General features: G+C 37.2%; 38 protein-coding genes, 1 long non-coding RNA gene and 3 pseudogenes across 60 annotated transcripts; 21 read left to right on the forward strand and 21 right to left on the reverse strand.

Annotated features, from left to right (window-relative positions):
- Positions 1–236: 236 nt before the first annotated feature.
- LOC119990331 lies at positions 237–7,324 on the reverse strand. Of its 2 annotated transcripts, none has more exons than XM_038836192.1 (4): positions 7,186–7,303; positions 3,976–4,684; positions 3,793–3,876; positions 237–551 (listed from the first exon to the last, which is right to left on the reverse strand). In XM_038836192.1, the coding sequence occupies exons 2-4, from the start codon at positions 4,682–4,684 to the stop codon at positions 493–495; spliced, it is 852 nt and encodes a 283-aa protein (XP_038692120.1). In that variant the 5' UTR covers positions 7,186–7,303; the 3' UTR covers positions 237–492. The 2 variants fall into 2 exon arrangements, with proteins under 2 accessions (XP_038692120.1, XP_038692119.1); XM_038836191.1 differs by having other exon boundaries at positions 244–551; positions 3,976–4,693; positions 7,186–7,324.
- Positions 7,325–8,022: 698 nt separating this feature from the next.
- Positions 8,023–14,804, reverse strand: LOC119991686 (ubiquitin domain-containing protein DSK2b-like). The gene is made up of 8 exons (XM_038838085.1): positions 14,561–14,804; positions 10,365–11,144; positions 10,072–10,283; positions 9,857–9,970; positions 9,487–9,545; positions 8,967–8,995; positions 8,651–8,740; positions 8,023–8,547 (listed from the first exon to the last, which is right to left on the reverse strand). Exons 1-8 carry the CDS (start codon positions 14,802–14,804, stop codon positions 8,399–8,401), a joined length of 1,677 nt encoding a protein of 558 aa, XP_038694013.1. The 3' UTR covers positions 8,023–8,398.
- Positions 14,805–23,415: 8,611 nt separating this feature from the next.
- On the forward strand, positions 23,416–25,617 carry LOC119991245 (probable flavin-containing monooxygenase 1). Its single transcript, XM_038837540.1, has 5 exons — positions 23,416–23,926; positions 24,049–24,286; positions 24,388–24,563; positions 24,654–25,012; positions 25,105–25,617. The coding sequence occupies exons 1-5, from the start codon at positions 23,489–23,491 to the stop codon at positions 25,445–25,447; spliced, it is 1,554 nt and encodes a 517-aa protein (XP_038693468.1). The 5' UTR covers positions 23,416–23,488; the 3' UTR covers positions 25,448–25,617.
- A 674-nt stretch (positions 25,618–26,291) lies between these two features.
- Positions 26,292–31,798, forward strand: LOC119991246 (protein LAZ1-like). Of its 4 annotated transcripts, XM_038837541.1 has the most exons (9): positions 26,316–26,599; positions 26,677–26,960; positions 27,063–27,119; positions 27,744–27,852; positions 28,608–28,780; positions 28,893–28,981; positions 29,503–29,764; positions 30,585–30,836; positions 30,963–31,798. In XM_038837541.1, exons 2-9 carry the CDS (start codon positions 26,808–26,810, stop codon positions 31,317–31,319), a joined length of 1,452 nt encoding a protein of 483 aa, XP_038693469.1. In that variant the 5' UTR covers positions 26,316–26,599; positions 26,677–26,807; the 3' UTR covers positions 31,320–31,798. The 4 variants fall into 4 exon arrangements, with proteins under 4 accessions (XP_038693472.1, XP_038693470.1, XP_038693469.1 ...); XM_038837544.1 differs by lacking the exon at positions 30,963–31,798 and having other exon boundaries at positions 26,292–26,599; positions 30,580–30,796; XM_038837542.1 differs by lacking the exon at positions 30,585–30,836 and having other exon boundaries at positions 26,306–26,599.
- Positions 31,799–32,559: 761 nt separating this feature from the next.
- Positions 32,560–35,731, forward strand: LOC119991243 (annotated as a pseudogene).
- A 3,200-nt stretch (positions 35,732–38,931) lies between these two features.
- Positions 38,932–43,475, reverse strand: LOC119991244 (serine/threonine-protein kinase BSK1-like). 3 transcript variants are annotated; one of them, XM_038837539.1, is made up of 9 exons: positions 43,010–43,475; positions 42,767–42,902; positions 42,137–42,270; positions 41,947–42,052; positions 41,395–41,480; positions 40,832–41,020; positions 39,898–40,062; positions 39,703–39,801; positions 38,932–39,382 (listed from the first exon to the last, which is right to left on the reverse strand). In XM_038837539.1, the coding sequence occupies exons 1-9, from the start codon at positions 43,322–43,324 to the stop codon at positions 39,128–39,130; spliced, it is 1,485 nt and encodes a 494-aa protein (XP_038693467.1). In that variant the 5' UTR covers positions 43,325–43,475; the 3' UTR covers positions 38,932–39,127. The 3 variants fall into 3 exon arrangements, with proteins under 3 accessions (XP_038693467.1, XP_038693465.1, XP_038693464.1); XM_038837537.1 differs by having other exon boundaries at positions 39,703–39,816; XM_038837536.1 differs by having other exon boundaries at positions 39,703–40,062.
- Positions 43,476–44,482: 1,007 nt separating this feature from the next.
- Positions 44,483–50,064, reverse strand: LOC119991274 (protein ALTERED PHOSPHATE STARVATION RESPONSE 1-like). 2 transcript variants are annotated; one of them, XM_038837593.1, is made up of 4 exons: positions 48,534–50,064; positions 48,072–48,289; positions 47,694–47,917; positions 44,483–46,074 (listed from the first exon to the last, which is right to left on the reverse strand). In XM_038837593.1, exons 1-4 carry the CDS (start codon positions 49,828–49,830, stop codon positions 45,333–45,335), a joined length of 2,481 nt encoding a protein of 826 aa, XP_038693521.1. In that variant the 5' UTR covers positions 49,831–50,064; the 3' UTR covers positions 44,483–45,332. The 2 variants fall into 2 exon arrangements, with proteins under 2 accessions (XP_038693521.1, XP_038693522.1); XM_038837594.1 differs by having other exon boundaries at positions 48,072–48,286; positions 48,534–50,062.
- Positions 50,065–58,534: 8,470 nt separating this feature from the next.
- Positions 58,535–61,918, forward strand: LOC119991674 (sorcin-like). Of its 3 annotated transcripts, none has more exons than XR_005466249.1 (10): positions 58,535–58,701; positions 58,784–58,842; positions 58,935–58,975; positions 59,093–59,124; positions 59,295–59,323; positions 60,003–60,039; positions 60,344–60,400; positions 61,071–61,136; positions 61,418–61,491; positions 61,701–61,918. XR_005466249.1 is itself a non-coding variant. In XM_038838068.1 (10 exons), the coding sequence occupies exons 1-10, from the start codon at positions 58,618–58,620 to the stop codon at positions 61,718–61,720; spliced, it is 441 nt and encodes a 146-aa protein (XP_038693996.1). In that variant the 5' UTR covers positions 58,535–58,617; the 3' UTR covers positions 61,721–61,918. The 3 variants fall into 3 exon arrangements, 2 of the variants coding, with proteins under 2 accessions (XP_038693996.1, XP_038693995.1); XM_038838068.1 differs by having other exon boundaries at positions 61,071–61,078; XM_038838067.1 differs by having other exon boundaries at positions 58,541–58,701; positions 61,002–61,078.
- A 545-nt stretch (positions 61,919–62,463) lies between these two features.
- Positions 62,464–64,081, forward strand: LOC119991429. Its single transcript, XM_038837785.1, has one exon. It carries the CDS (start codon positions 62,984–62,986, stop codon positions 64,010–64,012), a length of 1,029 nt encoding a protein of 342 aa, XP_038693713.1. The 5' UTR covers positions 62,464–62,983; the 3' UTR covers positions 64,013–64,081.
- Positions 64,082–65,495: 1,414 nt separating this feature from the next.
- On the forward strand, positions 65,496–66,380 carry LOC119991430. Its single transcript, XM_038837786.1, has one exon. It carries the CDS (start codon positions 65,496–65,498, stop codon positions 66,378–66,380), a length of 885 nt encoding a protein of 294 aa, XP_038693714.1.
- A 25,200-nt stretch (positions 66,381–91,580) lies between these two features.
- On the reverse strand, positions 91,581–92,548 carry LOC119991431. Its single transcript, XM_038837787.1, has one exon. It carries the CDS (start codon positions 92,546–92,548, stop codon positions 91,673–91,675), a length of 876 nt encoding a protein of 291 aa, XP_038693715.1. The 3' UTR covers positions 91,581–91,672.
- Positions 92,549–99,303: 6,755 nt separating this feature from the next.
- Positions 99,304–101,406, reverse strand: LOC119991433 (annotated as a pseudogene).
- Positions 101,407–103,130: 1,724 nt separating this feature from the next.
- LOC119991434 lies at positions 103,131–104,350 on the reverse strand (annotated as a pseudogene).
- A 1,637-nt stretch (positions 104,351–105,987) lies between these two features.
- Positions 105,988–107,366, forward strand: LOC119991344 (endochitinase-like). Its single transcript, XM_038837702.1, has 3 exons — positions 105,988–106,486; positions 106,652–106,793; positions 106,870–107,366. Exons 1-3 carry the CDS (start codon positions 106,084–106,086, stop codon positions 107,261–107,263), a joined length of 939 nt encoding a protein of 312 aa, XP_038693630.1. The 5' UTR covers positions 105,988–106,083; the 3' UTR covers positions 107,264–107,366.
- Positions 107,367–109,222: 1,856 nt separating this feature from the next.
- On the reverse strand, positions 109,223–110,434 carry LOC119991346. The gene is made up of 2 exons (XR_005466214.1): positions 110,200–110,434; positions 109,223–109,613 (listed from the first exon to the last, which is right to left on the reverse strand). It is a non-coding gene; the product is annotated as an uncharacterized LOC119991346 (long non-coding RNA).
- A 5,955-nt stretch (positions 110,435–116,389) lies between these two features.
- On the forward strand, positions 116,390–117,814 carry LOC119991345 (endochitinase-like). Its single transcript, XM_038837703.1, has 4 exons — positions 116,390–116,475; positions 116,617–116,948; positions 117,102–117,243; positions 117,335–117,814. Exons 1-4 carry the CDS (start codon positions 116,405–116,407, stop codon positions 117,726–117,728), a joined length of 939 nt encoding a protein of 312 aa, XP_038693631.1. The 5' UTR covers positions 116,390–116,404; the 3' UTR covers positions 117,729–117,814.
- Positions 117,815–122,607: 4,793 nt separating this feature from the next.
- On the forward strand, positions 122,608–124,960 carry LOC119991435 (cytochrome P450 71D9-like). The gene is made up of 2 exons (XM_038837788.1): positions 122,608–123,489; positions 123,726–124,960. Exons 1-2 carry the CDS (start codon positions 122,608–122,610, stop codon positions 124,356–124,358), a joined length of 1,515 nt encoding a protein of 504 aa, XP_038693716.1. The 3' UTR covers positions 124,359–124,960.
- Positions 124,961–125,466: 506 nt separating this feature from the next.
- On the reverse strand, positions 125,467–126,780 carry LOC119991935 (F-box protein AFR-like). Its single transcript, XM_038838492.1, has one exon. The coding sequence runs from the start codon at positions 126,608–126,610 to the stop codon at positions 125,534–125,536; it is 1,077 nt and encodes a 358-aa protein (XP_038694420.1). The 5' UTR covers positions 126,611–126,780; the 3' UTR covers positions 125,467–125,533.
- A 2,737-nt stretch (positions 126,781–129,517) lies between these two features.
- On the forward strand, positions 129,518–130,129 carry LOC119991436 (auxin-responsive protein SAUR68-like). The gene is made up of 3 exons (XM_038837790.1): positions 129,518–129,714; positions 129,900–129,905; positions 130,030–130,129. Exons 1-3 carry the CDS (start codon positions 129,518–129,520, stop codon positions 130,127–130,129), a joined length of 303 nt encoding a protein of 100 aa, XP_038693718.1.
- A 42-nt stretch (positions 130,130–130,171) lies between these two features.
- On the forward strand, positions 130,172–130,650 carry LOC119990513 (auxin-responsive protein SAUR67-like). The gene has a single exon (XM_038836466.1). It carries the CDS (start codon positions 130,172–130,174, stop codon positions 130,613–130,615), a length of 444 nt encoding a protein of 147 aa, XP_038692394.1. The 3' UTR covers positions 130,616–130,650.
- A 1,243-nt stretch (positions 130,651–131,893) lies between these two features.
- Positions 131,894–132,404, forward strand: LOC119990457 (auxin-responsive protein SAUR64-like). Its single transcript, XM_038836380.1, has one exon. The coding sequence runs from the start codon at positions 131,905–131,907 to the stop codon at positions 132,337–132,339; it is 435 nt and encodes a 144-aa protein (XP_038692308.1). The 5' UTR covers positions 131,894–131,904; the 3' UTR covers positions 132,340–132,404.
- A 1,847-nt stretch (positions 132,405–134,251) lies between these two features.
- LOC119990500 (auxin-responsive protein SAUR67-like) lies at positions 134,252–134,729 on the forward strand. Its single transcript, XM_038836448.1, has one exon. It carries the CDS (start codon positions 134,252–134,254, stop codon positions 134,693–134,695), a length of 444 nt encoding a protein of 147 aa, XP_038692376.1. The 3' UTR covers positions 134,696–134,729.
- Positions 134,730–135,915: 1,186 nt separating this feature from the next.
- On the forward strand, positions 135,916–137,091 carry LOC119991011 (auxin-responsive protein SAUR68-like). Its single transcript, XM_038837180.1, has one exon. It carries the CDS (start codon positions 136,398–136,400, stop codon positions 136,830–136,832), a length of 435 nt encoding a protein of 144 aa, XP_038693108.1. The 5' UTR covers positions 135,916–136,397; the 3' UTR covers positions 136,833–137,091.
- Positions 137,092–137,112: 21 nt separating this feature from the next.
- LOC119991012 (mechanosensitive ion channel protein 6-like) lies at positions 137,113–140,842 on the reverse strand. The gene is made up of 5 exons (XM_038837181.1): positions 138,899–140,842; positions 138,521–138,644; positions 138,061–138,354; positions 137,758–137,960; positions 137,113–137,675 (listed from the first exon to the last, which is right to left on the reverse strand). The coding sequence occupies exons 1-5, from the start codon at positions 140,665–140,667 to the stop codon at positions 137,393–137,395; spliced, it is 2,673 nt and encodes an 890-aa protein (XP_038693109.1). The 5' UTR covers positions 140,668–140,842; the 3' UTR covers positions 137,113–137,392.
- A 1,798-nt stretch (positions 140,843–142,640) lies between these two features.
- Positions 142,641–147,549, reverse strand: LOC119991646 (F-box/LRR-repeat protein 10). 4 transcript variants are annotated; one of them, XM_038838022.1, is made up of 5 exons: positions 147,300–147,549; positions 146,552–146,757; positions 146,287–146,380; positions 143,208–144,684; positions 142,641–143,027 (listed from the first exon to the last, which is right to left on the reverse strand). In XM_038838022.1, exons 1-4 carry the CDS (start codon positions 147,477–147,479, stop codon positions 143,230–143,232), a joined length of 1,935 nt encoding a protein of 644 aa, XP_038693950.1. In that variant the 5' UTR covers positions 147,480–147,549; the 3' UTR covers positions 142,641–143,027; positions 143,208–143,229. The 4 variants fall into 4 exon arrangements, with proteins under 4 accessions (XP_038693950.1, XP_038693949.1, XP_038693951.1 ...); XM_038838021.1 differs by lacking the exon at positions 142,641–143,027 and having other exon boundaries at positions 143,055–144,684; XM_038838023.1 differs by lacking the exons at positions 142,641–143,027; positions 147,300–147,549 and having other exon boundaries at positions 143,055–144,684; positions 146,287–146,360; positions 146,552–146,693.
- A 1,125-nt stretch (positions 147,550–148,674) lies between these two features.
- Positions 148,675–150,996, reverse strand: LOC119990382 (heterodimeric geranylgeranyl pyrophosphate synthase small subunit, chloroplastic). Its single transcript, XM_038836265.1, has 2 exons — positions 150,515–150,996; positions 148,675–149,573 (listed from the first exon to the last, which is right to left on the reverse strand). Exons 1-2 carry the CDS (start codon positions 150,899–150,901, stop codon positions 148,908–148,910), a joined length of 1,053 nt encoding a protein of 350 aa, XP_038692193.1. The 5' UTR covers positions 150,902–150,996; the 3' UTR covers positions 148,675–148,907.
- Positions 150,997–153,204: 2,208 nt separating this feature from the next.
- Positions 153,205–154,817, reverse strand: LOC119990664 (acetylserotonin O-methyltransferase-like). The gene is made up of 2 exons (XM_038836682.1): positions 154,059–154,817; positions 153,205–153,501 (listed from the first exon to the last, which is right to left on the reverse strand). Exons 1-2 carry the CDS (start codon positions 154,815–154,817, stop codon positions 153,205–153,207), a joined length of 1,056 nt encoding a protein of 351 aa, XP_038692610.1.
- Positions 154,818–156,330: 1,513 nt separating this feature from the next.
- On the reverse strand, positions 156,331–157,348 carry LOC119992280. The gene is made up of 2 exons (XM_038838982.1): positions 156,882–157,348; positions 156,331–156,809 (listed from the first exon to the last, which is right to left on the reverse strand). Exons 1-2 carry the CDS (start codon positions 157,254–157,256, stop codon positions 156,366–156,368), a joined length of 819 nt encoding a protein of 272 aa, XP_038694910.1. The 5' UTR covers positions 157,257–157,348; the 3' UTR covers positions 156,331–156,365.
- Positions 157,349–157,390: 42 nt separating this feature from the next.
- Positions 157,391–158,686, reverse strand: LOC119991437. The gene is made up of 2 exons (XM_038837791.1): positions 157,512–158,686; positions 157,391–157,397 (listed from the first exon to the last, which is right to left on the reverse strand). Exons 1-2 carry the CDS (start codon positions 158,684–158,686, stop codon positions 157,391–157,393), a joined length of 1,182 nt encoding a protein of 393 aa, XP_038693719.1.
- A 1,540-nt stretch (positions 158,687–160,226) lies between these two features.
- LOC119990897 (acetylserotonin O-methyltransferase-like) lies at positions 160,227–162,067 on the reverse strand. Its single transcript, XM_038837032.1, has 2 exons — positions 161,273–162,067; positions 160,227–160,644 (listed from the first exon to the last, which is right to left on the reverse strand). The coding sequence occupies exons 1-2, from the start codon at positions 162,044–162,046 to the stop codon at positions 160,348–160,350; spliced, it is 1,071 nt and encodes a 356-aa protein (XP_038692960.1). The 5' UTR covers positions 162,047–162,067; the 3' UTR covers positions 160,227–160,347.
- A 1,740-nt stretch (positions 162,068–163,807) lies between these two features.
- On the reverse strand, positions 163,808–165,166 carry LOC119992054 (acetylserotonin O-methyltransferase-like). The gene is made up of 2 exons (XM_038838662.1): positions 164,384–165,166; positions 163,808–164,311 (listed from the first exon to the last, which is right to left on the reverse strand). Exons 1-2 carry the CDS (start codon positions 165,140–165,142, stop codon positions 164,015–164,017), a joined length of 1,056 nt encoding a protein of 351 aa, XP_038694590.1. The 5' UTR covers positions 165,143–165,166; the 3' UTR covers positions 163,808–164,014.
- Positions 165,167–166,505: 1,339 nt separating this feature from the next.
- LOC119992052 (transcriptional elongation regulator MINIYO) lies at positions 166,506–175,728 on the reverse strand. The gene is made up of 10 exons (XM_038838658.1): positions 175,375–175,728; positions 174,014–175,022; positions 173,419–173,546; positions 173,043–173,230; positions 172,280–172,385; positions 171,913–172,170; positions 170,873–171,058; positions 168,420–170,729; positions 167,608–167,817; positions 166,506–167,061 (listed from the first exon to the last, which is right to left on the reverse strand). The coding sequence occupies exons 1-10, from the start codon at positions 175,621–175,623 to the stop codon at positions 166,876–166,878; spliced, it is 4,830 nt and encodes a 1,609-aa protein (XP_038694586.1). The 5' UTR covers positions 175,624–175,728; the 3' UTR covers positions 166,506–166,875.
- A 1,720-nt stretch (positions 175,729–177,448) lies between these two features.
- Positions 177,449–188,731, forward strand: LOC119992053 (rop guanine nucleotide exchange factor 1-like). Of its 2 annotated transcripts, none has more exons than XM_038838661.1 (5): positions 177,449–178,027; positions 178,211–178,327; positions 178,420–178,958; positions 179,234–179,587; positions 188,535–188,731. In XM_038838661.1, exons 1-5 carry the CDS (start codon positions 177,748–177,750, stop codon positions 188,574–188,576), a joined length of 1,332 nt encoding a protein of 443 aa, XP_038694589.1. In that variant the 5' UTR covers positions 177,449–177,747; the 3' UTR covers positions 188,577–188,731. The 2 variants fall into 2 exon arrangements, with proteins under 2 accessions (XP_038694589.1, XP_038694587.1); XM_038838659.1 differs by lacking the exon at positions 188,535–188,731 and adding an exon at positions 180,369–180,988.
- Positions 188,732–191,341: 2,610 nt separating this feature from the next.
- LOC119990610 (F-box protein SKIP23-like) lies at positions 191,342–192,702 on the reverse strand. The gene has a single exon (XM_038836608.1). It carries the CDS (start codon positions 192,681–192,683, stop codon positions 191,490–191,492), a length of 1,194 nt encoding a protein of 397 aa, XP_038692536.1. The 5' UTR covers positions 192,684–192,702; the 3' UTR covers positions 191,342–191,489.
- Positions 192,703–197,898: 5,196 nt separating this feature from the next.
- LOC119991865 (DDB1- and CUL4-associated factor 8-like) lies at positions 197,899–202,938 on the forward strand. Of its 2 annotated transcripts, none has more exons than XM_038838367.1 (5): positions 197,899–198,252; positions 199,215–199,466; positions 199,783–199,923; positions 200,395–201,138; positions 202,486–202,938. In XM_038838367.1, the coding sequence occupies exons 1-5, from the start codon at positions 198,130–198,132 to the stop codon at positions 202,708–202,710; spliced, it is 1,485 nt and encodes a 494-aa protein (XP_038694295.1). In that variant the 5' UTR covers positions 197,899–198,129; the 3' UTR covers positions 202,711–202,938. The 2 variants fall into 2 exon arrangements, with proteins under 2 accessions (XP_038694295.1, XP_038694294.1); XM_038838366.1 differs by having other exon boundaries at positions 197,920–198,252; positions 202,188–202,625.
- Positions 202,939–204,059: 1,121 nt separating this feature from the next.
- On the reverse strand, positions 204,060–204,788 carry LOC119990838. The gene has a single exon (XM_038836963.1). It carries the CDS (start codon positions 204,701–204,703, stop codon positions 204,299–204,301), a length of 405 nt encoding a protein of 134 aa, XP_038692891.1. The 5' UTR covers positions 204,704–204,788; the 3' UTR covers positions 204,060–204,298.
- Positions 204,789–206,863: 2,075 nt separating this feature from the next.
- LOC119990837 (probable polyamine transporter At1g31830) lies at positions 206,864–209,222 on the forward strand. 3 transcript variants are annotated; one of them, XM_038836960.1, is made up of 2 exons: positions 206,864–207,029; positions 207,702–209,222. In XM_038836960.1, the coding sequence occupies exon 2, from the start codon at positions 207,743–207,745 to the stop codon at positions 209,126–209,128; it is 1,386 nt and encodes a 461-aa protein (XP_038692888.1). In that variant the 5' UTR covers positions 206,864–207,029; positions 207,702–207,742; the 3' UTR covers positions 209,129–209,222. The 3 variants fall into 3 exon arrangements, with proteins under 3 accessions (XP_038692888.1, XP_038692889.1, XP_038692890.1); XM_038836961.1 differs by having other exon boundaries at positions 207,024–207,112; XM_038836962.1 differs by lacking the exon at positions 206,864–207,029 and adding an exon at positions 207,083–207,178.
- A 1,181-nt stretch (positions 209,223–210,403) lies between these two features.
- Positions 210,404–217,047, forward strand: LOC119990660 (V-type proton ATPase subunit B2-like). 2 transcript variants are annotated; one of them, XM_038836677.1, is made up of 15 exons: positions 210,404–210,516; positions 210,941–211,030; positions 211,273–211,328; positions 211,415–211,513; positions 211,736–211,795; positions 213,353–213,464; positions 213,569–213,777; positions 214,805–214,933; positions 215,055–215,192; positions 215,444–215,594; positions 215,718–215,800; positions 216,011–216,058; positions 216,157–216,210; positions 216,326–216,409; positions 216,507–217,047. In XM_038836677.1, exons 2-15 carry the CDS (start codon positions 210,973–210,975, stop codon positions 216,690–216,692), a joined length of 1,467 nt encoding a protein of 488 aa, XP_038692605.1. In that variant the 5' UTR covers positions 210,404–210,516; positions 210,941–210,972; the 3' UTR covers positions 216,693–217,047. The 2 variants fall into 2 exon arrangements, with proteins under 2 accessions (XP_038692605.1, XP_038692606.1); XM_038836678.1 differs by having other exon boundaries at positions 210,404–210,498.
- Positions 217,048–217,623: 576 nt separating this feature from the next.
- On the forward strand, positions 217,624–231,209 carry LOC119990659 (transportin-1-like). 3 transcript variants are annotated; one of them, XM_038836674.1, is made up of 29 exons: positions 217,624–217,988; positions 218,815–219,102; positions 220,503–220,592; positions 220,764–220,841; positions 220,932–221,012; positions 221,714–221,764; positions 222,135–222,220; positions 222,679–222,745; positions 222,853–222,909; positions 222,999–223,028; positions 223,140–223,199; positions 223,348–223,461; positions 223,944–224,057; positions 224,694–224,792; positions 224,979–225,104; positions 225,204–225,278; positions 225,427–225,498; positions 225,588–225,698; positions 226,191–226,274; positions 227,661–227,768; positions 228,897–228,998; positions 229,204–229,266; positions 229,347–229,421; positions 229,635–229,706; positions 229,793–229,917; positions 230,100–230,151; positions 230,234–230,302; positions 230,393–230,452; positions 230,651–231,209. In XM_038836674.1, exons 1-29 carry the CDS (start codon positions 217,806–217,808, stop codon positions 230,732–230,734), a joined length of 2,676 nt encoding a protein of 891 aa, XP_038692602.1. In that variant the 5' UTR covers positions 217,624–217,805; the 3' UTR covers positions 230,735–231,209. The 3 variants fall into 3 exon arrangements, with proteins under 3 accessions (XP_038692602.1, XP_038692604.1, XP_038692603.1); XM_038836676.1 differs by having other exon boundaries at positions 217,855–217,988; positions 218,825–219,102; XM_038836675.1 differs by having other exon boundaries at positions 217,861–217,988; positions 218,805–219,102.
- A 4,898-nt stretch (positions 231,210–236,107) lies between these two features.
- LOC119991596 (probable protein phosphatase 2C 60) lies at positions 236,108–241,742 on the forward strand. 3 transcript variants are annotated; one of them, XM_038837937.1, is made up of 5 exons: positions 236,108–236,235; positions 236,905–237,485; positions 238,649–239,016; positions 240,047–240,283; positions 241,144–241,742. In XM_038837937.1, exons 2-5 carry the CDS (start codon positions 237,167–237,169, stop codon positions 241,411–241,413), a joined length of 1,194 nt encoding a protein of 397 aa, XP_038693865.1. In that variant the 5' UTR covers positions 236,108–236,235; positions 236,905–237,166; the 3' UTR covers positions 241,414–241,742. The 3 variants fall into 3 exon arrangements, with proteins under 3 accessions (XP_038693865.1, XP_038693863.1, XP_038693864.1); XM_038837935.1 differs by having other exon boundaries at positions 236,202–236,442; XM_038837936.1 differs by lacking the exon at positions 236,108–236,235 and having other exon boundaries at positions 236,485–237,485.
- Positions 241,743–243,247: 1,505 nt separating this feature from the next.
- LOC119991078 (protein ALTERED PHOSPHATE STARVATION RESPONSE 1-like) lies at positions 243,248–248,216 on the forward strand. The gene is made up of 4 exons (XM_038837269.1): positions 243,248–244,730; positions 245,683–245,894; positions 246,771–246,994; positions 247,084–248,216. The coding sequence occupies exons 1-4, from the start codon at positions 243,836–243,838 to the stop codon at positions 247,925–247,927; spliced, it is 2,175 nt and encodes a 724-aa protein (XP_038693197.1). The 5' UTR covers positions 243,248–243,835; the 3' UTR covers positions 247,928–248,216.
- Positions 248,217–250,119: 1,903 nt separating this feature from the next.
- On the reverse strand, positions 250,120–254,654 carry LOC119992117 (agamous-like MADS-box protein AP1). The gene is made up of 8 exons (XM_038838750.1): positions 254,275–254,654; positions 251,912–251,990; positions 251,714–251,778; positions 251,494–251,593; positions 251,349–251,390; positions 250,802–250,843; positions 250,568–250,686; positions 250,120–250,461 (listed from the first exon to the last, which is right to left on the reverse strand). Exons 1-8 carry the CDS (start codon positions 254,457–254,459, stop codon positions 250,362–250,364), a joined length of 732 nt encoding a protein of 243 aa, XP_038694678.1. The 5' UTR covers positions 254,460–254,654; the 3' UTR covers positions 250,120–250,361.
- Positions 254,655–263,891: the final 9,237 nt, after the last annotated feature.

Here is a 263,891-nt window from a genome sequence, read left to right on the forward strand (position 1 = left end):
AGATATATGTATATAAGTTTGCATCACACACGTGCATGCACATAATTATAACACACATTACATATACATACATATTTTAAAGGATCAAGTGCTATATATGTGGGGCATAAAATAAAATCCATAGAATGGTAGGCGACTACCATATGCCTGGGTAATCAGTACAAGTCACACAGCAATAGCTATGTGAATGGCTGTGTGTGTGTGTGTTGTAAATGCAACTGCACAAACAATCACTATACCAAATTGTTACTATGAAGTTTAGAGTTTTATAAGTGTAAACAGCTTCTGCATTCCAGAGATGAACAATGCAGCTGGATATTTCAAATAAAATATGCAGCTATTAGCAGATAAACAGCAGGTCAACATGGCAGGATAGCCATGCCAAAAAGAAACAAGTAATCACCATATATATATATATATATATATATATATATATATTCTCTCCAGTCTGCACCCAAATTGCTACAAACAGATAATATTTGTTACATCATACTATTTCTTTGTAGATTTCCCCAAGACGTTTAGGACTGCAGCACGTTGCACTTCTTTTGCTGTAATATGAGAAAACAGAGAGAGCAATAAATTTGCATTCTAGGTGAATGTCAAATTGAGGCAACAGAGATGACAAAAACATTGATAACGACTCAAAAATTATTAATCAAGAGAGGGAGACACAATAAAAACAACTTGGCTCAAAAGTGTCAGCCAAAAATCTACATGGTGACGCAGTCAGATATGAGACAATCATACGTTAACATCTTCAGAAACTAATTTACCATTTAACAGCATTAACATACCTTCTCAGTTGCTCCAAATAATTGCATGGCTCACCATCCTTTACTAGCTATAATTATAATCATTGCACTACGTATAAGTTCTATAAAAAAAAAGTTGCCAAAGATGCATTCTACTTCCAATACTTCAATTCAAATCCACTTTCAGAGTGAGCACACATGACGAAATAGATCAGTTATTAGGGGGGCTCCTTTTGCCCCATGCTCTTCGCTGTCCAAATGACAAATGACTCTTTCCACTAAGTATTTAAATCACCGCCTTTTCTCATTTCAGGTATGCTTACTTCCTTTTTCTTGTTCTGATGGTCCAGCACCATCTTAATCCTACCTTCCAGGAGAACGACTCCATCTAATAAATTAAAAAACTAACAGATGATTTATGATCTATTATCTTGGGCAACGGCCAGTTTCTGACAGAAATAAGAGCACCTACTGGATAGTCCAAAAAAGAGAATGAAAAGAAATTTCATTTGAGTTGCAAGTTCAAACTAATGAAACGCTAAACAAAAGCACTCGCTCCTTTTGCAGCAGCTATCAAAGTAAGAACCCAAGCAAAAACAACTTAATTGTCCTAACGAGTTCATCACCTCATATTAAATGACACCGGTGGGGCAGATTTACATTAGATGAGAAACCTTAAAGCCATCCTTTGCAGTTTGAAACTATGTCGGAGATCAAACATAGCCTGGGTAAAAGCAATGTCACACTGATTGGTTCCTCTTGGAGCAACTTACTAGCACAGGCTCTCTCTGTAGAATGGTAAACTGGTGCATCATTTCAATAAAATCTCTTTTTGGATTCAAAAGAAAAGTAAACTGTCTATCCATTGCTTAGGCTTTCCTCTTCGAGCTGGTGAAAGAACAGCACAATCTCAAATCCCATTCTGGAGAGATTTGAAAAAGTCCGTCTGGTTGGAACAAAAGATCAGCTGCCAAAAGTACTAGAATGAAACTTATAAAAAGCACCCTTTCTAGCAGACATCTATACTATGTATCTTTATTTCCTCTGCCCTTCCTTTGCTGCCACATTGAAATCCATTCAACAAAGATTTCTTAGGGGAGATTCTGAGGATAGCAGAAGTATCATTTAATTCTTCGGAAAATACTCAGCTGCCCAAGTATTTAGAAGGCCAAGGTTATCATCTCTGTTACATCTTTAAAAGGGTTTGCTTGGTCAATGGCTCTGGAAAATCTGCACTGATAAAGATCATCTTTGAGGAAAACTAATTGTGGCTAAATATGGGGCTCATGACAGTAAATAGATTTCCCTACGGAGGAGAGAAGCTTATACACTGGCCTAAGTTTTCATATCGGAAAAGGGTGGAATGATTGAAACAATTAACTACTTTCAAGATAGGAAGAGAGAGGGTCAATTTTGGCGTGATGTTTGGAATGATAACTGTTCTTCAAAGTTCCAATCTGAATCTTCTTAAATTTAGCAAAAAACACAAAAGCTTCTATCTGTGACAACATCATGAGCTCTTCTTAAAGGGAAAGTAACTTCTCTAGAGAGGCCTGAGATCTCCCTGGACCTCTTAAAAATGTAAGACATATTCTCACCGATGCTAAGCTTCAAGAGAGGAGCATAAGTCTTGTTAAGAGATGCAATTTCTGCAATTCAGCGGAAGAATCTGCAGATCGTAATTTCTTGCGCTGCAACTGTCTCAGACAGATCTAGACTACTATCTGGAACTTGATGGCCATAGATTGGATGATGACTGGTAATTTGCTTTCCTAAGTTACAGCCAGGAAATTGCTTTACAAAGGAAAAGATAAGGGGAAATTATCGAGAGCATCCTCTGAATACTTGCTGGCTAATTTGACTGACAGATATGGAAATCGACCTCGATTTGTCTATTTGACTTTGGGTCTTTTCAATCAAGTCCTTAGCAAGTGGCAATAGAGATGCACTAAAGAAAAAGACCGCTTATGGAGGAAGATAATGGTTGCCAAATAAGGAGTGGAGGATAAAGGTTGGATGACTTTGGAAGGGAGAATTCCTAATGGTATTGGTCTTTAGAAAGAATTTTGTAAGCATGGAATTATTAGAGTGCTTTTGTTTCATCTGAGGCAGGAAATGGGAGTTTCATCAGCTTGGGATGATGTTTGGTCTGGTGAGGAGTCTCTAGCCAGAATTGAAATAGGGAGGTCTTGGTCGAGCATAATTACTCTATTTCAAATGAAGTTGCTAGCTAGAATGTTGGATTTTACCGGGATGCAGTAATAGGGAAATCAATTATATCACAGGGTTTTAGTAAATGTTGAAGTGGATAATTGCCAGCAATAGAAAAGTTGCAAGGATGGAGTTTACAAAGTATAGAAGAGTGCAATTATCTTTAAGAAAAGGGTAGAAATTTCCTTGGAAAGCCTAACGTACCCATAAACCACTTAGGAGAGTATTCTCACGATTCACAATCTTAAAGGAAGAAAAAAAGTTGATCTTCTTCGACTACAATGAGATTTTGGAAAAAAATATATATACAGGGCACTTCTTTTAGCATTACTGATTTCGGTTAGGTCAGAAGAGCCTCAATAGAGCACGGAGTTATACTCTGGACGCAAAAACTGGAATTTCAGCACAAAAGGGCATCCCCTTGTGCAATCCGGCGGATAGTGATGAGTGAGAGAAACAGCAGAGTGTTCAAGGGTGTGGAGACCTAATTCATAACATTTGTAACAGCCAGCAGCAGCTTTTGTCTTTCTGGTACAGTAGTCATATAGATGCTGACACCTTTCTAAATCTCATTGATGCTCTCTCATAAATCAATGTAATCGAAAATCCATTTTCATCTTATAAATATATGCATGTAAATCCATTTTCAACTTATAAGTATATGTATGTGTCTCTGTGCGTGTGTTCAGGGAAACAATATAAAAATCAAAACTTTGCATTCAGACAACCCCATTCATCTTACAGGTTAGAGAAATTCTGTTTATAGTTTATATTTCTTTCAAATTGAAAGGAAATGAAAAGTTTGAAACCCATAATTTTGTGTTACCTTCCTCCAACGAGAGCTGGATTGACCTCTTTTCCAACTCAACAGCAAGTCTACTAAGTTCGACTGATGAAATTGACCTAAGCACTGATCATGTAAAAAAATTATAATCAGTGTCATAGAATTTCAGCAATTGAAAAAGTTAAAGAGTGTCCAAAGGGGCATCTTAGAGGTTCAAGGACGTACTTTGGACGTACTCCTCTTGATTTGATTGGTCTAATTTCTTCAAGTATAACTGCAATTGATGATATCGCTCTTCCCAATGCAGATTTGTAGTGCCCTTCAGATTACCCAATGCTACTGTAGCGGAAGCAACAGATTTGTAATTGGACTCTGCTGTTGCTGACCTCATATTAGAATTTCCAAGAGGAACAGAAACTGACGGCTTTCCAGATGAGCTCATCAAGGTAGCCACTGGTGAAGGTGCAACTGCTGGAAAGCAAGCAAAGTTTGGCTCCTTGACGTGGGTTCTTGGTAGGATAGTCACTTCTTGGTCACCAAGTTGCTTTGCATGTGGGCAATCAGCGTTATTGCTTAAAGCATCACAAGTGTTGCTCTTACCTAATTCTGCCTCAGGTTTTCTACGGACATAGACAAGTTGTCCATTTGCACCATTACTGGCTGCAGGTTGAGGCCAAGGGGGGCTCAAAGGACATTCGGGTGAGGGTATCCTGGAACCAGATACCTTAGCGGTATCAACAATGGGCCCTCTATCTTTCAGTAATGCAGGATATCCTACAGGACCGGGCACTGTAATTCTATTCTCGTTTTGCAAATCTTTCAATGGTGTCTTCTTCACAGCAACTGGAAGCTGCTTATCATGAGTGGGCAAGTTAGTTTCAGTACTACCCAGCCCATACTCGCTGAATTTAGAGTCTATTGTTTGTTGAACCATCTGTAGCAACTAAAATTTCAGAAGGTTCATAGTCAGTAAAATAGAGGTAAAAAAACACAAGACAGTTCACAAACTTAAATAAAATGAGAACTTATAAAACATTACCTATATGTTTTTTTTGTCTATTTTGAATGCAAATTTTATTAAGAAGCACCACGCAGGTGCAACCCATAGACAGTTACCAAGAGGATAAGCTAATAAAGTCAACGAAAGGCATATAACATTAGTTATTGAACTGAACATTTGAAATAGAATGCCAAATATTTCAAAATTATACCCGAGAGGTTGACAAATCAATAAATCCCAGAAATATCCTCCTTGCTTTACAACGAAGTAATATAAGTTAATAATATTCGTACATGCAATATTTGGAAAGCTCGCTAGGATAAAATCTAAGAACTACCATAATAATCTTGCATTTCTGAAATTTTAGAGAACAAGTTTACATGCCATTGACAAAAAGGGGTGAAAGATAGAAGATGCAACAACCATAAGACAAAACAGTAAAACACGGATCACTGTATCAAGCAAGCATGGACTGAAAACTCAATTAGGAGACATAATGAAACGCAACTACGAAATTAAAAGGAAATATATTACATCAGTTAACATTTCACGAGATTTTGCACTCTTCAAATCCACTTCCAACTCAATGCAAAAGCACATTCTCAAAAATAACGTGAAAAACACAATTTCCCACTTTCACGGGCTCATCACATTTGTGCTGAAGTTACTCTGCCACCATGAAGAACAAAATCAAGATTCACACTCCAGTTCTGCAGAGTAGCAGAACATTCTTCTGAAATTTTACTCCCCTTCAGAGATATTTCTTAGATGGTTATTGCCTGTTCTTAACAGTAACAAAGGCAAACATGTGGCCTAATGGTAGAGTTGCAGAGGTGCACCTAGAGGTCAATAGGTTCAATTCATGAAACAGTTTCTCCACATATTACTTCGGATAAGGTTTGCGTACATCCTACCTATCTCTATCCCCACCCACTGTGGGAGCTTGTGCACGAGAGTTGTTTACCTTTACTGAGATACAAAATCTAGTAAAAATGTGAAATGATCTAATCCATTATTCGCATTATGTCCCAGTTTGTTTATTAACCAATAATAAATTATTTCTTCATTCAATAAAGACATGTCATCCCATGATGGAAACTATCTACTCACAACTTCAGCATATTCAGCGAAACACACAACTACAATACGCAAACTAGGCATTAACAAAGAATAATTAAGAAAAACTCCTAAATTTATATTAATTTCTATTTTCAGAACGTGGAACTACCCCAAGGCAAGGCCACATTGGACCCATCCATCCCTGAACAGTAAGCACCAGAAACTATCACCAAATTCTGTTAGTATCATTTTTAATTCTAAGATGCAACATGTGAAGTTCAATTCCAAGATCTTCGAATTTACAGCTGGTACAAGAGTCCTATTCCCTTTTCACCATAATTTTAAATAACGTACTGTAACGGCAGTTGGACCGTAAAACCAGAACCAGTGAATCGGAGGCGTTGCAGGGATAAAATGTAAAAAAGTTTCCACTATAGACATAAATGGAAATACAATTACATCCATACTACTTCCTCAAAAGAACATGGAATCATCTCATCCAATGTGCACAAATTCTCTCAAGCTCATTTATTGTCTACTATAAATTATTTTGTTTCCTTAAACAAAGTTGATCATCTCATACTAGAGCTGTTCACTGAAAACTACAACCTACATAAAAAAGAACAAAGAACAAAGACTATGCATAGATTAGACATTTAAAAAAAACAAGAAGGACCTTAATCTAATGATTACTTAACGAGCTCGCATAAAGAAATGAAATAATCTTATCCAATTCGCACCTTACACCTCAAGTTCACCAATTCATCTACTATGAATTATTCAACATCACATGATGTAACTATCCACTCACAATGACAGCCACCGAGTACAATATACAATGATGATGAAGAGATGTGGATTGATGAAGAATAGAAAAGGCTCTAAAATCAAAAAGCAAAAGATCTTTAGGGGCTGAAATTTTATTTTGCACACAATATATTTTCTGACCTATTTTTCCCAATGTGCTAAAGTAAAAAATTGATATTACAAATGAATCACATAAAACAAGATTCGAGACAACGGTAGTCATCACTGGCTCTCCCATGGCTTGCAATTGAACGTTAAGCAACAGTAAGCAAAGCATTGCAGTTAAAACTTAAAAGCATATGAAGACCCAGAGAGCGGAGACTTCTTCATTCATTCACCAAGAACTAACAAATAATTTAGGGTTACAAGTTTTGTGAATCAATGAAACATAGAAATTAAAACTAACAGGGAATCCCCATCAATCATCTTTATCTTCTGACCAAAATCCCCAAATTTGTGAATAATTTAACAAACGACGAAATAATAAAGGAAACTGAGTTATTCCACAAAATGGAGAGAAAGACTACAGAAAATTTGGGTAGAAAACTGAGAGGGAAGAACAGCATTACCTTAGCTCATTGAGACCGTGCGCGCGCGCGAGAGCGAGAGAGAAAGAGAGTGGTATCAAAAGCAAGAACTTTGTGGCTCTAACGATGTCAGGGAATTCGCAGTTCAGTTCAGTCCCTCTTTGATATTATTTTGTTTTCCTTAGATCTTAATGTATTTCCATTTGAGTCCTACTATTTTTGATATATTGATGCTGAAGCCCCTCTATTATTGAAAATCCGCCAAAGATAGGTTTTTTTTTTTTTTTTAATACGGCAGAGAAATATGTTTGTTGTTGGAATTGAATTTTGGGTACACATATGCATAATCTAATCGATTGTCAATCGAATCATCTCTCGTTATGCCTAATTTAATCGATTACCAACCAAACCACCTCTCGTTGGTAGATAGTATTGTTTTTATTTGATAATTGAACTAATTATAGAATAAATCATTGTTATAAATTGTCACCAAACAAGTTTCCTTTTATTTATTAACACAATCTAACCACCCCACATGCCAAAATTGACATGTTACCTGGACAATTCAAGTTCAATTTTCTATATTCACATTTGGGAATGAATCCTTTTAATTAGAGAAACTAACATTAGTCACCCAAAAAAAAACACATTAGTCCTTCAAAAAGGAACCAAAAGACAGAGAAGAAAGAGATTGTCTGAATCTCCAGGTAGCTTCACATATGGAGGTTCTTAACAATAAATAATGGTCATTCACCCTAACAAATGAAATCTTGCATTCCCAAGATCCACCTTCACACATCACGACTACCACAATTGCTGTCAAGCCCACTTAGTACCAAAAGATGAAACCTTGATCTTACATACATGGCATTAGTTGTATGCACCCTCACCCTCAAAAAACTGCTTATAAATCAACAAGTTGGTTTGCACAAAGCCAAGATTTGATTTAACATATATAAATGTATCTATTAAGATGATACACATCATTCATAGCCCTCACAAAACTAATCAAATAGGACATTGTATGTAAAGGGGGAGGGAAGAGATGGGTGCCAATAAAACACAGTATGCATAAGCTCATCATATCCACAGGTTCACAGCTTTGTAATGGTGTGTCTTGTTTATTGAACACAGCTAAAATGGATTTCTCCAAGCGTTGGCATGCCTTGCTTCTCAGGATGACACTGTCCAAATTGACTAATCCTTCATGTTCATGAGATTTTCTTCAAGTTTAAAAGCACAGAAATTTAAAAATTCATTGTCCAGGATTTCCCAAAAGGCGTTCAACTGCAGCATGGACATTCCCGGAAGTAGCTCGCAGAGCCCTAATGTTCTCTTGGGTGTCAAAAAAGCCCATTTCTTGTAGCTGAGACAGCTGAGTTGCATAGAGTTCCTCCGGCGGTACTAGAAAAACAATGTTTATAGTCTCAGTAGTGGCAAAAAGGCATCGACAACCCAACATTTTAGGTTTATGACGAAATTCAATAGAGGGTGGTAGAATTCTAACCATCAGGCTGGTTTTGAGCTGTCAAGCCACCAGCTCCAAGAGTGCCAAACATGTTCATCAACAACTCTAGCCCATTATTGTTGGGTGCTCCTGTTCATGAACATGCATCAAATTAAAAGTGAACCATGGGGAAAAGGAGGACAGACAATATAGAAGGAATTTTTTTAAAAAAAAGGGAGGGGGGAGAATAGGGATGACAATATCACGAGGCACAGCAACTGTAGAAACTAGAAATTTTGGGGGAGAGCTCGGGCAAGCACATCAAATTGCCTATGAGAGCCTCTCCAATGAATTTATTTTTTCAATTGCTTCGTACCTGTAGTACCACCGGGCTGAGTCGGTTCCCTGCAAAGAGTACAGCACAAATCAAGTTAATAGAGCGGTAATAATCACCAAAAATGTAAAATCCAATTCTATATGAAAATGTTTTTGATCAAGTAGGAACTTATAAATGAAAATGCTTTACTAATTACTACTGCAAGCTCTTGCAAAAGGGTGGCAGCACAGGTGCCTTTCATCAATGAAGTTTCAAAGAAAGAAAAACACAATATTAAGTGGTGGCCAGACGGAAGGAATTTGAGGCAAGGAAGCAAGGCATATCAAGAGCAGAACCATAACTACCTTTGAATATTATATTATAAAGGGACCTAGAATATACACTATTATTTTGAACAAGGAGAATGACGTGAACTAAAATGCTAAAAAAAAATAAAGCAAAAGAACCACCAATTAAAGCATCAACTACAACGTAAACCACAATCTTAAACAAGCTCTCATATTGGCAATTAACACTCAAGCCATCAAATCATGTATTCAGAGAGGAAATTCAAACTTACTGGGATGATGGCTGCCGATTGAGTTGAGACATAAGGGACTGTTGTAAAGCAAGCATTTGCTGCAATACAAAGGGAAAAAGGAAAGGTCAAGCATAATTGAACTTCACTGAAACATCACATGTAACAATATTTAGAGGTAAAATAATGCCATGCCCCTCAAATTGAAATAATTGCTGCCTATTATGACAATACTAGATGCCAGAGTGGAGTGCTATATTAATTACCAAACCTACATCAGATTTCCAATATACAAATATAGAAACACGCACACGCACGTCTTCACTTAAGAATCAATCAGTGTGCGCATAAGTTTGGTTTGGGAGAGGGAGGACGATACAGGAGAAGAGAAAGAGAGAGGCAGATGGCATACCTGCATTGTTTCAGGGGAAGACAACTGACGAAGAAATTCAGGGTTCTGCATCATTTCTCTCAATTGAGGATTCAAATCCATCATTCCGCGAAGTTGAGGATTAAAATTAAGTATCTAAGATTAAATGTTAACTTGTAAAATATGAATCCAGTGTAAAAATAAGCATCCAAGCTTGAAGATTAACATCCATTGAATAAACTTTCCACACGTTGTACCTGATTCATGTACTGGGGGTTGGAGAGCATACTCTGCATCATCTCCGACACAGCCGGATTCTGCAATAATTGGTTCATCTGAGCAGTATCTGGCATGACACCAAACATGCTTTCTGACCCTTGAAGACCAAGTCCCCCAAGGCCACCAACACCTGGTATCCTTGCATCCCCAGCAGGGCTCGACCTTGTGGTAGTGTTTCCCTGTGTCCCCCCTGACGAATTCCATACATATATACGCTTCATAAGTAAATTTATGACTAGATAACAACAACAATAAGCTGTACGAATCTCACCACCGGTATTGTTCCAAGGATTCGGAAGCGGGTTTGAATTAGGAACGGTGTGCCCAGTAGTTGTTTCAGAACCATCAGTCGAAGGATTGTTAGATGCGTCCCTGACTTGTGTGCCACCTTGGTTTCCCAGAAGTGCTGCAAGTGGGTTTGTACCTGAGTTATTTCCAACATTTCCGGCCATTGTTGTGGCATTCAGAAATGGTTCATGAACATTTTCATACATGCGCCTGAGCATATTGAAACCCTCAGGAGAAGATTCAATATTACTCATGGCCCTGTCAGTGTTTCGCATCATCTCACGCATGAGTTCAGGGTTTCTAGCAGCTTCCACCGTCTGACGGAGAATACCAGGATCATTCAGTACATGTCCAAGCTCTGGATTTCGGTCAATAATCTCACGCATCTGTGGATTGTTCATAACTAAGCTGCGCATTAACTCAGGGTTATTCATAAGATTCTGTATGGCAGGCATGTTCATTATATCTCTCATCATGTTGGGGTTCTGAGTCAATTGTTGCTGAACTTGTTCGAATTCCGGCAGTCCAGCACCAAATAAACCAGATGCACCACCACCACCATGTGCATTAAGGCCAAGTCCAGGAAACAATGATGCTCCAAGGTCAGCACTTCCAAAGCCCCCACCATCATTAGAACCAACACCTCGGGTAACACCTGGTGCAGTGTTTGGAGTTCCAGCATTAACTGTGGTAGCAGGAGGTGGTGCCGACGAAGCAGGTGCAAAACCCCGGACCATGTGAACAGTGTGATCACCCTGCAAACCTTCATTAAAATAGAAGGGGGAGAGAAAAAAGTTACTCTCGTATGGAAAAAAGGCAACTGATACACAATGTCAGAAACTGTCATCCTTCACCAATTAACTATTGCCAATAAGACGGAAAATATTCCCGTAATACACGCAAAAGTATGCTAGAGTAGCCACATAACCATCAGCAAAGCTTTAATCTCAAATATTTAGAATTGGCCTCTTTTGTTCTGATTTTGCAATGGAATGGGAAGTCAAACCCCCAGCCCTAAGGCAGGGTGGTGAGGAGCTTGACCGCTTTAACTACTGGTGCTACTCAGAGTTTACATGAATCTTGAATGACAAGTATTAGGAACTTACTAAGTTGATTCTTTTGCGGTTTTGCCATTTTATCTAGTTTAAATCTACACTTTTCACTAGTTACAAACACATATAATCTATAAGAGTCCAAAATTCTTACTAACATCACAGTTGCATAAATTGTAAGGATAAACAATTCAATGAAGCAACTTATGATGATGTAGCCAGAGTTATACAACATGCAAGACAACTATATTTCGGTCAGCACTTTACTAAGATACATGCAAACACATACACACAGTAAATGATTGCCCCAGTATCTGTAAAGCAATGACTGGCTACAGTTTTAGCTTTTGGTGACTAATAACAAGATTACTGAAAAGAAAATGATTGCCCCAGTATTCGTACAGCAATGGCTGGCTACAGTTTTAGTTTTTGGTGACTAATAACAAGATTACTGCAAAGAAGACACAAAATCACACAATAATGGACAGCGTAAGGAAGGTTGTTTAACGCAAAAACTAAAAAGTAGCAGAAACATGTGACTTCTATGGTCATTCATCAAACATATACCCCACATCTAAAGGCAGTGCGATATACTGCCCAAATCTTCCCATCCATTTTGGCCTTAAAATCGAAAATGAGAGTGAGAGAGAGATAGAGGAGAAAAGGGAGTAACCCGAGGAGATTGTACTCACTTTTCCCAGCCACCAGATAAATGGACTTTCAACACACCATTGAACATAACACACAACCTCTCTGGCCAACAAAATATCACATTATAACAAGATGTGTTTGCAATACTAAACAATGAGATGAGTCAAGGATATTGTGCTCAGTTTTGAATTTTCTACATTTGGTTAGAACTTGATGTAAAGTTTTCAATGGCTAATCATTTAACATAGGTTATGAACTGGGTTGAACCAATGCTCACCATTCCCAAGCATCCCCTCAAATTGCAAACACAACCTGTAACATATTTGATCCTCAAGTATGCCCCCAAACAGACACACCGATAATTCAAAATACGAAATTGGATATTTTCCTTTCCTTTGCCCTTAGCGTACAGGCAGATCTACACCTTTTTCTCTTTCTCTCTTCTCATCATTGTGTCAATTAACAACAGTAAGCAAGCCTCTTTCTTCTCTTTTGCTCCTTCATGTCCCTTCAAGAACTCATTCAGTTATCACTACATAATGTAAAATGCAACGTGGATTCATGTGAGATCGCACACAACACCAAGAGAGAGGCAATTTATAATTTCTCAAAGAGAAAGAGCGAGACAGGTTGTCGAGTTTTAAAGGAATAGAATCAGCTTTTATGAGAATAAAAAGATCTCTGACCATATACTTGCGACATTATCCCGTTGGCCAATTTTTTCGACAGAACAATGGGATACATGGAATGTTAACCACCACACATATGGAAGTGAAATAAATTCAAATAATATGCGGAAATAAACAGAAATTAGATACTATTTTAAAGGAAAACAAATATTGTCATCTTTCCTTCAAACCTATTTTTGGAAAGCACATAAAGCTCCTACAATAGTACGGGATCAGGGAAGGCAAATAAGTGCAGGTGCAGCTTTATCAAATGGTTTGAACCCATGACAATGTGACACTTAAGTTGCAATAGAAACACTTTACCACAACGCCAAATCTCTCCCTTTGCAAAAAATCTTAATTTACACAATATCATCAAAACCAACTAACATATATATACACATATTTTAAATGTTGTAACAGAAGGGCCATTTCCCTAAGACTTCAAACCTATAGATTTACTTGAATTTGGTATATACATTACATTCAAACACTATCAATTCAGCAATTCTACGAGCACAATTTTTTAATGCAACTTTGATGAGACGTATAATTCTACTAGGAAATTTCCTTGTAGAATGCTTCATCAATTTTTTTATTATTTAAACTTCATGAAAATTCACAAGAAAGTATTACTTGATAAGATATTAACATATTAAAACAATTGTGAATTAAAAATATAAATTGTATCTCAAGAAAATTTCAATTCTTGAAAATTAGTAAATCGAATTATTTTTCTTCCATTTACATATATAATATCCTTTCCCCGCCGTAGCAAATCACCTTGCAGGAGACACTTATCAATAGTTGAATGAAGTTGAAATCTCATTGCAATCTCTTGCAGACCTTGAGTAACCTTGTGGGCTAACCAATCACTCATACAACAGAATCACAGATATAAATTTGCTATACAATCTAGAAAAGGAGGCAGAAAAGGTGTGAGCACATGCCCGCAAGCTGTCATCAGACATAATGACAAGTTTCCATCAATTTTACCATCCATCAAGCCCAAATATACAGATTAGAAGAACAGCTGTAGAATTAAAAAGTAAATCATACAATCATTATATCATAGATGTGGATATCTAATAATCGATGCTCCATGTGCCCAATGATCAAGGAAAGTTACCAACTTACCATTGAGAGTCATTAACAGCTCAATCATCTAAGTCAGACATATGGTAGGGCTCTCATAAACAAAAAATGTGGCAGCACACTCACGATTCCACAAGCATTTATCAATAATTGGAACCATTCACAGTATTATCAAGACCGATATAATTATTATATGAACAAATGTAAAATTAAAAAGTAAATCGTAGAATTATTATATCATAGATGCGGATATCTAAGAATCAATGCTCCACGCGCCCAACGATAGAGAACATTATACTGTTGAGAGTCAGTAGCACCTCACTCGGCTAAGTGAGACATATGATAGCGCTCTCATAAAAAACAAAATGTCGTAATAATAACCTCACGAATCCACAAGCATCGATTATCAATCAATAGTTGGTACCAATCTCAGCATTACACTAACATACATAATCCAGTATCAGACAAAATACATGCTTTTAATACTAACAAAAGTAAATATCAGAACAGATTCCTATACAACAAAACCCCTTAAAACTGCTAAATCATATACCGCAAAAGTGGATCCACTAGACACACAAACCTGGGTTTCAAAAGCAAGCGCCCATATCATAAAACAATACATAAACAAGAAATTCAATTCTAAAACCATAACTATGGAATTTACTCAGCATTCACATAAAAAAAATTAAAAAAAAAAAGAAGAAGCTTACCAAAGCTTTCAAGGGTTTGATCATCTTTCAAGATGCGACCCTTGTAAATGAGCCTCTGCTGCTCCGCTGGTATGTCACAATTCTGCGCCAACAGGGCCTTGAAAGCCCCAACAGTGGATTCAAGGGTCGTCCTCACCGTAAATTTCGAACCATTGGAGCACCGTATGTTAATCGCCACTCCCTCTCCTTCACCACTGCCACCAGCACCAAGTTTAGAGGCGCTCGAATCGCCCTCTGCTTCCATCTTCCTCTTCAATAGAAAACCCTAAGCCCCAAAACTAATCGAACCCCGACTGAAACAATTCTCGCTTCTTCTGAGCGATTGTCTACGGCTGAGTTGAAATTAAACAGAATAATCCAACTTAGAAATCAAGAAAAATTTGCGAAATTGAAAAACAGAAGGATGAAAAACGAAAGAGAGAGAGAGAGATGGGATTAATTCAATCGAATTTAAAGACCACCAAACACGACTGACACTGATTCTCCACAGTTAACTCATGTTCTTCTTCCTTAAAATAATTTTTTATTATCCTTTTTTACATTTCATTAGGAAAACCAATCGTGCACTGACAGCTGGCAAAATAAATTAATATGACGTCGAACTCCTAAAACTACCTAGATGATATAAGAAATTTTATCTCTAACACCCACAAAAACCATCTTTACATCACTTTAAATTTTTTATAATTTACACAAATATCTTTATATACAATAACATATTATAGGGGTCAAGTTCAACCCCGATCAATTACATAGGTCATGTTCAACCCAATCAAATTACATGGGTTCTGTTCAACCCAATCAAATTACATAGGTCATGTTCAATCCAATCTATTTACATATGAACGGGCCAGACCAAACATAAAGTCCATAGAGGCTAGGTCCACAAAGTCCAACAGCAAGCATACCATAATACGCAATCCAAAAGGACTTGGTCTAAAATGGCAATACAAAGCCGATACAAACACAGGAAGCCGAGACACAAAGGTTAAACCAATAACCAAGGGACGAAGCCGAAGATAAGGCAGTTCCACGTTGAAATGATTACAGTCGAAACTGCTATAAACTTCTCCAGACTGCTATGAACTTCTCCAGACTGCTGTGAACTTCTCCAACAGGCACAACCGCTGGTAACTGCTCAAAATAAGTATAAAAGGAGTTTATTATGATAGGGAAGGGAGAGTTCTTGGGAGAACAGTACTTCGAATTCTTACTTACTTTGTAATCTCTGAAAATAATAAGAACATCGCATAGTTCTGCACCGTGGACCTAGGCTCAACTTCGAACCACGTAAAATCTCTCTGTCTTATCTTATATTAACCCAATCATTCTCAAACAATTCAATTATCGATAAATTGCATCAACACATATTAACCCTTAAACTAAAATTTTAAAATAAATAATTTTTATTTATTTAATTAAAAATTATTAAGTTTACACTAAAATTCTCAAAAAAAAATCCAATTATTATTTGTAAAATTTTCTAAATAGATAGAGAGTCAAGTCCTCTCCACGTGACAAGTTAAAAGGATGGACTCATAAAAAAAACAGATCCAACAGTCTAACTTTTTTGACCAAATTATTTTTTTCCTCTCCAACTCTCTCTGTCCTGCTTTCCTTTCTCCCTCTTCTTCTCCGTCCACAGCAATTTCATTGGAGGCCCATCCATTTATCTTCTCCAAAAACCGAAAATGAGTTCGGACTGGAATAAAAGCAAGCCCGTGTAATGGTTGAAGGTAGCTCTGTTTATTTTGGGGCAAATCTCCACAATTTTCTTTTCACCATATCACTCTCAATCATATTATTCTCTCTTATGAGATGAGATCTCACCGTGTCAAAAATATGAGGCTTTAATTTAATTGTATAAGGATCGGTGATAGAGCCAAACAGAGCAGTGGTTTGGTTATGATGAAATCGGTGAGGAAGAATAATATTGAATTGTGATTAATTTGTGTATAAACTTAACAAATTTATTCTTAATATTGTACAAAATAAGGGTATTTTTGTATATTCATTAAAATTTTGTGTGTAAACTTAAAATTTTTTTGTGTAAACTTATAATGTTTAAAAAGTGGTGTAAAGATAATATATTAGTGGTGTATAAATAAAATTTCCCCACTCAAAATGCTTGGACTAGAACCAGGGATATTTGGGCTTGGACCGAATGTACAAGAGCATGATATATTGACTCCGTTTGGTAGAGCAGTTGTGTTGATTTTCAACTCTAACTGTTAAGATGTGGAAAAAAAAAACTGAGCTTAAAGCTTTTAAATAAGCTTAGAGGTGTTTGGTGAAGCTGTTAATTGTTGTTAGCGGTTAGGTTGTGTAAAATATATTTATTTGTATTATTATTAATTTATAAGTATAATTTATTGGCTAACAATTATAATTACTTTAATTTAATATTTAAATTGTAATATAATATGAATTATATAAATATATTAATGAATAAATACAATTTAATATATATAATTATAAATGGATAAATTTAAATTATTATAAGAATTAATAATTCATTTATTAATTTAATACAATATTTATTAAAAATTAAATACAATAATCATAGTACAGTTTGTAGTTTAGGAAGGATTTAATTTAATTTATATAAATATTATTTAAATATTTAAAACAGGTGGGTCTCATAATTTTTAAATTAAAAAATGAAAAAGTTGAACTTTAAGCATGTGGGATCCACGTGGATCCCACATGAAAATTAAAAAAATACTTAAAACATGTGGGAACCACGTGGGTCCCACATTAAAAAAAATTAAAAGCTTTTTCTAGCCGGACGGTACTGCACCGTTTTACGGGCGGTACCGCCCAACAGTAAGGGGGTGTTTGGTAAAGGCCGCGAGAGGGGGCCAGCTAGCTGGCCCGCTCCGCGGCCTGCTTTACCAAACAGGCGTATTGGATTTCATTTTGGACCCCTTGGGCTTCTTTGAGTCATAAGAGTAGGACTGTCCAAAAAAATCGATCAAATCGTCAATAATTGATAGATTGGTCGATTAAATTTATGTCAAAAAAGGATCGTGGTCACCCCTACATAAAAGCATATCCAACGGATACTCTTTAAAACAGGGATGAGGTATTTGCATGCCCCAAAGCCAGGATAATGTTAAATACATCATTTCGTTCCTGCCGGAATTGATGAACCAAACATAGTGTTAGTGTTTCTTGACCAAACAGTCAAGTCCCGCTTTAGGGCAAATGCAATGGTGAAGTGGTATTGGGCCAACAAAGATGTTGTCTTTTGCTGATGTGGTTGTATTGTAAAACGTGTTTTGCTTATGTGGCTGTATTGGGATAAGTGTTTTGCTGATGTGGATGTATTGATATTTAATGTTTTGGTGTAGTTTTGTTGTGGATAATATGGAAGAATGGAATGTTGTTGGGTTGGGTGGAAAGAGAAAGTGTGTAGGAAGAAAAAGTGTATAGAAATTTGTGTTTTGCTGATGTGGCTGTATTAGAATACGTGTTTGACTTGACTTTTTGTGTAATAGAGGTGGGACCGGGCCAACAAAAATGTTGGCCCAGTAAATTGGTTCTTATTGCATTTGCCCTTAGAACATAATGGACTGTTCAAACTTCAAACACGAACACCAAAGTCAATGCGATCCTACCCAAAATTCTTTAATCAGTGTTTTATTAGTATTACTTGAAAGTATGAAAAATAACACTAAGAGTAAAAGTTTATATAAAAACGATAAGTAATAACTGAAAGTTAATTTACAAAATTAATATCTAGTGTAATATAAAATTCAACACAAATATATCTATGAATTTCAAATGCAATGGTACGTCACGTCACGTCACCCATATGTTTGGGATTATCACAAAATTATCTAAGGATTTCAAATGCAATGGTATGTCACCTACATACTTGGGATTAACACAATTATATATGAATTTCAAATGCAATGGCATGTCACCCACATACCTGAGATTAACACACAATTATTTTATGGATTTCAAATGCAATGGCATACCACCCACATGTCTGAGATTAACACATAATTATATGATATGTCTTCTACATGTGTGAGATTAACACAAAATTATTTATGAATTCCAAATATAATGACATGTTGTCACCCACTGATCCACATATTTGGGGTTAACACAAAATTATTTATGGATTTTAAAAGCAATGTCAAAAGTAGGCTAAATGCTGGACTAAAAGCAAAAAATATTAAGGTGGAGAAAAACTAGAGTCCAGGGTAGGCAAAAATGGGCTAAGTTCAACTCCAATGTTAAAAAATATATCAAGTACTTCAAAACTATTATCTCTCATCTCATATCTCCTATGTGGCATAATTTAATTGGATGAGTGGACACTTGAATCATTGTTGGGGGTGACTAAGCAAAGACAAAGTTTTCAGGTATGAATGTGGTGTCGATGAGAAGAATGGAGTGCTCTACTTTTTCTTTTTTTTTTTGAAAACCAGGCAAAAGAAGCTCCTGGCATAGCCTTTACTAAAATAAACTGTAAGTAAACTTACACATGGGAGAGACTCCGAGGAAAGAAAAACCCCCACACGATACGAAGATAAATCTTCGAGCTATAAAAAACAACCCAAACAACAGACAAATAAAGAGGAGAACAACCCAAAAAAACAACATAGAAACCATTAACCAGACTTTAAGATTTTATCTCTTGCACACGCATCCATCAAAAAACTTGGGACCTCCTCTATCCAGATGGTTGGGGAATCGGACCGCAAGGCTTCTTTTGCCAAACAATGAGCCACAGCATCCCCCCTACGACGAATATGATCTATCTTCCATGAGAGGAAACCCCTTAATCTCCTTTTAATCTCACGGATTGTCCCACTCCAGGCAGAAAGGTGATCATCTTCAGATGGGATGTCATTAACAATTATCTACGAATCACCTTCTAACATAATGTTTCTAAAACCCAAATCAAAAGCAAACTCAATCGCCGATAAAGCACCTTCGGCCTCTGCCAACGTTGGTGACATAACAGTAGGCCTCGATGATATTTTCGCAGCCATAAGATCACCCTCCGCATCACGAATAGCCACCCCAAAACCTGTCCTGTTTATAGAATCATTAATCCCTGCATCCCAATTTACCTTGATAAAATACCCCATGGGAGGTTTCCACGACTCCAAAGAAGAAGGCTCTGAACTCCTTCGATCGAGGGAGGGGGGAGGAGGGGCAGTACAATCTGGGTTTGCATAACTGATTACGTATTTCGCCAGATATTTCGAGTTCATAAATTCATGCTCATGGATAAAAGAATTCCGACACTGCCATATTAATCGAAAGGTGGTAGCCAAGATTGCTAGATCTCTACTTGAGAGCTTTTCCATCCCACACAACCAGAGTTGTTCAAAGTCAGAGAACACTGAATTCAACTTCTGGACAGATTTGATACTACTATTGAAGACCATAACCGAGTACTTGCAACTCCACAGACTGTGCAAACTAGTTTCAACATCTTGCCTACAAATAGGACACCTTTCATCAATGTAAACTTTGCGCTTTATTAGGTTTCTAGATGTTGGCAATGCATCATGTAGGACTCGCCAAATAAAAGATTGAGTTGAGGCATGGGTAGGAAGGGACCACACTGACTGCCACAGATTTTCCTTGCCATCCCAAGAAGAAGAAGAGGCCTCATCAAGCTGCTGAATAGAGAGGGCTCTCTCCTTAAGGAGAGGTCTTTAATTTGATGTTATCGAAGTGGTCTAACAAAGTAGAAAATCATACGACATATTTTGGTAAATCAGTGAGGTAGGATCACATTTTGCTTGATGTGACACAAAAAATAAAATAATTAAATATTACAAATATCTTGTTTAAATGCAAATTTAAACGAAACGGTGAGTTTTGATAGAGTGGACCAATTTAGATAACCTTGACCGCCACTATCTCCAACTATGGTCACCTTCACTAACCAAGGTTAGTGAAATGGTCAGCCTCACAAATAGATAGTTTGATTGGGTTTGATAGATAATATATATGCATGGTTTGTTAGAATGTGTAGTTTTAATACCATTCGTATAAGATATTTTTAAGAAGACGTATTCTCTAAATTTACATTTCCTATAGATTTACAGTTTTCCTAACAGTACCACCATGCGTCAGATACTAAACCATACAATAAAGTATTTAAATATTTATTTATACAATCAATTTTTATTAATTTAAATTCAAATTATTTTATAACTACAATCGTAATAAAATTCTACCATACTTAAATAGTAAATCAATTGGAATTAATATTTTCTCAAAATTAATAAGTTGACCAGTAGTAACTGTAATACTAGATTTCAAAATAAGCAAACCCATAAAAACCAGAATAGTCAGACTTAAACTTGACCAGACACCACATTTGATTTTTCATTAAATAAATCAAAATGACAAGATAAAAAAAAAAAAAAGCATTAGATCGGGGCTATATAAAATCTACTACAGGGTCTGCATTAGGTCCATTGGATCTCTCAAAAGATTTTATAAAAATGGTAAAAAAAATATCAATGTAATGCTTTTATTGCGTAGATCATCATCATTTTCTTTTAGAGTAAAAAAACTAAATTCGTTAACCAAAGATTGATACAAATATGAAACATTTTCTATTGTTGGATTAAACAAATATTTGATTTGTTATTATTTGTCAATGAATTTGGTTTTTTTTTTCCTTTAAAAATGCATGATGATGATCCATACACCCAATACTTTACATTTACTATTTTCCTAACTAGCGGGTTGAGGCTTTGACTTATAGTAGCTAGACTTGCTTAGTGAGTTGTGCTTCAATCTGTATTAATAGGGTTAAGGATGAACAAAATCGTATACATCCGATGTATTTATGAAAATCGAATAACCCAAAGCAGACTATTATTTATATGTATGTGGGTGTGGATTTATCACAGCAACAATCATATAAAAGTCCGTACAATCTATCTTAATGTTTCAGACGAAGATGATAAGCATGTATGAATAAAACTCTCAAACTCTTTGTTTTCCATGATCTTCTTCCCATCTGACATCTGTTGTTCCAACTTGACTACTACAGCCTTTAAATTCAACTTTGGATCATGTAGTGACATACATGATGGGCTACTTTTTGACTGTCTAACAACAAACTATCTTCAACTTGACTTCTTCTACCTAGTTTTTGCCTTATTCAACCCACATTCAAATTCCAAGACACACAGATATACATGGGATTTATCTTGCAAAGAAATCAATACACAACGGTATGTTCGGTAGAGTGGGAAGATTGATTTTCAAAGTTAACAGAAATATTGTAGAAAAAAAACTGAGCTTCAAGTTGTGGAATATGCTGTGAGGTGTTTGGTGAGCTAAAAATTGATGTTAGCCGAAATGCTGTTGAATTAAAGTATTATAATATTAGATTTTATAATTTTTATATTAAATTTTGTTATTAAATTTAATCTAATAAATATAATTTTTATTAAAATTTATTTTAAGCATAATTATTTTTATTAATAAAACTAATAAAATAATTATTTTATTAAATATTAAATATAATGATTTTATAATAATTTTTTATTTTTATTAACCTTGCATTTAATTTAATAAAATTTACTAATAAAATTAATGTTAAGTATAAAATTTAAATATTTTAATTAATAAAATATATTGTAATTATTAAATGTATTACTAATTTAAGTATATTTTAAAATATATTTTAATTAAAATTTTCTCACAAACAGTGTGGCCAATGTGTGCCCCACGTTTACTTTTTGAAAAAAAAAATTGACAGTAGAAACCGCTTTATAAGCTCCCAATGAAAGCTTATAAAGCGTTAGCGGATCCGTTGATTCTGTTGTGTTGTTTGGCACAGCGGAAGCCGAAAGTGGCTACTCTAGCGGATCCGCTTCCACTTCTCTCGTGCCAAATATGCAGAACATTAAATATTGGTATTGTCGCTTTCCATTGTCTAAAGGGAACAATATACTAAAAGATTTTGCTTGGTAAGATAATCTTTTTTTTTAGGGGAAAATATATTAAAAGATTTTGCTTGGTAAGATAATCTTATTGATTGGGAACTACACCATAATTTAAATGTTTTATTAAAAACATTGATGATTGTTTGTTGTTGGCACGATCTAAGATTTCAGAGGGAAAGTTTCAATGAATTTTGTTCATATTTATATAATCTCTTAGCAATCATGAACCTCCTCTTATATTAGAATATTGTGAGTTTAAGCTCCACAACTATTATTTACCAACTATAATTAAGTAAACTAGACCTTTCATTGCACCCATTTTTTGTTCATTAATGCTATGAATACTCAAAACGAAAAGTTGTAATAAGACAAGCTAAGAATCATGTAGAAAAAAAATAAATCAATGTTATAAAAATCGTGCCGAATATCGACTCGGATGAGAGACTGGATCATTTGATTCATTGGTTTAACCAATAAATTATCGGTCAAATCGCAAATTTAGTTAAAAAGTAAAAAAATTAATATTAAAAATTAATATCATATGGTCGTCCATAAAAAGTTAAGAAATTAGATAATCAAGTTCACATATACAAAACAAAACAATACATGTAGAAATCAAGTTTCACATCATAAGATAATAAATTCAAAATTTTTTTGAAAAACCAATCGATTTTACCGACCCGGTTCAACGATTTTTTTAAACCCCCGATTTTACTGATTATTCTCGACTCAATTGCTTAACTGGTATTTTAGCTTAACCATGCCAACTTGGTGATCGATTCATCGGTTTTATAGTTTAACCGATCGGCAGGATCCGGTTTTTATAATACTGTAGCAAATGGCTCAAATCTAAGTAGGTCATGAGTAATTGTGAGTAGCTATATTGGAAAATAGCGTTGGGACTTTCCGCAAAAGGCAAAACTTTATCTTTGGAGTATATATAGGTGTTCAGAGAGAGCTTATCAGATTCATCAGTACTTTTGCCATGGAAAAACAGATAGCCATTATCGGAGCTGGTGTTAGTGGTCTTCTTGCCTGTAAATACTCTGTATCTAAAGGCTTCAATCCCATAGTCTTTGAGTCCACAAGCAGCATTGGAGGGGTGTGGACCAAAACTTTGGAAACCACGAAGCTCCAGACTCCAAAACCAGCCTATCAGTTCTCAGATTTCACATGGCCAGACTCAGTCACAGAAGATTTCCCTAACCATCATCAAGTCCTTGATTACCTCCAAGCGTATGCCCGCCATTTTGATCTGCTCAAGCACATCAAGTTTGAGACCAAAGTTGTTGGGATTGAATATGAAGGAGCTTCAGATGAAGAGATGCAATCATGGAGTCTGTGGAATGGCAATGGTGACCCCTTTGGCTCTCAAGGTAAATGGAAGATTGAAGTAGAAGATACCAGCAGCCTTTCCACTCAGGTATGTATATATATATGTGTGCATCTCTACTATGAAAAAAATTCAATATCAGAACTTGATTATTGTGATCCCAAGTTGATCTATTAAATCTAGGAGAAATTTTTGCTGTTGATATTCAACAGGTTTACCATGTGGACTTTGTGATTCTTTGTGTGGGAAGGTTTAGTGGAATTCCAAATATTCCAGAATTTCCTCCAACCAAGGGTCCTGAAGCATTTCAAGGAAAGGTTATACACTCCGTGGACTATGCTGCCATGGATCTCAAAACTGCTACTGAATTTGTCAAAGGAAAGCTAGTTACTGTTGTGGGATTGCAGAAATCTGCTCTTGATGTTGCAATGGAGTGCTCAACAGCAAATGGTGATATACCCTTTTATTTTGGTTATAGACACTATATGTGAAGATTGATGAGGGGTATACCGCAGATTTCATATGTAGTTTTCGTCGTTGTCGATTTGCAGGTATTGAACATCCATGCACAGTTTTATACAAGACTGAACACTGGAATGTCCCTGATTACCTTCCCTGGGGTGTGCCTTTGGGTTACTTTTACCTTAATCGGTTCTCCGAGCTTTTGGTTCATAAGCCCGGAGAAGGGTTTCTGCATAGTGTTTTAGCAACAATTCTTGCACCTTTGGTACTTATAACTTTCTCTTAAGTATTTCTTTTTCACTTCAGAAGGGATTTCTCAATGAGGGACTAATTTTTACTCATAAAATTTTTGCAGAGGTGGGGGATAGCGAAATTCGTTGAAAGCTATATTAAGAGTAAGCTGAAATTGGGCAAGTTTGGAATGGTGCCTGAACATAGCTTTGTTCAAGATATTAGTGCTTGTTTGATCTCAACAGTGCCTGAAAAGTTCTATGACAAAGTTGAAGATGGAAGCATCATATTGAAGAAGGCTCCAAATTTCAGCTTCTGCAGAGAAGGAATTGTGATTGATGGTGAGGATACACCCATCAATACAGATTTGGTCATATTGGCTACAGGATATAGGGGAGATTCAAAGCTGAAAGACATCTTTGTGAACCAAGTTTTCAAGGACTCCATTGTTGGATCCCCTAAAGCAGCAGTTCCCTTATATAGGTGAGCATTCTGTATTCTCCACAAAGTAGGAAATTAAACAATAAACATTGACAGCATAGAAGCTTAGCTTGTCATTATATTCTTTTTATCAGGGAATGCATTCAACCTCGGATTCCACGACTAGCAGTAATCGGATACTCAGAGAGTGTTTCCAACTTGTTCACATCAGAGATGAGGTGCCGGTGGCTGGTCGAACTTCTTGATGGCAAGTTTAAGCTACCAAGCATACAAGATATGGAGAAAGATGTCTCAAAATGGGATGAATACTATAAGCAATCATCAGGACCATACTACAGAAGATCAGGCATAGGTACTCTTCACATCTGGTACAGTGACCAATTGTGTAAAGACATGGGATGGAACCCCAGGAGAAAGAAAGGATTCTTTGCTGAGCTTTTCGAGCCTTATGGACCCATGGATTATGCATCACAATAATTGTCCATGTTACAACCATGAAGTTTCCCATTGTTGCAATAAAAGCTATATTTCTTTCAAATTGTTGCAAACCTCATCAAATTATAGCTTGGGATTGTCCATTGCTCAACTATCAAAGATATGGTGGATTTATATTGACCAACTGTTCTGGGGTTGAAGATATTTCTTTGTAGAATAGGACTAATACTGGATTGTTCTGTAATTAGGACAAGACAAGAGTTGTGATATTCACTAAAACAATCTCCTTATAAAAGGCACTTTTATCATCTTTTTTCTCTAAGAAACATAGGTGATGGCCACTCTCAAAAGGGTTTTCATACAACATTTGGCATTGGAGGACCATTTAGCTTCAGACTTGAAAAAGAACTAGCAATTCTCTTTAGAGTTTAGAGTCTTTAGACCTACTTGTGCACATCAGACGCAAAGGTTAGCTATTAAGGCCCACATGTAGATATGGAATCATGAATTTTGTAGGGTACTACTAGTCATTTTCATAAAGTTAACGAGATGTGTCTGTACTCCTAACACATTATAATTAGCTATTGCTCCACTAGCAGATTATGTTTCACAAGCTTTGCCTGTTGTCCCTTTTGAGAAATCCCATAAGATGCTTCACAAACCTGTTTGAGGTCTATTTACAACATTTACTTTGACTATTCACTTACAAGCTTGCCTGTTGTCGTTATGTGAATTTTTGGATAAAGATTCAATTTCGATTTCTGGAAAATATGGACTCATGATAATGCTTAATTGCTTTTTATAGAGGAAAAAAGAAGAGTATTTTTTAGTTTTTTTTACCCCATAGTTCTGAATAGGGGGTTTGGTGCAATTTATGAAAAAGAAGGGGACTTTGTGTAAGTTTTGACTCAACTGAAGAGGGTAGGCCGGTAGGGAAACGGGAAACCCCGTGTAATGATGTAAGTGGCGAAAGTGGAGTCAATTGGAATTGATCTGTCTGGCCCTCTCGGAATTCTAACATGCTATGCGATTCTGGTCTCTTGTTTTGTTCTCAAGGATCCAATACTTATCGCTTTCTGCTGTAAAGGCCAGATTTTGAACACCGGACCCGGAGCATAGAAGTTTCAATTCTCAAGTTGTTCCTGCTTCCTCGAGCTTTTTCTGCGCAATCAACCTAAATCTTGCAGAAGAAAAGTTGGTATCTTTTTAATGGTTCTTTGTTGTTTTAATTCTCTCCATTTGGGTAGTTTCTTACTGTCTTGACATACCAGGTGTGGGTGATTTTGTGTTGTTTTCTGATTGATGCTGGCTAGAATGTTTTAGTTGGTTTGGGAATCGGATAATTAAGTTATGCTTATTATTGGGGAGGAGATTAGAGCAGTGAAATTGGTAGTAGTAGCTGATGAGGATCACAAGTTATCAGGATCTCATATTGCTATTGGCATCCTCACCTCCTACATGGGCCATTCTCATTGCCGGTGCTTCTGTGATTCTCACTCTTTGCCTCTCCATGTTCCTTGTCTTCGAACACCTGTCTGCATACAAGAATCCTGAGGTTTCCCTCCATTGATGGCTTGGATTTCCCTCATGTTTAATTGAAGTTTATTTGTTGTCTTCTCTTATGTAACGTTGTTTTTCTGGCTCCTGACTTGTTTAGGAGCAAAAGTTTTTGATTGGAGTTATATTGATGGTTCCCTGCTATGCTGTAGAGTCGGTAAGTTGTTCTGTATAAGCCAATTTAATATCTGCATTTGGAGAACTTTTTGTGCTGGTACAAAGTTCATTTTAATTAAGGATATTTGAATGTATTGTTGAGAAGCTTCATCTTGGATAATGGTTTGAGAATTGTGCTTGTTGGAATATATATTAATGATGTGAAAAGCCTCCACCCAACAAGCTAATTTATTGGGTTGCATGGCAAAGTAACTAATCTTAACATGTTATCGGAGCAAGAAGTCTTGGGTTCAAACCTTAGCCTCTGTAATTTAAACTCCCATTTGTTATTGTCCCAAGTGTGGGCCTTGTTTGTTGTACATGTGTTGGGCTGTCAGAGTTGTCCAGCCCACACATGAGGGGTGTTAGAATATATAAATGATGTGAAAAACCTCAACCCAACAAGTTAGATACTGAAGGGGTTTGCTATCATTTTGTTTTTTTTCTTACAACTGTTTGAATTAAAATATTTCAAAAGTTGTATTTTTTAATTTTTATTTCACTCGTATTTGTAATATTATAAGAAATAGTTTTTGACCTTGTGCTTGTTATGGTTCAATGCATATTGAATCTGGTGGTGCAAGAGAGGTTTCTCTTTTAAATAACTTGGCTTCATTTTAAACAGTTTGTATCATTGGTGAATCCATCAATTAGTGTTGATTGTGGGATCTTGCGGGATTGCTATGAATCACTTGCCATGTATTGTTTTGGAAGATACCTTGTCGCCTGCTTGGGTATGTCCTTTCTAAATGCCTTTTACTTTTTGCAGCATGTTTTTTTTCGTTGCATCTTTGCACTTTAACAACCCTATCCTCTATTGTCTAATATTTTCTTCATCCTTGCATGAAGTACTCAGTAATTTCCTAATAATTAAGTAAATAATACGAAAAGTGTCCCACATCATTACCCACCATCTTAGGATCTACGTAACATTAGGTCAATTTTCCATTCCGTTCAAGGTTCCATTCAAGTTAGAATAGGCAATCACAAGCTGTTAAACCCATTCAAGCATGCTAATGGAAGGGTCAATCTACATGTGTTTTGAAACAACTAGACTTGCATGTATGGTCAAAGAAGTGGGGTCTAAAAAATTTAATCTTGCAATAAATGGCTATTACAAATTTTGGTGGTTGGTTGTAAATGAACTTATACATTGATAGCAGTGAAAAGTTGCACACGTTCACCATTGTATCCATGTCTTGGACATGGGATTTCCATAGTCATCAAATCACACCTGCATGGCTGGCTTCAAAGCAGTAATACCATTTTTCCTGTTAGTGAATGGCAGACTCAGGGTGATTGGTTGTTTTCAGTTGATTGTAGGCTATGTAGCTCTACTGTAATTGCTTCCATTCAACGTCATCCAAGCGATCACCTTTTTCTTTTTTTACTTTAACCTTTTCGGACTATCCTTCTTGTTTACTTCACTAACTGATATTTTCATCACTGCTTTGGGTTATCTTTTTCTGGTTTTGTTTCCTTTTCAAAGGCGGTGAAGAAAGGACCATCGAGTTTATGAAAAGACAAGGGCGTTCTAAGACTCCTTTGATAGGACATGAAAAGGGAACTGTAAAACACCCTTTTCCAATGAACTACATCTTGAAACCTTGGAAACTTGGTCAATGGTTCTACCAAGTTGTCAAATTTGGCATTGTTCAATATGTATGTCTTTCCAAATCCATGCACAGATTAAATATTCCCTTGTTTTCATAGTACGTTTTCTCCTTTTCCCCCACCCTCTTAAGTGTCAAAGTTATTATCTTCTTTTTGGCAGATGCTTATCAAATCTTTGACTGCGGTCTTAGCTGTTGTACTAGAAGCATCTGGTGTATATTGTGAAGGAGAATTCAAGTGGGGATGTGGGTAAGGTGATCTTACTAATCGCTGGACAGCTTGTTTGTAACTTTGCCTTTGCGTGCAAAAAGTAACTTTTACTTATTAGTTCCTTGTTTTCTTCCTTTACACATTAATGACCTTATTTGAGCCATTGCATAAATGATCTTCTGGAATAAGCGAGGATGCTTAGAGCATTGCTTGCTTCCCTCTCTGGTTATGGGACATTCGAGCTTCACTGGCTATATGTCAATATTTTTTTTGTGTGTAGTGTAAATGGTTGCATCTCTTTTTGTAGTGTAGATGCGTTATTCGAATGAAGAAGATTAAATGTGGATAAACTTCTTTTACCGGCCATGTGCCTAATTAATACAGGCTGATTGTCCTAGTATTGATAACTCTCACATTTCTTTGCTCGTTGACCACCAGTTTAACTTCAAAATGTGAATTCTAAAGAAATTTTGTTTAACCTTTTCAACTGGAGGATATTTTGATACTCAAAATGCTATTTGAGAATTTATAAACTAAGCTAGCCTTCTCTTGCTTTGTAGGTATCCCTACATGGCAGTGGTTCTCAATTTCAGCCAGTCGTGGGCGTTGTACTGTTTAGTACAATTTTATACTGTCACGCATGATGAACTGGCGCACATTAATCCTCTGGCCAAATTTCTGACATTTAAATCAATTGTCTTTTTGACTTGGTGGCAAGGTGTGGCAATCGCTCTCCTCTATGCCTTTGATTTGTTCAAAAGTCCGTTAGCCCTAGGCTTGCAGTCAAAGTCAGGCGTGCAAGACTTCATCGTTTGTATAGAGGTAAGTGGCTTCCATTGCCCACTACGTATTCCAGCCTGTGACTTTTTATAATCTCATGAGATAGAATGGTGGAAGCTATGGAATTTATTTTTTTTGATAGGGGAAGCTATGGAATTGATATCGTAAGGCATATAGCTCAAGAGAGAAAGAAAATGACACTCTGTGTTTTACCTGAAGTTACAATGTGGATAAAGCTAATTGATAGTGTAAAGTTGTGATCTGGCCCGAATTATCGAAGTCAGATGAGATAGGGATAGGTTTGAGGATGATAATTAACGAGTTCTTCCTTCCTAAAGATATGAAAAATTGTTATTAGGTAACAATGATTCAATATGCTCGAAAGGAGAATATTCAAACCGCTAGCATTATTATTCCCCCGCAATGTGAGCAGATGTCACTAGATTATTCAGTTGAACTCAAATGCTTTATTTGTATTTCCATTTTCTTCAGGCCTACTTGTCGTTTTGTAGGTTCCAAGCACTTTTATATTGTAAATAAGGGTTGAAATTTTCCAGAACTTGGAAGCATTTATATGAACTTAAATTTGCAAAATATTTTAAGTTCATGTAGTTTAAGCCCTATGCAACAAACCTTCTTGCTGGTAGCTTCAAGGACACTTCCTTTTGTGATAAACTTTGAGAAAGAGGGAGAGAACGGTATCAAAGAGAAAGCTTTAACAACAGTTTATATGAGCACGTATAGAAGAGAAAATTGCATTTGTTGATCTTGATTCAAATTTCTGCCAGTAAATTTATAAATTCTATATCCTCATCCAAATATATTAAAAGTTAAAACAGGTTTGCGTATTCATCCAGCACAGATGGGCATTGCTTCTATTGTTCACCTTTATGTATATCCTGCAAAGCCTTATGAAATTATGGGAGACCTCTTTCCTGGAAGTGTTTCAGTCCTTGGAGACTATGCATCTGTTGATTGTGCTCTGGATCCTGATGAGGTGAGGGATAGTGAGCGTCCCACAAAGTTGCGTCTCCCTCAGCCGGATGTTGATGCCAAGAGTGGAATTTCCATTAGGGAAAGTGTCCGGGATGTTTTTGTTGGGGGTGGTGGATATGTAAGCCATCTTTGTAGAACTAATGTTTTGTTTTTAATCTCTCTGGATATTGCCTCTTTATTAGCCTAACTTACTTGAAATTTGGACTGCGTGGAGTGCTGAATCTCCTATTTGCATCCTATGCAGATAGCCAATGATGTGAAGTTCACAGTTACCCAAGCAGTGGAGCCGGTGGAGAAGGGGATAATACGTTTTAATGAGAAGTTGCATAAGATTTCAGAAAACATAAAGAGGCATGACAAAGATAAGAGAAAAGTAAAGGATGACAGTTGCCTTGCCACATCGTCATCTACTCGGAGGGTGATTCGTGGAATAGACGACCCCCTTTTAAATGGGAGCTTCAGTGATACCGGAGTCAAAAAAGGGAGGAATCACCGTCGAAAATTAGGATACACCAGTGCAGAAAGTGGGGGAGAAAGCAGCAGTGACCAAAGCTATGGTGGGTATCAGATCACGGGTCACAGGTGGGTTGGCAAAGATTAGCTTTTGTGCTAACACACAACAATTAGCAAGAAATGAAGCACTTGTGAAGCAGAAAAACGTCCTTAAGTAAGCATTGTGTCGGCATTGTCTTCTCATGGTGAAGTTGCTCAGTTCAAAATGCTGAGGGACTATTTCATTCTTCAGTGAGGTTGGAAGCTGTCTGGCCAAAGTTTTTTCTGCTGTGGATATTTTCTGCTCGAGTGCTGATATTGTTTTCCAGGTTAGCTGGTCAATTTGCATCAGTTTAATGTGGTTATGCCATTCTATGTTGTTGCATAGCCGTTCATAATACTCGAATGATCAAGTGTTCATCCCTCGAGAAATCTTCACCCTTTTCTTTTTCAAGGAGGATGAGGGAAATGTTCAGAAGTAGACTATGAGTGAATTCAATGGCTGTATACTGCAAAAACTGTTATATTTTATGGATTCAATTATTCAGAGAGTTATTTATGCAGCTTTTCATTTGGTGCTGCCTGCAAGTCTTTTTTTTTTTATTTCCAGCCATTCTGGTCATTCACTTGAGCACAATTGCATAGATGAACGTAAACTGATTCAGAAGGAGAAATTTCAATATGATTATCCAATATCAAAATAATCAGGAATTGCTGAAGCTGTTGATCATATAACTGCTCCAAGTTCGCCAGTAAGCAATGCGAACTTCCGGTGCTGTGACAAAATAGAAGGAACTCTGACTGCTTGAATTCTAGAGGGCCAGTTTTCAGAACATGTTTGTTGCTTAGTCTCATTTAGTATAGTTTGCAAGATTGAAGTGGATCACCATGACCAAAACTCCGGTCAGTAACACGGTGACTCTTCTTTTCACGTCGCTGGTTTTCATTTACTGTCATGAGTTCATACACCTCCACTAAAAGTGACTCCTCTTTCCACGTTGCTGGTTTTCATTGGCCGAAGGGGTCATGAGCCGGGGGAAGGTACCATTGTATGATGCTTCATTAGGTCATATCTAAGCGAAGTGGAATTTGTGACAAACTATCATGCTTCTACACTGATGTGTAACTGGCTGCACTCTACTTGAGGCTTTCAACCCGGCATGACCTTCTCTTGAAGGCCGTTATTACAGGATGCGTAGGTAGTCCTTAATGCAGCCAGGCTCGTAACATGATGGACTGACACACATCCACATGTGCAAAGATAGGCCACTTGACATGAGCCCATGCAGCTCCATTAAAAGGAGGTAATAGTGGAGGGAAAGGGTATCATTATTTTCGTGACAAAAGGACGCCAAGTAGAAGACTTTGACAACATCATGACGTGGAGAGTTATTAGTGGCTAAATAAACTTATTACTGTGTGGCTACCGCACATGATCACCTGCCCGGCTGCCCATACCGCGCCCAGTTCTCTGTCTGTCTCCACACATCCACCGCGCACCGTAAACGGAGTGCTCTGGTCGATAGCGAAACAGAGGAATTGCTCCAGGTTTCAATCGGATTTTGGGAGATTGCATTGCCATGGCTCTCAATCTTCGCAAGAAACAAACAGGTACCCTCAACTCTTCTTTGTCTGGATCTCTTATTTAATAAGCAACCTAAACACATTAAACGAAAAAAGATTTCCATTTTTATACTCATGATCCCTCAATTTGATCCTTCTTACTCTGAATTTGAGTTCGATGTGAAAATCCACGATCTGAAATGAAAACCTATGTTTTATTATCCATGTTAATTTAACCGCACCCATGATACAGATGAGAATTCGCTCTGGGCTGATGCACATACTTGTAATTGACCTCTTTGTATGTTCATTTTAATCGTATATGTAGAAATGTACGTAGCTATACTGCTATATGCTGAAAGAACTGAAATGATTGCTATGAAATGAAAGGAATCATGGGTTACTTGAGCTTTCTCCCCTTAATTTCTCTGGATCTCTTACCCAACATTGGTAATGAAGGGGAGTTGAAATTAAACAAAGACCCATGTCCATAACATGTTCTTATTCATTAAATCTGTTTCATATTCAGACTAAAAGCATAATCTGAAATGAAAATTGCACAATCTTATAAGATCCTGTATCAGAGGAACTTGTTTTATGATAATCTGTATCTAATGCTAAAAAGAACTAGAAACTTCTGCTTTCAAATGGAAGCAATGATTTTTTTGTTGTTGTTGAATCTTATTTGGGTCTGATCTGTGATTGGTTGGTACAGAATGTATAACTCGAATGCTGAATCTGAACCAATCTGTAAATGCAACCGGAACTGCAAATGAAGAGGTGTACAAAATCTTGATCTATGATAGGTTTTGTCAAAATGTACTATCCCCTTTGATCCACGTCAAGGACCTGCGCAAGCATGGCGTTACTCTATATTTCCTTATTGACAAGGACAGAAAACCAGTTCATGATGTGCCTGCCTTGTACTTTGTTCAACCCACTCCGATCAACATTCAGAGAATAGTAGCCGATGCATCTTGCTCTCTCTATGATAGTTTCCACCTAAATTTCTCGTCTTCCATACCCCGTCCGCTTCTTGAGGATATTGCATCTGGGACACTCAATTCAGATTCAGTCAATCGAATTGCTAAGGTCCATGATCAGTATCTGGAGTTTGTCACACTGGAGGATAATTTGTTTACATTGGCTCAGAAGTCTTGTTATGTGCAGTTAAATGATCCATCGGCAGGGGATCGAGAAATTGAAGAAATCATTGATAGAATTGTTAGTGGGTTGTTTTCCGTATTGGCTACATTAGCTGTGGTGCCGATTATTAGGTGCCCTCGTGAGGGACCAGCTGAAATGGTGGCATCAGCATTGGATCAGCGGTTGAGGGATCATCTGTTGTCAAAGAACAATTTGTTTGCAGAGAGTGGAGGTTTTGTGAGCTCCTTCCAGAGGCCAATTTTGTGCATATTTGATAGGAATTTCGAGCTATCAGTTGGGATACAGCATGACTTTCGGTATCGGCCGCTTGTTCACGATGTTCTTGGACTGAAGCTTAATAGGTTGAGTGTGCCGGGGGAAAAGGGTGGCATGAGGTCATATGAGTTGGATAGTTCAGATCCCTTTTGGGTGGCTAACAGGTCTTTGGAATTTCCTGAGGTTGCTGTAGGGATTGAAACGCAATTGAATAAATATAAGAAAGATGTTGACGAGGTGAATAGGAGGACTGGTGGGACAGATGGGGCTGAGTTTGATGGAACAGACTTGATTGGGAACACAAAGCATTTGATGAATGCTGTCAACTCACTGCCTGAGTTGACAGAGAGGAAGCAGGTGATTGACAAGCACACCAACATTGCAACTGTGTTGTTGGGTGAAATCAAGGAGAGGTCTCTTGATTCCTTTGCGAAGAAAGAGAATGACATGATGATCAGAGGAGGTATTGATCGAGGCGAACTTATGGCTGTGCTTAAAGGGAAAGGAACGAAGATTGATAAGCTGCGGTTTGCAATCATGTATCTGATATCTTCAGAAAGCATTAATCAGTTGGAAGTGGAATCAGTGGAGGCAGCTCTGAGGGAGTCTGAGGTTGACATTAGTGCATTTCAGTATGTGAAAAAAATCAAATCTTTGAATGTCTCGCTGGCATCTGCAAATTCTGCTAGTAGAAGTAACATTGTTGATTGGGCTGAGAAACTTTATGGGCAGTCTATTAGTGCTGTTACTGCGGGTGTTAAAAATCTATTGTCTAGTGGTAGGCAGTTGGCCTTGACAAGGACTGTGGAAGCGTTAATGGAGAGAGCCAAATCAAGAAATCGATTCTTATCTTGTGTTTGACCCTCGTGCCCCAAAGTCAAGTTCTGGAGCTGGGAATACTCATCTAAAAGTACCATTTAAAGAAGCAATCGTTTTCATGATTGGTGGTGGTAATTATGTGGAATATGGCAGCTTACAAGAGCTTGCCCAGCATCAGCAGCCTGTCAAGCATGTTACATATGGGACAACAGAAATTCTTACTGGAGGAGAGTTTGTTGAGCAGCTTATGCTGCTAGGGCAGAAGATGGGATTAGGCAGTGCTGGTGCCCTTTCTGCTTCAACTAATTAGCACAAAATGTTTTATATATTCTCTTTGAACTTGAACATGTGATGGCGTACATATGAATGAGGTACTTTTGTGAAGTACATGCTACGATTTTGACTATAAACTTTGAAGCGAGTTATCCGGCGTGCTGTTGGTGACATTTGAGCTATGGACTCAGCTCTCTTGATGTAAAAAACTACATGGTGTGAAAATGGGAGGTGGGACTGATCGTTTTCATCAGTCAAGAGGTAGGCATTTTTTCGTCGACATTACAGAGTTCCTCGCCACACTGAATACATGGAAATTGCTCTTGTAGGGTTATACTTGTACCTGATACATGCTGCTTTAATAGAAGGACTTAACTTCAGAGAATTTATGTTGTTTAAACTTTAATTCATCTATCAATTCAATATGTTTATTGTTCAAATTCAGTATTGTGGAGTTTCTTGTATGCATGTATTGATAGCAATTTAGTCACATTTTTCGTGAATGTGACATGCTGTGATGCCAGTTTTGTTAATGGAATATATATGATACCTGATTAAAATTCATTGAAGCACTAAACCTGGTTATTGCCTCACTGTATTTCCTCATTCTTGAAGTTTGATTGGTGGTTTTGGCTTCTGACTAAGCCTTCTTTTCCCTGCCAAAGTTCAAGTACCTGCTAATGTTGTCTTGACATGTTTATGAGCTCTTTCATTGGAACTTTCTCCCAATAACAACCTTATAAGGTGAAGAAGTTGAAAAAAGAGATAAAAATAGGTCATGCCTTCTTAATTTCTGAATAGTGAGCCGCCATCTCAATCTGAAGATGAAAACTCTTATGCGGTATCATCCCTTTGCAGCTGTATTTTCTCTCTTCGTGGCCTTCAATAATATGACACCAACACTTCATCAATAGAAATCAATCAACTACTACTTTTTAGCATCTCTCTCTTTTCCTTGCCTTCAAAAACTGCCGTCCTCCCCACCAACACTTGTTCATAGCCTTATAAGAACAGCAGCCAGAATGAATCTGTGTCTTGTCCATTAGCTTCTGGCGGAGAAACTGAAAGATCAACTATATGAAAACTTCAATTAAGCCATACATATACATATGAATTATGTTTGCAAGAAAGTCTGACACAACAAAAGTGGAATAACCATACCTTTGTAAGTTCATAACCAGACTCGACATATAATTTGACGGATGTAGTCTTTGGACGACAACACCAGAGAAAACCATGTACAAGAGCTGCATAATCACAGGATGTGTTTCCCATAATCAGAGTCAACTCCTCAGTTCATATGGTAAGGGAAGTGGAAGTTCTTCGATTTTTTTGATGTCAAAACTGTTGTTCTGCACCAAAAAAAATATAGGGATTTTTGGAGGCCGGTACACTAGATTATACTTAATTGTAAAAAAGTACAATCACTAAAACATTCTTTTAAAAAAGTATACTGGGGATCATCTTTTACCAAAATAACCTCAATTTTGATTTTCTCTCTCCACGAATTGTGATACAATAGTGATACTTTTAAATAGAAGATCCAATTTAGTGTTCAATTTATATTTTTGGCTCATAAAATGATGATATAAATGTTAGAACGTAAATTTGATAGCATTACATGTCTTTCTGGTTCAGTTATGTCATTTTAGTGGATTTTTGATGTTCGTGATACTATAGTGATACATCTCTGCAGCTGTAAATGTTTTTCCAAAACGAGCAAGAGATGTACAAACCAAGAAAAGAAAACCAAGAAAGGAAAAGTAATTAGGAAGAAGAAGTATGCATATTGGTTCAATTGTATCATTTTAATGAATTTTTTGTGTTCGTGATACTATAGTGATACATCTCTGCACTTGTAAATGTTTTTTCAAAACGAACAAGAGAGGTAACCAAGAAAAGAAAATCAAGAAAGGAAAAGTAGTTAGGAAGATGAAGTATGCATACTAGTTTCATCATTTTAGTGGTTTTTTGGTGTCGGTGATACATCTCTGCAAAAAACGAACCAGAGTCCAGATCTGCAAAAAAACAAAGCACAACCCAGATTGAACAACGAAGCATAGTCCAGATCTGTCAAAAACGAAGCAGAGCAACTCGACGCAGTCCAGATTGAGCAACGACGAAGAAGGAGATGAAGAGAGGAGAAACTCGGCCAAAAACGGAGAAGAAGACAGCGAAGAACCAGATCGAGAACGAGAAGAAGAAGAAGAAGGAGAAGAAGGAGAGAAAGAAGGAGATAACTTTTAGTAGAGAAGAAGGAGAGAAAGAGAGGACACACTAGAGTTGGATAGTTGGAGGGAGAAGAAGAAGAAGAAGAAAAAAGAGGAGGGTATTGTAGGTATAAACTAAAAAATATCTTAAGTCAGATGACCAAATTACCCTTAAATTGCACTTTTTTACAATTTTAAAAATGTCCATGATCTTTTTACAATTAAGTTGTCTAAAGTGCTCTTATTGCCAATTGTCCCAAAAATATATATATATATGATGAAATAGCATTAAGAGTATAATTATTTTTAATACGAAAAAACAAACTCCCAAAAGAGCTAGCTAGCTAGCTTATTGAGTAGAGCACTGCTAGGTTTCTGCCTCAACTGAAACAGCCATCCAGCATCTAGATGGTCATGTTCAGTATGCAAACCAAACCGCCATTGACGGATGCTGCTCGATTGGAAGATAAGAATTGTATTTACATATCCGATGTAGGTAATTGCAAGTGCATCTGAGCCATTAACTTCAGCTCTTGAATATTCATACACCCAGCTAAGGTTATCTCCTCCAGGCTCCAACTTACCACATGAGTTCTTAACATTATCCAACCTATCCCCGCAGACAAATTCTCCAGACCAAGTCATGTAATTCGGCATCTGTTATGATGGAATCCAGGACACCTAAACGTTTCAAAGATGGACATCCATCAATGTTGAAAGTACATGAACGATATATTCCATAACATAAACAGAGGAAGGGAATGCATAACATAAACAGTTCCAACACTTGGATGACGAACAGGTATTGATGAAATCAGGTCGGTGAAGCAAGGACATGATATGATGGATGATGTCTTCTGGCAACTGATCCAAAGCTTCAATCTTTCTTTCAGTCTTGCTCGAATCAATTTGCACCAATTCTAGGGATTCTAGAATATGATCCGTAGAGTTGCTTGAGTCCATATTGTAATCACTGCATCAATTGAAGAGCAAAAGAGGCTATAAGTTCCACAGAAACAAGAAGCAAAAAAGAGAGCACAGAGAGGTGCAAAGTGAATTATACCTGCTGGATTTGCAGGGCTGAATTTTGGAACGTAAAGCAACAGTAGCAGAGATTATATATATACAAGGGTTAGGATATAAATAAGGAAAGTCTTTCAATAACATAAAACTCCACTGTAACTAGAAGAATCCAAGTACACAACCGCAATAAATGGTAATTTAATTACAGGGAAAAGGAGAATCCGTTGAGCACAGGGAATCCTAAAACCTGCTAAAAAACCAGTATTCAAATTTACAGATTGAAAGAATCACTTGTCAATCTTTCTCCTGCTGATTTTTAGCATCTCGTTTTATTACTGTGTCTTTTACTGAACATTCAATATTTCAAAGTAGAGAACAATTATTGTGTATATGTATTTAGAATATAGATCATGTGATCATGTCAAGCAATTTATTCCCATCATGGAAGGAAATCCACACATGCATTAATGCAATATATTACTATACGTATCAATCAAATGCAGAATTACAACTATGATTCCCAACTCAGATTTTGTACAAACTTCAGGCAGCCTCGATCAACAGCAATGGTCTTGTAGTTCCATATCAAATCTTTAAAGCTATGCTCTCACGATGTTCGTGAATTCCGCTGCTTCTTTTCTTCCAGGTCACTCGCTTCGTTTAACATATCAGCTGCATCCTTGTGCATATCTAGTTTGGCAAGGGCAACAGACTGCATGTAGAAGGCTGTTGGCCAGTCTGGATATACACATTGTGCTTGCATCGCATCTCGAAGGGCACCATCTGGTTGATCGCATAGGAGGTAGCAGAGACTACGTCGTGCAAAGACAGTTGGGGATATCATTGTTCCCACATTTATGAACTGCAGTAGAATAAGAGCAACATATATCATAACTTAAATTCAACCGGGTCCAGTGTTGGGGACTTTTCAGCAAATTGTGCGATCAAAGTCGAGTGCTTTTCTATGATAACTTTATACAATGGAAGTTGGTAACTTGGTCCTATCTGACCATTCAATGCATAAATGCATCAGTTGCCTGTTGTGTATCTTGATTAAATCGTTGAATGGAATTAATGTATCAGTTGGTAGATTCCTTGATTCAATAATGGGTAATTTTTAGCAGCACATTGCCTCACAGCAATCACTCAACAAACAAAGTGGATTAAACAAATAAAAGATACCTGTGAATAACAGTCTATTGCAGTTTTGAAATCTTTGTCACGGAATGCATAGTCCCCGCGTTTCCTCGCATCCAGCAAATCTCTCATTTGTTGTGTCCATTCTTGGAAAGATAACTGCAAAAATTCATATTCATATATCCCCGGCAGCAAAAGGCATGAAAGAAACATATGCAAGACTGTCGAGTGCTCTATTACCTCATTTGTTCCTTCATCATCCTTGTAATGTGTTGTAACCAAGATATGATGAATTGCAGTAAGGTCTGAGCGTGAGCAGGCCTCCCCCATAGCTGAAAGATGTCTCTGTGGAGGTGATGGGGAATCTTTTTGCTTTGAAATTCCGAGCATGGAAAAATATGTGACCTGGAAAAAGCAGAGTCGTAATAGTCAGATTATTGATGACAAAGCAGTTGTTGAAACTAGTAGAGTTACCTTCATCTTAAAGTACATGAGTGTGAGATGAGAGAAAAACGTATGCCATATACATATATATACATACATACATACATACATATATATACACATACATATATGCATTTGTTTAGGGCACAGTTATAGTGAGCTTAAAAACAGTAACACCCCTCTTCCCATCGTGGATTGTCACAATTGACAGCACTTTTCAGCAAGAGAACTCGGATGAGAAGCAGCCAAATTATTCACTTTAGCAGTTCGAGTCACATGCAAACCTAGTCTTACCAGTGCGCTATCTGCTGCATTATTTGAGTTTTAAGCATAGAGGTTCCTTCTCTTTCTCATGTGCATGAATCATCTTAAAGAAAATCAAATCAAGAATTGGGAAACAGCACTCACCAAAATTTGCACTTGCACACATCTTTTATTTGCCAAATGTACCATGCAGAATTCAGCAAAATTTGCACTTGCTCAAATTACTGCTTTCGGTTAGGATCTCTCTCTCACTCTACTACCAGCTTCCATTTACCCCCAATAATAAAATGCAACACTAAAAGCCTCCAATGCAACTCTAAAAGCCAAAAGAAATAATACAGGTCTTAAGACAACACATGAATGACATCTCGGCTAATGATTCTTAAGCCTTATAATTCAATCATACCCATAAAAAAGTGGGAGTAGTAAGAACCAATAGACTGTTTTAATGAGAGAAGTTGATTACATCGGTCTTGATTTGGAGTGGAGCTAGTGTTGCAACAAGATCTTTTGTACTTGGCCGCTCCTTCGGTTCATATTGCAAACATTGAGAGGCAAGATCTACTACCATGGTTGCTTCTTCTGTAGAAAAGTTTTTCAGCAAATGTGAATCCATCAGGAGGATAATATTTTTGCCTCGTATCATATCAAGAGCCTGCATACATGCATAGCAATCAAATTAATATCCGAAACAATGCCTCCATAGTCCATACACAATTTATGAAATTTAAATTTAACAAACAACATAATAAAATATTTATTCAATCAAAAGTTCCTCTAACATTGCGCATACAGAAAAGAAAAAAAAAACAAGATAAACCTTCTCTTTATTGCATAAATCTGGTCATTTATGTTAAGTTTGGCAAAAGAAAATGATTACGCGTAAAAAATTAAGCAGGTGATTAATGTTAACAATTTAATTACAATAAATTCACTTGTTTTACTTTCTTTTTCTCCAATTCAGATAAAGACAGCTGATTAAATACTAGAATGATATCCTTAACAATGCAACAAGAATAGACAACTTACGTGGTTAGGAGGTATGTGCTTTCCACTGACCAAGTCCAAAAGGATTGTGCCAAAGCTGTAAATAACACTTTCGGGAGTGACCCTTCCTACAATATCAAAATTATGGCAAAGCAAAATAGTCATGCAAATTGAAGAGAAAAAATATTTTCCCTATCAAGTATAATGCAACTCACAAGAAATTATAACTAACAAACAGAAAGTCATAAATGTTTCAAACAGCAATTTTCTTTTTTATTTCAAGAAAGGAGGACAGTAACTCCATACAATGCATTGATTAGCCTCAAAAACAACATAGAAAAGGTAAATAACACCTCTCCACAAGGCTCTCCCGTGTTGGGCGGGGTCGGAGACAAGTAAGATGTACGCAAACTTTACCCCCACATAACATGTAGAGAGGTTGTTTCGAATAATTAAACTTGTGACCTCTAGGTTGTACCCCTGTAACTCTACAATTGGGTAGTAAGGCCAGTTTATGATGCAGGTTCAAGCAATGATTAAAGGAGGAAAACATAGACACATAACAATAGCACTTAAAAGAAGCTAAGAAATTACCGTTTTTCAGATATTCAGGTGGAGTGTAGGCAAGATTCGTGCTATAACTCTTCCCATCCCTACTATTTTTCATCAAGCCAAAACATGAAAGGCGTGGATCGCCATTCTACATGTCACATCAAAAATTAGTAGAAGATTAATAACTGCTCGGAACAAAATGATTGCTGATTCATATTGATAAATGGAATACCTCATCAAAGAGAACCCTGTAAGCATTCATGTCATGGTATAATGGACGGCCCTCACTACTACAGTAGTCTAAGGCTTTGGCAATGTAGTAGGCTACTCGTAAACGCATCGGCCATTCAATGGTTTGGTTTTCCCCTGTGTAGAATAACAAAGGCCTCAAATAGCTCTATTATGGAAATCAAACTGATAAAATGTAAGAAATTCAAGGACAAAAATTCTAAAGAATATCATATACAATAGATTTCCAAACTGCATTTTGTAGGGGGCACAGAATGGAATAGACACTGTTATAAGTATCCAATCCATTTAACCTACATTCATGTCAATTCGCAATGACTACGATATTCAAAAAACTCTCCTTTTCAATGAATCAACAACAAAAGGCTATTTGGTAGTCCCACATAAATTACAAACATGAGCAATAGAAACATTCTTGCATTCGGCAGAAGAGCAATGAATAACAAATAAATAACGCTCTTATTCTATCTCATACATAAAAACACCTTTCTCATTGATCTAAAACATTAAGTGCACACCACTAACAAACCAGCGGCTATGGTCCTATGGATATGTAGTTGAACACATCAACAACTAAGAAAATATGATAGAAATGCGAGAAAGCAGAGCTTACAGTGGAATAAATGCTTAGCAAGAGAATCGTTGGGCATGTACTCAGCCACAAGAAGCCTCTCGTCCCCATCACAGCAGTACCCAATCAAATTCGCAAGCCTCTTGTGCCTCAACTTCCCCACTCCCCAAGCCTCCTCCTAATACACATAAACTCAAACACCTTACAATCATCTTCAAAGCCCACCCAAATTATAAAACCTTGAAAAACCAACAGAATCTTAATAGAACCAAGCAAGAAAGATACCGCAAATTGCTTGGGTTCAGGCCAGGCTGTCTTGCTGAACTTCTTGACGGCGATCCATCGTCGATTCTGAAGGCAGCCCTTGTAGACAATATTGGGGGCCTTGTCACTGCTCTCAGAAACGATGTTGTCTGAGCTGAAGTTGTTAGTGGCATCTTTGAGGTCAGAGAAGGTGAACTCCGAGAAGGAAGGAACTTCTCCACTTCCTTCCGCCTCGGACCCATTGGAGGACGGTGTTTGGCGGTGGGTTTGCTGCTGGCGGTGGTGGTACTTCTCTGGATGGGTTTCTGCAAAAAAGGAAGATGGACAGCAACCCATGTTCCAGTTTGAGGTTTCAGTTTCTGGGTTGTTGAGCTTTTTATAGGAAGATGATCAGAAGAAGCGTATTAAAGCTGAGATTGGAAGTAGAAAGTTTTCTTCTTTGGGTTTCCTTTCAGTGATATTCAGTTTCTGTTCTGCCGCGGTAAAAGGCTAGGTTGTCCTAAAACAGTTATTTATAGTTAGCTTCTCTTTTAACTTTGTTCCAGTCAATATGACAAATTACAAGTGGAGATCAATTTTGTTCGATTTGTCATATAATAAGACAAACAACAGTCAAATATTTATTTTGTCACTGATAAAATCCAATGACTATATATATATACGTGTATGTATTATCTTAATTCCTAAGAATGAAAATCCAATGCAATTGTCATACTACATTTCTAAATTATCAATCACATTTGTCTTGTATATGACTCAGCTTTTATAAATATTTGGGGTCTCATCAAGGTGGATTTCAACCGTTGGTCATATTCAATGGTTGAAATTAAAGGTCTATAAATGATTTATATAATGGGTTTACTTGACAGAGATTAGAAGTTTGTAAATTTTCTTTATTATGGGTGTACTTAAGTGAGAAAAGCATGATGCATCCTTTTTTTTAAAGTAATTATGAGAGTATTTTCAAAAAGAGACATTATTCAAGTGTCAAAACTTAGAAGAAGTCTTGAGAAATTTGTGACGTAGTAGTCTTCGGTTGTGTAGTTGAGTACCCTAAGATGTTTCCACGTGGCTTTTAAACAGGACAACTTTCAGTATATGTATATATATATATATTCTCTTCCTGTACCGGATAAGGACGGCCATTAGCGGTAGTTTCCCCTCTTTCACCAACAAAAAATTGAGATAATACACAACTTTAGGCATCCAAGAAAGACATTTAATTATCTTATGATCTTTGGCAGAACCTGAAGCTTAGCTTCTATTGCCTTAGATTGAGAATTAATTTAGTTTTCTTTTTGTTTGTCAGGTTAATACTTGAAAACTGCTTAGAGTTTTTTTTTTTTTTTTTTTAATATTGGGAAGAGGATGAGGAGGCTCAAACTCGAGACCTTTATGAAATACCACACACGTGAATACCATTTAAGCTACTCGTGATTCTCTACTTTAAACAATCCAATTAGCCTACAAAACTTGGAATCCATATGTACAGAGTAACTAAAATTCGAGCTGTATTTAAGAAGATAGAATTTGGCTCATTCCTATCTCCTGATTGGATTGGGGGTTGCTTACAATTTCCTTAGGATCTAAAAAGATCATTGTAGCCTGTACAGCATTTTAAATATAAATTAGACATATAAATGAATAAAGGAAGCCTAATTATTTTATTATACAACATCAGATGTTTGGGTTAGTTGATGACTTGCGTCACTTTTAAACAGCCCAATTAACCTACAAAACTTGGAAGAAATCTGCACATTCTGTGAATCTTTGAAGCTGAGTTTTTCACTTTTCAGTTTCCCTGTACCCTTTCATCTGCAGAAGCATGCTTTCAATCTCTAAACCTCTTGAGAACAAGCACAAGTGCTTCAGGGGCGCGGTTTGAGCTACGAATTGAGTTATTTGTGGGCATGATGTCCAAGCTCGCCCAGTAATCCAGCATTGGCTTCAGAATCTGCATCATCAAATAAATAAGGTGGCTAATCTGATGGTATATCAGCATGACCATCTCTTTCCTCCTGCCCTTCACCTTGTCAAATATAGTTCCACCAATGCAGTAGTTTTGCCCCGAGATCTGTTACACTGCTGAGTTAGCGCTCAACATTTTGTCTTAGGCACAAGAGACTTTCTCCAGGCAGAAAACAAGCACCCAGCTGAGCGGTCCACAATGGGGCTAAGCAGTGGGGAGTTCACATATATACAACCAAGCCCAGTTTCCGACCAAGCCTATTGTTGATCTCCATGTTGTGATGTAACGTCGTGATTCGAGAACATCCACACAGTCTAGAATATCTTGATGACGCTACAAGCCACGTATATTGAGATAACATTTCAAGACAAAGCCCTATGAGTCACTCTCACTTTCTTGAGCATGCATTTCTTCTTCACTGCGTTGCAAGAGTTCCTCATATGCTTTCTTGGAGTCAGCCGTGAATCTCTCCATGGCCTCAAAAATGCTTTGCAAACTCCCCTGCAGATTGCCATTGCTAGCATCACTTTGAAATACGGCATGTCCAGATACCGAAAGACTGTTACCATCATCAGCCAGAATGATTTTTTTATCAAATGCTTGAATCTCCTTTTGTATCCGCTGATCATCCCTATCCAAGTTCCTTACTTTCCTCTCTAGATCCTTGTTAGCCATCATTCTTTCCCGCATTTCAAGCTTGTCATGTTCCCAGAGCTGAAACACACTCAAGGCAAAAGTGCGCATAGACTGAACCACTTCCTTCTCAGATATCCTGTCTAAAGCTTGGGTCCATTGGTTACATATCACAAACACAGGGGGCGCTCCTATTCTACCAGGTGAAAAGGGTGGTCTCCCATCTTCTGTCTCTTCTGGCTCATTAAGAAGGCATTTCATAAGCCAGTTATTCAGGGCTCTCACGTAACCTTTCTGAGCTCGAATCCAACTGGAGAACCTAAAAGTCCAGTTTAGAAGTTCGTGTTCAAGCCGCAAAGTAGCTTCAAGGTGAGCATCACCCAACTTCTTGCTGCTACCAAGGCGACCTAAATTTCTGGCCTCTCTCACAGCTAGGGACTGAGTATGATGGCATTCAAGCATACCTTGCCACATCCTAGTTAACCTGAAGACATCACCAGACACCACAGAAAAAATATTAGAAATCTAAATGAACCACATTGTCACATAAGTGTTACGACTCAAAATCCTTGGGCCTATGATCTATGATGACCAGGACAATAATTACCATAAACCCGTATCACAGAAACTATCATAATGATGCTTCCAATAATTTACAGAGGGCAATGATGTTTTGAAATTCCATGTAAGCACCATTTTTTCAACAAATTTGAATTGAATAAGAAAATGACTCATCACAATATATGTAATATAGGTTCTTTTTACATCCATAATTGACTGTTAAATTGAGTAAGAGCTCGATACAAGAGACACAAATACAGAAAGGGGTGGGCAGCGGATCCTTGTATTAGCCTCAAGTAACATCCCAAATGAGGTTTCCAACCACGTTCACAATAGCTATGAGCACAAAGCCATCAAGTGTATGGTCACTTGCACAAACTCCACTCCTATGCCCAACATTGGTCGTTAGGAATATTATATCCTATTCACTCAAGACAAACTGACATGGTTCTGATAGAAGTGGCTTAACACAAAAGAGTTCAAAGGTTACAAGGAGAAGCCCCCCACCCCCAACTCGAGCCACATCAGAAAAGTAGAGAGAAGAAAAAGAAAAATCCTCCTCCGAAGTCCCAACAGCAATAGAAATGGCTTCATCAACACTAGGTTTTTCGCCAATTTTAATGAAAAGTGAAACCTAAATTCCCATACTATGAAAAGCCCCCAGATCATCAAGGGAGGTCAACCGTAAATTCGCCCTCCAGGCCCCACCTTAAGTTGCCTATTCGATGAACAACTCTCACTCGTGATTACTTATTCTACTGTGCTAGGCCCATCTAACAGTAGCACTAGCTTTATTAGCTTCACATATGATAACAAGGACCAACACCCTTACACCAAAGCATCATCATCAAACCCTTACAGCAAAGCAAGAACAGCTGAATTCCTATCCCAGCAACGGTCAAAACCCTCACGCATATCACCAGAACAGAATCTCATCCCACTGCATAAAGTTCAAATCATCAGTCCTATACTAATCCATCACAGTTTACTGCAGTCCCTACTTAATGCAGGCAGATCAAGAAAGGAAAAGGAAAACACAAATCAAACCAACGTTTGATTCAAAGAAACAAGGGAATCCACCCAAAGGGCGAGAGAAACTCTCTAGGTTTTCTGATATATTGATAGAATGAAAAGATATTGAACCCTAGGGCCAGCTACAACCCTAATAGGAGTTAAACGTAAAACTACCCCTGAAAACAGAAAAAGGCCCATTTGAGGCCCGAAACAATGGAATTTGGAAAAACTAGGGTGCGGCAAAGGCACCAAGTTCGGTTCAGAACGCCATTTCGCTTTAGTCGGTCAAATTTCATCGAATTCAGACAACTTTTGCTCCAAATCTGCTCCGACCCAGCCCAACAAAAACCAAGCACTTCAAAGCCCACTAAAATGATTTCTACTAGCTGGTAAAACCTGTAATTAACTCCAATTTCAGTGGCAGCAAGTAAAGAGCCTTATTTACTCCTATATCAGTGAATGTCATCAAAAATGGTAAAAAAGAAGAAGGAAAGCTAGAGTAAGCAATAACTATTGAAATTCACATACCCTTTAATTAATTCATTTAGCTGCGGCCATAGCTCTTCATCCCTAATCTTATTTAGGGTCACTGAAATTTTGTCAACAACTTGAATTGCAATTCTAATTTTTGTTGATAGACTTCTTATTAAGCTACGGGTTGAATCAACCTTATGAACCTCAGCGCCTCTTTCATCCAAACGCTTCAGCCTTTTACATTTTCTGTCATGAAGTACCCGCATCTTTTCCTCAGCCTGCAACAGAATAATAGCAAAATTTGAAGGGGGGAAAAAAGAGTATACAGGGTCACGAAGTTATAAATTGTTTCATAAATTCAATAGCGTTGAACAACTTGAAGCATGTCAAGCAGTGTAGAGGGACATTGAATAAGTCAACAACAGAACATACCTTAACTTCAGTATACAGTTTCTTCTCCCAAAGGTAAAGCTTTTGCAGGGTGGAGGAAAGATTTTTTGTCCTGATTGCCAGTTCATCCTCAATTTCTAAGTAAGCAGGACTAGCCTTGTCAGTGGAGGATGATGACCCAACAGCTTTGGAAGTGGATGGTTGTGAGGATACAACTGATAATGACAGAGTAACCGCATGCAACATCTTGGAAGAGACTGCTTCACACATTCATAAACTTCATGTTAATGTCCAACTGACCAATTCTAAATTTAACACAAACAAACATCAAATCAGGTGTTCTCAAGTAATTAGGATATTCGTTACGCATCAAAAATAGGATAACTTTCAGAATTCTCACAGAACAAGCAAGCAAATATGGAAAGGCAAGAACTTGTTTTTCACTTTCAGAATACAAAAAAAAATTGTAGGTAACTTTGGTCCTACTCCAATTCCAATACTCACTGTGTTTACGCTGGTAGGGAAGCTTTCCCACTTCAAGAATCTTCGCAATCTCATTGCCGGACTCTGATGCTCTCTCAAACTGAGCTTTGATTTCCACTGCCACCTCAGACACGTCTCTCACTCTACCTCTACCGGCATTGCTACCTTTGCCATGCTCTTCAGACCTCTCATCATCCACAACCTTCTTCTCCACCACATGCACCTCATACTCCATCCCTCTGCTTTCAACACTAGGTCTTGTCTGGTAAAGCGATGCCTCCCCACCACCACTGCCAACCTCCTTATCTTCCTCATCGTCTTCCACTGTCGATTTAGAGTGCTTCCTTGGCCGGCCACCGTCAGCAACAAACTTCTTATCAACATGTACTTCCTTAACAACCTCATGTTGGTACGCCTCGTCTTCCAAATCAGGAATCCCCTCTTCTTCCCTCACTTCCTTCAAGTCCCGACTCGGCGTGTATGCCGAATAATACTTGTCATAGCCCTCGAACGGATTCAAGAAATCCCAAGCTGATGCTCTCGGTGGAGAAGGGGGCGCCGGTGGCGGCCTTGAAGAAGAAGCCTCTGCCTGCATCCGAGGAGGAGAGGGTCCGTACGGAGGAGCCGCCGAGCCATAATAGCTACCGCCACCTCCATAATTCGGATACCCAAAGTCGGAATACTGATTAGAATTGTGGGCAGAGTACGGATACTGCTGACTATAGGAGGTAGAAGCAGAAGATTCTCCGTAATAAACAGTCTCGGAACTGATAGGTTTCTGCTGGTACACAACCGACGGCGTGGTATGTTTCTTCATGTAGTTCATGTGCGTAAACCCACCCTGAAATCCACCAGGATACGACTCCATAGCCTCTTGGTTCGGAATCATATCGTAATCTACGTGGTTTCCAATTTGAATGTGATGTAACGGAGAGGAGTGTCCAGAGTGGTGAAGCGAGTGAGAATCTGAATCGTCTTCAGAATCCGAATGGAAATTGAGGTGAGAGCCGGAATTTGAGTGGGAATGAAGAGCTTTTCCATGTGGAGAATTGTCCCCCTCTTCACCAATCGGATCTCCTTTTCTTTTCGGAGGAAGATTGAGCTTCGGCGACGGAAAAAACTTCCCAGCTCCACCACCAAAATCTTGCTCGATAAAGTTATGCAAGGAAGCTCCAATCACCTTCAGCGAGTGGACATAGGCGACGTGAGCCTCCGCAAAAGCAAATCTCAGGTCAATTGCCTCATCGAGGTATTTGCAGCGGTCACGGCACAGTGCCACCGCTGGTAGATCATCCAGCTTGGAGGTGGTACAACCCATAAAACAAATTCAAAACCCACAAAATAAAATAAAGAAATCAAACGAAAGTACACAAAAGTTGCCAAATTGAAGAGGTGGGTTGGGTGTGTTGAAAATCTAGGGTTGGGTGAGAAAGAGAGAGATAAGAGAGAAGAGGAAGAGGTGGAGCGGTGGAGGTGTAGGTGGAGGTGGGGGAGGGGGAGGGAATCTTGCCAGCTCGGAGTGCGTCGTCGTTTTATGCCAGAAAATAAGAGAAGGAACAGACTAAACTCTAAAGTCTAAAACAGTGATGTTGTTGTAGACAGTGAAGTGTTGGGAGTTTGACTGTACTTTTCACTTTAAATACTACTATTTGTTTACTTATATTCAAGCATATATTATTTTAGATTACGTTATTTTCCATTTATGGGTTTTATTGACCAAACCCAAATTAGTTTAAATCCAAATAAATATATCGGACAATAATCTAATTTGAGTTAGGGTTCGGACAAGTAAAACAAATAAAATTTATGTGTTTGGATCTGAATTTCAGACGTATAAGTTATGTCAAAACTTGATTTAATCCGGATCAGACAAATTCAATCATGCGAATCAAAAAAATACCTCAGTGTTGGTCATATTATCAACGTTGATGTTCCATTTATGGCCTCATTTATTTTGATTATATTTGGGTATTATGATTACTTATAACAATTTAGCATTCATATTTATTGTGTTATTACTCTCTCTATGTCTATAGGAACACATTCAATGCTATATATGTAACGTTCAAATACATATTTAACTCTCTTCTTAATTTTAATTATTACTACAATTTAATTGATTTAATCAAAGAAAGAGAGATAGTATTCTTTTCTTTTCTCTTCTTTTTTTTTTTTTTTTTTAAAAAAGGTGGTATATATTTAGGAGAACATGAATACATGATCAATTGATCATGGAAAAGTTCAATTATTTTTAATAAAAATCGGCTGAAAAGATTGACTAGGAACAATAACAGAGACATTTTTGTCGAATAATGCAGCACAAAGTTGATAAAAACGAGTGGACAGACTTGATATTTTTTTGAACCATGGTCAACCTAGAATTCTTCAAAATCCTAGGTTTAGAGTTTAGTTACATAAATAAACAATATATTTTTCTCTTGCTTCAAGAATTTAAATTAAAATAGGAAACTTTTTTATTGTGAAGTTTTCTTATATTAATTCTAAATCAACAAGTTATTAATCCTAGTACTTTGTGTTGATTTGTCCAAGGCCAGGCATATGGAAGTAAAATGCAAATCTGTAGGACTAAAACTAGCATCCCCACATAAAGTATTTCTCAATATAATGCTGGAATGAAATTATTTCTCGATATAACACTATACGCTATCAAAGTTGACGTGTTTCTTGAAAAAATTTTACGATCACACCAGCTATTTTACATTAGTCACTCCATCAAAGATGGCAAGACTAATGTCATTTTTCATTCACGCCAACATTGTAGGCGTGATTGGTCTTTTTTGTTCGTTCACGCCATTCCAATTAACATGAATGAACAAAAGTCACTAAGAGGTCTCATGATTGGGTCTCAAGTATTAGTGGAGTCGGTGAAGAGCAATTTCACCGGCAGACATCGACATCTCCAGCAAGATCCAATGGACCAAATATCCCAACGATGTCATCTACAGCTCCATAGATTCCGTTTTTCCGTGTTCTTGATTTTTGGTCTTTGACGATTGATTGGTTCTAATGAATAATAAGTTTTTTCTTGGTCGTAGAAGCATAATGGAACGAAGCAGAGGGCAGCCAAAGCAAGAAGCCATTGGAAATGATTCTGCCAAGCTTGATTACACGAAGACTGAGTGCAGATCATGAAGATTTTGTACCCAAATGAAGTAGGAACCAAAGTGAGCAACTCAAATCCAAAAGGGTATGATGGGAACTCAATAATTCTTGAAGATTTGGCCAGAAGATTGCACCCATTCGAAGATGAAAGTAGAGTCGATGGTGCAGCTCCGGATACTGAAATAGAGAACGAAGGAGCTAAATTGCGCCAGGTGCCAAGGCTAGGGTCATAGAGAGGGAAGTGGCCGTGACATTGAGGGTGAGACATCAAAAGAAAAGAAGAGACAAAAAGGAAGAAGAGTGTCTAGACACAAAAGCTTCATTACGCCAACTTGATTGGCGTGACTAAGGATTTTAGTCTATTCACGTCATTTAGAGTGGCGTGAATGCTCTAAATTAGGATCGTAAAAAATTTTCAAAAAACACGTCAACTTCAACGACGTGTAGTATTATATTGAGAAATAATTTCATCCCAATGTTTTATTGGGAAATACTTTATGTGAGGGTGTTAGTTTGGAAAAAAACTCTTAAAACCGATTAAAGATGTAAAGAATTCCACAAGTCACAATCAAACCATGCATGCATGGACCCTATTTTCCTATTCATGCATACAAATATTATTTGCAAAAAATATTACTAACACAATTCATATAATAATAATAATATAATATATATGATTTTAGACGTGTTGAAATGGGTTTTTGCTCCATTTGGCTTCTACCCAAAAGTAAAGGGAAAAAAAAAACCATGAAAAGTCTTTGGACTCAAATATTCAATCTTCCCCAAATGCCTTCATTGAGTAGTTAGTGTCGAGTAGTAGGCTAGTAGCTCCATATATAAGGGAGTTAAGGGTCTCTGCAGTAAAAGTCGATATTGATAGGAACCTATACTAATAATGCTTAGCTGGTTGTGTAGTTAACTAACGTCTGTTAGCTTTATGTTAGTGGAGTCGGTCCATTAGAATACTGCAGACAATCCTACTGCAGGTACCCTCAACTAATATATAGTATACGTTTGGCAAGCAATATTTTCGGTAGCGTATATGCTACTGCATTGTCAAACAATTACGTTGAATGACAAATTATACACTCATAGAAAACCTAGATTCTCTCATATAGTCATATGTATAAAGGAGATCTTTTCCTCATGGATGCCTCCCTCTCTATGATCGACGCCCCCTCTCTATCTCAAGTCCATAGCAAGAAAACCCAATGTTTGCTTTGTCTTTGAATTTGGCTTTCTCCACTACTTCACTGTACTTGGACAAGGATAGGGATATATATATAGTTTGTTCACTGTTAAAATTGTAATTTGATTGCCATACAGTTTATATCATCAGATTATAAAAAAAAATTCTAAATTTTTTTATTAATTATATAGGTGTATGCCTAATTGCCTGTCAATTGATTATATAATTATGGAAGAGATGAAGCCACTCATATGCTTGATGTTGAAGAGATACATGGATCGAATAAACATATTAGTCACACTCCATCTTTCTTATGCTATTGTAGTTCACTATCACCAACAATATAGCTTGAGGTCTTGGTATTTTAATAGGGACTTCCAACGATCTCGAGCATTAGAATGATTGGTGTATTTAAGTGGTGTCACATGTTTTAATCTACTTCAAATGGATAGTTTTACATTCAACAAATTACGTGTAATGTTACATACAATGGGTAGAGGTTGAATGACACAAGAAATATGAAAGTAGATGAGAAAGTAGCTACATTTTCTAAACATATTTGCTCATCACGAGAAAATTCGTTCTATTAAAGAGAAAATTTTTAATTGAGTGAGATAATCAATAGACATTTCAAGCTAGTACTTCATGCAGTCTTTCGACTATAAGAAAATTTCGTTTAAAAAGTCCTAACTTGTACCTGAAAATTCTAAAGATTGTTGGTGGAAGTAGTTTAAGGTATTCAATACTTGTAAGTTTTGGTTTTATATATGTTGAGACTAATCATATCATTTTCTTCCATTCGTCTCTTGTTGAGACATACAAGAGTGAATGTGTCTGAAAAATGGTAGAAATACACATGAAAACTAATAGTTTCATTGTGATTATAGTCTCATCAAAGTCTAGTCCTTCCTACCACCAACGAGAGATGACTTTGTTGGTAATCGGTTGAGTTGAGCATATATGTGTCCAAACTTCGATTGCAATGAGAAACATATTTCTCTACAATATTTCAAAAAAAAAAAGTCATGTCCTTTCTCCAAAGGGGTTATTAAAGTGATGGTTTGATTTATATATTACATAATGTTCCTATTTATAGAAAATATAGGTGGGGAGTTATCAAAAAATTAATTCAAATTCCATAATATTTTCGATTGATTTTTCAAATTTTCTGTTTGAATGAAGAATGAAAGCACAATCAATATGATATTATTTCCTAACAACAAATGTGAAGAAGATAAGGAAAGGTGGAAATATAGGAGGAAATTAAATACAAACTCTACATTATTCAAAAGTGGTTGAACATGCATGAAGATATCTAAGTAAAGTAAAAAAGTAACTTATAATTAATTTCATTCACAAGATAACTCATTTACCATGGTAGTTCAGCTACCATGGTAATATTATATTTACTTTCTTTTTTTCTTTTATCTGCTTTCCTTTAAAATTGAAAGTAAATGTGGTAAATAAAACTTGTATTCTATAATGGATAAAATTGGTTCTTTGCGACACCCGAACCAATAATTGGAGTGATAAATATGGTGTATATCACCCTGGTGATTATGGTTTGAATCCCCCTCCCCAATTTTAAAAAAAGGGTTCTTTGGAAACTCGACATTATATATGTTACGTAGATGCAGTTTTTTATTTGTTTATAAATCATGTGTGTCAAATAATAACATAAAAATTAATATTTTGACTCATGTAGGAATTAAACTCAATTAAAAGAAAAACAGATTCTAAAGTTAAGAGTTTATTCCTATACATATAATTTTATTGGGGAAGGTGATTGGTTTATTGGTAATTGAGAATGGAATGTTTGGCATTGAAATGTTGGGCCCCCCAACCTTATAGTGATTGGTAAGAAATAGAGTCAAAAGGAATGATAGCAAATAGGGAACCAACCATGAATTTAATGTCCCATTACTTTTTTTTTGAATTTAATGTCCATTACTTGAACCAAGTTAATCTCTCCTTTTCAACATTTTTGTTTCCTTGTAATTTTATTCTAATCTTGTCATGTCACCATTCACCAATCAATCATCCTTTCCTCATTTTCCTTGCAATGCCTGTCAATCTTAGGTTACTTTTGTTTTTTAATACTAGTCTTATCCTTAATTTCACTTTCTAAAGCCATCACTCATATTGAGTGGTGAAGCCACATCTATAAACTTTTGACCAAAAGACCATCCATTGAATTCAAGGCCTTGTTTTTTTTATTAACCTGGCCTAAAATTATGCACTTTTTATGCAAATAGTAAAAGAATGTGAATCATAAAGTAAAAGAAATGGAGAATTATATGGTGATAATTAAATTTAATTTGAGTTAAAGTCAATATTCAATTCAATGATTTTATCACGCATTGTTTTGCGGATGGAGGAACTTTGCAATTCGAGAGACTCACAGCCTTGCATCTAAATGGTACAGAAATAATAATACAAAGTGATGTAATGTAAATAAAATTTAATAACATTAATAAAATGTTATGATTTACCTCTCAAATCATTGTAAGAGATGTGGGATACATAAATAATCCATATGAGAGGATAGTTTATGCCATTTACTCTTCATACCATATGTAACCCATTTACTGTCTGTCATTTTCTCTCTCTTTCTGTGAAAGGAGGGGGGGGACAAAAGATGTGAAGAATCCAATGTCTGAGCACTTGAGATTTTGCATTATTACAATTTGAGAGCTTGACAATAATACTGGCTGGCTATTGTATTATGTCTGTCTTGTCATTATTTGGCACCCGAAGGATCAAAATAATCAATGATCCTCCTCACCACCATCATCACCCAATATCCTGCACTCACTAAAATATTTCAATGATTGTGATTTAATATTCATATGCCCACCCCACTCCAATCCAATCCAATCCTTGAGTTGAGACCATATGTCTTTCATTTCAAACTAAAATAATGCTCTACCATCATGTGAAACTCCTCTGGTATATATCAACATACGACCTTTTGAGTTCACAACCTTTTGAGTTACACGAAAAGGCCAACGACTACATACACATACATACATACATATACATAGCCATATGATCAAGTGTATATATATATAATGGTATCTTCTTTTTATGTAAAGTGAGTCAGCAATATATGAGGAATCCTGTGTGTATCTTAATGACTTGAATAACTCTCATTCCAAGCGACAAAGACCGGCTTAAAGACTTGTTGGAAACAAGACTGTGAGGTCTTTTCCATTCCGGAAACAACTATTCTATAACTATAACTATCACTATATATATATATACACACACATACATACAGTGTATGGCAATGCTTTAATGTACGTTAAAGTGGATGAAATCCTAAAATGACATGTTGAGTTAAAACTTAAAAGTCAACACAGAAAAAAGAGGAATTTGAGAATATTCGGCCAGTATGCCAAGCCTTTAAAAAGCCGCAAGTATATATTGGGGACTTTATGCAGAATCCCACTTTTCTTCCACTGAAACAAAGAGAATGCACCAGAATTTTAATCTACTGCACGTAGTAGTGCTTCTATCAGAATCACACTCATGCACTCTTTTTTTTTTCATTTTTTTTTCATTTCTAATAAATGCCTAATAAAATTGGAGTTTCATAAGAAATGAGACGTGGAATGCATCAAAAATCTTATTTGGTGTTTGTCTGTCCTTGCAAAATGGTCTACTGCTACTCTTTGTTCATTCATAGTAAAACACAACTGACAGCTTGAGAAGTTTTTGATGTTCGGTGTTCTTCTTAGCAAATGCATCAAGGCCCGTGCCGAGATATGATATATCTGCAGTCCACACGCGCGCATAAGTTGAGCCTAATTAATTAATCATTGAAAAATCGGTTTATTAATGTTAGGATTGTCCACTCTTATAAACCCGACTTGCAATCCACCATTATCCGATGTGGGACTTCTAGGCTGCATCACTGCAAGTACAAAGTTTTGTTTTTTTTTTTAAAAAAAAAACAATTCTTTCAGAAGTATATGTCAGTTTGCTTCGACTGTGCTTTGAGGTCTTTCAGTTACTTCAGCATGTTATGTTTGTGAAGAAGTAATCTTGCAAATATTTCTCCAGCGTCACTAATATATTTCTGAGAAATTTCCACCCCAGGAAAGTTGTACATGTCTCACCCATTAGAACCGAGAAAACTTATTTGCTTGACTAGGACTCTGGGTAAAATTTGGATCTTGCCCTGCGCTACGAGGACATAATGTTGATATTTGTCAAAATTGATAAGTTATATGATTATTTCGATATGTCAAATATATGTCACGGACTATTTTTTTTTCCCGAATACTCTCTCACTTGAATGACAAAATAAGTATCAATTGAAGTATGAAATTGGGAGCAAAAATAATTTAAGAACGAAATTGAATTTAGGGGGTGTAGTTTTTTTTTTTTTTTTTAAATAAAATTAGGGGTATATTTGAGGGACTATTATTATATTTGAGATTTGAAAATGACATGTAGCCCATCAGTTTGATAACCCATGAAAACCCAACAGGTTTATTCTACTCTTTTATCACATAATTCATTATTCAAAATTTATTGTTTTAATATAAATTCCATCGTTTTTAAAGCATAATATATAATTTATTGTTTTAGTTTTGAATCCATTAGTTTTGAAATCCCATTAAAAAAATAATGGAATTAAGATCCACCCGATAAAACTCATCCAAAATGAATTTTGTTAGAAATAGTTTTATGTGTTGATTCTGATTATGTATTTTTTTAAAAATCAAACATATATTGTCAAGTTAAAATGTTCTAAAATTTGGTTTAAGACACTCCTATGAACTACCACAATACGAGCTACCTAACACTACTTTATTACAACTTAGTTTTGTGAAACTAAGGTTGTGTTTGGTATCATTTCCAAAAATTTTGAAAACAAAAATAAAAAACAAAAACATAAAACATAAAATGAAAACATAAATTGAAACTTGTTTGGTTGAACACTTAAAACTGAAAGCATAAAACTGAAGAAAAAAAGAGGTGTATTTATGCTTTTATTTTCATAATAATGGAATATATCCACACCACTATATTTTTCATAACTGCAGCCTTTGTCGTGTCTATTGCAACGTAATTCACCACTGAAAACATCAACAGAAAGAAAAAAAGATAAGAAATAAAACAATAAGCCAAAGTATATTTGATCATTGTCTTCACATCTCTATGCAATTTGCAATCTAAAATCTCAAAGAAAGTACAATATATAATAAGTGTAACTGGTTCTGTTTCCAAAACTTTTAAAAACCTTTTTTTTATTGTTCTCAAAAATTTTGAAAACCTTTTTTGGTTTTCATAAAAACCAAAACAGAAAATACAAACAAACAATATTTTTTGTTTTTATTTTTTATTTTTTGAAAACTAAAACGAAAAATACCAAACGATTTTAAGATTAGATTTTGAAAACAATTTTAAGAAATAATGATGAAAACAAAATTCATTTGATAGAGGATTTTGCACGGAGAAACAAGAAAGATGAAAGAGAAAACAGAAAATAATTTTACAAAACTTCAAATAACAGTTTTGGTTTTTTAGTTTTTAAAAACCAAAAACAGTTTTCAATTTTATAAAACAGTTTCTAAAAACACTCAACCAAACAATTTTCAATCCCATTTGAATTTTCAAAAACAGAAAACAGTTTTAAAAACTGTAACCAAACAGGCCCTTAAGTATTTAAGGAACTAATAAGCAACGTTATTCCGACGTCGTTTTGCATAGACCCAAACAAGCAGTCCATTGCCAGAAAGGCGTTGTTCATCAATCATAACTTCTTTCAGTCACGCCTCGGAGATGGACAACACGATGATCCTGAGAGAGTGGTTCGATCGAGTTGACTCGGAGAGAACCGGAAGCATCACCGCCGCTCAGCTCCAGGTTCCTCTTTATTCCCACTCTCTTCACTCATAATTATACCTATATACTACTTTTGCTGAATTGCTGTTTCAATGATCACCAGAATGCTCTTGCCGTTGGTAACCTCAATTTCTCAATCTCCGTGGTCCAGCAGATGATCAGGTCTACTTAATCTACCTGGACTCTCTCATTCTCTTAATTTACGTACCTGTATTTATATGTATATTGATTTGTGTGAAGCTTTTTTGGTATAGGATGTACGATTTCGACAGAAACGGCACCATGAGCTTTGATGGTAAATTTAATGCGTTTCCAGGGTCTTTTTGTGTCAATTTGATCCATTGATGCTTCAAGTTGTAGCATTTGAATTGATTTTGATCACATTTTTTCGGATTCCTTTTTAACTTTCCAGAATTTGTTGCGCTAAACAAGTTCCTTCTTAAGGTTCGTTATTTTTAATACTTGAATTTTTTGCTATTACCTTGAATCGTATGCTGGATTTTAGTCCTGAACTAATGTGTCATATTATAATCAAATTGCAAATAATGTCTACCATAGATTCTGTTGGTATTTTACTTGCATTTACTTATACATATATTTGAACTCATTTCCAGGTTCAACAAGCATTTGCAGACTTAGAGAGGTAATTTTGTCCTTTTTGTATGACAAACTTGCAATCCAGTTTCTAGTCTTGATGACACTTTCGTTTTTCGCTACAATGAAGAGATTTTTTTAAATGCGTCTAGGGTATGCCATTTGGATATGATGACATGTTGTATGACTTATTATAACCACCCGTAATTGCCTTTTTGTATTAAAGAATTCTTCTTTCCTAGCCTGGCTATCTATTTGTTGTCCTTCCGAAGAACTTCAAATCAGGATACTATATGATCATTTATGCTGGTGGTTGAGTCTAGAATAACTGTATTCTAAAGTAATCTATTTTCAGTAGGGTATAGTTTGTCTATCACAACCTTTATTCATCTGTATTCACATTTTTTTTTCTTTCTAAATTCCAGTTTAGTGATACACGCTACATTACATGTTACATATGCTTGTTAATCATTCATTGGTGACAACAAGATCCTCTAAGCTAAACTTTTTTCAAAAACTTGAGTGTAATTGGACTCAAAAGTGCCATGCATGGTGCATTAATTCAAAGCTGGAATGATAAGCCATTCTCTTTTTCCTTTTTGTGTTCTTAGTTGTCAGTATATATTTCACCAAGTGTACCATATTTGCAGCTTAATGCTTTAAGTTAGATTGTTTGATCAACAGAATTATGTCTTAACACTCTCTTGTTCTATTGTTCTTTGTTACAGGGGCCGCAATTATCTTCTTCCTGATGATGTACATGAGGTACTTAATGAAATAATATTTCCACTTAGATGAACAAATGGGATTTATTGAAATCACAACGTGATCGTCAAACTGATAGGGTCCATTACACCCGTTGTCTGATTAAAATTCTTTACATAAATGGTCTTATTTCGAAGTGCATGCCTTCTTTCAGTTGCATCCAATTAGTTATGCTCTTTGAATTAGTAAATGAGGATACTTATGCTACTTCTCTCTATCTCTTTCCCCATTCCCCTCCCCTCATACTTTCTCTGCATTTTCTTGTTTATGTTGAAGGTTTCTAACAGCTGAACCTTATTTACAGGCATTAGTCAAAATTGGTTTCTCATTGGACTCTCCTGCATTTTACACTGTCTGTGAGGTAAAGCGTTTACTCTAGTTATTATCAAATAATGATGGGTTTTTTTTTTTTGCGAAATCAAGGTGTAAAATATGATCCTAGTGTAATTAGGACAATGAAACTTATGTTGTATGGATGTTTTAGTGGGATGATAAGTATAATGATTAGGTCAACAATTCCCTGGACTGATGTTGTTAGCATATTGTGCGACAGATTGTGTAATTGACTATTGCATGTGCGTTACATCCAAATGAAATAGGTATGTCAAGTGGTGCTTATTGTGGCATACTCCTTTTAGAAGTTGAATTCTTTGAAAGGTGGCTATGTGAATAGATATTAATTTATTAATATACACTATCCGAAGAAGCCATGGAGGATACTCTGTAACAATTTTTGGAGCATTCATGTGGTAGTGTTCCTAGCAGAGATAGGATAGTAGCACTGGTACTACGGTATTTTTGTTGTTTAGTAGCTCTTCATACTGACAGGCTTTTGTAAATTTCTTGTACTTTCTTCAGTTTTTGACTGGATTCCATGGTATATCAGTCATATCTACTGCAACGATTTTTGTATTATCAATTATGTTGTTTAGAGATACTGATTTCCCCCCTGTATTGTTCAGAGCTTTGATCAGAAGAAAAATGGAAGATTTCGGCTTGATGACTTCATCTCTCTTTGTATATTTTTGCAGTCTGCTCGGTACGCATCGCTTGGATCCAATAAAGTGCATGTTTACTCTTGCTTAGAATTCTCAGCTGTATGTTTTACAGGAATATAAGAAAGCCATATATCTGGACAGTTAGTGTCCATGCACCCCACATTTTTCTTTGTTCTTTCTTGAACTCATTTGCGCAATTAGGTTCATGCTCATGCATGCTTTTGCACGCTTTCTCTAGATTGTTTGTATTAACAGGAAACATGGATTTTGGAATTCAAATTTTAAGATTTCAACAATGCAATCCAATCGTGTAATTTGATTATGCTGATTAATTGATTGGTTACATTTTAATTTTTTTCACTTTCTTTTTATTGTTGCAGAAATTTGTTTAATTCGTTTGATACTGCGAAGCAGGGCAGGGTGACTCTTGATCTTAACCAATTTGTATACTGCAGTAAGTGCACTTCTTGTAAAACTTAGTGCATATCTTGCTTTGTCAATTGTGTGGTGTGCCCAATCAAATCATGGGATGCTATTTTATTTTTTGACAAATCTACTTCGTGCTAGTCAAGGATGTGCCTTTAAATATGAGCACCATCCTTTAACACAGTTCTTATATATTCCCCTTTGTGTATATACTGATGTGTTTCCTTTCCCTTACAGCTGCCAATTGTAGAATATGAAATCAAGTTTCTAATACCAGGTGTTCAGGAGAACATTTGTAAAATGCCTCTACATTCATAAGTTATATATTTTGCCATGTTGTATACTGTGATATTTTTCATTCCAATACAATCATATATACAGTTGACTCCACAAAAACCTTATTTATTTAGATCATTATGTGTTACTATCCTTCTTACCCTCTCTTTGTTTATTCATTGGCTACGCTACGCTGGTAGAAAGAATTCAAATAATGGAAGATGGACTATTTGATACTTCATTGAAAATGCATTGTTAAGTCTCCTGAACACAAGTTTTTCTTCGACAATTGGTAATATTGTTTTCAAAGGTGGTCATACCTAAGAACTGCATTAATGTGGTGCAACTGGAAGATTATTTTATTTTAACTAGAATGTCAGTAAAGGCTCAACCAAACAGTTGAGTGGTAGGAAACCCTAATCTCTGCCCTAGAGGCGCAGAGTTTGAATGCCCACGCCCCAAAACAAGCTTTCCTGGAAAAACTAGGGTGTCATCCTCCCGGCAATATAAAAGTAAAGCTGCATATATTTTTATTCATTTTTCTTAGGATCTGATAATGATGATCAAGTCAAATATCAGTGACTAGCCCCATGTCCAGGACAAAATCTATAGAATTCACCACCCACCTCACTTTTCTAAAACAGAAATGCGAATATACTTGGCTAATAATAGAAAGATGAAACTAGTGGTGCTTTGAGCATCCACAAATTGTCATAATTATATATATATATTCTTGTGTTATAGACGTATGATCAACATTCTTCTCATCAAAAAGAGTTAAAAGCCCAAAAGCCATTGCAAGTAATGTTCTCATTCCAGCAAATTAAGAAGATTCCAACTAAGAAGGATAAGACTTGAGAGAATCAATTATTTTGAGGGGCAAGATTTAATCAAGAGATCAAATGCAGAGAAACAAAACTTGTACAAGAACAAGACCCTGTTTGAGACAGAACCACCACCTTGATAGGAAATTACCAGTACAGTATAAGGACATGTCAAGATACCATGTCACATACGATCCATATGAGCTGGAGAAGTTGGTGAGGAGGAGACATTGGAGATTAACGACGTGGTCTTCCATCAAAGAAGATTAATTTGTGTTATCACCACTCATGCACTGCAGATTATACAAATGCATACTTGTTAATATATCAATGTGAGTTGGAGGAACTGGTGGAGAGGAGACATTGCATAAACATAGCTGACATAGTGTTGTAGATCTAAATCTGAGTTAATCATCTTAAATGCCATTAGTTAACTCTCATATGATTCCTTCTGTCTCCCTTACACTTGCAGTATATATATATATATATATATGGATCAGTTGCACAAGAAAAAGGCAAGACAAAGTGAATCATCATATTGAAAATTTCCGACTTCCAAAGCCTCTCTCAATTTCAACAAGTGAAGAAATGGCTTCCTTGGCTTCTCACACTCGCTCAAACAGCTTGCCCTCAAGACCACACCCTTTCACTTCAGAATTTGAAGACCATCTGAGAAGATTAAGGGCCTCTGAATCTGAGGCCTTCTCTTCTTCAACTTCTTCAATTTCCCATCAACTTAGTGGACTTCAGGATTTACATGACTGTGTCAACAAGTTGCTTCTCCTACCCCTCACACAACAATCATTATCCCAACATCAGAGAGAGGGTTGTGTTGATGAGTTGTTGGATGGATCTCTGAGACTCTTAGATGTGTGGAGTACTGCTAAAGATGCCTTGTTGCAGACAAAAGAGTCTACACTTGCCCTCCAATCAGTTTTGCGCAGAAGTCATGGAGGTGAAATCAGGGACATTAAAGAGTACTTAGCCTCTAGAAAGGCTGTGAGGAAGGCCATCTCCAAGGCATTCGGAAACTTGAAGCGCAAGGAAAGTAAAAGTTCTTTTCTGATCAACAAAGACCAGGAGAGTTCTATTGCAATGCTAATAGAGGTGGAAGCAGTCAGTCTTAAGGTGTTTGAATCCTTGTTGTCATTCATCTCAGGAACAAAGACATCGAAGCTTGGAGGGTGGTCACTAGTCTCCAAGATAGTGAAGCCCAAGAGAATTGAATGTGAGGAAAATCAAAGAAAAACAAATGAATTTGTAGATGTGGATGCTGCACTATGCATCTTCGTTGGTCGCAAAGCAAGTAAATTTGAAGACATTGGTAAGGTGCAGAACCAGCTGAAAAGCTTGGAGTTGTGTGTTCAGGATCTTGAAGAGGGACTTGATAGTTTGTGTAGGCACTTGATCAAAACAAGAGTCTCCCTTCTCAACATCCTCAATCATTAGCTTACAAAAACCCTTGACAAATGTACATATATGATCATGTAGTATTCTCTCAAAAGAGTAATTATATACTTCCCACAAATTTTGCAGCTATATTTCACTTGTCTAATTTACCTTTTCTGTCCCTTTTTCTTTTTTCTGAGGTTTGAATGATTGTCAGATGATCTTGCATTCACTTCAGATGTAGAAAACATTCATCCATAAACATTTCCTGCTGTGAAAAGCAAGCTTAGTCCAGAATGGTCCGAGTTCCAGTAATTTACAAGGCGTTTAAGGTCAAGATGGATCCAACTTGGTGTTAAACTGTTTAGATGAATAGCATAGCTGTCGAGATTCCAAATCATAATCAAATGATGTTCACATGATTGACAATAATTTTGCATGCTTAACGCGTTGAAAATAGTTGTAATGGTTCTGGTTGTCTTATTGTTGGGGGGCTAATAAGTATACGGATCTTTGCCTGCTGCTTGCACTTCAATCATATTAAGTCTACACGTTGAATTGATCAATCATTTGCATTTTGAAAGTCACAATTGGATGATAATGCATTCGTGTACAGCGTGCAGAAGCAATTAAAGAATTTCATCATGGTCTAATCATTTCTGCAATGCCAATGATGCACAGATCCTTATCTGCAGGAGATATCAGCTGGAGTCCTTGGCTTTTCAGTAGACCATGTAAACGCATGATGTTTTGGAGGAAGAGAGAGGCGATGTGGGAGGCATCATAGGTCCGACTGCATGCGACAAATGTGCCATCTTGGAAAACCTTTCAAATCATGTCACCTCAAATACATGTATTTTTATACGTAGGCACCATGAGAACAAGAAGCTATTAGCATGTAAACAAATAGTGAAAAGCCACTAGTATTTATGCAGGTAATTGCAGAGATACATTTTGAGCTCTTTTCTGGTATATAAAAGAATTTCAGCTTGACTGGAGGTTTCTGCAACGTGTTTTTTTGGTTTAAAAATTCCATTGGTATTCATGTGCATGCCTATTTTTGCATATGAAGGTCAGAAGAAATGGTAGCAGCGCCGTTTGCGCAGAGCACAATATTTTGATAAGCAGTGTAAATGAGTTGGAAGAACAGGTAGGGAGGAAACATTGCATAAGCATCGCTGAGATATTGCTTTGGATATAAATCCTAATCATGTTCCTGTATGCGTGTGTAGAATCACTTGCAAATGATGTCAACGCCACTCGTGCAATTCAGATCGTATAATCACCATAAATTAGTTGGATTATGAGCTGGGAGGTTGGTGGAAGAAGAGACATTGCATAAACAGCGGTGAGATATAATCTTTTTAGATCTGAATCAAGACCGTGTTATCCCTTGTTGATGTATGAGACATTGAGATTCCTTTTGTCTCCCTTTCTTTCTGGTATATAATCACATACCTGCAAAAGGAAGCCAAGCAAATCATTCAGAATTCTACATTCAAGAAATCAAAGCCTTCTCTTCTCTTTTCTCACTAAAGGAAAAATGGCTGCCACTTCTTACCATACTCGCTCTAACAGCTTCCCTGACAGACCACACCCTCTCAACGTGGAACTCGACGAGCAATTGAGAAGGTTAAAATCTTCTGAAACAGCCTCTACTTCTTCATCATCAATTTGTCACCAACTAAATGGACTTCAGGATCTCCATGATTGCACTGATAAGTTTCTCCTATTGCCACTCACTCAACAATCATTGGCTCAAGGACACCATGAGAAATTGGTCGATGAGCTATTAGACGGATCTCTTAGGCTGTTGGATATGTGTGACATTGCTAAGGATGCCTTGCTTCAAACAAAAGAAAGCTCTCAAGAACTTCTGTCATTTATGAGACGAAGATGTGGAGGCGAAACAGGCAAGCTTTCAAGTGAGGCTAGGAAGTACTTGACCTCTAGGAAGGCCGTGAAAAAGGCAATCCGCCAGGGGGATGTCTTGAGGAAACTGAAGGTTGGGGAAAACTCAACTTCTAAGAGGAACCAAGAAAGTGGTGAATTGGTTAAGCAGCTAGAGGAGGTGGAAGCAATCACTATCAGTTCATTGGAGTGCTTGCTGTCCATTATTTCCTCCTCAAAGGCACCAACAAAGCTAAGTGGATGGACTCTAGTTTCCAAGCTAGTAAAGCCAAAGACCAAAAGAATAGCATGTGAAGAAGAAGAAGAAAAGAATGAAGGAGAATTTCAAAAGGTTGATACTGCCATTTACAATCTCATCAGCAGCAAGAAAGACTATAATATTAAATATGTTGAGAATGTCCAAAATCAGCTCAAAGATTTGGAATTTTGCATTCAAGATCTTGAAGGAAAACTTGAGAGCCTGTATAGGCGTTTGATTAAAACCAGAGTCTCCCTTCTCAACATTGTAAATCACTAATTGAGAAAAATCATGATGCTGACATTGTTTACCAGGAATGAACAACCATGTACATCGTCTTAACTGATACTTCCTATACAGATACAAATTTACACTTTTTTTTTTTACACTTTTTCTAAGAATTTTAATTTCAAGATTATGCGGATGGGTTCTTTGACATTCAGTTCAATGTCAAAGCTGTCAATATTCCTGTTCTTTTATCAAAGATGAAATTCACATGCTTGACTCTAATCTCACCTATTTGATTCCATTAAAAAAAATCTGGGCCATCTGGCTGTGTTGCTGTTAGAGGGACAATCAAATTGTTTTAAGCACATCCATGGCCTATTACATTATTGAAATCGAAACGAATGGCAGACACAAGTATGCGGATCATGCTTGTCTCTTGCACTACAAGCATGCCAAAGAAATATCATTTGATAGAATGATCAATGGAAGTCTCAACAAATACACAAGTGCATGCATCTGATACAATGAATGTTCTAATAATAAATAACAATAACATGAAAGGTAATAGACATTATTTTGATCATAATTAACCCTCCCGTCAAGCTAGATGCCTAAGAACTTCTGCACAAACCTTCACACCATAAAGATTAGATGATTACCAAAACTTTCATGTCTTAAAAAATTGCTTGCATTTCATGATAGTTTTCAATGATTTTGCATGTGAAAAGAGCTATGGGGAAGTTAAAAGGCTTGGAAACCTGCTCTTTTTTGAGTCCTTGTTGGGCTTAACGTTCGCCCCAAGCACAACAAAATGGAATCTACAATTTGGCTGATCCTGGCCGTTGATCCTACGCCGTGTTTCGGAACTGCTTTCTTCTCCTCCGCGACGCACTCCAACTTTACAGTGGCCTTGTGGCCGGCCGTCTCTTCTCCGTATTCTATCATCAACTCTGTAGTAACCGGATTTCGTCCGATCCGAAAAAGAAAAAATAGGAAAAGAACACAAAAAATGCAAAAGCTCATTTCTTTGACCTATAAGCACATAGATATTCATAATCCCTTTCTTGGATCCTTAAATACTCAAATCTTGACCCAATAAGATCAAATCTTAGAAAATATCTAAAAATAAGAGAATTGTTTTAATCTTTTTATTGTTTTTGCTAGAAGAATGGAAAAGTAAAAAATAAGAAAGAAAAAGCCAAGAATAAAAAGAAGGAGACAAAGAGAGAAATGTGGCACAAATTGGGGAAAGAATAAAAAGAAAGAGACAAAGAGAGAAATGTGGCACAAATTAAGGAAAGAAAAAGAATAAAAAGAAAGAGACAAAGAGAGAAATGTGGCACAAATTGGGGAAAGAAAAAGAATAAAAAGAAGGAGACAAAGAGAGAAATGTGGCACAAATTGGGGAAAGAAAAAGAATAAGAAGAGGGGAGAAGAGACTTTGGGGAGAGGGGAAAAAACAAAAAAAAGAAGAGAGGAAGAGAGGAGGCGTGAGAGAGAGGAAGAAAGGAGGAGACTTTGGTTTTTTGGTGAAGCAAAAACAAAAAAGAAGAGAAAGAAGAAAGGAGGAGATTTGGAGAAGCAACCGAGCAAAAGAAGAGAAGAAGTTTGGTTTTCTTTGTCTCCTTGAGAAGGTAATGACTCAAATTCCTTGATTCAAATTTGGTTTTATTCTATGTGTTTGTTCGGACTCGTTGCCAATATGTTTACGTTATTGTTCAAACCTTTTGCTCATAGATTTGGTTCATGATGTGGGTTTTTGTTTTGTTCGATATTGATGATGATTGACTAAGGTTATTCCTTATTTTTACCCTGCTAGTTGTAATAGATTTGCTGGTTTTTGTGCCGGATTTGGTCTTGTAATTTTCAAGTTCTATATAGAATGATAATCGGTGGTATTGGTACGGGATTTGGACTTGGTTTTGCAATACTGGATTTGGATTTGACTCATTCATAATCAGTCAATATGGCATGCTAATATACTGAATATATTTGTTGTTTGTTTGAGTATATTTTGATGTCCGGTTTGAGTATAATTGATGTTTTGTATATATGTTTTTTTGTTCAAAACCCGGCAACATTAGGAATAAGTTGTATAGGTTTTTTTTAGAGATTTATGTTTATATGTGTACGGTATGTGCGTATTTATACATGGTTTGGATGTGTGTATATGCATATATTGTATATATGTTTATATGTATATGTAAATCTTTAAGTATGTGTTTGGTTTGATATTATATTTGAATACCCATATTGACCCCCATTTTTGTGTTTATTTGTTGGGTTTGGATTGAGTTGAACATCATTTGGGCCGGGATCAAGGAGAACTTGAATAATTTTAGGATTTTGCTTAAGATATTCTTTATTCTTTGTTTAAGTATGTATATTTGGCCCTTATGTTGAGTATATCACCCCCATTAACATGTATAACTTGGACATTAATTATTTGGATTTTTATTTATTTATTATAAGTATATGAGTTTAAAATTGAATATAGGTTATTTCAATTAAGAAAATCATGAGTTGATTCCCTTTATTCGAATTATGGACCTTATTTGATTTCATTTATTAATTTGCCATAAGTTGGCAATAATAGATTAAGTTGATAGATGACACTTTTCCAAATAATCATTTATACTATAAGTTGGTGTTTAAAATTAAACCTACCAAAAGTTGGTAGGACATTTTATTAAATAAACCATAAGTTGGTATCTAAAATTAAACCTACCAAAAGTTGGTAGGACATTTTATCATTAACACCATAAGTTGGTGTTTAAAATTAAACCTACCAAAAGTTGGTAGGACATTTTATCATTTACACCATAAGTTGGTGTTTAAAATTAAACCTACCAAAAGTTGGTAGGACATTTTATCATTAACACCATAAGTTGGTGTTTAAAATTAAATCTACCAAAAGTTGGTAGTGTGGCTCCAAATAAAAACTATCATAAGTTTTAGTAATATTACAATTTTTTTTTTAATGCTATCATAAGTTGATAGTATTCTTACAAATCTTTTCCCAAAACTATCATAAGTTGATAGTGTTATTTCAAACCTATTTCCAAATAAAAATCATCATAAATTGATAGTAATATTCCAAGCTTTTTTTCAAACACTATCATAAGTTGATAAGTGTGTTGAAAGTAATAATTCAAACTTTAACAATTACACCTTGCAAAGAGCAAGTTTCCATAAGATAGCCATTAGATTAATCCGGGTAACCGTTTTCAAACGGGAGTTGTGGGGTGCCTAACACCTTCCCCACACTCAATCGATCCCCGTACCCTTTTCTCTGGTTCGCAGGTCTTTTCGGTGTCCAATTGCACCTTAAATCAATTGGTGGCGACTCTAAACATTTTTCATCCTCCCACGCCGGTCCGCGTCGTGACCCCGGTTGCGACAACTGGCGACTCTGCTGGGGAGACCAGGTTTTTTAAACCTAAGAGGGTCAAACCCATATGATTAAATTGATTGGCTACGGTTACTTCTTTTTGTATGATTAATTGTTTGTTTCCTTTATATGTTAGGGATGTTGATTTATTTTGTTGTGGTAAAGTATTTGTCATCTCATACATTTACACTCACTGTAGCCTACCACCCGGGCTCTACCTTTAGTATTAGAGAGGGTTGACCACTATTCTCGTGAGATTCCGTCTCCGCATGGATAGTGGAAGATATCCTCACCGGATCGACTTCCCTTAAAAGTTAAGGGAGGAGCTTTTGTCCCAATAGTTGGGATTTTAAAAGCAACATGATCTGGGACCTCGCGGAGTAGTTAGATAAACTTACCCCTGCACTTTATAAAGCCCTAGATCCATGGCCGAAACCTCCAGAAAGTTAGGTTACCCCATATAATGGCATGTTTTATTTTTGTGTGATTTATTCATTTGCAGCTGATGTTTTGTTGTACACATTCTTAATTGTAATTTCCATTACTGGTTTCCTTTCCCATGAAATTCACATAGGTACAGTCATTGCAATTTGGTTTGATAATATTGTCAAAACATCTTTCAATTGAAACAGGATGGCGTCAAGGGTGTCCGTATATGAAAAGGTGGACATCTATGACGTAAGAGATGAGTTGAGCAGAATGCAATCCGAGCATGGAGATAGTTTGAAAGAGGATGTCTTATTACCAAGGGTAATGAAGACAGAATTTCAGAGTCACACATTGCCACGTCTGATAAGTTTATGGGCAAAGGAAAGTCCGCAGTTAAGCCCGGAGTTCTCAAAAAAATATGGTCTCATAGGGAGTCTGCTAAGGGTCGATACACCAGTGACATTGCTTCAAGCAGCCATTTCATATTGGGATCCCGCATATAGGTGCTTCACATTTGGGCAAATAGATTTCTCACCCACAATTGAGGAATATGCTCAGTTACTACAATTGGAGCCTCATAATACAAAAATGTATTACTTTCAGGAAAACATGTCAGCTGAAAAAATTATTGCCAAGATGTTGAGATGTGAGAGTGAGAATGTCAAGAGGATGGGTTCATTCAAAGGGAGCAAGTGGTGTTTTCCAATTGAGGAATTGATGAAATACGTGGAGGGAAAGCCGAAGACAACATTGAGACAGTCAGCATTGGCACTTGCAATATATGGAGCTATATTATTTCCTTGCACTCAAGGATATGTGGAAGGGAGAGTGATCAAGCTTTTTAATCAGGTAGATCGCGGTGTGAACCCAGTTCCTGCAATAATATGTGAAACGATTCGTTCTCTCAACTTTTGTCGTCGCAATATAAAAGCAAGGTTCAATGGATGTTCAGCTTTGCTCGGAATCTGGTTAGTAAGTCACATTAAGTATTGTAGGGAGCTTGATTTTCCAAAGATTGGCTTTAAGGATCATACGCGGCCAGAAAGGAGACCGATATTGGAGTTCACAGAGGCAAAGTGGAAACCTGGCCACCCGAATATTGGAAAATGGGAAAAGATCTTGCAATCCCTGGATGTTCGCAGTGTAGAAGGAAAAGCACCTTGGTTTTTGCCTGACACATTTCTATATAGGTGTGGAGATTTTCCTTGGGTCCCTCTTTTAGGCCCGTGGGGAGCTGTCAGTCAAGCACCATCATTAGTATTTAGGCAAATAGGGTCTAATCCTTGTATTCCAGCAACACATGGGTTGTTAGATCTTGATTTTTCTTATGATGATGGAGAAGATTTGGAGTTGATTGTACCTACGGTACGAAAAATACTTCAGGCATGGAAAAATCTCAAGATTACGAATCGAGGCAAGCACACATCAGATGGTACCCTAATTTACTTTAAATGGCATGAGAAGAGGGGCAAAACTATTTCTGAAGATCATATCCAAGGAGGAAATACCCATAAGGAAAGAACAAGGATACCTCAGAATATAGTAGGGGAAAATAAATTGAGGTTTCAAGGAAATGAGCATACGGGTCACAGAAGAAAAGGGCCTGACACTGAAGAAGTCGAGGACTTAACTGTGAAGAAGATTCAGAATTTGGAAGAAGCATTACTGAGGATGACTCAAGAAGCCGAAAGCTATAAAAGGAAGTATGAATTAACACAAGAAGAGCTCTCTCAAGCAAAGATACAAGAGATGGAGGAAATGAAAGAACTGGAAATGGTGAGTAAGAAGAGGAAGCAGCTGGAACAAAATAACCTACAAATACAATTTGAACTCCAAAGGGCAAAAGTGGGGATGTCACATGCATTAGAGGAACTTAAAGCGTGGAAGTCCCAACACCAAAGAATTGAGCAAGCAAATGTCACAATGGAAGCAGCCATGAGAAGAATGAATGAAGAAATTAAGCGGCTAAGAGTGTTACATCAAGAGTTGCTAAACCATAATCGGACTGAGATGGTCAGGCTAGCAGATGAGAATGAGGCATTACTTGATGGACTTGTAGAGAATCGTGAGGCACGGTCTACGCTTACCCGTCGAATTGAGATAGCAATGTGCCAAGTGACAAAGTTGTCTGCATGGGCTATTGCCTTTGAGGAAGAAGCTGCAAAATTGAGCCAAGATGAAGTGCTTCAGGGGCCAGAATTTGGGAAAGTCCTACAATTCTTGGCCAATCTTCGCAAGGACCTAGAGATGATTGGAGTGCTCCGGCATGGAGGGTTTCCAAACTAGGGATTAATTTTATTTTCAAGGCTATCATGTAAAAATAAAAATCGCTTTAATGAAATGATGTTTTGCTTTTATTGTCTTTTTAAATTGCAATGACTATATAGGATTCACACACAAGCATGCAGAAGAAAAATAACAAAACAAGAAAACTAACCTTGTTACATTTTTTTCAAATCAGGGGATTTAAGTGCATCATTAATCATAGCTTTCAAGAAGCAACATCGTCACCCTTATCAGACTCGCCTACAATCAAGAATTATTGAGAATATGGAGCAGGAAATGGGTGAGCATAGTCAGAATCAGGATATAGCTGAAATCAAAGAACAGATGGCCTTATTGATGAAGAATATGGCGTTGCTGATGAAAGGAAAGGGAGTAGCTGAAAATTCTGAAACACTAGAGATTCCTGAGAATCATCTGCACCAGGAAATACCAACTTACCCACCCGGGTTTACTCCTATTCGTAATCAGCCTTTGCCTGGTTTGCATCAGCATCAGTATGTTTCCCAACAGGCAACCACTCAGAACCCGACATATATTCATTCAGCTGAGACCCATGTGCATGATAATCCCTTCCCAGTCAACGCTAATATTGCGGAAGCTGTAACCGCCAGAGTAGTGAATGAGGAAGTTCAGAATGAAGAAAATAACTCAATAGTTGCCATTAAGAAGTTGGAAAAGAGATTAAGAGCCATGGAGGGTTTTAATGTTTCAGGGATGTTGAATCCGGCCAATTTGTGCCTTGTGAAGAATCTGAATATTCCGCATGATTTTGTACTACCAAAATTCAGTTTGTTTGATGGCACTGGAGTTCCATTGGATCATCTAACGATGTATTGTCGACGTATGCAGCCATATGCAAGCAATGAGAAAGTGTTGATGCATTATTTCCAAGATAGTCTGATTGGGGCAGCTCAAAGGTGGTTCAATACCCTTAATCCCTCATCAGTAGCTTCGTGGGAGGATTTGGCTGAAGTGTTTATGAAGCAATATAAGCACAATGAAGAGAAGATCCCTACCATTTATGATCTGCAGAATACAACAATGAAGAGTGGGGAAAGCTTCAGGGAGTTTGCTCATCGATGGAGGGATTTGGCAGCCCAGATAATTCCACCACTGTCAGAGAAGGATTTGTTGAATGCTTTTATTGATGCTCTCCAGGAACCTTATACTTCCAATTTGGCAGGAGGTGGCCACAATAACCTAGCTGATATGATACAGGCAGGAGAGCGAGTTGAACGATGTATGAAGAGAGGTACTCTGCATTATCCCACCCTTGATAAACCGGACCCAGCTAAAGGAAGTAAAGGCAAAAAGACTGAAGTGCATTCTGTAAATTTTGATCCCGCTGTTTATGGTGCGCTTACTTCAGACTATCGCCCTAGAAGCAATGCCCCAAGGATGTCAAACCCAGAAGTCTACTATAACCAACACCACATCCGAAATCCTTACCCACCCCGATTCAATACACCACTACCCAATCAGTACTCGCAAAACCCAAACACTTACCCAAACTTTCAGAACCCAAATACCTACCAAAACCCTCGTCCAAATTTCCAAAATCCAAGACCCAGAAGGCCGGTGGAACGTTTTGACCCTATACCTATGACATATACGGAGTGTTTCACTAAGCTACAAGCCCAAGGGGCGGTAGTACCAATACCTGGAAGAGTTCACCAGCCTCCATATCCTACCTGGTATGATCCAAATTCTACATGTCTTTACCATGGGGGCGCACCCGGACATTCAACTGAAGCATGTTTGACTTTCAAGAGGTTAATTCAGGGGATGATTGAAGCAAAATGGCTCAACTTGGATGCTGTGGACAAACCAAATGTTAACAACAATCCGCTGCCAAACCATGGAAATGAGGGTGTGAATTGTGTTGGTGAGTCTCGTGTTATCAAGAGATGGGTGTCAGAGATTACGATGCCATTGAGCCAGTTATTTGACATCTTAAAGGAGCAAGGGATGATTGAAATGATGAGTTCTTTCCGCCAAAGTAATCAACTTGACACAATTAAGACTTGCAAATTTCACAGTGGAATGGAAGGTCATACTATTGAAGAATGCAATGATTTTCGAGAGAACATACAAGAGTTGATGGATTTGAGGAGAATTATTTTTGAAGAAGGAGAAAGTCGAGAGGGCCATATCAATGTCTTAGGGGGTTACTACCAAGGACCAAGGCCGAATTGTGTGAAACCTTTTGTTCTACAATACTCTACAGAGGACAAGCCAATGACTGTGACTCCAAAAATAGATCCTTTGTACAAGAATGACAAGGCTGTGCCATGGAATTATGAAGCAGGAGCTAGTGGAAAGCAAGGAGAAGTGGTAGATAATATTTCTGGCGTCGGTGGAGTTACCCGGAGTGGAAGATGTTACACGAGAAATGAGACAGAAGGGAATCTAATGGTGGACCTTGAAGCAGAGCGTAAAAGGAAAGGGAAAGCAATACCTGAAGTTGAAAAGTCAGGTTTTATTCCAGAAGAAGGTCTTTTTGTACGCCCAGAAGAGAAAAAGAAAGTGGTAACTGACGTGGAAGTTCAGGAGTTCCTGAAAATTATTCGGCAGAGTGAGTACATGGTGGTGGATCAATTGAAGAAAACCCCTGCAAAAATTTCGATCTTGGAGTTGATAATGAGCTCTGAACCACATCGACAAGTCTTGATGAGAATGTTAAACCAGGCATATGTATCAGACAAGATTCCTACAGACTCTTTCAATGGCATTGTAGGAAATGTGTTGGCCTCCCATTTGCTGTCCTTTACTGAAGATGATATTCCGCCTGAAGGGATGGGGCACAACAAAGCTTTGCATATTTCAGCCATGTGCCGTGGAAAGGAATTAGCAAGTATCCTGGTGGACAATGGGTCATCCCTCAATATTTTACCAAAGGAGACTTTTGAGAAGCTACCAATTGACAGATCTTATCTAAGACAAGTACCAATGGTAGTGAGAGCATTCGACGGAACACGTAGAGAGATTATGGGAGAAATTGAAATACCTTTACAGGTTGCAAGTGTAATGTTCAATGTGCCGTTTGTGGTAATGGATATCTCACCAACCTATAGTTGCCTGTTGGGACGCCCTTGGATTCACTCTGCGGGAGCTGTTCCATCATCGTTGCACCAAATGCTCAAATTTGTTTATGATGGAAGGGTTTACATAGTAAAGGGTCAGTCAGAATGGATGGTTGCCAGCTTGTCTAATAGTTCTCCTATTGATGCTCCGACAGAGGGGATTCAGAGTTCATTCCAATCTTTCGAAATTGCTAGTGCTAGCTACGGGAAGGAAGGACTTTCTCCCCTAAAGCCACAAATATCAAAGGTTACGAAGAATGTAGCAAAATTTATGTTGAAAAAGGGGTTTCGCCCAGGAGAAGGACTCGGTAAGAATCGACAGGGAATTAAGAAGCCAGTAGAAATGGTGAAACATCCAAAACGCTGGGGTTTGGGTTATAAGCCAACTAGGGTTGACAGAAATCGTGTGCAAGCAGAAAAACAGGCGAAGAGGCTTGCCCGTCTGGAAGGAAAGGAATTGGAAGTTGAAAAGAAACCGATTCCCTGGCTTTATGACAGTTTTGTGTATGGAGGGATGCAAAACAAGATAAGTTTGACTGACACTGGGGCAGTTTTTGGAAAACTGTCATTTCAAAACTCGACTGGTGTAACTAGGGCGATTTTGGCAAATATATGTGATCATTTTGAAAAATTCCAAGTTGCTGTGGTGGAAGGGGAACAGAGTTCAGCTGCTAGACCTTGCTTTGTCATCTCGCGTCCTTCAAATTTCAAACTTAGCAACTGGACCAGTTTGGAGCTCCCAGTATCTCTCAAGAACCTGCAAGAGTAATCCCGAGTGCACTACCATCGTGGGCCTAGCTCACGGCTTTCGTTTGGATCTTTTGTAATGAGCATGCTTTACTTTGCTTTCAATAGATTTTATAGTATGGCGATTGCATGTTCTATCTTTGTTCACATTTCCTTTTCCATGAAATGAAAATCTCTTGATAGTCATCCATATTCATGTTTCTTCATTTCCATTCAAGTGTTATTCTCCATTCTCAAAACCACTTTCATTCATTTCTTTAACAGGATTGAAAATGATGATAATAAAGAGGACGAACTTAATGACCCAGATTTTGATGCACCCATTAGCAATGTTGAATCTGACTATGAAATAGACGAAGAAATGGAGATTTTTCCTGAGATATTAAGACAAGTCAATCAAGAAGAGAAAATAATACAGCCGCATCAAGAGTTAACTGAAGTCGTGAATTTGGGAACTGAAACGGAGAAAAAGGAAGTCAAGATAGGAGCTGCCTTTGAAGGAGAAAGCAAAAAGAAGTTGATAGATTTATTGCATAGTTACCAGGATGTCTTTGCATGGTCTTATCAGGACATGCCGGGTCTTGATACAAACATTGTTGTTCATAAGTTGCCATTAATTCCAGAATGTACCCCTGTGAAACAAAAATTGAGGAGAATGAAAGTAGACATGTTGTTGAAGATAAGAGATGAAGTGAAGAAGCAGTTTGATGCTGGTTTCTTGGCAGTGGCTCGATATCCAAAATGGGTGGCGAATATTGTACCTGTCCCCAAAAAAGATGGCAAAGTTCGGATGTGTGTCGACTATAGAGACCTTAATCGCGCAAGCCCAAAGGATAACTTCCCTCTTCCTCACATTGATGTTTTAGTGGATAATACAGCCAGACATTCTACCTTCTCTTTCATGGATGGATTTTTAGGTTACAATCAGATCAAGATGGCACCAGAAGATCGCGAGAAAACAACTTTTATTACTCTATGGGGAACTTTCTGTTATAAAGTCATGCCTTTTGGTTTGAAGAATGCCGGTGCCACTCATCAAAGGGCCATGGTCACTTTGTTTCATGATATGATGCATAAAGAAGTTGAAGTATATGTCGATGATATGATAGCAAAATCCAAAGAAGGTGAAGATCATATTGTGAATCTCCAGAAGTTGTTTGATCGATTAAGGAAGCATCAATTGAAGTTGAATCCAGCTAAGTGCACATTTGGGGCAACCTCGGGGAAGTTGTTAGGTTTCATTGTAAGCAGGAAAGGAATCGAAGTAGATCCTGATAAAGTGAAGGCGATCTTGGAGATGTCACCCCCTCGGACAGAAAAGGAGGTTAGGGGTTTCTTGGGAAGATTGAATTACATTGCCAGATTCATTTCACAGTTGACGGCTACTTGTGAACCTATCTTTAAATTGTTGCGTAAAAGTAACTCTACTGAGTGGAATAAAGATTGTCAGGTAGCCTTCGAAAAGATCAAGCAATACTTGAAAAGTCCTCCAGTGTTGATGCCTCCTGTGGCTGGCAGGCCGCTTATTCTCTATTTGACTGTCTCAGATAGTTCGATGGGATGTGTGCTCGGACAACATGACTCATCAGGAAGGATAGAGCATGCCATTTATTACTTAAGCAAAAAGTTTACCAGTTGTGAAGCAAATTATTCGATGTTAGAGAAGACTTGTTGCTCGTTGGTTTGGGCTGCGCATCGACTTAGACAATACATGCTTTATCACACTACATGGTTGATTTCCAGGATGGATCCTATCAAGTACATTTTTGAGAAACCTTCTCTTTCAGGGAGGATAGCTAAATGGCAAATGTTATTATCAGAATATGATATTTTATATGTCACACAGAAGGCAACCAAGGGGAGTGCAATAGCAGATTATTTGGCAGAGGGAGCGATTGATGATACTCAAACTATGGATTTGAAATTTCCAGATATTGATGTCATGACTGTGTCGATAGAAGAAGAGAATCAAAAGAATTTGGCAAAATGGACTATGTTGTTTGATGGCGCTTCTAATATTATAGGATGCGGAATTGGTGCAGTGTTAATATCACCTGAAGAGAAGGTTATACCGTTTACAGCTAAGTTGTATTTCGAATGTACCAACAATGTGGCTGAGTATGAAGCATGTACGATGGGAATTCAAGCTGCCATTGATATGGGGATTAGGAGGCTACAGGTCTATGGTGATTCACAGTTGGTGATTAGGCAATTGAATGACGAATGGGAAACCAAAGATGACAAGCTTATTCCATACTACCAGCATATCAAAAAATTAATCAAGTTTTTTGATTGGGTGGAGCTGGATTATATCCCAAGGGGAGAAAATCAAATAGCAGATGCTCTGGCAACTCTGGCAGCAATGTTTGATGTAGACCCAAAAGGGGAAGTGCAGGTGATTAAAATCGAGAAACGAGAAGTTCGAGGTTACTGTTTAAATTTGGAGGGAGAGCCTGATGGTAAACCGTGGTATCATGATATTCAACAGTACATTGAGAAGAAGGAATATCCATCAGGAGCATCAGAAAATGATAAGCGTACCATCAGGAGATTGGCGGGATCTTTCTTCTTGAGTGGAAATGTTCTTTATAAAAGGAATGATGGGATAGTTTTCTTACGATGTGTTGATATTGCTGAGGCTAAGCAAATCATGGAGGAAATTCATGAAGGGATATGTGGGACTCATTCTAGTGGATATGCAATGGCAAGGAAGATTATACGTGCAGGGTATTATTGGTTAACCATGGAGAGGGATTGTATAAGTTATGCAAATAGATGCCACAAGTGTCAGATTAATGCAGACAGGACACATGTTCCCGTTAATCCATTACATGTGTTGACGTCACCATGGCCTTTCTCTATGTGGGGATTAGATGTCATCGGTTCAATTGAGCCAAAGGCTTCTAATGGGCATCGTTTCATTTTGGTTGCCATTGATTATTTTACCAAATGGGTGGAGGCTGCTTCATATTCTAATGTGACGAGTAGCGTGGTTGTTCGGTTTTTGAGGAAAGAGATTGTTTGTCGATATGGAGTCCCGGAAAGAATTATTACTGATAATGGCACGAATTTCAATAGCAAAATGGTGAAAGGTTTTTGTGACCAGTTCAAAATTCGTCATCATAATTCGACGCCATACCGACCAAAGATGAATGGGGCTGTTGAGGCGGCGAATAAGAATATCAAGAAGATCATCAGGAAGATGACAGAGAATTACAAAGATTGGCATGAGAAGCTCCCTTTTGCTCTATATGGTTATCGGACATCAATACGCACATCTACCGGGGAGACTCTTTTCTCTTTGGTGTATGGTATGGAAGCAGTTTTGCCTATCGAAGTGGAGATTCCATCCCTTCGAGTAGTTCTGGAGGCAGGTTTGGAAGAATCAGAATGGACTCGAACGAGATATGAGCAGTTGAATTTGATAGAAGAACGAAGATTAAGAGCAATTTGCAAAGGGCAATTGTATCAAAGAAGATTGATGAAAGCACATAATAAGAAAGTTCGGCCTCGCAGCTTCAGGGGGGGAGAGTTAGTGTTGAAGATGATTTTGCCACCTCAAAAGGATCACCGAGGGAAGTGGACACCGAATTATGAGGGACCATATGTGGTGAAAAAAGCTTTTGAAGGAGGAGCATTAATATTGACAAGAATGGATGGAGAAGAATTGCCTAATCCGGTGAATGCAGACGCCATCAAAAAGTATTACCCCTAGCAAAAAAAAAAAAAAAAAAAAAAAACTCGCTAGATTGAAAACCCGAAAGGGCGATCTAGGCAAAAATTAGAGTAAAAAGCTCGCTAGATTGAAAACCCGAAAGGGCGGTCTAGGCAAAAATTAGAGCAATAAAAATCCCGCTGGAGTGAAAATCCCCCGTGGGCGCTTCAGGCAAAAATTAGGGAAAAAAGAAAAGTCTCTACTATAGTGAAAACCCTTCATGGGAGCTTCAAATAATATTGAGATCAGAAGGGTGTGGTGAAAGCAACTAAGGGGAATGAGGCAGAGGCCTTTCGAGGATTTGAGATGAATATAAGGAAGTACAATGAATGACAGATGGCGAGGCTGTACACAGGTGAATTGGCTATGTTCAGGGGTATGCATGATGAGGCTGCGAAGGAGACGAGTGATATGGAAGTAGTCAGATTCAATAATTGCAAAATGGGGGCACACAAAACTGGGGCAGTTTTGTGCGGAATCGGAATTATTTCATTCATATCTTGCAAAGATTTCTGCTATTTCCTTTGTTTCTAACCTTCTGGAATCATATACGTACCTCGTCAGTTTCTCTTGTTATCTATCCATTTTAATAAAATGCTCTGAGGTCATTCATTTCTGAGTTCCTAATTCATTGATTGTTTTCATCAAAATTTTGATTGCTTGCGCAAAATTCTCATATAGTACAAGCATCGCCATGCTATTGAATTTATTTGAAATTGAGTAAAGTAATAAAAGAATTATGACAAGTGCATTAGGATATTGTTCTTCACAGGGACTTGAAAGGTTTTGGTGTTCTTGGCTATGACGGAGCTAAAGGAAATTAAATGACGCTAAAAGGCATGGGGGAGTCGGAGAGATTGTGGTGTTCTTAACTCTAGGAGGGCTAAAAGAAATTAAATGGCGTTAAAAGGCATTAGTGGAGGCCAGGGAGATTTTGTTTAGCATTAAAGATACGTCGGATTTGATGGAAATCAGATGTAAACAGTAAATCGATGGGAAGATCAGACAAAAGAGAATGAAAGATACAAGAATAAGGGTAACATGGCAGATTGAAGATAGGATGGAATCAAAAGATGCAGTCTTCTCATGAGGGATAATGGCAGGATGATAGGGGTGATGGTGCTGACGACAATTAACCGAAGTCGAATTTTCAAAATGAAAAAATAAAATACAATTTCTCTTCATACATTCATACACTCATGGATATTTTCTTGCATAAAGTTCACACAAACATTTGGCCAAGCCGGGAATGGCCTCGTGATCCCGTGCCCTTTATTTTTCTGCACCAACATTTGGCCAAGCCGGGAATGGCCTCGTGATCCCGTGCCCTTTATTTTTCTACTACCAACATTTGGCCAAGCCGGGAATGGCCTCGTGATCCCGTGCCCTTTATTTTTCTGCACCAACATTTGGCCAAGCCGGGAATGGCCTCGTGATCCCGTGCCCTTTATTTTTCTGCACAACCATTTGGCCAAGCCGGGAATGGCCTCGTGATCCCGTGCCCTTTATTTTTCTGCACAACCATTTGGCCAAGCCGGGAATGGTCTCGTGATCCCGTGCCCTTTATTTTTCTGCACCAACATTTGGCCAAGCCGGGAATGGCCTCGTGATCCCGTGCCCCTTTATTTTCTTGCACAAACAGTTGGCCAAGCCGGGAATGGCCTTGTGATCCCGTGCCCCTTTATTTTCTTGCACAAACAGTTGGCCAAGCCGGGAATGGCCTTGTGATCCCGTGCCCCTTTATTTTCTTGAACAAACATTTGGCCAAACCAGGAATGGCCATAGTGATCCCGTGTATTTCAATTCTCGTACGAAACTCGGTTGACTACGCCTTTGTTTGCCTTTTATTTCATAAAGGACATACAAAGGGGGGCAGCTGTAGTAACCGGATTTCGTCCGATCCGAAAAAGAAAAAATAGGAAAAGAACACAAAAAATGCAAAAGCTCATTTCTTTGACCTATAAGCACATAGATATTCATAATCCCTTTCTTGGATCCTTAAATACTCAAATCTTGACCCAATAAGATCAAATCTTAGAAAATATCTAAAAATAAGAGAATTGTTTTAATCTTTTTATTGTTTTTGCTAGAAGAATGGAAAAGTAAAAAATAAGAAAGAAAAAGCCAAGAATAAAAAGAAGGAGACAAAGAGAGAAATGTGGCACAAATTGGGGAAAGAATAAAAAGAAAGAGACAAAGAGAGAAATGTGGCACAAATTAGGGAAAGAAAAAGAATAAAAAGAAAGAGACAAAGAGAGAAATGTGGCACAAATTGGGGAAAGAAAAAGAATAAAAAGAAGGAGACAAAGAGAGAAATGTGGCACAAATTGGGGAAAGAAAAAGAATAAGAAGAGGGGAGAAGAGACTTTGGGGAGAGGGGAAAAAACAAAAAAAAGAAGAGAGGAAGAGAGGAGGCGTGAGAGAGAGGAAGAAAGGAGGAGACTTTGGTTTTTTGGTGAAGCAAAAACAAAAAAGAAGAGAAAGAAGAAAGGAGGAGATTTGGAGAAGCAACCGAGCAAAAGAAGAGAAGAAGTTTGGTTTTCTTTGTCTCCTTGAGAAGGTAATGACTCAAATTCCTTGATTCAAATTTGGTTTTATTCTATGTGTTTGTTCGGACTCGTTGCCAATATGTTTACGTTATTGTTCAAACCTTTTGCTCATAGATTTGGTTCATGATGTGGGTTTTTGTTTTGTTCGATATTGATGATGATTGACTAAGGTTATTCCTTATTTTTACCCTGCTAGTTGTAATAGATTTGCTGGTTTTTGTGCCGGATTTGGTCTTGTAATTTTCAAGTTCTATATAGAATGATAATCGGTGGTATTGGTACGGGATTTGGACTTGGTTTTGCAATACTGGATTTGGATTTGACTCATTCATAATCAGTCAATATGGCATGCTAATATACTGAATATATTTGTTGTTTGTTTGAGTATATTTTGATGTCCGGTTTGAGTATAATTGATGTTTTGTATATATGTTTTTTTGTTCAAAACCCGGCAACATTAGGAATAAGTTGTATAGGTTTTTTTTAGAGATTTATGTTTATATGTGTACGGTATGTGCGTATTTATACATGGTTTGGATGTGTGTATATGCATATATTGTATATATGTTTATATGTATATGTAAATCTTTAAGTATGTGTTTGGTTTGATATTATATTTGAATACCCATATTGACCCCCATTTTTGTGTTTATTTGTTGGGTTTGGATTGAGTTGAACATCATTTGGGCCGGGATCAAGGAGAACTTGAATAATTTTAGGATTTTGCTTAAGATATTCTTTATTCTTTGTTTAAGTATGTATATTTGGCCCTTATGTTGAGTATATCACCCCCATTAACATGTATAACTTGGACATTAATTATTTGGATTTTTATTTATTTATTATAAGTATATGAGTTTAAAATTGAATATAGGTTATTTCAATTAAGAAAATCATGAGTTGATTCCCTTTATTCGAATTATGGACCTTATTTGATTTCATTTATTAATTTGCCATAAGTTGGCAATAATAGATTAAGTTGATAGATGACACTTTTCCAAATAATCATTTATACTATAAGTTGGTGTTTAAAATTAAACCTACCAAAAGTTGGTAGGACATTTTATTAAATAAACCATAAGTTGGTATCTAAAATTAAACCTACCAAAAGTTGGTAGGACATTTTATCATTAACACCATAAGTTGGTGTTTAAAATTAAACCTACCAAAAGTTGGTAGGACATTTTATCATTTACACCATAAGTTGGTGTTTAAAATTAAACCTACCAAAAGTTGGTAGGACATTTTATCATTAACACCATAAGTTGGTGTTTAAAATTAAATCTACCAAAAGTTGGTAGTGTGGCTCCAAATAAAAACTATCATAAGTTTTAGTAATATTACAATTTTTTTTTTAATGCTATCATAAGTTGATAGTATTCTTACAAATCTTTTCCCAAAACTATCATAAGTTGATAGTGTTATTTCAAACCTATTTCCAAATAAAAATCATCATAAATTGATAGTAATATTCCAAGCTTTTTTTCAAACACTATCATAAGTTGATAAGTGTGTTGAAAGTAATAATTCAAACTTTAACAATTACACCTTGCAAAGAGCAAGTTTCCATAAGATAGCCATTAGATTAATCCGGGTAACCGTTTTCAAACGGGAGTTGTGGGGTGCCTAACACCTTCCCCACACTCAATCGATCCCCGTACCCTTTTCTCTGGTTCGCAGGTCTTTTCGGTGTCCAATTGCACCTTAAATCAATTGGTGGCGACTCTAAACATTTTTCATCCTCCCACGCCGGTCCGCGTCGTGACCCCGGTTGCGACAAACTCATTGAGCTGGGCTCCTCCTCATTCTCCTCTGTTGGCGTGGGTACAGCTCTGCTACTCTGTACGCGGAATCAATGTTTGAGGCAAACCCTAAACTATCATTCCTCGAGGTTTATATTTACACATCCTATTATCAACATTTTTTACATGTTAAAAGTTGTAAGCTTTGTTTCATTTTCACGGAGCATTAGAAGGAACTCGGGTTGATTACATTTTCCTACATTCAATGTTTCATTTTGTAGAATTACTATTCCAGGATGTAGACATTGATTTGAACGAATCAGTCATACATCCATGCATTAATTCTCATCCCGTGAGCATACATATGCAGTTTTTAAAGTGATGATTTTAATCTCAACAAGTTTGAAACTTTACTGCCCTGAAATTTTATGCATGTCTCTCTGGTTCATAGGTTGATTGCAACGCTGAAAGTAAATTTTTTCTGGCTTTAAAAGTTACTTCAGCATTAAGTTGCTTTAATAAGTGATAAGATTATTCAGAGTTTTCCTTTTTGCAGAGATTGTTCGATGTGCTTGGGAAGACATTATTTCTTTGGGCTTATTTCTTGGGCCACATTTGAGAGCTTTGTTAGTTTTTTTGGGTTATTCTCTTAGGCCCATTTTTTAGAGAGTTGATCAATACACATCGTATTGATCATTTCCTTCTATATTTCAATTTTCTTTACTCTGTTCTCTGTCTGACATTGACAATGCATTTGTCACATCACCAGAGCCGTTGGTGAAGTGTGTATATCTTGAAAGGCTGATACCCATTGTATGTACTACGATTTTTTGAATGATAATATATTTTTCAAATCTTGGCTTTCACTCTCTCTCTCTCCTCTCATCTTCTTCTTCATCTACCATCTTCCATTTGTATTCCGCTGCAAACTCATGAATTAGAATGATGATTCCTGCAATATTAAACACTTAGATCAGATTATTTTAATAAGTCATTCATTTGTGTCTTTGTGCCAACACAGAATACAATGGGTGATGATTCTAGGATTGTAGACCTCGTGTTGGCATGGAATTCACTTCAGTCAATGAGGCTTGGGACCATTTGTGCATGGAAAGCAAGTTGGTTTTTCTGTAAGAAAGAGTTTCATAAATAGAAGTAAGAAAGATGGACAAATAACTACGAGGGGATTTGTATGTTGCAAAGAGGGTGTGCGCAAGGATTACAAGCGTCGAATTAGTAGCAATCATAGAGAAGAAACAAGGACCAACTGTCCAGTGCGATTGTTTATTTCCCTAAAACGAGAGAGTGGAAAGTATACAGTTTATGATTTTGTGGCTGAACATAATCATCATTTTTTTCCTTTCTAAAACCTCAAATGTGGTGAACCACTAAATGTAACAAAGCCACAAAGAAAAATACCTAGAGTGCAATCCTTTGAGATAGATATGCATGTAGTTTTGGAATCAGGCCTAAGATTGTAGATCGGTTGATCAGCATTGAGCAGAAAAACTGGTGGGAGGAGTAAATTTGGTCTCATTGAAAATGGTCAGAAAAACTTCTTGCAAACAAGACGGCAGAAAGATATAGCTTATGGTGAAGCTGGGTCTATATTGAGGTACTTACAAGAAGAATCAATTCTAGATCCTTCCTTTCATTATGTTGTTCACTTGGATAAAGGAGCATGCTGCTAATGTATTTTGGGCTGATGCTAGAATGATTGTTGACTATGTCTATTTTGGTGATGTGATCACTTTTGACACCGTATATGATGCTAACAAAGGTTTATGGTTAGATTTTTATTGAAGCAGATGTTGCACCATTATTTTTTTCGAGCCTGAGTTGGACAGAAGTGCTTTAAATTATTCAGATCATTTGGATCTATTGCTCAAATTTTCCATACTACGACAGGTCATATTTAGTTGTATTAAATGTGCTATACTAGCGTCAAGCATGTGAATTTCATCGCATTTTGATTGGCTTATAGTCGGCTTTGAAGGTATTTTAATTGAGTATTACAAAACCCCTTGTGCTAAAAATTTGTATTCACAGTGTGTGAGTATTATCTTGGTTGACTAGGAAAAGCATTTTTTTGATTAAAACAACTCCTTTTAGAATAATAATTGAGTCTATGGAGTTAAATTTCTGTCATCACTTTAACTTTAACTTCTTCTTTTTTTAATTCTTGGTCATGAGACTAAATAGGGAAGCTGTCACAACACAGAACCCAGAACTTGTCTTGATCTGATCTTGAGACAGAGAAATGAGAAGCTGCAATCAAACACAAATCAGTACACAAGCAGCTTCACTCCTTCAACAGCACAGATCCGAACACAATATAGTTTCAATCTTCGTACATCAGACAAAGACATAAGAAGAAGAGAAAAAACAAATCAAAAACAAGCTTTTTTTCTTTTTTGTTCATACGACTTCCAGTACAACAACCAGATCAAGACAAAACTAGATATATATTCCTAGTCGCTTACCTGGCAACACAACTTACAAAGGATAAAAAGAAATAATTAAAACAAATGACATGGCAGTCAACTTAGTAATACAAAATAACTCTTGGTCAGACAAAGACCAAGCCAAACACAGTAAAGAGTAAAGCTTAAGTCTCAGAACCAACAAACTCCTCCTTGAGACTAAGCTTGGACATGCCCATTAAACTCCTCAGAAATTCAAACTGACCCTTAGGCAAAGCTTTTGTAAATATATCAGCAATTTGTTCCTCAGACTTGCAATGCACCATCTGAATAGAACCAAGTTCCTGAGCTTCTCTGACAGCATGAAACTTGACATTCATGTGCTTAGTCTTGCCAAACTGAACTGGATTATCAGCTATAGCAATGGCTGATTTACTATCACACCAACACACAGTAGCTTCATCTTGAACATGCCCCAAGTCTGACAGAAGCTTCCTTAACCACATATTATGATTTGAAGCAGCAGCAGCAGCTATATACTCAGCTTCTGCTGTTGATTGTGCTGTGATCTCTTGCTTCTTGGAGTTCCATGAAACAGCACCTGAACCATATGAAAAAATAAAACCAGTTGTGCTTTTAAAATCAGTAGCACTCCCAGCATAGTCACTATCAACATAACCTTCAAGAACACCACCAACTCCTCTCAGAAAATAGATTCCAAGATCTACAGTGCCTCTAAGATATCTCAATACCCTTTTGGCAGCTCCATGGTGAACTTGACTTGGAGAATTCATGAACCTTGACAACAAACTAGCAGCATACATCAAATCAGGCCTAGTAGCTGTCAAGTACAACAAACTCCCAACTAAACTCCTATATGCCTTAGCATCAGTTTTGGCATCTTTATCATTCAAAGACAATTTACTTGTCAAAGAAAGTGGAGTAGCAACTGGCTTGCTCTTCTCCATATTGAACTTCTTTAAAATGTTCAAGGCATATCTCCTTTGTGAAAGGAAAACACCTGAACTGTTTTGATGTACTTCCATCCCAAGAAAATACTTCATTCCACCTAGGTCTGACATCTCAAATTCATCCTTCATTTGAGCTTTAAAGACCTCCACAGACTTTGGATTACTCCCAGTCACCAGAAAATCATCTACATATAAGGACACAATCAAGTGATCCTCACCATTCTTCACATACAACGTAGCTTCATTTTTACTTCTACTGAAACCTTGATCAAGCAGAAAAGAATCAATTCTGCTATACCAGGCTCTAGGAGCCTGTTTTAGGCCATAAAGTGCCTTATTGAGCTTGAGAACTTTCCCTTCACTTCCAGCTGCAACATACCCTTCAGGCTGATCAATATATATCTCTTCCTTCAGAATCCCATTCAAAAAAGCAGACTTAACATCTAAATGAAAAATTTTCCAACCATGATAAGCTGCTAGGGCAATGAGAAGTCTCACAGTGTCATGTCTAGCAACCGGAGCAAATGTATCTGAATAATCCACCCCTGGTTGTTGTGCATAACCTTTCACAACTAGTCTGGCTTTGTGTTTAAACACTGAGCCATCTGGATTTAGTTTTGTTTTAAATATCCACTTGACACCAATAACATTTCTGTCACTAGGTCTAGGAGTGAGATTCCAAGTAGAATTTTTTTCAATCATCTCCAACTCCTCCTTCATAGCAAGCCTCCACTCTTCATGCTTTTCAGCTTCAGCATAGCTAGAAGGTTCTATCATAACAGCATTACACTGCTCATATATCTCTGCCAAAGACTTCATCTTCTTGGAAGAGGATTCATCCTCATCAGCATTATCAACCTGAGATTTAGCTACTGGATCTCTGCTGCTATTTGTGTCTGGCAGCTGCTGTAACCCTGAATTCTTCACAATATTTTGACTCTCCCAATCCCAGTAGGCTGTTTCATCCACAATTACATCCCTACTTACTGTGATTTTCTCAGTTTGCAGATTGTAGATCCTATAACCCTTGGATTTTGATGCATAACCCAAGAAAATTCCCAAATCTGATTTTTGATCTAACTTGCTCCTTTTAACAGAAGGAACATGAGAGTAGCAGATAGATCCAAAGACCTTTAAGTGCCTAGCTGAGGGTTTAATCCCAAACCAAGCTTCAATAGGTGTCATCTCCTTCACAGACCTTGTAGGAAGTCTGTTTAGAAGATACACAGCAGTATACACTGCTTCTGCCCAAAAATTCTTTGTCACCTTCTTTTCAGCAAGCATACACCTTGCCATTTCCATCACGGTCCTATTCTTCCTCTCAGACACTCCATTCTGTTGAGGTGAATAACTCACTGTCAATTGGTGAGCTATACCCATGTCTTCACAGAATTTATCAAACTCATTTGATGTATACTCCTTCCCATTATCAGATCTAATACTCTTAATTCTCATCCCACTTTGAGCTTCAACCATACTCCTAAACTTCTTGAACACAGAGAACACTTGAGATTTACTTGAGAGAAAGTAAACCCAAGTCATTCTTGTAAAATCATCAATAAACAGAACAAAATACTTGTTCTGACTCAAAGAAGGAATAGACATTGGACCACACACATCAGTGTGGATCAGCTGCAATTTCTCACTAGCTCTCCATGAAGAACTTGCTGGAAATGACTGTCTATGTTGCTTCCCAAACTGACATGCACCACAGACCTCATCACTGATATGAGAAACTGACATATCCCTGATCATCTTCTGATCACAAGCTAACTTCAAAGACTTCAAATTAAAATGTCCATACCTGCTATGCCATAGCAAAGACTCATCTCCCTGCATGGCATAAGCACCATGGCTAACAGAATTTGTAATTAAAGGAAAAGAATTTTCAACCATCTTCACCTTAGCAATCTCACAACCAGTAGGAGCAGTAATAGTGCAACTAAAATCATCAAAATTCAAAGAATATCCCTTCTTCATCATTTGTGCAACAGAGAGCAAATTTTTGTTCAATTGAGGTACTAACAACACATCTGAAATAAATTTAGTACCTTGCTTAGTACTCAAAGCCACAGAACCCTTGCCTTCAGCTTGCACCACATCACCATTACCCAACATCACCTTTGTTCTGACATTTCTATCCAGAGAAGAAAACATGTTAATGTCCTTGGCCATATGACTGGTACAACCACTATCAATGAGCCAAGAACCCTCAACAGTAGTATGTGAACTACTCACTGCCATAAACAAGTGATCCTGCCCTGCTTGCTTTTGAACATTTGAGAAATGTGCCTCATGTGAAACACCAGAACCTCCAGAACCACCATATTGCCCTTGATTCTGTTTGTCTCTACAATACTTCTCGATATGCCCCAATTTCTTACAAAACCTGCATTGAGGCCTCCCATACTTCTGCCAACAAGATTTCTCTGCATGATTGGTCTTGTTACAGTGAGGACAAGGTGGAAATCTGCCCTGACCTGACTTGGACTGCTCACTAGTACTAGAATCTTCCTTGGACTTCCCCTTTCCACTTTTGTCAAACAATTTTTTCTTGCCATCTTTCGAACCAGAGGATTGCTTCCCTTTGTGTTTCATATGAAATGCACCCTCTGAGGCCTCTTCAGTTTTCCTGGAAAATCTCAACTCCTGAGCTTGTAGTTTACTACACAACTCTGAAATAGACATCTTGCTCAAATCACAAGATTCTTCAATAGCAGAAACTTTTGCCTCAAACCTATCAGGCAAACTAATTAGTATTTTCTCAACTACCCTGTAGTCTGAGATAGCCTCTCCATATAACTTCATCTGATTGACAATTTCATTTAGCTTAGCTGAGTAGTCTCCCACAGTTTCAGAATCTCTCATCTTCAACATTTCAAACTCCCTCTTTAGGGTTAATAATTTCTGTTGTCTAACCCTAACACTACCCTGAAATTCCTCTTGCAGCTTACTCCAGGCAGTTTTAGCCACTTTTACATCAACTATTCTCGGAAATATTTTCTCATCAATAGCAGAATGTAAAAAAATAAGAGCTTTAAAGTTCTTAAGCTTCAGATCATTGTGATCTTTAAGCTCTTGAACAGTAGGGTTTGCTGACAATGATTCTGGATCATAACCATCCTCAATCAAATGCCACAACCCATGAGCCATGAAAAAAGACTCCATTCTAGCTGCCCAGAAGTCATAGTTTTCACCCTTGAAAACAGGAGGGGGAGGAAGTGAAGATTGAGACATAGCAACCAACAACAGAGAGGGAAACTTACTTTGAGCTTCAATTCAACTTACCCAACCACAGATCCGTAAGAACAAAGCTCCGATACCACTGTCACAACACAGAACCCAGAACTTGTCTTGATCTGATCTTGAGACAGAGAAATGAGAAGCTGCAATCAAACACAAATCAGTACACAAGCAGCTTCACTCCTTCAACAGCACAGATCCGAACACAATATAGTTTCAATCTTCGTACATCAGACAAAGACATAAGAAGAAGAGAAAAAACAAATCAAAAACAAGCTTTTTTTCTTTTTTGTTCATACGACTTCCAGTACAACAACCAGATCAAGACAAAACTAGATATATATTCCTAGTCGCTTACCTGGCAACACAACTTACAAAGGATAAAAAGAAATAATTAAAACAAATGACATGGCAGTCAACTTAGTAATACAAAATAACTCTTGGTCAGACAAAGACCAAGCCAAACACAGTAAAGAGTAAAGCTTAAGTCTCAGAACCAACAGAAGCCTCTATTTTTTTCCATTTCTGAATATTTTTTTGTGTGTCTTCAATTGTTGTACTAATTAAACAATTGTAATTGAGTATTTTTGTCGTACAGTTGAATGCTATCCCTTGACCATTGAAATTGAATTCTCTGGAAAAAGAAAAAGGAGAAATTTAGTATAAAAGTGGTGCAAATTGTCTCTATATGTTAAGTTTCTGAATACATATACACATCATAATTTCGTGCATTTACATGTGTGACTACATTGTGATTTTTTCAACTAGTGTGTGAGGATGTTGAGAAAGGAGACTCTGGTTTTGATCAAACGCCTATAGAGGCTCTCAAGGTCTCCTTCGAGATCTTGAATGCACAACTCGAGATCTTTGAGCTGGTTTTGCACATCCTCAACATTCTTGTTACTATCAGATTTTTCTTTCTTGACACTTACGATGGACTGAAGTGCAACATCTATCTTTTGAAACTCATTTGTATTGTCATTTTCCTCAGGTGCCATCCTTTTAGGCTTTGCTAGCTTGGACACCAATGACCAGCCACTTAGCTTTGTTGGCCCCTTTTGAGAGGAGGAAATAAAGGACAGCAGGGATTCCAATACCATGATAGTGATTGCTTCCACATCCTTTAGCACACTAACCATTTCATTGCTGTCATGGAGCTTAGGAAAAGATGCTTTCACACTCTTCAATTTCCCTAGGGCCTTGTTGATTGACTTTGCCACTGCTTTCATGGTGGTCAAGTACCTCCTAACACAACCTGCAAGCAGCCTTGTATCACTTCCACATCTTCTCCTCAAAGATGACTGAAGTCCTTGAAAGCATTCTTTAATTTGCAGCAAGGCATCCTTAGCAGTGTCGCACATGTCCAAGAGCCTGAGAGATCCATCCAACAGCTCATTGGCCCATTTCTTCTGCTGTCCTTGGGCTGATGATTGCTGAGTGAGTGGTAACAGAAGCCACTTGTCGACACAATTATGAAGATCTTGAAGCCCAATTAGTTGGTGGCTGATTGTTGATGATGATGAAGTAGAGGTGGCTTCAGAGGATCTTAATCTTCTCAATTGCTCGTCGAGTTCGACGAGGACAGGATGTGGTCTGTTTGGGATGCTGTTAGAGCGAGTATGGTAAGAAGATGGAGCCATTTTTCTTGGGTAATAATATAAGAGAAAGCTTTGAGATTTGAAGTTGAATGTATGCTTGGCTTCTGTATGCAGGTTCTGCTCCTCTTATATCACAAGGAGAGGGAGACATGAGGAATCTCGAGTACTCATAAGTCATAAGGTAACATGATTTGATCTACATTTAAATACTATTTCATTTTCAATAATGTCTAAGTAATGTCTCCTTTCCACCATTCCTCCCAGTTCATAGTCCAACTCATTTGATCATGATGATTATAGATATATGATATGCATTGCACAAGTTTTGTTGACCTTAATTTCATTGAATTCTAAATGAAAATTTACCAGTAGGTGACTTCATTTGGATTTAGATCTAAACAGTATTGCATATGTTTAGGCAATGTCTCATACCCACCAGTTCTTCCAACTCATTATACTAACTATTTAGCTTAGACAATCTCTATTGAATTTTAAGTTTTAATAATCTACATTGCACAGATGGCATTGACTCAATTTCATCTACGGAGTGGTTATATATACCCCTTTTGTTCACCTAAAATATAAAATTGAGCATGATACATGCATGTGCACAGGTGGATTGACAAAAAAAAAAAAAAAGCGTTCTAACAACACATAAGAGCAGCGCTCCTTGACGGCTGACCTTTCCTCCCTTGTGGACAACAATGATTAAATTAAGTTTAGAGCACAACTCTATCTGTTAAATGATCCTCCCTAGGTTTTCCTACTCTACCCAACACTTCTGGAAATATTGCCTTTTTAGTATACATCACGCATGGTGGTGACTTTCTGTAATATGACATTATAATGGTCACTTTGTTCTCAAAGTCCAAATGTATTTTTTTATGTCACTATTCCGTTGGGGAACAGAATAGTAGCTACTCTGCTGATTATTATTCAAAACCTTGATAGTTTGCATATAAATACTAGGAAGAAGCTTCCAACATGGACGAGCATTCATCTAATGCAGGAAACTGTTGTTTCCTACTCCTGTAAGGAAATAAAATTAATTTAATTTATTATGGGATTCTATATTCATGTTAACCATGAATATAGAATGTTTTTTTTACCATGCATCAATTGATAGTACGTTACTACGTTACATATACTTCTGTTTTCAGGGAGTTGTTTTAAATCTGTAGCACTTCATAATGAGGGACAAACAACCTTGTTTTCAAGTTAGCTGAACAGCAGTGTGATTGAACATGCTGAGAAGAAGAAACAATAATAGGGAGCTTAGAGATGAATATCCATCTGCTGATCTGCTATGAAATTTTAGATTATCAAATTTGTGATTTAATTCAATAATGTAATAAACTATTATATTATTTCTATGGAAGCATGCTAAACAGTCTGATGGTCCCCTAACAGTACGATAACCAGCTATTCTTATAATTGCATTAGGCGTGCTGAGGGTAGAGTCAAGCATGGAAATTTCGCAGACCTTGATTAATTTGATTGATTGCTTCTACACCTGTAGATGCATGCACTATCATGTTAGTTGAGACGATCATTGATTATTCAATCATATGTCATATGCATAATGTGTTTGTAGCATGATTGTATTGCATCGCTGAGTTTGCCATTCAATTCAATAATGCTAGAAACTGAAGAAATCAAACACAGAGAATTCAACTTGTGCCAACTGAAGAAATCAAACACAGTTTCAGCTTAACTTAGATCAAGTTCCTGCACCTGAACCTCTCACAAAATACAAGAAGATTTCAGCTTGTATCTCACACAGATACAGAACTAGCAAGGAGAGCACAGTAGTATAGAACAAGATCTCTCTTTTTTTCTTGCACAGAGAGAGCGACAAGAAGCAACTCTCGTGCTCACCTTTTCCATACATAAAGAAAACAAAAAGATAAAAAACAAAAACTACAGTACACATAAACAAAAAGAAAGTAAACAAGTCTTAGTCAAACATTGACTAAGATAATCATAAGTAATACAAACAAAAGCAGACTTAAGTCTCAAAAACCAACAAACTCCTCCTTGAGACTAAGTCTGGACATTCCAAGAAGTTTTCTCAGAAACTCAAACTGACCCTTAGGCAAAGCCTTCGTAAACATATCTGCTAGTTGCTCTTCAGACCTACAATGCACCATCTGAATAGAACCAGCTTCTTGTGCTTCTCTAACAGCATGGAACCTGACATTCATGTGCTTAGTCTTGCCAAACTGAACTGGATTATCAGCAATGGCAATGGCTGATTTACTATCACACCACATCACAGTAGCATCACTTTGATCATGCTCCAAATCTGACAGAAGCTTCCTCAACCACATGTTATGGTTTGATGCAGCAGCAGCAGCTATATACTCAGCTTCTGCTGTTGATTGAGCAGTAATATCCTGCTTCTTAGAGTTCCATGAAACTACTCCAGAACCAAATGAAAAAACAAAACCAGTTGTGCTTTTGAAATCATTTGCACTACCAGCATAGTCACTATCCACATAACCTTCAAGAACACCTCCAACACCCTTCAGAAAATTAATTCCAAGGTCCACAGTGCCTCTTAGGTATCTCAGAACTCTTTTGGCAGCCCCATGATGTACTTCACTTGGAGAACTCATAAATCTTGACAACAAACTAGCTGCATACATCAAATCAGGCCTAGTAGCTGTTAAGTACAATAAACTCCCAACTAAACTCCTGTATGCCTTGGCATCAGTATCAGGATCTTCTTCATTCAAAGATAACTTACAAGTCAAAGCAAGTGGAGTAGCAACAGGTTTACTTTTCTCCATATTAAATTTTTTTAAAATGTCCCAAGCATATTTCCTCTGTGAAAGGAAAATACCTGAACTTTTCTGATGAACTTCCATCCCAAGAAAATACTTCATCAAACCTAGGTCAGACATCTCAAATTCATTCTTCATTTGAGTTTTGAAAGCCTCCACAGAATTAAGATTACTCCCTGTCACCAGAAAGTCATCCACATACAATGATACTATCAAATGATCATCACCATTTTTAATATACAAGGTTGCTTCATTCTTGCTTCTGCTGAATCCTTGATCAAGCAGAAAAGAATCAATTCTGCTATACCAGGCTCTAGGAGCCTGTTTCAGGCCATAAAGAGCCTTGTTGAGCTTGAGAACCTTATGTTCACTCCCAGCAGCAACATACCCTTCAGGCTGATCAACATATATCTCCTCATTTAATACCCCATTCAGAAAGGCAGATTTAACATCCAAATGAAAAATTTTCCAGCCATGATAAGCTGCAAGTGCAATGAGAAGCCTCACAGTATCATGCCTAGCAACAGGAGCAAATGTATCAGAATAATCCACCCCTGGTTGTTGTGCATAACCCTTCACAACCAACCTGGCTTTGTGTTTGAACACTGAGCCATCTGGATTCAGTTTTGTTTTAAACACCCACTTCACACCAATAACATTTCTGTCACTAGGTCTCGAGGTGAGCTTCCAAGTAGAATTTTTTTCAATCATGTCTAACTCCTCCTTCATAGCTAATCTCCACTCTTCATGTTCAGCAGCTTCAACATAGCTAGATGGTTCTGCAATGGCAGCATTACACTGCTCATACACTTCTGCCAAAGACTTCATCTTCTTGGCAGATGACTCATCATCTTCATCATCATCAATTAAATTTTCATTCTGAGCCTTTGGAACTGAATCACAGCTGCTATTAGAGTCAGACAGACGCTGCAAACCAGAACACTTCACAGATTTTTTATTTTCCCAATCCCAGTAAGTTGATTCATCCACAATTACATCCCTGCTCACTGTGATCTTTTCAGTTTGCAGATTATAAATCCTGTAACCCTTGGATTTAGATGCATAACCCAAAAACACTCCTAAAACAGCCTTTTGATCCAACTTGCTCCTTTTTACAGAAGGAACATGTGAATAACAGATTGAACCAAAAATCTTCAAATGCTTAGCTGAGGGTTTACTCCCAAACCAAGCTTCAATTGGTGTCATCTCCTGTACAGACCTTGTAGGAAGTCTATTTAGAAGATAAACAGCTGTATACACAGCTTCAGCCCAAAATTGTTTTGACATCTTCTTTTCAGCTAGCATACACCTAGCCATCTCCATAACAGTTCTATTCTTCCTCTCAGACACACCATTTTGCTGAGGAGAATAACTAACAGTCAACTGATGTGCAATACCCATATCTTCACAAAATTTATCAAACTCATTTGAGGTATACTCCTTTCCATTATCAGACCTAACACACTTGATCTTCATCCCACTTTGAGCTTCAACCAAACTCCTGAACTTCTTGAATACAGAGAACACTTGAGCCTTACTTGAAATAAAGTAAACCCAAGTCATTCTAGTGAGATCATCAATAAACAAAACAAAATACTTGTTCTGACTAATAGAAGGAATAGACATTGGACCACACACATCAGTGTGGATTAACTGTAGTTTCTCACTAGCTCTCCATGTAGAACTAGCTGGAAATGATTGTCTATGTTGCTTCCCAAACTGACATGCAGCACATACCTCATCACTGACATGTGAAACCAGCAAATCCCTAATCAAATTCTGATCACAAGCTAACTTCAAAGATTTCATGTTACAATGGCCATACCTGCTATGCCATAACCAAGACTCATCTGATTGTATAGCATAAGCACTATGACTGACAGAGTTTGCAATTAATGGAAATGAGTTGTCAACCATTTTCACCTTAGCAATCTCACAACCAGTAGGAGAAATTATAGTGCAGCACAAATCACTGAAATCTAATGAATACCCTTTTTTCATCATTTGTGGAACACTCAACAAATTCTTTTTTAATTGAGGAATAAATAACACATCAGGAATAAATTTGGTACCTTTCTTAGTACTCAAAACCACATCACCCTTGCCTTCTGCTTGCACCACATCTCCATTACCCAAAACAACTTTAGTCTTGACACTTCTATCCAAAGAAGAGAACATGTTGATGTCCTTGGCCATATGACTGGTACAACCACTATCAATGAGCCAAGCATCCTTCCCAGTAGAAAGTGAACTACAAACAGCCATAAACAGATGATCATGCCCAGATTTATGTTGTTCACTTGAATAATGTGCCTCATGTGAGCCACTAAAACCACCAGAACCAGCAGAACCACCAGACTGCCCTTGATTTTGCTTTTCTCTACAATACTTTTCAATATGCCCTAATTTCTTACAATATCTGCATTGAGGCCTACCATACTTCTGCCAACAAGACTTCTCAGCATGATTAGTCTTGTTACAGTGTGGACAAGGTGGAAAACTGCCTTGGCCTGACTTGAATTGATCACCAACAGTAGACCCCTCCTTGGACTTCCCCTTTCCACCTTTGTCAAATAATTTCTTCTTTTTACCATCTTTAAAAACACGGAACTGCTTTGACTTATGCTTCATATGGAATGCACCTTCTGAAGCATCTTCATCTTTCCTAGAGAATCTCAGTTCTTGAGCCTGCAATTTACTACACAATTCAGCAACAGTGAGCTTAGTCAAATCACAGGATTCTTCAATTGCTGAGACCTTAGCCTCAAACCTGTCAGGTAAGCTTATCAACATCTTTTCAACTACCTTGTAGTCTGAAACAGATTCCCCAAGCAACTTCATCTGATTAATAACTCCACTTAGTTTATCTGAGTAATCACCTACAGTCTCTGAATCTTTCATTTTCAGCAATTCAAATTCTCTTTTAAGAGTTAACAATCTCTGCTGCCTAACTCTTGCACTCCCCTGAAATTCTTCTTTGAGTTTATCCCAAGCAGCCTTAGCTACCTTGATATCAACAATTCTAGGAAATATTTTATCATCTATGGCAGATTGCAGGAAAATAAGAGCTTTAAAATTCTTAGTTTTCAATTCATTGAAATCTTTAAGTTCTTGCATAGTAGGGTTTTCTGACAAAGAATCAGGAACAAACCCTTCCTCAATCAAATGCCAAAGATTATGAGCCATAAAAAAGGATTCCATCCTTGCTGCCCAATAATCAAAATTTTCACCTTTGAAAACTGGAGGAGGAGGAAGTGAAGACAGAGACATTTTTCCAGATTACAACCAAAGAAGTGAGACTTACCCCAAGCTTCAATCAACCTTTGATCAAGACCACAGACCCTTAAAGAAATACGGCTCCGATACCAACTGAAGAAATCAAACACAGAGAATTCAACTTGGTCACAGTTTCAGCTTAACTTAGATCAAGTTCCTGCACCTGAACCTCTCACAAAATACAAGAAGATTTCAGCTTGAATCTCACACAGATACAGAACTAGCAAGGAGAGCACAGTAGTATAGAACAAGATCTCTCTTTTTTTCTTGCACAGAGAGAGCGACAAGAAGCAACTCTCGTGCTCACCTTTTCCATACATAAAGAAAACAAAAAGATAAAAAACAAAAACTACAGTACACATAAACAAAAAGAAAGTAAACAAGTCTTAGTCAAACATTGACTAAGATAATCATAAGTAATACAAACAAAAGCAGACTTAAGTCTCAAAAACCAACAGAAACTATGAATCATATGGTCCGTAAGGAGTTGTGCCAAAAAAATATCATTTTTAATAGCATGAAGCGTGTGAGAGGGAGTCAAGCATGCGAATTTTGTCAGATTAAGAAGTTTTTTCATAGCCTTAATATTGATTTGAAATTTTGAACTTTACAGAAGCCCATGTAGCCTCAAACTTAAGCATGTCTTTATAATTAAATTAACCACTTTCAGGGTTGGTTAATACTGGTCCTGTTATCATTACTGGGAAACCTGTATTCTCCATTCAGGTAATTTTAGCTAACAGATTTCAGAACAATGGAAACATGAAAATGTTTCTTATGCTAGCAGTCTTTTACAGTTTTATGAAAACTACTTCAATTCAAAATTTAAAGCTCCAAAAGTAGAAGGAAAGCGGTAATAGCATCAATATTGTTGAGAATTGAACAAGGGTAGAAAACCCGAACACATAAAAGGAATTTCATTGATAGAAAACACAAGGAGGTAAACTCCTTACATAAAACAGAGTCTTGAAGACTCTAACACACAGGGCAGTAGCCCAAATATGGAGTTTAAAGCTCCCTGAAAATGGAGTCTATGACTCCTCTTTTGTTTTGGGGTGCTAACCCACTTTTACAACTAAACACATGCCATATATATAAAGACACACCTAAACCGACTTAAACACTAGAAAGTAGAAAATAGCCACACACATGGCTCTTCATAAACCATACACTTGGTTCACTTGACACCACACACATATACACCAGGTGTTACACACACACATGAAGCACTTGGCTCCAACACTCCTCCTTGCTTCATGTGTGTTCACAGAAAGGTAGTAAAACCTGCATAAATACCCGGTCAACAAATCTGCAAGATAGGACTAGAAAATCAGCTTCAAAAAGGTTGTCAAACTCCTTTCTGCCATCTCTTGCTTCAACCATCTAAAACACAGTAGCTTGGGTGCAATCCTTATGATTACAACTCCTTTTGCCACCCCATGGAACTCCTCCTTGTGCCCAAATCATCTCCACAGGCCCTCAAGAAGACAGCTCCGATACCATGTTGAGAATTGAACAAGGGTAGAAAACCCGAACACATAAAAGGAATTTCATTGATAGAAAACACAAGGAGGTAAACTCCTTACATAAAACAGAGTCTTGAAGACTCTAACACACAGGGCAGTAGCCCAAATATGGAGTTTAAAGCTCCCTGAAAATGGAGTCTATGACTCCTCTTTTGTTTTGGGGTGCTAACCCACTTTTACAACTAAACACATGCCATATATATAAAGACACACCTAAACCGACTTAAACACTAGAAAGTAGAAAATAGCCACACACATGGCTCTTCATAAACCATACACTTGGTTCACTTGACACCACACACATATACACCAGGTGTTACACACACACATGAAGCACTTGGCTCCAACAAATATTTCTGCAAAACTGTGTATCTAAAAGTTGTTGTATCAAAAAAGATATGTACATTTATGTTTCACTCATGTACAATTGACTGCATTAGATTTTCTCAACTAATGATTGAGGATGTTAAGAAGCGAGAATCTAGTGTTTGATCAAACACCTATACAGGCTCTCAAGTCCTCCATCAAGATCTTGAATGCACAAGTCCAGTTCTTTGAGCCGATTTTGCACGTTCTCATGATTCTTGATACTATTAGATTTGTTTGTTGCCTGACGGATGAGGGAGTAAAGGGCATCTTCAACCTTTCGAAATTCATTTTCACTAATTTCTTCTTCCTCACATGCTATTCTTTTGGGCTTTACCAGCTTGGAGACCAATGGCCAGCCTCTTAGCTTTGTTGGTGCTGTTGTAGAGGAAGAAATGAACGACAACAAGGATTCCATTACAGTGATAGTGATTGTTTCCACCTCTTTTAGCATGTTGACCATTTCACTCCTCTCATGGTTATTCTTAGAAGAAGAGCAGGTTTCGACAGCCTTCAACTTTGCCAGGGCCTTCTGGATGGCCTTCTTCACCACCTTCCTGGAGGTTAGGTACTTCCTGACCTCAGTTTCAACTTTACATCTTCTCCTCACAATTGACTGAAGTTCACGAGAGCATTCCTTTGCTTGCAGCAAGGCATCCTTCACAGTGTTACACACATCCAAGAGCCTGATAGATCCTTCCAACAGCTCATTGGTCCATTTTTCCTGCTGTGCATGGGCTAGTGATTGTTGACTGAGTGGCAATAGAAGCAACTTATCAACACAATCATGTAGATCTTGAAGTCCATTTAGTTGGTGGCAGATTGATGATGTACATGCTGCTTCAGAAGATCTTAATCTTCTCAATTGCTCATCGAGTTCTGCACTGAGTGGATGTGATCTGTTGGGGAAGCTGTTAGAGCGAGTATGGTAATATGTGGTGGCCATTTTTGTTTTGCTGATAGAGGTATTGAGTTTGAATTTGAAATTTGAATGTAAAACCAAGTTGAGCAATCTGCTTGGCTTCCTTATGCAGGTTCTTGCTCCTTTTATACCACAAGGAGAGGGAGACATGAGGAATCTCAACAGCTCATTCTTTTACTAGAGGTAATGTGATTTTGATATAGATATAAAAAATGTATTCTGCAATGTCTACCTTATGTCTCCTTCCCACGAGGCTCTCCAGCTCATATTATCCCAACTATTTCAAACTATAAAATATGCATTGCACAAGTGGTGTTGACACCTTCTATTATAAGCTTTGGCTGAACCCATTTCTTCTCCACTTTATATAGGAAAGTAATAAAAACATTTGCATGAGTAGAAGTCTGAAAGTAATCCTGTTGATTCTTTTTTCCTATAGACAAGGATCTGCGCATCGCTGTTGTTGCAAAAAAATTATTTAGAACATGATGAATTTGTTTAGTTGCCTCTACACATGCACATGCGTGCACTACTTTCTTATCAATTAGACATTGCAGTCCACGAGGTAGGGAAGATTCACATGCATGACTTTTCCATTAAAGTTTTACATCTTCAAGGGCTTTAGAAATGTGATTTTACTTATATCTGAATTGCACGAGTGGTATAGAAACCATTTTTATTGATGAGACATAGAAAACCCACCTGCTATCCTTTTCATATATAAAGATATCCATGATGCACGTGCATGTGTGGAATGGTAAAACTCAATGTAAACAACACTTGTGCACAAGGCTCCTGCTGTGGGCAGGTCAAGACAGACAAGATATACACAGACTTTATCCCCACATAATACTTGGAGAGGTTGTTTGAATTAAACTTGTGACCTTTAGGTTGCAACCCTACAAATCTTCCACTGAGCCAAAAGGCCAGGAATCTGGCTTTCCTCTCCTGCAGACAAGGATCTGTGCATAATAGGTGTTGCAAAATTAGTTCGACAATGATGAAGTTGTTCATTGCTTATGCACATGTGCGTTCGTGCACAATCATCTTAATTGAGACTTTCTTTGATTGATCATTCCAACGTGCAGGCCTAAATTATTGTACTGCAAGAAGCAGGCAAGATCTACCTAATTTGATCCCTAAGAGAAACTGTGAGAAACTAATGTCCATCATGTGAACATAATTTTATTTTGCATTGGTTTTTTATTATTTGAACAGATCTGACAGCTTTGATATTCTTCTAACCGCTTTGAATCCCAAGTAAACTCAATCATGAACTGTAAATCCTGTAGATTAACTTCTTATTTTTTGTTCAACTTGTTGAAGTGCTGAAGCTGGTCCATTAGCGTCTACACTTTTCACAGCGGTAAAACTATACACCGATGATGCTTCAAGGTTCAACGTGTTAAAGGTGCTGAATATTTATCTGCATAATTTGTCAAACCCTTTTCATCCATGAGTAAGCTTTCTTGATTATTCAAATGGAAAATCTCGTTCTTGTATTAGTCTCTAACTCAACAAGTATTTCCCCTTCAAGGGACAAATGTTTGGATAGCTATACGAAAACTTATATTCTAATGTTGATAAATTTGATGCATGAAAGATAAAGTGAGAATTATTCCTACGTCAGGAAATAAAAGAACAAATAAGGAAAGACGAGGTGTAAAGTAATTTTTGATCAAGTGAATAAATTTTCTTTCAGGAGAGTACTACATGTTCATATATGTACAAAGCAAAATTTTTATCATCTAATGATTGAGGAGAGAGATTCTGGTTTTGATCAAGTGCTTATACAAGCATTCAAGTCCCTGTTCAAAATCTTGAATGCACAACTCCAAGCGTTTGATTATATTCTGCACATTATTCGTGTCTTCAAATTTGCCTGCTTTGTGGCCATTGAAGAGCTATACTGCAGCATCCACATCTTCAAATTAATTTTCTTTTCTTTGTTCTTCCTCACATGCTATTCGTTTAGGCTTTCATAGTTTGGAGGGTTTGACCATCCACAAAAGCTGTGATGCCTTTGGCCCTGATATGAACGACAAGAAGGATTCAAGCACATTGAGAGCGTCTGCTTCCACCTCTTCTAGCATTGCAATAGCCTGCAGGTTATTGTTAATGGGAAAGGACCTTTCACTTTCCATACCCTTCAAGTTCCCGAACCTTGTGTATCGCATTCTTTACCACCTTTCTAGATGCTAAGTTGTCCTTAACCTGACTTGTAATGCCAATTTCACGGTCATGTCTTCTGCGCAGGGCTGATTGAAGTGCTAGTGCGGATTCCTTTCTGCAACAAGGCATCTTTAGCAGTGCTGCACATATCCAAGGGGCTTAGAGATCCATCCAACTGCTCATCAACCCAAGTCTTGCTCTGATTGTTGAGTGAGGGGTAAGAGAAACAAGTTGTTGACACAATCATACCCAATTCTTCTGCGCAGAACTGATTGATGGCCACCTGGTTATTTGATGTGATATTGAAGAAATTGAAGAGGTGGTGGCCTCAGAGGCCCTTAATCTTCTCAAATGGTCCTCAAATTATGAAGTGAAAGGGTATATTTCTCTGCTTGGAAATGAAAAAAGGCTTAGAAGCTGAATTTGTTGAATGCAGTCTCTCCAACTTGCCTCTCTGCATGCATCTGCTCAATATATATTCTTCTGCAAAGTGAGAGAGACATAAGGAATCTCTTTGCGTCACTTGGTAATTAAGTAATGACAATTCACATGATTTGGGTTTAGATCTGAAACAATATTGCAGCTATGTTTACACTATGTCTCCTCCCCCCACCAGGTGCCCCAACTCATCCATTTCAACTTGTATAATGTGACTTTCTGCCCAAGAGTGGTGTTAGCAACAATGGAAGACTGTATTTTTAATTGCAAATGTCTCCTTCCCACGAGGCTCGGATGATTTCAGATCAAGTTTATAATAATCTTTGAATATCAAGTTTGCCTGAGATATTAATGAACACAGGTTTTTGACCCCAAGCTGCATTGCAGAAAAACAAGAAAATAATCTATGTTTTAGACCAGATGGACATTGCATAGAAAAGATCATTCGCATGTTTCTAAGGAGTTGGCCGGACTAAGAAATATGGGCCAAACTCAGCCCATGGTAATAATATATTGAAGCCCGATCCAGATCCGTGGGCTTAGGATGTGGTTGATATAAAGTCTAGGCCCACTTTTGCTTATTGAATGAAAAGCATTCTCATTTTGGGGTTTCTTCTCCTAAATGCCTCATATCCTATGCATCTCTCATTTTTGAGGTTTTTTTTAAAATTATAAATCCTTCACTTTTTTAGGATTTTATTTTTCTATAAAGCAAAACAAAAGAAATGCATCCATAATCATTTTTTATTTTATTTTTAAAACGGAAAGAGGAATATGAACCCTAATCACCAAGTGATATACATCATTTTTACCACTCCAACTAGTGGCTTGGGTGTACATCCATAATTAGGTGAGCATCTATATAACATTACCTATAAAAAAAGAGAAATATATACAAAATAAATAAATAAGGGACATTCACTATTTTGTTTCTCCTCTTAGTTTTTGTGTGGTTTTTATGAGTTTTGATTATATAGGGGCACCTTATCCTAGAATGATTTCTGAATAAAAATATCTATGCAATTATTTATGTCTACATAGCCCATCTCTTCACCCACACTTTACATCCTCTTTAATTATCTAGGGCCTCTTTTGACTAGTCATGGATGGAATAAACCATCAATTCGAAAGCATATGCGATATAGGATGCCTAAATATTTATTAGGACATGTACAATGTATATGACCTCTCCTCTACAATTTTTAATTGCATGTTTGAATATTTGATCCAATAGCAAGAAGATTTTTTAATATCCTTTTAACGTATGAGAGTGATATTAGTCTACGTGTGTTTTTTTAATAAATGATATAGTCTAAGGTTTGGCCAACTGAAATCTATTGACATTTATGGAGAACAGACAAAACAATTACATATGCCACGGAAGACTTTCATACTTAAAAGGACATTAAAAAATCTTCTTGACGATCATATAAGTGGAACAATGTGATCACAGGAGTATTACTCATAATGAGAATCAAACTCAATACCTTCCAAATCTATATAGTTTACTCCCGAACAAATTCACTATACCCAAAACCCTAAACCCTAAAATCACAAATGACAAACCCCTTAAAAGGTTTTAGAAGATAAGGCATTAAAATCTTTCAAAGCCCCACTTTTCAAGTCTAGCTGGCCAGATGGAAGTCAATGCAATTAGAGTCTTTTCACTCCAACTTTAAAATAGTGGATATACATTACCTAAAGCAAGACAACTAGGATAGAAAGGAGAATGCAAAACTGAATTGGTGGTGTTTGAATACCAAACGAGCTTAATGATAGCCTTCAATGGACTCATATAATGTTTATTGGGCATGTGTTGGTAAATCTCGCAAGGTAGCGCGTGCAACATTGACAAAAGTAAAATTCATTTTCTGTTCCTAGGACAGCAATCATGGCATCAAAAGTCCCCGCCGCCCACATGCGACTTCTTTTTTCCTCAAAATTTCTGTGTTCGTTCGGAATTAATGAGTATAAGATAAAGCTAATTGAACAGGTCATTTACAAACAATCCCTCCTCTCCATATCATTGCCTATAAATACCAAACTCTCATGCTGCAAAAACTCAAATCAGAAACATAAAGTGAAAGAAAAATGAAGATCTGGGTACTCACAATTGTGTCTCTATTGTTGTCCTCCTTGGGCTCAGCTGAGCAATGTGGAAGGCAAGCTGGTGGTGCCTTATGCCCTGGAGGCGCTTGTTGTAGTCAATATGGTTGGTGTGGCAACACCAATGAATATTGTGGTGAGGGCTGCCAAAGCCAATGCAGTGGCAGCAGTGGTGGCGGTGATATTGGGGGAATCATCTCTAGAGACAGGTTCAATGATATTCTTAAGCATAGAAATGATAACGCTTGTCCAGGGAAGGGATTCTATACCTATGATGCATTTCTTGCAGCTGCCAAGGCCTACCCTGCATTTGGCACCACTGGGGATGATGCAACTCGTAGAAGGGAGATCGCTGCTTTTCTCGCACAAACTTCCCATGAAACTACTGGTAATTAATCATCAATTAACTTCTATTCTTGCTGCACAATTTTAAAATTACAAAAACAGAGATTCTTAGAGTAATGATGCAAATGGCCAAATGGGTGAGGCATTTTGTCGAACACTTGATACTCCATAACTTTCATTCACAATATCAAGCATTACTCTTGTGCAGGAGGATGGCCGAGTGCTCCTGATGGTCCTTATTCTTGGGGGTATTGCTTTGTTAGGGAGCGAAACCCACCATCCAGTTATTGTGATCCCAAATATCCATGTCCCAAGCAATACTATGGTCGTGGACCTCTCCAACTCTCATGGTAATTTATACGAACAGTTTATGTGCACCGAATTGTGTTTGTACTGGTTAATGACTAAATTAGGTAACTTGATCAGGAACTACAACTATCAACAAGCTGGGCGAGCCATAGGAGTTGACCTGATAAACAATCCAGACCTTGTAGCCACTGACGCTGTTATATCCTTCAAGACAGCAATTTGGTTCTGGATGACTGCACAATCACCAAAACCTTCCTGCCACGATGTGATCACAGGAATATGGAGACCCTCTGGTGCCGATACAGCGGCTGGTAGGGTTGCAGGGTATGGTGTGATCACAAACATCATCAATGGAGGGATTGAGTGTGGTAAGGGTCAGAATCCTCAGGTGGAAGATAGGATTGGCTTCTTTAGAAGGTATTGCCAGATACTTGGAATTGGCACTGGTAATAATCTGGACTGTTATAACCAAAGGCCTTTTGGGTCTGGACTCTTGTTGGACACCCTGTAACTCTCCCTCCACATAACCCAAACAAGATGATCTCCATGTTGAGATCATCTGTTTTATGTGATGAAAATAATAATAATAATAAGTGATTTCTGTCTTAATTTTATTCTTCTGACTTTTTTTTATTTGCTCTTTGAACATCTTATTATATTGACCTAAACTCGGGTTATCAGACTTGTATGCACATAAATTTCTCATTAACGACATGATAAGTTGAGTCGAAACCTAACGTGTGCGCACACGAAATTTTATTGTTCGACATTGATATGCCTAAATATAAAGCCAAGTATGTGACCCCATTTGCAATAAAAAAATTAATTTCTTGAATTACTTTTAGTAAGGTTTGGTGAACAGAGATCCTTACATTTAATTTGATGGAAAAACAAACCAAAAAATTGCATGTTGCATGGAAGACACAAAACGATGGGTTAAACTCAATAACCATATCCCAACTGCAGCAATCATGTCTCTTGAAAGTCCCTGATGAATACCCGTCATAAGGGATAGGGCCAAGTCTAACATCACAAATTTGATCCTAACCCTATTGAAAATCAAAATTGATAGTAGGAGATTTGTCATCCCTTATAAATTAGACTCCAAATCAATCTATTTCTGATTTGAGATTCTCATCAGTTCCCCAAACCCCACAAACATATATTATTATATCTTGAGAGATTGTTCTAGGTACTAGTAGTTAGTTTAGTTTTGTTTTTATGTACTAAACTATTGCAGATAAGTTTACAAACGAACGCCCTAAAACAATCTTACACGAGTAATTGTACGTAAGTGTTGTAATCGACTTCGCGATTAACTTGACTCCTCGTTGAGAGATGCAAACCGATCTCAAGTTCATGAATGCACGCACCTTCGATCTACAAGGATCTCGAGCTCAAGAAGATACTCTTGATCCCACAAGTCTTCGAGCTCATAAAGACAGTACTCTAGAGTCCAGACCCCACAAAGATCTCTACATCTCTAAAGAATGCTACGAATGGAAGGGGTTCTCTCTCTAGAATCTTGTAAATTCATCAACATCAAATCTTGACAAACTGACCCTGTCTCTGCTTTTGCTTTTGGTTTTGGTCTTTTGGTGCGATCGTGATGCTGTCAGATAAGATGGACAATACTTACCGTTTTGCTTCTTCACAAATGGGCCCTTGTTACTCAAGATGGGTCTTCATCTTATAAGCCTTTTAGTTGTGTTTAGTTAGGCCCATATGTTAGGGGCTACTTAATTCAGTTTAGTTTATTACATATAATACATGTAATTCAAATATGGTCTGTCCCATCAAGTTACCATTTGATCTTCGTATCCTGTATATATTTGTCTTGTGTTTACAGTCAGGGCTGGGCATGGGTTTGGGTCGGTTGGTTATGGGCCGACCCGACCAACCAACAATTCCAAATATTAAGAACCATTATCAGCCCGACCTTTATGGGTCGGGTGATGGTTGACAACCAATTTGTCGATTGCGAAATGGGTTGTTTGTTGGTAACAACCGACTCCATACCTGCTTGAAATACCTGTGTGATTGTGTATGTATTAAAAAATAAACACAAACTTAAATTACTTAATGGTTAATCCTCCACATATCCTGATAATGACATGCATATATCATATAACATCAAATTTATAATTATCCAAAAAGAACATTCTAATTGTTAAAGACTTCAACTTCAAGTAATCAACTAGGTAACTAATCAAGAATTCAAGATTCAAGAGAATAGAGATTAATGAATTAATCCATTCAATTTCAAGAATTCACATCAACTCATATAGTTATCATTTATCAACCAGTAAAGCACTAAAGCATAAGCAATTGATATTTGAGAATCAGTGAATCATTGCCGTGCAAACTGCAAAGCAAAAATGTAAATTTCAATCATCCAAAATCCAATTTCAATCCTAGACTTCCAGTAATCAGTCCAGACTTCCAGCCAAATGCAATTATGTTACGCAAGTAATCACTAATCAGTAGCTGTAGTTCATTACCACAAAAGAGAACATTTTAAGTTTTTAACAACTTAACTACTCAAGCATCGTTAAACTGTTAAACACGACAACCACTGCTACATAATCCACTAATTAATCCAGTAGGACTCCACATCCATAGTTCCACTCCCACACTCCACACTATCCGCTCTCAAAAGTCCAATCCAATAGGTAGTTGTAGACTTGTAGTTGTATTACACATGGGAAATGTGAATGAGTTTGGACAATTAAACTTAAATCCTTAATGTAAATATGTAATGACAAGATCAAATCATCAAAGTGGCAACTACTATATATATACTTACAATTATCAAAGTGGCAATCATAAGTTGAGTCACACTAGCTCGTCACTTCGTCATTCTATAATATAATTCATAGGAAAAATGAGCATCAGAAGTATAGAACAAGAGTACAGATTACACTTAATCACTCATTATTCATTAATCATTAGAGTCCCAAATGCCAAATATTGAAATACATACAATTCCACATCTGCAGAATGGAAAGAATGATGATGACTCTCATCCCATGTGACATTGTAATTAATTATTTCAGGTCTTGTTTTAGGACACAAACACAAAAATGGAAAAAGATTACAAACAAAACAAGCTTAATTAATAATTAGGACCAGATATGTATATTAAGATAAATTGCAACATTTGATCCCCTTTTGACCAGAGTTGGCCCATGAATCTACAGCCATATATAACATCCTTCCATTTATGGCGTAGGATTTTTACAAAAGCAGCAGCATTATTAAACTATAAGTCTATAACTCTAACAAACACACAAATGAAGTTCTTTTGAGACAGCCCATTCCTAATCTTCTCTCTCAAGAAATAAAGAATTAAATCATTAATCCATGACTTATAATTATATAACAAGAACAAGAGCTACAGACAGACAAAAAGCAACAAATGATGGGCCGGTTGTTGCCAATACTTACTGCAGACCTGTGGTGCCGTGTTGTGTGTTGACTGTTGCGTGCTGCTTGCGAGACTGAAGTTAAGTGTGACAGTGCGAGTTGCGAATTGCGGACCTGTGGTGCTGCGTGCTGCCTTCGAGAATGAAGTTAAGTGATCAAACCTTCACTAAGTTCACTGTTTTTGCGGAGTTCTATTGTTCTAGGGTTATGCCGTTCTAATGGAGCAGAGGATTCTAGAAGACACGATTCAATTGAATTATTTGAATCAATTTTATATCCAATTGGACTATTGAAGAAGAGGCTTGGGCCCAATTACCATTTGAACAATTGAACTTATGAAATAAACATTGAATAATGAATAAAAAGTTTACTAGTTGAGTAGTTGGGCCAACATATGGGCTTTAGGCCCAATTTCCATTTGAAAGTCGGTTGGTAGATATTATAGGCCAACCGACAGTTGGGCATTTTAGGAACCATTGCCCGACCGACATATGATGGGTCGGTTGTCATTATCGCCCTGACACCCTGGATCGGTTAATGGTTGATTATCGGTTGGTCGATAATGGGTCGATTGACTGATAATATTGACCATACCCAACCGTAGTTATCGTCTGTAACCAGGACAATTGAATAACATCACATGTGTTTAGTTGTTTTTTTTTTTGAGAAGACATGTGTTTAGTTGTTAACTCTCTCCTCTTTTTCTTCTTCTTCTTCTTCATGCTATCTTCTTATCTCTTTATTATGTAGTTTCTTTCCCTGCAATTCATAGGTACTCATAGTTACTAGATAATTTTTATGTCTTCAAATGTTCATACTATGGTAGGGCTGTGCAAATGGAACCGAAAACCGGATCAAAACCGGTAATCGGATCGGTTTGGATCGGTTAGTTGACCGAGTTTGGTCAAACGGTTTTAAAAATCGAAACCAACTGAGTTAAGTCAGTCCAAATATGGTTTGAAATTTTTGTAACCATCGATTAACCGGACCGGACCGGTATATATAATATATAATATTTAATACTATAATGTCTTTAAATATGAACCATTGATATATAATATATAATTACTAATGCTATCTACCATTAGATTAAGTGATTAACTATGAAATATTAACATTAATATAATATATATTATTTAGAACCTTTAGTTGTATACTACTTTATTACTCTGTCTGTTTGCATTTGTCCTTATCCGCTTCTTCTCCCCTTTCCTTCTTAACTATGCTGCAAAAAATTTTCTTTAGAAATTAGTACTTTGAACAAAAAAAAATTCAGATTTGAGGCTTGTCTACATGGACTCATATAGCCCACTTCTTGGCATTATTCAAAACCCATCGCGATATGGTAACAATTTATTTATATTCTGTATTTATATTAATCAGTTCTCTCTCTTTTCCAGAATTCAAAGTTGCAAATAAAGAGTGTTTTACCTTGCCTTCTTTTTTATGATTTTTATTTGGGTTTGTTTTTGAGTTGAAAAGACTCAAGCGAACGTGCAATTGTTTGAAAAGAATTAAAGAAATATCATTCATTGAGATTTTTTTTGAAACATTTTTATCAATCCTTTAAGATTTGCTTACAGAATGAATATTTTACTAAAAACCATAACGAGACCGAAACCGAACTGGTTAGTCGGTTAACCGTAGTAACGGGTTTCGATGATTTTGGATTGACTTTGGTTTTAGAAAATACAAATCTGTAATTTCTAGATTGGTGATGGCTTGGCCTCCATGGTCCGGTTAACCGGACCGTGCACACCCTATACTCTGATTCTTTCAAATGATCAAAGATGGTCGTAACTCACTGATTTAAGTGATTATGGGGTATTTTGTTGGTGTTTTGAGAGGGAAATGAGGGTGAGATTAATATATTATCTTGTTTGGTTGAGTTTTGAAGGGTGGAATCTCAAACTCATTCCACCTTTTAGTCTCCACAAAAGAGAATGCATTTTGATGTGTAAAAGACTCTTTTACACTTGTTATAAAATATTATTTTATTTTCTAAAAAAAGAAATAAAAGGGTAATATGGAAATTATATTATTAATATTCTCACACTCATGCTCACTCTTTATTTCATACCAAACATGATCATGCTCATCCCATACTCATCTCACACTCACCTCATCTCCTCCTCATCTCATGCTCACCTCTGACAATTATGAACAAAATGTCCGGTTAGAGTGGCATCCTTGGATCATTGAGAGTGGGTTTGGTGAACGATGCCATCTTTTTTGGGTGAGGGGACTTCCAAGAGGCCACACAGACACACTTGAAGGAATCTCTTCCTTTTCAAACTTCTCTTCCACTAATTAATGCTTTAATTTCCATTAATTGTTCTCCTAGCAAAATTGCTTTACCAATGTGATTGGAAACGCCCCGATTATACCAAAATTAAAGATTTAGACATGTATGAATGTTGGGGTTTTTACCCCTACTAGTGATGACAATTTGAGTGATCAGGGATTATGTGATGATTGCTTATTATATAATATATGCCTCATTTGTGTTTGTGTACTTCTGCCTGAGTTTATGCAGTGACGTACCCTTAGATAGCCTACTACACTGGACGGTTTCATATATCTTGATGTAGGCTATACTAGTTGTTCTTCTAAATCAGAACAAACACGGTCTAAGTATTCCTGTTCAGCAGTGATGTGGATCAGGATGGTTATGGGCTATTGCGGCTTCAGTAATAATACTAGAATAGAGTTGTCTTTAATTAGAACTTTGTCTAGGTTTTTAATTAAAGGAATACTTGTATTGTAAGTTTTCTAGTTTCGATTTTAAGGAAATTCCTTAAAATTAGATTGTGTGAATGAAACCAACTTAGAAAACTTGAATCTTAGAAGATTTGAAGTCTAAGGCAATTAGGGTTCTTGGAAGACTATATTCTTGCCATCTAAGACTCTCAACTCACTGAAGTCAGTGCACAAATACAAAGCAGTTTGTTTCAAGCTTCGGAGTTTTTTATTTCATGTGTTTTGACAGTTGGAGAAGAACCCTAGCGTGAGACATCTCTTGATGGAGTGGATCACTTATTGGTGGAGTATCATACAACTTCTTCTAAACTTGGATGCTTTGGTTGCGGTCAAAGTTTGAGCAGCTAACGTAATTGTTGTGTCTTAGGAAATATACGCAGGATAGTTGATGTACTAAGGTGTCTTAGGGCTAGATTCTTTGTAATCTTTATTCATATAGTGGATTGTTTTCGAGGTTGATCGCTTGATGGACTCGAGGTTTTTCCTTACTAGAGTTTCCTCGTTATTCAGGTGAGTTTGGTTGTTATTTGCTTATTCCACAAGTTTCATAATATTTGACTAACGGTTCTTGAACAAGAACATACTCTTAATGAAACTTTGACTGCTATAGTCAGGAGAAAAAAAGGATCTCCTCTTGGTTCCCATTCCTTGTCATCCCAGTATTGGAACTCACACAAGAGTCCCATGGAAAATAAATTGAGAGTTTAAGTGAGTGATTGGATCCAAGCTCATAAGCCATGGTTTTACCAGGGCCATAAAGTGCGAGAATCCAACAAAAACATAATTTTTATTTTTTGTAACTTCTAATCAACCCCATGATCATCAAGGGCTGTTACTATTCCAAGGTTTTGAAAATCAAATCAATCATCGAATTGGAAAATTTATTGATTTATGATTCATTGGTTCGACCGGAGTTGGATCGTTCAATCGATTCAACATTATAAAATATTAAGTAGGCAAAATGTCACAAACATTCCTTGTGGTTGGGGTCATTTTTACATGCACCCCCTCATTTTGAATTTGTAAGAATTGGATCCCCTATGGTTTCAGTTTGGCTCATGACTGATCCTTCCGTCTGGTTGACTGTCATTGACTAATAGGGCTCAAAACCCTCCGTTTTGTAATTTTTTTTTTCCATTCCATTGACAAAACGACATCGTTTTGACCGAGAAAAAACTAAAAAAACGCAATTTCAATACAAAGTGGTCCCAAAACAGTCTGTAACATAATATCAATAGAAAGTGGTCTCAAATTAAAGTAGATCTCAATACAAAGTGATCCCAAAACAGAGTAAGTAAACATGGTCCCAAACCAGAGTCTTAAAACATGTACCATGTTAAACATGTTAGTTGTCTGGTTCGATTTGCCGTGTTGAATTAGTGGATTGGTTTTAGTGCATTTCATGGTTTGTAAAATCAACATTGGTTACACACAACATGACAAAAGCGTTGAGCCACTACACCTAATTCTGCACGGCAAATAGAACCAGACCACTAACATGTTTAACATGGTACATGTTTTTAGACTCTGGTTTGGGACCATGTTTATTTACTCTGTTTTGGGGCCACTTTGTATTGAAATTCTGTCTTCTTTGATCTATTTTAATTTGGGACCACTTTCTATTGATTTTATGTTACAGAATGTTTTGGGACCACTTTAACATCAATAATTAATTAAGGTACTGGTAGATCATAAAAACCAGTAACGTTTTCATTTCATGTGTTTTTGACAATTGGAGAAGAACCCAGGCATGAGACAGCTTTTGGTGGAGTGGATCATTTATTGGTGGAGTATGATACAACTTCTTCTAAACTTGGATGTTTTGGTTGCGGCCAAAGTTTGAGCAGCTAACGTAATTATTGTGTCTTAGGAAACATATGCTGGATAGTTGATGTATTAAGGTATCTTAAGATTAGATTCTTTGTAATCTTTATTCATATAGTGGATTGTTTTCGAGGTTGATCGCTTGATAGACTCGAGGTTTTTCCCTACTAAGTTTTCCTTTTTATTCTAGTGTGTTTGGTTGTTATTTACTTATTCCGCAAGTTCCATAATATTTGACTAACACTTCTTGAACAAGAACATACTCTCTATGAAACTTTGGCTGCAATAGTTAGGAGAAAAAAGGATCTCCTCTTGGTTCCTATTCCTTGCCAGCCCAATATTGGAACTCACACAAGAGTCTCATGGAAAAGAATATGAGAGTTTAAGTGAGTGATTGGATCCAAACTCACAAGCCATGGTTTTGTCAGCCATAATGGGCCATAAAGTGAGGAGAATCCAACAAAAACATAATTTTATTTATTTTTTAACTTCTAATCAACCCCATGATCATCAAGGGTTGTTACTATTCCAAGGTTTTGAAAATCGAACCGATCATCAAATGGAAAAATTTATTGGTTTATGATTCATTGGTTCGACGGGAGTTGGATCGTTCAAATCGGTTCAACAATATAAAATATTAAATAGGCCAAATGTCATAGACACCCCTGTGGTTGGAGTCATTTCTACATGCACCATCTCGTTTTGAATTCGTAAGAATTGACCCCCTATGGTTTTAGTTTGGCTCATGGTTGGTCCCTCCGTCTGGTTGATTGTCATTTACTAACGGGGCTCAAAACGCACAGTTTTGTAATTTTTTTCCATTCCATTGACAAAACAACATCGTTTTGATTAAGAAAAAACTAAAAAAAATGCAATTTCAATATAAAGTGGTCCCAAAACAGTCTGTAACATATTATCAATAGAAAGAGGTCCCAAGTTAAAGTAGAAAGAAGACAGAATTCAATACAAAGTGGTCCCAAAACAGAGTAAATAAACATGTAACATGTTTAACATATTCCTATATGACATATGCTTTAGGGTTGATGGTTTATTCCACTAGGATATAACCACTGAAGACGAAGGATAAAAGATCAAGTCACAAATGACAAACCCCTTAAAAGGTTTTAGAAGATAAAGCATCAAAATCTTTCGAGGCCCCACTTTTCAAGTCTAGCTAGCCAGATGGAAGTCAATGCCATTACAGTCTTTTCACTCTAACTTTAAAATGGTGGATTACATTACGTAAAGCGAGACAATTAGGATGGAAAGGAGAATGCAAAACTGAATTGGTGATGTTTGAATACCAAACGAGCTTACTGATAGCCTTCAATGGACTAAAATATAGTGTTTATTTGGCATGTATTGGTGAATCTCTGAAGGTAGCACGTGCAACATTAACAAAAGTAAAGTTCATTTTCTGTTCCTAGGACAGCAATCATGCTATCAAAAGTCCAGGAAGCCGCCCACATGCGTCTTCTTTTTTCCTCAAAACTTATGTGTTTGTTCGCAATTAATGAGTAAAAGATGAAGCTAATTGAACAAGTCATTTATAAACAATCCCTCCTCTCCATATCATTGCCTATAAATACCAAACTCACATACTGCAAAAAACCCAAATCAGAAACATTAAAGTGAAAGAAAAATGAAGATCTGGGTGCTCACAATTGTGTCTCTATTGTTGTCCTCCTTGGGCTCAGCTGAGCAATGTGGAAGGCAAGCTGATGGTGCCTTGTGCCCTGGAGGCGCTTGTTGTAGTCAATATGGTTGGTGTGGCGACACCGATGAATATTGTGGTGAGGGCTGCCAAAGCCAATGCGGTGGCGGAGGAGGCGGTGGTGGTGAGCAATGTGGAAGGCAAGCTGATGGTGCCTTGTGCCCTGGAGGCGCTTGTTGTAGTCAATATGGTTGGTGTGGCAACACCAATGAATATTGTGGTGAGGGCTGCCAAAGTCAATGCGGTGGTGGTGGTGGTGGTGGTGATATTGAGGCAATCATCTCTAGAGACATGTTCAATGATATTTTTCCGCATATAAATGAAGACGTTTGTCGAGGGAAGGGAATCTATACCTATGATGCATTTCTTGCAGCTGCCAATGCCTACCCTGCATTTGGCACTACTGGTGATGATGCAACTCGTAAAAGGGAGATCGCTGCTTTTCTCGCACAAACTTCCCATGAAACTACTGGTAATTAATCATCAATCAAGTTCAATTCTTAGAGTAATGATGCAAATGGGTGAGGCATTTTGTCAAACACTTGACACTTACAACTTTCATTCATAATATCAAGCATTAATCTTGTAAAACTGCCTGCCTTACTTGATTGTGCTACCTGTGCAGGAGGATGGCCTGATGCACCTGGAGGTCCTTATTCTTGGGGGTATTGCTTTGTCAGGGAGATAAACCCATCATCCAATTATTGTGCTCCAAATTATCCATGTCTTGGGCAATATTATGGTCGTGGACCTATCCAACTCTCATGGTAATTTATACGAATAGTTTATGTGCATCGAATTACGTGCGCAGCGCAAATAATTGTCCATGGTATTGACTAAATTTGGTAACTTGATCAGGAACTACAACTATCAACAAGCTGGGGACGCCATAGGAGTTGACCTGATAACCAATCCAGACCTTGTAGCCACTGATGCTGTTTTATCCTTCAAGACAGCAATATGGTTCTGGATGACTGCACAATCACCAAAACCTTCGTGCCACGATGTCATCACAGGAATGTGGACACCCTCTAGTGCCGATACAGCGGCTGGTCGGGTTGCAGGGTATGGTGTGATCACAAACATCATCAATGGAGGGATTGAGTGTGGTCAAGGTCAGAATCCTCAGGTGGAAAATAGAATTGGCTTCTTTCGAAATTATTGCGACAAATTTGGAATTGGCACTGGTAATAATCTGGACTGTTATAACCAAAGGCCTTTTGGGTCTGGACTCTTGTTGGACGCTCTGTAACTCTCCCTTCACAAAACCCAAACAAAGATGATCTTCATGTTCAGATCACATGTTTTATGCGGTGGGAATAATAATAATAATAATAATAATAAGTGAAGGGAAATTTTATATACACATCACAAAGATACTATCTTTATACCATTTTTTTAATTTTTTTTAGTTTACATAAATATTCTTGTATACAGACATATTAACCCTTAAACTAAAAATTTAAAATAAATAATTTTTACATATTTAATTAGAGCCTACTTACACTAGAATTCTCCAAAGAAAAAAAAAAGTTAATTTTCACTTCAAGAGGTTGTAGAGCAATATTGATTTCATTGAGAAATCATAGAAGATGTAAGATGACGAGCTACATAAGGATTATACGAATAAATATCAGCTATAACTTCTTGCAAACAACATTGTTGACAATGAAAAGAATGATCATGGTGAAGTAAGTTTTTTAGGGTTTTTTTAGTTTTCTGTACGATCCACGAACTCTCACCATGTTTTTCTAGAAGAAAACAACAACAGGATTCCAGAAAAACAACACGGCCCCCGATTGTTTTTCTAGAAGAAAAACAACACAGTCCTATCGTTTTTATGGAAGAATAACAACACAACCCTATCGATTCCTGGAGAGAAAATTGGACCTGGTTTGTTGATTTTCGTTTCAACATTTTTAACACAAAATTAGCAAATGGAGTACAATTATACACACCCACTAATGTTATGTAACAATTACTTTACTAATCTTGTTCGATTTGAGAGGTTTTCAAAAGTAACATGCATATTAAATATATTTACAAATCAATGGTCTTTCCTCTATTCAATTTCCGACTGCTCGACCTTGGTCAAAATTGCAAGTCGATGCTTCTTGGTCGGAAATGAACTTTGAATCTGGTGTGGAGAATCGGTGGCAGCAATCGTCTGGACAATGGTTAAATTGATAAGAGAGTGAGGATGAATTTGGAGTAAAAGAGACAATGTGTGCATAAACTTAACAATAGAATTTCTAATATTTTACACATCAAGAGTAAATTGGTCTTTTTCTTACTTTTGTTTTCTGATTTATGTGTTTTTAGCCGTTACTTGTGCTTTTTTACTTGACTATTTAGTGAGCCTCGACTCGACTAACCGTTGAGGGTAGATTTGGTTTTGGATCAAATAATCCTGAGAGATTGTTCGTATAAGATTGTTAATGTCTCTACAACAGCTGATGGAGCGTTGACACTTTTTTCGAGTATCGCAAAAACTCAAAAGACATCTTTATTTTTATTTTTCAACAATTTGAAGAACGCCATATAAGACATCGTTTTTTGCCCAGTTTTTGCTCCTTAGTCGTTGTCACAATCGGAATCGCGATGCGAGCGGACTTACAAAAACCAATGAAGTTGCTACCAATTTGACTTGGGTTGTGGGACAATGGGACTTGGGTTATGGGCTTATGGGTTTTGTGACTTGGTTGGTGGGCTTTATTTGTTGGCTTGGGATAAGTTTGAGAATGGAGCTTATAATTTATGGGCTTGGAACTAATTGGATATTGGGACACAAATTTGGCTTGGGGTAAAGTTAAATGGGCTTTTGGCAAAAATTCAATTAGGCTCTAAATTTGGGTTTTCACAATATATAATTAAAAATAAAATGTTTAAATGAAATAAGAAATAATAATAAAATGACCTAGACAAAATCCGGGTATTATAGTCATGTTTAATTTCTTGCTTCTGTCTAGTCTAATCTCTTGTACCCCTGTTAGACCATCCCACCTGATGCCCTATTGTTCTCCTTTTGTTTGGTTGATTTACATTGTTGCTTATCAAAAAAAAAATTGAGAGCTTCAGTGGATTATATACAAGTGGTTGGACCCAAACTTACAAGCCATGGTTTTGTGAACCATAATGGGCATCCCAATTACCATTTGCGCAATAATCCCAAGTTTAGACCCGTGTAATATGGGTTCTCTCAAGGTCCAAAATATTAACATAGTATCAAAGCAAGTTAATGGGGGGTATGGTGAAGTGTTTAATGTGAACCGTACGGTGAAAGGCCCAAGTGGCTATATGGTGAATGGTTTAATATGATCCGTATAATGGAAAAGGGCGCAAATGGCCATATGAGGAAGGGTGGAGAAGGGCCCAAGTGGTCCATATGATGAAGGGCCAATGCGGTCCGTATGGTAAAGGGTCCAATGATACCCGATTTGATGGGCTCTTATGCGAGGGAGAGTTTTGGAACCCACACAAAAGTCCCACATAAAAAGAAATGGATAGTTTGATTGAGTGATTGGACCCAAACTTACAAGCCATGATTTTGTGAGCCATAACATGAGAGGAGATAGAATCCAACAAAAACACAATTGTACTTTTCTTTGCAACTTCTAATCATCCCCATCAAGGGCTGTTACTTTATCATGTTCGAGTTAAATAAGATAATGCTTGATAGTGCTCATACTTTTTCTTACATGCAAAATGCTAGTGGAAATTGTGGATGAATTAAACAATTGGTATTATATTCCTTTGGACATTGGATTTTTATTTGTTTTTCTAGGTAGAAGGTCGTCTCTTCATCTTCATATTTGGAAAAGAAAAAAAGTAGTAATAATTTAACAGCAATAATAAATTAAGGTACTGATATAGACATATAAACCAGAAAAGTTTTCATGGTGTGAGTTCTCAAATTATTTTCTCATCTTTGTATTCTAGCTCAAGGAATCTTCTTGGCAATTTATTCATTCGATAAAGATATTCGTCCAACTTGATTATACTAAACCCTAATCTAAGCTTAAACTACTAAGAACAATGTCTCCTATTAGACAAAAAAGAAAGATGATTCTTGATTTAGGTGATGTAGTAGTAATATTGTGCGGACTTTTGATACAAAACGGACAATATTGATTTGTAGTGTTTATACTGGCCGAACGATATTGATTTGTTGTTTTTGGGCTGAATTTTCTGACACATTTAGATGATGATGGAGAATAAAATAATCCATACGGTGATGATCATAAGTATGACAAATAACATGTTTTTTTTTTTTATAATTGTTTTAAATTAAAATATAATTATATGCATTTTGAACATCATACATGTAAATAGCAAAAATTGAACCTAACAGATGTTACAATAATTTAAAACCTGCATATATGCTAAATCTCAAACATTTTACCAAACGAAGCATTGATTAGTATTAATTATCTGGCATTTATTGATTTTTTGTTTTAATTCATCAACTAATATATAAAAAAATATTGATTGTTTACATATCATTTCACACTTAATTAATATTAATTAGCCGGCGTTTCTTGATCGTGATTGTAATTTGTTGTTTTAATTCACCAACTACTATTTAAAAAATAGTGACTGTTTACATATCATGATCTCAATTAATTAGTTCGATCAATAATGAACAATTTAATAACCATTCAATCATGATCTCAATTAATTAATTCGATCAATAATGAACAATTTAATAACCATTCAATCTAGTCAGCCTAGTCATTTTTTTTTGAAACAAGAGAGACAATTACAAAAATGTTGGTAACAAAATAGAATTATATATTTAAGATGCTTTTGGGACAACCCTATGCATGAAGGTTTTCAAGAATCTCTATATATTATTATTTGTTGGAGACATAAATTATTATGTTTTGGAAAAAATGATAATATTTCATTGAGATAATTTGTGTATAAAATATACATCAGGGTAAACAACTAAGTTGAATTAGTCCGGAATACAAGGAGCAGCTGAAATACAAAATTAATTTAAAATACAAACTCAAATACATTTAAGTCTAAACTAAATCCTAACAAAATTACACCAGATGTGATCTTGAAATACGAGTCCCCTTGAGATGATAGAATTCCTTTGTCTGTTAGTATAAATTATCCAATATCCTTGACATCATGACCATTAAAAAAGAAAATTTATATATATATCTCGTAGTTACTATCCTTTGATTAGGTGTGTATTGAGAAACTAATGAATACCTTTCGTTTTCGGATAAGTTGGGTTGAATTCTAGATAGACTCGCAATGCCCACAAGCCCAAACACATTAAAATACGTCTGCTTTGGATCAAAACTCTCACGAATTGGCCCAACGTCATTGCTTAGGTTCAGAAAACCGATCTTAATGCGTTAGGTTGTCGGTTCCCCTTATCTATTGCACTTCTCCCTTAATTTTTCCAATGGAAGATCTTATCAAAAGCACATATCCATGAATTGCGAAATCCTCGCAAATCACGTGGTAGGTGAATATATATGTGGAACTTCATGTGTGGCCTCCATAGGAATCGGATCCACACAACTATAGAGAAGGAAGACTGTTTTAATTATTAGATTTTGAGCTGATTCTTGAACAAATATTTTCGTGCCAGTATCAAAATTCAAACTATTTAATTCAGAACTTCAGGGAAGTACACTGCTCATCAAGAAAAAATAATAGTTCTTAATCCGTCAATGCTAGGTCATGGATTCGACTTATTTTGTCGTCATGTGAAAAATTTCTATGTGCCCAGACCTTATGGTCCGAGTTTAGACTCTTATCGGATGTACAAATGACAAATCGGATGTGCAAATGACCAAAAATGTTTGAGATCACAGTCATCCCAATAACCAATCTTGATCATTGATTGATGTAAGTGTAAGGATCCCACAAAATCTGATGTGCATCAAACAAGGGACATGATTGATTACTGGGATGACTGAGATCCTTTTTACTGAGATCCCTAAACTTGTATGGTATCATCCTCGATTACCAAAAAACAGTGTCATGGCCCACACATGAGAAAAACAATATTAGATTATCGGTCATAATTGCATATAATAAGTTGCATCGTCTCAAACATCTATCACTAATCTTCTTTGTCACAATTCAAATTCCTCTTTACTTGGTCCATGGAACTCCAACCTTCCTCCTTATTCCCAATCCTTGTATGTTTCGTCTTCTTTATTTTCATGGCGATGACAATAGGGAAAAGATCCAAATCGACCTCAAACCTACCTCCCGGGCCATGGATGCTACCTCTTGTAGGGAACCTTCACCAAATGGTTGGCTCTCTACCCCACCATGCTCTACGCGATTTGGCAAAGAAGTATGGACCATTTGTGTATCTACAACTTGGACAAGTTCCTACTATTGTTGTTTCTTCGGCAGAGTACGCAAAAGAAGTAATGAAAACACATGACATTAAGTTTGCCACAAGACCTTATAGTCTTGCCACAAATATCATATTCTATAACTTTAAAGATGTTGCATTCGCGCCATATGGAGATTACTGGAGACAGATGCGTAAAATCTGCACAATAGAGGTCTTTAGTGGAAGAAGGGTTCAAGCGACACGACCAATAAGAGAAGAAGAGACATTGGAGTTCATTAAATCCATTTCTCTTAAGGCGAGGTCAAAAGTTAACCTCAGCGAGATGTTAACTTGTTTATCGTTTGCAATAACATTGAAGGCATCATTTGGTGGGAATAGTGAGAGGCATGGAGCATTTCTTCCACTTGTAAGAGAAGTAATCGAGGTTATCGCAGGTTTCAGCCTAGCTGATATTTTCCCATCCATAAAGTTCTTTCATATGATCAGTGGGATGAGGACTCGACTTGAGAATTTGCATCATGAAATTGATCAGATACTTGAAAACCTAATCAATGAACATAGACTTAACAGGTCAAGAATCGATTCTAGTGATGCTGATAATTTTTTAGACATTCTCTTGAATCTTCAGGAACACGGAGATTTCACCTTTACAACAGACAACATCAAAGCAGTTGTATTGGTACGTATCATATCTTATTCACATCTTGCATGTTATGTTTTATCTCTATAAAGCTCTACAATTTGGCTCTAGCTGTATTAAAAATCTGTTATAGACTTTACTAATAAGATTGAAAAGTAACAATTACATTCAACAAACTGCCGTTGTTTTTAGCAAGTCTTGTTAATTACCTTTTTTTCCCTTTCCCTTGGGAATATGTAGAAGAAATTTACATGTCAATTGCAATCTTTTTACAGGACATTTTCCTTGCTGGGACTGAAACATCGTCTACAACTATAGAATGGGCAATGTCAGAACTACTAAAGAATCCGAGAGTGATGGCAAAGGCTCAAGCAGAGGTGAGACAGGTCTTTGATAAAAAAGGATGTGTAGATGCAGCAGGACTCAAAGAATTAGCATTCTTGACAGCAGTTATCAAAGAAACTCTAAGGTTACACCCTCCAGCTCCATTGTTAGTTCCAAGAGAATGCAGAGAGAGATGTCATATTAATGGATATGAGATACCTGAAAAGACTCATATTATCATCAATGCATGGGTTATTGGAAGAGATCCCAACTATTGGACTGATGCAGAGAGATTCTATCCAGAGAGATTCCTCGATAGCTCAATTGACTACATGGGGAATAACTTTGAATATATCCCATTTGGTGCTGGAAGGAGGATATGTCCTGGGTTGTCACTTGGGATAGCTAACACTGAGCTTCAGCTTGCGCAATTACTATACCATTTTGATTGGAAACTCCCTGATAATATCAAACAAGAAGATCTAGACATGACTGAAAGACTTGGTCTTGCAGTTGGAAGAAAAAGTGATTTAGTCTTAATTCCCATCCCTTATAATTCCTCTGTTGTTAAGGAAAACAAGTGATGTTCAACTACATTACAACATTCTCGTTTGCTAAAACTTTACATTTTACATTGAGTAAGTAGTAGTCAACTCTAATGTTTATGTTGGATTGTTTTTGCTTTAAGTTAGAAGTCATGTGTTTTCTTTCAGTTTGCTTGTATGAGATGTCTTTGTGAAAAAATTATAGCTCGAATCAATAGAAGCTTCATCTTTTTTTCTCAGTCACCAACATGTCTTTATAGTTTCTTCTTTCCTTGTGCAAGAAACTGTATTTGCCTATTTGGTAGTACGTACGCGTCTCTGATTTCCTTGAGCTGCAGGTATCAAAGTATAATTCAATATGATCTCCTCCTGCCCCAAAGTATGGACCAACTAGACCATAAAAATGCATAATGTTGCAGAAGCAGGCCGCCTTCAAAGGAATCTCATGCCTAAATAGATATGAAGATACACTAAGTTTGATCATTGATCCTGCCTTTGCTGAAATTGATTTAATGAAATCTGATACCTCTTCTTCTTCTCTAATTGATCCCATAGCTTGCACTCGATCTTCTTGCAACCAAGACCTCCAGTGTGCAAATTTTTAACAAAATCTGTCTCCAGTATTCACCATATGGAGTGAATGTAATTATAATTTTGATCGAGGAAGACTTCAAGTTTCTTCTAGTACTAATATATATATATATATATATATTCTCTCTTGGGGTTGGGACCCCCCTCTTGCCACAATTTGCCAATTTAAATTTTCTTTAAATTAATAATTAATAAAAATCCTGAATAAAAGTAAGTATAAGTTAAGAAACTAGTCTATTTACGATTCAACCTAATAAAATCCAAGTTGGATGAAGATAAATTCAACGTAGCAGGTTTACCTAACTTGTTGGGTGATGAGTATATTTAATACACATTCCAACTAACATATATACAACTATAAATACACTATTATTATTTTATTGATCATAAGATGATCATCAATAATTATCACCTATGATATGCTAAGCACGCATTTGACCACTTGATATTTAGGGTTTATATATGATTTAGGTCCCGCAATGTTATTATATTAGAACCGTCCTAGGCATGGTCCTCAAAATATTTTAAAATTTTTATTACCTAATAATTTATGATTTTGTGATTTGATTCGATTCGATTCGATTCGATTTTATTAACTTTCCGTGAATATTATGTAACTTGCTCTAGGCATAAAGCACTTGGCAGTTTGAAGGGGATAAACTACAAAAACCTTCTGGACGAATCACAAGCTCCCACGTGACACAAAGGTCCTTATTATTTTCCCCAAATACCCTCCCAATTGCAACATTTAACCCACTTGCCACCACGTATATTTTCCCTTCCACGCTACTCACGGCGAAAGGCCTCCGTATCACATCACGAGGGAACATCTCGCCACCAACGTAATTCCACGTGTCATCATCAGGGTCGTACACCTTCAACGGACGGTCACCGTACTGTAAGACCAAGAACAGCCTGTCACCGAGCACCACACTGCCACCCGACCATCCTGCTCTCATACCGTCACTCATATCCTGCCACGTGTCATTCACGGCGTCGTATAGACAACCTCTCGGAGAAGACCTAATAGGCCACATCCACTCTTCCGCCACGTACAGTCTGTTCTCCACCACCGCTGAGTTATGTTTAGCTAACTCAGTGCGTAGTTTAGCACCCTTGGTCCACGTATCAGATTTAGGGTCGTAGGATTGGACGTCTACGAATGGCTCACTGCTTCTGGACCCACTTCTTCCGACGGCTATGATCTTATCATTCACAGTCCCCGCAGCGACGAACGATCGTGGGGCCAACACTGGTGAAGCTATTGACCATTGATTTGAGAACGGACGGTAGATACGCATGGAAGAACCAGCGAGAACGAAGAGCTTTCCCTCGTGAGGCAATGAAGTGCAGACATACTCAGTTGCACAAGTGGCGCCCGGAATGGGAGGTAAGCGGCACCAACGGCTGGATCGCGGGTCGAACACATGGAATTGAATCGTAGCCGCTGAATTGTCAAGTGCGAAAACGAAGATGTAAGGCAAAGAGAGTGATAATGCTCGCTTGCAGAGAAGGAAATAAGGGTTCGATATGGCTCTGTTCCATGAAGATGAAACGGTGCGTACTGAAGATTGTTTCGGGAATGGGAGACGAAGAAGACATAACTCCGCCAACTCGTCGGGTAATCCTGGAATTAACGTACCCAATACAGACGTCTGATCCGTCTCTTCCTTATCTTCACTTGATCCTGGGATCTCCATCTCGATTACCCAAAAACTCAAATGAAATCGATATTCGAAAAGAGTGGATTTTTTTTTGCCTTTTTGTAGAAGTGAGAGGCCTACCCTGACGGCCTGAAGAGCAATATATAATGCAACAAACAGGGTGCCTCCCTGAACAGATTTTGATTGCTCAACGACTTTGCATTTCTTTAAAAATGGTGTCTACAGAAGTGAAACGTGTACCGCTCGAATTCATCCAGCATGTATAAATTGCTGTCTAATATTTTGAGTTCATTATTCTATTTTGCTTTGGGAGGGTGGAGTGAATTTTAATTTTGTGTTTCTTACGTCAACGTGTGTTGTATTGCCGACAAAACCTCATGTGGGCCTCAATATAGTCAAAGATGTGACATCATCAATTATTGAATTTGGAGTTTTTTACCCAAATGACACCCTGACACATAATATGTCTCAATACCGAGTGAAAATATTTGTCAAAATAGCACTACACGCCACTGTCAGTGGCGTGTTCTTCATATGTTTTGAATGATCACGCCATCTCTGATGGCGTGAATAATGTATAAAAACCAGTCACGCCAACATAGTTGGCGTGACTGGTTGCTTTGTAAAGGTCACGCCACCCTTTTTTTTAAAAAAAAAAAATAGCTTTGTAAAGGTCACGCCAACCGCCAACAATAGTGTTCTGAAGGGTGGGAGATTTTTGCCTATTACAGCACTGGTTCAGCTGACATTTTACAGGTGCAACAAATATTTTGTTAAGAGGAGGATTGAAGCAAAAGAATTTAGATTATGAGGGATAGATTTGCCACCGCAAGTTTTTGGACGTATTAGTTGTGAGACTGCGAAGTCTAAGCGGGAACATGTACGTCGTGACATTCTAGACGAGGTTGGTGAGGGACATCGATTTTCATATTTTATTTATGTAAGTTATATTATATTGTAATGTAATAAACATCAATGCAGGCTGCTTTGGCATTAGAGGGAGCAAAAAAAACTGTTTCTGCATTGCGTGATGCTCTTAATGACTCTACTGCTGCCATTGCAAATAATTGGTTGGGAAATTGTCGTGACATTCTAGACGAGGTTGGTGAGGGACATCGATTTGAAGAAGTTATAGGCTCTGATGTTCAAGCTATGCCCCAGCATGGTGGTAGATATCCTCTTGGTCAATCACACAGACGTGGTCACATTTCCCGGGCAACTGACTTTACCATGCATCCATCCCAGTTGACGCAAGATGATGTTGGTCCATCCACTACTCCTACTGAATGGAGTAGGCACAGGAATATATGATTTCTCTAGTTTGCTTGAACCATATAACTATTTATGTGTTTATTTTTCATATGTCTTTATGATGTATAGTTCGTATTTGATGAAATATTTTGCTGGATATGGATTTCTGGATATGTATCTGTATTTTTGGCATGTTGGTTTTTTTTCGTTTTTTTTCCCTGTGTTTGTTGATCACGCCAACATGGTTGGCGTGACCGAAGAAAAATGGATGATCACGCCAACAATGTTAGAGTGATCCAAAATATGTATTGGTCACTCCATTGCCAATGGAGTGACCAGTACATATTAGATCACGCCATCTCTTATGGCGTGATCGTCCAAAAATATACAAAGAACACGCCACTGACAGTGGGGTGTAGTGCTATTTTGGTAAATATTTTCACTCGGGTGTTATATTGAGACATATTATGTATCAGAGTGTCATTTGGGTAAAAAACTCATTGAATTTGATTTGTTCAATCATGACATGTTTTAGTTGGCTTATTGTTTGGCAAAATTAAACTTTTCATCCCTCAATTATACCTCAGGTTTCAGTTTCATCCCTAAATTTTTTTCCCTATTTCATCCCTCAGCTATGAATAAGTATCCCGTCTGTCCCCAAAGTGAGAAAGACGATAAAAAAAAATTCCATCATGGCACCTAGGTAGCAAATCGAAAAAATCTGATGTGACAAACTATGCACATAGGTTGATGCTTGCAAAGAAGAAGAAGATGCAGAGATGCCTCTAAATGCGGCTCGCGCAAATGGGGATTTAGGGATTTAGGGTTCTTTATTTGTTTTGAGCTTTGACACACGTGTATTTCCTTGCCTAGGTGGCATCTGACACAAGATGCCAACATGTACAAATAATGCTAGCTCGTATGCCAAATCAAATTTTTGGGTTGCCAGAATAATTTTGGGGACAGACGGGGTACTAATTCATAGTTGAGGGACGAAATAGGAAAAAAAATAGTTTAGGGATGAAACTAAAACCTAAGGTATAATTGAGAGACGAAAAGTTTAATTTTGCCCTTATTGTTTCCATATTAAGCTTTAATTAGGTGGATTGTTGTGCCTGCCTGTCTAATAAGTTAGTAAAAGGGTTCAAACCCAAATCAGCGGCTTTGTAAGAATACAAGCCAGATAAACCAATAAACAGTATCATTGTTTTCTGATTTTCTGTCTTCTTATGAATCTACTCAAGCATTAGAATCACCTTGACAGACCATGTTTATTTGGAAAAATTCTGCTGGTTAGTCTTGGTTAGACAATCACGACGAGCAATGCCTATGTAGCCAAAACAAACTCCATGAATTGTTTCTATAGTTGTCATGGACTGACTGCAGCAAAAATCCAAAACTGCATTATAGAGTTTATTCTGGTATTTGTACTACAAAGATGAAGTTTTTCATAATCTTCCAACAGTCAATAACTACCAAACTTTTCTTCAAAGAATTTTTTGAACACCAATAAGTTAGTTATCACATTGGATTTAGATCCATTTTTAGCTTGTCTGTGCCACTAATCAAATGCTTATCATTGGAAATCACTACCAAGGAAAGCTACAAAACCAAGGATTAATGTCCTGGTACTTGTTTATATAAATAAAAGACTTCTCCAACTTCCTCTACCAACTGAGGGAAACCATCAGAATGGCCAAGATGTGGCAGAACTTAGCTTTGATTGGCAAGAAAAGGATTTCCACAACAAGAACCAATGCAGTTTCTGCTGCTAATAGAGGCCATTTTGTGATCTACCCAAATGACCAGAGGCGTTTTGCGATGCCATTGCTACTAAAGATGTCCGAAGATGAGGATGGAATATCTGGTGATGGGCCTAGTGTTTCCATGTAATGCAGTCCTCATGGAGTACATAGTGTTAATCGTTGCTCGTTATCCAATTCATTTCCTGAGCAGTAATTTCCTAAGCAGTAATTTGTCATGTTGGGTCTGGTGAGCCTCTCTACTTTGACATAATATGAAGTATATATATTCTTTTAAGCTTATCATATTATCATACTTTCTTGTGTTTCAGACACTGGTAAGCCTATTTTGTTGTCTAACCACCTGACAAAGAAACGAGAATTCCTGATGCTTGTCTTTTCTTCAACATTGATGACTTACAAGTTGCATCACACGGTTTTGCTACCCATGAATACCTACAGTACTGGGGTAACTTCATTGAAGGCATTGTCTCTTGCAAATATAATCAACTCACGTCCATTGTTTCTACACAACACAACAATAGCATATACTACTCTTTAAGGTTTAAGATCATTTCCCTGTTGTGATCTCCCCACAGTAAGAATGATTAGTACACGGAAGCTCATCAGATTGGCAAGGAGATGGCAGAAGTTTGTGGCAATCAAACGGAAAAGAGTTACTTTTCCAACAACTGATGGAGGTTTAGATGGGGAGAGTTACAACACATCAGCAACAAGAAAAGGACACTTTGTTGTGTATACTACTGATCAAAGGAGGTTTGTGCTCCCACTGAAGTTTCTCAACCATAAAGTTGTTCGAGAGCTATTTGAACTCGCGGAAGAGGAGTTTGGATTACCAAGTGATGGACACCTTACATTGCCTTGTAATGCCAACTTCATGGAATATGTTATTCCTTTGATCCAAAGTCACATAACTAAGGATGTACAGAAAGCATTGCTCATGTCGATTTCTAGCAATCGATGCTCATTGGCTTCGTATCTTCATCAAGAAGAAAAGTGCCAAGAACCAATGGTCTGCAGCTTCTGAAGCAAGTTGTAGGTTGATTTTGTAGACTAAACGAGTGTAAATACAAACCGATAACTAATGAGAAGTTCTGATTTTCTTCAAATTTTCAGTTTTACTAAATTTTAGCAAATCCCATTTATTGAACCAACCGTTCTAGGTGAATGCAGGAAATGCTGCTTTCTGGTATAAATCTAATCATTCAAAGGTAATCTAAAAACAAGTGCACATGGATTTGGGGCCCTTTTGACTAGTTAGAACCTTAAAAACAAGTGCACATGACTTGCAAGTTTCTCAATTTATTGCCTAAGCCTTGACAGCTGTGTATTTATTAAGACTTCTACAGCCCCACATTCTAACCGATGTGGAACACAATGGGTAGCTGGAAGAGCATTGATTTTACCTCATATTAGTGTTGGCTTTCAGGTTAGGACTGCTAATAAACTAGCTTATTTTTCACAGCAAATAAGCTCCACCAAACGGAGCCAAATTTATTACATTTCAAGGATCAAAATATATTTGAATGTATGTCACGCTTGCGGAGTTAACATTCATGATCACTTCCAAGAGACTCATTGTGCTGGCAAAGAAGTAGACAGAATGCATTGCTTATGCCTCTCACTGAAGTTTTTGGCTCCTTCAACAGAAAACCTCATCATCGGCAATTTGTGCTTTATGGTTGATGAGTTTATTCAATTTTGTTTGTAAACAACCAAGGCACATCCATGAATAGTGTTGAATGGTAAGTTGTGAACCATTAGGGGATCCGGGGTTCTGCAATTCCCCTGAATTTGGAATTCGCATCCAACGAATTGGAATTTGCATCCAACGAATTGGAAGGTGTGGCACACCATATCATGCACCGTTAGATGCGAATTGAAGATTCCATCCAATTGCAGAGTTCCTCAATCCACCATCCCCCATTAGGTGCATGAAACTTATCATGATACCTGATAGCAATACATGTTTGGTTCGTTATCTTATCATTTTTCCTGTGGCTCACAAAGTGTAGACCTTATTTTGCTGTCAACCCACCCAACAAAAAATAGTTCCGATGTCTCTCTTCTGTTCCACCTTGATGTGCTAATAAACATGCCCACCTCCTAAGCAGTCCTTTACACCATCACATGGTTTTGCTTCCCATTATTGATTGAGCTACATTCAAGAGGTTGTCGGTTACTTTTTGAATAAATAGAGCACTCTACCTCCTCTGCCTTCCACACAACAACTGAATAACACATATCAGCATTCGGAACTAGCTTCAAAACATTTAAGGTCATTTCCTCTCTTGCGATCTCACCACCACAGTAAGAATGATTAGTACCAAGAAGCTCATCAGATTGGCAAGGAAATGGCAGAAGTTTGTGGTAATCAGGCGCAAAAGAGTTACTTTTCCAGCAGCCAAAGGAGGTTTAGATGTGGAGAGTTGCAGCACATCATCAAGTAAGGGACACTTTGTTGTGTACACTAATGATCAAAGGAGGTTTGTGTTCCCACTGAAGTTTCTCAACCACGACATTGTTCGAGAGTTATTCGAGCTAGCAGAAGAAGAATTTGGATTACCAAGCAATGGACCGCTTACATTACCTTGTGATGCATGCTTCATGGAATATGTTATTGCCTTGATCCAACATCACATATCTAAAGATGTACAGAAGGCACTGGTCATGTCCATTTCTAGCAAATGCTCGTCGTCCTTGTATCTACAGCAAGAAATAGTAAATCAGCAAGAGATATACTGCTTCTGAAGCTAATATTATTTCAGTTTTGTAAACTTGCCAGACATATAAATTTGAAATTCCAATGATTTTCATCTTTGGTTGTTTTTTTACCCTTTCTGGTGCAAAAACCTCTAAGCCACAAAAATCATGTAGGATATTGCTAGTTCAACAAAATAATAGCTAAACCCCTATGTCTCAAATCAACATTTCTAAGTATATACAAGAAATGCTAAATTATTGTGTATATATAGATTATGTTATTGGCATGGGATAAGGTTTATACTACTGCTATAACCACACTTCATGTACAAGTTCATCTGGAAAGATTCTAATACAAAAGAAAGAAGAGATTTCTTGCTAACCTTTTTATTCCTTATGGACCAACTGATTATGCCTCACCTTAATGTAACCACAGTCGAACTGATGATTGATTTCAAGGTTTCTATAATCCAACCTCTTGGTTCAGATCCAAATCTGCAGCATTGTAAGAATACAAGCCAGATAAACCAATAAACAGTATAATGTATTCTGATTTTCTGTCTTCATATGAATGTACTTGAATCACCTTGACAGTCGACAGACCATGTTTCTTTGGAAAATTTCTGCTGGTTAGTCTTGGATAGAAAATCACGACGAGCTATGCATAAGTAGCCAAAGGCCCAAAACAACCTCCATTAATTGTTTCTACAGTTGTCATGGACTGACTGAAGCAAAAATCCAAAACTGCATTATAGAGTTTATTCTGGTATTTGTACTACAAAGATGAAGTTTTTCATAATCTTCCAACAGTCAATAACTACCAACTTTTCTTCGAAGAATTTTTTGAACACTAATAAATTAGTTATCACATTGGATTTAGATCCATTTTTAGCTTGTCTGTGCCACTAATCAAATGCTTGTCATTGGAAATCACTACCAAGGAAGGCTACAAAACCAAGGAATGTCCTAGTCCTCGTTTATATAAATAAAAGACTTCTCCAACTTTTTCTACCAACTGAGCGAAACCATTAGAAGGATTCTAAGCTGAAGAGAAAGACAGCATGAGGAGTGGCAAGACCATCATCAGAATGGCCAAGATGTGGCAGAAGTTAGCTTTGATTGGCAAGAAAAGGATTTCCACAACAAGAACCAATACTGTTTCTGCTGCTAGTTGAGGCCATTCTGTGATCTACCCAAATGACCAGAGGCGTTTTGTGATGCCATTGACCAGAAGCGTTTTGCGATGCCATTGCTATTAAAGATGTCCGAAGATGAGGATGGAATATCTGGTGATGAGCCTATAGTGTTGCCATGTTATGCAGTCCTCATGGAGTACATAGTCTTAATTGTCCAACGAGGTGTAGCTAAGGATTTTGAGAAAACTTTTATCAGCATTACTAGGAATCGCTGCTCATTATCCAATTCATTTCCCGAATATGCAAACCAGATGCCCGTACTTGTTCATGGCTACTATGCGAATCAAATTTAAACGAAAATGTTTCAGTATTGTAGATTAGTAATTGATATGTGGCAGATCATCTTAGCAAAGTTTCCTGATAATTTCCTCAGCAGTTTTTTGACATGTTGGGTCTGGTGAGCCTCTCTACTTTTTGACATAATATGAAGTGTGTATTCTTTTTAGCTTATCATTTTATCATTCTTTTTTGTGGTTCAGACAGTGGTAAGCTTATTTTGTTGTCTAACCACCTGACAAAGAAAAGAGAGTTGCTGATGCTCGTTTTTTTTTCAACATTGATGACTTACAAGTTGCATCCACCATCACATGGTTTTGCTACCCATGAATACCTGCAGTACTGGGGTAACTTCATTGAAGGCACTGTCTCTGGCTTACTGCATATATAATTCACTCACATCCATTGTTTGTACACAACACAACAATAGAATATACTACTCTTTAAGGTTTAAGATCATTTCCCCTGTTGTGATCTCCACAGTAAGAATGATTAGTACACAGAAGCTCATCAGATTGGCAAGGAGATGGCAGAAATTTGTGGCGATCAAACGGAAAAGAGTTACTTTTCTAACAACCGATGGAGGTTTAGATGTGGAGAGTTACAACACATCAGCAACAAGAAAAGGACACTTTGTTGTGTATACTACAGATCAAAGGAGGTTTATGCTCCCACTGAAGTTTCTCAACCATGAAGTTGTTCGAGAGCTATTTGAACTCGCGGAAGAGGAGTTTGGATTACCAAGTGATGGACACCTTACATTGCCTTGTGATGCCAACTTCATGGAATATGTTATTCTTTTGATCCAAAATCACATAACTAAGGATATACAGAAAGCATTGCTCATGTCCATTTCTAACAATCGATGCTCATTGGCTTCGTATCTTCATCAAGAAGAAAAGTGCCAAGAACCAATGGTCTGCATCTTCTGAAGCAAATTATAGGTTGATTTTGTAGACTAAACGAGTGTAAATACAAACCGATAACTAATGAGAAGTTCTGATTTTCTTCAAATTTTCTGTTTTACTAAATTTTAGCAAATCCCACTTATTGAACCAACCATTCTAGGTGAATGCAGGAAATGCAGCTTTCTGGTATAAATCTAATCATTCAAGGGTAATCTAAAAACAAGTGCACATGGATTTGGGGTCCTTTTGGTTAGTTAGAACCTTAAAAACAAGTGCACATGACCTGCAAGTTTTTCAATGTATTGCTTAAGCCTTGGCAGTTGTGTATTTAACTATTTATTAAGACCTCTACAGCCCCACATTCCAACTGATATGGAACACAATGGGCAGCTGGAAGAGCATTGATTTTACCACATATTAGTGTTGGCTTTCAGGTTAGGTCCTAGTTCCTTTCCTGTCACATATGTAGTGTTGTCCAAGAGTCACAGCTCAAAAATTTGTAGTTACTTCCAAGAATCTATAATTCTTGGTTTCAACCTTCAAAATACTTTCTTGTAACATGTAGTATCCTCCAAGAGTCACAACTCTCAAAAGAATTGGTAATCACTTTCTAGCATTCTGATTGTTATTCTTTTTTTGACCATTAATTTTAGTTTTCAGGTTAGATATGTAACTGTATTCACAGTTCTTATCTTCTAAGTACTTCCTTGTCCTATGTGTGGATTATAGAGTCCTCCAAGAATCAAGGCCTAAAGGAAAATTCCTGCTGAATTTGACAGCATAGGAACTTAAATAGATTTTTTCAGAGCTTATAGGTTAGTGTTAACTATAAGTTTCACCAAACACGACTACTTATAAATTAGTTTATTTTTCACAACAAATAAGCTCTACTAAACGGAGCTCTTATTGGATTTCAAGGATCAAAATATATTTGAGTGGGTGTCACTCTTGCAGAGTTAATATTCATGATCACTTCCAAGAGACTCATTGTGCTGGCAAAGAAGTAGACAAAATGCATTGCTTATGCCTCTCACTGAATTTTTTGGCCCTTCAACAGAGAACCCAGCACTGGCAATTTGTGCTTTATGGTTGATGAGTTTATTCAATTTTGTTTGTAAACAATCAAGGCACGTCCATGAATAGTGTTTAATGGTAAGTTGTGAACCATTAAGGGATCCAGGGTTCTGCAATTACCCCGAATTTGGAATTCGCATCCAATGGATTGGGAGGTGTGACACATCACTATGCTGATTTGTTCTACACCATATCAAGCGCCGTTAGATGCGAATTGAAGAGTCCATCCAATTGCAGAGTTCCTCAATCCACCATCCACCATTAAGTGCATGAAACTTATCAAGATACCTGATAGCAATACATGTTTGGGTCATTATCTTATCATTTTTCTTGTGGCTCACAAAGTGTAGACCCTATTTTGCCGTCAAACCACCCAACAAATGAAGAGTTCTGATGTCTCTCTTCTGTTCCACCTTGATGTGCTAATAAACATGCCCACCTCCTAAACAGTCCTTCACACCATCACATGGTTTTGCTTCCCATTATTGGTTGAGCTACATTCAAGAGGTTGTCTCTTACTTTTTGAATAAATAGAGCACTACACCTCCTCTGCCTTCCACACAACAACTGAATAACACATATCAGCATTCGGAACTAGCTTCAAAACATTTAAGGTCATTTCCTCTCTTGTGATCTCACCACCACAGTAAGAATGATTAGTACCAAGAAGCTCATCAGATTGGCAAGGAAATGGCAGAAGTTTGTGGTAATCAGGCGCAAAAGAGTTACTTTTCCAACAGCCAAAGGAGGTTTAGATGTGGAGAGTTGCAGCACATCATCAAGTAAGGGACACTTTGTTGTGTACACTAATGATCAAAGGAGGTTTCTGCTGCCACTGAAGTTTCTCAACCACGACGTTGTTCGCGAGTTATTTGAACTAGCAGAGGAAGAGTTTGGATTACCAAGCGATGGGCCGCTTACATTACCTTGTGATGCAAGCTTCATGGAATATGTTATTGCCTTGATCCAACATCACATATCTAAAGATGTACAGAAGGCACTGATCATGTCCATTTCCAACAAATGCTCGTCGACCTTGTATCTACAGCAAGAAATAGTAAACCAGCAAGAGATATACAGCTTCTGAAGCTAATATTATTTTAGTTTTGTAAACTTGTCTGATTATAGTCACATAGAAATGAGAAATTCCAATGATTTTCTTCATCTTTGGTTATTTTCTGGTGCAAAAACCTGTAAGCCACAAAAATCATGTAGGATATTGCAAGTTCAAAAAAATAATCACCAAACCCACATTGGTCAAATCAACAATTTCTAAGTATATACAAGAAATGTTAAATTATTGTGTATATATATAGATTATGTTCTTGGCATGTGATATTGGTTTATACTGCTACTATAACCACACGTCATGTGCAAGTTCATCTGAAAATATTCTAATGCAACATAATCCGCCACAAGCGGCCACTTAATTCTTCACTAATCCTCAAAACTTGTAATAAGTTATTAAACACTCTAGGTAAAACCCAATTCAACCAAAATTGTTGAGACAAAAAAGAAAATAAAAGAAAAGCAAAAAGTCCCTAATTGACTAACACAATCTCTCATTCTGGTTTTTTTTTTTATAAATCTTTGTTGAGGTTGGGAGGATTTCATAGGTATCAAAATTCAATAACCTGATACTGGTCTCTACAGTCCGGTTAGGGGAGTGGCTGGGCTAGAAGTGGTTGCAGGAGTCATTGATCGGATGTTGATGTCAAGAGGAAACAAGCGATACTGAATATCAAGTTCTCTGAATACTTTCACCATCTCTTCTACCAATAAAGCTCTTCTTGCCCACCTCTCCCCCATGGTCTGGTGGTTCATTCGGTGCGATGGCCATACTGCAAACCTCAGCCTTGTGAAGTCCTCAACATCCTTCAGTACAACTGTGGGAGAAGGATACCAATGCTCCTTCTTGTTCTCAATGTAACTGCATTAGCATTTGTTCAAAATGATTATCAGTTAAATCGGATTCTTAAAAATGGGGATTTAGTGAATGCCTACTCTCATACCTTACTATCCTCTGCTTCATTACAGCAATCTTTTCCGCTGGAGTTGATATGTGTACACAAAACTCTACTGCATCACCCATGTCAGGACTACGATAAAAGTTGCTGATAAGCTTCGTCGAAAGAGTACTATTCGGGTATATGATCTTCAGATTGTCATATCTCAGGAAAACAGTTGTCAGAATGTTCATCTCTTCCACAACCATCTGAAAACCAATATCGTAAGCAGATTAGCTTCAAATATGCCACAATGGAATCACAAGTTCATATGAAGTTAATTCCTATTTTTTTATTTTTGTTTCTTACCTGTACTCCATCAACTTCACACCTATCACCCACATCAAAAGGGTGCATAACAAATACGAAGATAATTGCTTCAAATATTGTCTTGCAGGTATTTCCGAAGATGAAGGCCACGAGGACGAGCTGTGAACTTACAAAAAGGAGAAACTCTCTGGTGGCAATTCCAAGTATGACCAACCAGATGACAATGATGATGATCCCTACTATTATGTTAACCATACGATGCAGCTTATTCACAGCTGTTTTTGTATCATTCAGCGTCAGCGCCAGCGCTCTCCTTTCTCTAAAAGCATTCACCTACAATGATTTGGATTGGATTATCTCATCAGAAACGATCATAGAGCTTTTACGTTTTATAGACACTGCTGCTCATGCACATTGCAATAGCAAAGACAGAGAAAAAGAAACAGCAAACTGGTTGAAACAAAAGGAAAATTTTTTTATCTCAGGATCCAAACCATACCACCCAGTTCTTTAGTGATGATTTACTAATTCTTTTGCTTTCAAGTGCACCTTCAAAGAGACTCATGGACTTCCGAGCCTCATCTTCGCCTAGAAATCGCATCAAATCCACCAAGTAGATATACCTGCCATATCATTAACACACTTGATAAACTGCACATTTGTTAGAAAGACAACAATATGAAGGCCAATGAGCGAAAAGACGTGATCTTTAAGTATATACATGTAATGTAGCCCCAACAATTGACAGTACCAAAAAAAAGGCTTCATGAATAATCCTTCCGCTCCAAAAGCACAGTCGTTGATTAAGAATATCAAAATCTTCTTGTAGGATAAAGAAGTGATTGAATGAGCTAAGTAAAGAACAGAATTTACTCACTTTGAACCACGTTGAGCCACATTATTAAAAATCTTCCTTGCAGCAATTTTAGCCTCATATTCACTCCTGATTTGCACTGCGGATTCATCATCGCCTTGACTTGCATCTAATATCTGCTCACCCAATGTTGTCAATGCACCATGTCTTACCATTCTAATCAACCTCTTCATATTCCAAGCTGATACATTCTTAGTATTGAGCTTATCTAAATGATCAATTGTGATCCCTTCATCCTCCTTCTTCGAAAGTTGCTGAGAAAATCTATCACTTTTTAATTTAAAACTTTTTCCAATGACCTTTCCGCTCTTTGTGGATGCAAAGGCATAGGACTTGAGTTCAGGAGGTATTATTGCTCCAGCATTCTGCAACTTACGAATCTCGGCTGAAGTCCTCTCTGCCTCTTCTTTCCACCCAATTTCAATCAATGGAGGACCCAAAAGCGTTTCAATCACGAATTGATTGAACAAGGATTCCTGAATCCTATCGAAATATGTACTAACATGGAAAGAAGAAGCAAGTACCTTTACCATTAAAGTTTTAAGCAGCCATAGTAGCGTACCAATCAAGAAACAAACCAGAACTCGTGTGACATATTTAAGGGTCTTAGTCTTCTTCTCCCTCTCTACTTTCTTATCAAACAAGAAATGCCATGCGATTAACACAAGAGCTAACCACAAACAATTTTGCACAGCCTTTCTCAATCCATAAACGAAATACAAAACCCTCTTTCGTAAAAGGAAGTTCCTTTCAATACAAAAGACTATGATCCGAATCCCCCAACCTGAAACCAATCTCCCGCAAATCAAAACCAACACCATGACCTCCCATTTCCACAATTTCAAACCCCATACACTCTTCTCCTTTAAAGGTTGAATCAATAGGTTGCAAATTAAAGCTCCAATAATCGAAACCAGACTCACCCATTGCATTATAGTCAATGCATTTAGATTCTGTTTTCTGTATTCTTCAGGTAAGTCTTCGCCGGACCATGGGTCATCCTCCTCCTCCTCCGTTGCTTTACCTGTCATTCCGGACCTTAACGGCCCTGATTTACCAATTAATCTTCCTGACCTCCTCTCCACCTCCTCCGGTGGTGGGTCTTCGAACCGAGACTTGGTTTTCAATCTTGACAACAATCCACTCCCTCTCTGTATCATTGAAGGGTGTTTCTCAAAGGATGTGCACCTCACAACCTCGTCCTTGTTTTGCTTGCCTTTGTAAACAGAGGAATTGGAAACAGAGGAAACAGAGGAAGGGTCGAAAGAGACCCTAAGCTCCTTTGGAGGAGTATTACCAGAAAGAAACTCTGCCGCCGGCTGTGGTACACATCGGTCGTCTCTAATCTCCTCCATCTCCAAGTCCATGTCAAGCGTAACCTCACCTCCGGCATTCCTCTGTTTGTTCAAGAACTCACCAATCAGCTTCGTCGGTGGGTCCTGACCGTTCATCTGTTGATTTTCTTCTCCTTCTCCCCAGTAATTAAGGCTGGATTCCCGCCACATTTTTCCGGTGGTAACTAAAGAATCGTTGCTTTCACGGCTTCCGCTGCTGGTGATGCTGCCGCGGTCGCCTCCATCTACTTTGACAATTACCTCCCTCCGGGTACTCATTGGCTCTAAATCTAATTGTTGTTGCTCGGCGTTGTGGTGCAAGAGAATTGGGAGTTCTTCGTGGCTACTGGACTCGCTGGTGGCCCCTCCGGCGGAGATTCTTCTAGAATGCTTGTAGGAGCCAAGGGTATTGAATGATTTCTTTAAAGAGAATTCCATCTCGAGCACTCATTGATTTCTTTTTTTTTTTATAGAAAGATACAAATTTTGTTGAATTTGTGTTTTGAGTTTTGGTTCCGTGTTAAAGGGAGAGTTTGTCGTTGAAGCCATGGACTGCAATTTTGATTGCAGAGAGAGTCACAGGTGGCAGAGAAGACGAAAGATAGGAGGGAGATTTGCAAAATTGATTTTGTTTTGATTTTTCACGTAAGTGCCATTGGCATTGATTTAGAAAGCAATTAAAGCAGTCGTTTTAAGTGCATGTTCAACGTATGACTCAAAATAGGTAAAAACCATTTTTTGGTCATGCTTTTTCACTTTAATAGCTTCCAACCGATAACTTAAAAGCTTATTTATTTTCAGTTTTGCTAACTCAAATCTCGGTTTTCCACCACTTGTTTGATATATGGTTCTTCTATTTGACTTCAATGGTAATTAAAAAGGATAAGTATCAAGGAAACCCCTAAACTATCTAAAAATGTCACTTAAGTAAGCTCTTAATCTTTTTTTTTTTGTCAAACTAGCCCCTCATCTTCCAGCATTGGTTCAAAGAAGCCCTCTGACCACTTTCCGTCATAACTGAGGTGATTTGGCGGTTAACTAATGATGTGTAATTTTGAATTTTTTTTTAATGAATTCCACATGACATACACATGGTAATGGCCTATTAAATAATGACACTTATCAATTAACTTTGTCTTCTCCATTCAATAATACTATCAACGCCACGGTGCCATGGGCACCATCTTCCTCGTCCACGACCAGGTCTCCGACCCTGCCGCCAGCAATCCATTCGCACTGTCTTCCTCGTCCACGATAGACACGACATAGGGAACAAGTACAACATCTCAACTCTCGCAATATAGCAACCTGAAAAGTACACACACAACAAATTCAAACAGTTAATTAGATCGGTGTCGTAAAACTTAATAGACACAAACGGAATCGAAGAGGGGAATTTTAATTATCATTGAAGTCAAATAGAAGAACCATATATCAAACAAGTGGTGGACAACCAAGACTTGGCACCCAAAAATCCATAGAAATTGATGAGACTTAAGAGGCCATTGGAAGAGCATCTCATAACCTTAGATTTGATTCACTGTCATTATCTATAGGGTAATTGTTATTCACATGACAAAAACTTAAGAAATTGTAGTTTTTTGGGGAAAAAGTTTAGGCTAGATCTGATTGAAGGTGAACGAGCAAGTGAGGCAGCAGAAGAGAGAGAGGAGGAAGAGATTGAGGGGGAAGAGAGAGAGGGTGAGATAATTAGGGTTTTTCAAATTTTAATTTAGGTTTTTTTTTTCCTTTTCTTATGCCATGTCATCCTTTACACATATTTTACATTTCTATACAAAATAAAGTCATGTCAAATAATGAGGTCCACATCAACATTTTTTGATGGAAAGGGGGCGGAAGGGCTAATTGTTATTCACATGACAAAAACTTAAGAAATTGTAGTTTTTTGGGGAAAAAGTTTAGGCTAGATCTGATTGAAGGTGAACGAGCAAGTGAGGCAGCAGAAGAGAGAGAGGAGGAAGAGATTGAGGGGGAAGAGAGAGAGGGTGAGATAATTAGGGTTTTTCAAATTTTAATTTAGGTTTTTTTTTTCCTTTTCTTATGCCATGTCATCCTTTACACATATTTTACATTTCTATACAAAATAAAGTCATGTCAAATAATGAGGTCCACATCAACATTTTTTGATGGAAAGGGGGCGGAAGGGCTAACATGAACCATAATTAGAAGATGAGGGATTGATTTGGTACGAAAAAAAAGATTAGGGACTCAAATGACCTTTTTTTGATACTTCACAGGCTTCCCTAATATTTATCCCTAAAATTAGTCAACATGAACAAATGGTCCGTGAGGTCGCCATGCCCAAAACATGAACATATGATTCGTTTCTTTTATGGCATGATTCATGTTCTTGGGGCCCATGGGCTTCAACGATTTAGTTTCAATTTAAGAAAATAAAAATACAGATTTCTGCATTAACATAGTGTGTTGCATTTCTGCAATTCAAACAATATAAAAGGATCATCAGATGCAATAAGAAATCAACAACGATAACCCAGAAATACCATATCAAATGAAGCAACAGAACCCTAAGACAAGCCATGGTTAAGGATCACTAGATGCTGAAACCTTACATACACAACTCTGATCTTGCTGCTTCCACTGACACTATCTTCGTGCTTTAAACCAATAATGTCTCTGTCCAGTGAAGCAAGAAAAGGTGGTGGAACAGACAAGACTGAAAAAATCTATAACTATATGCCAATGCAGTTTGATTTCACCGGTATGCATGTTCTCGTATGCGACATTGTTATGAGTAATATATCACCCGAACTTTTCTGCACAAAACAGACCGGTGTTGTAAAGGAAGCAAAACCATGCCATAATACTGAACAAAAAGTTGAATGCATCAATTATCGAAGTCCAACCAGGAAACAGAATGGGAAAATGTATTCTGCGAGAAGTTCATATTACGATTCACAACAAGAAGCGTATTTAAAGAACGAGAAATAACTTACAAGAAAACAAGTGTCTTGCAAGTTATTCGTCCATAAATTCTCCGTAGTTCTCAGCATTCACAACAACCTCCTCATCATCACTATAATTCCATCCATCAAGAATCCACTGCTCAAGTTCATCATTTTCAAAATGATCATGCCTGCTCATAACATCTGACTGATCCAATATGTCAGCTCCCAACTCCTCACCATGGCATGCTACATGCAAGAATGGTCTATTTCTAGCTAAAGCATCTACAATATCTCTATTTGTGCTTCCTGTAACTCCCAACCATCTTAGTCTTGGAAAGTAAGGCTTCTTTAGCCACCGGAATGATAGTTGTGTAATACCACGACTTTCATAGAGATCCAACAATCTCAAGCTGCTACCATGCCAACTGCCTTCATCAATCTGCATCGAGGCCAATGCCATCACTGAAACGTCACCTATGAGTCGACACCTTCGCAGTCGGAGAGTCGTAATTGGAACACGGCATCTTGCTAACGACAGAATTCCATCATCAGACAGATTAGGTAGATTGGATAGGTCTAATTCTTGCAACCCCAATTCAGAAGATCCATCAAATAATGCAGCGATGCATCTATCTGTAAGTCTTTTGCAGCCTCTGAGTGACAAGGAAACCAATGAACTTATAACTCCCCCTCTTAAGGAGGACAAGCCCATATCACTTACATCCGTGCCATCCAGTCGCAAAATCTTCAAGTTTGGAAGAACACCAATGGCTCGGAGGGCTTCATCACCAAGGTTTTTGCATGCTCTCAAGTCCAGAACTTTCAAATCCATGTTGGATACCAAATTGGCAATTGCATGGTTGCTCATAAGACGGCAACATCTCAAACTCACGTGAGTTAAAGAAAGCGAAGTTGCAGAGATATCATGAAACACTAGATCAGTTAATTGGATTCCCTGGAACACCCTAAACTTGTATAATTTAGAGCAAGAATGTAACAACGTTTTGAACCCCGTATCAGTAACACGGCAAAAGCCACCAAGACATATACTCTCCAAGTTGACACATTTGTCAGCCATTAGGAGGAAACCAAGATCATTAACATGGTTGAAATAGGTAGGGGCATTAAGGAACTCCTGGAACTCCTGGCTCCGCACTAATGAAAGGTGTTTCAGGTTTCCATGCCGATTAATCTGCCTGACACCAGCATTAGTGAGGTCAAATGCAACTGGTGGTTCCATGGAAGGAGCATCTCTAAGATCCAAGTGCGTCAAGGAGATAAGAACCTCTGATATTGTACCAACCATAGCATCAGTAATATAGTCTACTGAAATAAACAACTTCCGAAGGCATGGCAGAGTGGATGTTGTTCGAATAGATCCTACATCTGGGCTTAGCATTTCAGTCACTGCTATTGAAGAAACATGGCCAATCTCAAGGGAAGTGAGTTTATCTGAAGCCAGTGCCCAAACTTGCGCAGAAAGATGAGCATCAAATAATGAGAAATCAAACATCAATACTAGTGCCTACAACATTTAAAATTTACAACAAGCATTAGGTGAAGTGGAATAGACAAATCCAAAATATCAACACTAAAAAGACGTCAATTCTATGAATTGCAAGCGGCAAAAATAGCACAAGAAAAGACAACTTTTTTGAAGGAAAATTTTGATAACAAAAATGCTTCAGAGTGTTGAAACATCAACCCGCATCCACATTAGTATTTAAAGGTCCAAAGGAGAAAAATAACTGAATAAAGTGCCTTGTTCACATTTTTCAAAAATTGACAAATGATTAAGCAAATAATGTTGTACTAAAAGCTTTTAGCTATTCCATTTTAGTCATAAAAATGTAAAATAAAGTTGTTATGGAGTTTTGGACTGAAAAGAGTGGGTGCTATTGCATAAGAAAAGTACGGACAAAAGTTAGGAAATATCACTTTATTCCTTCAAAGCCAGAAGGTTAGTCAAAGGCAAAATTGGTGTCAATATTCTTCATGCCGACATCTTTGTGGATATTCTATCCATCCATTAGTTATCAAACAACGACCCATGCACGTATGTTAATGCAAAAATGTTACTCAATGCTAAGATGGAAGTAATTAAATAAATAATCTACATAAATCAGTAATACTAAAAGTACTTCTACTTGATATCGTATCTAAATCAACAAATTAAGGTGAAAAAAAAAAAAAAAAAACAACCCTGCTCTGGGTTTACGATCCTGTCTGAATAGCCAAAAGCCCAGACTTGAGTAATAGAATACTAAGGCAAGGACTATAATTTATTCACCAATACTTCATTTAAGGGTTTAAGATCCTGTCTGAATAGCCAAAAGCCCAGACTTGAGTAATAGAGTACTAAGGCAAGGACTATAATTTATTCACCAATACTTCATTTAATTTAATCTTTATTTTGTTCACCCTTGTTGGGTAAAGATACTACAATATCCAAATGGAAACTTGAACCTAATCCTCCAATCATAGAAAATGTAAGTATCTAGGTAAACATAAATCTTACGACAAAGAGAAAGGGGGTATGTTGCATCAGGAGACAAATACAGACAAAACTAAACAGCTAACACCTATCACATAAAGAAAAGTACCATATTTTTTCACTTCTATGCCTGAAGGGATAATAAATTAAAAATTGGAGCCAACATTATTCATAAGAACATCCTTTGGCCTCCTCTACGCATTCCTTAGTCATCAAGTAGAAAACAGTGCGTGCATGCTCACGCATAAATATATATTTTTCACATGAGGAATAGAATCTAATCTAATATAGTCATGAATGTAACCAAATAGACAGTAAATAACTAATGGTTACAAGAGTTGTTTCACTGCAAGGAAACTATAACTGCCAAACAGTATCAAAAGTACAAATAAAATATAAAATATTCTCGACTGGAAGCAACTCCAAGATTATTTTTAATTGTCAAAGACTCAAAATTATTTCTTTTGGAAAACATTCAGTACACATATGGGGTGACTGATCTAGTCAATGCCTAAATTAAAAAGAGGAATCCCTCAAAAGAAATGCAGCATAACAAGTTTTATGATCACTTCTTATACCGCCCAGTTCCTTTTAATCTATATTTAACAAACTGGTCTTACAGGAGAGCCTTACTTCTAACTGAGTGCAACGACTGATTAACTCCTCCAGATCAGATATATCAATAATCCTTCCTCTTTTCTCAGCTACTGATCCCAGGCAGAGAGACCTGATGAGAATTTTGAATACAAAGTAGATAACAACAACGTTTTAAGCAGAAAAGAAATTACACACATAAAAAGATTGAAGCCATGCTATTAAGTTGATGCCTACGTATTCAAGGTCAAGAAAATGTAAGTTGTAGAATAAAACGAGGTTTATAAGCATATTGTAAGATCACCTCAGATCACTGCATCGTCGTCCGATTTCAGACAGCAGCTTCCCACTGAAATCCATGCAATTTCGAAGCCTAAGCTCATGCAAAGAAGGCCGTATTAGAAGATCAATGGAAGAATCGTCCAGCCGACTGCAATCAACCTTCAAGCTCCTGAGATGAGGATTTGGCGGTAACAAAGGCCTCAACAAATCTGTAGTCAGCGCAATGTCCTGTAGAAAGGAATACATTAACTTTCAAAGCCTGCCTACTATTTTGTTAATTAGGTGCTAGGAAACTGGATATTGAACTGAACTTTCCATATTTTGTCAAACTACTTCTTAAAATATTGGTATTCAATTTGGGTTTTTCAATCATTACATAGATGCATGCTTTATTGATAACAAATTAAAGCTGAGATTCGAATCTATTAACTGGAAAAATTGCACATTTTTGAAACCAGAAATATTTACAGAGTGCAAACCAAAGAAAAAGGCCAAATCTTAGATATCAAACTGTAGAAATGATTCCAACTTCAAGAACTTTCCCCACAATAAGCTGAAATTAAGAGAGAAAATTATACATGAACAACAGAAATTAAGTTATAATTCTCACTCTCAAATGCTTCATTCACATGATCTATACACCGACAGGGGACAAAACAAAACTACATAACCTATGCGTATTTCTTGGGATCAAACAGGGGCAAAAGGCCACAAAGATCTTCAATTACACAAAATGTAAGATTTTTATTGAAAAGGAACCGAGGACATACAAGGAGATTAAAGTTGGGGAGAAAAGAGAGGATGTGAGAAGCGCAGGCCTTGCAGGTCTTGCACGTGGACGCCATCGAGCAGATCGAGCCCAAATCGAGGTTCGTCATTATGGTAGCGAGTACCGCAGATGGCAGCAGCTCCACCCCAGCCTCACCACTTCTGTCTTCGCTGCTCGACATCTCTCTCTCTCTCTCTCTCTCTCTCTCTCTGTATCTCTCTTTCTCCTCAATCTGTATCTTAAGACAATCTGTAACAGAGCATCGTGTTTCGTGACGACGTATTTCTTTTATTTTATTTTAGCAAAAATACGAGCGCACCCCTAAACTCTCGGTTATTTGCAAAGAAACCCTAAGCTTTGGCTTTATTGAAATTCTTAGGACTCTTGAAGTAGTATTTACAATGCTGTCCGGTGCTTAAAGAAAAGCCTCTGCAGCTTATGATGAATTTTGGTTACAAGTTTCACTTATCTGCAAATTAATTTACCATTTTTGGCGAGTTGCATGAAACAAGTCAAAAACTGAGGGGAAAAAAAAAGCTTAGATATCATTGGGAATAATGCAACTTTCAATCATCAATTTCAAACACTTGGTGATTGAATATTCACTCATTCTGACTTGAGAAGTTAAAATTGAAAATTATTTCCATATGTATATGGGGACATATTTTTCACTATTCGAATATATTTCTTATATTGATTTTTTGTATCACATCAACAATTTGATTTGTTGATTCTTGTGCCACATTAATAATTTGATTCATCCGAATAATCAAAAATTTGCCCAAGTATTCATATTGAAATAATTTTCAACTTTAACTTCTCAAGTTAAAATATTTGAACATTCCGTTGGTGACTAAAAGTTTTATTACCCTACCATTGTGCATGCATATCGTGAATAGCTTCATGCTAACAATTGAGGTGGTAGGTAGATTAGCCAGAAATAAAAATCTTAAGGTGGAGAAATTGATTCGGTGGATTCCTCCTGAGGATGGTTGGATGAAAGTTAATACGGATGGTGCCCTACGATCCAATTTAAATTGTGCTTCTGCTGGAGGTCTTATTCGAGATATCGATGGTAATTGGCTTGCAGGTTCACCAGGAATATAGATATGTGTTCGGTGTCTTGTGCGGAGTTGTGGGGAGTGTTGATCGGGTTGAGACATGCTATGGAGTTGGACTTCAAAAGGGTTACTGTGGAGGTGGATTCTAAGTTGGTGGCCGAAATGTTTACTAGTCAGACATGTTTTTCGCGAAGCAAATCAATGTGTTGATTGTTTAGCTTCTCTTGCATTTAGTTTACCTAGGAGTACTTACTATCTCGTTTCTCCCCCTTCTAAATGTTTATGCCTGATGAGAGCGGATTATGTAGGAATACCTTACTGAAAAGCATGTTGTATTGCTTGTTTTCATGATCCAAATCTCATTTATATTTGCTTACAATTGCTCCATCGTACTTTTTTTTGCTCCGTAAAACCATAATTTGCACGAGAAACCTATCAATTTCTCTGCGATCATCCTAAGCCATCATTTTCTAATCAATCCATTCAAGTACTATGCTCTATGGAAATGTTAAGAACCTCTTGACCGCAACCAAAGCACAGAAACACAATCAATTTAAATCACCAACCCGAAAACCTCTATCTGCGGCATAATCTACAAAGCTATACAGCGGCGCTACCTTCTCACCATACTTTTGGAACCCATCAAGTTCTTTTCTAGCTTGGGCCCTTAGTTCCTCTGCCACCTTCATAGCCTTTTCAATCCCATATATCCCTACATAACTCTTTCCCTTCTTTTTATTGTCTTCAATTTCTTTGCTTTTCATTGTTTTCTCCTCCAGCACGTCATTGATCACTTGATACAAGACCCCAACAGCCCTCCCATACCTCCTCAATCTCTGTAACTCGTCATCGTCAGCACCAGCTAACAATCCTCCGCATACTGCAGAGCACTCGCCCATTTCACCGAACTTCTTCTCTTGAACAAACTCCACAGAATTTGGTCCACCTTCAAGTTCAAGGAACTGGCCAGCAGCCATGCCTGTTGAGCCCACTGCACGTGCAATCTCGGCGATGACACGGAGAAGACGTTGCTCTGGAACGAGGTCTGAAGGTGTGTGGGAGACAATGTGTTGAAAGCCAAGAGGAAAGAGAGCATCACCAGCCAAGATTGCCATGTCCACACCATAATTAGTGTGGTTTGATGGCTGACCTCGGCGAAATGGATCATTGTCCATGCAAGGAAGGTCGTCGTGAATCAATGAAGCTGCATGAACCTGTTCAATGGACGATGAGAAATAAATTAGAACTTCAAACAAACAATGGATGAATTGGTTGTGAAAAATACAAAGCACAGCTAACAACTCATAGGAATATTGATGTTTGGTTGCAGAATTCCGAGATTCTGATTTACTATCTGTTGAAACCAGTATAAAATCGACCAGTAAAGGATCCAACTATAAATCGATTAAATTGATTTGAGCCCCTGAAGCTGAAGCAACCAAAATCACTAGAGCTGATGTGCAAGCTCTGTATAGCGATAGGACTAGGGTGAATGCTAAACTAATTCATTTGTATTCTGACTACTGACAACGCTAAACGAGACTCTATTCAGATTCTTCATTCTTGCTATGCCAAAGTGCAGGCTGGCGTGGATTGAAAGAAGTAGTAGAATTTTCTGGTGACGAGGAAACTCTCTTGATTCATTCTTAGCCAATGGGCACCTACGGTTAACATGTGGCTTCTTCATGATTCTTGTAGTAACTTTTTTTTTTAACAGGATTAGCTTACCTGCCCCTTGGTGCTCTCTAAAAAGATTTTAGCTTTCATAAATTCATTCGTATTCTGAAAACAATTTATTGTTTTTTAGCAGGATCAGATAGTGAGACTGATTTCAACTTGCACTTCCTCCTAAGTACCAAATCAGAGAAATGCCATTTCAACCTTCATTGATTCCGTTCAATGGAAGCTGCAAACTGTAATCCTAAGCATAAGATTGAGAACTTTGAAGAAAATCTAGCACAGAAACCCGAACAAAACAAAAGAATCACAAATTAACAGAGACATTTTATCCTATGAGAAAAATATGCAGAATTCCTCCAAACAGATTAGATTGCAAACTTATCCAAAAGTATCAACCACAAAATCCTATATTCAGAAACCCAAAACTCAAAGACTGAAATCATCATATCAAGAGGAGGCAGAAAAATTGTAGTACCATTTCGAGGGCGCAGGCGGTAGGGAAGGCGGCGAGACGGTCACCTCCGAAGAGCTCGCAGGCGGTGATGCACATGACGGGTGGGGCCCGCTTGGCGCCCTTGGCAAGTACGGAGTATCGCATAGCCTCGTAGATCTGGTCCGGGTACTTAACCGGGATAGCCTGGTCTAGATTCTCGTTGATTTCCCCAATCAGGTTCGTCCAGTACGTCTTCAAATCGAACTGGGTCGACAACTTTGAAGACGACGATTCATTGGTGGAGAATGACAAAGAAGAAGAAGAGCAGCAGCGGATTGGCAATGATTGAAGCCTCGAAATGTGGAGATTGGAGTGTCGGATAGGGAGGTAGAGAGTGGAAAATGGTGTAATCGCCGTAGAAAAGGCCATTGTATTGCTCTGCTTCCTCTCTGCTAATCCTCTGTTCTGTTCTGTTCTGTTTCTCTCTCAGCGTTTGCTTTTAAAAATGATGGTGGAAATGTGAGTCACGAGCTATGGGCATGAAAAGATGGATTTGGCTAGTGGCGAAGTGATAGATAAGGTTACATGTATATGATATTTGGTACAAAGACAATTCAAATACTCCAATACAGTTCTGTTTATAGTTGGTACAATTAAAGCCAGGTGTTCCCATCCTCTTTTTCGGACCATACACTGTCCTTTATGTTCATATATGAGTTGGACTTTAATTAAAATAGTCACACGATAAAATCTTTTATGACCTTCAACCCGATCATATCAAATGACAAGTATAATCTGACACCTAGGTGTGGCACTGAACCCTCTTTTTATTCTTCTTCCTTCTCCATGAATATTGTTGCTAGCAAGGAAAACTCCTCATATATGTTATTCTCCTCTCTGAATAACATATTAACCAAATGATTACGACGTATTAACGCATACAGAACAACAACAATAAGGGAATCAAACCAACGTTTGATTAAAATGAGTAATACTGGAATCCATCGGAAATTAAAAGAAAACATTCTAGGGTTTTGACATATTTCATAAAAGTGGAAGATAATGATCACTAGTGCAGACTACAACTCTAAAAAGATGAAAAATGAAAAAACATAAAATTACGATAATGCCCCCTAAAAATAGAAAACGATCCATTTAAGGTTCTAATAAATAATGAAATTTCGAAAACTAGGGTGGAGTTAGTTGTCAAAGGCACTAGTTATGCTCAGCACGTCATTCCACTTCAACGAGTAAAATTTCATTAAATTCGGACAACGTTGCAAATTTCAATCCTACTAATTGGTATTTGTTGTAAATAAAACCAATTTCATGAACCAGTCCTACATCACATACCATATAAAATGATCAAGTTTGCAAGAAAAACGAAGGGGAAAATGAGTGAAAATTGAAAGAAAAAAAAAATATTAAAAATGAGTGGAAGTGATATGAGAAATGAATTTATTCTTAGGTAGTTGAAATAAATGGCAGATTAAATAAGCGGTGGCTAATAACATTTGAGTGGTAACTGAAATGAGTGGTTAATATTAATTTCTACACTTTAGCATGACTAGTTAGGAACCTTCATGAAAATGGGATTGAATGTTTCACTCATGAAACGTCTCCATTGATTGAATGCTTTTATCATGAAAGTAAAGACTTGTCTCCAAGGTCAAGCTTCCGCTCATGTTAGCTGCTGTCTGCATTTGTACGCTAGCGTGTGGTCTTTGAGTTTTGGGTGTAACACTTTCATAATGGCGCACGTGTTTCGGTGATTGAACCGACCGGTCCAACGAGAAACCGGTCAAGTTGAATTGACCGATTCATGAATTGATTCGCCATACTCCGATTTTTATATTGCACAGACCGGACCGAATGAAGGTCCGATCAATCCAATTTTGATAACCTTGATTCTATTATCAAATTTTCCCTACAATAACAAAAATAAAAAAATTGAAATTTTCATTTGCTCCATTCTTGCTTCTCCTAAAGTACCGACCTAAAATGCGGACAACTTTTTAAAGGGGTGGACAAGTGAAATGAATGAATAAATATATATAAGGGAATCAAAGGGATATGTACACTAGGGCATTGTAATGATCTAAAAGTGAACATCAAGTTGGCCGAACTCTTCCTTTGATGATAGGGCTGAAATCGACCCAAAGCTCCTCCGTGATCCGACTGTCCTAACCCTGAAAACTAAGACAGTTAGTGAACCCGACGATCGTTGGACAGTTGGGGCACTCCGACGCTCAAGTAAGTCTCCAAGATTATTACCAACCAATAATCACAAATTAGAGTTTAAATTTTACCTAGAGTGTCTCACCTCTTTATATAGTGGATGATTTGAGTGTGCGTTAGCCCAATCCGACGGATTTACCGTGATTACCAAATCAATTATCTGGTTTGGTGGCCTCTAGTGGAAGGAAATCTTGGGGACGTTAAATGTGATTCAGTCAACCTTCCAACGTGTCCACGTGTGCATCTTGAATTATTCCCCACAGGCATCATGTGATTGATGGCCTGAGTAATATTTACAGAGAATAATTAGCAGTGTCTTAATTATTGTGTGTAAAAAGATCCATCATGAAAGTTTTATATTTAATATAGTTATCGTATTATAGTTACTGAGATATTAGAATATTAATACACTCTATATTTAACAATTATGGAATTCTATCAAAAAAAAAAAGAGGAACAATTATGGAAAATTATGTCCACTAATAGTTCTATAATCAGGGAAAAGCCACAATCACTGATTGCATAACAGGAATTTGTTTGATGATGTGTCTGCTAAATCCAGCCTCCTTAAGAATATATTCCCATTGCTCCAAGCTCCTTTCTTTTCCTTTGTTAGTATGAGTCATCATTGTAATATCCAGCACCAGCCTCAGCTTCTCAAGCTTGCCTTCTTGTTTTTCATCAATCACAGCTTCCACAATTATTGCCTTCCCTTTGTCACTTGGGATAGCTTCTTTGCATTTCCTCAATACTTGAATGCACTCATCATCTCCCCAGTTATGCAAAACCCTCTGCATTTATTATTTCACATAACAAACAAATTATAACTCAAAACATCATATTGAAAATTCAGAGGGACACATAAAGAATATTGTCCGCTCTAGGCCACGAGCCCACACGAGCTTGTTCTTTGTAGGCCATCGTCATTGGTTCTTGAACCAGAAAACATGTGAGAGGTGCAAGACATTTACTTATATACCACTCAGTTGGGTAATGTCAATCCGATGTGGGATATTAGTTTTGACACTCTCCGCACTTGTGGCTAAGTTATGTCAAACCTAACAAGTGGACATGTAGAGGCCACGTCCAAATGGACTTAGTCTTAGGTCCGATATCATGTTGAAAAATTCAAGCTCAAACACATAAAGCATATTGCCGCTTCATAGGCTTGAACGAACATATTCTTCATGGGCCGTTGCTAGTGGCTCTTGGGCCCAATAAATGCGTCCTTGTGAAAGGTGCAAGCCCTTTATTTATATACCACTCGATTGGGTTATGTCAATCCGATGTAGAATATTATATAATTTATAAGTAGATATATAATTGAATTGTCATGAAGATTAGGTACCATGAGAAAAACAGCATCAGCATTTGGAACACTCTTGAACATGTCGCCACCAACGTGTTGGACACTATCGAAATCTGGGGCATCGGACACAACATGAGGAAGATCAAAGTTGATGCATTTTATCCATGGACATTCCTTGACCAACAAGCTCATAGCTGTTCCATTGCCTCCACCAACATCGACCAACGTAGAAACTCCATTGAACACCTCTTTATACTCTTTAAGTATTGCAGGCATTGTAGCTCTGGCATTGCAGGCCATTGCCTGATTGAAAAGCCTGTTGTAAACAGGATCAGCGGCCTCAGTATGAGGACCATCCGATAGTAATGTAGTATTAGCAGTAGCAAGGACACGGTACCTCAAACCGTCCCAGGACGCCAGCGAAAAAGGGTTGCTTTCGAACATAATCAAATCGACCATGCTCATCTCCCCTAGTCTCAATAAACGTCGAGACAAGGCTGTTTGCGCGTAAGCAACGTCTCCTTGGCTCGTGCGTTCTTCTCTGAATACTCGTTCATTTGTTAGGAAACGCATCAGGCGATAAAGAAGAGAAGGTTCACATCCAAGTGTGGAAGAGAGTTCTGATAGTGTCATGGGATTTCTGTGTTTTTCTAAGATGTCAGGTAAACCCAGCTCAATGGCACATTTCACCACTGCCATGCTCACAAACCCAAATACATATTTATATATATCCACCTTTGCTTGTGCTTCTTCTTCTTCATTCACTAGCATTTTCTCATCACCTTTTGTTTCTCCCATCTCTCTTTCGCTCTCTCTCTCTCAAGTTCAGCAAAAACTATGATCGGATTCTCTGCTTCTTCTTCTTTTTGTGAGATGTTAGTATATAACGTTGCAATATTAACCATATACAATACTGAAGAGATGGAAAGTCATTCAAACAACGAAAGTGAAGGAAAGCCATTCAATGCATACGGTTGGCATTTGCTATTTTGAAGAGAGAGTGCTATGAGATTCCATTTTCTTAAGAGAACGTAACAGAGTGCAGGTAGTCAATATTTGTTACACTCATGCGAAATTCTACTTTGATTTATTATTAATGGGGTTTCCTCATTAATTATGGGTAAACGGTCATGCTTGAAACTCTATTTATTTAAATATGTTGTTTTGAAAAAGCGGATGAACACACTATCAAGAGGTATATAAGACCATTAATGAGATAATTTAACATGTGATTACTTAGAGATTGTCCGTGTTTCAATTTAGTCACTGACCGTTGAGTCGTGTCAATCTAATCACCTAAAATCCAATTTGTGTCAATTTAATCATCCAGAGAGAATTTATTAATTTTGGTCAATCAATCAATCAATTGATGTGACAAGTTATCGTCAAAACAATGATAAAAATATCCAGGGATAATACCACTTTTGATCACCCAAAGATTTTGGATTTTTCAATTTAATCACCCAAAGATCAAATGTGTCATATTGGTAACCGAAAGTTTCTATTTGTTCCAATATAGTCTCTCGGGCAGAATTCTACCATTTTGGGCAGTCAACATGCCACGTGGCACATTGACCGTCACAACACCGTTATCTCCAACTATTTTTGCTTGGGTGGCCTAACATTTTGCCACGTGGACTTTAATTTTTTAAATTAAAAAAAAAACATGTGGCAAAATTTAAAGAAAACACCTGTAGTAGCCGTTATAATTCTTCCAAAGTCATAAAAACAAAATGTATCAAAATAGTCATCGATTTCATATTAGTGTTCCAAAATAGACATAATTAACAGCTTTTACATATTTCTTCATTGTCCAAAATAGGCAGATGTTAGCCAACAAAACATTGTCCTAAATTTATCAAAGCATCCATCCCAACATATATCATCACAAAATAGTTACTTCATAATACCACAAATTAAGAACTAGATTAATATCCATATATCAAAAGAACCTATAACCTTAGGCATGATTGGTTGCATTGTTGACAGACTCCTGTGTTGCATTTAGCATTGCCATATACCTAGAGCTGGATGTTGCACCTTGGATGGACGAAAATACGTTTGGCAACCTCTTGGCACTAGATTTGGTCCTTCTACCTAGGCTTATATTTGTAGTTGCTAAGCTAGAACCTCCTGGTTCACTTCTCCCCGAGCCTGCAACACCTTCTGTCAACCAAGATCTTCTCACAGGTAGCTTAGTTGTAGCATTTGTTGGATTAGTAGCAACCATTCCCCTACCACCAACACCTCTCCCAGTTCCCCCCCTCCTACCACCTCTCATATTATCAGTAGTTTGCTGTATAAAATAGTAAAATAATTAGAGTTATATTATTATCCAATAGACAGTTAATAGTATAATGATAGATTCTTTACCTCAGGCATTGGTGGATTTTTGCAACCCCTTCTATTGTGTCCCTCTCCACCACATTTTGTGCACCTAATTTTTGGATACCTTCTTCTCAGCCTACTCCTTGATGCTGCCTCATCATGCTCCCTTCTTCGTTTTTTAGTTGGTCCTCCAACAACTTTCTTCATTGGGGGAGCTTCTATGGCATCACCTCCAACAGCAACCCACAAGTTCTCACCATTTGTAGGCTGCACATTGTGCTCATATACCTTTAAATAAGTCTTCTTTGTGTATGCTTGATGCACAAATTCTGCTGGATCCCTATGAAGCCAACAAATCGCAGCAACTGCATGTGTGCAAGGAATTCCAGAGAGGTCCCACCCCCTACAAGTGCAAGATGCTTCATCTACATTGACAACATATTGGTATGGCTTTTTAGTCACTTGACACATGATATACTTGAATTAGTTTCATCAAATTCAAAAGGATAATAAGATAGCATGTTAACAATATACCTGGAAAATAGCCTTTTGATTGTCCCTTATCCATTTTGCTGTCCATGATCTGCTTTTAATGAACTCTTTGTCCAATCTGTCATGTACCTCTGGGACCAGCCTACCATGTTTTCTCTCCATCTGTGTCCTCAGCTTAACATGTCTTTCCATTGCCTCTCCTCTTAACTCTTCAAGCATTGTGATGATTGGTCTATCCCTTACTGGTAGTATCTTGGAATTGAAGCTTTCAGACATGTTATTGACTATGGTATCATTCTTGGAATATGTTGAGAATGCAGCCCTTGTCCATAAATACGGAGGAATATCATTCAAGTACTTCCATGCTGCTTCATCGAGTCCTTTGATTTTATCCATTTCTGCATGAAACACTTGCATTGTAGCGGCCTTTGCACAATCAAAAACTAGCTTCCTATAATAGGCTCCTGGCCATCGCTTACTGAAATTGACATAGATATGTCGAACGCAGAACCTGTGTTCTATACCTCTCCCTAGACCTTCAATGGCTTGCACTAAGCCCTATTAAAAACAAGAAGCCAAGTCATAAATATGAACATTAAAAACAAGAAGGCAAGTCATAATATATGTTTGAAAGAATATAAATATAACTTCTGTCTATCAGAGATGAAGCACCATCTCCTACTTTCAATTCCTCCAATATCAAGCAACAACTTTCTAAGAAACCAATCCCAAGAATCTCCATTTTCGTTTTCAACTACAGCCCAAGCTATTGGAAAAATTCCATTACATCCATAATGTGCAACAGTTGTCAGTAGTTGTCCACCATAAGTTGTCTTCAAAAAACAACCATCTAGGCCAATCAAAGGTCTACAACCTGCAAGGAATCCATCCCTCAATGGGGCCAAACACATATATGCTTTCTTGAACACTGCAGGATCTTCTGGCCTCTCCCTGTCTACAATTATGTTGCAAGAACTGCCACTGTTAGTCCTTAATATCTCAGCCATGTAGCTTCTCAATTTTCCATATTGTTCCTTGTGCTTGCCATCGATAATTTCCAATGCCTTGGTCTTACTCCTATAAGCATGTGTTCTTGAAATGGACAGAGACATTTTTTCTTTCACATAGGTCACCAATGCACTAGCACTAATCTTAGGATCACCTCTGACCTTGTCCACCAACCTGAGAGAAAGCCATGAACTATTGGCTTGTTTATTTGGCAACCTCCTATTACACTTATGTCTCCTCACGTATGTTTTGATCTGAAAAGTCTCTTGACCCCTTATTTTGGACCACCAAATATTCCAAGGACATCCAACAACACACTTGGCTTGACACCTATTTTTCTCATTCCTAACAAAATGAATTTGATAACCTCCATCAACAGCATAACTCCTCACAGCATTTTTAAACTCGAAAATTGTTTTAAACTCCATCCCAAGTTCAAATATATACTGCTCAGCAACTTCCTTAGGATCATACCTAGCATTTCCAGCCTTACGCATCCTAACCTCATCATCACTATCAGACTCATACAACAAAATATCCTCATTATCTGATTCATAAACCACCTTGAAGTCTGGATCATCATCAGATGATCCATCCCCTTCTCCTTCACCCTCATCACTGCCTTCTGCATCTAACTCTTCCCCTACCCCATCTATAACATCAACACCATCTATGCCAACATCGTTTTGTTCTAAACTCTCCATGAATGCATCTAATACCTCATCAGAATCATCATCAAGACCATCACCACCAGTATTCACAACAATTGATTGAGTCTCCTGACTCACAGTAGTGAGTGGGACATTAGGTGCTTGTGTTCTCCTGGGTGCAGATTTCATTTACTGCACAAAAATAAAGCAATATACAAGACATGATTAGAACAAAACACCCAAATCCCCCCTAAAATTGACAACAACGTGTATTGTACTATAAATCCTAATATATTTAACCCTAATATGGTCAACCCATGACATCATACCTATACAATGAACCTAGAAACAAGATCGGCCATAAATAATCACAAAAGATCACCATGCAATGGTCACAATTATAGACAACGAAGATCATTACCTGTGACTATGCGACTATGACGAGGCAAGAGGCAGTTGTGAAACAAATCTACTTTCTTCTGCGATGTCGACGACACTGGTTAACTCGAGAGACGAATCGACGCTTAGGAACCCCAGAGACGATAAGTGGGGAGAAAATCTTTGAGCTTTTTTCAGATTTTAGGGTTTGATTATTAGATATTTGTGAGTATTAGATAACCACACTCCCGCGCAAAATATTGCCACGTCATTGACCTAAATCCACTCATCTTACCGTCTAACAAAATCGTCAAAATATAACGGTGTTGTGACAGTCAATGTGTCATGTGGCATGTTGACTGCCCAAAATGGTAGAATTCTGCCCGAGAGACTATATTGGAACAAATAGAAACTTTAGGTTACCAATATGACACATTTGATCTTTGGGTGACCAAATTGGAAAATCCAAAATCTTTGGGTGACCAAAAGTGGTATTAACCCTAACCGAAAAATATCCATGATGTGACAAACGGTGTGTCCTACCTATATGTGAAATGTTGCTTATGTGTCAAATGAGCAACATATCAAAAATAAAGAATACCCTAAAATAACTTTATCAGTTACTGGTGGCATGTCTTGGGCCGGGCATGGACGGGCCCATCTATTATGGATGGTTGGCCCGTGTGTCAATGTGCATCTTTCATTCTTTTGTGCTTGAGCTCTAGGGTCGATCTGTATGTTTTATAAGTCAAGCGTGGGGCACTCTCATGATCAAGTCTTTGTTGTTTAGTTAACAGTACTTTTGGTTAATTATATGTTTAATATGTTTTGTAGTGGGATTTCTTAATTGGAACCTAACACATCCAAATCCCATGGAGAAATGCATAACATAAAATGGATGGCTTTAAGCACATACCGCTTTGGTGATGGTTTAGTGGTTAATCTCTCGAGTTTGATTCTCACTCACCTTTGTGGTCATGTGTTAAGTGTTGGTCTAACTTACTTTATCATCAGGTGAAAATTTTTTGTACTTGTGGGCTTGACGGATTGAGTTTAAACTCATATAAAATGCTCAAAGGGAAAATTTATATGATATTGTTCTTAGTTATAAAAAATTTGATTTTAGACACATTGTCCCACATTAGAAGTATACTGGGTGGTTCCCGTTCATGAATTTATAAGGATTTATCAAAAAAAATTTTAGGGTTTAGGTTTTAGGTTTAGAAACTTTGAAAAACCACAAATAGCTCAGATGACACGTGTATACTATCTTATACAGGTCTCGAATTCAAGTCTCCCCATCATGCAAAACCCATTACAAGACCTTGTTTTTTTTAGGAGAAACAACACCAACAAGGGTAAAGATGTTCATTATTTCATTAAACAGCTTCCCTATGAACAAGGAAGCTATTACAGAAAGGTTCAAAGATCAATCACAAAACACAATACATATTTATCAATAGCATGATAGATCAAGGAAAAGCCTCGATAACGGATTGCAGAGCACGAATGGGATTGATGTTATATTTGCTAAATCCGGCCTCCTTAAGAACATAATCCCACTCCTTCAAAGTCCTTTCTTTTCCTTGGGTTGTATGAGCCATTATTATCATGTCTAACATTAACCTTGCACCCTCCAGCTTGTCCCCTCCCTTCTCTTTAATCACAGTTTCTACAATTATAACCTTCCCTTTATCACTTGGTACTGCTTCCCTGCAATTCTTCAGGATTTGGATGCATTCATCATCTCCCCAGTCATGCAAAACCCACTACAATCCATCAAACAAAGCAAGTTTAATGGAAACGTATTAAAGGTTTGAACTACCTCAATATCCTATAGAAAGAACAAAGAAAAGTCTAAATAAAGCAAGACTTATTTTATTTCAAGAATACTTAGCTTGATGGCACATAATCATATTTAAACAAAAAAAAAAAGAAAACCCTAAAACTGATAAATATGCCAAAAATGGTAAAATGGGTTAGGCGCCCATGAATCACCATTACTAATAATGTATGGGTCAAATCAGAATTGACGAAACGCGATTCAGACTTCTAATAAAAAGATATGACATAAACAAAACTTTCGTATACCGGCAAAAACATTAAATTGAAGTTTTAAACAAAGGAATTTGGACAAAAAATGGTGGGGCCAGTGACTTAGGGTTTAGGGACCAATGGCTTAGCAACTGGTCTGTGCGAATCCACGTTTCCCTTCAACCCACCAAGTTTCACTCAATTCCGACTTTTTCAGTTTTCAATTTCCACCAGACAATTTTGAACTTTGTATTATCCAAAAGGTGTAGAAACCTTTCTGCAACATGTTCTACATCAGAGTTGTACAAAACAATCAAAATTCTCTAAAGTTAAAAGGTACTAATTAGGGAGAGTGATACAAACCATGATAAAAGCAGCATCAGCCTTTGGAATATTATCAAACATGTCACCTGCAACATGTTGAACACCAGCACACTCTGTGGCAGCAGAAACAACATGGGGAAGATCAAAATTGATGCCTCTCATCCATGGACATGCCTGCACCAAGACACTCAAAGCCATGCCATTACCTCCACCAACATCCACCAATGTAGAAACCCCATCAAACACCTCTCCACACCCTTCAAGTATCGCCGGCACTACAATTCTTGCATCACACGCCATTGCATCATTGATGAGTTTGCTGTGAGCAGAATCAGCTTCTGCATATTCCCACACATCCTTGCCATGAGCGCCATGAAACGCAGGAGTACTGATGGCACGTACTCGGGTGCTTAGATGATGCCAAGGTGCCAGCATAACAGGGCTGCTCTCTAACAGAAGAAGATCAGCCAAGCTATTCTCTCCTCCTCGACTCAGTAGTCGACGCGACAGAGGTGTTTGCACATAACCCATTGTGCCTTGGCTTGTGGGTTCTTCTTTGAATACTCGTTCATGGACTAGGAATCGCATAATTCGGTGGAGAAAAGATGGTTCACAGCCAATTATGGAGGCTAAGTCTGAACCTGTGATGGGAGTTTTGTGGTTTTCTATAACATCAGCTATGCCAAGCTCAATGGCACACTTTGCTGCTGCCATGTTCACAAAACCAAATACATATCTCCATATTTCAACCTCTACTGCTACTTCTTCTTCTTCCTTCACTGTCTTGTTTGCATCTAACTTGTTTTCTCCCATGATTGGCAGTACTCTGTATGTGAGTAATCTTGAATCCAATAATCCCCTGTATATATGTTGGAAATGTTAGTCAACACTTACTATGTGTGATCAATATTAAAGCCATGTGTCATGGATATGTGGTCTCTAGGAATATTCTAGAGTAGCATGATTGTCTATATATGTATCTGTGTTTGTAAACGTTGGTAAATGAATGAAATACAACAAATGAGTTACTGTGACAACTCTCTCCTCCACTCCAAAAACCTAACAATATATAATGAATCTAATTTAGTGTTTGTGTTGTATTACTTTGTTTTTGTTTTTTAGTTAAAATACTTAGAGGAATAGTTGATCTAAAGCTAAAAGGCTAAAATAGGTAAAATAAAATAAATGAAGAAACAAAAAGAGCCAATAGGAACATCACCAATTATTGATACCGTAAACAAAGAGACAAAATAAAAATAATAATAATAAATGCAATTAAAAAAAGCACAAAATAAATGGAGTAGAAAAGCACAAAGTAAAAAGGGCATGTGGCCGGTGAGGGTAGAACCTGGGTGACTGGGTAAATAAAAATAATAATAATAAATGCAATTAAAAAAAGCACAAAATAAATGAAGTAGAAAAATACAAAGTAAAAGGTAGCGGTGTTCGCGGTCGGTTTCGATCGATTTTTGGGGTTATTTTAACATGAAAATAACCGACCAAATGGTAGGTTTTTTCGATTTTTTGTCGGTTTGATTCGGTTTTTAGTGGAGAAATGTGCAACTTTGTTTTATAAAAAACCAACCAATCATTTTGATTTCCATTTTGGTGGTTTTTTTGAAAAGCCCTAGTAAAAAGGGCAAGTGGCCGATGAGGGTAGAACCTGGGCGAATGGGTCTTGAACCCAACTAAAACGTTAATAGCCACTAGAGCAGTCACCGTTATACTGTTACTTATGTAAACTTATATATATATATCTAGTACTTTGTTTGTCAAAATCCAGGGGGCACGTGCGCCCCTAGGGCCCTCTGTGACTCCGTCCATGTATATTGTTGGTGGTACTACTATGAGCTAGACTTCTGAGTTACAAAATATAGTTGTTTTTTCGACTACAAAAGCGGAGTATGTGACTCTTACTGAGGACGAAAATGAGGTGGTATGGTTGAATAGTTTTTTTGAGAAATGGGGCAAGAAGCATGTTGATAGTATTTTGTATATTGACAAACAAAATGCTATTCCCTTGGCAAAGACCTTGTTTCATTTAAGCGCAAAGTATATTCAACTGAGATATCATTTTATACCGTCGTTGTTAGAAGATGGAGCATTGAATCTACACAGAATTCTTGGAAGTGAAAATCCAATTGATATGTTCACCAAAGCTGTGACTTCTGATAAACTGAAGTTGTGCAAAACTTCAATTAACCTTCGAAACTGATGCACAACTTGAATTAACCTTCGAAACTGATGAATGGAGATGGTGGTGGTTGGAGATTTTTTAAAATTATTTTGAGTTTTATTTTTCTTTGAAACAAACATCATTATTTTGAAAAGACGTGACGATTTTGAAAAGACATGTTTTATTAGTTTGAATGCAATTCTTCTCATTAAATGACATGACTATGCACATTAAAAGATATGATGTGTAAAGACATGTCCTCTTATGATGTCTCATGTGAAGAGCCACAACAAACTCTATAAATAGAGTCACTATCCAACCATTTCATTCATCAAATTTTCTATCGACTCTTTCTCTCAAGTTTCCTATTATTTTTCTATTGCTGTAGAAATAGAAAGAGACAAATATCTTTCTCAGTCTTGATCATTCCCAAAATCATGCAAAACCCATTACAAGACCTTTTTTTTTTAGGACAAACAACACCAACAAGGGTAAAGATGTTCATTATTTTATTAAGCAGCTTCCATATGAACAAGGAAGCTATTACAGAAAGGTTCAAAGATCAATCACAAAACACAATACATTTTTATCAATAGCATGATAGATCAAGGAAAAGCCTCGATAACGGATTGTAGAGCACGAATGGGGTTGATGTTATATTTGCTAAATCCAGCCTCCTTAAGAACATAATCCCACTCCTTCAAAGTCCTTTCTTTTCCTTGGGTTGTATGAGCCATCATTGCCATGTCTAACATTAACCTTGCACCCTCTAGCTTGTCCCCTCCCTCCTCTTTAATCACAGCTTCTACAATTATAACCTTCCCTTTATCACTTGGTACTGCTTCCCTGCAGTTCTTCAGGATTTGGATGCATTCATCATCTCCCCAGTCATGCAAAACCCACTGCAATTCATCAAACAAAGTAAGTTCAAATTCTCTAAAGTTAAGGTACTAATAAGGGAGAGTGATACAAACCTTGATAAAGACAGCATCAGCCTTTGGAATATTATCAAACATGTCACCTGCAACATGTTGAACACCAGAACACTCTGTCGCAGCAGACACAACGTGAGGAAGATCAAAATTGATGCCTGTCATCCATGGACATGACTTGACCAACATACTCAAAGTTGTGCCATTACCTCCACCAACATCCACCAATGAAGAAACCCCATCAAACACCTCTCCACACCCTTCAAGTATCGCAGGCACTACAATTATTGCATTACAAGCCATTGCATCATTGATGAGTTTGCTGTAAGCAGAATCAGCTTCTGCATATGCCCACACATCCTTGCCATGAGCGCCTTCAAACGCAGTAGTAGCACTAATTGCACGTATTCGGGTGCTTAGATGATGCCAAGGTGCCAGCATAACAGGGCTGCTCTCTAACAGAAGAAGATCAGCCAAGCTATTCTCTCCTCCTCGACTCAGTAGTCGACGCGACAGAGGTGTTTGCACATAACCCATCGTGCCTTGGCTCGTGGGTTCCTCTTTAAATACACGTTCATGGACTAGAAATCGCATAATTCGGTGGAGAAAAGATGGTTCACAGCCAATTATGGAGGCTAAGTCTGAACCTGTGATGGGAGTTTTGTGGTTTTCTATAACATCAGCTATGCCAAGCTCAATGGCACACTTTGCTGCTGCCATATTCACAAAACCAAATACGTATCTCCATATTTCTTCTTCTCCCTTCACTGTCTTGTTTGTATCTAATTTGTTTTCTCCCATGATTGTCACTCTGGATGTGAGTTATCTTGAATCCAATAATCCCCTGTATATATAATGAGCCTAATAGCCTTGTGGCTTGATTAGTACGTAGTAAATGAGGTCATTGTGAATTGAAAGGAAGAAATTATGTGATTGGAGCATGTGCGTATATATGTCATACATGTTTATAGCATTTCAAACGCACTAATATATTGGTGTTTAATGGATCTGGTAGGATGAAATATTATATTGTATGTTATGCATACGACAAAGACAATAATGCATGATTCATGTGAAGGTTTGCTGCTTAGTTTATTAATTAGCCTCAAAATACACAGTAGGACCTAAAACTTGCTATTCTTGGCCGACTCCAACAGTAATGTCTTTAAAAAGATGAACCCTTTTGCAGGCGCTCAGCTATGTTTCCATTACATTACGCATGTGCGTAATTCTCCTTAGAGGTGTTAACCGATCCGTAAATCGAGAATCGATCCATAACCATGGTTATTCTATTTTCGGTTATGGTTACGGTTATAGTTATGATTTTAATAAAACTTCGTATATTTTTTCAATTACGGTTATAACCGAAAAACCCAAAAATATTAATATGTATTATATAAATATCCAAACATTATGATATATGATATATTATATTATATATATTATATAAATATCCAAACATTATATACATTATATATAGTTATATATTTAGATTAAAACTCCTATTATATCTTCAAAACAAATTATAAATTTATATACCAATTAACTTAATCATTACATAAATTATAAATTAAGATTGATTAGTTGAAATTCAAGATGGCCTTATCATTTTAAAATTCATATAAATTAAGATTGATTATTGCTAAAGTGAAAGTGGGGAGACATTTTCATATATGTTTTCTTTTCTTTTTTTCCTTGATCATATTATTTCTCTCGATCTTGTAAATTTATTTTTCTTTAATTGTGATGAAATAATATATTTATTATCATTAACATGAATTTTTATCAAACTTTGTTAGATGGAGTTGGAGTCGATCATGGCCATCTTCTCACTTTATTTGAGATTTATTCATATTTTTTCATTTCTTCAAAAACCGAAAACCGATCCGATCCGAACCGAAAAATATGTTTATTTCGATTTAATTATCCGAACTATATGGTTCGATTATGGATTCTAAAATATCATAACCGAATCGATTCGAATATCATAACCAAATCGATTCGAACATTTCGGTTATGATTAAAAACCGAACCGAAAACCGTATAGACATCCCTAATTCCCCCCGCTATAGTTTCAGCAAAGCCTCAAAACAAAAATCAAATTCAATATTTAAAAAAAAAAAATTTGAACCATTGAATATAAACACAGAGCATTGTCCTTTTCTGCGATGAAAATAATTTTTAGTTCAAAATAAAAATACATCATTGGATTCGTTAGACTCAATACTACACACTTAAAACTTCAATTAAAAAGCCCAAAATTGGGCTACAGCGGGGGCAGCCCTAGCCACCCCTGTTCCGGCATGTATCAATGCTACAAAAGGCCTCTCTGACATGAACTAGAGTCCATAGATAATGTATGACGACGGGACAACATAGATGCATAATCACATAAAACTGGGAAAAAAAGGTAGACAAACAAAAGCAAAAGATCATGTCCGCCTTAACAACATATCTTCCATGTTACTTTTTTCTTCTTTCTTTTCTATTTCCAACTGCTCCTATACATATACATATGAGTTACATTATTATTTCTAATTTAAAAAGGCAGACCTGAGCTTTTCAACCTCATTCAAAAGAGAGGAGTTTCCTTCACAAGCATCCTTTAAAACAGCAAACCTGTCCCCAATGATGCTCCCTTGTTGTACAGAACCTTGGCTGTGGTCAGACATTTGGGGCATAGATGGCTTGTTATATTGAATAAATTCCAACATCATCTCCTGTCATTCATTGCACAAAAAACCATTAGAGAAATCTTAACCCGATATGAAATCTGATAAACATAGGAGGAAGATAAATAACTACTTGCAGATAAACATAATTGACGATATCCTTCTTTTTCCCACCATAAAATCATCGTGTTCTACCAGAACAATTTTTTCCGCACAATAGCAGTCACTTAACCACAAATTATCCCATTTTTTTCAATCTCTGGCCACTAGGAAAATCCAAATATCCACAACCTAGGGTTCACATGCCACTCTCAACCCCCTTTTCTTTAAACATCGTCCATGCACATGTACGCAGACCTTACCTCCACATAGATTGTTTCTAAGAATTGAACATGTGACCGCTAGGTTGCACCCCTAGAACTCTCAATCCCTTACTTTCATTTTTTATTACGTTCTTTTCCTAGTTAAAAAAAATTGTCAGGTTTCTCGCACCATCTCTCCGCATACTGATGCTGACATATTATACCATGTAAATGATTATCGAAATTCTTGATCCAAGATGGAGTTCAAAAGATAGAAAGAAAATTTTCAAACCTCGTGTTTCTGCTTCCGGGAATAGTCTCGCAAGAGAGACCTCACAAGCTTATTCCGCAGTGTTATCTTATCATTGGCTTTGAGGAGAAAAATAAAAGATGAAAGGTGGTGTAGAACCAGTGCATACGCCATTGATCCTCGAGTTGCAGCTTTGTCAAGTGCTCCAGAAACCCATGACTTCACATAAGCCTCCAAAACACCTTCATTGTCCTGCATAAAACAGAATCGCCCAAATGATATTAACTAGTGTGTGTCTACAAATTCTATCTCCATATTGTCCCCAAGCAATAATGAAGAAAATACAGATAAGCTTGTACCTTTCTGACGCATACAAAATATGCCACAACCTCTGTCTATATTGTATTACAAATATAAAAAGGAAAATGAAACAACACCGAGGGACCTGAAAGGGCATGACTACACAGCCTCAGCCTTACTCTCAATTGTAGGGAGGCTAATTATGTGGTTTGAACCTATTGCACATAGGTCATAACGAATAATTTTGCCACTGCACCGAGGTTCATCCTTCATCTAATTACAACTATGCAACTATAAAATTTAGTTCCCTAGACATTCTGTAACTGAAAAATAGAACAAAATAGTAATCATTTTGTTGATATAGATTTAAGTATTGCAAGATGCAACTATTTTAATTATAATGTTTGGGCATTGCAACAAAGATGGATCATTTTTCTGCTTGTAACAGAAAATATATCTCAAACAAAAAGCAAGAGGACAATGTACACGACAAATATCCTTTCTTTCCCCTTTGTCTCTTGGTCTTGTAGACAACTAAAAGTCAGTAAACATACCTCGGTAGGTTCAAGATATCCTTCTGCACCAGCAAAGCACTTCTCTAGAGGGGGCAAAAGTTCAAGAGCACGAGCATTAGCCAATGCATTCCAGGCAACGAGTCTCACAGAAGCTTCAGTGCCACGATGTAGATAAACTGCAACTTGCCGGCCATATATCATGTCACCATAAGATATAGCCGCAAATTGGTCCACTAGAGTTTCAATAAATGTAGCGTAACTCTCATGAATTTCTGACTGAAACCTTAGAAATTCCACGTCATACTTCCTAGTTTCTGGGGTTAAATTCTTTTCTCTCTCCAATCTGAGTTCAGCAATTCTAGCAGACCTTGCTTCATCAACAAGCTGTCCATAGAGCTCTTGCAATGCTTCAAAATCATCCCTACTCTTCTCTGCCTCAAGCACACCCATTCCAATTAGCAATACCACAGATAGAGAGTGTAACTTCCAAGTTAATGGCACAGCCTGAACCGGGGAGGGGGCATCAGCTGGTAAGAATGTTGACATAGACTCAATACCCAAAAGAAAGAACAATCCACATTTGGCAACTTCAAGACTATGGCTGGGCTCCTGCACAAGATCTGGTACATTAGAAACCATCTGAAGGTCAGCACATTTAGTGTTGGATATGGTTGAGATAGGACTAAGAAACCAATGCATGGGAAGAGGCAATCTCTGGTGAGCCCACTCTACTACTTCATTGGTAGTGTAATGATCAGGACTTCTTATATCTGATGTGTCCAAGTGCTCGTGTATAGTGTCTAGACAAACATTACTCTTCTTCGCTTTTCTGCCAGAAGAACTTCTGGCATCCACAGCTTTGATTTTTTTCTTTACAGACAACCATCTGTCTTTAAAGTGAGAAGCTAAAATGACACTAAAAGATCGGTAATCATCCTCTGTATACTGGCACCCAAATGTTTTTGTTCTATTGGCTTGGATAAAACGCTGGACAAAATGATCAAGGTTCTTCATCACAGGGGCCTGAAGCAAAATACTTAATGCCTTGTCCAAAATTACCCTATTCCCTGGGCCAGCAATTAAACAGATTCCTAATATAAAATTTATTTTCTGTGCGGTAAAGATCATGTCTTCCTCTAAAGGTAAATCCTTGACAGAAACCACCTGGAAGATTTCAAGCAAGTCAATCAAAAAGCCTGCATCTGTCTGGGCCAACAATGCAGTTACGGACCAAAATCCCCCGCCAGAGACACCCCAGCCAACTCCCACACCTGGAGCTGGGCCTCCTCTACCAAAAACCTCAATGGACTGGATAAAGTTCCATTCTGATGCAACCAGTTTCATAAAAAGATTTAGCACATGTCTCCATTGAACAAGCGAACGCTTCAGTATCCCGTCCTCAAGTATCTTCTCCTCTCTAGATAAACTGATTTCTTGGGAAGGACACCGAACCCCATTCCTGCCTAAATGGATCAAGTGATCAATGGCCACTGTTACCTGAATCAGACCATGAAGGCAACTTACAGAAGCTAATGACCTTTCATATTCAGGTTGTTGTCTCATATAACATAGGAATTCAATGAAGGAGCTTCCTCCACAAAAGTCTGCACCATCTGTCCCATTAGAATCCATAAATTTCAAACCTCCATGCTTAATAATTAGAAGTCCAACTTTAGGAACAAATTCAGGCAAATATGGCAACTGCTTGTCACTTTCGTGCAGGCTAACTCCTCCATCTGGGATCACTCGTTGAAGCACTCCAGAAAGCATAAACATGGCAGCTGAATGTACCCACAACAAGGGAGTGACAGATGAATCTTGAGAAAAAAGGTATCCTTGGATTTCTATTTTCTGCTTGAAAAAATCGGCAATTGATACCATCCACTTTAAAGCTAAATTGACCACTGCACCAACGAAACTCCAAGACCAGGTTTCTGAACCATCCCCAGCACAATCTGAGATTTTATCAGTTTGATCATTCTCTAAATAGAAATTAGGAAGTCTTCTAGCCAATGCCTCGAGAACAAGGAACGCCTCCTTAGAGATAGAAGTAAATTCACAGAGAATATTGTGCTCTTCAAGTTTTCCCAATGTTGGTGGAGTCAACCACAAGCACAAGGCAGGGAAGACTTCAGAAAAGTACGATATACAGCAACCATTATGAATGCAGACCTTCCAGAAACGCAGTTGCTCAACCATCAAAGCAGATGAAAGTTTACAATTTTCTCTCCCCGATTTTACCCATTGATCTAGGGAAGAATAACTTTTATACAGATGCCATGTTACAGCATGGAAAAACCGACTGTTTACAAACTCAGTACGATTTTTCCTGTCAGAAAGCACTAACACCTAAGAATGGAAAATCATAAATAAAGTGTTAAGTTTGCCTTGTCTCAAAGTGCCAGAATTATTGACATCTAAAAGAAGTGAAAGAATTATTTATGCACTACAAGCAAACAATGTCCCACAAGAGAAAGAAAAAAAGGGCCTACCTTCAAAAAGGTAACAGATTTTAATTCCAAAGGATGAGTTTCTGCATTGTCCTTTGCAGTAAATCCATGGACTGTTTGAACAAGCCTTTGGCACTTCATAATTGCATTTACACATGTTGGCGAATGCCTCGCTATTGCAATAAGTATGGAAACTAAGCATTCTTTTAAAGCCGCGGTAGGTTCCATCTGAAATCATCGACAGAAACATATATTAGAAAGCTAGAAACCAAAAGGCTTAAGAGCCAAGCTATGCACAGCAGAACAGTTTATATATTATGCATTAAGGGGCAAAAAAAGAAGAAGTATTCACATCCAGTTCCAATTTGGAATTTACAAAAGAATTCAACATTGAGTACAACCAAAAGACGAGAAGAGCAGCAAAAAGGAATTATTCCCGTCAGCATTTGGCATTCTCAAATTCGCACCAAAGGGAGTAAAAAAATATCACAACAAGAACATGCAGTTTTCAGCCTTTCATACACTAGGCTTTGACATACAAGAATATTGTCTTCCAGGATTGATATCTGGCACCTTCTAGAGCATTGATGCAGAAATAACTCTTCAGCAATAGATCACAGGCATACTAAATATTTGTTCATTAAATCCTCAATAACTTGTAGCTAGGCAGCTTAGTATTTCAAAGAATTGCCTTTGATACATGGATATAAACAAAGGGACTTGTTAACAATTTCCCTACGACACCAGTTAAGGAGATACTAATTTGTGCCATGTGTAGTTAGATACTGTTTGTTATAAAGATGGCACCAAACTGTGATTCAGACAAACAAGAAACCTTCTATCTAAGACAAGTGGCATCTCGTTGTGATTCCTTAACCAGTGCCCTTAACAGGGCGCATAAACATATTGCTATGCGAACAAACATCAACATCTCCAGGTGCAGTCACAGTCGCAGTAATATAACCTAATTTCAGGAGGCTTTTCACTAATTATGCAAAGCCTCCCAGAAGAAGTTTTCATAGCTCTTCCAAAACAATCGCATTTAGATAACAGAGAACTGTTCTCTTTGTAATCATGATTACCTCTAATAGATAGCGAATTCTATGAAGGATTCCCATCCTAACCAACCCTGCAGTAAAATCCTGTCCAGCAACAACAACGTCATCCTGAATTGTATGTTGCCCTTCAGTCTCTTCATCCATGAAATCTTCACTTGGCAAAATATTTGAAGGTTTAGCACTGTACTTCCAGAAACCACCATGGAGGAAACCAGCATCAATATCTGGTTTGCTTCGAAAAACAGGGGCAGTACAGATATGTTTTCCATAATTTGCTATCCTCTGGAACAAAATATAACACACAGAACTCAGGTCAGCAATTGAAGTCCAATATACAGAAACCCCTTTAGGCAAAGGAAAATAAAGAGGAGACCGAAAAATAAAACTTTACCTCTGAGATATCAAAGAAGACCTCATTCAAATCACAGCTCATTATGATCTCGATGACTTTGGCACATGCTAAAACTACTGAACTGTGATTATCATCAAGACACATCCTATTTAACAAGAACAGCAGAATGTAGAATGAATTTTCATATTCGAATTTTCCAGTAAAACCTTAAGACCCTACCAGTGATCAAAATCAATAAGCAACACAATCCAGAATTCTCAAATTGCCAGGAAGTCAACGAGTTGTAAGTTTTAAAGCAGCAGATTGATTATCCAAACCCTGAAATAATAAAGTAACATGTAAATTGCATTGCCATATTCCCCCACTGGCCAGTAAAACCTAAGGCTCAATAGTGGTGACCCCAATAAGCAAAACCTTTATGCCCCTTAATAAAAAATTTTGCATTAAAAAAAGAAAAAGAACACCAATAAACGACACCGCATACAAGGAAAGAAAACTGACATCTGGGCATCAAAGAGAGCACCAAAGGAAAAAGGTTCCAGGATTAAACACCAGATCCCATGATTGAATAGGCCGTACATAAATGTTTGAACACAACTGTTCCAACAGGGAACTCTTGGCCTAGTTATATTTACTCCTTAGGACTTGAAATAGCACACAAGGTTCGACTCCCCCCTCGTGCCAATAATAATACTAAAATTGACATCCAAAAAAAAGGAGTAGAAAGGAAAATAAAATAAAAATTGTAGGCAGACAATTTAGTCAAAGTCAAACAATAATAACCAACAAGAATGCACTTTACCTCATTGACAAAGCAAGCTCTGGTTCTGGACCAAGCGCAAAGGCCCAAATAGCTTGCCAATCAGCAGACCTATCAACTCTGCCAGCACTTCCCATGTTACAACCTTCCAGGTTGTGACAAATATTGTGTATTGCTTTATCAAGCACAGATGCAAGGAGATGCAATGCAAGCGTTCGTTGTCCTGGAATCTGAAAAGAAAAAAAAAATGAAAAGCAGATAAAAGAAAATGACAGAAGATGAGGAAGGAAAAACATCAATTTCCCATTATTCATTAGAAAACTATGAATAATATTCATTGCTAGATCAGAAGCAAAAATTTAGTCTGGGACACATAACAGAGACAAGAATAAAGCAGTAAAATAAAATGTGAACTAACCACACTTCTAGTTAATGTTACAGCTTCCTTGATTGTGTAGCCAGCAGCACTGGGGTCTCCTTCAGTTCGGAGAAAGTCACGATCAGTGACATCCTCAGCATTATGCCTATGGTAAGCAGAACTTTTGCCTGCAATGGGAAAGATAAGTAAAAACAAATTGAAGTAAAGGATACAGCGTTTCCTGAATGACCAAATCATCTAAAGCCGTTGTGTTCTTAAAACAGGCATGCAATTACTATTTGAAGTGGTCAGTGATATCAAACTGACAAAGATCTGGGCTGCTGAATGATGAAAGGAATCATCAGTTCATCACAACTTGAATAAATTAAGAAACTTGTGAGATGATTTATACCTCATTACTTTTAAAGTTACTTTCGCTTAACAAATGTTACTAGACGATCCATAACACTTTTCACAAGAAGTGTAATCATCAGAGAATTTGACTGTCAGTGACAAATCATAAATATAAGCGACTGATTCTTATTTTTAGTACCAATAATGCATGAAAGACAAATAAAGCCAATCGTCATGTATACAGAGAAATGCCATTAAACAAATAGCATTAGTAACAATATGAAGAGGAAGTTGTCTTTACCATTGTCAGGCATCTGGACATTCTCATTTGTTATAACATCCCCATCCAATGAAAATCTTAACTCTCTAACAGCTTCAACTCTCTCAGTCCAAACATCCCTGGTATTGCCACTAAACTGGTCCAATTTCTTTCCGATAGCCATATCTGCTCTTGAGCTCTTTTGCTTCTTCAATTTTTCTTCGCCCCGCCTTTTTAGTAAGTTGAGCAATGCAGGGTCCATCTTCTCCATTATCTCAGCACGTGCTTCTGCTATCTCTTCAGCTGACATATTTTGTAAGCGAGAACGATTTTCAGAATCAATCTCACTCTCAAGAGATATTGGCTTTTGTTCATTCCCAAGTTCATATGACTTCAAACTGGAAACTGGAGTTGAACTTGATGGCCTCTGCTCTTGTTTCTCCACCATATGCAGTTCTCCACAATCCATATCCTTCACTTTCTTTAACTGCATTTCTTTATTATCATGCCGTGACAAACTTGTTGCGCCACTTTCCCTTCTTATGGGTGCAGATTCAGCTTCAACTTCCATTTTGATGGAACAGGAATTACTAATGTTATCCTGGACTGGGATGTAAAGTGAGTTATCTGATTCCCTTTCCACTGTCAAAGCAAGGGAGCCAGAACTCATTTCATTGATCATCCCCTCAGTTTTAGTCACAAGCACACAAGAGTCAGAATTCGGTTCTATATCAATTTCCATAGGATGTAAAGCACTTGAATCTGCCGGAGATTGGCCACTTTTTGCCTCTCTTTCCCTCCTAAGTTTTTCAGACGTTGCAGAATTTAACCTATTCTCTTTCACTTTATTTTTCAGCAGAGAACTGTCACTTGATTTTAGCTCTTCCCACTCTCTAAAATTTAAGCCCTTTTTCTCCTTCCTCTGTACTGGATTGGCAAAAACTGCATTAGGGTGTGGGTCAACAAGATTATAATCTTCTTCATCGTCCTCACCGCCCTCTCCATCAATATCATGATGATCATTCCCTTGTTGGCCTAATGGACCCCAATGCTGCATCAATGTAACCAAATTCAAGTAAAAGACCATCCCACTCAAATTAGCTGGATGCTTCTTGTTAACCAATCATGATCACCTATGTTCAGCATTTTTCAAGAACCCCGACTGAATCAATACAAAATTTTATTATTTATTCATAGAATTGGCAAAGAACTGGCCCTTCAATATCTTCCCGCAGAAGTTCAAAAGTAATTAAAACCAAAAAGAAAGCTAAGCAAACAAACAAACACGTTGTCTTTCAACCCAATGCATCAAAAAAACAACAGCAGCCACAACGACAGCAAAAGCAACAAAGGAGAAAGAAACAGTAGAGAGTTCAATGGTAACGAAGAAGTGAATTGCTTACGGGTCCGTGAGAGCGGTGCCTGGCAACTGGGAAGGGAAGAACAGTGGGTTTAGGGCCTGGAGTATGCTTGCGGTTGGGGTTGGAGTCGAATGGATCATCTGAGATTCCTTTCTCTATTACGTTACCAACTAAGAAAGAACCCTCTTCAATGCCGACTCCAAAGCTCTTCTTCGGCTGCAAAGGAAAGTTTCTGTTCTGAGAATTTATTCTACTACTATTGATTTGCTTGATTTGCTTCTTCTTCTCCATTATCAGTCAAGTAGGTTTGCCGCTCAGAAAAACGAAGCAGAGAGAGAGAGCGAGGAGAGTCGAGACTTGAGACTTGTGAAAGAGGGGAAGCGCGAGGGAGACGGTCATTGATGGAACAAGATTGGGCTCAACTTTAAAAGCTCTAAACCTAATAGATTGGGCCTGGGATAAGCTCAAATCTACCCCCACGTCGGAAAACTATGATGGGCTTTTGATTTTTAACGCACTAGGATCAGGCCCATTAAAAGAAACATAAGGCCCTAACTCACTGGCTAGACCGGGCTCGACAATCCATGCGAAGACTGATCATAGTTAAAAATAATTTGAAGACTGATTAAAGTATTTTTTTTAAATACCGTATAAAAATACGGAAGCAATACATATCCATAATTGTCTATAATCTAGGTGACATGAGGAGAAGTATGGGGGACCATTTTATATTAAATGGTCCCCACATTTCTTCTCATTACACCTAGATTATGGACACATATCATTTTGGATAAAAATATATTTAGAGTTAGAATCGAACTTTGAACACATGTTTAACCCAATCGATTATCAGCCGAGTCATCTCTATCGTTTGTCCTATTAAAGTAATTAATAAGCATGTGAATCAACTATTTTAGTTTTTAAGAAACTCTTGTAATCAGGAATATCACAAAGTCCAAGACTCCCAAGTCAATGACTAATCAATCAAAGCAAACTTGATGATCTGATTAGGTTGATTAATGATTAATCGATTTAGGAAATTAGTTGTGTGATGTCGAAGCAGGAAATAATTCCTCTTTAGTTTGTACAGCAGCTTTCCTAGGGTACTCGACCAGCCGACCTAGTATTTCAGGCACTAGTTTACTTTTTTTATGTGCACGGATAAGGTTTTGTGGACTCCTCTTATTTAGTTTACACGTGGATTGTTGAAGTCCACAAGCGTGACTGAAGATTTTGATTTCAAGACCTCGAAACCGAGCCCTCAAGGGCTTTATCCTGAGGACGCCCGTTCGTTATCCTTCCTATCCTGCCGTTTGGAATTCCCTCCACCAACCAAGTTAAAAATGAGTTTTTTGCTAAAATAACTCTCCCTCATAATATGTCCCAATATAACATCCGAGTGAAAGTTTTTCCCAAAATAGCACTGTACGTCACTGCCAGTGGCGTGTTCTTTGTAAGTTTTAAACGATCACGCCACCAATAATGATGTGAACAGTTTCAAAATATCAATCACGCCAACTTAATTGGCGTGACTATTGGATTTTAAATAGTCACGCCAACTAAGTTGACGTGACCTTTAATGTGTGTATGTATGTGTGTATATATGTGTGTGTATTTTAATGCATATTCACGCCAACACAATTGGCGTGATCATCATTAAAATATGATTCTGAATGAAAATATCCATTAGTCACTCCATTGCCAATGGAGTGACTAATGTTAATTAGATCACGCCATCAGATTAAAATTTCCAAACAACACGTCACTGGCAGTGACGTGTAGTGTTATTTTGGGAAATATTTTCACTCGGGTGTTATATTGGGACATATTTTGAGTTGGAGTGTTATCTTGATAAAAAACTCAGTAAAAAAGACACTCAGTACGTGGGCCCCATCGGCACACTATACACCTGGCACAATAGGCCACGTAATCAATGAATCTCATCTTCACTCGAAAGCGCCATCGTCCCTATTCCCATCCCCACCTAATCATTATCATCTGACACGTGTCATCGAAACATCCAGCGTGGCAAAAATGGACGCACTTGCGAAGAAGTAGGCGAAGGTGAGGAGGTGGGCTCCACAGATAAAGGACTGTGTCGGGTGTGAAACGCTTCGTCACGGAAAGGCGGAGGACCTGCAAACGGCCGTCTCTTTCTCTCTCGCGTTTGCGCCATAACCAGTACCGGTAAGCATCATCAACAGTAGCATTTCACAGAGGGAAAGCGAAAAGTAGAGAGAGAGAGGTGATGCAGTACAATGTGAGTAAACACTGCGAGCGTGCTTTCGTCTACTTTTTCAGAATCACATCATCACCCACCAGAGCCACCACTCACCACTACTCGGAGTGCTCAGTTACATTTTTCCTCAGCGTAAGCGACGTGCTGCTGAGATCTTGCGATTTCTAGTATTGAAGATGGAGAGCTTGTCGGAGGAGGAAGGCTCCGATCAGCTGAGCGAGAGATGCGGGAGCTATAGTCTGAGCGCTGATGTTAGCGAGTCAGAGAGCTGCAGTAGTTTCTCGGGCAGGAGGTTTGATGGAGAAGGAGGGGCTTCCAGCTCCATGGCTTCGTCTCCGCGCCCGGGGGTAGGGAACTTCTGCTTTCCGGCGCCTGTGGTGATGATGCCTGTGATTGGAGGCAAGGATGTGGTTGTCTGGGACGAGAAGACTGAGAAACGGGAGACTGATTTGTCAGGTAATTCATATGACTGCCATTACATGTTTGGTTACTTGATTAATCTTTTGATTATTCTATTAGACTTCAACTCGAGCAGTTACAACTGGTTACTAGTAATCTCATTCTGCACTATAGGAAGAACCGTCTGTTTTTCTTCATTGTAATTTTTATTTTATGCTTTTGTGTTATTTGTTTTGTTAGAGGTTGAGATGATGAAAGAGAGATTCGCTAAGCTTCTATTAGGAGAGGACATGTCTGGAGGAGGTAAAGGAGTCTGTACAGCGCTGGCCATTTCTAATGCCATTACCAATCTATCTGGTAATTCTCTATTTCACTCTCTCGCTGCATATTAAGTCACTTACTTATGTGTATTGTGCTAAATGCAATTCCTTTAATGTTTGCAATGGCAGCCACTGTGTTTGGTGAACTATGGAGATTAGAGCCACTGGCCTCTCAGAAGAAGGAAATGTGGCGCCGACAAATGGATTGGCTTTTGTGTGTTAGCGATTCCATTGTTGAACTTGTCCCTTCCATGCAACAATTTCCTGGTGGGGCTACATATGAAGTGATGGCAACAAGGCCTCGGTCAGATTTGTATGTGAATTTGCCTGCCTTGAAGAAGCTGGATGCCATGTTGATTAGTCTGCTTGATGGGTTTTCTGATACAGAGTTCTGGTATGTTGATCGGGGGATAGTTCTAGGTGATGGTGGTGATTTTGATGCCTATCAATTAGGGGCTTCTGGGCAGAAGCCTTCTATTAGGCAGGAAGAGAAGTGGTGGCTTCCTTGTCCTAAAGTACCGCCAGATGGGTTGTCGGAGGATGCCAGAAAGAAGTTGAAACAATGTAGGGATTCCACAAACCAGATATTGAAAGCTGCCATGGCTATCAATAGTAGTGTGCTTGCTGAAATGGAGATACCCTTTGCATATTTGGAGACTTTACCAAAGGTGTGGATATTTGGTCCGACTTTTTCGTTTTTGTTGTATTGTATGACTTAGCTGGGGAAACAAATTGCTAGCACAAATGCTGTTGTCTTGCTACTTGCCTTGTGATGATACCAAACTACAAAATATTTTCTTCTTCCTCATAATTGTTGTCGGTAGAAAACATTAACCCTTGATTATGATCTTAAGGAAACTATATTGAGATTTCGGGACTTTTTTTCCCCTTTTTCCTTCAAAAGTATCAGTATCATGGTAATTGATTTGCAATTTGTATTCAGAGTGGGAAAGCTTGTCTTGGTGATATCATCTATCGCTACATAACTGCTGAGAAGTTCTCTCCAGAATGTCTCCTCGATTGTCTAGATCTTTCATCAGAACATCACATCCTGGAAGTTGAAAACAGGATTGAGGCTGCACTTTATGTTTGGAAGCAAAAAGACCTTCCAAAGCACATGAAGCACATAAAAGTTCGGCATTCATCATGGGGTCGTAAGGTCAAGGGCCTTGTTTCCGCCTCTGAAAAAAATCATTTTTTTGCCCATCGTGCCGAGTGCCTCTTACAAAGCCTGAGCCTTAGATTCCCTGGCCTCCCACAGACTGCACTGGATATGAACAAGATTCAATACAACGAGGTATGTGCTTTGATCCTTGAATATTGTCGTATATGCAGAACTGCTAATTATCAATTACAATAACCTGTTAGGGTAATCTTGCTGTAGTTTAAAATTATAATAAATTACTTATGGGAGCATACTCAAATGGAGAAGTCAAATTTCAATGTTGGTGAACGTAAACAACAGATGGGTCAGTTAACATAGGGTGAGAAAAAATCCGACAGATTTTTATGTAAATGAAGGCTGTTGAAGACTAGTTGTAATGAAAGCTTACCATGTGCATCATTATGAAGCTGTTGGTTCCTTGTGCCAGTACAATTTACTAATAACACAAGGAAGGAACAACACTAGCAATCCGGACAAGTTGTTATGACAATTAATTCCGGAGTCTTTAACTGGGAGATTGCATTCCCTGTTTGGAATGTAATAGTTGAATTTTTTGGGGCTTTTAAGCAGTAAATGTTGAAACTAGTATGGGCTTGTCAACCTGTTTTGGTGAATTTTTGTGGTGCCCTCACTAGCTTTGAAGTTTTAACTTATACTATTTTTTATGTAAAAGCAGAAAATTCCCGGGCAAAAGATTAAATTTTCCTTTTGTACTGGTATTTAGGTTGATAGGTTCCCCATGAACTGTTTTAGCCTTTTAGGCCTTCCTAGTTTGTATATAAATATTTCAAATGGTCTTGTTTACGGTGATGCAGTTTCATATATTGTTAGAATTAGAAACAACCTTAAAAGGAAAAATAGAGGATGGAACTTGTGCAACTTTTAGATGGTGATAAGGCTAGTGTTCTTGCAGGATGTTGGTCAGTCTATCCTTGAAAGCTACTCGAGAGTAATGGAGAGCTTAGCCTTCAACATTATGGCTAGGATAGACGATGTTCTATATGTCAATGATGCGACTAAGAGATGTGCTGCAGCAGAATCAATGTCCCTTTTCAGCAGGGGAGGTTTAGGTCGCATTCCCAACGAGAAGCGAATGTCACCCAGCCCTTTCTCAATTCAGCACACCCCTTATGCCTCGCCATTTGCAACCCCAACCTTTTGTTCTTCTAGTCCCATCACTCGAAGCCCGGGAAGGGTACCATCCTCTCTGAAGAAGACTAGTTTTAAGGAGGCACCTGAGTGGAAGTTGGAAAAACCATTCCCGTCAGATTTTGAGAATATTCGGTCTTATGCCGGAAACCTTAGTGCAAGAAGAGTCTCAGGGGATGCTCCTGCAGCTCCGGAGCGAGATTAACACAGAGGAGTCAATATCTAGAGCGAAACGAGCTTAAAGCATTTACTAAGCATAGCAACAACAGAGTACATAAAGTTGACGTGGGAATCTTCTGGCAATTGGGGAATTTTTTTTTACCATTTTGTATATTCTTTGAAAGTAGAAATCTCTGGTTTTTATTATGTTTTAGTTGCTTAGGAGAGATGTGACCGACACCAAAGTGTGTGTGTGTACTTACCCCAAGTGTAGGGTATCGTCAAGTAATAAACCGGTGAGTCCGGTATCGATCCACGAGGAAGCAATGCAAATTTGAAGTGAATGATATGCAAATGACTAGCTAACACTAATAAACACAATGACTATCAAATAAAAGCAAGTAAAAGAAATGGGCCGAATGACTCGGTAACATGAGCGATTTTGTAATCAAAGTAAGCACAAATTGGATTTAAAACAATTAATTAAAAACCTAGTCTCTAGTCCGTCCCGGTGGCTACTCGGTTCTCATACTCAAGGTATCATTGCAAACACACACAACCATACACAATGCATTGTGTGATACTATCAATCATGCATATGCAAAGAGAATTGGGTTATAAGACTTCAATTCATACATGTAGGCCATCGGGTCTCTTAATCTACGATGAACGCAAAGGGATAAGCACCTAATATTATGAATTAATATTCCCCCTTGGGGCTTGGCTTGGCTAACACCCTAGTTTCACACTCAAAGATCAATTAACCATAACTCTCCCATGCACATTCCTAATTTAACCCAAAACCCCATCATCAATACACATAATTAATAGCTATGCAATGAAAAACTCAATTAATTAAGGAAATCATGCAATGGGTTTAACAATTCTCAATCGAACACATTAGATGCAATCCCTAGACTAGACAATCCAAGAATACAAGCAAATATGTCATTCCCATAGATCCAATCACACAACTATCACGAAATTAAAAGAGAGAAATCGAAGCTACGATTCTTTGAGCATACCTTAAGTAATCGAAACCGAGCACCCACCGTTTGGGACTAGAAACTAGAAAAAGAACTACCCACTCATGATTGTTGCAATAAACATCCAATCTATTGTCATCTAAATCAGAGTTTATACAAAATCAAGAGAAAGCACCAAAAACAACAAAGAAAACTTAGAGAGAGAAACTAGATCTACACTACTCCTCTGGTGGCTTCCTCTTGGAGAAGTCAATGAATAATTCATTAAATCTCAACCTTGCAATATGTAGCCGTTGCACTTGCATTATTTTCCAAGTCTAGCTTTGCAAGATTTGAGTTGTCATGTGCACTTGCAGCCATCTTTGACCATTTGGTTAAACTTGCACCAAATCTTGACCTTGGTATCTCCAACAATTTTGTCATCTTTGACCATTAGATCAAACTTGCACCAAATCTTGGCATTGGTATCTCCAACAATTTCCTTTTAAATGTGTAGTAACTTGCAGCCATCTTTGACTCCAAAAATCAAGTAAGATCTTCTTTTAAGTCAAAAATTGCAAGCAAGAATGTTGTCTTATGCACAACCATTGGATTCACCTTTAAATGATCATCTTAACCCTTCAAGTGTTGTTGTAATCTAATCCATTCATAATTCAAAACAATTCAATCTCGGCCATAGATTAGTGTACCGTTGGAGCTTGTAGTCTTCAAGAATATCTTCATAATCTAAGTCCCGACACCTCACAGCAAAAAGTGCCCAAAAAGTGCTCCAACTTGCCCAATTCAGTCATTTAAGCCCGATTTCCTGCAGAACCAACGGGAAACATGTATAAGGGTAAAATTACTTTATTTAAACACAAATGAATTACTATAAGCACTAGAACCTCCTAATTAGATAGTATTAGGACCTCAAAATAGAGGTCCAGTCACACCCCCCAACTTAGACGTTGCTAGTCCCTAGCAATGCAAACACTTCTAAAAATAAAATCCTAACTCACTGACGTAGGCATCACGGTTGCATTTAGCGCATGCAACAAGCCTTTAAACCCCTAGGTCACCCTAGTGGACGAGTTGTAGTCTCGTGAGGGCTTATCAGAGCGATACCCACAAACACTTACCAAGGGATCCACTATTACTTTGAAAGCACCATAAATTATTCTTAAGTTCTCACATGCAAGAAATAGAGCTAATCCCCCAATTCCCCCGCTAGTCGAAAACATGCAAACTCTTTGGAAAATCAATCTCAATCCCCTTAAAAATGACCAAGAACATTTTATACTATGAAAAATATATGTGCAATCAAACTAGACAACTCAACACATTCACACAAGCAAAACCTTGTTATGGACCCTTTTGGTGTTCATAAATTCTCAATCCCAAATGTACACAAAAACATGAAATCATTGTGCTAAGTGAATGACTTACACAATTGAATTAAATGTATGTGTTTATGAAAGATAATTTTGGATGGGCATAGCTTTGAGAAAGAAATCACCTACAAGAGCAACTAATGCATTCACCAACTCACTTGCTTACCTTGGATCAAATTCATCAAAAGGTTAACTGGGTTGTAATGTGGTCATGGGACAAGGTAGGAAGAATTTGAATCTAGGTAACAAGTTGCAAGGTTAAGTTCAAACATGTGAGCTAAATTCTCATTTTGTCACCCCTTCCATTGTATCACAAATTCAAACACTTCTCATCCTTTACACACAAAGGATTAACTTTATTGCATACACCTTTTTTTTTTTTTTTTTTTTGAATATAACATCATTTATACAACAACCCTCATAATTTTTTTTCTCATAATAAGGAGGGGTAATATCACTACCGATTTATTTTTCAAGCTCCTACTCAACCTTGCAACCAAAGATGGGAAATAGAAAATAGCTCACACAAGGCATGTAAGTGAAATCAAGAGGCTTAAAGAAATTTGGGGCTTATAATCACTCACAAATGAATAGGCTAAGCTCAAATCTCTCAACCTAGTGAATCCTTCAATCCTAAGTTCATAAGCAAGTGGCAAATACAAAAATCACACTTCTCAGTAATCAAATATAGTATTTGCAAAGCTATTGAAGAACACGCTCATAGGATGTCAAATGAATATCAATGAAGAGCATCACCCAAAACCCAATGTATATCAATGAAGAATGGTTCAAAAGAATGAGAAGGGTAAAAAGGTAATTTTTCAGACAAAAGAATCCAAAAAACGCAGTCATACAAATGCTTCAATGCCAAGATGTCTGCTTAACTACACAATTTTATATCAAACTAGGTCCCAATCATCCAAAGAAAGATTGATTACAATTATCCCACTCAATTGCATGTATCAACTTCACAAAAGAAACCAAGAAACCTACTCTACACTTGCACGTTTGAACAAGAATAATAAATTAACGTTCAAATTGGTAGTGAATCTCAAAAGCGTCTACCCATCCCCTCCTAAAGTCCATCTAGCATGTATGAACAACAAAGCACAACACAATAGGATAGAGGGTAGGAAATCATACCATACTCTTCAAAAGTGGTCGGAATCATGAGAAACGAAGCATATCCTGAAAAAGTTAATACCAACCACACTATCCAAGCATGACACAACAAGACTTTTTATTTTTATTTTTATTTTTATTTTTATTTTTTTTCAAAATTTTCAAATTTTTGATATTCACAAAAGCACACCAAAATAAAGCAAGTTTCACAATGAATTCACAATTCACTCACCCCCCAACTTAAATGAGACATTGTCCCCAATGTCAAGAATGAAAAACAAGGCAAGAACAAATTGTGAGATGCATTGTGAACATACAAAAACACACCAAAATTGAAATCAAATCAAAACTAATCACAACCATACTATGGTACAAGGGTGGAGTCTAACCATGACACATGGGAGAATTGGGATCCTTGAGATCCCAAGAACATCCTCATAATCACTACTCCCATGTTGAGGAACATGACGGACCACGCATGATTCGGTCCCTTTTTCCCGAAACTCACATGGAAAAAATTGTAATTGGGATTTGGGACGCCATACTTTTTTAATTTCTGTAAAAAATTTCTGTGCAAAGTAGCATTTAGAGGACTTTTTAAATCCACTTGGTAAAGGTATTTTTTTTGGTTTTTGAGGATGCACTTGGTATGATTCAACTTTGAGTGGGGAAGGCTCTAAAGCTCCTAAAAGAGAGGACAAAAATCCCACACCGTAAATAGTTAAGGATTTCAAAACTCCTTTCATAGCATCTCCCTCAATCAAAAGTTTACTACCTTTCTCAACCAATGCTAGTACAACCTCAATTGAATCATGTGCAAGTGTCAACTTTAATTTGTCCTCAACATGAGAGTGAATATAAAGCTTAGGGATGTACTCAATTGCCCTCCCAAGGTGTAACTCATTCCCTTTTGGTCTCACTTTGTTCTCCTCTTTCTCTTCATTTCTCTTCTCTTCGCTCTTTTCCTCAACCTTTTCAACTTGATAATTGTCCTTGTCTCGACATGATTTATCTCCAACTACAACATTTTTCACCTCACCACCCACTTCTTCCACTAATTTCTCATCCTCACTTACCTTAGGAGTCATGGTATTGTCAATTACTATCCCACTCCCTGAGGTAATGATGGGTTGTTCTTGTTCTTGCACATCCAACCCCTCACTTGAAGTTTCGAATTGAAATTCTAATGTTTGAGTGATCTTTGTCAATTGGCTTCTTAAATCTTCCAAGGCTCTATTGGTTTGCTCACGAAATTCAAATCTCCTTTGATTAATCTCCAATTGAGCTTCCATGAATATTTGAAGCGTATCCTCAAGTGATCTCTCTTGGGGTGGGGTGCATGGTTGGTAAGATGGTGGAGCTATACATTGGTGTGAAGATTGTGCTTGCCTAAAGGGTTGGTACTCATGTGCATGAATGTAGTCAAAAGGAGGAGGTGCATGTAAATTTTGTCCGAAGGGAGCATATTGTGGCACTTGTGGCATTTGATAATACATAGGTGGGTGGACATTTTGTGGGGCAAATTGCGCCGCATTGTCTTGTTGAAGTGGTTGAGGTGCATTTTGCAAAGCATGCTCAACTTGAACATTTTGCAAATTTTGGGCATTGCCAATTTGGACATCTTGCCCTTGCACCGGATTCATCAACTCATCAATATTCACATGTTGCAAAAGACGACGCAATGCATCAAGATTCATATCACCCCCACGTACACTCCCCGCATCACTCACATTTATATCACCACCTATCCCATCTCTATTAGACCCATGCCCACTAACATTATCTTTAGGTTGAGACATGATGGCAAGGAACAATAGCAAGTAACACACAAAAGTAGCAATCAACCACGTCAAGTAACACAAGATTTTTTTTTTTTTTTATTTATTATTTATTTTTTTCAATTAATGAACAACCAAGAACAATATTAAGCAAGAACAAGAGCAAGGATAGGAATAGAGCAACAATCAACCTTAGGAACAATAACACACCAAGATGTAGCAAGTAGTGATAAAAATAAAAATAAAAATGCACATAGCTCTCTTAAACAACGTATCACTACCAAGCAGCAAACAAGGTGGCATCCATCGCCCACAGGAATCTAAGTTAGCCCCATCCGCTAAGTTCTCCTCACAAAAATTTTTTTTTTTTTCAGCAACTATACTAAATCAACTACTCTAGAAAGCAAGGAAAATGAAGGAATGAAGTTACCCTTGAAGCGTGACCGTGCTCCTTCCTTATTTGATGGCGTTTAATAGCATAAAGCTAGCATCTACAAGCCACCCAGCTCCGTCTTTGACACTCGCTTCCCCGGCAACGGCGCCAAAAACTTGACCGACACCAAAGTGTGTGTGTGTACTTACCCCAAGTGTAGGGTATCGTCAAGTAATAAACCGGTGAGTCCGGTATCGATCCACGAGGAAGCAATGCAAATTTGAAGTGAATGATATGCAAATGACTAGCTAACACTAATAAACACAATGACTATCAAATAAAAGCAAGTAAAAGAAATGGGCCGAATGACTCGGTAACATGAGCGATTTTGTAATCAAAGTAAGCACAAATTGGATTTAAAACAATTAATTAAAAACCTAGTCTCTAGTCCGTCCCGGTGGCTACTCGGTTCTCATACTCAAGGTATCATTGCAAACACACACAACCATACACAATGCATTGTGTGATACTATCAATCATGCATATGCAAAGAGAATTGGGTTATAAGACTTCAATTCATACATGTAGGCCATCGGGTCTCTTAATCTACGATGAACGCAAAGGGATAAGCACCTAATATTATGAATTAATATTCCCCCTTGGGGCTTGGCTTGGCTAACACCCTAGTTTCACACTCAAAGATCAATTAACCATAACTCTCCCATGCACATTCCTAATTTAACCCAAAACCCCATCATCAATACACATAATTAATAGCTATGCAATGAAAAACTCAATTAATTAAGGAAATCATGCAATGGGTTTAACAATTCTCAATCGAACACATTAGATGCAATTCCTAGACTAGACAATCCAAGAATACAAGCAAATATGTCATTCCCATAGATCCAATCACACAACTATCACGAAATTAAAAGAGAGAAATCGAAGCTACGATTCTTTGAGCATACCTTAAGTAATCGAAACCGAGCACCCACCGTTTGGGACTAGAAACTAGAAAAAGAACTACCCACTCATGATTGTTGCAATAAACATCCAATCTATTGTCATCTAAATCAGAGTTTATACAAAATCAAGAGAAAGCACCAAAAACAACAAAGAAAACTTAGAGAGAGAAACTAGATCTACACTACTCCTCTGGTGGCTTCCTCTTGGAGAAGTCAATGAATAATTCATTAAATCTCAACCTTGCAATATGTAGCCGTTGCACTTGCATTATTTTCCAAGTCTAGCTTTGCAAGATTTGAGTTGTCATGTGCACTTGCAGCCATCTTTGACCATTTGGTTAAACTTGCACCAAATCTTGACCTTGGTATCTCCAACAATTTTGTCATCTTTGACCATTAGATCAAACTTGCACCAAATCTTGGCATTGGTATCTCCAACAATTTCCTTTTAAATGTGTAGTAACTTGCAGCCATCTTTGACTCCAAAAATCAAGTAAGATCTTCTTTTAAGTCAAAAATTGCAAGCAAGAATGTTGTCTTATGCACAACCATTGGATTCACCTTTAAATGATCATCTTAACCCTTCAAGTGTTGTTGTAATCTAATCCATTCATAATTCAAAACAATTCAATCTCGGCCATAGATTAGTGTACCGTTGGAGCTTGTAGTCTTCAAGAATATCTTCATAATCTAAGTCCCGACACCTCACAGCAAAAAGTGCCCAAAAAGTGCTCCAACTTGCCCAATTCAGTCATTTAAGCCCGATTTCCTGCAGAACCAACGGGAAACATGTATAAGGGTAAAATTACTTTATTTAAACACAAATGAATTACTATAAACACTAGAACCTCCTAATTAGATAGTATTAGGACCTCAAAATAGAGGTCCAGTCAAGATGACAAGTCCTTTTATCGAACTGCACTGGTCTGAGATAATAGTATTCTCTTACTACCGGTAGCCGACTAGGCAACTTCATAGGAGGGTAAATCAGAGCGTCCTCTGTAGCTAGCTTAGAAGTTAGATCAGTTACTGACTCCATATTAATTTGTAAATTAAGCCTTGGTGGTAGAGACAAGTGACTATAAACAGTGCTACTTTTCCCAGGAACCTGTGTTGAAGAGAATCCTTAAAATTTTTCCATGTTATTGTCATGATATTTGTTCTGATTTGATAGGAATACAACGCGAACGCCAGAAAGATCAGATGCGGAGGCTGAAACTGTAGAATAATTTGCTTTGCACTGGTTCCCATTTTTGCCATCTAACTTGAATACACAATGAAGCTAAAAGTACTAGCTTTATCAATTGGCTTGAGATCTCAGTATTGCCTTACCCAAGCAGACACAGACATGATAACCAGAAACAAATCACCCCCTGCCCCTGCAACCAAGAACTTCTTGTCATCTTCACCATACCTTAATGGCTCAAGCGAGGTCGCCTTCGACGAAGTTGGGTCGACAATGGAAGTCATTCTTCTTTTGTCAATGGCATAGAACCTTGCCATGAAAAGGAATGACATCATACAACAAATGAATGTAATCCGCCTCTTCTGTCAGATATGTCCATTCTGCCATGGAAACAGTTTTTGTTTTTTTTAAGAAAAACAAGCTGGTGCAAGAAGATGATATAGGACTAGTTACCATATTTACAATAATACTACTTAGTAGGATTGAAAATTGCCACGTTATCAGAATTGGATGAAATTCGATTGAGTGACTCGAAACGACATGCTGATTAGAACTAGGCGCCTCTTATCCCTAACCTCACCCTATTTTTGCGAATTCCACCGTTTAGTGCTTTGAATAGGCCGCTTTATGTTTCGGGGATATTGTGATAATTTTGGGTTTTTCATCCTTTTAGGATTGTAGCCTGCCTTAGTGGTAATTAACTTCTGAAATATATTGACACCCTAAAGAGTTCTCTCAAATGTCAAATGTGGTGGATTTCAGTGTTCTTTGTTTGATTAAAAGTTGGTTTGATCTGTCTTTATTGTTCCCACCTGCTTAAAATGACTATCCCAAAAGCTGTTTGTGTGTTTTAAAAGCCTTTCAAGTTGATTACCTGTTCCTTTGTTGACATTTCCTTCCCACGGCATTCTTTCATTCAACGAGGTGGTTGTACTAGTATTTGTCTTGCCTCCACAAATAACTGCGTACCGATCCGGATCCGGATCCGGGGGAGGTCCAGTGTCAAAAAAATACTGGACTTCTCCAGTGGATACTACTTAGCCGTCAGATTAGTAGTAGCCGTAAATAACTGGTTTTTTTGTTTAAGTAAATAACTGATTTTTTTGTTTGACTATGACACAAAAGCTGAAATCCTACTCAAATCAGTTTTCTTTCTCAAATCGCTTTACATTCTTCAATCAAAAAATTGTGCCTAAACCCATTAAACAAACAGATCAAAGCGACATTACAGCTTCAACCCAGAAAAAATAGAGACAAAATCAGAACATCAGATATCCCCGAGCCAAATAAAAAGGCTGGGTAAGTACTCTACCCAACCCCACTTGTGAAGATTGTGAAACCAGGAAGGACAAAAACCTATGGGTTTGACTGATACTTCGTAAATCCAGCTATAGAACGAGCTTCAACAGGCAATAAACTGAGCTTGAGCAAGACAATACGAACTCGACTTTGATTAAGGATATTGGGCACTGGAGTCGAGCTTCTCGAGCTTTTTGGTCTTGATTCAAAGATTCCCCCCGCCGTCAAGGAGAGTGAGGACGGAGAACAGCTTCTGGGGAAGCAAAGATCTAGAATTGAAGAGGAAGAAGATAAAGTGAGGGAGGGGAAGAGAGAGATGGGGAGAGAAGATGAAAGAAAGATTTTTTAAATGTAAAATATGTGTTGAGAAATTAAAAGATGAATATTATTTGTATTCTATTTTTTACTAAGTATATTTCATTCTAGTGTATTTTTTAAATGATTAACATTATTTGTATCATGTTTTTTACTAAGTACACCTTATTAACTTTTTAAAAACATATTAGAAGGGTGTGTTTAGTAAAAACTATAGTGTAAATAATGTTTATCTTTAAAGGGTTAATGGGGTGTACTTAATAAAAAATGAGATACAAATAATGTTCATCAATTAAAAAAAAGTTACTTTCACAGGCCTAAGATCAATCTAATGGTTAGCATTGTTCACCGGTTGGGTCCAGTGTTTTTCAACAATGGACCTCCCTCGGATCCGATAAGGGCAGAAGAGCTTACATTAATTTGATTGATGAACATATATTAATTTTAACGTTTGAAATTTTAGCGTGTGGGAGTATTCGAAATACTAAAGAATACAAGATAAATATAGCAGTAGTAGTAGTTTATATATTTGAGACTTTTGACTAACGCTATATGAAATGCCACTTTGATCTTTGATATATAAATCTGTCCATATCGAGTGACAAAAATGTCAACCTAGTATTTTGTTAATTCCTCTGGTAGTTGGGGAAATTGAATTCTATGTGGTTTCTCATCCAGATGCATTTAGATGATTAGATGGAAGCCATCAACATCTGGGTGTAGTATTTTATTAAAATTGTAGAAAAACAGAGCACATAGTCAAAAATGGGGGTCGTCAAAAGAGATCACACTTTCAATTCTTAAAAACTGTCGCTCCACATATAGGGGTAAAATTTGCATAAGAAATATCTTATCCCCTCCAAGTAACGACCTACGACCAAGTAAGATTTCATTTATTCGTTCTTCCCTTTTTTTTTTTTAACTTAGATGTCGTTTCCTTAATTCTACGTTTGGTAATTAGTCAATTTTGTGGAAAATGTTGAGATAAATGAAATTGAAATTCTTGAGAAATTATGATCATAAGGGGTAGTTAAGGAGAGATACAACTGAAACATAATCTTTATTCAGTTTTTTTTTTTTTTTCCATTTGTTTTGTTGATTTTTGTGCTTCTTTAATTGTTTCTTCTCTGTTTCCTTCAACTAATTCATTAGTTTAATAAACATGTGATTAATACAGAAAATAAAAAAACCACAATATTGAATATTATAACTTGTTTAGTAGAAAATTCAAGCCATAGGAAAGGTGGGAGCTGACATAAGGTTTACTACTAGTCACAAGTGGAATTACATGGTGGGGAAAATGGACACACTCTTACAATCTTTCATTTTTTACACTGAAGTTACCCAATCAGGAGGAGGCCAGAACAAGTTGGAATACTCTGGCTTTTCCTTTGCACATTTGATATTACCATCTTCAAGATCAAAGACATATGTGCTACTCATCTTTGATTGATCATCTTCCTCCTCACTGTACATAAAGGAATCATACCTAAAGATTATGCAGTTTCCTTGGACTCCAGAAAGATGAGATGCTGCGGAAGCTGCAAATGAGGACTGCTCACTCAGAAATAACACACTGTCTCCTAAACTTTTCACTGGTTCCCATATCTGGCCATCCAACTTGAACACAGTGATACTGAAAATGCTATTGTTGTCAATTGGCTTGAAATCCCAGTATTGCCTAACCCAAGAAGATATGTACATATTGACCAACAATAAATCACCACTTGATTCAACCAAGAAGTTCTTGGTGTCATCACCAAAACTTAAAGGCTCAATTGAGGTCAGATTTGATGAACAATTTGGGTCAATGATGGATGCCATTCCTATTTTGTCAATGGCATAGAACTTGCCATGGAAAGCAATAACATTCACATACTGTGAACACTGATCACCCAATTCAGTCCATTGGTTATCTCTGGAATTGAACATGGTCAATCCCCCAGAAGAAGAAGGCCCAAGCAATACATACTCATCACTATCACAACTCAAACCCATAAAAGCAACCTTACCCATATGCAGGAATTGGCTTGTTCCTCTGGATGGATCATTGGCAGGCTTGTAATTTGTTCTGTATTGACGATCATACTCATGACCCAGTTGATAAACACGGGTATTCAATAAATCTATCACTCTTGGAAAGTGAAGGGTTTTGAAGGTGGAGTTGCAGAGTGGATGCAGCAGATGCATCCTGCCGGAGACATCTTCCTCTACCTTAATCAACCATTGTTGAGTTGATGGTTGGTTCTGATGAGTTCTTTCAGGCGATTCGATGAGGTATATGGTGCGTTTGGAGACGTGGTAATTGTTCGAACAGGTGGAAGAGTTATCAGAAACAGAGGAATGGCCGAGGAGATCTCGAGGCTTTGGTGGAGCTGCGGATCTCCAGGAGGGACAGACAGATCTAAAACGGAGATAATCCATCTGGGTTTCGAGTGTTTTGGCTATTAAGAGTAGGAGATCTCCTGGTAGCTCCGCCCACCCTGCCATGTTCACAGTTTTTTTTTTCTCCAAGAAGTTCATGAAGCGTTTGCTTAAAATGCCTCTCGGGTCCAAAGATGGACTCGTCATTGATTTGATTTGATTTAATTAAAAATTTAAAAAAATATTAAAATTAAAAATAATGTTAAAATTAAAAATTACAAGAATGTCATATGATCCTCCATAAAAAATTTATTATCTTTCTTTTTTTGAAGTACCATTGACCCCAATAAATTGTTATTTAAAGCACAAAATTGTTAGTTTTTTTTTTCCCTCTTTTGCATCCTTCCTTTCCAAACTTTATTGATATTTTGACTTTTTTGCTGTTTGTTTTCTAGATTACGGCATTTCTTGGCATATAATCAATTGCAAAACCACAATAATTGTTGTTTATTTCCCTCTTGCTTTACAATGGTTAGACTCCAAAGGATCAACGCTAGATTTTTAGGAATTAGTTATGATAGGTATTTTAGTAGTTGGTATATCAATTATCCCAGCTGTTAAGTTATACGCACAAAATTTTATGTCCATCATGTGGAGCTCATGAATTCACTTGGATCCGATGTGACGTCCAACTCAACAATTGGGATAACTGAGTTACCAAACTTTTGAGATTTTTATCATTTTCATTTTGGGATCCACCAAAACCTCATCAGGATAGCCGTTCGAATCGCATCTCCCCCCTTACCGCTTATGTGTTAAATAAAAAATATTTGCTTTGCGCATTAATTACAGTCACCATAGCTACATGCTTGCATCGTGTCATAAATAAAAAACAACACACTTTGTGTGTGTTTGGTGAAGCGTTGAGGAAATCTTATAATCTAGCTGTCCCGCTTTGATCCAACACTTCACCAAACACCTCGTATAAGCTAGCGGTAACATCCTCAAACCGTTAGCTTTATCGGTGTAAAAAATAATCTTCAAATTGAAGATTATTTCAGAGCTTAAATGGAAAAGGGCATTTGTGTTTGGCGTTGTGTTCTCAAATCGACACAATCTGCACCATCTCTCCGTCTCATCGAAACCAACCGGATCATACCCACTCAGTGTTGTCTTTCTTCGCCGTTCGATGAACGCAAGATAGGTTCTTCAGAGTTTAGTTACTTGTTCGGTGAAGAAGCTACCTACTCTGTCACGGTAAGCACAGCTCCCTGTGAATACTATGTAGTTTGCTCATTTGCAGTTAGATTTCATTGAACGAGCTTCTATGTAACCATCTCTGTAGTTTTGGTTTTTTTTTTTTATAAAGAAAAACCTGCTTGGATGTTGTCTTTGACACTAAATTCTCTGCCTGCTTGGGTTTTTTTTTTTTTTTTTTTCAATTTCGTTGTTGTTTGGTGTGTTAATTCATTGCTTTAGGACCTTGTTCTTTGAATTTATGGTCAGATTATGAAAATTGCTGCTCTTCTTATTTCTAGGGTCTTTGCCGACTACATAGAGGCTCTTCCTGCTCATCTTTTTCATGTAAATTGTCATTAGAAGTTTCACACCACTACTTTGATGCTTCCAGTTTGTTATTAGTAGTAATGAATGTAGTGGTTACATTTTGGTTTCAAAATTTTGACCTAAGGTTAGGGTTTTGTCTAGATTTGTCCCAAATTATAAATATTTCAATCCCATTATGTTGATGTTGGAATGAGGAAGATGTCATCTTACCCCTATGAAACCCAGGTTCAAATTGTAATTGCATGCATGACACTTCACAACTTCATTCGGTTTAGGGTGACGAATGACGAAGAATTTACAGAAACGGATGAAGGGTCAAGTAGTTCATATCAAGAACCAACTACTGAAGATGATATTATTGGGGTTGATGATTTGCGCGATGACAGGACCATGTCCTCTGTTCAGGATAAGATTGCAGATAAACTTGTACGCATGAGGCAGAGGCAAAGACAATGAGAGCTTAGAGTGGTCCAACTGAGAGAGCCTTTATATCTCCAACTGAGAGAGCTACAATTCTTAGCTACAATTTTCTCTCCAATGTTAAATCTTGATTTTTTTTAAAATGACATATTAAAGTTTAGGAGTTACAAGCGTCTGGGTTTAGAGTTTAGTATTTAGAATTTAGAATTTTTTTTTTCAAAATCTATTATATTATAACATTATGAACATCAAAATACTCTATAATATATTTTAAAATTTCAAAACAACAGAAATAAACATCCTTACTACATCTTATCAGATTGTTCCACCAATTTTTTTTTTCTTTATTGCATGAATAAAAGGTTTTAAGATACAATGAGTTGGATTTTCATTACCTATGGGCGATGTTATACCATCCAAAACAAGTAGTCACACCGCTGTCCTTGCAAGAGTGTTGGGTGGTGGAATACAACTACAATCCCGTGCTTGACTTGGCATGCAAACATCAAATGATAAAAGAAGAGAAAATGAAAACAAACTCACATATAAAATTTCTGTGAGTACATGCATGGGTGGAGCCAATAGATAAGGTCCGCAAAAGTTTTTGTTTCGAGTGTAGAAGGAGTGAGAGATATACACTTGGTGTATTTAATTAGGGTTTGGGTGAGCGATTCCAAACTAGTATTCCATTCGATGTGATTTGGTATACTATATGATGTGTAAATCTTGATGCTTCACAGCTTTTGATTTTCGATCAATCTTGGGTTTAGGGACTCGTCTCTGGGTGATTGAGTCTTTGGGTCATCATTGATTAATTTCTAAATTGATTTAGCCATTTAGGAATTATCTAGTCGTTGATTAGGTTGAGCACATGATTTTTCAGTTACCGAAATCGAAAAACAGATCAAACCGATCGAGCAAACTCGACTCCTTAACCGTCTTCCTTAGTCCTCATCATATTCTATCAACTTTATTCTTTCTCACAATACCTTCTCATTGTGCGTTTATAGCTCAATCAATTCAGCTCAAATGTGTTTGCAACTTATAAAAGTGATTTATATAATCAATTAGTTTTCTAATCCAATGAAAAAAGGTAATGAAGTAAGTTGTAAAAGTCAAATTACAAATATCAAAAAAAAAATTGTTTTGACTAAAAACCACGTGGTTTTACTTTTAAATTTGAGTGGGCCCAAGTTCCTAAAATTTGCCCCACAAAACGACAATACCTTGGAATACAGATTCGGTATAAGGTTAATACGGTCGTGTCAACACACATGCAACACATATGTATTCCTCAAACTCACATATGTAACCACCACACACACTTATACAAATGCACACTCATGGGTCTCTTCATGGCTGGGCTTTAAGCTCTCGCAGGCCTAGCTGCTACTCGTTTGGGCCTTTGGCCTTCTTGGTTCAACTTAAACTCTCATGGGTTTAATGTTGATTGGATTTTGGACACTGGCTTAGTGAACTTAGGCTCTCTTGGGTTCATTAATGTTCACTTAATCAATAATCATCGTGGATCCTGTCGTACGAACTCATGTATAGATCATTTTTTGCCCATACACAGATTCACTTCCATGACCCAATTGAGTGATTATCTTCCATAAATCACAATTTAAACGAGCGGTCACCCGGTTGATAATTGGATGAGTTAGGCATATGTGTGTTTAAAATTCGATTGCAATGAGAAACATATTTCTCTGTCTAATGCTTTATGGGTTTGCTTGAAGACTAATCAATTAAAAGTCACATGGATGATGGTGGAATCCAATAATTACAAGGTATCATGACAAGGTTTGGTCTTGGTTTCTAGATCAAAATCCACAGGAAACATGGAAAAGCATATGTTAAGAGGCAATGTAAGCCCTTCAATCAAAGCTGCTAATCTTCCCAAGAATGGAAAATGCCACTGCCATCAGGTATGATATCCTTCAAAGAATATTCTGAATCCTGTCCGCACCCACCGTGGACACTGCCTCTTCTTGTTGCAGATGTAATCTCCAAGTTATGTGCATTATGGATTTAATGATTTATTGGTAAATTATATGTATAAGTGCTGTGTCGGTTTAGAGGATGAATCACGGTAGAACACAGATCATCCGAACCACTGTGAAACCATACATGTCTAATCCTCACCCATTTCATGTCTATAGCCCCAAATTAAAATTACTAATCAGAGCTTTCGTTGATGATCATATCTTTATCCTCTGTTGGCTTCCGATCCAAGAATTGTTAAGCTTTGCTTCGCCTGCCCTATCTTCTTCTCTGGTCTTCGGTCTCTTCTTGGCCTCTCTGTTTGCACCTTGAAGCTTCTCGAGCATCTATGATGGAATGGAACCCTAGGCTAGTCTTCATTGGAGTTATGGGCCATGGCCTTCTTTAGTTGGGCTGATTATTCAGCCTTGCTTCATTGGGCTTTGTTTCATACTATTATTTCCTTTATATGTTTTCTGATCCAAGCTCATTGAACTTTTTATTTGTATAGTTTAGTTATATTTGCTTTGTTTATTCGGTCACACTTTTTAAGGGTGTTTAATTATCATAAGATGATCATTTTCCTTTAATTATCATCAAGGTGGTTAAGCCATACTCTCTATCAAACGCACTCTAAAATAAAAGGAGTAATGTTGTAAATAACTTTTAAAAAAATTCTCGGGGACGTTGCCTTTGAACCCTCACCAAATTTTCTCAACCATGTTTTTGGTAATAATCCTCCAACGTTCAATCCTGGCTTTGCCTCCTGGGCCTAACAATGCATATCATTCATTCTCCATTGAGCCCGACCTCCTCTTGGATTTATTGGGGTCATTGTTGATGAACCCTAGAAGTTTGGTGATTCGAGGGTGGGGATTGGGGTTATTATACCAAACTACCTTTTATGTGTGTAGATTTGAAGATTTTAGAGTGTTTCAGCAACGGGTGAACCTTCTACTATCGAGGCTCTTGCTTTTTGTTTAGGGATTCAACCGGTCCTCGAATACAATTTCTCTCATATTCTGTTGGAGAGTGATGCTCTTGAGATAGTGACTACTCTAAACTAGATGGATTAATCCCTTAGACCCCATGATTTTATTCTCGAAGACATCCGATCCCAACTTTATTTTACCACCCATCATATTCTACAAACCTCTCGGTTGTGTAATAGAATGACGGATGCCCTAACCTTTCTAGGGCGCTTGACCAAATTAGTTTCAGTCTTGTTGAAGTCGGTTTCCGCATCCATTTAGACTTCACTCACCTTTCTAGGGTGCTTAACCAAATCAGTTTCAATCTTGTTGGAGTCCGTTTCCGCATCCATTTAGACTTTACTCACCTCATTGTAAATTTGTAATTCCTCCCTTAAAAAAAAAATTTACGTAAAAACTATTGCTTATAAACTATCATTCAAGTGTATAAAACAAACTCATTTATAGGTTGCCACCCAGATTCGAAGTCAGATTCCAGAGAAACTGAGAAAGAGATAGAATCAAAGAACTGGTTTTTCTTAATCCCAAAAACCCCGATAAACACCGCGAGATCACCAAACATTCTCCTCTCGCACTCGCTTCTCTGCTCACTGAGTTCACCACCGATTCATATTCTCCATACATATAGAATTGAAATTGCATCGATGAACAACAGCAGGAGTAACAAGAGGCCTAGGAGTCTCGACAAGGCAGTTGTAGATGTTTGGCAACGGGAACTTGGGTCGCTCTCCACTCGAAGTTTCGCGCACCGTCTCGCCGCTTCGGAGGTTCTCTGTATCCTGGATTATCTTATTCGGCGTTATCTGTTCCCTTTTCGATTTTACTTTATTATTTTGAGGGCTCAATGCGATTCTGGTGGTGCTATCAATTAGATTAAAATTCTGTTACAATCATTTTATTGAACTTGGATTTTGAATTGGTTGTGGTTAATCTGATGATTGGCTGCTTATGATTTTTGATGAATCAATATTTTGACAAAATTTGTGGAGTTAACAGTTTAGGAAGCAGGGTGCTTACTTACAATTAGCTAATACACTTTTTGGTGGTCAAAATGGAGTTTTGATTTTTTTTTTTGAGTAAAGAATGGAAAAGGCCCTAACTTTGATCACTGATTCCATTGAGCCCCTGAAGTTCATTTCAGGTCAAACAAGCTCCTGAAGTTCAGGAGCTCAATCGACCCAGTGTCAAAGTTCAGGGGCTTTATAAATTCAACATCTAGAAACAATCTAGGTATCTAGAGATACAATGGGGCAGCCAAAGAAGGAATGGTTTTCTGGACTATTCCGCTTGGTGTGAGAAACAAGACTCTTCCTTTCGTTGGAATGCTTATAAAAAGATTACTTACCAAGTTGACTACATCAATAGCAGGACTTCTCATTAGTCCTATGAATAATTAATGTTGTTCTTTTTTTCGAATAGTTTAATTTTAGCTGTATGGTTACAATGATAAATATCTCCAATAAGAAACAATGAGAACCATGATTTAAAATAAATTTCATGGTATTGCAATTCAGCTCTGACTATTACATTAGGGTGGATGTTTATCTTTTCATTGTCAGAACAGGGTGAGGGAAAATAGGTTAGAAATCTTTTAAGATGTTCATCTCTTCAAATTTCCTCTGCTGGCCTCCCTTTATTTGGCAGCTAGAGGCAGTGAAGCTCAAGCTGAATGAGGAAGCTTACATTAGTTAGTACAAACTTCTGATTTATAATTGTTATGTGCTTTTAGGATCTTGTACTTAGACTTGATACCTACAAGAAGCTAGAAAAGCACCGAGGTTGTGTGAACACAGTGAGCTTCAATGGGGATGGCGACATTTTGGTATCAGGATCTGATGACAAGCGAGTTATACTTTGGGACTGGCAAAGTGGGCAGATAAAGCTTTCATTCCATTCAGGTCATCTTCGCAATGTTTTCCAAGCAAAGATTATGCCATACTCAGATGATCGAAGCATTGTCACCTGTGCTGCAGATGGACAGGTATTCGATTTTTACAATCAAGACACGATGCGTAATTTGAATTTCTTGAATTGTAGTCTGCCAATTTCAATTTAAGACGAGAAGTGAATTGGTCTGACAGACTTATATTTTTCATTTTGGAGCTGCATGGTCACCTTGTTTAATCATGCTTATGTTAAAAGAACTGTCTTCTCTTGTATTGCAGTATTTTTTTGTTTGAAAGCAAATCAAATTTACTGTAACATCAAGTATAAGTGTTTATTCTTTATTGCAACCTCTGCTCTCTCTCTCTCTCTCTCCATTTCTAAATAGTATGGGAACCTCTGTTTGATTGTAGGTTCGGCATGCTCAGGTTCTGGAGCGTGGGGTGGAAACTTCTTTGCTAGGAAAACATGAGGGAAGAGCTCATAAGTTGGCTATTGAACCTGGGAGTCCTTATATATTCTATACTTGTGGTGAAGATGGATTGGTCCAGCATGTGAGTATTGATTGTCCTCGCTAATTTCATCCATTTGTTCTGCTATTTTTTACATCTAATTACCCAATACCTCGTCAGTTCTTACACTTTTAACTTTTAAGTCACACATGAGGGTGCAAATGAAAGGAAATTGTACATGTTTTTCCTCTTTTGGATTATTTATTTATTTTTTTGGAGGAGGGGGAGGGGGACTGATTGAAAATACTTAAAAGAATCAAACTAAATACGGTTCTTTGTTCTCTGTTCCTTCTATTTCTATTTTTTCAGTTAACTTGTTGTACTTCCAAAGTTTCGAATTGAAATAGCTGATTCAAAGCTTTGAGATGTCCCTATTGAGCAAATGTAAGCTGTGCGTGAGTGCGTCCCTTGTCATTCTGGTTCTGTTGTGTTCTTGGTTATGTTATTCTGTTCATTTATCTTCCTGTGACATTGTTCCTTGATTTCAATATGACACTGTCAGTATCGTTGCAGTTTGATCTGAGAACTGGGGCTGCTACAGAACTCTTCACATGCCTTCCTACTAATGATAGGAGTTTCATGTCTGTCATAGGTCTAAATGCAATCGCAATAGACCCAAGGAACCCAAATCTCTTTGTAGTTGCAGGGTCTGATGAGTATACTAGACTGTACGATATCCGCAAGTATAAGTGGAATGGATCGTCTGATTTCGGTTTACCTGCAGATCACTTCTGCCCTCCTCATTTGATTAATGATGATGAAGTTGGAATTACAGGCTTGGCCTTCTCGGATCAGAGCGAGCTTCTTGTCTCGTACAGTGATGAGTTCATCTATCTTTTTACTCAGAGTATGGGATTAGGACCTAATCTAGCTCCGTCTTCTACCAAATCTGTGTGTAGTGATGCAAGTGATATGGGATCGGCCTCACGAGTGCCTTCCTCACCCATGGATGCTGAGGAAAATCTTATTCCCCAGGTCTACAAGGGCCATCGTAATTGTGAGACAGTGAAGGGTGTGAACTTCTTTGGGCCTGGATGTGAGTATGTGGTGAGTGGGTCTGATTGTGGCCGGATTTTTATTTGGAAGAAAAAAGGTGGAGAGCTCATTCGTGTCATAGAGGCAGATAAGGATGTAGTGAACTGCATCGAATCTCATCCGCATAGCACAGTGCTTGCTAGTAGCGGAATTGAGAATGACATCAAGATCTGGACTCCAAAGGCCATTGAGAGAGCTACTCTTCCTTCGAACATTGAACAGGTACCTCAATATATCATCTTTAAAATTTTGAACTTGGCTAGAACTGTTGGATGGGTAAGGGCTGGTTATGATGGTCCATGCATAGCATTATCACAAATAATTGAATAGGATAACACTGTCATACCGTATGAAATATCAGCTTTTTTTTGCCCAAAATGTTAACTTTTCTTAACTGTTACATTTGGAATGTTAAAAGTAAGCAGTATCATTGATGTTTAGATCATTCATGTTCTAATAATTTTGTGTTTTATGACAAGTCTAAAGATACAAGCACCTCTTAGATTTTATTTAGCTGCTCCAGCGCACCTTACTTCTATCATTATTTTACCTTGGAGATCAATTAGTCAATGGTTGTCCATTTTATGCCTATCACATTGAAAGTTAAGTTGTTTCAGGGGCTTTTCTTGGTGGACAGACTAGAGTCTAGTTTGGCATTGCTTAATGAAAACTGCTAAATAAGATTTTATAGAAGTTTTCTATATGGCTTATTGCAGAACATTAAGGATTTTTTGGAAATAAACCTTACAATAAGAAAAAGTTAGCTCTTAGAAGCAACCCCTAACTACTTTTGAAAGCAGTTTGATGCCCTTTTCTTTGATAGAATAAAAATGATACAATTGACATTACCTCTGTGGAATTTCCTCAGACTATCTTCTTTGATGCCTTGTTGTACCTTTGTTCTGGGTCATATAAATTGAGGTTTATGAACAAGAAGAACACACTACTTTTGAAAGCACCCGAAAATAAAAAGCAGCAGTTTTCCACAAGCTATTTTTAATGATTACAAATTTACAATAATGATTTTTTAAGCACCTAATAATAAGTTAAACATCATATCTCGCAGTTTTTTTTATTCTAAGAACCTAATAATAAGGAAAATCAAACTCTCATAGAATAAGTTTATATGAGATGATTCTTTAAGCAGTTCTAAAAGTAGCAAAGCCAAATTCGAGCTGACAGTCTGGCACGCTATAGTCTGTTCATTAAGGGAAGTCCCCGAAATGCATTAGTTCATTCTCAGTGTTGGCCCTGTGATGTACTTGGACTAGGCTTATAATGATTATCATTTCCATGATGATCATTTTTTCGACAATGATGATGATGATGACGACTTGTCTGATGATACCGATGATGATGATGGTGACGACGATGACATGTATGATGATTCTGACGATGATGATGGTGACGATGATGTTGGGGAGGACAACGAGGACAATGATGACGACGGAGATGACAACAATGATGATCGTGACCATGCTTTAATTGATGACTAATGATTGTGATAATTTTTCTGGTGGTTATCTAATGGGAAATGATGATGTTTGATTTTACGCTTTCTATGTTCAGTTAAGACCAAAGACAAGGGGCTGGAGGTATCGAATGGCTTCACCTCAGGATCTGATGTTGCAATTATTTTCAATGCAAAGGCGGAGGACCAGCCCAGATCTCGGGGAGGAAAACTCTTCCACAGGTCGCGAAATTCTTGAACTTATGTTGACATTTAATGCCAACAGCGATGTTTCTTCTGATGATGGAGGAGAGAACTCTGGCCCTGAGGACTTCTTTGGTTGAGTGCTGATCCTGCTCCGAGCTTCTTTCCTATTGAAAATTGATAGTGATTGTACATATTATAGGATTTGAAATGAGACTTTTTCTCGGGCCATTACAAATTGTAATTCCCGATGGGAATAATGCCTTTCACTTTTAAGTTGTTTTTCCTTCATTTTCCTCGTCTTCCTCTGCGATATGTGTGATGTGTTGTGTATATATATATATATATATGAGAACATTCAAGAGTGATCACTATTCAAACCCAGCTCCTGGGATAATCAGCAATCTGAAGAGCTGACGTTCATAACCATTCATGATGTGCATGCATAGCCGTCCTCCGATGGTGGTCATAATGGAGCTGAGTATCTGACTATATTTTACTCAATGTCCATTCAGTTGCCAACCGTGTCTCTCTGTCTTTGTCTCCAAACAATCCATGCATCTCTATGCTCCCCATACACTCTTGTTATCTCTAGACACTGAAAAGCATCTTTGGGTGCCGGGGGAAGAGAAGGGGGACTGCGTTGGGCTATAGTCCAGTGTAGATTTTTTAAAAATATATATATATTTATATAATTTTTTAAAAAACAGTCAACCTTATTTATATTCTAAGTTTATCTTCTCGATTCATTTCATGCCCCTCACTTACAAACTGAAATTTAGGCAAAGTCTGCCTCTTTTGATGATTAGGACTTATATAATTACATCTAATCCCTTAAATATAAACTAAGACTCGTTTCTACCTATTAAGCTCCTAGTCTATTCTGGATCCAACGTATAGGGTTTTGTTCTTGGACTAACTCTCAAATCTTATTCAGCAACAACTTTTGATCCAGTGATGTAGGGCAAGTTTAATAGATTTCTTCACCACCGCGTAAGTTTAAAAGATTAATCAATTAAATTCAGTGGTCATGCCAATTGTTTAATTAATGGGGCGGCCTACAAGTAAAGTAGCACAACTTAAAAAACATTTTAATGTAATTGAAATTCCATTACATTTAATTTTATAGCTAAAACTATCTATGTTTAATTAGGAGTTGTTTATCGATAACATCATTTCAAGTAGTTGTGTTATCATAAATAACCGTAAAAAAATTATAGGGACTCTGCCCCTAAAAAAAGTTTTTGGAATGGACTAAAGTGATATTATTTTAGAATTAGCCCATCCAACATTACTTATTCTGCTTGGGTGATCTTGTAATTCCTATGGAATGGAGATGATGAGGTCGGTCCATGGATTTTCATTTATTTTATCGCATTTCGCTCAAAGGTCCGAAGGGACGTAACTTGTAAGCACTCACTTAATCATCTTTCCCAAGGATACCAAATGAGGGACCCTAGGAGAGTCTCCGACTCCAATTACCGTTCATATATGATAAACTGCTTGCAACATTACATAGAAGTATAAAAATATATACTATTTTTTTAAATAAAAAGACTAATTTGAAATATTACAAGCTGTGCCACTTTACTTAACTAACAGTCAAGCCGGAATATTCCAAAAAAAATCCCGGAAATTCTACAGACGCCCACCGATAGCAGTCTTCTATCCTATCCCTCAGTAGACCTTTTCGCGGTGGTGGTCGTCTTCTTCTTCAATCACTCCTCTTCACCAAAACACCTTCAAAACGACGTCTTTTAACCATCCCACACACCCCCATTCACCACAACACCTCTCCTTCAGTTTCCCCCAAAACCCTCTCTCCTCTATCTCCGTCGGAGTCGACATCGGCTGCAGATAAGCCCAAGCCGCGTGCTTCAGAAGCGGATTCTTGATCGGTATCTCGTGCCAGCTCGAGTTGAGCCCCGTCGCCGAAGTGATTGCCGGAGTCGAAGCGGGAAATATGTCCTTGAGACTCGTGTACGTCTTCGTTTGAATCGTTACCATTTCTATGTCCGATAAGTTGTACCCCGAATCGAATCCGTTGTTGTGGAAGAGAAAAGTCGGAGAGTGGGAGCCATTCATTATGGCTTTCTCATTGTTTGAAGGATCGATCGCCGGTTTCTGGTCCATTGTCGATCAAGGAGAGAGATGATTCCAGAAGAATTATCTGATCTCTGAATTTCGCAAGTAAAGGAAGAAGCAGAAGGAGTGATGGTCAGTTGTCACAGATAGTAAAACAAAATAAGCTGGAAGAAGAGGAAGAGTGGTAGGATTTCATACGCTCTTGTGAAGTGCGTGGATGGCACGGTGAAGTGGGTAAGTGCCAACTGGTGTTGGTTGTTACGTAACTGTCTCTTGCTTTTCAGTTTCAGTTGACCGTTTGACTACTGGGTTGTTTGGGTGCACTAGAGGAGATAGATAACTCTTCAAACAGGGACAACAAGTCAAAAAATAGTCAACCTATTTTGCAAAATAGGTGGATCGATTGAGCTGTCGTACTTTTTTTGGGATTATTTTGAAAAATGGGCTAAATAAGCCCATCATGTTTACCTCCTTAGTCAACGAAATGATGACACGTGTCTAAATTTTGACCCATTCTCCTCAAACGAGCTCGCCGTGTCCTCACTCTTCTCCTTCAAATCAAACCCAATTTCCACTTGTTATCCTCATCCAAATCCTCAGGCTCATCACAATAGGTGCTTACATCTCCCTGACCTGCTGAATTGCACGAACTTGAGCATCGAAACGACTATATGGAGGGAGGCAATGGCTTTACAGCCATGACATGAAATGCCATTGCGTTGGAGAAGGTAAGCCTCACATTAGACATAAACTCCAATGGGTTATAAGATTCACCAGAAGTTATTTGCTTCTTTATTGTTCCCAAATCCATGGGATTCTTAATGATGGTGAGATAATCCGGCTGCTTAGAGACATCCCTTTAGTTCGTCTTAGAGAATGGAATTAGGAATTCTATTTTCGTCTTAATTATTGTAGGTCGATCATAGCCATTTGATCAAAGCAATGGCTCTTCAATCTGGTACATCACAAGCATCTTCAAGATGTGGCCGTGAGATCAAAATTTTTGATCAAATCGGAGACCCTTGCTTTGCTGCCCGTTGGAGACAATGAAGCTTACACGAATGCTTGGCTACAAGTTGTCCAAGCATTCATGTTTGTCCTTTGGCTCCTTTATTTCAAATTTTGCCTCTAACAGCTCTTTCTTGAACAATACAGATATTTTCTAGGGTAGCTTTAGTCACATCTCGGTTTTTTCTAAAGATACCCCGTCAACTGATTTTTACAAAGGGTGGTCAACTTAGATTGGGGTGTCTTTAGAAAAAATCGAGATGTGACTAAAGCTATCCATTATTCTAAGCTACTCCAGCTCGTCAACTTGGCCCATTTCAAGCTCAACACACACATGGACACATGGTCCAAGTCCATTTTATGTAGATAGCCATGCATTTGCACTATGTCACACTCACGGGTCCAATCAATATGCACATCACTTTGCAGATCTGCATCTTTCACTTGATGAAAGTAAGATATAGTTCATATGACTCCAGAATTAATGGTCCCAAGGCCGAAAATAATCATCTCAAAAATAGATCCCTTAGGGCATTCACATTGGTTACTGTAAAACACAATTTGTAGACAAAATACAGCTTCACCTGTATAGATTTTCACCAAATATGACCTGCATCGGTATCTGTTCGAAATCAATATAATACCGACATGGGTTGTGCATGCAATAACTCTAGCGCACTTGAACCGATTCTGTAACATAAAAAAAATGATATAATATTGTCTCGGTATTGATGAAATCGTTTTTCATGTAATAATTTATGCCGAAATCATTAATTCATAAAGAGATGATTTTTTATTTTATGCATGAAATTGTAAAATAAAATACTAATTCTTTATTAAATTATTAAAATATTTCAACATTAGGAGAGACATTAATAACATACCATTTCATTAAATTTAAAATAGAAAATTATAAATTAATATTTTAATTTATTATTAATTAAAGGTAAATATTTTGTAAATATTTAATTTTTATTTGAAATCAAATAATATACAAGGTAATAATAAAATAAGAAGAAACTAATATTTTAATGCTGTAGAAATTTATAATAGAGATACTGATGCAGTAATTGTTGAATAGAGAATTTAGAAACTGTCAAAAAGTGACATTTTGTATATAAAATAGAGAATCTGTTAAGAGATACCAATATAAATATTGTTGTTAGTGGAAAGATTTGTGACACTAGCAGACCCTAGGACTCCAAGTATTCTTGGGTTGTTTATCTATCATCTCCAAACTGATTTACAAGAAGGGAAATCTCGAAAGCTGCACGTGGTCGTGGTGTCCCGCTCACAGAATGACCCCTTTATCACAGCAAAACAGAGACAAAATCTTTTCAATCAAGACCCACTTTTGATTCTCTTGGTTAGTGTTATCTTCTTATTCTCTCTCTCTACAAAAACTACAGCTTTTGAATTGAAGCAGAGTTCTTAATGGACAAAGTAGATGTAAATTCTCCTTTTAATTTCATTCCTTCTTTTTTTTCCCCCTGATCTGGGTTTGTGTTGTTTAAGGTGGGGTAGAAATCGTTTATGATTTTTCATTTAGTCTCTTGTCGTTGTTGTTATTTCTGGTTATGCCTATTGGCCTCTTGCCTATGTTTATCTAAATTGGGGATATGGTTATTGTAAATTTTGTAATTTAAATTTCTGTTTATTAGAAATATCTGATAAGATGAAGAAAACTTGGCAATTACTATAAAACATGAAGTTGATATGGGTTGAAATGTATATTTGATTCGAGCTTCACTTTATAAGTTGGTGAAGTTTCAGATCAGCATATTGACCTCTAGCTGTTAGAAAGCTGCTCGGTCCAACTGTATTTAGGACTTTGTTGAGCTCGTGTCTTCTTAGCAGTAGAGCTTGTGTCTTCTTGAGAATGAGAGTAGAGTATATGCTTGGCTTTTATTCTATAAGAACTGTATTTTCCATTCCCATGATTCTTTTTTTATGGATAACAGCTTTCTTTTGAACTTAGAAGTACTGTTTAGTTGTTTCTGATCATCTTAATCTTTGATTGATCGATATTGTGACTCAGAAACAGAGACTTCATTGGCTGCTACACTAACATCTGCTCAAATGCTGGAGTCCAGAAATGTGGAGTATGTGGAGTTGGGGGTAGAGAAGCTCAAAAAAGTATCAGTCATCCAGCTTGTTTTTCTGATCTTTTATGAGGTATCTGGAGGACCATTTGGTGTTGAAGATAGTGTCCAGGCAGCCGGCCCCCTTTTAGCCCTTGTTGGTTTTTTAGTTTTCCCATTCATATGGAGCATTCCAGAAGCCTTGATCACTGCAGAAATGGGTACTATGTTCCCAGAGAATGGTGGTTATGTAGTGTGGGTTTCAGCAGCATTGGGTCCTTACTGGGGCTTTCAACAGGGCTGGATGAAATGGCTCAGTGGTGTTATTGATAATGCACTATATCCTGTTCTATTTCTAGAGTATCTCAAATCTGCAATTCCGGCATTGGAGGATGGTTTCATCAGGATCATAGCAGTGCTAATTCTAACGGCTGCTCTCACTTACTTGAATTATAGGGGTCTGACCATTGTGGGATGGGTTGCCATACTATTAGGGGTTTTCTCACTTCTTCCCTTTGTCTTCATGGGAGTTGTGGCTATTCCAAAACTGAATCCTTCCAGATGGTTGTTGGTAGATACAGGCAACATAAACTGGAGTTTGTACTTAAATACCTTGTTGTGGAACCTGAATTACTGGGACTCTATTAGTACTCTTGCTGGAGAGGTGGAAAATCCAAGTAAAACTCTTCCAAAAGCTCTCTTTTATACTCTTATCTTGGTTGTATTTGGGAACTTTTTCCCTCTTCTGATTGGTACTGGAGCCATTCCAGTTCATCGTGATTTATGGTCTAATGGGTATTTTTCTGACATTGCTAAAATCCTTGGAGGTGTATGGTTAAGATCCTGGATTCAGGTGGCATCTGCTTTGTCAAATATGGGTATGTTTCTAGCTGAAATGAGCAGTGACTCTTTTCAGCTTCTGGGGATGGCGGATCGTGGAATGCTTCCAGAATGTTTTGGCAGGAGGTCTCGACATGGAACTCCGCTTGCTGGGATCTTATGCTCTGCCTCCGGAGTAATTTTACTGTCGTGGCTGAGCTTTCAAGAGATCGTAGCTACAGAGAACTTCTTGTATTGCTTTGGAATGGTTATGGAATTTATGGCATTTGTGAAACTACGAATGGAACACCCAGCAGCATCTCGGCCTTATAAGATACCTGTGGGAACAGCTGGATCAATACTGATGTGCATTCCTCCAACCATCCTTATCTTAGTGGTTTTAGCTCTTGCTTCCTCCAAAGTCATGGTTATCAGCATCATTGCCGTGATTATTGGGCTTGTTCTTGAGCCTTGTCTCCGCTACTCTGAGAAAAAGAGATGGTTCAGCTTCTCCAGGGATTCGGTCATAGCAGACTTCCATTCTGGGAACTACCAGTCATCGTGACTGTCCTTATTTACCTGTATTTATTTCTTTTCTTTTGAATGGGAAGCTATTCACTATTCAGCCATACTTTATGGGCATTTAGATGTTCATCCAAGGTTGTGCAGAATCTGCAGATGGCCTTATTCCATGTACAGCCGCTTCCAAGTTAGGATTAATCAAAATCCTCACACTCACCTGCAAGTACAGAAGTTGCAGAGTAACCATAGTTGTTAACACTTATCACTTAAACAAATACTTTAATATTTAATTATGAAAGTAAGTTGGTGGATAATTATTCGCTAACCGACTTTTGATTATATTGACAACCACTATCCGACCCATCTCTACATGGGTCGAATGAAATTATCGACTCGACTGTATGGGTCGGTTGATTATCGGTTGGCTTGTAATAGCCGATAAAACCGATCCATGCTATACCATATATAGAGGTGTCAAACTGGCCTTTAGCCCATAATGGCCCAACCCGTTTGGGACCGGGCTAACACGGCCGGTTAACCAAGTCAACGTGTTATGCTAGGTCCGGCCAACACCTATTCACGGGCTGGGGTTCACGGCCTGTTTATGGCCCGATCTACTAGCCCGTCCAATTCTTAAAATTTTTATATTTAAGTAAGAGAATAAAAATGATAAAAGAAGCTACGACAAATTTGCAGGGATGTAGTCAAGATTTAGGATTCGGAGTATTGAGGAGTTGCCCCGAAATTTTTTTAGGGTTATTATTTATATATAGTTTGTTAGTATATAATCTAGTAAATATAACTTGATATGCAAGACCAGCCATTTCAATTCAATTATATACATTATTTTATATTATTAAGAGAACAAGCAAAATAAAACATATTTTACAATCACTAATTTTAGTGATTGTGGGTTACCGGATTTCACCCAACATAGAACAATTAATTTAGAAATCCATTAAAAAGTGAGACTCTCGACACCATAAAGCCTAGACAGAATAATTTTTAAAAAAAGACAATAGACAATAATTATTAAACAAAGATCACAAAAGAAGCCAAAAAAAAGGACAAGATAATTAGTAAGAAAAGGACAACAAAAAGAAGCAAGAAAATAACACAAAAGGAAATTGCCAAGTAGTTTCGTTATCTGGCTTGCGAAGATGCAAGGAGACGGTAGACCGTAGACGAAGATGACCTTGGGCCCTAACGTGCCGGGGCAGGTGGCCCAATGTCTTATGGGTCAGGCCGTTCCACTTTACACCTCTAATTAAAGTGTCAATATTGAATATTCTAATTATTTAAATATTATTTATTTATTTTTCAGTTCAACAGATCTCAGTTTATTCCCTCTCTAAGCCCCCCTCTCTCTCCCTCTCATCTCTCGCGGTGGTATCTCAGATCAAAATCTCAAAGGTATCTGCAGCATTTCAGGTCCAAAATGATCAAAGTTCTCGCTTTGTTTACATTTACTAAGTAATCGCAGTTTCGTCCCATCAGTTATTTGTGTTTCTCCGATTTGATTGGATTGAATTTTGGTTGATTTAGCCCTGTGAGTTTTTTTTTTTTATTTTATATTTTTGAATGATTGAGTTTGGTTAATCTTTTGTAGTTTATTCTAGTTGAATTCAGTAAAATAAGAGTCGGGTTTTTTTTTGTTTTGGATGATGAAAGAAGGTCGGAACTTCGTATGTTAGGATGAGAGGTTTTGAATGATTTGACTGATGTGCAATCGGGTATTTTATTGATTTTTTTATTTGATTTCCTACTGATGGAAATGCGTAGTGATCTTCGATGATTAGGGTTTCAAGATGCTGTAATTATGGCATTTACTGATTCATTTTTTTCTTTCATTTAGTGATTTGGTGCTCCTGCATCTGAAGGTTGGGAATGGGTGTGGCTCAGAACAATCAAGACATGGAGGAGGGCACCCTGGAGATTGGCATGGGTGAGTTCCATATTGTGTTTCACCTTTTGTTTGTAATTTGTAATGTTGTTTGGTATAACGAATCAGGTAACTTGTGATAAAATCACTAATAAACCTTGCTACGTGACATAAAAAATATGGTAGAATTCAATAGAAATGTGTCAGAATTGGTTGAATTTGCTCAAGATGTAAGTCTGTGTAGTGATAATGAAGTTGTTTCAAGTGTGGATCATGACATTAACTCATTGTCTTATATGTTTCAGAGTATAGAACTGTTTCTGGAGTTGCCGGACCTCTGGTCATCCTCGAGAAAGTTAAGGTATGCTAATATGTATTGCTTCTCACCATCGATCACTTGCTTGCTTATTCTTTGATGGCTGATACTTTTTTGGTTGGCTGTTTCAGGGACCAAAATATCAAGAGATTGTTAATATTCGTTTGGGGGATGGAACAACCAGACGTGGTCAAGTTTTGGAAGTCGATGGGGAGAAAGCTGTGGTTCAGGTAATTGCTGTTATTTTGCTATGGATACGATGACTTTCCCAATACTTTCAGTCTTACGTCTTCTCGGTGAAATTTTATTTTCTGTGTATCAAATGCATCATTTAGAGGGAATCTATGTTTCCTAGGGACACCTTTTACCTGAATGCAGTAGAAAGACTCAACATTTATCCTTAAAATATTGTTGCGATGTTGTTGGCTTTACTCAGTGTTTATTGTTTCCAGGTTTTTGAAGGAACATCTGGGATTGACAATAAGTTTACAACTGTACAATTTACTGGAGAGGTATGGGATCTTCAGTTTGATGTTTATTTTTTTAATATTAAACTGAAAGTGGCAGATTCTTACTTCCTTTTATATGTGAACCTAGTGTGATCACTTTGTTTCTAGTAGACCGAATTTTGACTCTTTTGGTGTTCACGTTCAAGTGTCCATGTACTAGCTGGATATCTTTTAAATTCTGGAGTTGTTTGTCTTTCCGGCTGGCATATTGTGTATGATATTTTGAATCAAGGTTAATGAAGACTTACCAGTTACCACTGCTAGGCGTGACAAAGATAAATGGTAATGTGTGCTGTAACTGAGGACTCTTTAAGAAATAACTGTATCTGCCATGCCCTGGCACGCAACTGCCTCTCTGGCTTAGATTCTTTTGGATGGGTTTGATATTTTCCCTTCCTTATGAGATTCTTTATGTTGTTGCACGCTTTTAATCAGGTCTAAATTGAGTAGTCTAGATCTAATTAGATTACCTATGTCGACGATTTATAGATGTCATTTCCATTAATCTAAAGCCGTAAGTGGGCCTATCTTAGGGAAAGGAAATTAAAGGTTGGTGGAACGGGGTTTGGTAACAAAAGGGGGTTAAATCCCTTCCAACCACCACCTATTAGCACAATAATGTTCCCTCCAATTTGTTATGTGTGCGAATTGGCAAATTGCAACTGGTAGTTAGTGTTTAGAATAAATTAGTTCCATGCTATTATGTCATATTGATATTCCGCTCTTAGTATCATGTGTCAGAGCTATAGTGTTTCAAATTTGCTTTAGGACTAAGTTTTTGGTTTCCACCATTTCTGGATTCTGATATGAGCTTCTTCTGCTTATGGACTTGTAATTTAATGTTTTTGAGATTGGGAAGAAAAACGATATTTGTTTCTTTTGAAGATGAACTTCGGATTTCTTCATGTTGCTATAAAATATAGGCGGGCCTCTTTGAGCTACATGTGGAATAGCATACGAAAACTAGTTAGATATTGTGTTAACTTTAACTGAAGTTTCTTCTAGTTTAGAGGATATCAATAGCTCGAACTATAATAGAGCCCAGTGGCAAGGGGTGGGGACTGTGTGACCAGCCATAAACTTGAGAGTGTTGGGTTCGGATCTCCCCTCGAACAACTTGACTTTTACTGATCTTTGGGAACGGAACTTGGATTTTACTGATGCTTGTGGCTTGTGAGTGGTTGATACTATCTGTCGTTACTCTACAAGGGGGGTCCAAGGAGGCCTGCGACCGTGGAGAGATTCTATGTCTGAATATAAATACAGGCTTCTATTGGTTCTCTTTATTCAAGTAATAAGTCTAGGGTAGGCAGCTTTCTCAAAGTATATAACAAAAAAATTTACTTTGGAGAATCAAGCTCAATGTTGGGGTTTTGTGATGAATTTTCCTCTGCCATCGAATATTTCTTTTACCTCCGAAGTACAAATGGATACAGAAGCCTTTTTTATTCCTGACTGCCATTGCTAATGTTCCATTGGATTGTAGTGAAGAGTGATGTCAAAATAAGGTGCTGCAACTATCAGAAGACCTCATTTTTCCTTTCTGGCCCTGTTTTGTAGGTTTTGAAAACTCCGGTATCCTTAGACATGCTCGGGCGCATCTTTAATGGTTCTGGGAAACCAATTGATAATGGTCCTCCCATATTGCCTGAGGCATACTTGGATATATCTGGTAAGTTACTGGATATGCTACATAGGCATTTGGACTACTTAACTTACTTCTTTAAGTCTGTTGGTTTCATGTTCATGTCTCTCAACCTCTCTTTTCTTTTACAGGGAGTTCTATCAACCCTAGCGAGAGAACTTATCCCGAAGAAATGATACAGACAGGGATTTCCACAATTGATGTCATGAATTCTATTGCTAGAGGACAAAAGATCCCGCTTTTTTCAGCTGCAGGTCTTCCCCATAATGAAATTGCTGCTCAGATATGTCGCCAGGCAGGTCTGGTGAAGCGATTGGAGAAGTCTAACAATCTTCTTGAGGTATTTTATGACATAGCAATTAATCACCCATTCATAATAATTAAGTATTGAACACTTTGCTGCACAGGATAACTGGAAGCATGAAACTAATGATCTCTGGCTGGTTTTCTGATGTTTTCGAATAAAATTTTCCATATGTATCTTCTTTATTTTTGTCACAAATGAGCATTCTAGAATTTTTGTTTTATATTATCATTAGCCAAGACAATTACATTAGCGTTTTACATTAGGCTAGGCTCAACTTATCCCATGTTACATCAACTTAAATTAGCAGCAGTGTTTGTTAATTGCCCTTTTTTTTTTTCTTTATGCAAATTTATTCAGGCGAAAAGAATTTATTTCAGCTCATTCCTATGGCAGTTATGTGGCTGATTTGGAAAGAAAGGAACAACAGAATCTTTGAAAATAAGGATTCCTCCCTAGACTTTTTTATTGAAACATGGTTTGATTGTCTAAAATTCTGGAGTCTGTCTTTCCCTAGAAATGTTTTTGATCTTATTAACTGTTCGTCCTTGATGTAGTTGTGGGTTGCTCCCCTTTGGGGCTTGAATAAATTTTTTCTATTCAAAAAAAAAAAATGTGGCCCAATGGTAGAGTTGTAGGGGTGCAACTTTGGGGTCACATGTTCAATTCTTGGAAACAGCCTCTCCACATATTATGTGGGGGTAAGGTCTGCGTACATCATGCATGTCCCCGACCCCTTCCACTGAGGGATCCTTATGCACGAGAGTTTTTTATGTATTTTTTTTAATCTTTATGCAAATTATATCTCTAGTTCCATGTTCCATTTTTCTTGCTAATCCATTAGCTTAAATTTGTTAGCTCATAAAAAATCAGTTATATTGTGTTGTAGTTTAAGATGCTGTGTAGGTTGTTCTCTGTAATATGCAAATCTAGTTCTTCCCTTTTGAAAGAGCTTTGTTTTGGATGAACCATTGGATTACAGATGATTCTCACCTCCAGTTAACTGCTTTTAAAATTAAGTTTGTAATATTGTGCTTATTTAATATATTCCATAAATTTCCAGGATGGTGAGGAGGACAACTTTGCCATAGTTTTTGCAGCTATGGGTGTTAACATGGAGACTGCACAATTTTTCAAACGTGATTTTGAGGAAAATGGATCTATGGAGAGGGTGACCCTGTTTCTGAATCTGGTACACTTTTAAGTTGACATATGAAATATCCTATGGTACATTATTCTTGTATATTGATTTGCATATTATGGAAGTAATTTATTTCCTTGTTGTAAATGCTGTTGTTCATGATCTTGTACAGGCAAACGATCCAACAATTGAACGTATCATCACTCCTCGCATTGCTCTTACAACTGCAGAATATTTGGCCTATGAATGTGGGAAGCATGTTCTTGTCATTCTTACGGATATGAGTTCTTATGCTGATGCACTTCGTGAGGTAAGGAAAAGAGTTTGCCTGGTCTTTTACACCTTACAGAGTCTTCCCAAATGCGATTTGCTTCAACAGAAAACAATGGAATCATGGACTTCCAATTCTCTCTCCTTTATTAAATTTATGATTGCTGATATATATCCATTATGCTGGAGAATTTTTTGGACTTCCTTTATGTAGTTGATAGTCAACTTTTTTTCCTTGTCTCTCCTCAACCTAGCATTTATATGACATAACATACTTATTTGCTATTACAGGTATCTGCTGCCCGAGAGGAAGTTCCTGGAAGGCGTGGTTATCCTGGGTATATGTATACTGATTTGGCAACAATATACGAGCGCGCTGGGCGTATTGAAGGGCGAAAAGGCTCCATCACACAAATTCCAATTTTGACTATGCCAAATGATGGTAGCGATTTCTAACCCACAAATTCTTGTTTTGTTACCTGTTGTCGTGGTAATACATTGCATAAATTATGTTTCTTATTGTCGTGGTAATACATTGCATAAATTATGTTTCTTATTTTGCCAGATATTACTCACCCCACTCCTGATCTTACGGGATACATCACGGAGGGTCAGATATATATTGATAGGCAGCTCCAGAATAGACAGGTGTGGTTGCAAATACTATGATTTGAAAAAATGAATCATATTTTTTGGATTGCTAATTGAACTAACACTTCCATAAACAATCTTGGAGAAATTGGCTTTTTGTTTGCTATTAAAGATCTTGCTAAGATGTTAAGAGGTTCCAGTTTTTTGGTATACTTGTGCACCCTACAAATATTATGGAACTGAACATTGTTCTATTTGAATTTGCAGATATACCCTCCAATCAATGTCCTCCCATCTCTTTCTCGTCTAATGAAGGTGTGGAGCTTAAAATTTTTTGTTGTTAATTATCAAATGCTATCAGTATACGTATCTTGGAGGTTCTTATTAATGGCCAGCCCTGATTCTTAATGCAGAGTGCCATTGGTGAGGGCATGACTCGCAGGGACCACTCTGATGTGTCCAACCAGGTATGATTCAGTAACCTTTGCGGCATGCATTCTATTGTCTTCTTTGAAAGATGCATTCTATCATCTCCTTTGGAGCTGTCTTAAGTTTTTCTATGTTTTACTTCTCAACTCTCAGCTGTATGCAAACTATGCTATTGGAAAAGATGTCCAGGCAATGAAAGCTGTCGTAGGAGAAGAAGCTCTGTCCTCTGAAGACTTGGTACGTCTCTTGCTGTCTCACATGAGGTGTTTTCATGTTTTTATTGTTAAGTGAGCTCTTATGAAGTATCTAACATGCAATTTATTGGATAAAACAGCTGTATTTGGAGTTCTTGGACAAATTTGAGAGGAAATTTGTTGCTCAAGGAGCTTATGACACCCGCAACATCTTCCAATCTCTTGATTTGGCGTGGACACTGCTTCGCATCTTCCCCCGGGAGCTTTTGCACCGTATACCAGCTAAGACCCTTGACCAGTTTTACAGCCGAGATTCAGCCAATTAATGGAATAAACTGGCCAGTGTATCCTATACCCCCGTATTTTGTTTGCATGAGTGCTACTACTTGCCGTTGCCGTTTGTCTGCCTCTCTCTCAGGTTGCATCTCTCCTACATTGAGCAGATAATAAAGGTTGTGTCCCATTCCAGAATTCCATATTTAGCTTTTTGGCTAGTTATCACCAGAATTCTTTCAGTGAGACTTTATATCTTTTTTTTTTTTTAGAATTTCAGTATTATTTTTTTTTCAATTTATTAGTATGTGTTACCCAGGAATGTTGTTTGATTTATACTGTACTATGTGTGATCTCCGATTTCCATTTGTATTGTCGATAAAACCCAATATCCGGTTCCTCCTTAAAGTGTTACTGGTCACTTTTGAAATCCTGAGAGGCATGTTCTTCCTCTTGATGAATGATGCTGCCTGACCTTGTTCAAGAGAAGTTCATTAGGAGAGAGCCCTGACAATCTGACATGATTGGCTAGTATGAAATAATTCTATAAATAATTACATACGACTCGTCCCTTGAGATGGAGATGGAACAGCCGAACTCGCCCCTTGAGCTCAGGTTGTGCGAGAAGACAGATATGCGGCTTGTCCATTGGAATGACCATAACTAATAGCTCAAATTCCCTAAATAATGTTTTTCAAAATGCAGAATGGTAGCAGAACAAAGGATTGGCGTGCACATCCTAAGCAAACCATGGCATGAAGTCAATCATATTTTATAAAATTATCTTCTTGCATAAACCCTAAAATATTTATGACAGAATCAAACATATCAGATAATCTTTTGAATTTTACACACTACTACCCTTCTACACTAAGCCTAATTCCTAATACTAACCAGAGAATGTATTCCATTCCCACTTCGGACTCCGACTTCTATACTTCGGTCCATTTATCGTGCACTGTATACGTATGTATGTATAAAACTATAAGTATACATACAGCGTTCGTTCCGAGTGACTTGACTCGAAAAGCCTTGAAATAAAGGAGTTATTTTTAGCTTTTACTGGAACTGCTAGCCCATCGCCTCTGCTGCGCTCACCCAAAAATCTCTCCTCTGTCCAAAAAGAGGATCCGCGAACTCCTAATTCCTTCGAAATCCGATAAAGCATGGCGGCGAGTGCGTCGTGGCAGCCGCAGGAGGAGGGGTTCCGGGAGATCTGTGCGCTGCTGGAGCACCAGATTTCTCCTACTTCTGCTGCAGACAAGTCACAGATTTGGCAGAAACTCGAGAACTTCTCCCACTTCCCCGATTTCAACAACTACCTCGCTTTTATTCTTGCTCGCGCCGAGGTATCGAGGAAGTGATTGATTGTTTGCTTTTCTTGTGTTTTTGTTTGTTTTTTGAGGAGAATTTGGCTTCGACCTACGATTTTATGTTGGAAAAATTGAGATCGGTTCTTTGATTGTTGATGAAGTTTGGAAATTTATGGACTTTTCGGTTGTTGAGCAAGTGGGTTTGGTGTTGGGTTCTATTCAGTAGGGTTTTATCGCTGTTTGAAGTTGATTGTTGTTTGTATTTATTGGTCAAGGTTACTTCAATAACTAATATGGGAGTTAATTGGCTTTAAACGAAGAACTCTGAACTTAAACCCAGTATTTTCTCTGACAATAAAATTGTACATGAATAAAGTAGTATATCTGCTTAAGCTCAAGGAGAATCCCTGATGAAATAGCATACACTCAATTGGCAAAGTAAAGCTGAGAGCTTGAAAGGGTAGACATGCATCATTTACGCATGCATATAGCAAGGAACTTGATGAAGCGTTATGTTGTGTAATTCTGGAGGCTGTGTTTGTGGCCATTTGTGTTGTGAATTTGGTAGGGCACTATATAAATTTGTTCTGTCTTATGGATTGGTCAAGTACTCCCAATTGAATTTATGCTTTTTTATTGTAATTTACAAAAAAATGTTGTCTTGACCTTGCCATTTTTTTTGTTGTTGTTGTATGTTTGCTCTATTTCCACTTTTTACATAGCTCCACTCCATTCATAAGTATAAGGAAATTGATTGTCTTGTCACATGATGCACCAATGATGGTGCTAGCATGTGCAAGATGTCGGAGTTATTTCTTGGCCTTTATGACATTTGAGTCTTTCTCATGGGAGCTTTGAATAGGGAAAATCAGTGGAAATTCGACAAGCTGCTGGTCTGCTGCTCAAAAACAACCTCAGATCTTCTTATAAATCCATGGCTCCGGCAAACCAACAATATATAAAATCAGAGTTGCTTCCATGTTTAGGAGCAGCTGATCGGCACATCAGATCTACGGTTGGAACCATTGTGAGTGTTGTTGTTCAGTTGGGCGGAATTTTGGGATGGCCCGAGTTGTTGCAAGCCCTTGTAAATTGCTTGGACAATAGTGACCTAAATCACATGGAAGGTGCTATGGATGCTTTATCCAAGGTATATGGTGCATAACAGAGTCATTCTATTATTAGTTTTGGATTTGTAACGATACGAAGAATAAATCTTGCTGCCACAATTTATTTTTTTTCCCTGAAGCGTCATTGTGTCCTTATTTCTTATTATTTTTTTTAAAAACTTACTTCTTTGTTCAATCTCATGTTCAAATAGGATTTTATTTTGGGTAGATGCATCAATTTGAGATAGGCGTGCCATCCATTTTGATGAAAAGGCTGTTTTTTTTTTTTGAAAAAAAGGTCTATGACCTACTTGTATTAGAATACAATCCAATACAGAAATCACTTGCCGTGATTACTTTCTCTGCCCACTGGGCCGATGAAAAGGCTGTTGGAAAAGTATCAATGAGATATTACTTGTTCATCATCATCCGTGCTTTTATCCCAAAAGTTTTGGGGTTGGCTCCATGAGTCTATGAGAAAATCAACGTGAATCCACTACTTGTATTCGTTTCCGCCATTCATTTCTATCTATGATCACACTTTCATCAAGTCCGAGTGAATTATTTCACATCCTTTCTTATTACTTCAGGACATGTCTTTTTAGATCTTCCTCTTCTTTACCTCTTCTCTCCTATACAAATTATCTCGATTATGCTCACCGCCACATCGCTATCCCTATGTTGTATCTGCCCATACTCATGTACATAGGTTTGACAAAGTTTTTCGCTAGCTACCGACCTACCGCAACCCTCTTCCTTTAACTGGGCTTGGGACTGCCTGCTGTAAGCGCAGACAGTGTTAGGATATTACTTTTTAGGATACCGAAAACCTTTCCACCACCACCTTATCTATAAATGCCTTCATCAACTTTGTCATAAGAAAATGTATAAGTAAATTCTTTTTAATGTATCATAGGAATCAAAGGGTTCAAAAAAGGACCTTTTGGTATTATTTCATCACAAGAAGAAGGGCTTGTTTTGCTTACAATGAATTCCATGATATCTTAATCAAGATTTTGTTTGGAAGTGGACAGAATTATTTTTCATTATCTATAGGTAACTTCTTCGTCTTTCCGCCATCTTTAATTAATTCTAATTTTGTGTAGTATGTTCTATCCAGAATTGCCAAAAAAAATTCCTTCATCTTTGAAAAAATTCGGATGTTGTGGAGACTTTTTCAACCATACTTTTTTGGTTTTATAGATATCATGATAGCAGATATTAATATTATCCTTTACCAATAGGCCTGCACTTTTCATTGTCTCGAATGCTTTTTTATGGATTGTGGGAAAAGAACATCAGTATTTTAATAAGGGTTTGGAACACCATTAAGGTGGGACGTAAATGTGGCTGGTTATAAGTTGGACACAAATTTAAACTTCCATCTTTGTCTTACTTCAACACTTTTGACGGCAAATAATCAATGATACTTTATATGCAGATTTGTGAGGATGTCCCCCAAGTACTGGATTCAGATGTCCCTGGGTTATCTGAGCGCCCAATCAACATATTCCTTCCCCGATTGTTTCAGGTGAAAAGTGCTTTCTTTCACAGATCTTCGAGACTATTTTATGGATTATTTTTATTTATCACCAGATTGATTATGCTGCTGTTCTACATCTTTTTTCTATTGGACCTTTTTTTTTGCCTCTCTCCCCCTCCCTTATTACGATGATTTATGATGATATTTCTCCCTGAACAGTTTTTCCGGTCGCCACATGCCTCATTGAGAAAGCTTTCCCTGGGTTGTGTAAATCAATACATTATGTTAATGCCGGCTGTGAGTGTACTTTGATACATTTGTCTATCAAATACCTCTGGGTATGTTGACACATAATTGGCTAATAATTTATCATCTGGTATCATGTAGGCTCTATATGCATCGATGGACCAGTACCTTCAGGGTTTGTTTATTCTTGCTAATGACTCTGCTGCAGAAGTGCGAAAATTGGTAAATTCTTTTTTCACCCTATTTTATGAAGGTTTAATTGCCATTATAAAGATAAATTTAGCAGAAGTTTCTTTGGAAGTGCCATAAAATGTCCTCACTTCCCTGCTGCAATTTTTGCTTTTATTTTTAATGCTCTGTCTGTAAACCCTTTTTGGCTTTAACATTGAGGATTCATTCATAATTGTTCTTGAGATTTAGCTGCTGAGGTTAATTTTCTAAATATTATGCAAAACAGGAAAAATAGCACTTTTAACATCATCTCTTTTCATATGGTGCAGTAATTATTTATATCACACTGGCTATTGAGGCTTTTGGAGATTTTTGAACTGCTTATTTGATTTTTGTTTTATGATTTACTGCCAAGACACATCAAAGACGTCAATTTGGATATCAACTTGAAGAAGTCTTGAGTTTTTGATGATGTTTGTTTGGAGTTTGGTGTTTTAGTATTTTCACTTAGTACCTTGAGTTTTGTCTTTGGACAGAAGAGAGTGTTACTGGAGACTGCCAATCTTTTTACTTTTTAATCACTATGGAGTGAAAGTAGGATTTTGTGGTTTTGTCTTTACAACCATGTTCTTCTATGTTTTGCCATATTTGAGGTTTTGTATTTTAATATGCAATGTGGCTGAGTGAATGACATGTTGTCTCCTTATTTTCTTTGCGCTCTCATCACTTTTTTGTGCCTCTTTCATTCACAGGTTTGTGCTGCATTTGTTCAGCTGATTGAAGTTCGTCCCTCATTTCTGGAGGTGAGCATGTTGTTTGTTTTATTATGAGATTGTATATTCTCTCATGCATCGATCTTTGCCTGCCCCCACCCCTTTTTCTTCTCCAACCTTTTTGGGTTGTCTATTAATGAATTGGCTCGGGTATCCTCATTATATGTTCTATTTTACGTTTCAGTCACTACTGGTCTTTTGATGATCGTAAAATGGATAAAAATCTTTTTTTGATGCTTTAGAATTCATATCTTCTCCTTGACTTACTGTACTTGGGCAGAACCTCTTTACCTGCTCCAAAAAAAGTCTGATATTATCATACAAACACATTACCTTTCGACGATGTTTCAAGTTAACACTTCCTTTTTATTGTTCCTGATGTATTATTGCTGTATTTTAGCCACATTTGAGGAATTTAATTGAGTACATGCTGCAAGTCAACAAAGATAGTGACGATGAAGTGGCCCTCGAAGCTTGTGAATTTTGGTAATTCTCTATTTTTTTTAATGTCCTTATTTGTAGAGTAATCATATGGTGTAAGCTTGTCCCTTAAGGTTACCATGGAACATTGATTTGCCAACTTCGATTTTGGACGGTGGATTGTCCATGATTTAGTTGTTTTCAGCTAAGCAGACTTGTACACAACATATTTGAGTCAATATGTGAAACATTTATGAAAAAAAATTAGTTTGGGCATTGTGCGAAACTTAGTCAACTGTAATCTGTTGGACAAAGCTTTTCCATGAATTAGAATGAAGCACTTGTTCTCCAATAGTTGTGGAAATAACGAGGAACAATTTTTGTACATCTCTGAGAGCTTATCCATATGAGGAAGTTTATGCCATTCATGTTTATAACGCTGGCTTTCTTCCTTTTTAGTCTTCGCCTTTTCTTTTACTCTCGATGTTTGCAGTTTGATCTTCGATTTTAATTATGGTTGGCAGGTCTGCGTACTTTGATGCTCAGTTACCACCCGAGAACTTAAAAGAGTTCTTGCCACGTCTAATTCCAGTAAGAAAAATGCAGACTAAAGTTTACTTGAATTTGCTTTCTTTGCTGTTTTTCTTAATTCAGATTCATGTGCTGCTGTTTTCACGTATATGTTTCCACTTTTGTAGGTTTTGTTGTCAAACATGATTTATGCTGATGATGACGAGTCACTGGTTGATGCTGAGGTTAACTTTTCTGCACAACTTATGTTTGCAAATGATTCTAAGTAGGTGGTTGTGATTTCTGATTTAATTACCTGGATTCATTATTGCAGGAGGATGAGTCCCTTCCAGACCGAGATCAGGTTGGTCCATTATTTTTACATTAATCCTTTAATTAGTTTACCATCTATCTCATGTTGCTTGTTGTGCCTGCATTTTGAATGTTTCTCTTGTCGTCATCTTTTGTCCTGCAGGACCTGAAACCTCGTTTTCATACATCACGATTTCATGGATCTGACAATGTGGAAGATGATGTAAGCTAGTGCATCACCTTTGTCATTTATGTTATAATTCTACAAGTAAAGTGAATTTGACTAAATTTGGATCCGAGCTTTAGCCGGTTCTTTTGAGCTGAATCACAGAATGAGGTAGCTTTAGTTGACCAGTTTGTCATAATTACAGGACGATGACGTTGTTAATGTATGGAATTTACGAAAATGTAGCGCAGCTGGTCTTGATATTCTTTCAAACGTCTTTGGGGATGAGATTCTTTCAACATTGTTGCCAATTGTTCAGGTACTTGGTTTACGTATTGTTAGATGCAAACATATGATTCCTGACATGTTACTTCTCGTATTTTAATTGTGAATTACTAGGATATGACAGCAGGAGCCCAATTCCCTCTTAAAGTGCTCACCTTTGCTCCTATCTGCCTCTTTGCACTCAATATGAGTCCTTTTCTCTGCAACTACTATAACTTCTACCTGAGTGATTATGAACAACCACCCAGAAGTTGTACTGTAGAATTGTCCACTACTGAACAGCTTTTGTATTTAAATTTCTCCAGGAGCTAGTTTAAGTTGCCCTTATACGCAGCAGAAGAGTCTTTGTCATGTTGGAATTCAAGGGTCAATTTTAGGTTTAAAAATCATACTTGTCTTGATAGGAAGAGGGGCATTTTTTTATCATCTATAAAATTTAGAGTAATTTTTTATTGCTATATGTGCTACTCTGTAAGATTTACTTTCTGAAAGCTTCAACTTTGTGAAATTCCACAGACTAATTTGTCTGCTAGTGGTGATGAAGCTTGGAAAAGAAGGGAAGCTGCTGTTTTGGCAATTGGTGCCGTAGCTGAGGGTTGCATTAATGGGCTGCATCCTCATTTACCTGAGGTAATCATAAGACGCCTAATTTGGTTTCCATTATTGTGAAGCAGATTGTGCATGTAGCATGAGTCCACACGTTACTTATATATTTTTGAACTTATGCCTATGGAAACTAGTGAAAATCCATCACATAAATTTGCCTTCTCCATTCATTCATTCCTCCGAAGGTACAATATCACCTAATCCTATAGAGTTCATGTCCATTTTCAAATCAATTCATTCCATGTTTAGTCTCCATCTTGTCTTTTTGGCATTGCTGCTTGAATTTTTTCTACTCTAACATGCTACCACTCTAATATCTATATGTGTACATGTCTCAACCATTTCAACTGTTTTTCCTGCATCTTATCCTTGATGGCTGTCCCAACCCTAGATCACATAATCTCATTTAATATCATATCCTTATTTTGCCATACATTCAACATAACATTCCCATTTTTCCTTGACTCACTCTTTGGGCATGGTTCCTCTTGATTGCCCAACATTCCATAGTGTGTATATCAGTGTGGCTCTTATCGTAGACATATAGAATTTCCCTTTAAACTTTGAGAGTATTCTTTGATCACACAAAACTGTTGATGTATTCTTTTACCAATTTAGAATGTTTAAGTAATGGAAAGATATATTATGATTCTTACGCAGATGGTAGGGTTTCTTATCCCTCTTCTGGATGACAAGTTTCCTCTCATACGGAGTATTTCATGTTGGACACTTTCTCGATTCAGCAAATACATCGTCCAGGTACTTTATAATTTTTTCCTCATCAACTGCTTCTCAGCAAGGATAATTGTGTTAAATTGAATTGAGGGAGATTCTAATGTCTTGGTTATGCCAATAAGAATAAAGTATGATCATATTTCTACATTTCCTTATTTTACTATATTTCTGAATTTTAAACTTGACCAGTCTGTTTCATCTCTATGTTAGGATATTGGCCATCAAAGGGGCTATGATCAATTTGACAAGGTTCTCATGGGCCTTTTACGGAGAATTTTAGACACTAACAAGCGAGTCCAAGAGGCTGCTTGCTCAGCTTTTGCAACTCTTGAAGAGGTTTTCTCTATTTTACGTTTTAATTCCTCATATTTTTCTATATGTAGATATTATCTTTAACTGAGCTGTGCCTTATTCTACATTTTCGTATTTCCATAGGAGGCTGCTGAAGAGTTGGCACCCCGCTTAGAAACTATTTTAAAGCACCTTATGTGTGCATTTGGGAGATATCAGGTTCTTTGCTGGCTTCAGTTATCTTACAAGCTCCTTTGTTTATTACAATTATTAGATATGTTCATTAATTTCGTTGATAAGTTCCAATGTTGTTCTACGTTTTCTCTCCTTACAATGCCCTTTTACTCATGTGAATCGTTTCGTCCAGAGAAGGAATCTCAGAATTGTATATGATGCTATTGGGACTCTTGCGGATGCTGTTGGAGCAGAACTAAATCAGGTATCGACATCTGAAAATATCTTCAGGCACTCATCCATCCTGATTTGTTTCTCCTTATGGCAACAATCGACTGATTTGATGGTTTGCAGCCCACGTACCTTGATATTCTGATGCCACCTTTAATTACAAAGTGGCAGCAACTCTCAAATTCCGATAAGGACCTCTTTCCTCTGCTTGAGTGCTTTACATCCATAGCACAGGTGAGCATCATCATTTGCACTTGATAATGATCAATTTTATTGTCTTCTCAATGGGATGATCTCAATCGGATAGAAAGAAAAGGTGTATCCTCTAAGCAAATCTTTGAATGTGTGTTAAAAAGAGCAGAACAAGCACCTATTCCCAAGTTAAATCTATTTTGAGCCATTTGGTGATTTAGCCCCATGGATGATAGTGGCTCTTGGGGCCTTAGGTACTCCTTATGCTTTCCATGACACTGCTTGGAGATGAGGCAGTTCCTTGTAGATCATCTGCATGATTCTCTCAGCCTTTCTTTAACTAAGGGGATCTAAGTATGTAACCAAAAAAGAAAATCAGCTAGTTTTTATTTCTAGTGCACGTCTTCTGTGTTTTTTTTTAATCGGCTATGTGTGACTGAATAATATGTTGTGTTATGGACATAAGAACAAGCAATCAAATTCCAGATCAATAACGAGGGGTTCATTTGACGAGATTTTGTTTGCTTCTTTCAGGCATTGGGTTCAGGGTTTTCTCAATTTGCCCAACCTGTGTTTCAGCGGTGCGTAGATGTCATCCAGACCCAACAATTGGCAAAGGTTTTACTCAGTCTGATATTTAGACTGTTTATTCTTTAACCTTTTCTTCTAGCTATGTATAATTTCTTTATTTTTTTCCCAATTATAATTTGCACATAATGTGGTGGGATTTGAATCTAGCTGATTCCATTTGTAGCAGGGGTAGCACCAATTGAAATAGGATGCAATAATTTGCTAGTTTAGGCATATACAATGTAGAGATATTAGGTGAAAAAAATATTAGTAGGAGATACTAAAAAGAGAAGCAGCGGCCCTAAAAAGACATGCACAGAAGTGATAAGAAAAGGTATGAACTCTATAGGATTGATAGAGGGTGTAGCTCTTGATAGGAATGAGTGGCAAAGCAGAATTCGTGTCATGGATTCTGTGTAACTTATCATATGGATTCTTGTAGCTGACATCAGCTTAATTTTTGGGATAAAGGCGTTGATGATGATGATGAATGTGAGTGATGTTTGTTATGGCACGGATTTACATGATTATCCTTGTCCTGCTTCTCGTTAGTGTTTCAAAATCGCATGTCGCACTTTTCTCTGAATGCAAAAGAAATTTAATTAGGGGGCACTTAGGAGTGCAATTCAGAGAGTGGAGTACAATGGCTACGGAGAGAGAAAGTAAAGAATAGGAAGAGCTCTAGGTTTCATCAAATCTTGGAATTTCTAAGAAGTGGCTGCATCTCTTGATATCCAAAATCTGGTTGTAGAGAACCAGTTATCCGTGAATTTATCCGATTGAGTTTCTTTCCCATTTGAAGGGTTGCCGCAGAATAGTTCTGGATAATTTTGGTGCCTAGGAATAGGATTTTCGTCCTTAATGGAGATATGGATTGCCAAATGGAATGTGCTTATGCATCCTTTATTCCTTTGAAAGAGAAATTCTTATGTTCACACTTTTCAGTGTCTAAGAAAGGAGAGGGAAAAGGTATCAATGTCTTGCTTTTTTCTCATTGATGCTTTACTTTGATTTTTGTAACTAAAGCTCCTACCCATTTCCATTTGATGCTGATTTTGATTCCGGATGCCGTATTTTCACCTTGAGCAAATCACCTTCAAAGTAATAGGATGATGCATGTCATAACCATTTTTTCTACTTCTAAGTTGTAATTACTGCAATGATTAAAGGGAAAGTTCGCAACATCTTGTGCCAATATACCCCGACTTCCTGCAGGTCTTTTTTGTTTGAAGTCTTTGTCCTTGTGTTTTTTACTTGATTAATTCTATGTAAGAATGTTTGAAGCCTTCTTTGAGCCAAACTCTTATTGCCATAGCTCTCAACCTTGATATTTAATCTTCTTTAAGCACTATTATAATCGGCTTTGCTCGCTTCAGTTTTGCATTTTGCTTCAGGCACTTTCCACTTTAAGACATTGGCTGGAATTTTATGCAGGTTGATCCTATTTCTGCTGGGGCCCAGTATGATAAAGAGTTTGTTGTATGCTCTCTTGATCTGCTCTCTGGACTTGCTGAGGGTCTTGGTAGCGGGATAGAGAGTTTGGTACTTTCCTCTCTCCGAAATATCTTTGATTAGAGAAAAATATAAGAGATAAGGCATTTGAGTTATCCAATTTTTCCTATGCTGTGTTGATAATACTAAAGCATGATATGTGAACTAGTGAATGATATGACATGTTTAAGAAGTTGCAAACAAAATAACATCTATTTTTTTGTAAGTCAAACAAAGTAACATCTAAGATGCGTTCAACCCTGTAGAGTGATTAATTTGTTTATTAAAACTCTGCTCACCTTGCTGGTTAAGTTTCTGTGGCCTGCCTTGATTACTTTATGAGCCTAATTCAATGCAGCAACATAATGGGTTGAAGATTTTGGCTTGGAGTCTGGAGTAAGGGACTCCACTGAGCCAAACAAACGCCCTTGGCCTTCTTTAAATAAAAGGGATCTACCCTGTTGGCTTACATAGTTAGTTGAGCACATGCAACATCTTCTTCTTGGCGAGTCGACATCCTTGCACCTGTGATAAGACTTTGGAGGTTGGGCATCATGGGCGAATACCTAATGATTTCAGAAATCTCATTGAAAGGGATATTTTCTTTTCTAATTTTGAGATGTCACCGATTTTTAATATGCATTTGGGTCACCTCTTAAGGGTTTGCTTGGAGTTTGTGATGTGGTGTTGTTTACAAACATTTGATCTAACCTTGCCACTTGAACTACCTTATCATCTGATCCATTCAGCGCAAATATCTGCTTCTTCTCGTTGCTGATTTATTAAAATTTTCTCATCTAATAGAGGTGTTTTTAGTTTCTAGTTAAAATTTTCTTGAAATGGAAAATTTTCTGTTATTGTCTTTAGCTGTTTTATATAGGCTCTGCATTGGTCAATGCAAAGAATTCCGTGTGCAATATTTTACTAGTAGTACCCTTTACTGGATAACAGAAGCAATAGTTCAACTCTATAACCTTTCTTTGGCTTTTTTTGATTCAATTCTTGGCTATTTTTTATTAGATTTTTGTTTTCTGTACATTACTCTTGCGAGAATTAATATCATGATGTCTAGTAGCAGATAATTAACTACAGTTGCCCAGCTCTATTAGTAGCTAAAGTAGCGTGCTACTTCTTCAGTGAATTGCTTGCTTATATGCTGTTTTATAACTTCTTATGCAGGTTTCACAAAGTAGCTTGAAGGATATGCTTTTGCAATGTTGCATGGACGATGCTTCAGATGTCCGGCAAAGTGCCTTCGCTCTACTTGGGGATCTTGCAAGAGTAAGTTGAGAATACTTGCAACTGGTGACCTACAATTATTGGCTCTCCCTTTCAGTTGCTAGGTGGTATTTGGGGGTTGAAAGTTCTAACTACCGTAGGGAGAAACCTGTTGTGTAGTCACTGGTCACAAGGGTACTTAGAGACTGGGAACTTATTTATGTTCTTTAGGTGCTTTTCTGCTCATCTCATGTTTGATAATGGTCAGGTTTGCCCCATTCTTTTGCACCCTCGTTTGTCTGCATATCTAGATGTTGCAGCTAAGCAACTGGTGAGTGAAACTCATTTTACGATACTATTTGTGGAATTTATCTGGCTCTGTGTGTTTATAAAACATATGTTCCGTTACAGAACACCCCAAGGCTGAAGGAAACTATTTCAGTGGCAAACAATGCATGTTGGGCTATTGGAGAATTGGCAGTTAAGGTATATTAACCTCTTCTATTGAACAGCCTCCAAGTGCGATATAGCCAAGGAATGGAATTAACTCTATATTTTATGTTTTAGTGGAGCTTAATGTGTGCTGCACTGCTGCCTGTTTGGTACTCGTATTATGGTATTAACTGCAAATGAGTCTAGTAATATTTTCTTATGCCCATTTGAACATCTAATCATACATTCTAAACATATGTGTGTTAGGTTCGTCAAGAAGTTGCTCCAGTTGTTATGACAGTTATCTCATGCTTGGTTCCGATACTTCAACATGCGGAGGTGATTGCTTTTCTCCGAATCATTCTGTGTGCGTGCATCTATTGAATATGTGATGTTATATAATCACATACATTGACTCTGAGCAGGAACTGAACAAGTCACTGATAGAAAACAGTGCAATCACACTTGGAAGGTTGGCCTGGGTCTGTCCTGAGCTTGTATCACCCCACATGGAACATTTCATGCAAGCATGGTGCATTGCTCTATCGATGTAAGTACTTGGTGTTTCTTTACTCATGATTTGTTTACTTTAAATACATATTTGCTCTTTTTCACGAGCATTCATGGGGATTAACACTGAAATGATTTTGCTTTCTGGTTCTGAGCAAAACTTAATTTGTTTCCTTAGGCATTAATCTTCAACAGTTTCTGACGAATTAAAATTTGTGGCAGGATACGTGATGATGTTGAGAAAGAGGATGCCTTCCGAGGTCTATGTGCTTTGGTACGCATATTCTTCTGTGAATATTTCCATTGGAATTAGATCAAAGATTAAATTAATTTTTAGCTTTCACTAACTTTTTCAGGTCAGGGCAAATCCATCGGGAGCTCTAAGTTCACTTGTTTACGTGTGCAAAGCAATTGCAAGTTGGCATGTAAGGAAGGAATTCTTTTTTTCAAATTTTTTTTTAATGTTTTATATATGACAGTTAAGATCTTTTGTTTGATCTATTATTTGTGTGCAGGAAATAAGAAGTGAAGAGCTGCACAATGAAGTTTGCCAGGTCTTGCATGGTTATAAACAGGTAGGTCTTGCATGGTCATATGTAGGTTGGCTGTGCTTATGTAGTTTTCTTCTTTGCTTAAGCACCATAAGTCTATCTCCCAAGTGTAATCTAGCCATCACTAAAGTTTCTTGTAGGTTTGGGATTCTTACCTACTATTGTTAACTGTTAAATCTTAAAAGTTTCCATTAATATTTTTTTAACTAATCAATGGAGCAGATGCTTAGAAATGGAGCGTGGGATCAGTGCATGTCTGCTTTGGAGCCACCGGTGAAGGACAAGCTGTCGAAGTACCAAGTATAATGTTCTGATTTCAGCTGGCACTTTCCTCCAGCATTCAGTTTTACTTGCTGTGTATCTGAGTCAATGCTGTGGCCAATTGGTGTTGTCTGATGATGTTGAGACTAGGATCACCTAATCAACAAGACCAAATGTTTTGTCCCAAATTTTTTCGGGCAACGCATTAGTCTTGCCGTAAATTCGTTGAAGCTTGAAGCTTTAGCTACCCGATATCAGTCTTTAACTTCCAATAGATTGGGGGTTTGATGAAATTTTTTTGGGTTGGGAGAAAAGAAGCGTCTTGAGGAACGAAAAAACGGATCTGGTGTACAGGAATTCAGCTTCTTGATATTCTGAAAAAGTATGTTTATATATTCAGGGTGATTGGTTTTTTTTACTTTGGTGACGATTTTCCTTATTTTGATAGCTTCCACAAATTTTGTGATTAGGTTTTGTTACAACAATAATACATCTCTTTATAACAATAGATTTTTGTGAATTGAGTGAAATTTATATATATATTCTTCAAGACAAATTTTGGGTTTGGATGGTCACCAGTTTGGGGATGGTGTTATTTTTAACATTTGCAGCTATATCCTTGTTGCTTATGTTCTTTGTAAGGGAGATGTTGGGAGGATCCTTGCTAAATTAATTTCAAAATTCAGGGGGTCAACCCTGATGTATGGTTAACCTAATTTTTCAAGACTCAAAACAAAAAGAGATGATTACATACCATGCAAATGATTGTTATTAAATCATTACTTTTAATTTGTACATGAGAGGTAGCATCATGTCCTAAAAATGGTAGATTTGTGTTTCTTATTTTGGTTAATTCAGTCAATATAGATTTGTTTAAAGCTTCAATTTCAACTATTTGGGCCCTATTACACACAATTACAGCTAGTTTTTCAAACCCAAAAATTCAAAGGTGACTAAGTGTTTAAAAATGTGGAAATCAATTGTCGTGGTGCTGTTGGACCTCGTTAGAAGGTTGAAATTAATTAAAAAAAAAATAAAAAATTCAGACCCGCACATGGTAGGTTGGGTCAAAACCCAATACGTGTCCACAAGAGTATTACTCTTAGTGAAAATCGAACTTATAACCTTCTGAGTCCATACGGTTCGGCTACAAATAGACTCACTACTAGGCAAGGGCAGAGCAAGGAAACGGTGTTGGTGGGCTAATATTAAAATAATTAATATCACTTTGATTCACTTGATAAATTTTTATGGGGTTCAGGGACAGTGCTACTGAAATTTTTTTAGTACTATTTATAACAATACACTTTCTTAAATGATATTATCAATGAACATTTATATTGTGATATGCGATGATACTTACAGAGAGACTTCATAATCAATTGTAATCTTGTGACTTAAAAGTTAAAACCCCAAAAAAATTGTGTCATTTTATTCATTTTCTTCAACTTAGTTTGTCCCCTTTAAGAATTTTCGTTTCTATCAAACATATTTTGAAAAAAACAAAAAGAGATTAAAAAAAATATTAGTGTCTGAAAATCCCTTATAAATGATGGTTTGGTCATATAAAGTTCATAAAAATTCTTCTAAATGAAATAAATATAACATGGCATTATGCTAATGAGGCTCTCCTCAATACTTAAAAAGTTTTTAAAGAACAATAATGAGATTCTTTTAAGTGTATTTTTTTACTTACACAAAAAAAAGATATTTTTTAAGTATATATTTTTATAATTTGTGCTAGATTATAGTCTTGCGTAGCCGAGCCCTGTCTCCGCCACTGCTACTAGACTATCAGTAAAGTAGTTTGACACATATATGTATGTGATGAGATAACCTTCTTTATCTTGTATTGAAGTCCTTTTTTTCCCCTAAAAATCACTCTCAATATATTAAGTGAAAATCAAAATTTTTTTGTTCCCATCCATTCAAGAGATCCAACGATTGAGATAGAAGTGCGCAAGTCATGTTAATTTGTGGATGTCCGCATAAGAGAATCTTTGTGTGTGTATATATATCAATCCAAAATGTAGGATCAAATATTCAAATATGATTAAAAAAATCGTGTGTTGTGAAGTATTATCTATTTTGGTTCATTAGTCTATTCATGCAAACTTAACATATGACATCAATCAACTTCAGAGAGATTCAAAAAATTGATTAAAGACAAATAATTATAATTTGTTTTTTTTTTCTTTTCCAAAAAATCCATCATTGTTTTCCTTACATATTGATGGTTTAGATTCCTTCTATATGGCATCTCTTCCTTACTGTTTTTTTTTTAAAAAATCTAAGATTCAATGATACATACATTCTTAACATCAAATCTTGTTGACTGATTCTAAATACAATGATACTGGAATTTCCCCCAATTGAATTCCATTAACATTGATCATGCATGTATTGGACGCCAAAAGCATTGCTTTCATTAGGGTTTGGAGAATTTTTTTTTTACAAAAGAGTCTATACATTCCAAGTCAGTGGTCAATAATTATCAAAAAAAAAAGAAAAGTCAGTGGTCAATAGGATGCAAATTAAAGGAAAAAAGAAAAGTTAAAATACCCAAATCCCAAAGACCCCAGAAATTGGTAAAAAAAAAAAGTTTGAATTTTTATTTGATAAAATGTGCTTTGAAAAGAACATAAACAATAACCCATTTGAGATGTTCTGAGGTAGGATTATCTAAGCTGTGTTCTTCTAATTATTAATTTCCATGAAACTTCTAATCCTATTGAAGTTGATTTCTTTCATTTGATTTGATTAATAAAAGGACCTTTTGATGGGTGGTCAATGCATGAGAACCATGGAGAGGTCAAGGAAGATAATTTTTTTTTTTTAAACACAAAACCCAAATTCCAAGAATTTATTTAGTTAATGAAACATTAATTCAACTATATATATTTGCATATATATATATAATTTATTGACTTAGTCTTATAGAATTGTATAGTGAATGATGAACGGGCCACAATGCATTAATGCTTCACAACCTTATTACATTATTTTTCATATGAGACATGACTTTTCATACTCAGATTCGAGTTGAAGAACACCATCTGTATTATACATCTCTGGTGGTTATAGCTAGCGTGATCAATCTTTTTCTTTTCATTTCCTCTTTTTCAAAGGGAAAAAATTATTTGAGGAGATTTCATGACAATACACCATTTTTATTCATGACAGTGCACTATAGGGTTAATTATACTTTCAAAAAATAGTTATATCTCTTTGTTCCCATTATTGTTTTGGATTTTTTTTCTTTGTTCTTGATAAAGGATTTGTATTTTCTTGTTATGTTTCTGGAGATGAATCCTCCTATTATCATGTAATATTTGCTGCTTTGATCTAATATGACAAGTTTCTTATTATAAAAAAAAAATTATTGTATTGACTTATATATCAACATTTTTATGCTGTTACTCGTTCATATATACATACACACACATATAAACACAAAGGGATCAAGGGATCACGTTTGATGATGATGATAATAGTGTAAAGGTCAACCTACCCAGCTTCTACATTTCCTCAAGTGATATCTTTCTTTTCTTTTCTTTTATTTATTTTATTTTTTTAATATTTAGTAAATCATATTTTTCCTGACACTAGGAATGGTCCCAAGTTGCTTAATGATCGACTGTTTTGTCTTGTGGAACATATATCTTAAGTAGTGTAGAAAGACACAAGAGTTTTGGGAATTTTGTGCATATTTAATTTCTTGTGTATTTGTGATACAATCAAGGGCCTAATTAATTTTATGCTATACAATCAAGTCTAGCATCAAGCACAAATATATCAACATCCCCCTCAAACTCAAGATGGTGATGATGAATCCAATAACGAGTTGCGGCAACTGCAAAGGGAGATCCAATTCATGAGGTTAGTCGTACGACGGCAAACATTTCTTCATAGTCGATACATACTTCTTAATAAATACCTTAGAAATAAGACGAATCTTGTAGCGCTCAACTAAACCATTTGTCCGAGTTTTGATTTTGTATATCCATTTACACTCAACTGCAAATCTAGCCTAATATTTTATGATATACAAAATCAAGTCACAAATGGGACCCAAATAATTATATAGTTTATTCAATCATGTATTTATTAATTATTTTTGAGCTGTGGATCACTTTTATTTGTTCAGTTTCTAGCTAGAAAGAAATGGTCATTTAGCGTGTCATCATTGAACAGAAAGAAGAAAACATATCCAATCAGCATACACTGGATTATGACATTCATAACATGTAATTTTAAATGATTAGTATAAGTTGACCAAAAATCAACACGTGCCATAAGAATATTGTTCCCGATGAAATCAAACTCGGGATGCCTAAACGGTTTGGTCCGAAAAAAATTCACCAACTAGTTTATCACCCAAGTGATTAATAGCTATACACATAGCAACATATATCTTCACATCTATAATGGAACATAGTATTAGACTTCATTAATCAACACATGCATGCAGATAATACATGTATACATACGCACAGTACATATGCGTGGGGAGGAAAAATAAACTAGCTTATAAGCTGTGAAATAAACATATGTGGGTGAAGCGAAGACTTTGTTGTTAGGTCTGGATCGATGTGTGGATATTTTTGTTCATAGGTTTAACTATGAAGGTGATACTCTAGTGGTGGTGAATACAATTAAGGAGCCTAATCTAGTCGCTGCTAGAGGATTGTATTTTGAGATTCATTTTAACTCACTATAACTTTTTGTTTGCCAAACAAAAAAACTAGAGGTGAAAAGGGTTGATTATGGTCTTCTTTTTTTTTCAAAATTTTTACATGAATTTAACGATCGATTTGTCGGTTATTTCGATTATCGGTCGGTTCTTTAAATAACTATATAAGTTTTTAAAAATTAATTGATTGATCGATTAGATTATCTGCCGGTTCAATTATATCGATAATTTTTGTACACCCCTAAAAAAAACCTGACCAAAATGTAGAAAATCCCAGCACGGCACAAACCCAAGCCAAGCCTCCCCACCATCTCGGCCCATTGGGCCGTGGCAGTTCCAAGCCCCTTCCATTTGGAAAAGGCTTGACAAGTGTTTGAAGGCTTGCACCAGCTTATATGCTGGATACAAGACCCTTCGATAACCGATGTGGGACTTTTTTTTTGTCCTAACACAAAAGAAATTTACAAATGCAGACGTGTATTCAGTCGCTCAATCATATCTCACCACATCATGGGAAGACCGTTTGCTTGTCTTGAATCATATTTTTCTTCTCATTGGTGTATATATTTGCAACAATCCTAGATCCATTGTAGAGTATCAGAACCCCGGTTGGGTTTCAGACTTTGAGGGCGTGACTAACCAGAAAAAAGTGGCTCTCTTAACAATCACCTGAAATGACGTTCACCATCCGACGCACAGTGTCTGTGTGCTACCGCTTTTGCTCTTCGACACGTGGAACCTTTGCTTTGCTGGCTGCAAAGCCCTCCATTGTTGTTGGTCTTTTATTGGGGGTTGTCTCCTAAGACAATAAATTAGAGAGTCTTCCATAGTTGGCCATTTCCATTTCACCATGGTATGTTCCTTCTACAATCTCATCATCAACACTCCACTACCCAAAAAGAAAACCCACCAAAACCCAATTTGAGTTTTTTTTCTCGGTCGCTGGTTTTTATTTTGATCGGTCCATGGTTTTAATGCTCTGAATTTTGTTTCCCACTTGAAGTTTCTGTTCTTGAACTGCAAAAGAAAGTTGCTTTTGCGGAAGTGGTCAAATTAAAGGGTAAGAACCCTTTTGGTTTTTACTTCTTTTTCTTCTCCTTTCGCTGTGATTGATGGGGATATCTGGGGATTTGTGGGTTTAATTTTTCCAGTGTGAAATGTTAGACCTTTTGAACAATCCCAATGTCTGACCAAACTCTGGTGCGAGAAAAAGTGGGACTTTGACGACTCCATTTTTCAAAGCCCTTGCTTAGTATTTGTATTTCGGTTGTTTGTTATTTCATTATTAGCGGCTGTTGTTATTTTTTTTTATCAGGATTAGGGGCTGTTGTTGTGGTTGGGGGCTTTCTGTTTTAGAATGAAATAATGATGTGCTTGTTTATTATAGGGTCTCACTTCTCTCCTTGTCTGCTTCAATACATTTCGAGAACTCACACTGCTTCCGGCCATCCTTTCTTTGATCTATAGAATTCGAATTCTGCTGTTATTGATTTCTGTATATCTGTTGCTTTTGTTTTTGTAGTGCTTACCTACTGGGCTAAGAAGTAGAGGAGAAGAGACTTCATGATTGGGTTTTTTAGTTCAAACCCTCCAAGGATGTTTTGAGGCCTGATTTTACCGTGATTGCACTGTTATTGTTTTCTGTTGCCTTGTTGTTTTATACTAGATTCTTTTTGTAAAAAAGTTGAGGGACATAGAATACATAATTGTGGTTTTGCGAAAGAGTAGTTTTGGGTGCCTTTTTGATGGGGATTGTTTGGAGGGTTCTTTGTATGAGATGAGGGATGTTATCTGGGTTGATAAACTTTTTGAGGGCCTGTTTTCGGCCAAGGTCCGACAGATATGTGCCCAGAAACTCAGATACGAGTGGTCACCAAGATGGGCTCTTATGGTACAAAGATCATGGGCATCACTTCAATGGTGAATTCTCAATGGCTGTAGTGCAGGCCAACAATTTACTGGAGGATATGAGCCAGATTGAGTCTGGCAGTCTGAGCGTGCACGAGTCTGGTCCATTTGGCACCTTTGTTGGTATTTACGATGGTCATGGGGGTCCGGAGACATCACGATTTATTGCTGATCACCTCTTTCTGCATCTCAAGAGTAAGTGATTTGAACATCAGTGGCTTTTTCCTACATTTATTTTGGTTCAATGTTTTGGTTGCTCTTTATATTCTGTGCTTAAAATTGAACTTTGAGGATAACTGAATTTGAATTTGTGTGTATGCCCGTGTGTTTCTTCCTCTTGATCTGAAGAGAATTTATTAAATAGGAGACAAACTTACACATGGGGCATTAGGCTTCCCTACTAAGTTTTGCAAGAAACAAATGGGACAATAAGTAGATAAGTGTTGCAGTTGAGGTCAATATCAGCTCAAGGCAGTCTTTAAAAAGCTCAAGTTAGAGACCACCTCAGAGAAGTTTGTAAAATTGTTTTATTAGCATACCAACTGAAGAGGTAAGCACTGATCCTTGAAACCCTGTTTGCCTTTTCCGTCTAGATACACCTTCTCACTGAAAATCCCCTACTACATCAGGTTTTCTCTGGAAGTCTTTCCAAATCATCAAAATGTTATTAGTAAAAAGTCATTCGAGTTCTCTTATCAAGCCACGTTCTCATAAAAAAGTTACAGTTCACTACTGAAGAAGCATATAACACTCATCTGGATGCAGGAGCCATAATCATTGACCTTTGAGGAACTTTGGCCTTTCATGTGTAAAGAGGCTAGGGAAAAGGTGTTCTAGCAGACATACACATCAGTAAATCATAGGTGGATTCACTAGTGAATTACTGAATTTCCTGCAGACCTATCTAGGGGGCCAAACCCTCTTTTGAAGTGCTGAAAAGTACCCAAAAGTCTTAAAGAATATTGAGTGGTACACCCTTGTTTCCTCATGATAAAGATTTCTAAGACATAGACTTTGAGAAACAGATACTTTATATGAAAAGTGGAGCATGCGGGTTTAAATAGAGTGGGTTAATGGTAGGATTTGTTTATCCGGTGATTGTAGAGCTGAAAAGAAAATTGAAAATGATAATATCTTTCTTGTTCTCGTATCTTTCAAGCATGAAAAACTTTTGTGAATTTAAGCGAATAGGTCCTTGGAGTTAAGTGGAACATTTCTTTGCGGTTGCTATAACTGTTGAAAGTAAACTTTCATTTCTTCTCACTTTCCGGCTATTTAATGCATTGTTACTTTGAGTTCAAAGGGTAGTTTAAAATAATTTGGTGAGCACGTTTTTCTGATTTGATTTCCGTGTTTAGGGTTTACTGCAGAGCAACAGTCAATGTCTGTGGATGTAATAAGAAAAGCATATCAAGCGACAGAAGAAGGTTTTGTCTCTATTGTTGCCGAACAATGGCCTATGAATCCACAAATTGCAGCCGTTGGATCTTGCTGCCTGGTTGGTGTTATCTGCAGTGGAACTCTTTACATTGCCAACCTTGGTGACTCCCGTGCTGTTTTGGGGAGAGCTGTGAAGGCAACTGGGGATGTTCTGGCCATCCAACTATCAGCAGAACATAATGCTTGTATAGAGTCTGTGAGGCAGGAGTTGCAAGCCATGCACCCTGATGACTCGCGGATTGTAGTTTTAAAACACAATGTATGGCGTGTAAAGGGACTTATACAGGTGAGTTTTCTGTCCCCTGCCCTTTCCTTATCTTACTTTCGAGATTAATATAATACTTGCCATGGCTGGTTATCTGCTCTGTTGTACCACTAGCGTCTTTTAGTTTCTGTGATATTCATTTGTCAATACCACATGTAACATTTTGGAGCACCAAATAAAAACAGAGATTATGTAACCATCTGGCAAAACCAAAGTTTGGTTCATAAGACGTAAGAGCATTGAACTGTCAATACCTTCTTCTTCTTTTTTCTTTTTGTAGTCGCACAACTATCTTATTGTGTTTCAAAAGGTTCCATGAGTTTAATGTATTTAGTAAATTTCCTGATCATTTTGTCAACTTGTGAGTCGATGATGAGGATTAGTTTGGGAGGAAATATATTGCCTCAATATTTATTTTGGGATTTAATTATTTCAAGGAATGGAGTAGAAAAAGAGGGTGACTAAAGATGATTGGAAATGTATTTGTTGGATTTCAGGTTGGAGAAGGGTGGTGTTCCATTGTCTAGGGTGTCGGTGTTATATAAGATTCTACTGAAGAAATCAATCTGCAGAGATCATTAATACTTAATGGTTTAATAATATAAACATAAAATATCTCCCAATTGGGTTCCACAATGAGCTTTTGCTTTTGGGGCTTTTTGAAAGATGTGGTCCAGAAAGCCAAAAGGACGTTTTTCAGTAGCTGAGGGCATAACTAATGTTACCAAGGCCAAATTTGGTGTGCCAGGATTTCAAACATTGATCAGCTAGTAAATTTTTCTTTGCACAGCTGCCACAACATGATTGGCATGTGGGCTTTCTGAAATGCAATTTGATTTTACCGATGTTGGAGAATGGTCGGACAAAACATGGCACATTATTGCTGAACTTGAGTTCTTTGTCCAGTTTGATGATCAAAAGCCTGATTGCTGGAGAATTCCAATGTGATTGTCAGATGTGTCATTCTTATGCCTAAGATTAATCATTGTTAATCTGAACCAGCATTTTTGTTTGAGTTTGTACACTTATTGTCAAGTTTTCTGATTTTCAGATTTCTAGATCCATCGGTGATGTATATTTAAAAAAGGCTGAGTTCAACAGGGAGCCTTTATATGCAAAGTTTCGTCTTCGTGAACCTTTCGAAAGACCAATATTGAGTTCAGAACCATCAATTTCGGTGCATCAGCTGCAGGTACACGATCAATTTGTCATATTTGCATCTGATGGACTTTGGGAGCACCTTAGCAATCAAGAAGCAGTTGATATAGTTCAACGTCATCCACGGAACGTAAGATATGCTCATCTTTCAAAATTTTCTTGTTTTTAAAAATATTCTCAATTCCCACTTCATTAGGTGTAAATTTGAAAGTTCTAGTCCTACATCTGTTTTTACAATTAATTTTAGTTTTGAAAACTATTTTTCAAATGTTTAGCTATCTCAGGTCAATCAGTTACCATGTCCATTGTGATGTAGTATTTCATCTAGAGGAGCCCCAATCCAATGAGGCCCCACTTTAATGGTTATTCATCCATGCATACGCACTAACATTCTGGGGCAGTAACAATTGTAGACTATCTTGCTTAGCAGTATTATGGAAAGAGAAGTTTTGAGCTGTTCTATGTGCAACTTGTTCGTGATTGGTTTTTTGTTACAACAACAATATTTATTGAAATGAATTGAAGGCGACTAATTCTGACTGCCATTCTTGGTTATGCCACTTGAAGCTTTGTCTTAATGCTATCAGCTGGGATTGGGATGCCACGAATAAATAAATACAGATGTCATATGATAAAAAAGAAGTATGCATAATTTGTCTTCATTTGATTTTTTCACAAAACATTGATTTCTCTTGATGGCTAGTGGTGCTATCGGGATATATGATATGAAAACTTTGACTGTGTTCTGTAATTTTTCTTATTTGTTTATATTCGAAGTCATTTGAGAGTAACCTTGCCACTCAAAGATTACAAATAGGTTATAACGATTTTCTTGCAGGATCAATTAGAGCTCTAAAGCGTTCTATGTGAGAATTTCCCTCCAAAATGAGGAGTTATCCTGTGGAAATTTTATTCATTGCTTTGGTGTGTGCTAAGGAAAATGGAAAAGCTGAGTTAGAATTCACATCTTAGTTCTAATTCTTTATGCAGGGAAACGCTCGGAAGCTATTAAAGGCTGCCTTGCTATTAGCTGCAAAGAAAAGAGAAATGAGGTATTCTGACCTGAAGAAGATCGATCGTGGTGTACGCCGACATTTCCACGATGACATCACAGTAATAGTGGTGTTTCTTGACTCGAATTTTGTGAGCAGGGCTAGCTCTTCCAAGCCCCCTAAGGTATCGATCAGAGGGGGTGGAGTAAACCTGCGTCCAAACTCATTGGCTCCTTGCACCATGCTGACGGAAGCTGGCAATAACTGATAAATCTGTATGTCATGTTTTTAATCTGTTATTTGATTCTCTCTTGTGAATAATACCCAGGTAGCTCCCGGAAGAGATATGAGGAGCGAACCTTGAATTCTTTAATGTATGCTGTAACTTTTAACTGTGAACCAATACTAGCATTTAGCTTGTGTGTCAAAAAAAATTATAGAAGTGAACCAGAGAATAGTAGGACAAGGTGAGTTGTTCCTTGGATAGTTTTCTACTCAGTTCACTTTTTTCGAGCATCTTCATGTTTCGAGCATCTTCATGTTCGGCCGTGTAAATTGTATGACTTGGAAAATCAAGCACCTTTTATTGTTTCTCTCGTATGTTTCAAGTTTTGAGATTTATGCGCGGAGAGGTTATTTTCGGGGTTTGAACGTGTGACTAGGCCAGAATTGAGATTTATACAGCAACTGGTGTTATACAAAATAGTTCTCAGCTGCAGAGTAGTATGTTTTGTGTACTATTATTAGTTCAAGCCAGGAAACAGCATACTTAGATGTTTTGTGTGATTGCCAAGTCCAAAATGGTCCGTGGAAGAGTACTGTGACTGTGAGCAGTGGCAGATTAACTCACAACAATCATGGCAGAACAGAAACCAATTTTCAGCATTGGCAGTTAAACTCACTACAATCAATCATGACAGTGTAGAACAGAAATCAATTTTCATAACTCTGTGTTTTTGAGTACCTGAAGCTCGCACTCTGGCCTTTTGTAAACCAAATTTATGCTATTTGCAACTATTGTAAAACAAATATCAAAGCTGTCAGGACCAACATGACCTAAAGCTTAAGGAATCACTTAGCCCGTTGTCCTAACAGAAATACGCAAGATATTGAGGCCGATCTCAAGCGTCAAAAGCAATTTGTTGCAGAGAAAATGTTAGATGCGAAGTCAGTCTAATGATGTGATTGAAGAAGGATACTGATGTGTAAAATTAAAATTCCCATCAATATAATTTTTATGTGATGTTTTTAATTGTATTGGTTTGAGTTAAGTTTTGTAGTGATTTTTTTTGGGTGCGAAGATAAGCAGAGCATGGTAGATTTATTAGCTTCTTGTGCTTGAAGTTCTAAAGTATTTGCAATATTTTTGTTTGTAATAAATTATAGATATTGTTTTGTCGCTGACTTGGGTGTATGGTATAGAATTTGGATGTCAATTTGTTGCAGATTGTTTTAGATTATCGATTATATTATTTTATTTTGTAATGAATGCAAGATTCTGGTTCTGGGTTCAGATTTGGAGTTGATTAGAGTTCGGATTTGTGAATTTAGAAATGATAATATCATCATTTATGAAAAAATAAAAAAATATTAATAAAAGTTGAGTGATAAACGAGTATACAATGATAAACGACTATTAGGAAATGCAATGGTTCTGATTTTAGAAATTTAAATAATATTTTAAACAATTTTGGAATATTTGGTATAAAATATTTTGAATGGAAACATTTTAATATTACCCAATTGGAAGATTATTCGATCCCTTGTCATCCTTGCTTGCATCCCAATCTGAAAAAAGGATGGGGAGGAAAAGGCTAACCAAAAGACAGACAAAACTAATAACTCTGGTTTGTGCAGTGATGAGCATGCATTGCTCTTTTTTTTTTGTTTGCCAGTTATTGACCACAGTACCTTTTTGACTCCTCTTTTTACTCACTGGATTCAGTGGAACCTGCAACACTTGTAAAAATCTCTGCTAAATTTCTTACCAGAGCCATTAAATAATGTTTAGTGTTTATAGAATGGATCGCCATTGTTGTACACCGCCACCTCATTAGTGCAAATTACCAAAACACAGACAAAGAACACAACTGTCTCTTCTCTCTCTTTCTCGAGCCCCTACCTTCTTTACTTGCCTGTTCTCTTCTCCCCTGACCTCTTTGTTCTGTCGTCTTCTTCCCTTCTCTCCTTCTCCTCTGCTAATCCTAAGCCAGTCACAGCTTAGCCTAAACCTTTTTATCCTTGTGAGAAGGGAAATAACTTTTGGTCATAAAATGTGGGGTTTAAGAGCTTTCTCTGTTTTTAACTCACAATCGTCTCAAGCTTGTTCTAGATCATTAAGCTTTCTCTTTTCTTCTTTTTCCGAAAGGAAAGGAATAATCTTTAGAACTGCTGTGTCTGTGTGAGTTCGTGTGTCTACTTTGTCTAAACTTCTTTGTTGGAGAAAACCCACATTTCCTTTTGACAAAAGATGAAATGGGTTGCTCCATAACATCTTCAAGAGCAAGATTTTGTCTTCTTCTTCTCTGAAAGTTTTGTTGGTAGAAATATATTTACCCATTTTGGCACAATCCCACCTCCTTTTAATAAAAAAAAAAAGATGGCTTAGATTCCTTCAAACACTCTTCTTCCTGGCTTTACTTCATTCCCATTTGTAAAAGCAGCCTCCTTGAACTTCAGCAAGAGAAGACATGGGTTGTGTAGCCTCCAAGCTAGAGGAAGAAGAAGAAGTAGTGTCTATTTGTAGGGATAGGAAAAGGCAGATAAAGCTAGCTGTGGAAAGAAGATTTGCGCTTGCGGAGGCACATAGTAGGTACTGTCATGCTCTCTATGCAGTTGCAGCGGCCATTGGACTCTTTGTATCTCGCCATTCTTCTCCATCTTCACCTTTCTTGATAACTTTCCCTCCCCCTTCACCACCAGTGACTGACCAAAATGTAATAACCAACCCAATGTTTCTTCAGCAAAAACCTTCAGAGTCAACAACCCATGAAGCCATGGCTTGTGAGTCCTGTGCTGATGACTCCTCATCAACATCTTCAGACTTTTCACAGGAAGAGATTAGTACTAAACAAGAAGTGGCGAGAGAGCAAAACCCATATCATGGGTACTTCTATATGCAACCACAAATGCCACCCCCATTTCCTTCACCACAGAGGGATTTTGGTTGGGATTTCTTTAACCCATTTGATGGCATGAGACCAGAGGGGATAAGTGGGTATAGGAGAAGCTCTGATGATGATTTGAGGGTAGTGAGGGAAGAGGAAGGGATTCCTGAGCTGGAAGAGGAAGTGGAAATAGAGGAGGAAGAGAAGAAAGTTGTTGCTGAAAAAAATGCAAAGGGAGATCTTGAGGAGAGTGGTCTTGCTGAAATGGTGAAGCTTGCGGATGGCAGTGCAAATGACAGCCTAGGAGAGCAAAAGGGGCTTACTTTTATTGATTGTCCCAAGGAAGGGAGAGAACTGCTTGAGGCACTGAAAGATATTGAGGATTATTTCATTAGGGCTCATTCTTCTGGAAAGGATGTTTCCAGGATGCTAGAGGCTAATCAAGTTCGTCTCCAATCCGGTTTGGAGGAGATAAAAGGCAGGATCTTGTTTATTTTCTTTCCTTTATATTCATATTTGACTCCTTTTTTTTTTGCTCAGTTTTAGGCATTGATTATTGTTGCTTTTCTTTAGTTCATTTAGTATAATGTGACAATTGCCATTCAATTTCTAGTTCATCTTCAGGAGATATGATACTAGAAGGGACTTTTTTATGTTCTTACCATTCTAGTAATTGCTGTTTTGCCTCATAAGCTGCATCTCATGGGTCTTGGTTTTAGTTGTGGTCCAAGTTTTCATAGCTTGATGACATTATATTTCTGATGTTTTGAGTCGTCTAATAGATCTTATATGGTGGGCTTAAAGTGTTGTCTTTGTTCACTAATCACTAGGAATATCTTTCTTCGATTACTGTTTGAATCTTTGACATCAGTGTTTACATTGATCTTTTGTAATTCCCGTGAAGACTAGATTGGTTTTTAATCCTCAAACAAATGAAAGAATTGCAAAACTTTGATAATTTCTTTCTTCTTCTTCTTTGGTATCGTATAAACCATCTTTCTTCCTTTTACCATTCACTCTTTGTTTGTCTTTTAGTTCTTTCACTACTGTGATCTTTTTCCTCCAATTTGAGAAGGTATATTCTTTTGGGTTTACTTTGTTATCTAAGTTTTGGGGATTCATTGACTTTCATTGAATAATAGATTTTACAAAGCTTCAACTTTTTCTTTATTGGAATTTTAAATGTTTTATGTTCATCTTTATTGTTTCTTTTGATTTTCTTTGAATTTGTGAGAATTATTTATGATCACTTATGCAATTTATAGTCTGCCATCGTGCCTCATGTCGAGGAGTTCAAACATTTTGAGATATTTATACTTGCATTGAAGGTCTCAGATGTACTTAACATTTCCCTGCAACTTTTAGTATTATTCTAATATAATGTCATGTAGTTGTTTCAACTAACTGGATTATGCCATTTTAAAATGCAGAGAACTCAACCAAACTCATCCAATCCATTGCATGGCATCGGCCCACTTCATCTTGTAAGAGTCTTGTAGCATCCAGCTCCAAAAGTTCATCGACATGGACAGAATTCAAAAATGATCTTTTTGATGATTATCAAGGAATGAATTCAGGAAGCCATTCTCTAACACTAGGAAGGCTCTATGCTTGGGAAAAGAAGCTTTACGAGGAAGTTAAGGTAAGCCAGCATTACTTGGAAACAGTGAGTTCACTTCCCGTTTCCTAATGCTTCTTGTCCATGTGACAAAAGGAAAAGTGGATTAACTGAGTGTCTTTGAGGGATGTAACTATTCTATACTTGAGAAATCATATACCTGATTTCTATAAATACCTCAGTTCTGGTTTAGATATATTAAAATGAAATTGAAAGGCAATGTTTTATACAGATTGTCTCCTAAGACTGGTACTTGACCATTCAGAGAACACAGAGTTGTGATGAGATTTTTACGTTTGAAAATCATTATTTGGATTTTAACGTCACTCCCCAAAAGATCGCTAGATAATATTACTTTGAATCTTCTCCAAGTTTCTTATCATTATGAGCAGAAACGAAGATACTCACCAAATTTTTGACCAGAAACCATTGCTAGCGCATAACATCTCATCAAAATGTCTGTTGGGTTGTTGCCTTGTGTTGAAAATGAATGTGGGTATTCTTCGTTCAAAAGAAGTAAATGAATGTGAGTATTCTGAAGGTATCTTTGCTTGCACCAGAACAATGTCTTTGGGAAGATACATTTTGTTTGTTCCTAGCCCTAGTGTAATGCGAGGAATGTAAGAGTACTTTGTTGAAGTTGAACTCAATCATCTGGCAAGAATTTCCAGTAGTTCTAAACATCCAATTTGCCCCCTTCTCATTTTGACTGTAACTGCATTTTTAAAATAGGTCATCTCATACTTACTTTCCAAGATGCTTTCAAAGGCTCTTGTAGTTGGTGATGTTAAAAGTTCTTTTTAGATGTTGAGATGGTTTCTGAAGCTCCTGGAAGCTGGTATAAGTGCTTGTTATTCCTTCGTTCATGCTTTTATATCCCGACATTTTACCTTTCCTTAGGTGGGAGACAGCATGCGGAAAAGTTATGAGAAGAAATGTATGCGATTGAGAAGCCAGGATGTCAGAGGAGCTGATGAAGTCTCCATGGACAAAACAAGAGCAACAGTAAAAGATTTATATGCCAGGATCCTTGTTGCAATTCGCAGTGCTGAATCAATCTCAAAGAGAATTCAAAAACTAAGAGATGAAGAATTGCAACCTCAAATTGTTGAACTGCTCAAAGGGTAAAGCAAACACTCAACATTATGCATTATCTTGATGTCATTTTTATGGTGGGTTTTATGGTTTTCATTTGTCTTATACATGTGTGCAGCCTGACACACACTTGGAAAGTTATGATGGAATCCCATGAAATCCAGAACAAGATTTTATTTGAAGTTAAATTCTTTGCTTCTTCAGCATTTGGAAAATTCTGCAATGACAATCATCGACTTGCTACACTTCAGCTGGAGGCTGAGCTTCATAATTGGAGAGCCTGTTTTTTAGACTACATAGCCGCGCAAAAGGCATACCTTGATGCTCTTTATGGTTGGCTAACTAAGTTCCTTGTACCTGAAGTTGAATTTCACTCCAGAGGAAGGACTTCGGCTGCACCATATCGAAGTAATGGGCCACCATTACTTGTAATTTGTCATGATTGGTTAGCTTCCTTGGAAAAGTTACCTGATAAAGCAGTTTCCTTTGCGCTGAAAAGCTTTTCCAAGGATGTTAGGGCTTTGTGGATTCAACAAGGGGAGGAACTGCAACAGAAGAGGAAAGTCGATAGTCTTGCGAAAGAGCTTGACAGGAAGAGTTTGGCATTCCAAAAGTCAGAGACCAGGTTTCTGGAATCCAAGCTCATTGAGTATAAATCAGAGACTGAGGTAGGAAACCATAATAACGAGTGTTTGACTGAGAAGAAAGATCACTTGGATCTTTTCCGGAATAAGCTAGATGTAGAAAGGGAAAAACACCATAATTGTGTGCAGGAGACGCAAAGGATTACATTGAACGGATTCCAGACCGGGTTTTTTAATGTTTTCGAGTCTTTAGCTGAATTCTCCAAGGCTTCTCTGAAAATGTATAACGACCTTGTGAATTGCATTGAAAATGGTGAGAGAGTTGGGAATCTCTCTTACATAGAAGGCTCCCAGGTCGAAGAAACTAATGGCCGATGACAAAGTAAGCAAACCCAGAAAAGAGCCGCGAGGGATGAGTACGGTGCACTCGCAAAATTCCATCTTTTTTTTTTTTTATGTATATTACTTTTCATGTGGAAGCAGCTCGCTGAAACATGCATTTCTTCATAGTTGGTTTCATTATTCATTGTCGGTGGATGTTTATGTTGCCCACATTTTTGTTAGAAACTTGTAAATTTTCATTTTTCCTTGCGTCTTTTTGGCCATATTTACCAGAAGTGTAGAGGGAGATGGAAGTGGGCAGACTATCCTTGTAAGTACATGTGAATTTCTTTCTTTTGGGTGTTTGATTATTTGTTCCTCAATGAATGAGATGTTTGGGTTTGAATGAGCAATGTTTTGCTGGAATATGCATAATAATTCTCACATGCAGCCTTGCTGACAGTAGCAGTGCTTTGTGCAGAAAAAAGATGGCCATTGTTCAACCTTCTCATTGTTCCCAAGCACTGAGTATTTCTTTACCACATATTATAAGAGGTGGAAACAGACAAAAAGGTCATAACTCATAAGCCTTCTTAATAAGACTGGAGTCTCAAAATAACTGCCAAACCATGCAGCATTCTTTTTTTTTTTAAAAAAATCGAGAACAACTCATTTAACATCTGATATGAGTTTAAACTCAGGTTAGTAGGCTTATGTGAACTGAAATTTCTTATGTGACGACAGGATAAGTTGGATAAAGTCCAACATTGGGTCACAAGAGAATTACTCTCAATGGTAAAGTATTGTCCATCACCTCTAGCAAACTCCAATGCTAGCAACAAAATCAAATAATCAAAACACACATTTGATTAATAATAGAGTACTGATATCTTATTTGATTTTCTAACAAAGTCACCCGCTCGGCTACTCTAATCCAAGAACAAAATGAGTAACCATTTCTCAAAACACATTTAAATTAACCCATTATAGAAAGTCCACCTCCAATATTAAAATAATTTGTTATAAATTAAATAAAAAATCACACACATCTTGTCTTCATTTATGAAAATCTCAAAACCCATCAAATATCTTCGATCGATCTCCTAACTGTCATTTTGCATCCTCCACTTTCTCTTCTCTATGATCATGTTTTGCATTTAAGAAAAAATATCATAATACTTTTTGCTATCATATTTGTTACTGCGATCGAGGCATGATTTTATGATTTGGGGAACAAAATGGCAGTTAGAGATAATGTCGTAGAGCACAAGAAGATCTTGTTTCTTACAGGATTCCAAGGCTGCTAATATTTCATCTTTATGACATTTCTCAAGATTCTTTTGGTTTCATTGCGTTTTGTCGGAGTTCCCCCCTGAAAATCTAGAAACAGTTCTGCAATGTACACACTGTTACCATCGTGGCTGCACATATCATGAGTGGATGGAGAGAAGCCCAGATTGTCCAATTTGTGCACAGGTCATCAACTTTCTTCCCTGCTTGTTTTTCTAAAAATCACAAAAACCCACAAAACAATTTAATATTTATGGACGAAGTCCTTTCTTTGTGGAATGGATATGTACGCAATTCTTCATTGAGTTTGTTATTGTTCTGAAAAACATTGCATTTGTCTAATTTACTTCATTATACTGTTGTTAAACCTTACTATATAAGCAAACATTTAATTTTCTCTGGATTGATGTTTTAAGAGATGCTATTTGATCAAATCATTTTGAAGTAGCTAAGCATCCAAAACAGCAACACTAACACCATTTTGCAAAGAACATATATATATATATATATATCTCAATTTTTCTCTAATTCTTTCCAACATATATTTGTTGAACCTTTTGGTGGATATTTTATGAGTGTCATGTATTGTGCCACACTTTCCCTTTTAATTATTCAAGAACTATTTTCAAAAATAATAATACCAAAAATTGCTTGGAAAAAATGGTGCTCAATTTAGTAAACAGCTTTCGAGTTTTGGACCATACACTGTATACCTAATATTATTCGGTTTCAAAAGAATACATACATATATATATATATATGTATGTATATGTATATGTACATGTATATATTCCGCATCCAACATATGTGAAAATTGACTGAAGCACTGTGAAAAGCGGGATTATTTGGTAATGTCCGCATGTGAGAAATCCATATATATATATATATTTAGAACCAACAAATTTTATTTAGCTATTATAAAACGTATTAGCATCCAAATGAAACTTTAAATACCCAGATCGAGCAATTAATTAATAATAATAATGTGGCATCATCCAAGATAATATATCAGTAGAATAATGTGTCTTTTACAACATCAAGATTAGATATATGCTATATATATATATATATATATATCAGATGGAGTAAGAGAATATGGAATCATGGTACATGACACATATCAAACTCAAAAGTCTCTTTACTTACTTTCACTACTTTTCATGCCCCATATATTAATTAGATTTACACATTCACCTCCAGCTCAAGCAGAAAAGCAGCCCAAGTTGTATGAGTAGATTGGTTCCAGTGTGAGGTCAAGCTCATTTCTTCTCACTTCTGGCACTTGTTCCTGGTACGAGCCACTGCATCCATCACATTCATTAGTCATTCAATTCTCACTAGTAATCAACTAATTGAATGAAATAAGGTGTGAACACCATTAATACACAAGAAGAAGTTCTTAACTACCCCATGTTAAGACAGGGAAGTAGCGGTTGTGGTAGAAGGAAGGAAGAAGCATTGTGGCCATGGCTTTGTTGCTCCCACTGTATCTGCTGTGCCATTGCAGCCTTCTCCCTCTCCTTGATCTATACACACATATATATATACACATTCAAATATCACAAACAATTGAGAATTCAATTAGTGAACTACTGCAAGTCCTAGCACATGTGATTTGCACATATATGTATATATGGTCACCTGCTTAGCTAGCGAGTTGTTTTGATCCTGAATTGCTTTCTCCTGTCATATATGAATCAGAAAACAAAATTACAAAAATAAAATCAATTGAGATATACATATGTCTCCAAGGGTGATCTAACCTAATTGCATACTGATGCAGCGGAAAGCCTCAATTCTTGTTGATTCCTACGGAATACCAAGAATTTGGAAGGAATGAAGAAAAAATGTTCTCTAAGGATTTTTCTATGTTTCTATTCAACACCACCAAATAGCACAAGAGGAAGCAATTAAACGCTAAGGACCAACGGCTTTCACGAAGGGCTTGCATATATTCACATACTTAACCTCTTCGCCTACAATTGAATTGTTACTCAACTAGTATATATAGGACCCTAATCTTCTTATAATGAATGCATTTTTCTAGTATATTTCAGCAACACACAGCACCCTTGAAAAACGATATATATAACTAAATAAATGTAGCATTCAAAACATGTTTTTCATAATTGTTGGCAACATATAAGCAGCAAATAACTAAATGTAGATATTTAAGAAACATATATACCTTTCTCTGAAGGTCAGTGATTGACTCATGCATGATCTGGCTCTGCAAAGAAAGAAAGAAAGAAAGAAAAGTCAGTGTCAGCTGCAGCTACACCAACAAAGTTTTCAAAAGTAAAAATTCTATAGTAATTCTAGTGTATATATACTCTTCTTGATCGAATCTGTTTGAGGGCAGTATCAATTTGTTGCTCTAGATTTTGCAGCTCCTTCAGACTCAGCACATCCAGATTTTCTCCCATATAATGCCTGAGTACCAGTTGAAGAAATTATTTAGAAAATTTAAAGAAATAAACCATAAATACATATACTCTCATATATATATATGATATTGATATTGAAGAGACATGTGTATATGAAGGTCAGAACCTATGGCTTTTCTGTAGAAGTTCAACCCTAGCCTTAAGTCTGTTGTGCTCCACTGACCAATTGATCTGTACAATACAACACACACATTGATCAGACTATGTAATTAATTAATTGAATTTGAGAAACTAATTAATAACTGGTCAATCCTTAATTATGGACACACTGAAACTTGAATTTTATAACAACAATATGATGAACCTGTGAATCAGGTTCAGCAGCAACCAGCTGCCTCTCTGCATAAGAATATCGCTCATAGCGCTCCAGTATCTTGTCCATGCTGCTCACAAGAAATTACGAAGAGTAAATATGTTATTTAGTATATGTAATGAAGTAGCCCCATGCAAACAATAAAACAATGTTTCCAAGAGGAACAAAGAAAGCAATCACGAGAACTCAAAGTAAATTAAGTTGCGGAAAGAATAGAGAAAAGAGAAGAAGAACAACACAGATTTACCCTGGTTCGGACTTAGTACGAGATCCTATGTCTGATAATTGTGGTGCTTTAGTCTACTTTGATCTTTTAAGAGTTTACAAGATATGGTTACAAGAGATTTGCTCACTTTCTTCCTTAGCCTTTCCTTCACGCTCTTCTAAAAGACCTTGCGCTGCCCTAGTTTTCTTTCTATTTATTTCAACCCTAACCTGCCGCAAATTTACGTCAGTGACGTTTTTGCTCGAGCGCTATATCTTTCATTCGAGCTAAGACCCTTGGGTTTGATTGACATACATGTTCGTTCGAGCGCAATAATCTTCCGCTGGAGCTAACTTGCCTCTACCACACTGTAAACATAATCAACTTGAGCCATTCTTCACAGTATACATGACATCATTAATTAAAGTTGGTTGCTAGCTTGATAAGTGATTCATGCAAAGTGGATGAGTATGAGTAAAAAGCGACATGATTAGGGTTTCTCTTTCAATAGTACTATACATTTGTTCTCTTTCCAAGTATAAGCTTAATTATGTGTCTTAATTAAGGGAAAATGTGTATCAAATTATGAAATTACTCCTCCGTACAAGGTTTTGTACAAAATGTACAGTACCCAAAATGTGATCATTTGAAACCTCATTGATCAGTCATCACACTTGACCACACAGGAGTGCCACAACTGATCATGACTACTATACAAGCTCGTCAGTGCACGGAATCGCTCATCTTCCTTGATTTCAGCTTTGTTTCTTTATGTCTTCCCCTCAAATTTTAATCGTGATCATAAAGAAGGAAAAAAAAACCACAAAGTGAAATGCCTTACCAACCCTAACAAAAACACATCTGTTCATCATTCTTCCATGGCAATTCAGTCATATTATATATATATATAGTTGTATTCAGATTGATGAAGATCACAACACAGAATATTATGGATGAGGTGACCATACTGGATGTTCTACATTGTGTCTTATACAGCAGTAAGTAATCGTACTCTCTCTATTTTCTTCTCTGAGTACACCATCAAAAGATGAGCCCACATACACAAATCTTGGTTGCATCCAAAGTTCGGACTGAGGGCAGGTCCAGCGCACCATGCACTGAACTATCAACCAGTGCACTAAACAATTTAAATTTTCTTACGAAATTAATAGATAGCATATATTTATCATCGTGAATATAATGATTTAATTTGTTTATTGAAAAATTACTTAATATTAAACAAAAATGATAACAAGTATGAGCCATAGGATGAGAGTTAGGTAACAAATCTTCTTTTTTTTTTTTTTTAAGAATTAAATATGAATTTAAGATTGCAGGGTGAAAATTATTTACATTTTGAATGAATGTATTATATTTCTGTTAAAAAAAATTAATTATTTGGTGCACCGGATTTGCCTTCAATCCTTAGGTTCATCTAAGCGTCGCGATATAATACGCGCAAATTGTTTTGGTGTGTTTTATTTATTACCCATTACGATGCATATCTTTAAAAGTGCAGATAAATAAGTAAAATCAACATGGATATAGAGAATGGGATTCTTGATTAATTTGTTCTTAAAAGAAAACTTATTAGGTTATATATACTAGTTTTTTTTTTTTTTTGAACTGGGGAGGGGAGATTCAAACCCTGATCATCAGGGTGATATACACACCATCCTTACCACATCATCAGGGTTACATATATTAGTTATGAATCGAAGTTGCACCACATATGGCCATGGACCATTCCACTAAATCAGATCATCAGTACATAGGTAGATATATACTTAGCAACTGATCAGTCCTTAATTACATGAAACTCTGTATGGTCGAAGACCTAACAAGTAATTAACTACTTATATTATCACTATATATATATATATATATATGTATGTATTAATTAGCAAAATAAACAAAAGTATTTAACTAATTAATTCTGCATGAAAATCCATATTTATGAGTATTATTGGAAAATATAATCTTACTTTCATTGTTATTAAACCCCAAACTAAACTAACTTTGTGCAAGAACAGATCAACAATTAGTCAAAGGAAGAAAGAAAAGTAAAATAAAGAAGCGCAACAGAATACAAACAAAACAAAGAGAGGCCAGGGACCAAGGAGAAACTATACATGGAGGGGAAGTTTACCTGGATTCAGTGGAATACTCAAAGAGCTTCCCTTTGTGGGAGAAGATAATCAAGGCAACCTCAGCATCACATAGAACAGAGATCTCATGAGCCTTCTTAAGCAATCCACCTCTTCTTTTGGAGAAGGTCACTTGCCTGTTGATCTTGTTCTCTATCCTCTTCAGCTGAACCCTACCCCTCCCCATCTCTCTCTCTCTATCTGTCTATCTATATATATATATGTATATAACCCAAAACACACACAAACCCAGAGATCTTCGATCCAGATATATTTCCTCTAAATAACCCAAACAATACTCAATTTGGGATCATCTGTTTTTGGCTATTATTTTTCTTTCTGCTTTTCCTTTCCTTTCTAAAATGCTCAGTTTAGCATGCCCACACATATATATACACACACGCATAATAGTAATATATAAGATAAGATATGGAAACCTGGTTTTGGGGGGGAATGAGATTGGGTGGTTTCGGGGAAAACCAGGGTGGTTTTGATGAGATTGTGCTGTCGAGTTGGGATTGGTTGAGATGCCTACATGGCCCCATTAAAACTGTCCTGTCTGTACGGACTTCGCTTTGCTTTGTTTGGTAGTTGTTACTGTCACGCACTCCCTCACTCTATGTTACGTTGACGGCGGGGGTATTTCTGAAAATACACTGACTTATTATTATTATTATTTTAATATTAGGAATTCTAAGAAGAGTATATGGTTGACAAATGTTCTTGACAAATGTTCTCCCAAGCTAGAGCCGGGTAGAAGGTGTCGTCAAGTAATGCCGGTAAGATTTACAGGAAATTCGTATTTAGAATGCAATTTTTGATGGAATGAATGCAAAACTCATTACTATTTATGCTTCACATAACATAAGAATGGATGAGATGCAAGAAATGTAAATACATGTAATTGTTGATTTCGAAGGTTTACGATACAAATTTATGAAATTAAAGAATAATAAAGATATTTAGACTCTAATCCTATCTAATGAATGTTCCGGAGATCAAATTCAAGGTAAATCAATCTACTCAATTTATTACCAAAACAATCGTGTTAATAAATCAGAGCATTTAGAGTTAAGAAATCACAATGAAATGTGATTCAGAATTGGAGATTGGGATTGGAACAAGTCGAATAGTTGGTTAAACGTCCCTTAATTATAAGACATCAAACCCCCAACACTTGGTAAAATATAAGGGCCTATCATACTATATTTTCAACAAAAGGTCGTTATATCAATTAGCCTACAATTGTGGTAGAATTATAACATTAAGTAACCAATTTTATTATGCCAACATTCCCAAAGTAAAGCACAAATAAGTATTTCAGAATTATGATTTAGACTCGGAACAAGTAAATGATTTAGTTATTCAAGACATCCAAACCTAACATACTTGGTAAGTCTAAGGACTCTACGTACCCAATTTAACAATAAAACTCCTACAATCAATTGGCCCAGTTGATGTCCCAACTTCATACAAACATGTTAGAATCATAGCATTAAGAGATATCTACACCTCAAGTATAATGTGTAGTCGTACTTTACTCATTAAAAATGTGCGAAAATAAGTATAAATATGTTTTAATTAATCTGGAAATAGAAAACTTTCTGTTACACTACTTGGTACCTTTTTTGTTTTTAAAAAAAAAGGCTACTCGATACTTTGATTTACGAATACTAGACATGAGTAGTACTTATATATAAATATAGTCAAAAAGTAATGTTAGAAAAATCATGTTTTATATATATATATATATATATATATCTCAATCTAGTATTAACTGTTTCTGAAGGGTTTGGATTGAAAAAAAAGGGTTTCTATAGGTTTGGATTTTTAAATAAAATATAATCAAGGGCTACCAACAAATTCAACCAACTATTTGAACTTGGCTCAAGTAGCTAGGCTCGCTGAAGTTCAATATGTTTTGGAGCTCGAGCCGATAGTTTAGGCTAATATAATTAGGGCAAATGCAATGGTGAAGTGGTATTGGGCCAACAAAGATGTTGTCTTTTGCTGATGTGGCTGTATTGTAAAATGTGTTTTGCTTATGTGGCTGTATTGGGATAAGTGTTTTACTGATGTGGATGTATTGATATTTAATGTTTTGGTGTAGTTTTGTTGTGGATAATATGGAGGAATGGAATGTTGTTGGGTTGGGTGGAAAGAGAAAGTGTGTGGGAAGAAAAAGTGTATAGAAATTTGTGTTTTGCTGATGTGGCTGTATTAGAATACGTGTTCGACTTGACTTTTTGTGTAATAGAGGTGGGACTGGGCCAACAAAAATGTTGGCCCAGTAAATTGTTTCTTATTGCATTTGCCCTTAAGACCTTGTTGTTGTTATAGCTTAAAGAATTTGAGGGGATGAGAAGAAGAAAGTATGGAGAAGTAGAAGAAAGATGTGGGATAGAAGTTTGGTTCAAATCATTTGAGATATTATTTGATTTGAGCTTAAGACCCGCACGAATATATCCTTGTTAAAAGAACCCTCAAGTATTGACGTTTTGGGTTAAGTTTGACTTATAAACTATATCAATTGATAATCTCCAAACAATGTGGCACGTTTTTCAGTCTAATAGTTATTGTAAGGCAAAGAGTTGGTGGGGGAATTCTAACACCTATGAAATTCGAAGCTCCTAATTAATAGAATAATAATACAGATCAACCTTATAATTTTTTTTTTTTAATAATCGAGAATAACTCAATAGACGTGCTATCGTTGTGGAGTAAGGATTGGTTGAGTTTAGTTACAACCTCATTTTAGTAAAAGGAGAAAAGTGCACCATTGTTGTGTGATCGACCCCAAGAAGCATTTAATGAGGACGTGCTTTTTCCCCATCTTATCAAACATCAATTCTCTTATCTCCATCTTTGTCTCCATTAATATCATAAAGTATTGGACAATTTCTTATATTTCAGACAAGTACTTAACCTATCAAATGGAGGAACCACCCTCACCACAAATGCTATTCCATTTCTTCCTCCACTACCCTTTTTTGTTTACTTCCCCCTCCCTTGTCCATCCATCACATATCAAAATTAACAACTTTTTATTGTTTTGTTGTTTCTCAAATAATATGATCAACATAAATATATCTAGGTATGGATGCAAAAAATTAGAGGATCCACACGTCAGTTGTCGGTACGACTAACTGAGCGGCAAGCCTCTAAGAAATCCTACAAGAACAAGGGAGAAGGCGGCCCTTCGTGGTCCGGGAACACTCCTACCCCCAAGTCAATATTATTCAGAGAATCAAAGTGTAAGTGAAAGCGAGTTTGAGAATTGTGTAGCGTACCTTGACATATCCATAGCCATCTTTATATAGGAGTTGACAGATAAAAGTATTTGAAAATGGAGTATCTTGGTGGGTAGGATAGGGATGATTATGATAGCCAGGTAGGATCCAATCTTTCTTGATACCTGATCCTTGATCTTCTTTGTATTTGAACTTGAACTTGAAAGTTTGTTTGAATTTGAACATTTGTTAGCAGAATAAGTCCGCTTTTTCCAACGTGACGTGTTAGGTTGACCTAGCATGATCTCACCTGCTATGTTGTCATGTTGACTTGGTTTTCAGCTATTTATTCATCCACACTAGGTTTTTTGTATACCTACAACTCTTAAACAAGCCACAATAATTTTGCTAGCGCGAAGGCAAACCTGCAAAAACATAGAAAATTAATAAATCAAGGCACAAATTAAAACAAGACACTACGAATTTTTACGTAAAAAGTTTTTTTCATTGTGATCGAAGAGAAAAATCACAGGACATAGTTGAGGAAAAACTTTCATTATCAATAATAATGGGTTACAAATATCATCTTCAGAGACAACCAAAAAAAAAAAGTCACTCTCTTTGGTGGTTATCTGCAATTGTTCCTGAATTTGTATTCAGGTTTTGGTTCATATCGGATGTTCAAAGGATAAACTTGTAAAGTGATGAGGGAAGCTTGCAGTAGCTTATAGATTATAGAGTGTAGTGTTGTAATATTTGTGTATTGTCGTGGTCACATTGGATGGCACTGTGTTAGCCCCTGTATCATATATACACACACGTGTGTGTGTGTGTATATATATATATATATAAAAGCTATCATGTCTGCTCTCCGAGAAGCCTTTACAAACAATTACGAATTCTAATTATAGAAAAACTAATGAATTTTAAAGTGCATCTGTAGAATAATATATTGTACGATGATTCTGATTAGGAGATTCGAATTTCCATGCGAAATGTGATATTCTTACGCTACATGTGTTTGTCCATTTCCATTGACAACTCATGACATGCGTGAGGGGTATACATGTAGTACTACGTAGTACGTACCGACCATACGTCCTAAGCCAATAAAAGCCAACATTACATCAAATTGCATATATTGATCCTCTAATGTAGGATGACTACTCTCTTTTTACTACAAGAATGTTTTTAGTAGGATCGAAAAGTCAAGAGCTCTGAATTGTGTGAAATTTGGCAGGGCGATTCGTTTCAACGTGATAGTCAAGGCCAGTGCTTTGCTACTAACCTCATGCTATTTTGATCAAATTTCATTGTTTAGGCATTTGAATTAGTATTTTAATATTTGAAGATATTTTTCATAATTTCTGAGATTTCCTTTGTTCTTAGATTCATTGTTTACTATATATGTATTCAATTTCCTACTTATTTAGAATTATAATCTCCTAAGAGATGCTTATACTACTTATAAAATATTTTGAGATTGTTTCTATTTGATGGATTTCAATTTTTTTGTGTTTTAGGCTTAAACGTAAGTTTAGCCTTGGTGTTGCGTTTTCGACTTCGTCACCCTCACATGCAAACGAATTGGATATTTGTTATACGTCAAGTCAAGTCCATTGTTGATGGACAGTGGTAGTTGAAGGAAAAGTAAAGGAAAGTTTGTGCATGTCAATTTGGTAGAGGTAATTGTCAGGGTCGCTTTAAAATTAAACAGTACTTTTGCTTTCAAGATTTTGATATTTGCTGGATGGAATAATGGTCTAGTGATCATGTATCAAAACCCGTAAATTAAGGAATCATATGGTTAGTGGTGGACGGGTTGACTGGAATAAATCATTTCAGTTAGAGGATTCAAGTTGGACTCTTTACGTTGACACCCCAGTTACCCTAGTTACCAAGGTGCAAGTGTGAGACAATGAAAATACCCGAGTTTAGAGAGTGTCAAAACACTTCCGATGAGGGATTATGAGTCTCATTTTTTCCACATGGGATTTCAGTCCAGTCTTACATGTTATTAGCATTGCACGGACTGTTCTAATGGCTCGATGCTTACGCTCACTAACCTGTCCACAAGGCATGCTGAACTATATGATTTCTCGGTAAAAAAAAAAAAAAAAAGTAACGAGGGAAAAAAAAACTAAAGGTGGAATTTAGTTACTAAAAAGAGCCGCACAGGTTCCACATTATGGGTTGCGTATTAACAAATAAGGCTAAACCGGAGGAATCTAAGCTCGTGGGTCGTGGAGCGAGACGGACCAGAAGAACCGGAACCCAACAACAACAACAATAATTTCTTTTACAAGCCAACTGCACATCATGCACGTGCGGTTGGTACTATTTCTGGGACCCTCTTCTTTTTTACCCGTAAAGAAAGAATTATTGCATGCCCTAGTTCGGATTATAACTATTTAGATCTATAAGAAAGGTATTAAAAAGGGGGATTGATTGTGTTTCCAGAAATATTCAAACACCATATACAGATTGGGGGAGCTGCATATGTGGTTTCTCTGTTCTTCATTTGTTCTTGTAATTAAAGTGTCTTAAGACCTGCAATTCTAAATGTTGAGGCTATTGAGAGAGGGGGAGGGGGGGTGGGTGGGTTATAGGACCACATTGAAAGGAACAATACAGTGGGCTTTAATTAGGCCCACACAGCCTCGCTCGTTGAAGTATCTCTTTCACTATGCATGCCTGCTTCAAGTACATAGTGATGGGGTGCAATTTTCTACTCTGACTGGTCACTCCATCATGATTTATGATGGCTGCCTTTGCATCTTTTATGGCTTATGTGGACTCTGAAATTTTTGTCATTTTTCCTAAGAATATGTCAACAAAAGTTTCATATTATCTAAACCTTAAATACTATCGGTTAAGATACACTGGGATGGCTTTGGGTCTTTCCTATGCAGCTTAGGTGAAGGGCGAACAAACCTTCCGAAGGCTCGAGCCTTCAGTTAGATATCTATCACTATAGCAAAGCTAGAATTCTAACATTGTGTCAAGATCTTTGGCCCAAGAGACAGTCTAATGTAAACATTTTCTATGGGACATAAGCCTCCCAAAAGTTAACGGAGGCGTGCAAAGGTTTCTTTGAGTTGGATGGTGGATGGAGATTGACCCTCGAGTGTAAAGGTAGAAGAGAGAGACTAAACACCCAAATATTTAAGGGTTTGGATTCTATGTATTATATAAACTAAAGTTCATCTCCTCTCACACAAATGATTTGTTTTTTGGGTCTAAAAACATATTGTCCATGATAACAAATTCGTGCGGGCCATTGGCCTAGAGTGGATAATATTACCTTTATGTGTTTAGGCTGAATTTTCTGACATTATATCAGAATAAAGACACAACCAATTTGAACCATTACCTCTATCTGTGTCAACTTATTGGGTTTCACCTAATCTAACCCACAAGTGAGGGGGAGTGTCAAGACTTATAGTCTTACATCATATTGGAAAAATCCAACTAAGTGGTATATAAACAAATGTCCAACTCTTGTCCCACAAATAACACATTTTCTAGGTCTAAGTAATTCGGGGATATATGATCTAAGAGAACAAATATATGTTTGTCTTTGACCAAGAACAGGTAACATCATTTTGATGTGTTTGGGCTAGATTTTTTAACATAACGTGTATTGTACCTCCTTTTAAAGAAACATCACTTACCCTTAAAAGCTTTACTTGTTGGCAATTTGGCAACAAGAAGCATCGACATTCTAAAAATGATTCAATATTAGCATCATCTCTATCTTGCTAAAAAAATGGTCCAGGAAAATAGCAACACAAAAGTATCTGTGTGAATGATTTGATATATATGGACCCAAAAGATTATTCTTCTCTTTTGCATGTCTTACTAATTGTACAATTAATATTCCAATTTCCAATCAGTTTGAAAGTTTTAGGAGTAGCCAGTGATTCTCTATGTAACACCTGTTCTACAAATTCTGGGACTTTTATTTAGGATAAGGATTTCTTATCTCTCAAGCCCCAACTCATATAAGCTATAGGGCTCTAAAAGATTCTCACTTACAATAAATTCTCATTAATAATAATAATTATTATAATATCAGACGATCATGATGGAACCCTATAGCTACATATATAACAATTGAAGTGGGATTGATTCAGATCTAATCTAGGAAACCCAGGTCAGAAACAGTGCATTAGTCACAAGAAAAGCATATGAAACCCAAATCAAGTAGATGATACCTAGAACTCATAGAGCTTGCCAGGGTTGGAGAAGATGATGAGAGCAAATGATAGCTCATATCATATGCCTTCCTTCTTCAGAAACCCATTCCTCCTCTTAGAAAATGTCACCTGTCCATTTATCTTGTTCTCTGATGTATATTCTCTTCAGCTCCAGTACCCTTCCTCTTCTCATTCAATTCTCTTCTGTTTTTTTTTTCCTCTCTATATTAATTTATGAGGGTTGTGTGATTTTCATGTGGCTCAAGATTTACCAAACAATTGTCCGGTTGACAGCGAAGAAAGAAAGAAATAACCGTTTGTTTTATGATTATATCTTTTGTAAGTGAAGTACTATTTCTTTTCTTTCTTTTTTTTTCAATTAATATAAAAACAAAATTGTTATTTTTGTCCTTTTTTTTTAATTCTATTAGTGATTACTATGCGTGTATGCAGAGAAAGAAATAGAGAATTGAGTAGCCATGGTCTAGTATTCATGTCAGAAAGACGAATATAACATATTCCAAAAACTTTAGGGCTAAGACGTGTCGAGTTTATAAGGCAGGAGTTTGATAATCATGTAGAAAGACGAATATACCACATTGGGTGGTTATAGTACACAACGGCCAATTACAATGTATGTGTATGTCAGGGAATGAAGATATATATATATATATATAGGTGAGGTGAGATGCGGGTGCCATAGGTAGTGATAGTAAATACTCATGTGTCCCAGCTATCTTTTTGGCTTTTGCTCTATATCTATAAATATATGCTTTATTTGCTCTCTTTATTTTCAAATTCTGGTACTAATTAGGCATGAACAATCCTCAAATGTTATTAGATTACTGATAGTTAAATGTTCCTTATACAAAATGGGTTGAAATTATAGGCCATGCAGTGGCGGATCCAATGTTATTTTACTAAAGGACTAGTCTCCTAGTGAAATTCTGTACAGCTCCCAATGTATCATACATTTAGTATGTACCAGGCCCCCAATATGCCAATGTTTTTGGTCTTTTGGGTCCCCTATGTGTGTGCATCCAATGACCGAAATTTCTGGATCCACCACTGGGGTCATGGACATTTTCTTCCATTTTTTAGTTTCCAAACACACGTTACGTTGTGTTATTTGTCACAGAATTGACACATAGATGAATTTATACGTGCACACACATATATACATGAATTCTCATATACAGATTTAAAGTAAAGACTTAAAGTCTGAATAATTTTTGATGGTGTAGATAAATGAAATGACAAGTGAAATTCACTGTTTTGAATTTCACATCTTTCAAATCAACGGTGAAAACACAATTCTACATTTTAGGTTTGTATTTTAAATTTACATAAAAAATTCCTCACATATATAATAGATAACATATATATATATATAGAAACTCTTTTATTAGGTCCTAAAATGAGGTTTTAAAATAAGCTTCAACGTTTAACGTAAACCACAAGGTTGCAGGCTGTCTGCGATGATTTTGTCATTTAACATAAAAAAAAAGTGTTATGTTAATACTTATTATAATATAAATTATAGAGACACTGTTGAAAATTTGAAATAATTATATATTTCAGTAGGCATAGATACAAGCCTAGAGGATTGTTTTCTTTCCAGTTTCCAGTGATGTCAGATGAAAGAAAGCTTTTTTTACACTTTGCACTTTTGTCTATCCAAAGACGACCAATAACAGAGATACCAAGAATACGTGTCGATATCTTATGGGAAATAAACTGATGGGGTTAACAGGCTCGAAGGAAGCATGTCTTTCTCGGGTGCCCTCCAAATTCTTTTATTTTTTTAATATTAGTAATATTCGGTCTAACAAATTTAATATATTTTTTTTATTTGAAACAAAAATTAAATTTATCGTGATAGAAATATTAAATGTTTTAAATTTATATTTGATAATATAGAATTATTATTCAATGATTTAAAATTGTTATGGTTGATTGGCATTTGGCATCAGTCCACTTATCTAACTTTAGTCAAAGTTGAGACCTGGATTAAGGTCAGGGAATCTGACTTTCCTAAATTCCTAGGACAGGTGACATGCTTATGCTCAATGCATATGCCATATAGTATAAAGAAATGGGGGTGGAACCCCAAGGAGGGAATACGAATGAAGATTAGGGCCCAGTGGGCCTTCTATTGGGCTTCGTACCCAGAATCCAGACATTTGAATG

Source organism: Tripterygium wilfordii, chromosome 22 (genome assembly GCF_013401445.1).
Source record: "Tripterygium wilfordii isolate XIE 37 chromosome 22, ASM1340144v1, whole genome shotgun sequence".
Taxonomy (NCBI): Eukaryota; Viridiplantae; Streptophyta; class Magnoliopsida; order Celastrales; family Celastraceae; genus Tripterygium; species Tripterygium wilfordii.

What these genes read in the sequence shown, in the direction of transcription:
- LOC119990500 (XM_038836448.1), top strand. Translation starts at nt 134,252, where the DNA reads ATGATTAGTACACAGAAGCTCATCAGATTGGCAAGGAGATGGCAGAAA.
- LOC119992052 (XM_038838658.1), bottom strand. Translation starts at nt 175,623, where the DNA reads ATGGAGAAGAAGAAGCAAATCAAGCAAATCAATAGTAGTAGAATAAAT. An exon ending in TAACATTAACTAGAAGTGTG is followed by an intron (nt 173,231 to 173,418) that starts GTTAGTTCACAT and finishes TTTTCTTTTCAG; the next exon opens with ATTCCAGGACAACGAACGCT. An exon ending in GATATCTTGAACCTACCGAG is followed by an intron (nt 167,818 to 168,419) that starts GTATGTTTACTG and finishes TGTTTTATGCAG; the next exon opens with GACAATGAAGGTGTTTTGGA.
- LOC119991274 (XM_038837593.1), bottom strand. Translation starts at nt 49,830, where the DNA reads ATGGGTTGTACCACCTCCAAGCTGGATGATCTACCAGCGGTGGCACTG. An exon ending in TCCCTACCAGCGTAAACACA is followed by an intron (nt 48,290 to 48,533) that starts GTGAGTATTGGA and finishes GAATGTGTGAAG; the next exon opens with CAGTCTCTTCCAAGATGTTG. An exon ending in AACTGTATACTGAAGTTAAG is followed by an intron (nt 47,918 to 48,071) that starts GTATGTTCTGTT and finishes ATTCTGTTGCAG; the next exon opens with GCTGAGGAAAAGATGCGGGT.
- LOC119991935 (XM_038838492.1), bottom strand. Translation starts at nt 126,610, where the DNA reads ATGGAGATCCCAGGATCAAGTGAAGATAAGGAAGAGACGGATCAGACG.
- LOC119992054 (XM_038838662.1), bottom strand. Translation starts at nt 165,142, where the DNA reads ATGGGAGAAAACAAATTAGATACAAACAAGACAGTGAAGGGAGAAGAA. An exon ending in CTGATGCTGTCTTTATCAAG is followed by an intron (nt 164,312 to 164,383) that starts GTTTGTATCACT and finishes GATGAATTGCAG; the next exon opens with TGGGTTTTGCATGACTGGGG.
- LOC119991078 (XM_038837269.1), top strand. Translation starts at nt 243,836, where the DNA reads ATGGGTTGTGTAGCCTCCAAGCTAGAGGAAGAAGAAGAAGTAGTGTCT. An exon ending in CGGTTTGGAGGAGATAAAAG is followed by an intron (nt 244,731 to 245,682) that starts GCAGGATCTTGT and finishes TTTAAAATGCAG; the next exon opens with AGAACTCAACCAAACTCATC. An exon ending in AGCTTTACGAGGAAGTTAAG is followed by an intron (nt 245,895 to 246,770) that starts GTAAGCCAGCAT and finishes ACCTTTCCTTAG; the next exon opens with GTGGGAGACAGCATGCGGAA.
- LOC119991345 (XM_038837703.1), top strand. Translation starts at nt 116,405, where the DNA reads ATGAAGATCTGGGTGCTCACAATTGTGTCTCTATTGTTGTCCTCCTTG. An exon ending in TCAGCTGAGCAATGTGGAAG is followed by an intron (nt 116,476 to 116,616) that starts GCAAGCTGATGG and finishes GCAATGTGGAAG; the next exon opens with GCAAGCTGATGGTGCCTTGT. An exon ending in AACTTCCCATGAAACTACTG is followed by an intron (nt 116,949 to 117,101) that starts GTAATTAATCAT and finishes CTACCTGTGCAG; the next exon opens with GAGGATGGCCTGATGCACCT.
- LOC119991246 (XM_038837541.1), top strand. Translation starts at nt 26,808, where the DNA reads ATGAGGATCACAAGTTATCAGGATCTCATATTGCTATTGGCATCCTCA. An exon ending in CTGCATACAAGAATCCTGAG is followed by an intron (nt 26,961 to 27,062) that starts GTTTCCCTCCAT and finishes TGACTTGTTTAG; the next exon opens with GAGCAAAAGTTTTTGATTGG. An exon ending in TTGTTGGGGGTGGTGGATAT is followed by an intron (nt 30,837 to 30,962) that starts GTAAGCCATCTT and finishes CATCCTATGCAG; the next exon opens with ATAGCCAATGATGTGAAGTT.
- LOC119991429 (XM_038837785.1), top strand. Translation starts at nt 62,984, where the DNA reads ATGCCATTAGTTAACTCTCATATGATTCCTTCTGTCTCCCTTACACTT.
- LOC119992280 (XM_038838982.1), bottom strand. Translation starts at nt 157,256, where the DNA reads ATGCAAGTGTTTCATGCAGAAATGGATAAAATCAAAGGACTCGATGAA. An exon ending in ATCAAAAGGCTATTTTCCAG is followed by an intron (nt 156,810 to 156,881) that starts GTATATTGTTAA and finishes ATCATGTGTCAA; the next exon opens with GTGACTAAAAAGCCATACCA.
- LOC119992117 (XM_038838750.1), bottom strand. Translation starts at nt 254,459, where the DNA reads ATGGGGAGGGGTAGGGTTCAGCTGAAGAGGATAGAGAACAAGATCAAC. An exon ending in CTGCTGAACCTGATTCACAG is followed by an intron (nt 251,779 to 251,911) that starts GTTCATCATATT and finishes TGTATTGTACAG; the next exon opens with ATCAATTGGTCAGTGGAGCA. An exon ending in CTTCTACAGAAAAGCCATAG is followed by an intron (nt 251,594 to 251,713) that starts GTTCTGACCTTC and finishes ACTGGTACTCAG; the next exon opens with GCATTATATGGGAGAAAATC.
- LOC119991437 (XM_038837791.1), bottom strand. Translation starts at nt 158,686, where the DNA reads ATGAAATCTGCACCCAGGAGAACACAAGCACCTAATGTCCCACTCACT.
- LOC119990457 (XM_038836380.1), top strand. Translation starts at nt 131,905, where the DNA reads ATGATTAGTACCAAGAAGCTCATCAGATTGGCAAGGAAATGGCAGAAG.
- LOC119990838 (XM_038836963.1), bottom strand. Translation starts at nt 204,703, where the DNA reads ATGGACCAGAAACCGGCGATCGATCCTTCAAACAATGAGAAAGCCATA.
- LOC119990837 (XM_038836960.1), top strand. Translation starts at nt 207,743, where the DNA reads ATGCTGGAGTCCAGAAATGTGGAGTATGTGGAGTTGGGGGTAGAGAAG.
- LOC119990660 (XM_038836677.1), top strand. Translation starts at nt 210,973, where the DNA reads ATGGGTGTGGCTCAGAACAATCAAGACATGGAGGAGGGCACCCTGGAG. An exon ending in TTTGACTATGCCAAATGATG is followed by an intron (nt 215,595 to 215,717) that starts GTAGCGATTTCT and finishes TTATTTTGCCAG; the next exon opens with ATATTACTCACCCCACTCCT. An exon ending in ACTCTGATGTGTCCAACCAG is followed by an intron (nt 216,211 to 216,325) that starts GTATGATTCAGT and finishes CTCAACTCTCAG; the next exon opens with CTGTATGCAAACTATGCTAT.
- LOC119991686 (XM_038838085.1), bottom strand. Translation starts at nt 14,804, where the DNA reads ATGGAAGCAGAGGGCGATTCGAGCGCCTCTAAACTTGGTGCTGGTGGC. An exon ending in TCAAACCCTTGAAAGCTTTG is followed by an intron (nt 11,145 to 14,560) that starts GTAAGCTTCTTC and finishes ATTTTAATGAAG; the next exon opens with GTTTGCAGGGTGATCACACT. An exon ending in TCAGCCCGGTGGTACTACAG is followed by an intron (nt 8,741 to 8,966) that starts GTACGAAGCAAT and finishes GTTCATGAACAG; the next exon opens with GAGCACCCAACAATAATGGG.
- LOC119990664 (XM_038836682.1), bottom strand. Translation starts at nt 154,817, where the DNA reads ATGGGAGAAACAAAAGGTGATGAGAAAATGCTAGTGAATGAAGAAGAA. An exon ending in CTGATGCTGTTTTTCTCATG is followed by an intron (nt 153,502 to 154,058) that starts GTACCTAATCTT and finishes TAATAAATGCAG; the next exon opens with AGGGTTTTGCATAACTGGGG.
- LOC119991344 (XM_038837702.1), top strand. Translation starts at nt 106,084, where the DNA reads ATGAAGATCTGGGTACTCACAATTGTGTCTCTATTGTTGTCCTCCTTG. An exon ending in AACTTCCCATGAAACTACTG is followed by an intron (nt 106,487 to 106,651) that starts GTAATTAATCAT and finishes ACTCTTGTGCAG; the next exon opens with GAGGATGGCCGAGTGCTCCT. An exon ending in GGACCTCTCCAACTCTCATG is followed by an intron (nt 106,794 to 106,869) that starts GTAATTTATACG and finishes TAACTTGATCAG; the next exon opens with GAACTACAACTATCAACAAG.
- LOC119990659 (XM_038836674.1), top strand. Translation starts at nt 217,806, where the DNA reads ATGGCGGCGAGTGCGTCGTGGCAGCCGCAGGAGGAGGGGTTCCGGGAG. An exon ending in CTATGGATGCTTTATCCAAG is followed by an intron (nt 219,103 to 220,502) that starts GTATATGGTGCA and finishes CTTTATATGCAG; the next exon opens with ATTTGTGAGGATGTCCCCCA. An exon ending in TTCGTCCCTCATTTCTGGAG is followed by an intron (nt 221,765 to 222,134) that starts GTGAGCATGTTG and finishes GCTGTATTTTAG; the next exon opens with CCACATTTGAGGAATTTAAT.
- LOC119990897 (XM_038837032.1), bottom strand. Translation starts at nt 162,046, where the DNA reads ATGGGAGAAAACAAGTTAGATGCAAACAAGACAGTGAAGGAAGAAGAA. An exon ending in CTGATGCTGCTTTTATCATG is followed by an intron (nt 160,645 to 161,272) that starts GTTTGTATCACT and finishes GATGGATTGTAG; the next exon opens with TGGGTTTTGCATGACTGGGG.
- LOC119991865 (XM_038838367.1), top strand. Translation starts at nt 198,130, where the DNA reads ATGAACAACAGCAGGAGTAACAAGAGGCCTAGGAGTCTCGACAAGGCA. An exon ending in CCTGTGCTGCAGATGGACAG is followed by an intron (nt 199,467 to 199,782) that starts GTATTCGATTTT and finishes GTTTGATTGTAG; the next exon opens with GTTCGGCATGCTCAGGTTCT. An exon ending in AAGATGGATTGGTCCAGCAT is followed by an intron (nt 199,924 to 200,394) that starts GTGAGTATTGAT and finishes GTATCGTTGCAG; the next exon opens with TTTGATCTGAGAACTGGGGC.
- LOC119991245 (XM_038837540.1), top strand. Translation starts at nt 23,489, where the DNA reads ATGGAAAAACAGATAGCCATTATCGGAGCTGGTGTTAGTGGTCTTCTT. An exon ending in CAACAATTCTTGCACCTTTG is followed by an intron (nt 24,564 to 24,653) that starts GTACTTATAACT and finishes AAATTTTTGCAG; the next exon opens with AGGTGGGGGATAGCGAAATT. An exon ending in GCAGCAGTTCCCTTATATAG is followed by an intron (nt 25,013 to 25,104) that starts GTGAGCATTCTG and finishes TCTTTTTATCAG; the next exon opens with GGAATGCATTCAACCTCGGA.
- LOC119991244 (XM_038837536.1), bottom strand. Translation starts at nt 43,324, where the DNA reads ATGGGTTGCTGTCCATCTTCCTTTTTTGCAGAAACCCATCCAGAGAAG. An exon ending in TGCTAAGCATTTATTCCACT is followed by an intron (nt 42,271 to 42,766) that starts GTAAGCTCTGCT and finishes TATTCTACACAG; the next exon opens with GGGAAAACCAAACCATTGAA. An exon ending in ACAGGGTTCTCTTTGATGAG is followed by an intron (nt 42,053 to 42,136) that starts GTATTCCATTTA and finishes TGTGACATGTAG; the next exon opens with AATGGCGATCCACGCCTTTC.
- LOC119991436 (XM_038837790.1), top strand. Translation starts at nt 129,518, where the DNA reads ATGGCCAAGATGTGGCAGAACTTAGCTTTGATTGGCAAGAAAAGGATT.
- LOC119991435 (XM_038837788.1), top strand. Translation starts at nt 122,608, where the DNA reads ATGGAACTCCAACCTTCCTCCTTATTCCCAATCCTTGTATGTTTCGTC. An exon ending in ACATCAAAGCAGTTGTATTG is followed by an intron (nt 123,490 to 123,725) that starts GTACGTATCATA and finishes ATCTTTTTACAG; the next exon opens with GACATTTTCCTTGCTGGGAC.
- LOC119991646 (XM_038838022.1), bottom strand. Translation starts at nt 147,479, where the DNA reads ATGTCGAGCAGCGAAGACAGAAGTGGTGAGGCTGGGGTGGAGCTGCTG. An exon ending in TCCCCAACTTTAATCTCCTT is followed by an intron (nt 146,758 to 147,299) that starts GTATGTCCTCGG and finishes TCCTTTCTACAG; the next exon opens with GACATTGCGCTGACTACAGA. An exon ending in GTCGTTGCACTCAGTTAGAA is followed by an intron (nt 144,685 to 146,286) that starts GTAAGGCTCTCC and finishes TAAATGTTGTAG; the next exon opens with GCACTAGTATTGATGTTTGA.
- LOC119992053 (XM_038838659.1), top strand. Translation starts at nt 177,748, where the DNA reads ATGGAGAGCTTGTCGGAGGAGGAAGGCTCCGATCAGCTGAGCGAGAGA. An exon ending in ACGGGAGACTGATTTGTCAG is followed by an intron (nt 178,028 to 178,210) that starts GTAATTCATATG and finishes TTGTTTTGTTAG; the next exon opens with AGGTTGAGATGATGAAAGAG. An exon ending in ATTTGGAGACTTTACCAAAG is followed by an intron (nt 178,959 to 179,233) that starts GTGTGGATATTT and finishes ATTTGTATTCAG; the next exon opens with AGTGGGAAAGCTTGTCTTGG.
- LOC119991011 (XM_038837180.1), top strand. Translation starts at nt 136,398, where the DNA reads ATGATTAGTACCAAGAAGCTCATCAGATTGGCAAGGAAATGGCAGAAG.
- LOC119991431 (XM_038837787.1), bottom strand. Translation starts at nt 92,548, where the DNA reads ATGGCTCCATCTTCTTACCATACTCGCTCTAACAGCATCCCAAACAGA.
- LOC119991674 (XM_038838067.1), top strand. Translation starts at nt 58,618, where the DNA reads ATGGACAACACGATGATCCTGAGAGAGTGGTTCGATCGAGTTGACTCG. An exon ending in GTGGTCCAGCAGATGATCAG is followed by an intron (nt 58,843 to 58,934) that starts GTCTACTTAATC and finishes TTTTTGGTATAG; the next exon opens with GATGTACGATTTCGACAGAA. An exon ending in CATTTTACACTGTCTGTGAG is followed by an intron (nt 60,401 to 61,001) that starts GTAAAGCGTTTA and finishes TGTATTGTTCAG; the next exon opens with AGCTTTGATCAGAAGAAAAA.
- LOC119990610 (XM_038836608.1), bottom strand. Translation starts at nt 192,683, where the DNA reads ATGAACTTCTTGGAGAAAAAAAAAACTGTGAACATGGCAGGGTGGGCG.
- LOC119991596 (XM_038837937.1), top strand. Translation starts at nt 237,167, where the DNA reads ATGTTATCTGGGTTGATAAACTTTTTGAGGGCCTGTTTTCGGCCAAGG. An exon ending in GTGTAAAGGGACTTATACAG is followed by an intron (nt 239,017 to 240,046) that starts GTGAGTTTTCTG and finishes TCTGATTTTCAG; the next exon opens with ATTTCTAGATCCATCGGTGA. An exon ending in TTCAACGTCATCCACGGAAC is followed by an intron (nt 240,284 to 241,143) that starts GTAAGATATGCT and finishes TTCTTTATGCAG; the next exon opens with GGAAACGCTCGGAAGCTATT.
- LOC119991430 (XM_038837786.1), top strand. Translation starts at nt 65,496, where the DNA reads ATGGCTGCCACTTCTTACCATACTCGCTCTAACAGCTTCCCTGACAGA.
- LOC119990382 (XM_038836265.1), bottom strand. Translation starts at nt 150,901, where the DNA reads ATGGCCTTTTCTACGGCGATTACACCATTTTCCACTCTCTACCTCCCT. An exon ending in CCGCCTGCGCCCTCGAAATG is followed by an intron (nt 149,574 to 150,514) that starts GTACTACAATTT and finishes TCCATTGAACAG; the next exon opens with GTTCATGCAGCTTCATTGAT.
- LOC119990513 (XM_038836466.1), top strand. Translation starts at nt 130,172, where the DNA reads ATGATTAGTACACGGAAGCTCATCAGATTGGCAAGGAGATGGCAGAAG.
- LOC119990331 (XM_038836192.1), bottom strand. Translation starts at nt 4,684, where the DNA reads ATGGTTCAACAAACAATAGACTCTAAATTCAGCGAGTATGGGCTGGGT. An exon ending in TCAAGAGGAGTACGTCCAAA is followed by an intron (nt 3,877 to 3,975) that starts GTACGTCCTTGA and finishes TTACATGATCAG; the next exon opens with TGCTTAGGTCAATTTCATCA. An exon ending in CCAGCTCTCGTTGGAGGAAG is followed by an intron (nt 552 to 3,792) that starts GTAACACAAAAT and finishes CTCATATTACAG; the next exon opens with CAAAAGAAGTGCAACGTGCT.
- LOC119991012 (XM_038837181.1), bottom strand. Translation starts at nt 140,667, where the DNA reads ATGGAATTCTCTTTAAAGAAATCATTCAATACCCTTGGCTCCTACAAG. An exon ending in CATCACTAAAGAACTGGGTG is followed by an intron (nt 138,355 to 138,520) that starts GTATGGTTTGGA and finishes AAATCATTGTAG; the next exon opens with GTGAATGCTTTTAGAGAAAG. An exon ending in GTGAAGTTGATGGAGTACAG is followed by an intron (nt 137,961 to 138,060) that starts GTAAGAAACAAA and finishes ATTGGTTTTCAG; the next exon opens with ATGGTTGTGGAAGAGATGAA.